This window comes from Muntiacus reevesi, chromosome 7 (genome assembly GCF_963930625.1).
Source record: "Muntiacus reevesi chromosome 7, mMunRee1.1, whole genome shotgun sequence".
Lineage (NCBI taxonomy): Eukaryota > Metazoa > Chordata > Mammalia > Artiodactyla > Cervidae > Muntiacus > Muntiacus reevesi.
The window spans coordinates 11,033,908-11,322,265 of NC_089255.1; the positions used below are offsets into that span (position 1 = coordinate 11,033,908).

At 43.6% G+C, this 288,358-nt stretch overlaps 1 protein-coding gene, 1 long non-coding RNA gene and 1 pseudogene across 5 annotated transcripts; 1 reads left to right on the top strand and 2 right to left on the bottom strand.

Moving 5' to 3' along the window:
* Positions 1-35,401: 35,401 nt before the first annotated feature.
* SERINC5 (serine incorporator 5) lies at positions 35,402-136,294 on the bottom strand. 2 transcript variants are annotated; one of them, XM_065940706.1, is made up of 12 exons: positions 136,110-136,294; positions 87,340-87,501; positions 65,753-65,931; positions 65,198-65,280; positions 63,611-63,704; positions 56,468-56,679; positions 54,835-54,930; positions 52,345-52,471; positions 46,030-46,096; positions 42,914-42,953; positions 42,118-42,262; positions 35,402-39,995 (listed from the first exon to the last, which is right to left on the bottom strand). In XM_065940706.1, the coding sequence occupies exons 1-12, from the start codon at positions 136,134-136,136 to the stop codon at positions 39,848-39,850; spliced, it is 1,380 nt and encodes a 459-aa protein (XP_065796778.1). In that variant the 5' UTR covers positions 136,137-136,294; the 3' UTR covers positions 35,402-39,847. The 2 variants fall into 2 exon arrangements, with proteins under 2 accessions (XP_065796778.1, XP_065796779.1); XM_065940707.1 differs by lacking the exon at positions 35,402-39,995 and having other exon boundaries at positions 42,142-42,262; positions 42,816-42,953.
* A 206-nt stretch (positions 136,295-136,500) lies between these two features.
* On the top strand, positions 136,501-172,803 carry LOC136171799 (uncharacterized). Of its 3 annotated transcripts, XR_010663914.1 has the most exons (5): positions 136,501-136,812; positions 143,023-143,105; positions 169,397-170,263; positions 171,114-171,162; positions 171,877-172,803. It is a non-coding gene; the product is annotated as an uncharacterized lncRNA (long non-coding RNA). The 3 variants fall into 3 exon arrangements; XR_010663915.1 differs by lacking the exons at positions 171,114-171,162; positions 171,877-172,803 and adding an exon at positions 152,346-152,428 and having other exon boundaries at positions 169,397-170,409; XR_010663913.1 differs by lacking the exons at positions 171,114-171,162; positions 171,877-172,803 and having other exon boundaries at positions 169,397-170,409.
* A 91,437-nt stretch (positions 172,804-264,240) lies between these two features.
* On the bottom strand, positions 264,241-264,833 carry LOC136172416 (NTF2-related export protein 2-like; annotated as a pseudogene).
* Positions 264,834-288,358: the final 23,525 nt, after the last annotated feature.

Here is a 288,358-nt window from a genome sequence, read left to right on the forward strand (position 1 = left end):
ATCTGCAGTGATTTTGGAGCCCCCCTAAAATATAGCAAACTTATCTCTTAAAGCAAAAAGAGAAAAAAGGAAAAACTTAATGCCCAGTAAAACAATGGGATAATTTTAAGTATAGTCATTATAAAATGGAACATATCAAACAATGGAAAGCATTATAATAAAATGCAGAGAAAAAACATGCAACAGAGAAAGAATATTAGGATTATTGTTAATTATGGAGTGATAGGGCTGGAATGCCCAGGGAGATTTTAATTAACTTTATAGTGTCTCACTCTAAAAGGTGAAAGACCAAACAATGAGAATAAAATCAGCTCAAGCAGGGTGAGAAAGAGGCCATAAAAGGATCAGAGGAACACTTTGGACAAAACAAAACAAAACTATAAATAATACCATCCTTGAAATATGAGAAGATATGTACTATGGTCCAAATATTTATATATATGTCCTCTCTAAATTCGTATGTTGAAATCTTAACCTCCAAAGATGATAGTATTGGGGACTGGGCCTTTGGAAGATGTTTATGAGAGTGGAGGCTTCATCAACAAGATCAGTGCCTCATTTAAAAAACAGCTCAAGAGAGCCGAGGCTCTTCTATCGTGTGAGGAGACAGCAGAAAGGTGCTGGTATGAACCAGGAAGAGGGCCGTCACCAGAAGGCAACCAGGCTGATCTTGGGCTTCCCAGCCTTCAGAAGTGTGGGCAGCAAATTTCTATGTGCTATAAGCCATCCAGTCATTGGTTTTTTGTTGGAGCTGCCTGAAGAGACTAAGACAATATACATCCATGAAACAAGGACAGACTGCTATCTTTAGGGAGGGAAAGGGATAATCAGAAAAAAGAAAAGAACTCTTGGGAGTTAGAATTATAATAGCTAAAGCAATAAATTCAACAGAAACTCTGGAAGATAAAAGAGAAGAACTAGCCACTAAAGGGAATGGGATAGAAAATGGGAGAGAAAAGCTGATTAATCTGGAAAGCTCTATATCTATTTAATAGGAGTCCAGAGAGAGAGACAGAGACAGTTTCCAGGACAGGGGCTTTAACCGGCCAAATCAAAGGCAAGGTCCCTACCCACAGCTGGGCAGGGAGGGGAGGATCTGGCCCCTTTGAGTTCTTTAGCAAAAGCACACTGCCTCCACCACAACTATATCCAGGAGTATGGTCTCCAAGAGAGAAAGTAATAGGTGCTATTAGGAAGTGAGGTTTAGATAATGGACAGCCAAAAATTACAAGTGTCACTACACAGGAACACACACTGACTCCTAGTAAACAAACATTCTTCCCTAACTCCTGATAGAACACTTCTGAGTTCTAGCAGATGTACGATCTCCCAGTCTAGACATTTCATGTATCACCACAGGCAGATTTCTTGTGTGTGTCTTACTTAACAGTCACTTCATATAGGTTATCTCATTAGAGACTTACAACAAAGCAAAAAAGAAAAAAAAGAAAAAATACTCTTAATATCCCTATTTTAGAAATGAGGAAAGAACTACCCAGAGAGGTTAAGAAGCAAGTTTACCCATCTGATAAGAAGGAAAGTCAGGATTTGGACTGAATTCATCTGATTGTGGAGTTTATCCCCTTACCCATATACCAAAGGACTTGATAAGCTTCTCCTGAAATCCTTCCCAGGGTTCCCAAAGAAGCAGAAACCCTGCCTTACTCAGGACTCCAAAAAGAATGTAAGGTGGCTCATTACATAGCCCAGAGCCTCAGCAGAGCCGTGTACCAGGAGCATATTTCTCAGCAAGCCCTTGGCATCCCTGGTCACCCACAGGAGTGCCATGAGCTTTTTCCACTTTTTTTTCTAACTGACATATAACATTATGTCAGTTCCAGCTGTACAACATAGTGATTCCATTGATACTGGTTCACATTGAAAAATGATCGCCATACAAAGCCTGGTTACCTCCATCACCACATACAGAGACAAACATTTTCTTCATGTGATGAGAAACTTTAAGATTTACTCTCTAAGCAACTGTCAGTATGCAATACACTACTATTAACTATAGTCAGGAAACACTTTCCAGGATATTTCACACACTAGGCTACAAAACAAGTCTCAGTAAATTTAAGAAAATAGAAATCACATCAAGATTCTTTTATAAGCACAATGCTATGAGACTAGAAATAAACGTAAGAAAAAAATTGCGCAAAGCAAAACATAAACACATGGAAGCTAACCAATATGCTGCTAAACACTTAACAGGTTACTGAAGAAATCTAAAAAGAAATAAATATCTGGGAACAAATGGAAATACAGCAATCCAAAACCTATGGAATGTAGCAAGACAGTTCTAAGAGGGAAGTTTATAGCAAAACAAGCCTATCTCACAAAGCAAGAAAAATCTCAAATGAACAATCTAACCTTACACCTAAATGAGCTAGAAAAAGAAGAGCAAACAAAATCCAAAGTTAGTAAAAGAAAATAAATCATAAAGATCAGAGCAGAAACAGATAAAACACATGAAACTAAGAGCTATTTCTTTAAAAGATTAAAAAAAAAGAAAAGATAATCTAGCTAGACTCATTAAGGAAAAAAGAGAGCTCAAATCAATAACATCAGATAAAAAAAGAAGTTACAACAAATACTATAGACATATAGAGGACTATAAGAGATTATCATGAACAATTAATTACATGCCAATAAAATGGACAACTTAGAATAAATGCCTAGAAATGTATAATGTTCTAAGACTGAACCAGGAAGAAATAGAAAACACAAACAAATTATCGGTAATGAAACTGAATCTGTAAAAGAAAGGAAAAAAAAAAATTCCCAGAAAGCAAAAGTCCAGGATTGTTGGGGTCCTTTAATGGACTGGAACCTAGTGATCCGGTGTCGACGATGAGAAAGTGAAAGAAGGAAAGAGCCTAATATTCCCTGGGTTACGTAGCCGGCTTTCACATTCCAGGGAATCAGCCAGAAATATATATACATATATGCGTGTGTGTGTGTGTGTATATATATATATATATATAGAGAGAGAGAGAGAGAGAGCACGCGCGCGTGAGAGAGAGAAAGAAAGAAAGAAAGACACGGGGACCCAAGCTCGGATGGAATAAGGGTGCTTTATTGAATTCAGGACTTCCCTGGTGGCTCAGACGGTAAAGCGTCTGCCTACAATGAGGGAGACCCGGGTTCAGTCCTTGGGTCGGGAAGATCTCCTGGAGAAGGAAATGGCAACCCACTCCAGTATTCTTGTCTGGAAAATCCCATGGATGGAGAAGCCTGGTAGGCTACAGTCCATGGGGTCACAAAGAGTCGGACACGACTGAGCGACTTCACTATTGAATTCTTTAAGAGTATATATACCGGTAGCTTCTTCAGATAAAGATCAAGAGACCAGACTTTACAAGTTATCAAGGAAGCAAGGAGCAATGAAGACCATAAGGTCAAAAGTGATCCATATCAAAAGTGGGTCGTAAATAACCCCTTTCACCAAATGGAAAAGCTAATGAAGGAAATCCTATGCAAGCATCCCATCTCTCTGATCTCTGTCCTGGGAGAGGCTTGCCTGCTCCTCTCGCCCCTGACAGGGACTGATAAGGAGCAGAGGGCTCAAGAGAGATAGGAAGCAGCACACAGGAATCTTAGTGTTAAACATTCCCTGACACAGGATCAGATGGCTTCATAGGTTCCAAATGTTCACCGAACATTTAGAAAAGAGTCAACACCTATACTTCTCAAACTATTCCAAAAAATTACAGAGGAAGGACTGCTCCCCAGTTCATTCTACAAAGCCAGCATTACCCTGATATCAAAACCAAACAAATATATCACAAATAAAGAAAATTACAGGACAACATCACTGAAAAACATAGATGCAAAAATCCTCAACAAAATCAACCACACATTAAAAGGATCAAACACCATGATCAAGTGAGATTTATCCCAGGGATACAAGAATGGTTCAAAATCTACAAATCAGTCAATGCAACATACTGCATTAACAAATTGAAGAAAAAAAAATCATATAATCATATGACAGATGCAAAAAAAAAATATTTTGACAAGATTCAACATCCATTTATGATTAAAACTTTCAATGAAGTAGGCACAAAAGGAACATACCTCAAAAAAAAAAAAAAAAAAAAGGAACATACCTCAACATAACAAAGGCCAAATATGATAAGCCCACAGCTAATGTCATACTCAACGGTGAAAATCTGAAAGTATTTCTTGTGAGATCAGGAACAAGACAAGAATGCCTAATCTCACCACTTTTATTCAACATTCCAATACCATTCCTTGTATTCAAAGTCCTAGCCACGGCAATCAGATAAGAATTAAAGGCATCCAAATTGGAAAGGAAGAAGTAAAACCATCACTGTTTACAGATGACACGATACTATATGTAGAAAATGCTGAAAATATCAGCAATAAACTACTAGAACTGATCAATGAAGTCAGTAACCCCACAGGATACAAAATTAATGTACATAAATCTGTTTCATTGCTATACACTAGCATCTGTTGGGGTCCTTTAATGGACCAGAACCTGGTGGTCCAGAGTCAACGATAAGAAAGTGAAAGAGAGAAAGTGGCTGATATTCCCTGGTTTACGCAGAAAACCAATAAAGCTCTCGACACAGAGCTTGCATCGCTCATGAAGGCACTAGGTGCCCTCTCGATGGGGTGTAGGCACAGAGTGTCTTCTCGAGAGGGTCTTAGAAGCCCAGGCAGGAGAGTGAGCACGACGGGTCTCCACGTTCCAGAGAATCAGCTGGGGGGGTTGGGGCTGGGGAGAGAGAAACAAAAATGACACAGGGACCTAAGCTCTGATGGAGCAAAGGTGCTTTAATGATTTTTCTGTGAGTATATGAAGGCTGTGGTACAAGAAGTTTCTTACGACAATGATAAAGATCTGAAAACCAAACGTACAGCAACTGTTACCAAGGGAACAAGGAATTAATAATGGCCACAAGATCAGGAGACAACCCATATCTCTAGAAAAGGGGGCGAGACTAAGCAGTTTTGTCATAAAAAGAGTGTTTACTAAGGGAGACCCAGGCCTGTCTCACACAATGACCTCAGTTCCTGGGAGTAGCATGCTGCTCTGCTTGAAAAGAAACTGAGGACTTGTGAGAAACAGCATGCAGGAATCCTCCTGTTAAACACTCCCCAACAAACATCTAACTATCAGAAAGAAGAAATGAGAAAACAATCCCACTTACAATTACATCAAAAAGAACAGGGACTTCCCTGGAGGTCCAATAGTTAAGAATCCACCTTGCAATGCAAGGGACTTGGATTTGAGCCCTGCTTGGGGAACTAAGATCCCACAAGCCTTGGAGCAACTAAGCCTGTACACTGCAACTACTGAGGCCTTGCACCACAGCTAAAGAGTCTGTGCGCTGTAACAAAAGACTCCACGTGATGCAACAAATGTCCCTCATGCCACAGCTAAGACTTGAGGCAGTCAAATAAATAGACATTAAAATGTAAATAATTCTAACTAAGGAGGTAAAAGACGCATACTCAGAAAACTCTAAGATACTGACAGAAGGAACCAAAGGCCATATAAACAGATGAAAAGATACACCGTGCTCATGGTTTGCAACAACTAACATTGTTAAAATGAGCATGCTACTCAAGGCAATCTACAGATTCAGTACAAGCCCTATCAAAATATCAGTGCCATTTTTCATGAAACTAGAGCAAATAATTCTAAAATTTGTATGGAAACACAAAAGATCCCCCAAATAGCCAAAATAATCTTGAGAAAGAAGAACAGAACTGAAGTTACCACACTCCCTGATTTCAAGCTACACTACAAAGCTTAAGTCATCCAAACAGTTGTTGTTTAGTTGCAAAGTCGGGTCTGACTCTTGCAACCCCATGGACTGTAGCCTGCCAGGCTCCTCTGTCCATCAAATTTCCCAGGCAAGAATACTACCGTGGGTTGCCATTTCCTTCTCCAGGGGATCTGCTCGACCCAAGGATTAAAACCATGTCTCCCGCATTTGCAGGATTCTTTATCACTGAGCCACCAGAGAAGCCCAAAGTCATCCAAACAGTAAGTACTGGCAAAAACATATAGATCAATGAATCAATAGAATGTAGAGTTCAGATATGAGCCAAATTAATTGACAATAAAGGAGATAAGAACATAAAATGGGGAGGGGACAGCTCTTCAGTAAATGATGTTGGGAAAATTGGACAGCTACATGCAAAAGAATCACACTGGACTACTCTCTCATACTATGCACAAAAATTAATTCAGAATGGGCTAAAGGACTGGAACATAAGATGTGAAACAATAAAACTTCTAGAAGAAAACATAGGCAGTATGTTTTCTGACAGCAGTCTTAGTGGTTTTTGGATTTTTTTTTTGGATGTCTCTCTTCAAGAAAGGGAAACAAAACAAAAATAAGTAAATGAGACTACATCAAACAAACAAACTTTTGCACAGTGAACAAAGCTACTAACAAAATGAAAAAGGCACCTACTGAATGGGAGAAGAAATTTTCAAGTAATAAATACAACAACTGGTTAATATCCAAAATATAAAAAGCACTCATACAACTCAATACAAAAAATAAATCCAATTTAAAAAATGGGCATGCAATCTAAGCAGACGTTTTCCAAGACATACAGACGGCCAACAGGCACATAAAAAGATGCTCATCATCACTATCATCAGGGAAATGCAAATCAAAACCACAATGTGATATCACCTCACATCTGTCAAAATGGCTATTATTAAAAAAGACAACAAATAACAAGTGTTGGCAAAAAAAAAAGTGGAGAAAAAGGAACCTCATACACTGTTGGTGAAAATGTAAATTGGTGCAGCCACTAGGGAAAACAGTATGGAGATTGCTCAGAAAGTTAAAAATAGGACTACCACATGATCCAGCAATTCCACTCCTGGGTATTTATCCAAAGAAAGCAAAAACACTAATTAGAAAAAAATACATGCACCCATATGTTCAATGCAGCCTAATTTATAATAACCCAAGTATGCAAGCAACATAAGTGCCTAATTGTAAGTGAATGAATAAAGAAGATGTGGTGTGTGTATTATATACATATATATAGGAATATTACTCAGCCATTAAAAATTGAATCTTGCCATTTGTGACAACATGGCTGGATCTAGAAGATATTATGCTAAGTGAAATAAGTCAAACAGAGAAAGACAAATATTGTATGATTTCACTTATATATGGAATCCAAAAACAAATGTAACAAAACAGAAACAGAGTCAAAGATACAGAGCCCACACAGGAGGTTGCTGGGGTGAGAGGGAGGAAGGAAATAGGTAAAGAAATGAACAGGAATGAACTTCCGGTTTCAGAGCGGATGAGACACAGGAAGGAAAGTGTATAGTGTATAGTATACAGTATATAGTGTATAGTGTGGTTAATACAGTCAATAATTATGTAATATCTTTGCATGATAACATAGAGTACTTAGACTTAAGGTGATCAGTTTGAAACATAGAGAAATATCAATTCACTATGTTGTACAACAGGAACTAACATAGTATTGTAGGTCAATTATACTTCAGACACACACACACACAGAAATGAACAAATAGGAAAAAGAGATCGGATTTGTGGTTAGAGGTGGGGTTGGAGAGGTGGAGAACGGAGGGGAGAATTGGATGAAGGTGGTCAAAAGGTACAAACTTTTAGTTATAAAGTAAGTAAGTACTAGGGATAAAATGTACTACATGATAAAATATAATTGACACTGCTGTATGTTACATAGGAGGGCTTCCAGGTGGCTCCCTGGTAAAGAATCTGCCTGCCAATGCAGGAGATGCAGGTTCAATCCCTGGGTCAGGAAGATCCCCTGGAGAAGGAAATGGCAACTCACTCCAGCATTCCTACCTGAGAAATCCTATGGAGAGGTCAGCCTAGCGGGCTATAGTCCATGGGATCACAAAATAGTCAGACACAACTTGGTGACTGAAAAACAACATGTTACATGTGAAGATTGTTAAGAGAGTAAATCTTAAGTTGTTGAGCACAAGAAAAAAAATTTTTCTATATCTTTATTTAATTCTGCATCTATATAAGATGATGGGTGTTCCACTAAACTTCCTGTGATAATCATTTCCTGATGTATGCAGGTCCAATCATGCTGTACACCTTAAATTTATACGGTGTGTGTGCGCTAAGTCGCTTCAGTTGTGTCTGACTCTTTGTGACCCTATGGATTGTAGCCTGTCACGCTCTTCTATTCAAGGAATTCTCCAGGCAAGAATAGTGGAGTGGGTTGCCATGCCCTCCTCCAGGGGATCTTCCCAACCCAGAGATTGAGCCCACATCTCTTAAGTCTCTTGTATTGGCAGGCAGGTTCTTTACCATTAGGACCTGGGAGGCCCAAACTTATATAGTGCTGTATGTCAATTATATCTCAATAAAACTAGAAGAAAAAAAGAAAACACTATAGTTACTATGCTGTACTTACACCCCTGTGACTTACTTAACTGGAAGTTGGCTCAGTGGTAGAGAATCCACCTGCCAATGCAGGAGATGCAGGTTCAATCTCCGGGTTGGGAAGATGCATTGGAAAAGGAAATGGCACCCCACTGCAGTATTCTTGCTTGCAGGGTTGCCTGCCAGGTTTGCTCAGACAGGGGACCAGGATCACCCACTGTTTCCCAGCTGAGAAGCCAGACAAGGCAGAAACTTGGGCAGTTTTGAGAACCCCCAGACAGCTGGCACTTCCTCCCACGCAGCGACAAGGCCCCAGCACTTCACCAGCATGAGCCCAGCCATTCAAGGAGCCCACTGACGTTCTTGTCTGGGCCCTGGAAGGTTCTGTGGGCACAGGCTGTGGGTGGGTTGCAGACCTGCCTCGGGAGCGGCCACCTCTTTCTGCCTCTCTCTTCCTGGCTCCTTTCCTTGAAAATGCTGACCCGGGCAGAGAAGCTCTGCCCTCAGGAAACATGTATTCTAACTCCATCAAACTCATCAGGCCACGGGTGTGCAGACCACACACACATTTTTCCTATCACTGAATTTAACTTGTGTTCACCCCCATCCCACCAATGTGGCAGAAATATAATCTCCACTCGGAATTTACCCACCTCTTGAACCTGGGATTTCGTCCAAGTTCCCCTGAGCTTTGAGGGCCGGGGTCCTCCGCGAGTCTGGTTGCCTGTGTGTGTGGACGTGATCGCATGGTGTCACTTACTCTGCGCCCTGCTCAAATACAGGCTCAACATCCAAACATTTCCTATTGCTCTTAGAACAAACTGCCACTAACTTTGTGACTTAAAACAACACAAATACATTAACTCACCGTTTGGGTGGGTCAGAAGTCCAACACGGGTTTCCTGGGCCTAAAATCAGGTGTTGGCCAAGCGGCACTATTATCAGAGATCTTAGGGAAGAATTGTCTTCCAAGTGCATCAAGTTTTTGGCCCAATTCAGTCAAGGGACTGAGTTCCCCACTGCCTTGCTGGCTGTCCACCAGGGTCACCTCCAACTCCTAAAGGTCTCTCTCTGAGCCTTGCATCCAGGCTCATTTGCACCAGCAAAGAGATAGCAAATCCCCCATCTCTGACTTGGCATCTGCTGCTTCCCTCTCATGGACTCTGCCTTCCACTTCTGCGTGACTCCATTGGGCCCACCTGGGTAATCCAGGCTGATGCCTTTACTTGCCCTGGCCGAGCCGCCTTCCAGCTGTATTGGATTGGTGCTTGGCTGACTAGCCAGGGGATGGGAGAAAGGCTTAGGAAGGGAAGGAGCTCTGCCATCCCACCGACCGCACCGACCCTGTGAAGGCACCCAGTGAGGAGGCAGTGCGGCCGCCCACTCGCCCCCTGAGACATCACTTGCCGCCTCAGCCCACAGCCTCTGGAACATGAGCCCTCCTTTCAAGGTCGTGCTCCTCCTGAGGTTGAAGCCCCACGGCCTCCGTCACGGCCATCCCAGCAAGGAGCATGCTCCTCTCTGAACCACGCTGCGACGGGACGCTGAGGGCCCAGGCGTCACGTGCCTGAACCACACCACACAGCTCACTTCCGCTTTGGGGCCTCCCAGGCCTCTTTCCAGTTCACAGGACACTCCCTCCTCACCGTAGGAGCCCCCATTTCTGTACCATCACTGCTTTCCTTCTTCCTCCCTCCCCCCACCCCAGAGATATCTTTTCTCACACCCAGGTGAACGGCTCTCACCAAACCCACCAGGCCCCAAACGCTTGGGCTGCATCCAGAGTCCTGTCCACTCAGGAGCGGCTTTAGGCTTTTAGAACCTGAGAGCCAGTCCTGCTTTCCTGTTACATTCCTCACCTGGGGCCAAGGGGCTGGAGGATGGCTGCTTAAAGCTCAGGTATGGGGGTGGGAGGGTGGCATGCAGGGAAGGAAGGAGACAGCTGTCAGGGGAAATACTTGAGTTAATATTTCAGATGTGTTTTCCTGCCGTTCTCCTGACCTGGCCTGTTCTTTAAAACGTCCTCGGCCCGTGGCGCCTCCCTGGAGCCCATCCTCAGTGACTGCAGCCCAACCAGCGCCTCCCCAGCCCTGGGCTGTGCCTTCAAGTGCAGGGCCAAGAGAGGCTGTGAGCGGCTTTGAGGCCTGCACCTCTTTGTTTCTCTGTTCACTCTTCAGAGCCTATTAATAACTCAGAGGTCCCTTCTCTTCACTGCCTCTGCTTCCCTTCAGGTCAGCGTGATCACTCCCCACCCTGGATCCCCAGAACACTTTGACTGGTCACCAGCCAGGGGGCCGGGCCTGGGTTAAGTCAAATCCAACCAGGATCCTCAGAGCAGACTCCCTCCACTGGGATCACAACTCTCAGCCTCTCCCTGCCTCCGGAACAGCCACTCCCACCCTTGCTCCTCTTGCTCTCTTGGGGCCCCTGAGTGTCTTTCTCCCAGGCTCCTAGCTCCTCAGCTCCCTCCAACACAGCGCACAGCTGCGAGGGCTGCCCCTCAGGACAGCTGGTACTCCAGACTTTGAGGATGTCATTGTCAAAGTTCAAACCACATACACTCCGAGAAGGGCCTGCAGGGAGGAGCACCCTGAAGGAGAGCTGGGTTTCCGTGACAGCTTACGCTCCGGGAACTAGATGAGGCTTCCAGGAGGGGGCAGCAAAGGCTCGAGAACCCAACCAGGCCTCCCCTTTCCCCAGCTCCACTTCACAACCACAGAGGCCTTCTCCAGAGACCAGGGCTTCCTGGATGTTCTTTCAAGCTCACAGGGACACACTCCACTCCCAAGAGGGCTTGTTCTCAGAATCAGACTGGAAGGGCAGAGAGACCAGGTCACAAGAACCCTCGGCCTGAACGGACCCAGTGCTGTGCCCAAGCCCACTCAGAAGGATCACACTGTTGTTCAGTTGCTCAGATGTGTCCGACTCTGCGACCCCATGGACTACAGCACGCCAGGCTTCCCTGTCCATCACCAACTCCTGGAGCTTGCTCAAACTCACGTCCATTGAGTCGGTGATGCCATCCAACCACCTCATCCCCTGTCATCCCCTTCTCCTCCCGCCTTCAGTCTTTCCCAGCATCAGAGTCTTTTCCAATCAGTCAGTTCTATGCATCAGGTGGCCGAAGTATTGGAGCTTCAGCATCACTCTTTCAATGGATATTCAGAACTGATTTTCTTTAGGATGGACTGGTTGTAGTACTGATCTTCTTGCAGTCCAGGGGACTCTCAAGAGTCTTCTCCAACACCACAGTTCAAAAGCATCATTTCTTCGGCGCTGAGCTTTATAGTCTAACTCTCACATCCATACATGACTACTGGAAAAACCATAGCTTTGACTAGATAGACCTTTGTTGGCAAAGTAATGTCTCTGTTTTTAATACGCTGTCTAGGCTGGTCATAGCTTTTCTTCCAAGGAGCGAGTGTCTTTTAATTTCATCATCTGCAGTGATTTTGGAGCCCCAGAAAATAAAGCCTGTCACTGTTTCCATTGTTTCCCCATATATTTGCCATGAAGTGATGGGACTGGATGCCATAATCTTAGTTTTTGGAATGTTGAGTTTTAAGCCAACTTTTTCACTCTCCTCGAGAGGCTCTTTAATGCCTCTTCACTTTCTGCCATAAGGGTGGTGTCATCTGTATATCTGAGGTAATTGATATTTCTCCCAGAAATCTTGATTCCAGTTTGTGCTTCATCCAGCCCAGCGTTTCTCATGATGTACTCTAAGTTAAATGAGCAGGGTGACAATATACAGACTTGATGTACTCCTTTTCCTATTTGAAACTAGTCTGTTGTTCCATGTCTGGTTCTAACTGTTGCTTTTTTACCTGTATACAGATTTCTCAGGAGGCAGGTACTGGTACTGTTGTATGTGGTCTGGTATTCCCATCTGTTGAAGAATTTTCCAGTTTGTTGTGATCCACACAGTCAAAGGCTTTAGTGTAGTCAATAAAGCAGAAGTAAATGTTTTTCTGGAACTCTCTTGTTTTTTCAATGATCCAACGGATGTTGGCAATTTGATCTCTGGTTCCTCTGCCTTTTCTAAATCCAGCTTGAACATCTGAAAGTTCTCATTTCCCGTACTGCTGAAGCCTTGCTTGGAGAATTTTGACCATTACTTTACTAGCATGTGAGATGAGTGCAATTGTGTGGTAGTTTGAGCATTCTTTGGCATTGCCGTTCTTTGGGATTGAAATGAAAACTGACCTTTTCCAGTCCTGTGGCCACTGCTGAGTTTTCCAAATTTGCTGGCATATTGAGTGCAGCACTTTAACAGCATCATCTTTTAGGATTTGAAATAGCTCAGTTGGAATTCCATCATTCACCACCATTAGGCTCAGCCTCTCAAGCTAACCATGCCAGAGAGTCTACAGCAGTAGTAAACAGGGAGGAAGGTGCTTCAGATCAACGGGGCTTTATTGGTGTTCTGGCCAGCACTGGGCAAGGGTCGGTGGAAATTTTTAAAGGAACATAAGCTTGGTCTTTGCCCTCAGGAGGCTCAGGGCCATTGAGGAGATCCAAGACTGTCACCTAATTCAGCAGGGCACCACCGCCAGGGGTGGCACAAGGCAGGTCTGTATGGGAAAGAGCGCTGAGCGAAGGAGAGAAGAGGTGGCGGGCAGGAGTCATCAGGGAGCAAATCGGTTTGCCAGGACCCCTGTAACAAAGAACTGTCAACTGGCCGCCTACACAACAGACAATCGATGTCTCCCAGTTCTGGGCAATCCATCTTGGAAATCAAGAATCCTTCTGAGCGCCAAGAGGGAAGGATCTGTCCCAGGCCTCTCTCCTCAGCCTGTTGATGGCCAGCTTCCCTCTCTGCACACCTGTACCTAAATTTCCCCTTTGTATAAGGACACCAGTTACTTCATTTTAACTTGATTACCTTTGTAAAGAGTCTTATCTCTAATAGGATCAACATTGTGATGTACTTGAGGTTAGGACTCCAATATGTCTTTAGGGGACACAGTTCAACCTATAATAGGTGGCTTCAGACAGGACTTAAAACACTTGGAACCTGTGCCTGTCTGAAGATCAGGTCTCCCGGCACAGATGGGCATTCTGTGATTACTGAATAATGCCCCAGGAAACCACTTTCAGCATGTGGAACATTTCAGGGCCAGAAGATAGTGTGTTGGGCGGGCTCTCGTTATGCATGTCCTGAGCATGGGGGCAACAGAATCCTGGCCACAGTCACGGACACTGGCTGAAGCCAAGCCCTCAGAATTTCCCACCAAAAGGGGAAAACTTCTGGGATCCACATGAGGACGATAGTCGAGACTGGTTTAGAGGCCAGAAAGCAGCCAGAGTAGGCTAAAGATGTGTGTGGGGTGGGGGGCGCAGAGTGGGGGAGAGGACTTCTCTCCGCTTCCACCCCCACATACAACACACACAGGAAATATCAGATACCTTAGGCTGCCTACTTGGTTGGCTTACGGATAGAGTACAAGACAGGGTGGGGGAAGGAGGGCCATGGGGCCTGGGTCTTACATTCACGAAAGGGCTTTATTTTAGCTTTTTGATGTTATTTCCAAACGTTTGTTACAAGCTGACTTGTGTTCTCCAAAAATTCCGAACCCCCAGGGCTTCAGAATATAAAGTATTTTGAGTTTTTAAAGAAGTAAAGTTAAAATGAGGCCACTAGGGTGGGCCCTAATCCAATATGACGGGTGTCCTTATAAGAAAAGAACAGCTGGGGACTTCCTTGGTGGTCCAGTGGCCAAGACTAGGCATTCTCACTGCAGGGGGCCTGCATTCAAACCCTGGCCAGGGAACTAGATCCCGCACGCTGCAACTAAGAGTTCACATGCTGAACACAACCAAGATCAAAGATCCCTGTGCCGCAACTAAGACCTGGTGCATTCAGGTAAAGAAATGGTTTGAAAAGAAAAGAACAAATGGACACAAACACAGAGGATCATGTGACAATAATACAGGGAGCAGATGGCCAGCTACAAACCAAACAGACAGGCCTCAAAGAAGGCAGCCCTTTAGACACCTTGATCCTAAACTTCCAGCCTCCAAATGGTGAGACAATTTCTGCTGTTTAAGCCACCAACTTTGTAGTACTTTGCTATGGCAGCCCTTGCAAACTAATACAGTGTTAAATCCATATTCACATTGTCTGTGCTTTTAAATATTAAGTTTTAAAATGTAAATACTTCTTAAAATACTATAGTATTTAAGCTTTTTTCCCCAGTACTTTTAATGTATTGGAAACTACCACCACCATCCCTTAAAAAAACGAAAGTGGCCCAGGAGTCTGTAACTCTCAGCAGCCCCTGAGAGATTCTAGCAGCCCAGTGGCAAGTGTCTGGAGATCTGGAAGGATGGTGTCTCTGGACACAGCCTTCCTATCTGGCCCAAGAGCCAGCTGGCCCCATTACGCCAAGAGCTCTAGCTTTCTCAGTAGCTGGCAGCATCCCAGCTTGCCTCCTCCCCATCTCCCCAAAACCATCTGGAAAATGAAGATAATGCCTCTGCTTCCTACCAGGCTCCAGAGACCCTGCGAGAGGCAGGGAGAGATTATCCAGTAAGCCCCGCACATTCCTAGAGAAGGTTGCCCTGGAACGGGCTCCTGCCCAGCCTCCTTTGCCCCAAATCACAGAAGCAGACACTTATCAGGGATCTCTCCAGTAGGCCAGGTCTGGCCTCCAAAGCTGCTTATGCTTTCAGCCCACCTGATGGAAGGCGAGGCTTCCCATGGGCTCCTCAGGACCCTCAGGACATCCTCTTCCTGCCCCATCCCCTCGCCCTGCAGGCCAGCTGAGGCTTACCCACCTGAGAGGTAACTCTGGCAGAGCTATGCAAAGGCAGCTGTGCTCGGCAAGCACCTGGGGACTTCTTAGAACGCGGAGTCTGATTTAGCAAATCCGCTCAAGACCCCGAGCTCCTGCCTTTCCCCTTGGTCTTGCAGATGTCACTGGTCGGAGTGGAACAGCACTAGACTACACAGCAGGAGGGAATCCTAGTCTCTAACACGTTCTGTCGGAAGCCTGAACTTCCAATCAGGCAGCTTGATCCTTGTTAGGAGGGAAGCGTGACGCTCTCTGGCAGCCCTGAGGCAGGTGCAGACCCAGCTGAGCTTCTGCCCAGCCATGTTTCCTTGCATTTCAAGGCGGGCACACAGGCCCCCCAGTCAAGGCAGCGTTTAACCGACTGGCAGTCCAGTACCAGCAGTTCATCTTTAAGTTAGGATGCCATCTAGGAATCTATAGGTGGTACAGCTCAGTTTTGGGGTGTCCCTGAGATACAACGCAGCCCCTCTCCAGATGGGCTTCTCTGCATCGTCCCTCCCTCCAGTGGGTGCTGGCCAGGCCCCAGGGTGGCTTTGTTCTGGGTAATTGCACTTTTTCTGGCAGGGCTTGCAGGCCTGTGAAATTCATCTTTTGCCAAAGGCAGAGGATCAGCTGGCAACAGAGAGCATGGGCTGCAGCTAATCAGCTGCAATCATTTTTTTAATGACATTTCTCTCTCTCTAATTATCAAAATCGTGCAACTTGCTTTAGAAAATCTAAAAAACGTTGAAAAAAAGGCAGAATAATCCTGCAATTCCATAATTCAAAAACAACCCATTTTAACATTTGAAAAATGTCCTTCCAATTTTTTATGTGCTTAAGTGTCATCAGTATAGAGTTACAGATTAGGCTCCCCAAATTCTTTGAAAGTATGATTCTTTTTTCAAAAGAGAACGTTTTATTATAGAAAAAATATCCCAAATATCTGATTTCATAATACTGATAGGTGAACAAGTGCAACTTTAAAAGTAAATACAAAGTTAAGAGGTAAAACCTACAAACATTTTGCCTTTAAGAAAAAAATGTAACATTCTCCTGCAGAGGTGATCCTATCCAGAGCAGGAAAGTGGCCCCATCTCCCATAAAAGCATCAGGTTTACTTTCTGAACTAAGAAAGATCATGGCATCTGGTCCCATCACTTCAGGGCAAATAGATGGGGAAACAGTGGAAACAGTGATAGGCTTTATTTTCTTGGGCTCCAAAATCACTGCAGATGGTGACTGCAGGCATGAAATTAAAAGACACTCCTTGGAAGAAATATTATGACCAACCTAGACAGCATATTAAAAAGCAGAGACATTACTCTGCTAACAAAGGTCCATCTAATCAAAGCTGTGGTTTTCCAGTTGTCATTATGGAATGTGAGAGTTGGACCATAAAGAAAGCTGAACGCTGAAGAATTGATGCTTTTGAACTGTGGTGTTGGAGAAGACTCTTGAAGAGTCCCTCGGACAGCAAGGAGATTGAACCAGTCCATCCTAAAGGAAATCAGTCCTGAATAGTCTTTGGAAGGACTGATGCTGAAGCTGAAATTCCAATCTTTTGGCCACCTGATGCAAAGAACTGACTCATTTGAAAAGATCCTGATGCTGGGAAAGATTGAAGGTAAGAGTAGAAGGGGACGACAGAGGATGAGATGGTTGGAGGCATCACCGACTCGATGGACATGAGTCTGAGCCAGCTCCAGGAGTTGGTGTTGGACAGGGAAACCTGGCCTGCTGCAGTCCATTAGGTTGCAAACAGTTGGACATGACTGAGTGACTGAACTGATGCCCAATTTATCAATTTCAAAATGATGGCAACCCCCAAGCATCTGGTTCATGGAGCAGCGTCTGCTTTCTCCTAGCCAGATGGGCTCCATGGCTTACTCCCCCTCTACCCCACCCACACCCATCCCCGCTGCCATCCACGATCACACCCCAAGGCCAGCGAAGTGTTGTGGCCGATGTTTCCACCAATCCTCAAGCAAGAGCATGCCAACCATCCCCTCTAGCAGCTTGCTTGTGGCCACTCATGACTCCTAGCAGCACTTCCTAGGCTCCACTTCCCTAACAGCTCCTGCGGAAGTACAGAGCAACCTGGGGAAACCATCTCCCAAGACCCAGGTCTCTCCACAGCAGACCTAGAACAGAGGTGAACTAGCTTCTTTTCCTAAGAGGCTGCTCTCCTACTCACGACCACAGTGTTGGAGTCCCCTGGATTTCCCAGGCCCCAACCGACATGATCACCTGTGACCTGGCTCAGGAAGCTGTGGGAAAGCGCAGCCTGGTGGCCAGCCTGGAAAACCAACAGCAGGCCCCCATCCTGAGTGCCTACCACCAGCGGCTAGGCTTCCTTCCAAGGTGCCTTCCAAGGGCTCATCGGAGCCCCACTCCCCACCACAAGGCTAAGCTGTAAGGCTGCTGCCAACAGAAGCAGTTTGGTTTTTAATATCGAAACAGCTTCCCAGGTGACTCTAGTGGTGAAGAACTCGCTTGCCATTCGAGACTCAGGTTCAACTCCTGGGTTGGGAAGATTTCCTGGAGAAGGGTGTGGCAACCCACTCCAGTATTCCTGCCTGGAGCATCCCCATAGACAGAGGAGCTTGGCACGCTACAGGCCATGGGGTCACAAAGAGCTGAACACAACGGAGTCGACTAACACATCACAACAGCCAAACACCAGTAAGGAAGTTGAGAGAATTCCACTCTTTAATATCCAAGCTGTATTGAAAGCCTTCCTCACACCCCATAACCTTGTGCCTTGTACCAAGTGGACAATAAACTCCAAGCAACCAGCAAAAAAAAAAAAAAAAAAAGAGGGCAAGAGGTGGCACTGAATAAATCGCTAAGACTGATTTTTAACTTTCTATTGACTATTACTTGATGAAGGCTGCCCATTCCACTTTGACAATTTCATGTCTTTGCTGTTTTTACTTAGAGAAGGACCCACTGGAGCACTGTCCATCCTTCCTGGGCTCATTCCACAGTATTTTCATAGACATTTCGTGTTATTGCACTGTTCTCTTGGAATTTAGTTCAAAATAATATTGGCTATAGCATATCATGTAGTAAATCCAGCTACTTTCTAGCTTCCTCACTTTTATTACTGTCATTCTTTTATTAACTTTTCTCCACTTTGGAGAAACCATTAAGTAATCTCACCAGAAAGTATGATTTTCAACAGCTGCACAATGGTTTCCCCAAACAGATGGAGCAAGCTGAAGTCAAACTCAATCTTTTCCATATTCCTAGAATTTGATAAACAGTAGGGGTGTGACACGAATTTTGTTGGAAAAAAAAATTTTGTTGAATAAATGCAACTTTCCTAAGTTTACTGTATAAAAGTCTATATATTTTTGTTGTCTTACATTTACTTCTTTCAAGGTATCAGTATGCTTAAACTTGGTAAATATAATTTCAATCCCACTTGAATCTCTGAAGACTAGGAAAGAGTATGACAAAAAAAATATAGAAGTCAAGTGCACTTAGCCTCTGCAAGTAGGGCCATCTAGAACTCGTCTATGGCTCTTTAACAAATCTTTAGTGGGGTTCCTACCTCTGCTGACAAAGAAAACCCTATAAATGAAGGAAATCTTTTTGATTGGGCTGCTTCACAGATTATTCACAAAGTTAATTCCACACTGGAAGGGATCAGTTCAGTTCAGTTCAGTCGCTCAGTCGTGTCCAACTCTTTGCGACCCCATGAACCACAGCACCCCAGGCTCCCTGTCCATCACCAATTCCTGGAGTTTACTCAGACTCATGTTCATCGAGTTGGTGATGCCATCCAGCCATCTCATCCTCTGTTGTCCCCTTCTCCTCCTGCCCCCAATCCCTCCCAGCATCAGGGTCTTTTCCAATGAGTCAGCTCTTTGCATGAGGTGGCCAAAGTATTGGAGTTTCAGCTTCAGCATCAGTCCTTCCAATGAACACCCAGGACTGATCTCCTTTAGGATGGACTGGTTGGATCTCCTTGCAGTCCAAGGGACTCTCAAGAGTCTTCTCCAACACCACAGTTCAAAAGCATCAATTTTTTGGGGCTCAGCTATCTTCACAGTCCAACTCTCACATCCATACATGACCACTGGAAAAACCGTAGCCTTGACTAGGCGGACCTTTGTTGGCAAAGTAATGTCTCTGCTTTTTAACGTGCTGTCTAGGTTGGTCATGACTTTCCTTCCAAGGAGTAAGCGTCTTTTAATTTCATGGCTGCAATCACCATCTGCAGTGATTTTGGAGCCCCAAAAAATAAAGTCTGACACTGCTTCCACTGTTTTCCTATCTATTTGCCATGAAGTGATAGGACCGGATGCCATGATCTTAGTTTTCTGAATGTTGAGCTTTAAGTCAACTTTTTCACTCTCCTCTTTTGCTTTCATCAAGAGGGTTTTTAGTTCTTCTTCACTTTCTGCCATAAGGATGGTGTCATCTGTATATCTGAGGTACCGGAAGGGATAGAAGATGTCAATGCCATACACATGTAAAAGAAACCAACAGGCCGGCCTCATGGAACCCCATGCTGCGGAAGGAGGTGGGGAGTGGGGGCAGAGCAAAAACCACACCTCTTGGCTGCAACAAAATGCAAAACCAGCTGTCTTACCTTTAGCCCCTCAGCTTGGCACTCTGTCTTGTCTCTCCCCTACTTAGAGAAAAGCAAACGAGATCCAATCACCTCCTCAAATTCTAAAACCAGGCTTTCTGTCAGAATCAGGGCCAAGGATTTTCCATTCTCTCTTGCACTGCGGATAGTTTACCTGGGTCTTAATCCATAACATTGACAGCTTCTAAAAAAGGAACAGAAATGAAAATCTAGCCTCGTGTCCCCTTTCTCTAGCTGAACAGAGAATGGGACAGGGTCAGTCAGTCCAGATCACCACCAGCCCAGAGGGAACTTCAGTCCAGATTCCCCATTCCCTTCACTGGGATCTACATGCCATACCTCCATGCCCTGGGGGTGAGGCAGGGGTGAGAGGCAGTGCTCAGCTGCTTTCTCTCACACCCTGAGTAACAGCCCAATATCACAATGAAGAAACCTGTGACTTACCTCCGAGAGGATGTCATATGCGTCTCCAACGGCTGTGACGCAGCCCGAGCTCAGCTGTCATCCTGTCCCATCATTAACAAACATCTGCGTAGTCACGCCTGCCGTGGCCTGGAGAGGCATGCCATAGCCTAGAGGACTCAGGCTCGCAGAGACCACGGTCAGCCCACCCTTCTGGCCCCGGCCTCCCAAAATGGTGGAGCCCGTAATCACAATGACTAAGCATGTGTAAGAATTTACTAAAAGGGAAGATGGTGCAGGAAACTGCTTAAGCCGAGACTCAGGAGCAAGACAGACCTGAGTTCCTGCCTCCCACGGGCACTTATTCCGTGTACAACCACAGGTGGGAAATCACCTTTCCGAGCCTCAGGCTTCTCATCTGAAAAACAGGCTAACACTAGTACCTACCTCATAGAACTGACAGGCGTTTTAATGGAGGTGATGCAGGAAAAGCACTTAGTCTGGTGCCCAGCACATATTAAGCAGTCAGCAGTACAGAAATGATGAAGGCGATGATGATGGAAGCCTGACACAGGGAGAGGTACTAACAGATAATTACATAGGGCCAACTGACCCCCAATTTCAGGGATCTCTTGCTCTGATTTTCAAACATTTTTTAATCTTTCGGCACACAACATAATTCATCCTTGAATTACATGTTCCCTGAGGATTTTGATGAAATTAAATAGAGTGTATTAGTTTCCTGTGACTGCTGTTAGAAACAAAAGCCAGCCACAAACCAGTGGCTTAGAACACAGATATTTGTTTTCTTGCAGTTTTGGAGTACAGAAACCTGAAATCAAGGTGTTGTAGGGCCCTCCACACTCTAGGGGACAAAACATTCCTTACATCTTCCAGCTTCTGGTGACTGTTAGCATTCCTTTGCGTATAGATGTATCACCCTCCGACCTCTGCCTAGTTGTCACATCTCTTCTGTATGTGTTTCTCCTCTGTGCATCCCTCATAAGGACACGTGTTACCCATCTGGATGGTCCAGGATGATCTCGTCATCTCAAGATCCGTACCTTCATTACTACAGAGGTCACATTCACAGGTTCTGGGGGATTAGGGTATGGACCTATTCCTTCAATCTACTGCTCAAAGTAACTAAGAACACGAGCTGTAGAATCAAACTGACCTGGATTCAAATACCAGCTTTACCACCACTAGTTAGTTGAGTCATCTTCACTAATTTACTTAACATCTTTGAGCCTCGGTTTTTGCCCGTTCCTCAGGGTTGTTTGTGAGAAGTAAATAAGCTAATATGTAAACTCCTTCTGTAAATAGTACTCCTCTCATTAATGGAAGGTTTACCCTACCATTACTAGGCTGCAAGCTCCCAACAGCAGGCAGCATCTTGCTTTTCTTCCTTCTCAGGTCCTTCTAACACAAGCCTACAAGCATTTCATCCTCAGCGAACACAGGGTGAGAAATCAGCTCAACAACCTTCGCAGGCAAGAAACACCACCAATGACACGAGATTTCACAGATGATAGGAAGTTGGGTTCAAGTTCTACGCATCTGAAGGAGGCTGTTAGAGGAATCCAACAGTGACCCCAACTTGAGCATTGCAGGGCTCAGATGGGTGGGCTTTGGGCAGAGAATAGGATAACTAGACAGGCATGCAATTGATCTCACTCAGTCATGTTGTTACCATTAAAAAAAAAAATCCCTCCCAGTGACCTCATTCCTTGGAGTGGCGCAGGGAAAGCTACTCTGGAGAAGCCCCAGAATTTCATAAACAGATCAGAACCCCAAATCCTAGCAAGGGACACTTTACCAGACCACAAGTGGGAATTCACCTCCTCATGTTCCCTATCCCAGAAGGGCTGGCTGCACTGGTATATTACAAACATTTCAACACATCTAAATAACCCAAGAAGCTCACTTTATGCAGAGTCATGCTTCCCCTCCCACTCCCAGACTGGCTGAATGAAACTTTAGTGGGTGGGATTAGAAACTAATGATTTCAAACAACCCACTTAGGTAACTCTGATTCACTTGGAGAAAACCAGTCATGATAATCAAATTATAATTCAACCAACCCATCCCTAAACAAGAGCTTAATCTCCAAACACTCTATAGAAGAACTAATATGTCAACTGGAAACAAAGTTTGGGAGTCAAAGAGGATACAGATCCTAGCTTAGGTCCTTCACATAACAGCTGTGGAACCGTGGGGAAATTATATATCTGGCTCTCACTTCCCAGTTCTGTTGAGCAGACCAATATACCTCTCAGAGCTGTGGTGTTAATTAAACGAGAATTATGTTAGGCGCCAGCACACAGTAGGTTGAAGCAGAGAGTACTACTATTCACCAATCCATTCCATCTTCTTCATTAATACACAGTTAGACTATATTTCAAGCATCCTGACAGTTTGGCACAGTCATGTGACTAGTTGACACCAAACGAATGATTGTAAGTAATGTGTGATTCCGCTAGACAAAGGCTTGAAGAGGAGATGCATGTCCTTCCTATTCTTTCATCTTGCACCAATTGGATGCAGGCAATGGCCCTAGGGAAGTGGGGAGCTACAACACGGATGCAACCTGGGGGTCTCAGAATCACTGGGTAGAGGAAGGCCACCCACCAATCAGAATATCTGCCTTGGATTTTTCTTATTTTTGCAAATGAGAACGAAGTCCCTATACCGTCAGGAATTTTTTTTTAAACAATGAATATATAGATGGTCAGAAAAATGTTCATCTTTTTTCTCTACCTTCACGTAATAATTACACATTACCTAGACCTGGTTTAAGAGTCTATCTCAGCTCAGAATTTCTTTGTAATATAAAACATGTAGTAAGCAAATCTTAAGATGGCCTCTCTGAGATTCCTGTCCCCTGGTTATTCATTCAATTAAACACTAATCTTCAGATTTCTGTGAAGGAATTCTTCAAATATAACTAAAGCTCCAAGTCAATTGGCCTTAACATAAGGAGATTATCTGGATGGACTTGATCCAGTCACATGGGTCCTTAAGAGCCCAGAAGGGGAAGTCGGAGAGACTGGAGTGTGAGAAGGCTCCACATGCTCTTGCTGTGCTGGAGATAGAGGGCCATTTGAGAAGGAACCCAGGGTGGCCCCTGGCTAGCAGCCAGGAAGGAAACCGGAACCTCAGACCTACAGCTGCGAAGAACTGAATTCTGCCAATAACTTGAAAGACTTTGGAAGCAGATTCTTCCCAGAGGTTGCAGAGGTGAGCTCCAGCTAGCCAGTGCTTGCTTTCTGGCCCTGTGATACCCTGAGAAAAAACCTCACCAAGCCCACCCAGGCTCCTGACCTCCAGAACTGTGAACAAATTCAATCGTGTTGCTTAAACCACTACGTTTGTGATAATTTGTTACAGCTGCCACAGAAAACCAATACATTTTCTAAATCTTTTTTTCTTTTTTTTTTTAAAGAATTCTACGAGGAGGTGGTAGAAAGCAGGTTAGGTGATACCCAAGCATTCTTTCAGTGGAGACATCCGTTCTGTGTCTCCACTGTATATTAGGGAGCCCTGTGGCACTTGGAATCTGATGGGAACATGGAACAGTCTGGGTATTAGTTGCAGCTATATGAGCAGACAATCCACTTCCCGTTTCACCAGCCCTTAAATCCAAGCCTTAGAAGTGGCACTGCTGTCAAAGAAAACAACGTTTGGCAAAGTGATTCCAAAGACGCTATGCTGACTTTAATCTCCCAGCAGATTTCCAAGCCTGATGAACGTGGAGGATCTGGCATTTCCCACTGTTCTCCAGGAAGATGGCTTCTTCTGATCACATCTCCTGGAACCCCCAGTCTGATGCATATACTTATTTCTGTGTCTCTTATGCTAAAACACCTTCCAAAAGCAGAACATGTTTCTGCACACATTATGCCCTTAACTAAGATGAATTCAAGAAGTTTCTATTTTTTTTAAAGTAAAGGAGGTGGATACATACAAGTATCATCATGAGATACTGAAATAAACGGACAATGGCCAGATTATATATATGAAAATAGAATGCTGGGGAATTTCCTGGCAGTCCAGTTAGGACTTGGCACTCTCACTGTCGGGGTCCTGGATTCAATCCCTCCTGGGTCAGGCAACTAAAATCCTACAAGCCGCACAGTACAGTTTAAAAAAAAAACAGACTGACAACCAAAAACACACAAAACAAAAGAACTCTGACCCACAACATGAAGCAACCAGCCCAGGAATCCAAACAACAACCTTTGTAGTGATTGACTCAAAATGGCCAGAATTTGATTAATAACTGATAGCTTCCCTAATTTTTGCCCCCACTTCCAATTTAGGACTAAGCAGAGAAAGCTAAATCTCTACCTATACAAACCACAAGGGATGCCTGCATCGAGTTAGCCTATTAGCCTGCAAATGGGTTTCTTCATGGCAGCAGCTTCCAATCAGAACACAACCCCCACTTTCAAGCTCTTCTCCTTTGCCTGCCTTTGAGTCTGCCAAGCACCCGTGACAGTGGCTGACACCCCTGCAAGATCTGGAGAGCTTTTGCTTGCTCTCCTTTAGCTGGTCTTCATTTCTGTACTAATATTTCAAGCAGATTTGGGGCTCTAATTCATAAAGTGACATCCTGTTTTTAGTAATGTTAAGTTATCCACACTAATTACAATAATAAAAGAAAAATTTCTTATTAGGCTACAGGAGTGTTTCATGGAAACTCAAGAGTCAAGACAGCATCTGCGCCACATGAAGTTCCTAAAACCAGAGTCTGGAATACTTAGCAGAGCTCTCTCACAATCTTGCCTCTTATCTCAGAGAGTTTTCTCTACCTTATCTTGTTCCCAACAGAAATGTCTAGTTTTCTGGTCCACAGGGCAGAAAATATGACCATGAACAGGGTCTATGTCAAACGGTGCTTGTCTAGACAAGGGGGAGTTATTTTCAGAGATAATTCTCCTTTCCCCTTCTTTTTTCTTCTCTTGATCTCTGTCTAGTCTCCAGGGGAAGGGACACAGGGTCTATCTTAAAATAATTCACCAACTATTACAATTCTATATTCTAGGACAAAATAATTCATCCTAGAATAGTCCCCAACCCCGAAGCCAGTTGGTGACGGCTGTGGGCAGCCTTGGTTATGACCACAGCAACCAGGAGTCCATCCCTGTAACCCTTTGTGGGGGAGGGAGGGCTGGGGCAGTTTGCAAAATAAGTGGACAGAGGCAGACAACCTGATGGGGTTCCCTCCATTCCTGATGGCACAGGGGGATGGTAGTTGTGCAGTGCTAGATTCTGTGCCTCCCAGTATCACTAACCAACGTGGTGGTCTAGTTACTTATTTGCCTTGGGAAGACATCCATCCATCCATCCATCCATCCATGTAACAAGCAGCAATTGCACATCCTAGCATTATCCTAGGTGCTAGGTATGCCGTGGTGAAAAAACCCATCATCTCTGCCCTCATGGAGAAGAGGATGCCACCACAAAACTGGAAAATTACAATACCGTGAAAAGTAGTATGCTCATTCTATAACCCAAATTTGATCAGGGGTGGGGTTGAGGAGGAGCTGTTTTAAGAAGTGTGTCCTTAAAGAACAGGTATCTGAAAGGAAGCTTGAAATTTAGGGAGGTTGGTAGAAACGAAGGACAGAGGAATGCTCCAGGCAGAATCAAATTCATGATCCAGAAAGGACATTTAGGGATACCAAAGGATTGAATAGTATTGTAAAGTTGACACAATAAGTGTTAGGGTGAGAGAACTGGGAGGTAGACTAGAGACGGGGCAGAGGCCAGGTCTCTGGGACTTGGAAGCCATAAATATATGATGAAGGCTAGGACTCCTTACACAGGAGTGATCCAGATCACCAGATTTACATTCTTGAAAGGTCACCGACGCTAGTAAAGAATTGGGCATATCTGAAAATCGAGAGAGCCAGTTGGGCAAGTTCTTTTTGCTCATCTTGGGGTTCTAAGGTGAACTAAAAAGACCTGGAGATAGAGAAGAGCAAATTGATTCAAGAGATGTCATCACATGGATCAAAACAAAGGTCATGCGGGGGTGGAGTGGTGGGAGGAAGATATATAGATACAAAGTTATTACTTGAAATAATGGAAGAAAGACTGAAAGAGATTGATTCTATCACCATTTATTGGCAAGATCACAGGCTGAATCAGGAGCCTTCTTGCAAGCCTCATCTAAAGCTTGCTCAGTTCAGAGATTATATCTGAGCAAGGAGGAGCTTATTAGTCAGTCACCTATCAATGTGATTTTGTGAGCTTTCTTGTCTCCAAGAGACAAAGAAGAAGAGAAGAACATTTTAGGATTATCATTCTGAAAATTCATTCAAATATACTGAAAAACCAAAGTGGTGGGGTAGAGGGGAGAACTGAAAATCTGATTTTGTCTCAACCACCATGTAGAATTGGGACAGAAACAACCAATTAGGCAGAAATCCAACTTGGATTACAAAAAGCTAGTTCATCAGTAAGACCAGTACTGACTGTAAAATCAGATGCAAAGGAGAGCCAATTAAGCACGAAAGTTTCACTGTGATAACATGCAATGAGATCCAAACTGTACTAAGTATTTAAGTTTCCTGCCAAGGAGAAATATCATCTTCCCTGGTGGCAAAAGTCAGAATTTCATGACATCAGCCAGATAACCACAAAAGAATGTATCTTGTAATACAAAATGCCTCTAAGTCATCATGAGACTATGCTTTCCCCAGCCAACTAACCAACATTCATCATGTATTGAGGTATTTATTTAACAAACACATTCCATTTCATAACCACACTCTAAGCTGACAGGTTGGATAGAGAGATACCTAAAACACAAGCTATACAACTTATTTTTTCCTTCTATGTTGTGAGATATTAAAAGTTTTGGACCTGTCACCCTTTCTATATTAAAAATAACATTAGTTATGTGGATAACTGCTTTTGTTCAAATAAAATTTATAAATTTTAATCTGGTTATGAAAGAAATTTTTATCTTAAGTTTTTCTTTTTTGTTTACATTCGAAAGTAATTTTTAATAAAAACTTTTAAATTGAAATTTTAATCTCAAAGGAAACATATATTCACTATAGAAGTTTTCAAAGGAGAAAATTAAAAATCACCCTAATTCCAATACCCAGGAACGATCACGTCTGTAAGTTAAGACACATTGACCTCATGTATAACAGGGGGAAAAAAGTAAATTGTAAGAATTTTTAAAAATCTTATTCCCCATTATAGTAGCTTGTATTATTGTTCAAAATATCAGCTTCCCCACTCTGGGGGAGGGTAACACTTGCCTGCCTCATTGCACCAGCCTTGATTATGTGACTTGAGACACCTCTCCTTGTGGGAAGATTATATTTCCCCACCCTGCTGACCTCAAGAGTGGCCATAGGATGTGCTTTGATCAATGAAGTGATAACAGAAGTGATGTATACCACCTTGAGGAAGAAGCTTTGGGAGTCACTTTGTGATTGTGCCACTGTTCTTTCTTGAGCCCAATGTATATGATAAAAAAATTCTCCCTCCATTCTTCTGAGACCTCTGTAATATAACAGATTAATAAAGAAAAACAGACATATTTATTAACATGCATACCTCATATATACATGAAAGATACTCAAGGGATAAATGGCTCCCCAAAGTGGCTTACAATTCACATACATACCATCTTAATAGGGAAAGGAGAAAGGGAATATAGGCATCTTGCTGCTGCTGCTGCTGCTAAGTCGCTTCAATCATGTCCGACTCTGTGAGACCCCATCCCTGGGATTCTCCAGGCAAGAACACTGGAGTGGGTTGCCATTTCCTTCTCCAATGAATGAAAGTGAAAAGTGAAAGGGAAGTCGCTCAATTGTATCCGACTCTCATCGACCCCATGGACTGCAGCCCACCAGGCTCCTCCGTCCATGGGATTTTCCAGGCAAGAGTACTGGAGTGGGGTGCCATTGCCTTCTCCAATAGGCATCTTAGGGAAGAGTAAATGATTTTTAAGAAAGAGAAGTAAATGGACCCTTAGAAGAACAGATGGGGGTTTATGTTGAAATCCGGGTGTGGGGGCAACTTCTAGTCCCCTCTGGCTGATGACATTCCCCGGGGAAGGGATTGTCAACTACATACGGGCACTTGCCAAGGGCCTTTTCCATCTGCCTCTTTGGAGACTGAACCCTGTGCTGCCGCAGCTGCTGAACTTCAACACCCCCTGAGGGAGTTCAGGGTGAAGAGTGAGGCACTCGGTGGTCCAGGAAAACTGGTGGAAGAGGACCTTAGATAGTTAGATATTTTCAGGAACTGTTTTTAAGATCCCAATCCTCAAATCTAGAAAAGCACTAAATCCCTTCATAGTGACATCAGCTCCTTGTGACTAGCAGAAAACTTCTGTAAGATAGGTTCATGATTGTGTGAATTCCCCATTCACCAAAATCACACATATTGACCTTGAAAGTTTTTCACAGATATGCTTCTTAACTATATAGGGGCTGGGATTTCCTTGTGGCTCAGCTAGTAATGTGGGAGACCTGAGTTCAGTCCCTGCACTGGGAAGATCCCCTGGAGAAGGGAAAGGCTACCCACTCCAGTATTCTGGCCTGGAGAATCCCACGGACTACCCATGGGGTTGCAAAGAGTTGGACACGACTGAGCGACTTTGACTTCACTTCACTTGCCCCACTACTTCTCTGGAGCAGTTCCTCAGAGCGGTCTGAGGTATTGTTTCCTAGGCAGAAATCCTCATTTTGCCCCAGATAACACTTAACTCAAAACTCTCACATTGTGCATCTTTTTAGTCAACAGGATCTATGACTATTGAGTCCCTTTGGGAGATCTGTCTATAAGCAGGAAACGGGCATTCAGAGAAAGCCTCTCCCTTCATTGCTCCTTGCCTGCTATAGCTCAAAATAGTCGATACACACAAGTGGCATATTTTGGGGTAGGATGTTTTGCTACCCTTTATTTTATACATCATCTATACATGGGAAATATACAGGAAAAATTAGTTTACTACTCTCAAAAGTAGTTTAGAACTCAGATTTAAATACCATCTTTAGCTAAAGGCAAAGAAAAGGTATGGGGCAAGCCAAGGATGAAGAAGTGACCAGGAAAAGCATGGCAAATTAGAGGAAGGTTTATCATGCAGATTTAAGTCAATGTCTTCTCCACGGATAAGGGTCCAAAGTCCTCTCCAGGGATTAATGCTTGTCCTTCCTGATAGAGGGGAGAGGAGGGGTGCTTTTCTAAATTTATGTTCTGCTTTCAGACAAATAGGGGAGGGCAAAGAACTTTTCTTATATATTCTCAATTGCCTTTTTCCAAAGTAGCATATTTTGGAGCTGCGATTTCAGCCACCTTCATCAGAAATGTCCCAAATAGGGGCTGCTGTATCAATCAGTCTGGCTCTCAGAATGAAGAAAACTTGGAGCACAGCTGCAGACAGCCCATAATTGAAATGCATTGTGAGTGAGAACTGAAGTTTAGTCATTGTAAACACTGAGATTTTCAGACTTGCTAGTTACCACAGCATATCTTAGCCTATACTGACTGACACACCCAAATAATCTAAATTTTTCTTACGTTTGAAAAATTTTTATGTTTGAAAAATTTCTTATGTTTGAAGACAGCTTTAATGTACTGAAATGTTTCAACTTCCATTTCATATATTAAATTTTATGTATATATATATTTTAAAATAATTTAAAGCCTTTTAAAGTCATGTCATTTTATTTGCAAATTGATTAATTTTATGTTTGTTTTTGATTAACATCTCTTTGGCCTATCAATGTGATAAATACATTTGGTTTATAAATGTGATAAATACTTTGGCTTAAAAATGTGATAAATGTGATAAAATGTTCATCATATTTTTTAAAAAAGTCTTAGAAATTTCAATTTAATTTTAATACATTTGATTTTCTCAAACCTTTCAAAAACCCAACGACTTACATTAGCATAAACAAAACTTGCTAAACATTTAAAACACATGAAACCCAAAACGTTTAACCTTAATAAACTTAGTAACTTAAGCATTTAAACATTGACTTTAAACTTAATTACCTGTATCTTCTTTTGAATTTTTATTAATATTGTAATTCTAACTCGAGTCTTTTTACTCACTTTCTCCCCTTAAAAGGCAGAAAAACACACATAAACATACAATAATGATTATAAGACTTATTTCTAGGTAATAGTTATTACTGGACATAATTTAGCTTGTCATCAGAGGGTCTTTAAAATTCTTCCTGTTTTCTGGCAATAGCAAGATATTTCAGACCTTTATGCTTCCTGTGCTGAAATGTGCAATGTGCTTTTCTCTTCAGGGAGCCCTGAGCTCTTCCTTGGTCTTCTGCTTGCAGTGTAAATAAGATAAATCTGCAAAGTAGCCCCTGGAGTTCACAAAAGAAGAGCCAGAAATTCACAGTAACCTTTGGCCTGACATCCTTGGGATGTTGAACCAAAATCCCATGTGTTTAAGACACTGAGGTTCACTCTGTTATAACTCAGAGGCAATTCCTTACTGATATAATACCTATGCAAACACAGAAACCAAGAGGAAGTTCTGTGTATTAAAAGCAAAAACTGACCTAAAAGGGAAAACCTTGAGGGATGGAAAATGGTAAAGAAAAGGAGATGGGGAAGATGGGTGGGAAGAGGTAAGATTTGGCCACCTCTGTTAAAAAAAATAACTGTACGGAGGATTTTAAGAAAAGTTTGCCTTTCCCCCCCAAATTTAAAATGAAAATTAGAACAGTAATTTCCACAGGGTCATTATGAGAATTTTACAAGGCAGTGCTCAATGAACAATTGCTATTGTTGCTATTTCAAACAGAGGCTCCAGAATGGGATTCGAGTGGGGAACATTAAGAACACCCTGAAAACCCGGAAGCCCATTGTCTCTGCCCCACCCCTTCCCTCTTTCATACCTGCCCCTCATACATCCATTTTAATCCCAGATCTTCACAAATTGGCTTTCTCCCTGGGTCTGTAATACCTAACCCAGACACTAACAACATCTTTTAAGCTTCCCAACTCCTCACTTCAAGTCCAATTTCCAGAGAGGCTGATCATCCAACTTAAATGAAAAGTCCAATCCTGAATCAACTAACTGTGGCTATGACAATTATATAGAAAGAAAATAATTGGTCCTGCTACAACCATGCGAATAGTTCCCAAAATATGAAGGAAATGGAGGGTGGGGACAAAACAATAAGTGTACACTTGGGGTGCGTTTTCTCCGAGTGTGCGAGCCCAACATGTGTGTTCTGACCAAGTCCGTCTCCTTGACCAAACCAGGCGCCTCTGAGCTCTCTTCCTGACCAGACCTCAACGTTAGCCTTCCACATCCATTCTGCCCTTGCGAGGGCAGCACATCTTTGGCTTAGCAAGACTCACCACCCTTGATATCTGAGGTTCTTCATTCCCCCCACCTTTGGTGTAAAGTCCTTTTGTTACCCAGGAACTGGGTTTGCCTCTTGCTGGGTTTCACAGCCAAAAGATACAAACAAGCCAAAGACTGAGAGAAGGAAGAATTTATTATTACTTGCAGCAAGTAAGGAAAACACCGGGGATCTTTCCCAAAGCAGTGTCTCCCTGAACAACAAACTTGGTAAGTTTTAAGCTAAGGGGACATGCATATTCACAAAGGTGTGTAAGCAAAGAATGCAGCACAGAATCGGCGCAACAACTGACAGAGTCCAGGCTGTAGTTGGTAGGAGTCATGAGGATCAGAAAAAATCATCATCATCCCTTGTGTGTATCCTGTTTTCAGTCGTGTCCAACTCTTTGAGACCCCATGGACTGCAGCCCACCAGGCTCCTCTGTCCACGGACTTTTCCAGGCAAAGAATATTGGAGTGGGTGGCCATTTCCTACTCCAGGGGATCTTCTCATCCCAGGGAGCAAACGTGCTTCTTCTGTGTCTCCTGCATTGGCAGGCAGATTCTTTACCACTGCGCCTCCTGGGAAGCCCATCATCTCTTAGGTTCCAGTTAATCTGATGGTTGAGGACTCCTGTGGAGTTGAATTCTGCAAAACAGCTCAAGAATGTGCTTTGGATTAATCTTGACTTTTGAAACAGAACTGGGAGTCTTTACAACTGACATGTTGTCTTTGATGAAGTTAGGTTATCTCCTTGTCCTGGCAGTTACTAGTTCTTACCTTCTTCTGTTCCTTTAATATCATTAGCTACTGAGACCTATGCCTCTGTGGCCAGGCTTAGACCACAAAATAGCTCAGGCCTAAAACAGCTTCTGTTACTATAGTTATGCCTGGTTCTTTCTCTGGGGGCCGCTACCCTGTCTGCCTACACTTGGCCTGTCTACCTTGAGAAAGAATCTCTCTACCCGAGGTTTCCTCTTTTAATTTTCCATCTACTGGATCCCCTCCCTCTGCTTTCTTGTTGTTCAGTCGCTCAGTCATGTCTAACTCTTTTGAAACCCCATGGATCGCAGCATGCCAGGATTCCCTGTCCTTGTCTCCCAGAGCTTGCTCAAACTCATGTCCAATCAGTCAGTCACACCATCCAACCATCTCACCCCTCTGCTTGTTGGCTGTCAATCCCCACTTATCCTTGTACTGAGTTGATTTCTCCGCCCTCACTGCCCCAAGTCCCCCCACCTCCCCACCCCATCCCGCACAGTGAACATGCTGAGTCCTAACCACTAGACCACCAGGAAATTCCTAAGTCTTACTGTTTTAACAAGCACCAGAATTAATTTTTTTTTTTAATTTTATTTTATTAGTTGGAGGCCAATTACTTCACAACATTTCAGTGGGTTTTGTCATACATTGACACGAATCAGCCATAGAGTTATACGTATTCCCCATCCCGATCCCCCCTCCCACCTCCCTCTCCACCCGACTCCTCTGTGTCCTCCCAGTGCACCAGGCCCGAGCACGCGTCTCATGCATCTCACCTAGGCTAGTGATCTGTTTCACCATAGATAATATACATGCTGTTCTTTTGAAAAGATGACTGGAATGATTTCAATTTTTCTGAATTTTCCAAGACCAGATTTATGGCCCAGGATGTGATCTATTCTGGAGAAGGTTCCGTGTGCACTTGAGAAAAAGGTGAAATTGATGATTGTTTTGGGGTGAAATGTCCTATAGATATCAATTATGTCTAGCCGGTCCATTGTATCATTTAAGGTTTGTGTTTCCTTGTTGATTTTCTGTTTAGTTGATCTATCTATAGCTGTGAGTGGGGTATTAAAGTCTCCCACTATTATTGTGTTACTATTAATTTCCCCTTTCATACTCATTAGCGTTTGCCGTACATATTGCGGTGCTCCTATGTTGGGTGCATATATATTTATAATTGTTATATCTTCTTCTTGGATTGATCCTTTGATCATTATGTAGTGTCCTTCTTTGTCTCTTTTCACATCCTTTATTTGAAAGTCTATTTTATCTGATATGAATATTGCGACTCCTGCTTTCTTTTGGTCTCCATTTGCGTGAAATATTTTTTTCCAGCCCTTCACTTTTAGACACTATGTGTCTCTGGTTTTGAGGTGGGTCTCTTGTAGACAGCATATATAGGGGTCTTGTTTTTGTATCCATTCAGCCAATCTTTGTCTTTTGGTTGGGGCATTCAACCCATTTACATTTAAGGTAATTATTGATAGGTGTGGTCCCGTTGCCATTTACTTTGTTGTTTTAGGGTTCACGTTTATACAACCTTTTTGCATTTCCTGTCTAGAGAAGATCCTTTAGCATTTGTTGAAGAGCTGGTTTGGTGGTGCTGAATTCTCTCAGCTTTTCCTTGTCTGTAAAGCTTTTGAATGCTCCTTCATATCTGAATGAGATCCTTGCTGGGTACAGTAATCTAGGTTGTAGGTTCTTCTCTTTCATTACTTTCATTATGTCCTGCCATTCCCTTCTGGCCTGGAGGGTTTCTATTGATAGATCAGCTGTTATCCTTATGGGAATCCCTTTGTGTGTTATTTGTTGTTTCTCCCTTGCTGCTTTTAGTATTTGTTCTTTGTGTTTGATCTTTGTTAATTTGATTAATATGTGTCTTGGAGTGTTTCGCCTTGGGTTTATCCTGTTTGGGACTCTCTGGGTTTCTTGGACTTGGGTGGCTATTTCCTTCCCCATTTTAGGGAAGTTCTCAGCTATTATCTCCTCGAGTATTTTCTCATGGCCTTTCTTTTTGTCTTCTTCTTCTGGGACTCCTATGATTCGAATGTTGGGGCGTTTCACATTGTCCCAGAGGTCCCTGAGGTTGTCCTCATTTCTTTTGATCCTTTTTTCTTTTTTCCTCTCTGCTTCATTTATTTCCACCATTCTATCTTCTACCTCACTTATCCTATCTTCTGTCTCCATTATTCTACTCTTGGTTCCCTCCAAAGTGTTTTTGATCTCATTCATTGCATTATTCATTTTTAATTGACTCTCTTTTATTTCTTCTAGGTCTTTATTAAACATTTCTTGCATCTTTTCAATCTTTGTCTCCAGGCTATTTATCTGTAACTCCATTTTGTTTTCAAGATTTTGGATCATTTTTATTATCATTATTCTAAATTCTTTTTCAGATAGATTCCGTATCTCCTCCTCTTTTGTTTGACTTGGTGGGCACTTGTCATGTTCCTTTACCTGTTGGGTATTTCTCTGCCTTTTCATCTTGTTTAGATTGCTGTGTCTGGAATGGGCTTTCTGTACAGAATTAATTTTTTTTTAAGAGTTCATACATGCAGGATTTGGATCACACTGAACAATCTTTTTCATTTAACAACACACTGAAACACACTCAACGAAATATCCTTCCAACCACACTGTTTTATTAACTACTTATCATTTCTAAGATGCCACAAGTAAAAATGTAGCCTCAAGGTCAAGATAAAGCCTCTTATTAAGATCTCAAAGATTTAAGGAAGTGCCAAATCCTCTGGCTAAACAGAAGATTTCTAAGACTCTTAAGTGTCTCCTAATCTCAGTTAGTTAGATAAGAGGGCTTCTGCCAAAATATGAGTATTGTCACATAGCACGCTCCAATGCAGGAGGCCTAGCTTTGATCCTTGGTCCAGCAACTAAGAGTTGCATGCCATGACTAAAGATTCTGAGCGCTGCAGTGAAGACCCTTCACAGCAAAGTAAGTTAAAAAAAAAAAAAAAAAAGAAAGCAGGCTGTAGAGACTTTCAGCAAGGAAGAAGGCAAAACCTTGGGTTTTCCTGTTTGTATCTTCTAGAAGCAGAACAGACCCTATGAAACTTGAGAGAGGTTGAATTAACATTTGAAGACATCTTTGGAAGATGGTACGTGGCAGACTTTATTTATAAATATATTCAACAGAAAGAAGAAGAAAAAAAACCCCATAGTTTTCAATTTTTAATTTTATTAAAGTACAGAGTTAACAAGTTTTGAGTTTTCTAACTAGGAAAAGACTGGTCAACTTCGGCTGCTTCATAGAAAAATTAGCACTCAAAAAAACCCCAATTATAAATCCATAGGTGCGTTTGTGACTTAAAACAAAAAAATAACTAGTTTTAAAAGTTACCAAAACTCAAACATATCTGAGCCCATTATAAATTTCAAACAGTAGATTACCACACATACTACATTTTAAAATTCTAACAGCAAAACATAACCACATAATTTGGCTACATCTAATTATTTCAGACGAGTTTTGTTTTAAAAAGTAACAAAGTTATGACTATAAAACTTCTGTAGTTTTTTTTTCAAAGTAAAATAACCTTAAATCTTTAATAAAGGAAAAAAAAACAATCCTTAAATTTCTTATAAATAGCTCTCAAGACATATATTACCCATCTGCTGCAAGCTTTCTTTACCTGAGAGAATTTCCCAGGATCCTTCACCACAAAGGATTACCTTAAAGAGTTCTTTCCAACATTTTACTCACATAAACATGATTAACACCTATGGAAGTGGATGTGGACAAATGCATTCTTAATCCACCATTCCCCAAGTTAAGTTTTTGCTGAAAGAATTTTGCTTTTAAAAAAAGAAAACCTCTTTGGTAAAAGCCAAATACTTCATCCTCTCAAAATGAACACTTCTGTAAATGATTTACCGAGGAAGGGAAAAAAGAGAGAGAGAGAGAAATCTTTAGAATGGTTAGCATTAATTCAAAAGACCTGTATCCTGCTAAGCGAGTATATTAGAGAGCACATCTCTGCCTAAAATACAAAACTGGATTAAAATGTCTGAGGCTTTACAAATATATTAAGGATGGCAGGAAACACAGTTAAGAACGAACCCAGAGGGATTTAGTAAATCAAGGAGAATACCCTACAGAGAACGTCATGAACCCAGGGATATCGGCACCGTCCTCAATGAAGGAGAGCCCAGGGTGCTCTCTGGACGTGTGGATCGTGGCCCAAGATCACATCCTTCTTAGTTATATCTAAAACCCCCTTTCATTTTCAAGAGGGGTAGTACGCCGAAATGAGACGCTCTTTAGAAAGGTAATCAAAGGAGAAAAAGACCTAGGCAGCTTAAATGCATACAGGCTCTGGAATTCCCATTGCAGGGTAACAGGAAGCACCAATGGTAGTAAACTTCTGGCCAAAATTATTATAAATAAGCAAATAATCTTAAAAAGGCAGATGGAGACAATGTGGGGGGAATTAGCACTGCACAGAGGTCAACCATAGTGAAGGCATCTCTGAGCAACTGGAAATAAACAAAGGGGTGTGGGAGCACCCTTGCTGGCCACCAGAATCCCAAAGCCCCAGTAACCCCAACCTCCATCAGCCCGCATGCACACAGCCCATCTACTCTACAAAGGAGCTCCAAAGACTTCTGGCAAACAATTCTTTCAAGCCATTTCCCAAGAAATTGTGAGGACAAAAACGAAACTAACTAACCAGTATTAAAAAAAAACAACAACCAAAAAAACCCAAAAATCAACCCAGTAAGGACCAAGTAGGGTTTCCGAAAGCCTTTGGTGAAAAAGTCTCTGGTCTTCAGTCAGGTGACACATCTAGACATAAACAGCAACATTCCCAGAAGAATCCCTTCCTCTATTTATGTGTATTTACTCGTGAAAATGAGAAGTGAAAAAATTTCCACATTAGATGAACAGCACTGAGGAAGCTTACACATAGTTTTAAAAAATCTTCAGCTCTCATTGCTAAAGGAATCTGACCAGCAGCTTCTGAGAATGCACTTTTAAAATCATGTATAAAAAGTTGTAGGAAGCAAAGTCTATTGTTCTGAAAACATTACCAGTGAATTTATCAAATGAACATCATCCTTAACAGCAACGCAAGGCAATTGGCACTGTGTTTCCAGTTTCTTAAAACATAACAGCACAGAAACATAGACTCTTTAAACCCATGGATGTTGACTTACCACCTGAGTATTGTTTTCTACAATTATAATCATTAAAGTCAACATCTTATTTATACACCCTTAGTCCTCAGAGAACGTCCACATCGCTCTTGATCATTCGGATAAAACTGCTTAAATGTTCAGTTGAGAATAAAAGGGTGACTGTAACTCTTCTTGTGTCAGACTGACCTTCAGAAAGGAACATTATCAGGCACCCACCAAGTCTGAAGCAGCTGGAAAGTGTGGGTTGGCTGCGGGGGCTAAGGAAGGAAGCCTGGCCACTGGCGATGTCCTTTCCTCTGTGTTTCCCCGAGCTTTTTTCTGCACGGGAAGGGCCAGCTCAAAGCCACAGAGTTGGATGCTAGACTCTAGCAGGAAGAAAACCCAACAAAACCAGCCACTGACAGCATGCCAGCTCTTGACCTGCCTGTCCTGATCTCTGTAAAGCCATCTCGCTTACCCAAGCCTGTCACTGCACCAGCCACCGTAGTGGCCCCTGCCAGGGTGCTGAGCCACGCAGCCCACCGCCACACCTGTCTGACCACGGAGCTCCCACCCCACGGGCGTCACTGTGGGCCACGCGTGGCAACCACGCCTTTTGTGCCTACGGAAGATCTCTGGACCGAGTATGAAGAGTTGGGGGTGGGGGGGAAGAACTTGATCAAGTGTACAAAACAAGGTGCTCTCACACACACACGAGTGCCTTTAAAAAGCGAATCTCCAACACTGTAACTAAGGCAAGTTTCTGGAGGAATTCATCCACTGGATGCCCCTTGCCTCCACCTAACTCCCCCATTTTCTTGAGAGGAGGGAGAAGGAGTGAGTGGAAATGAAGAGTGGGACTAATTTCCCAGGTCAGCATTTGGCACCCTGGAGCCCAGCTTATGGGGGACTCAACGCACACAGCAGGGCACGGAAGGTAAAGGCCGAATCTTCATTCTGACTCTCTGCCTAGGTGCTGAGAGGACTCTTTCCATCCTGCATGAAATACTAAGAGGCGGGCCCCCACTGTGTCTCCACCGGGGTCTCCGGTGGACTTTCCACTGTGTAAACTCCTCCCTGAACGAGAGCATCAACGCTGAAAACGGAGATCTTCTTACACAGCTGCCTAGAGTCAACCTCTCTTAATGGTCACCTTAGGAGTATGAACTTTGGAAATTTCTGTGGCTTTTGCTCATGGCTTAATTAAAGAACTCCCCACCCCACCCACCATTTCTTCTAAGTATATCTGGTCACTCCTACAACTTGTATAATTGGAGGCCTTACCTGCTCAGTCCTGTTTGAGGTGCTGCCTATGATTCTCACCTCAGCAAATCTACCCCCAAAATCATAAGGGACATTAATGGTGTGGTCACATTACAGATCCGGAAAACAAAAGCCCTTTTGCTTTCACAATTTCAAAGGCCTCGAGTGGAAGAGAAACTGGTTGACCTCAGTAATGAAAAGAGGGGTGCAGCAGGCTTCAGTCAAGAAGCAACTTCCCAGGTTAGGTCCTAAAGTGTCATGACTACCAATCCACAAACAAGAACTTCAGCAAAGAAAACAACACGGACATTGTTCTATCATCACGGGAACAACACCGTGAGTAAGGGTCAAATTACTCCATCACCACCTGACCTGAGTTACAAAACAAATTACTAAGGCCGTAACTCAGATCATGTGGTGACATTCTGGTGGGGGAATCACATGGGCGGTGATGTCAAACTGTGCTTTTTCACATTATAAGGAAGATGCTGAACCCGAAGGGATGAGGGCACCTCTGGGAAGGGCAAGGGCAGAGCGAAGCCTGTGATTCCCAGCATCACAACTTCAAAGGGAAACGTGTCGGGGCTGGGGGGAGACAGCACAGGGGTGGAGTGAAAAGCTGATGCTTCCTCTTGGAGCCAATAAATACCCGGGGACCGTGAGCAGGAGTTCTGCAGGCTGAGCTGTGGAGCCTTCTGAGGGGTCTGCCTTCTGTCGGAGGCGAAGGGCTCCAGATTTTGTCATGTCTATTTCAGGGATAGGTGATAGGCCACACAAAGTAAGCTTTTATCCCTGTGATAAGACGTCATTCCCCAAACTCTATTTTGGTAAAAAACACGTAGAAGGAAAATACTAGCCTGACCACTATCCCAATATTTAGGGGTAAAACACAGAAAATCTATAAACACTCAGCATCAATTTAGGTGAAATTTTCAATTCTTTGGGGGCAAACTGGTAGCTTCTTTTTGAATTTCAGAATTAAAAAAAGCAAATCAAGTGATTTTTTTTTCCCCCTGAAGGGTTTTTCAGACCCACTGAAGCCAGCCAGGGAAATGCCAGCTTGTCACAAAGTACCAGTCACTGCCTGACTCCTGGGATATTTGTTCAAGGGCATCACTTCCCGCTGCAGAACCAAGAAGATTGCTCAGATCCTCACACGGAGTACTGCGGAGAGGGTCGACAGAGTGGGGCGACCAGCGTACCCAGGTACAGGAGAACACATATCCAGCAGGAAGCCATCTTAACCCAAAAGATGGACCAGCTCCCGCTGAAGAAGGTCTCGATGTTGGCACTTTCGTAGCTGTAGAAACAAGAGACCCAGCTGTGGTCAGAGCAGGAAGAGGACAGGAGGTGAAGAGGTCTCTTCCCAGCAAGAGTGTCCCTCCCTGCTCCCGCCCCCCCCAGCCCCCACCAGCCTTTCTTTTTCCCTAGCAACTCAATTCAGATATTAATATAATTCACACCCACTTAAAGTACACGATTTTTATTGTATTCATAGACGTGTGTGACCACCACCACAGTCAATTCTAGAGCATTCTCATCACCCCAGAAAGAAAGCCTGCACCCTTTAGCTGCCCTCCCATTTCCTCCTCCACGTGGCCCCTGGCATGACTTAACTACTTTCTATCTGTATGGCTTTGCCAGTTCTGGACATGTCACCAGGCATGGAATCCAGTGGCCTCCTGTGACTGGCTTTTCTCAGCATATTTCTTTTGCGGTGTGTCCATGCTGTAGTATGTAACAGTACTTTATTCCCTTCTGTCGTGGAGGAATATTCCATTGTGTGGATACAGCACCTTTTGTTTATCCATTTGTCAGCTGATGGGCATTTGGTTGCTTCCACCTAGCTATTATGAACGATGCTGCCATGAACATTTGTGTATAAGCTTTTGCGCGGACGTGTTTTTTCCTCCTCTTGACTATATAATTAGGAGTACAATTGCAGGATCATATAACAACTGTGTGTTCAACACTTTGAGGAACTATTTTCCAAAGTGCCTGCACCATTTTTACCTACCAGGAGTGAGAGAGGGCTCCAGTTTTAACACATCCTTGATATCTGTTATTTTCTGCCTCCAACCTTTCTTAAGCTTCCCAAGCCAAAATGTTCCAGGAATTCCCAAGTATCTCTGGGAAGCACGAGAGGCTCCAGTGCCCTCTTCTCCCTCAGGATGTCTGGGACGATCTCCTCAGGGAAGCCTTTTTATTTTATTTTATTTTATTTTATTTTATTTTTTTTCAGGGAAGCCTTCGCCGCCCCTCTGTTCGCACCCTCTGCCCCCACCGTCCCCGCCCCACTCCTTGTTCTTGGTCCTCATTTTTCTCTCCAGTAGTCACCAATGTCTGACACACTGCATTTGGTGTGGACCACTCTCCTCCTCCCCCACTAGAATACAGGCCCTGCCACCCACAGCAGTGCGGCCTGGAGAAGCCACTCACATGCTTGTTGCACAATGAGTCTAAATAAATTCTCCAGGCCAGAATACTGGAGTGGGTAGCCTTTCCCTTTTTCAGGGGATCTTTCCAACCCAGGGATCAAACCCAGGTCTCCCACATTGCAGGTGGATTCTTTACCAGCTGAGCCACAAGGGAAGCCCAATAATACTGGAGTGGGTAGCCTATCCCTTCTCCAGCAGATCTTCCCAACCCAGGAATCGAACTGGGGCCTCCTGCATTGCAGGCAGATTCTTTACCAACTGAGCTACCAGGGAAGCCTAAATACCTATGCTAAGTTATTCTAATGTCTACGTTAGGTATATCCTAATGTACACCAAATTATGATCCAACAGAAACTCTGGATCAAAGAAAGATACAAAAGGAATTGAAAAGAATCTTCACGTAGTAACAGGAAAGTCAGACACATGTAAGTTAAAAAAAAAAAAAAAAAACCCAACCCTCAAGGGAGAAAATATGTGTAATCATATTTTTGTTTTAAACAATTATATAGGCTTATAAATGCACAGAAAAGAAATAAAAGGGAATACATCATATGATTAGCAGTGGTTATGGAGTTGGGGTGGAAGGCCCATGCTACTTTTCATACTTACATATTAGTTGTTTTTTGGTTTTTTTTTGAGATGTTTCAAACTTTTGTAATGAAAGTAAAAAAAAAAAAAAAAAAAGACAAAGTAGAAAAAAAGAGTAATTCTAAGTTCTTCCTCCATTACTGTTACTATGTTCTACAGACTGCCCATATGCTATTAACCTCCTATTTTCTTAAGGCTGCAGTAAGCATCACCAATTTCCAGGGTTAAAAGTATGCCAAAAGACTGTCAGGAACTTGGACTCTTTCTGGGAAGACGAGTGTAACAGGTCTTGGAGAAGAGGTTAACTGACTTCAAGAGATCTGATTTCCAGGCTGTCAAGAAGAGGATATTTTAAAAAAACAACTTCTAAAACGTCTAAGACGAGGGGCCACTCACTTGAACCAGTTGGTGACGGTCATCATCACATAGAGGGAAGCCAAGAAGAACATGAAGTGGAAATAGGCATAGCTGTAGACGGTGCTTTTCTTCTCATCATAAATGACCCGGGGGCCCTCTTTCATATTCCGTTTCTCTTCAGCGTCTGTGAACCACAAAGTGAGCACAAGCTCCATGAGTGAACACAAGGATGCTTACCACTTTTGCAAAGCCAAACTTGCTAATTTCCAACCCAGAGGCTGTTGAGAAGGAAAGCTATCAAACACCACTTGTACCCTCAGGCAATCTCATCTATGCCATAAGCCCCAAGCTCCCACCTCACCCCAGAACCTTCTGTAATAGGAAGAGTTACCTACTGGCACATTTATTTTAACTGAAGAGAGCTCTTAAACACAGAAGACTTATTATAAACTAAGAAGAAAGTGACAGCGGAGCAAGAGTTCTCAAGCCCCTGGAATGCTCCAATTCAAGAAGAGTAAGCTAAATGAAAGAAATTTTCCAAATTTGCATTCCTTTAAAAAATATAACTTCTTGCTCCTCAAAAATGTACTGTGTAATTTAACTTATAAATATGAGCCAAAAATAGCAACTTTTCCTCATCTGCCAGAATACCAACACAAATCCCAAAGGCCCTTTGGGAAGAACGTGTAAAGTATATAAACAATAAACCAGCTCTGGAATAAAGGAATTCCTCTTACCACTCACGTTATTTGTGCCTAAATCCCAAACGCCTACATGCGAATGGTACAGGCCTGCAGGGCATCACGGAGGCCCAGACAGAGTGCTGTCCACTTACCCTCTCCCCCAGAGCCGAAGCAAAAGCAGCACCGGGCTACCTGTGAGGGCAAAACCAACCGAGTCAGGAGGCTTGCTTTCTGCTTTTCCATCTCCACATCGGTGAAGAACTAAAGGCCACCTGTGTGCCAAATTTTCCCCATCTGAACTACACCCCAAATCCAGAACTGCACACTTCATCCCTTCGAAAGGTTCTACTCAGTGTCTGTTCTCCCCTGATGGTCTGGGGGCCGGTGAGATGGGAAACACGAGGACATGGAGGTGAGCCACCCCGAGCCCCTTCCAGGGGGACCCCCTAGTGCCTGCTCAACCCCTGCGAGCCTCTGGCCGGCAGCTCCAGGCTCTGCCCTAGCTGGGAGTCGCCCCACGCTCAAGCCAGCCCTTCCTGAGCAACCCATGCAGGATAAGAGCTCCTAGCAGAGGTGTCAAGGTGCAGCCACAACCCCTGGGGGACAGCTCTGATGGGTCGTATCTGCTCCGGGCCCCTGTGGGATGAGCAGAGGCTCTGCCCAGCCTGCAGTGCCCTTCAACTCCTCTTCCCTCCTCCGCACGTGCTGAAAAGTCAAAGTGTTAGTTGCTCCGTCATGTCTGACACCCCATGGACTGTAGCCTGCCAGGCTCCTCTGTCCAGGGGATTCTCCAGGCAAGAATACTGGAGTGGGTTGCCATTCCCTTCTCCAGGGGATCTTCCTGACCCATGGATTGAACCCGGGTCTCCTGCATTGTAGGCAGATTCTCTACAGTCTTCTGAGCCACCCGGGGAAGCCTCCCTAATAAATATCCTGCACATCAGGCTCTGCCCTGGCGGCCACTTCTGGAAAACTCAGCCTGGAACATGAAGTGAATGAGATAAGATCCCCTCCGTCTGGGAGCTCCCGCCTGGCGCTCTGCTCTACTTGCTGCTCCATGCAATCCTCTGGCACCAGGGAGTGAGGTCATTATCCTGCTTTCAGGTGAGGGAAACTGGGGTCAGCCAGGTTGAAGACCTGGCCTTAAGTCACTAAACAAGCTTAGTGACAGAGCTGGGCCAGGAACTTGGGCGGGTGGGAACTCCCAGGTCTGTGCTTCACAAGGGGAAACGGGCAGCATGTGACATCTCGATGGTGGAGCCGACAGACTCAGAGAGGGGGGAACTAAGGGATCTGGAACCAGGAGGTCCACCTACGTTCCTACTAGAATCAGGCTCTGAGCTGGCCGCCTGAGGGGAGCAGGGTGCCAGGGACGGCAACGCATGGGGTGACTCCTTCCAAACGTCGTACCAGGTTTCTGACCTACTCAAAACAACAAACTTATTTTTTTTAATTGGGTTTATGAAAAATTACTACACCGATTCCAGAAAGACTCTGGTAAGCAGAATAAGAAACACAACACATACCAGGACAGTCTAGGAAGTGCTGGGTCCTCAACGCCTCTTGGCTGGTAATAGTTTTATGATAAAGAACAGAGAGCTGGGGGCAAGGACGTGGGAATCCAAGCCCTTGTCCCATTTATACCCCTCAAAGCCAAGCCCTTTTCCTTTCCTGTATCAAGGAAACTTGTCATAGAGGCACTGGTCTTGACAGAATCTTGGATCAAGGGATACAGTCTAAGATTCATTAATTCATTCAGTGGGCCCAAGACAAATTATGCTGGGGTCCCAGTTCTTTTGAAGCTTAAGTTACCACAAGAAATGACTGACTCTCTCTTTCAAAGGTCTATCCTGTGAAACGTGATGCAAGGAGTTGGTGAACCAACTTCCATCCTGTGTGCGCTCCAGTTCAGAGGGAAACACTGGGGCTCTTTCCTCGGAATGAGAAGAAAAGCATTCTCTTAAATCTAATGCGGAGACTCGCTGTTCTTTGCACTTTAACTCCGTACACAATAGGGATATTGAAGCCAGAGCGGTCGAGCCTCAGCAGGGGGTCACCCAGTCAGTGGTGAGCAGGACCGCCTGACTTCTAGAGCCATTCTCTTCAGAAGAATAGGCAGCAACCCATTCAGACTCAGTACAGTCTGCTCCTTCTTCCAAGTGACAGAGAGAGCCGGGGAAGGCTGCTGGCAGACTGACAACCCCTCATAACGGTCCACGATCTCCAGGTCAGGTGGAGGGAGGCCCATCCCCAGAGCAAAGCGCCCGATCTGGACAGACCCCAGGGCTCTTCCTCTAGGCAGCGAAAGGCAGCCGGGGGTCAGACGCCAGGCAGGCTCAGCAGCAGGGCCGGCAGACAGCAGCCGGATCTTGGGCAATGGTGGTTGGGAACACAGCACCGACTCGAGCCAGAGTATATGGTTTACATGCTGGCGAATCCCAAGTTTAACGGACTTAACTTTTCTGTTTGTCCCCCACCCTGCTGGAAAATGGAGATAAAAGCCTCCTTGGGTTTCTTTGAAGATGAAATCACAGATGCAGTGGTTAGAACACAGCAAGTCCTAGCCATCCCTGGAAACGCCTCTTCTTTCCATTCTTGGAGTCAGGGCGGGGTCTCCTTCTGGCTGCTTCCATCTGATTAGACCTTTTTTGACCTCAGTGGATGTTCCACCAAGGGCCTCAGGAAAGGACTTTTGCATCAGAAAGAAAAAGATATTCTGCTGACCGGCAGGTCTCCGTTCACTGTTTGCTATTCTTCGCCCCATGAATTGCCCACCTGCTGGAGCTGCAGCAGGAAATAAGCTCATATACAGAGAGCGCCCAGGAGGGCACCCACAGGGTGTGCCTCCCCTTCTCCTTCCAACAGCCGCCGTCTGACCTCACAGTTGTGCCATGTATGGAGACAGACAGGTACACACTAGGGGAAGGGACCAGAAGTTAAAACAACCCACATGCATTCTCTTACGACAGAGGAGAAAAGCAGAGAGCAGACTGACAAGCTACCCAGGGCTTTGGTGGGAGCGAGGTGGCTGGATGCCACACCAGAGGCTGAATTTCTTGGAGAAAAATCAACAAATTTTATTTTAATCCTATAGTATATTGAGGACATTTCTTTTTCCGTACAGGAATCGTGTTCCTTCCTGAGTTAAAAAAAAAAAACGGGATCATGGGATGCAGACCACTAAAGATGCAAGTAAACACATAAAAAGCCTTCCTGGGAAATGGGTCTTCCGGAATGAAGCAGGGCCAAGAAAAGGAAATGAACTTACTTCCAGCTCGGGAGCTGTGTACCGGCCCTGCAGAGCATCGGAACTTGATCTTGTCGTCGATGTCAAACTAAGACAAACAGAAAGGTCAGCTGAGTTCACGTGTTACATGTTAACATGTCATATAACAAGTCAAAGGAGGGCAGAGCCGCCTAGCCAGAACTCTAAGGAGGCTCACTTTAACCTACAGTTCTGCTTAAATAAAAGTTGTCTATTTTAATATCCCACTTTATTCCAAAACTGGCTGACCAACTCAACAGCCGATGTCTTCTTCCATGGATGGCATTAGATCATTTTATGCAAGCAGAAGCTTAAAAAAAAAAAGTTGTCTTTTGGTCCTGTTACTTTGGTTTTCACTTTGGTTTTTTGCCTTTCCTCCTTCAAATGCCAACATACTTCTCAGATTTCACTGTTATCTTTTCCCTTCTTTTGACTAGTCTCACTTAGAAGAGAACTCAAAGGCATGAAAAGCGAAGGTCATCACAATTTTCTGTGATAATCAGCCTTGGACAGACAAGTTTTTCTATTTAGAAATTCAGTATATTGTAGCTATCAATGTCATTTAAAAAAATTCTTCCTACCACTTTCCTCCTGCCTAGAGAGGTAAAATGTTGTAAAATCTGGCTTACAGAGGTACAAAAAGGCATTTATTTTTTCCTGGGGTGGGGATCATTTTAAGCACATTTCTATGTGTAAATATACAGTGTACATGAATAACGTATACAGATTCATTTAGCAAATGTTTGCTGAAGGTGTGCCCTGTTCTAAGCACTGGGAACTCAGTGAGACATACAACAATCCCTTTCCTCCTGCCACTCCAGGGATAGGGGAGAGGGTGGGACCGTGGGAGCTGTTAGTGGAGAGGCAGGAATTCCAGACTCTTTTCAACCAAATAAACCACAAAGGGAACACTGTCTTCTCGACCCATTCTCATCCTCTTCCCCAAGGAGAGAAGAGATCAATGAGATGCAAATAAACAATAAAAAGCTTCCCTCATAAAAAGGTCCTCTGGGATCCAAGGTCATTGTTTCTTTTGTGGTCCACTCAGCCCAACAGCATCACTTTCAATTCTGCTTTGAGCAGATGGATGTTAATAGAGGCCCACTCCACTACCACGTCCTGGTTTGAGCCTGGTCTGAGGAGTGACAGAAACAATTCCATGGCTGTGTACCCAAGAAAGGCGTGTACACACGTCTGGCTCCTGCACTCAAAGTGCTGTATTTTGCACATATGAATTATGAGTTAATACAGTCTGTCGTTTCCACGGGGGCACATGTGACTTAACTTCAGGAAGAGATCAATATCTGGAATTTTCATCTGAAAGATGACGTTTATTCTTTACAAGAGTTTGACTAAATATTCCATTTCCTAACTTCTTGGGAATAAGATGGTTTCAGAAAAGCCAACTTTTGGTCCTGGCACCTCTGACACTTCACTTTCATCATCGGAGGACACTAAGAGGGGGAGCTTTCGTTCTTACTTCTAAAAATACCTATAATCTGTTCATCATATATATGGCTTCTATAAGTAAATGTAACTACAAAATAAGGTCTTTATTCAGTCATTGCCTTTATCCACAAAACATTCTTCTTAGAATTACTGAGAAAATACTGTTGTTTCTGCTTTTTTTTTTTTTTTTTTTTACAAACTCTTTAAAAGCCTGGGAAATTCTTACTGTCTGCACTCTGGCTATTACTAGAACCATCTGGTCTGCACAAGACAATTCCCGGATTATCCATAACCTCTTCCCTTCCAGGGCTCGGGCCTGAGTGACTTTAACCCTGTGCTTCCTGTGGGGGTGGGAGGAGCCTGGCAGCATTTGGTTGGGGCAGAGCTTCACTGGACACACAATGTCTAGTAACCTTATCTGATTAATACCCTGAGCCCTCACTCACTCACAGTCAGTAGCATCTTCCCGTTGCTGTGATGATGAAAAAAATAAACCTCCCACTACCCCCAAGCCCTCCCAACCTCTGTAGAGCCCTGAAGCTCTTGTACACTGGAAGAAAGATTTGTAATGCAGATGCCCCTCCACATCTGCTTCAGTTGCTTTTGGAACTGGCCAAACTCCACTAGGTCACAAAAAATCTCCAGCCAACACGTCCAGACTTTCCTGCTGGAGACCACAGATTCTGCCCCTGACCAACTTACAGGGCCCTTGAGAGATCACGTGACTGTTCTCAGCCTTGGTGTAAGTAATCAAGTTCAACCAGCTTCCCAGTGTAACACAGAGCTGGAGACTCAGCTCCCAAGAGAAACCAGAGTTTGTAGGAAGGGGGTCTACACACACCCCTGATGCAGAGACATGAAGATTTCTAGCTGGCAGGTTCCAGAGTAATGGAATTCCCAAAAATACACCCCCGATTCTTAAAAAAAAAAAAAAAGAAAGCAGCAGGTCCATCCCACACCAACAGTATAGGTAACTCTCCTTGATGTGCCAACTCTTCTCAGTTTAAACTAGTCCCTCCAATGCCATCTTACTAATCTTGCAATTATTTCCAAATTATTTCCAAGTTATTTCCAAATAATCTTCCAATTATTTCCATATTGCTGTGAATGTTCCATTTGAACTAGCAAGTTGTTTGACCCTTAGTAAAGATTCTGAGTTTTTCCAATTTTGTACTCAAATTCCTAGACAGCTGAAAAAATACTTATTTTCTTTTCTCTTAAGTATAGCTAAAACTAAAATAACCAGAAATATTTTATGGCACAAATGCCTCCTAATAATGCAACTATGTAAGTCGCCCAGCTGATTGGTCCACCTAAGTAAAACAACCTGATTCCAAGTCATCCCAGGGAAAGAAAAATGACTATGAACATGTCTCTCCCAATACTCCAGCAAAGGAGGTGGAAGGAAAGGTTTCCGTAACTGGGTGAGACATATAGGAGCAGGCTCCACATCTCACTTTCCTTGTAAGTACATGGAGGGAACTGAATTTTGTGGGGTGGGGGGTGGTGCACAGCTTGTGGGATCTTCGTTCCCCAACAAGGAATCAAACCCAGGCCCTTGGCAGTGAAAGCACAGAGTCCTAACCACTGGACCGCCAGGAAATTCCACTCCATGAGGGAACTCAACTTGATGGACTCCATAATCCTGTCTCATTTGACAGTTCGTGAATTTAAAGCCAACAGACTAACAATGTCAGTCAAAACCTAGAGACCAAGGAGGGACTTGAGGAGTAGCTAGAGGAGGACAGGGCCGGTGCCAGCCTACGAGGACACAGGGGCATGGCCATACAGAGAGAGCAGGGAGCTCCTGACGGGGTCCAGGCTGTGACATTTCTTTACAGCATGATGTCTGGGTACAGGGGAAGGGCGGCCTCAGCTGGAAAGCCAGGGTGTGGGTTTTGGCTGAACCCTCCTTCCAAGCTAAGACAGCCAAGAGTAAAACATCCTCATAGTGAGTGCCACAGAAGCAGGACCTGGGGCAGAAAGCCAAAAAGCAAAACTGGAGTTCATTGTGAGAGCCTCCTAAAGAAGCATTAAAGAGAGAGAGTGTCTGTGTGTCTGTGGTGGGGGTTGTGGGGTGGGGGATTCTCCACCTAGAAGAGAACATAGCACAGTGAGCCTCTAAGATCTTACCGAAGTCCCAAGCAGTCTTGGACTTCTGTTGAAATGGCCGATTTCAGACTTCCCGGGTCCAGGGTTGGGAATCTGCCTGCCAATGCAGGGGGCACAGATTCAATCCCTGGTCGGGGAAGATTCCACATGTGCTGGGGCAGTTAAGCCCGTAAGCCACAGCTACTGAAGCCTGTGCACCCTAGCGCCTGTGCTCTGAACAGGAGAAGCCACTGCAATAAGTCCCAGCTCCACAGCAAAGAGTAGCTCCCACTCACCACAGTTAGAGAAAGCACACTCATAGCAACGGGACCAAAAATAAATAACATTTTTTTTAAAAAAAGAAAGAAAATGGGTGAATTCTTCTCTCTGCAATGCACTAGTCTTCCTACAGATTCTATCGAGAAATCTAGACATCCTTGCAATCTTCAAATGACAGTTTTCGCCCAGGCAATGCAGCCTCCTGTTGTAACATCTTCCAACTTCTCAATCCTTTTTGAGTCGAGGAAGTCAAGCTTTGAAACCCTCCAAATTGTACCACCTCCCACACTTCCCCTTTTCAAGGCCCTCCTAGGGCTGAACTCAAAGCCCCCTTGAACTCCAGGCTGCTTGGTATAAAGTTCTCAAAGCCCACTCCTCCTGGAGCTGCGGTGGGTAATTAGAGCAAACACCAGTCACCCAGGGCCTCCTCGCTGTGCAGACTGCACTGAACCCCCAGGAATCAACTGCCATCACCAGGTGGGACATTCATGCCATGTGCTACATGCTACATGCGCTACATGCTATATGCGCTACATGCTACATGCGCTGCATCAGCGCCACGGAGCTGCCTGGTTACTCCTCAGCTCCACTTGGTGTGGCTGCTGTTTTCTGACTCCCCATCCTTTGCGCACTATGGTTTTGCAGATTGATTATCAGCATTCAATAACGTTTGCTATTGGCATTTAGACAGATTTTACATAGCAGCTGTCAGCTTCGAAAGTTCTTTTGGGAATCTCAGACTAGACCTTACCAATTTCTGCTAAGGTGCCGCTAAATTTCAAAAGCGACATATAGGGTGGAAATTACACATCACAAACCAAAACCACTGGTGGCAGTTCTATCACCATATTAAATAGCGTTTTTGCATCTTTTCCACTGATAGCAAACCTAAGCCCTATTTTATCTAACGGAGCAAACATTTTTAATCATGTGGGATTAGGCATTCAGCAACTCACAAAAACACCTGATTTTAGTCTATCAAATATCTTTACAGCTTTCTTTTTTTCTGATAATACAAACAAAAGAAGCAATAGCTCATATTAAAAGAAAACATTTTCTTTAAAGAAAAAAACAAAAAAATTCTATACATAATACTAGCACCATTACAAGCTTGGTTTTTCTCTTTCCAGAACTTTTTCTTCATATGTAAATACAACTACATTTTATTCTAAAACTGAAATATTCTACATTTATAGTTTAGTAACCTTTCTCCTTGCTGGACTCACCAATATTTTTTACCTGCCAATACAGAAAAAAAGTGAGTGACAGATGATAAAATTAGCCATGTTGCTGACATTTCTCCCCCAAAGCCCAAAAACAATAGACTCAGGAAAGAAAAACTTAAGGAAGGAAGGACTGAGAATCAGGATTAAAATGTGAGTGCCTTAATGGTTTTCCTGAAAACATGCATTGATGTGGGCCCGAATCAGTGAATACGCATGGAATTAATAATAATGCAAGGCCAGAAAGTGTTCGCCACACAGCCGCGTTGTGTGGCAAGGCTGCCGCTGCGTCACAGACAGGCTGAGAGTCGACACTGCATGCCTCTGCACGCTTGATGCACAACTGAACACATGCTTCATAACACTCAGTTCTCCTGCCTATGTCTGTCGTCCAGGTCCATGTCTGTTGGTCCCTCTCTATAGCATGAAGGGGTGTGAGAAGCTGTAAGAGAAAATGCCAGCGTGCACAGAGACACATTCTACTTATACAAGCTACCAAGGGTAGTTCAGTTTTGGCCAAAGGATCACTATAACGTGCCTGTGACTGGTTGAAATTTTTAGATACTGAAATATACTGAGATGTAAAACACAGGAGTAAAACCTACACATGAAAGGGTGACCGTCAAGGGGAAGCGTGATCATCAGTGAAACATGTAAATGGAATAAGAAACTTATGATTGCTATCCTTTACTCTTCTCCCTCTGATATTTTTTTATATAGATTTTAAAATAACAAACCCCACCCCAAGCACCTGAAACACAGCCTGCTTATGTATCACACCTACTTTTGGAGGAATGACTTTGCTCCTTAAAAGCAAAGTGAGTTTTAGCATAAAAGAAATGTTTCCTGTCTTTCCTGGACCAAGCACAAAATGTCTGTGTATGGAGTACTTTGTACTCTTTCCATCAACAAGAGAACAAACTTTTTTTCTGTTGGAGTAGAAAGTTGCAAAACATTCTGGCACATACTGTCTCTTCCTCACTTTGTGCTCCCTTACTCTCCAGAAGGGCTTTAGCAAGTAAAACTCGGCCATCTTTTAAAGGATCGCAACATACCATATATATTTATTTTATTTACCCCAAAGAAGCACAAGCTATGTAAAATGAAGTCCAGCTAAATTTCATGCTGTAATACCACCTTCTTACTTCAGGTTTCATTTCCCCTCCTCCTCAGATAGTATTTGTTTGACTGCCTCATACTGCTAAAACTTATGTAAATTCTCCTCTTGTACTTTTAACATCTGCAAAGATGGCCTCAGGTAACTTCTAAAACTTACCATGAATACAAGATGCACACACACAAGATGGCAGTACCCAGTCCAGCAACCAAGGTCTTGTCCCTGTATAGGTCCTGACCAAAGTTAGGCACACAGATGGTGACGTTCTTCCCGTGTTCATCTAGGACTTGTGAACAAAAGAAAAAAGGAATCATTGCCATATTAGAAAAGCCCTCTGTAACTCAGGGATGCATTCACTCTGGGAAAATTCATGCAGTATAGAACAGTGAACACTCAGCGCTAGAAAGGTTTCCTCTACCATCCAACTCAACTCAGACTAGATCGCTGCTCTGTAAAGCACTTTCTTCCACCTAGGCAGCCTCTCCGAATAAGACCCTTGGATGTCAGCTTAGTGCTAAAGGGGTCTTCGGTACCAGGGGTTTCTAACAGTCATGTTCTTTTTCAGTACTATTGGAGCAATAGTAAAAAGTATTGGCTCATGGGTCTTCCCTCATGGCTCAACGGTAAATAATCTTCCTGCCAATGCAGGAGACACAGGTTTGATCCCTGGGTTGGGAAGACCCCCTGGAGAAGGAAATGGCTACCCACTCCAGTATTCTTGCCTGGAGAATTCCATGGGCAGAGAGGCCTGGTGGGCTACAGTCCATGGGGTCACAAAAGGGTCAGATACAACTTAGGGACCAAATGATAACAATAAATTGGCTGACTGGGCAGGTACAGGTAACTGTACAGGTAACTGAGAGCATCCTCAAGGATGCTCTATCCAAGGAGGAGAGACATGGAGGCATGTTGAAACTAACCAACAACCAAACAGGAACTCGCAGGAACTGCTGTCTGGCCCACAGCCTCCACCCAGATAAGAAGTCATTCTATTGTCAGTGACAGGACGGTCATGACATCTTTCAGGCTGTAACCTGGGAAACTTCTCAAGCGGCTAGAATCTTATAAAATTGTAGAGGCTATATAACAAAGATTCCTATCATAGTACCATCATTAGTTCTTTACTTTTTATCTAACAGAGTCTTCAGTTCTGAACACCCAAGTCTTCAATTCTATTTGCTCTGCCCAAAAATGAGGAACATAAACATAACATAACAGACTACAAACCATTTTACAAACATGCACATTCTAAGGGCTTGAAGTTGCACTAAAATTATTACTTGTACTCCCACTTGAAACTGTAAACTTAACTGTGTGCTGTGGCTTAAGGAATCTTTATTCTTAGGCCAATGAAAATTTTCTTTACAAACCTGACCAAAATATGAACTTTGCTATTTAAATACTACCACCCAAAATTAAAAATAAAGTTTTTTTCTGTATTTAAGTGACACCGGCCATTGAGAAGAAAAACACTGTAACCAAAAAACCCCATTAAGTTAAAGCCAGAGATTAATATGTAAATAGTCAAAATACTCATAAAAGATTTAAATAGACTAGATTTAAATAAACTTGAAGTCAAATTTATAGAGCTTTTTTCCTAAAAAAATTACACCCAGGGTAGACTATACTTAACAAAAACCTACAATTATATTTATACTATAAATAGCTATAAAGGCAAGACCCCACATACTACACGTATATGCTAAAACTTTCAAAAACATCTTTGCATTTACTTTCTAAATTTAAAAAAGGAAAACATCAATTTTCTACTCTAGAAAAAAGAGTATATGTATTTAACTTGATTTATATAAAATATACCCAAACATACACACATTTATATATATTATGTATATGAGTATACATGTATATATACATCCATATATCACAAAAGTGAAAAAAATGATGAAATATAAGGAGTTTGGAGATCAAAATAAGAAAATATGGTCCTTTACTGGGAAAGTTCAAAGGCTCATCCAGTAACAACCTATAATGGTGTTTGATAGTTCTCAAATGTCCACTGCAATTACTCTACAAAAATAATAGGTAACCTTTACATAGCACCTCTGACATGCCAGAAACTGTACGTATACAGATATACATGTACGCAACTGAAGTCTTAAATACCACCCTATAAAAGAGGAATCTTAATTATCTTCTTAAAATAATAATTAAAATTCTTATTTTAAAGGTGAGATGTCTAGGAAGAGAAAAGTAAGTCACTTTATATAAATTACTGAAGTGGCAGAACCACTGCCCCACATTCTTTCTCTGTTAGAGTCAGAGAAATGATCACTGAAGTAAATTAATAACCATCTAAAAAACAATAACAATAATAAAAAGAACAAAAAGAAATATCATGAATATATCTGATAATTTCTGAGCAGGAAAATGCAGATTAGGCTTACAAGCAATCTCATTAGCCCCCGTGAGTTCATGTCTTTCCTGCAGAGCAGGAAGACTCAGGAGAAGGAAGGTCCAGGTTCATGTCCCATGCTGAGGACACTATTTAGTGAAGAAATCTAGATCATCTCTCTACTTTGATATATTGCATCTCTGACACTTAAACGATAGTTCGAGGAGACACAGTCCTCACCCCACAAATGACAATATTCACCCTGCAAGCTCAGTCTCCCTACAAGGCCAGCTTACCTACTTCTGCAGGTTTGCTGGAGAGGGCTGAGAACGTGAGATATGTGACATAGCAGCTGATGAGACCCGACTGCAGTATCCCAGAGTGCGGCTGTCCTGGAGAACGACAAGGGACCATGTTATAAATCAATGGTGAGAAAGCATATGCACCCCCACCAAAAAAAAGGTCTGCCCCAAACAATATCCCTCAAACTTGGATCCCCACGCTTGATGGTAAGAAGAGGTACATAACGTACTTCTCATATAACACTAAAATATTTGGGGGGTAGGGTGTCACACACTGAACCTAAATGCTGTTTCAGAGAAGCCAAGTTCTGCCGAGTTCTCGCCCGACACCTTATTTTGATAATAACTACAGCTGTACCGAAACACACTGCCTGGTCTCCCTGAGGTTCGTAACGTTAGTTCTTAAATCAGAAGGTCTCCAGAAAAAATTCACCACTGAAAATTTGTGAGATCACATAGCTTAGGGGGGTAAATGATGGATTTTATAGGGAGGCCTTGGATTCCAGACTCACACAGCCATCAGATACTCAGAATCCATGCCCGTAGGGAAGAGTTCCTATCTGTCAATGGACAGAAAACCTCTGGGAATACTAGAATTGGTCCAAGCCAGAGAATGAGGCTATGGGACTCAGCATTTATTGGGAAAAGGCCTTTTATGTTACAATATTTAAATTAAACTGTTCAGATGGCTAAGAGTAACCAAGATGCGATAAAAGGGATTCATCGTTCTTTTTGGTGAAATTTTCAACCATCCACAGACATAAAAAAATTTAGTTTCACCCAGTCTTCCCTCTGATAAAATTTAAGTCCAGAATTTTACTTATCAAACTATAAGGACCAATAAAGGTAAAAAATAGGCCCTTTTCAATGGTGCTCTTTGGCATGGGGATGAGACTCACTTTTAACAATTAATGGCACTAAACCAAATTATAACTATTTCAAAGGGTATAATTTTAACCCAAAGAATATTTTGATCTGAATATTAATAATGTTTTAGGAAATTCTTAACTGATAAAGGAACTGGGTAATAATAATCTCAATTTCAATAATGAACTTCAGTCATTTCTTTCTTTTGGCTTTGAAACAACCATGAGCAAGATCAGGCTCACAGGTTTCTATCAGCTTTGCTGAGGAAGGACTTGGATCTGACAAAGGCCAGCTCCTGGGGCCAGCGGATGGCTGAGCCAGGGTTGGATTTCCTGTTTCCTGATTCTGGGACCACACTGTACTTGATTTGTGGTCCACAGGGGTCTTAAGTCAAAGATAAGCCCCAAAACAGCTCCTTCGGGAGCCTTCTCATTCATTCAAATTTTACAAAAAGATTATAGGGAAGAGTTAAATATCCACTAAAGGCATTTTCCATTGAAACGCTCCTTGTAGTACATTATTTAACAATTGTAACATCTATCTTCTTATTTATTGACTTCATTATACTCAAATCTTTGACAAAGGCATGATTGACTATCACCTTCAGCCCAGTGCAGGGAACGAAGAGGACACTGGAATCCCACCTTTCCTATGCTGACCCACCTGTGGTAAAATAAGAACTGACCATAATTTCCAAAATGAGGGTCAAAGACATTTATAATATGAACAAGGAAGTATGGAAGGAAAAAAAACTGCTTACGATCTCGGACAGAAGGTGAGATGGATACCACTGACATAAGTAGACACAGGCCTCCATTTACTCCCAGGAGAATTTTATTTTCCAAGCAGCCATCTTTCTGGGTATAAAACACTGCCATCCAAATCAAACCTCCCGTGGTGATGGAGTACGCGATGAGGGTCACCAGGGACAGAGAGGCGTACCATAGCTTGTTGGTAGCTGTGCCTGCAGTCCTGTTTCTCCAGAAGTAGAGAAGAGGAAGGGGTGGGAGGAAGACAGGTCAGTTGCTTCTCCAACAATATCTAGCACCCTTCAAGCATTATTAGCTAATGCTTTCAGGTCCCAGACCATCGTAAGGAGATATTCAGAAGACCTATTATTTTATCAGTTTTTGTGGATCACAACAAACTGTAGGAAATTCTCAAGAGATGGGAATACCAGACCACTTGACCTGCCTCCTGAGAAACCTGTATGCAGGTCAGGAAGCAACAGTTAGAACTGGACATAGAACAACAGACTGGTTCCAAATTGGGAAAGGAGTATGAGAAGGCTGTATATTGTCACCCTGCTTATTTAACTTATATGCAGAGTACATCATGAGAAATGCTGGGCTGGAGGAAGCACAAGCTGGAATCAAGACTGCCAGAAGAATTATCAACAACCTCAAATATGCAGATGATACCACTCTAATGGCAGAAAACAAAGAGGAACTAAATAGACTCTTCATCAGGAGAGAGTGGAAAAGCTGGCCTGAAACTCAACATTCAAGAAACTAAGACCATGGTATCCTGTTCCATCTCTTCACGGCAAATGGAAGGGGAAAAAGTGGAAGCAGTGAGAGATTTTATCTTCTTGGGCTCCAAAATCACTGTGGATGGTGACTGCAGCTATGAAATTAAAAGATGCTTGCTCCTTGGAAGGAAGCAATGACAAACCCAGACAGCATATGCAAAAGCAGAGGCATTTCTTTGCCAACAAAGGTCCATCTAGTCAAAGCTATGGTTTTTCCAGTAGTCATGTATGGATGTGAGAGTTAGACCATAAAGAAGGCTGAGTGCTGAAGAATTGATGCTTGTGAATTATGGTGCTAGGGAAGACTCTTGAGAGTCCTTTGGACCACAAGGAAATCAAACCAGTGAATTCTGAAGGCAATCCACCCTGAACAGTCATTGGAAGGACTGAAGCTGAAGCTCCAACACTTTGGCCTGTGATTCAAAGGGCCTACTCATTGGAAAAGACCGTGATGCTGGGAAAGACTGAAGGCAGGAGAAAGGGGCAGCAGAGGATAAGATGGTAAGACAGAATCATCAGCTCAATGCACATGAATGTGAGCAAACTTCAGGAGATAGTGAAGGACACAGGAGCCTAGGGTGCTGCAGTCTACGGGGTCACAAAGAGTCGGACATGACTTAGTGTATGAACAACAGCAAACAATCGTTTTACCAACTAAAAACTAGAAGGTACAGCTGAATATGCAAAAAATTCTTGGCTCAAGCATAGAATTTTTTCTTAACCCTGAAAAACTCCAGTCTTTGACTCAAGTGTATTCAGTAACTAAAATGAATATTCACCGACTTTTGCTTCCCCATTCTGGATGTCAACTACCCCAGGACAAGTTCTGGCAGTATTATAAAGTGGGCTGTGTGCTGGAGTTCTCTCTGAGTTTTCCCAGAAATACAGAGCCTGGAGGTGCCAGTCTCTTTCTCCAAGTGCTGCCAGCAGCTTCTGCTGATGCCCATCTTCTCTTTAGGGAGAGAGAAGTACTTGAACTCCACCCAGAGAAAGACTGGCTGACCTCATCTCTTTTGTCCTTGCACTGAAAAGAAGACTCTGTACCAGTACTGCTTCTCCCAAGCAATGCCAGATATGATTAAGGAAGAGCTTGACATGAAAGAAAAGTGAAGGCAGGAATTCCCTGGTGGTCTAGGGGATAGGTCTCAGCGCTCTCACTGCCAGGGGCCTCGGTTTGATTCCTGGTTGAGGAACTAAGATCCCACATGCCTTGGAGCACAGCCACCCCCTCTAAAAAAAAGTGAAGAATAAAATTAGCAGCAAAAAAGAGGAAAAATTTTAATGGGATTTATAATAAAGAATCTAGAAGAGGAGACTAGTGTAAAGATTATATTATTTTATATAAACATTATTAAAGGGATGGGAGAAGTATGTGGTGGCTTAACAACCTATAGAGATTGTTCAGAACAAAGAAGAGTGCTTAGTGATGCTAAAAGAAGAGGACAGGACTACAGCAGGGGGTGGTCTGAATCACCTCATCTGCCTTAGGGGTCAACTGCCCTTTGAAACCACATCTCACAAAACTTGGAGAGCAGGCAGCTTGCTTCATGTCTTCACAGAGTTGGGAAGTGTTCAAGGAGCCCAGCTGAAATGTTTGAATGATGGAGAAGTTACTGTGGCCAGAGACAAAGGAAACAAAGAGGAAAGGCCAAAATGATAATGACCATCCTACTCCTGAAACCAAGCCAGGCAGTCTGATGACTGTGGAGTTATTGTAACAGAGAAGCACACAAATCACATGAAGATAAAGTGAGACTTAGAGAAAGGAAAGAGTCAAATGCTACCTGCTGACAGGGAGAGAAAATGGATTATGAAGAAAAAGGTGAACACTGCTGATCAGTGTGTAAGTGGGGGATCCAGCTGTGTCCTCACCAGTCTCTTGGGCTATTTTATTAGTGTAAGAAGGACTTTCTTAACAGTTAATTTTGCTTGGATACCCAAGGTTAAATCTTCAAACCTAACCTCTCCCCTCTACTCCAGGCTCTTATTATCCCTGTTAACGTCTCCACTTGAAGGTCTAACTGGCTTGTGGATCTTAGGAGGTCCAGGTTAACTTGCCAGTATTCAAACCTCCATCCCCAAACCTGCTCTCCTATGATCTTCCCAACCTCAGAATATGGCAATTCCATTGGGGGTGGAGGTAGATAAAGAACTGCTCTTTCACTCCCTGCTCCTCCCCTCTCCCCAACATCATGCCAACTCCAGCAGCAAACTCCCCTGGTTCCCACTTCAGACTCTATCAGCATCTGACTGCTGCTACCATCTAGCACCAAGCTACGTCATCTCTCCCCTGGATCACCTCCCACTAGTCTCCTTACTTCCGCCTATGACCTCCTCTCATCTTTTCTTAACTTACAATGTGCATTAGATTCTGTCCCTCTAGTGCCCGGCCATCTGCCATGACGACTCCAGAAACCTTTCATGATCTGGTACAGGGCCATCTCTGATGAATGACTATCTCTTGCGCCTTCCCCTCACGCCACTGGGGTCCAGCCACAGTGGATGTCTGCTCGCTCCTTAGACAAGCCAGCGCAGCCCTGCCTCAGGCTCTTCCCAACTTCCTTCGTCTCCCTCATACCTTATAATGAAACCCTTTCCCGGCCCTGCTCGTCCCAACTCTCACACCCACAGCACACTCTCCACCATTGAACCTATTACTTATTTGCTTGATTAGACTTATCAGCTACCCCGTCTCCTCTCCAGGAGAATATCCACTCCACAGAGCAGGGCACTGTTGCATTCACTGCCTACTGTCAAGTGCCTGGCAAACAATATGTGCTTAAAGAATATCGGTGCCAGGACTGCCAACTGTCAGGGGACAACTTGATGCAGCAATGATGACTGAGTGGCTGCTCCCTGTTGCTCCAGATTCTGCTGGTCCTCCTGAGACAACTTCTGTAAACACACCAAATAATGCCATGACTATACTCTTGGTGCCTGGCACAGAGTTAGCACTCCAAAAATTTTGAATCAATGGTCAATGCGAGCACTTAGATGAAGATTAGAAAAGGACCAAGTGGTAGGATGAGGTACATAGATACAGAAGCAAGAAGGTTATCAGGTTAGAAGAGGTGGCTGGGCTCAGGCGTGGGATGAGCACTAGGAGAAAACAAAAGCCAACAGCAACGTGAATTTTTAAATCTAGAAAATGGGTCTTCATTAGAAACACCTAACTGTACCATCTGTTTTTTGTGATTTCAGTTTTGATATAGAACTGACACTTCAAACCACAAAAATTGGCCTAGAAAGTGTTAAAAACAAGATGAAAGACTTAAAATGAAGTCATTAATGCTAAGCCCCATGTCGTCAAATTAACGCAATAGAGTGTCAGCTCTCCCAGAAACAGAATCTTAAACCAGCCAATCAGAAATCGCCTATTCAGCACTAATTAGACAGTCTAGTTAACTAGTTAGGTAGTCTGACTGGTAGGAACTGCCTTCCCCTATAGGAAAGTCACCTCACAATAACTAAACTGCTTTTCTGCTTAATGTAACTTCCTTGTCTCTGCTCTCTTTTGCCTATAAAAGTCCTTTTATTTTGTACAGCTCCTCAGAGTTCCTTTCTACTTGCTAGATTGGAGAGTGCTAAATTTGAATAAATTTTCACACAAACATTTTTAAATGCCCTAGCTTATCTTTTAACAAAAGAACAAAACATATCACTTTACAGGTATAAAAACTGAGGTCAGACTAGTCAATTCATATGCCTTAAGATTCAAAGATGGTAAAGAATCCACCTGCAATGCAGGAGACCCAGGTTCAATCCCTGGGTCAGGAAGCTCCCCTGGAAAAGGGAATGGCACCCCACTCCAGTATTCTTGCCTGGAGAATCCTATGGACAGAGGAGCCTGGTGGGCTGGAGTCCACGTGATCACAAACAGTCAGACACAACTGAGCAACTGAGCACGCACACGTGCCTCAAGTGAAACAGCCAGATAGTCAGGGACATTAAAATCTGCTGCCTGGTATCCAGGCCCATGGCCTTTTCTCTTCTACCGCCTTTGAGATTATCTCTTTCCCAAGATCTTTACAAAAGGAGAAAAAAGAAAAGGGAAGAAAAACTTTAGTTGTTCCATCCATAAAGAGAGATACAAGTATTATATTTTCTAGACTAACCTTGAAAGCAAGAATCTCCATTTAAAAAAAAAAACCCTAAATTAAATGAATTTACATAAAAATAACAATATTTGTACATTTCCTAGCTTAATCTTAATTTTAGGCAGATCAAGAAACCACGAGCATGTGGACAAAAGGGATTTTGTTGGGACACTGGCTCCACAGCCAGTATAACAGCAACATCAATTACTGCAAAGCTCTTGAGCCATTCCTATTAGGTGGCTTCTGGAAAGTTTTTAAAGTGAACAAACTCTTCCAAAATGCCTGTTAAAACTTGGCATCGATAATCAGTCCTAGAAAATGGCTTCAGAATCAATCAAAGCATTAAAAGTCAGAATAAAGCAGCACAAGCATTCTTGAGAGAACATACTATTTAATGGGCAAATCAGGCCCTCAGAATCAAAGATATTAATATTTTACTACCAAGTTCCTAACTCGAAATTTGTGAAAATCTTAGAAAAAATTGGGGGTGACATATTATATTTTGTCTCATAAAAAATTCAGAGTGAAAGTACATTAAGAATCAATGGAAAGTGTGACATTTCATCAATTAAAATGCATTTCTAACTTACTGTGCACATTTCTTCTGTACAGGTGAGAAAACAGGGTCACATGAAACTATAGTCACCCGTTAGACTTATCTTCAGGAAAACTTTGCAGCCTCAAAACAAGATCTAGTAGAAACCACAAACATACGAGGTTTCTGGGATGACTCAAAATGTGGGACAGCATGCAATAATAAACTTATATTTTGGACTTTCCTGGCGGTACAGTGGATAAGAATCTGCCAGTGCAGGGGACACGGGTTCAATCCCTGGTCTGGGAAGATTCCACCTGCCGCAGAGCAACTAAAGCCCGTGCACCACACTACTGAGCCGGTGCTCGCTAGAGCCTGAGCCCCACAAGAGAAGCCCGAGTACCGCAATGAAGAGGAGCCCCTGCTCCCCGCAACTAGAGGAAAGCCTGACAGCAGGGAAGACCCAGCACAGCCGAAAATGAATACACTGAAAAAACATTCATATATGAGCACAACTCAGACCTAGAAATCTGCATTTTCATAGTGATTCAGACTTGGAAAATACCAAAATACGACTGTAGTGCTACTTGGAAGATGATCTGATGTGCCATAAACACTTTTAACATTGGCGTTTGGGTGCATACTCTAGTATTTACCAAACAATAAAATGACTAACAGTATCTTTTCATTCATGCATCTCATGATTTGATCTTTAAAAAACAAAACAAAACCCAAACAGAACAACTACCAAGCTGCAGAATATAATCAGAATGAAAAGTGTTTTGAGAGAATGTGGACAGTATATTTTATGTTATCCAAAATTAAAAAAATAAATTCATATGCATATAGAACTTTCAGATTTCCCCTACCCCAAAACAGTATAAAATAACATGATGCCTACAAAATCTACAAAATAACAAGAGCCTTACTAGATATAGCAGGCAGTTATTTTCACTCATATTTTATAAAGTCAGACAGAACAGTTAAATCAGACAGAACTTTGCCCTGAGTAGCAAAGTCAACTTGGCCTTAGCACTGAAGAAGCCAGACCCTTGTCTAGCCATTTCCTCAATGTAGCTCAGCAAGGATTAAAACGAGCCACTAAGAGTTTGGCATTTGCCACACATCTTGGGACGTGAATCCTATTTTTAAGGCACTTAGAGTCTAATTTTTAAAAGTCAGGATGGCTTTCTCAGTGAGCACAACAAAAAATTCTATGAAGGGGCCCTTACCCTCTTAGGCAGTTGAGAAGCAACAAAATTATTTTTAAAGAGGAAAGAACTAGTTCATCAAATAGTCTCTGCTGAAAGTGAACTTTCCACTCCAAACGAATTCTTTCTTTTTAATCTGCCAAGGATGGGGGCCTAAGATAAAGGTCGCTCAACGTTTTTAGCCAGCGACATAGCACAGAGCTGGGCTCTGAGGCGTCAGCAGGGGGGTTGCCCGTGGCCAAGTCTCAGAGTCCAAACGAGAGGGTGTGGGGGAAAAGGGAGAAAAAAGTAAAAAGAACTGACATGGGAAAAAGAAAGGTAGGAATGAGGGAAAATCAGTATGGGAGAGGAGTAAAGCAAGAGGCTCAAAAAGCAGAGCGAAGGAAGAGAACCTGCAAAAATCAGTTTTGGTGTAAGCAGGCTGCTAAGCCCTGGCAATCCCACTCAGGGGAGGGCCTCTGTCGACACTGGGCACTTTCTCTGAGCCAGAGAGTGAGTTCACGTGGAAGCTTTCCGCAAAGGCACATACCAGTTCTTGTTCCATTTATGTGCAAACTCCACAAGCAAGAGGAGCTGGATGACTATGAAGAGGAAGCCTCCAACGGCTCCCACGTAGCGCCAGGCTGCAAAAGAAGACCGTTTGAAAGCAGATGAGGTGACTGACGGTTCCAAATGTCTAACTCAGAAAAGTAATGACTATGGTTAATTCTTACCTCAGGCTCCCTGTACTGCTAACACACTGAATTCCCATACAATTGCACAAGATGGGTACTACTATTATACCCACTTTACAGATGAGAAAAATAGAGTCTACATAAGTTGACCAGGTCCTGCAGCCCGTAAAGGATGTGGCTGGGATGTGAGCACAGGCAGTCTGGCACCACAGCATCCTAGCTTCACCTCCATGCTATAAATAAATGCCAGATACCCTAACAGGTGTAGTTAATTCATAAAAGCAACAACAACCCTCCCATTTAAAAGTAAAATCACATATTGCCAGAAAAAGCAAGGATTTGAATTTTACTGGGGAGAGACCCATCAAGGTTCAGTGAAGAAATGAGGTTCAAACTAGGGTTCTACTTCTAGCTCAGCCACAAAGCAGCTCAAACCTTGGAAGAGCACCTCACATCTCTGGTTATCTATAAAACAACTGAGCTGAGCTAGTGGACTAACTGCTAGGTCTCATCCATTCTAAGTATATTATTCTAATATACACAAGGATCTCTGTGGGGACTAGAAAACTAGTTACCAGTATTTTAGGTAAAAAGACAACTTGGATACAACTTCCTTAAGGAATACATAAAAGCAGTGTGACTCTAAGAAACTCGCTGGACCTGGCATGTGGTTATTTGAGGACCTATGGCTGTTCCTCATTCACAATGTGAATACTTATATCACTATCTTAATTAGAAAAGTGAATCCACTGGGTTTGAACAGTTCTTTGAACCTCTGAAATGCAGGCTTTATTTTTCCCCTCCCTAGCTCAAATAAAGAAGGGCCCCTTGTTTCACTTATGATTGAATGCTTCATAATAAGTATTTCTGGTAGATTCCGTCAGTAAGGACATTCAACTGAACTGAGTATAATTGACTGAATAGCGGTCAGTGTTACAGAGTCACACCAGTCAGGTTTAGACATAGCCTAGAGGACCCCACTGTCTTAGATGCAGCTAAATCTTAGACACAGCCTTTCTTAGCCCACTATCGCTGCAGCAGATTTAAAGCTGCTAACAAACCCTGGGTTTGTGGGCAGGGCAGAAAGAACAGGGTCTCCCTGGTTACACTGCTGACTTGCTAAACTAGTTTTCAAACAAGTTTTCCAAGTGCCTCATTTTCCCTTCAGGCCAATAACCTTAACTTCAATTCTTCAGCCAGCAGAATAACTGTAGGTTCTGTCACCCATCGGGGAGGTGGGGGTGGGGTGGGGGGTTGTTGAGGGGGAGATAGGAAGTAGAGAGGATGAATGAGGTGTCGGCAGGTGAGGCAGGGTTTTTTTTTTAAGCTACAAGAAAGTTAGTAACCTAAAATATCAAAGGCACCCTGGACTACGCTTTGGAACAATTTTACAAAGTGGGTAAAAACACAATAAGTAGCTACCCCCAACCCTCCATTCCTACCATTCAGAAAGGTCTCCTGATCTGGAATGAAGAAGGCTCCTGAGCACATGGCCCCCAACAGCAGAAGTTTAAAGAACCAAAAGCTGGAGGGGAAAAAAAAAAAAAAAAAAAAACAGAGGAAATGTATTCAAATGATATTCAAGGAAGGACAAAAGCCCTCTTAGAAGGAAAGTGTGTCTATCCGTGACTCTGTTCACTTCAAATGGAGGGGAAGAAATTAAGTGACTGGGGACTGTCTCCTCCCATAATTAGACAGACTCAATGTGTGGCCTCTGATTGTGCAAAACCATTTTGTTACAGGGTGGAAATGACCTGGGGGAAGGTCTTGGTACAGGAAATAAGCTCTTATCTCCACTGCGTTTCTCATTATGGCATCAGGTGTTACAAACAGGAATTCACTTCTTAGTCCACTGTGTGGGGAAAAGTGTAATTTTCTCAAATCACTGCCAACAATTTCAACTAGAGGAAAGCAGTCAGAGGGTGTGACGAGTAGAGATGCCCTGGCATGCTGCTCCGAGTTCAGGGAAAGGAGAGACGACCCCCATGAAGACTCACCCATTGTGAATGTAGGCTCTACAGCTTTTGCTGTTGTTGATGTTCAAGGTCAGGAGGCAGAAGAGGAAGAAGAAACAGGCCATTCCAAAACAGACTCTGTATACTGCAGAATACCCCACCAGCTTCTCACAGGTGTCACCAGCTTTAATGCCTTTACAGATATCTTCAAAATAAGGGATCTGAAGAAGAGAAAAAGTCTTTGTTAAAACTACGTAAAGAAGAGTTGGTGTGGTTCTTTCAGCCTGCAAGTCAAAATTCAATGTGAAATTAATTACCGAGAGAAATTAAGACTGAGAAGAACGTCTCTCTTCCAAAGACCTTTTCCTTAATTTTCTCCGAATCCTTTTTAGAGATATAGTGCTCATAATGTACCACTCAGCCTTCACTTACCCCTAATGAATTCTGAAATCCAGCATCAGAATTTTTAAAAATTATAATACCCGGGTATTTTTTCTTAAAATGTGTAAATATAGAGATTAAGTACACATATGCCATTATTTATATAGGATAAGCTCCTAACCTAGAAATGAAATCAATGGGTCAGGTAATAGCTACATTTTAAAATTTCAAGCAATAAAGTCAAATCACTCTTTCAAAGGCTGCGTTTATATCTCAGTGGCAATACTTGAGACTGCTCACATTCCCAGCCTGAGCACCACATTTAAGAGCTAAAAATCACTATCTTGTTTCAATGTCCATAGACCTCATTACTAGTAAGGTTCACATCTTTTTTTAAATTTAATATATTGTTCTATGAATTGGTGGTTAATGGGATTTTTACTTGATCCACTGGAGTTATTTATGGGCCTTAATCTGATAAATGTCAACAATGGTTTAGTCCAGTATAATTAGAAGGTTTTATATAAAACCCACTTACATTATCAGAATAATTAAAAACTTACATTATTTCTATTAATGTCAGAAAATAAAAATTTAGTGTTAAAAGAAAAAGAAAAACTTGCTTCTTACCAACATCAAAGCTGAATACTCTTCAGAACAGAAAATAATTTGAAAAATCACATTATAGCCTTTACTCACAAAACAAAAACTAAAACCAGGGGAAAATAGGACAAAACACTAAAGGTAAAACTGAAGCATGATAATTTCATTTCTTCTACAGAAAAGATCCTAAAGAAACAGTAACAATGAGGTTATTAAAATATCTATCCGAGACCTAAGATCCCAAAAGTCATCTAGTTCAGCCAAAAAAATAAAAATTCAATAAGTTTTAAAATAAAAGATTTCCATAAATAGAAGGAAGACTAAATGTAATTGAAGTTCATCTTCCTTCCTGAGGATTCTCTCCCTCAGAAAAGATCTGCAATCATTACTATTAAATATGATTTTTTTTTAAAATTAGTGTCTTGGGCAAAAATGCATTGCTACTGAGATCCTATTATAATAGTTCCACTTTCACGCATAGCTATAAAAGATTTCATAAAGAAATACCAAACAGTTTGTGGTCAGCAAGTTCCTGTAACTCCAATGTTTTTAGATCACAGCAAGATATAAATCCGCAAAGAGAGACATTATTATTATTTTTGACAAAGCCAGGTAAAGTATTAAGCCAGATAAAACACAGATTGTCTAGTTAAATTTAAATGTTGTATAAATAACAACTAGTTTTTAATATAACAATACTTGGGGATATACTTAGACTAAATATTGCGTGGGGTGCATACTTATACTAAAAAAGTATTCCTTGGCAAGAGATAAAGCTCAAAAGAAGGCATGATCTTGGTGGGAAGGGCCAGGTATTTGCCACGCCAAGAAGACTGGCTCCCATATTGTAAAGAAGGGGAAACAGCTATTTAAGCTGAAACGCCTTTGGCTGCAAAGTGAAGAACATGTGACAAAAGGGACAAGTTTGAGGCAGAAGGATTAGAAGGCCACTGAATTAACAGTCCAGGTAACAGTTGAAGAAGGTAAACTAGTAGCAGAAAAAATACGAAGTCTATGGGTAGAAGTCATAGTTGGCAGGACTGCAGGATGGGGGAGAGTTCTCTTCTGCCTTTTTAAAGTATTTAGGGTAGAGAGGGAATAGGGTTCAAGGAAAAAAGGAAAGTGAAGTCGCTCAGTCGTGTCTGACTCTCTGCGACCCCATGGACTGCAGCCTCCCAGGCTCCTCCATCCATGGGATTTTCCAGGCAAGAGTACTGGAGTGGGGTGCCATTGCCTTCTCCAGGGGATCTTCCCGACTCAGGGATTGAACCCAGGTCTCCTGCATTGCAGGCGGACGCTTTACCCTCTAAGCCACCAGGGAAGCCCTAGGAACTGAAAAGAGCTCTGGGAGTTTGTTTCTAACACACAGGGTTGGAAGCACCCTGGAGCATTCGAGTGAGAAGGGGGGTCTGTAAACGGCTTGGAAACAGTGATTAAGATGCAGGATGAGCCCCCACCAGGTCATGAGAGACCTTAGCAAGGGCTTTCTGAAGGAGTCTGAATTTTCAGCTGTTTCTCAGCGAGTGAGCAAGCTCACATGGTTAAAAATCTTCATCTGTTGAAGTCATGGGGGACCCCATACAAGTGAATGTTTCAGAGCCTGTAGCAGGAAGCAAAAGCTGCACTCTATGAGTGGTACTGGGAATATGGAGGTAATGTTGCTTTAAATCTGTACAAGGAGGCACCATGCCTCCATCTTGTTTGTTTTATTCATGTGGGATTTACTGCTCTATAATATCCATTCCACTCTTCTCCCACCTTCTCTGTTCCCTCTGTCAGCAAAGCTAATCCCTTTTGCACAGCGCCTCCACACTCCTGCCATAACACATGCATGTCAGCGTTCCTTTAATCTGCCCAGTCCATCTTTCCCAGGCAGGCTCTTCTCCAACTCCCTACCCACACCCAACTCTCTCTTCTCCTCAGATCAGTTCAAGAATGCTCCTGCCAGCAGACAGGAGAACCTACCCTGTCATCCCCCGCAAACTCCCCTCCCCCAAACCCTTACTTACTGCCAGAGGCCCTTAGGCTCATCAAAGGGTGAGTATGTGGCACTGCATATCTCATCCACAACAAAAGTTGGCAAACAACCCCCTGCTCTAAATACCAAGACCTGCCTTATGCTCTGTGGGTGACTCAAGTCGTCTAGCCTTCAGCATGTGGTGAATATTTTTAGGTAAAGAACCTCCGAGTAGAACAGGCTGGCAGGATTTAGTAACGGGAATTTGCTCTGATTAAATATTTGCTGTTCTGAGCTCCATCCCAGTTTTAGAAAAAGAAAACATAGATCACACACAGATTCCACACTGTGGGATGGAGGGGACGGGCCTGCTAAGGATGTTGCCTCTTATGTCTGACTCTGGGCATCCAGGGACACTGCATCTGTTCTGTACAGACCCAAGGGCAAGGAGTATCCTCCCAACCACTGAGCAACCAAGCTCAAAGTCACAATTATCAGTGAGACTTCCAGCCCTAACTCCACTAATAACCTGGGAAAATTACACACCCTAGCTGAGCCTCAGTTTCCCTATCTGTACAATGAAATAATACTGCCTTCCACCTCATGAAGCTGCTCTGAGAATGAAATCAGTGAATCCTTGTAAAAAGGGTTCATCACAGTTCTTGATCCATAGTAGCCATTAAGCAAACGTACTTAATTCTAAGTTATTATCTACTTTATAATAATGGGGAGGGAGTCAGGCACATTACCTGAACCCCTGACTGGCTGATGCATTCTGATTTAAATAAGAGGGGAGATAAACATCTTAGAACTTAGTAGACACGCTAGTCACTTTACCAAAGGATTCACAGTGAAAGATACAGTTGAACTTCCGTATAACTGCCAGTTCTGCACCTATGGATTTAACTAACCACAAAAAGAAATTAAAAAAAAATTTTTTTTCCCCCAGAAAGTTTCAAAACACAAAAGTTGAATTTGCCATGTATCTGGAACTATTTACATAGTATTAGACATTTTAAGTAATCTAGCAATGATTTAAAGTATTTAAGAGGATGTGCCTAAGTTATATGCAAGTCCATTTTATATAAGGGATGTGAGCATCGGTGGATTTTGATATCCAAGAGGGTCCTGGGACCAACCCCCAAAGGATACCAAGGAACAACCGCACTGGCAACTTTCAATAAGGTGACCCTTTCCCTGGCACATCTATATAGGCATACCTCAGAGATACTGCGGGTTCGGTTCCAGACCACTGCAACAAAGCAAACAGCACTAAAGCAAGCCACATGAAGTTTTTGGTTTTCCAGGGCACATATAAGTTAAGTTTACACTATACTGCAGTCTATCAAGTGTGCAACAGCATTATTTGTTTTGTTTTTTAAAAGCAGTGTTTAAAAAGTTAATAATATAAGATTTAAAAATATTCTATTGCTAAAGAATACCAATCATCTAAGCCTTTGGTGAGTCATGGCAATAACATCAAAGATCACTGAACATGTAACAACAGTAATGAAAAAGTTTGAAATATCGCAAGAATTACCCGAGTGTGACCCAGAGCGAGCAAATGCCACTCAGAAAGTGGCACGCTGATTCACTTGCTCGAGGCAGGGTTCCCACAAACCTTCAGCTTGTAAATAACACAGCGTCCGTGAAACGCAGTAAGGTAAAGCAACCAAACAAGGTATGCCTGTGCAAGAACTGAGCTCTAAAAAACAGGACTCACTACCTGCCTTTCAGAGACCTAGTCACCACTAAAAAAATACACATATCTGAACTTCCAAATCAGGGAAGACATTTCAAAACATCAAAACCAGTATTAAGGCTAGAGATGTTAGCTAGAAAATCCCCATGGCTTGTCTACTGAGGGGAGATGCTGGCTATGCCCTTAAAACAATTTCAGTCTCAGGCAAATAAATGTGAAGAAATGATGGCAGGGTTAGAAAGGCCTATAGGGCTAGTTGGCCAGGGACCCACATGATGCAAACTTAGAAATAAAGAATAGAATTTGGGAGTGGTTCTTACAGAAATGAAGAGGAAAAGGAGCATCATGTCCCCATAACATTATTTTAGAGAGATGAGTAAATGGCACATTAGCAAAGCTAATGAGTCTTACCTTCCATTATATCAAATTTTTAGGACATTGAATGAAACCAAGCTGCAAAGAAAGCTTTGGGAGAGCTGAGCAGGAGTGATATCACAAAACCTAGAAGAACTAGATCTACAGGTTCTGTTTAGTATCTTACTTGAAATAAACTTCAGAACCAAGACTCTCTCCCCTTTCTGACATTCCAATTATTTGTAAACTTTTTAAGACAGTTTAGTTTTCTCTGTGGAAAAATTCCAGTGTCCATGACTGTGGACCCACCCATATATGTTACCCACCCATGGACAGGAGTTGCAAAACAGGGAAGGCTAAAATCAGCTTCCATCCTCTCCTTGACAGCTTCTAGCAATCAAGGGTCATTTCTCTGTAAATTATTACCTTTGAGGCCCTTTCTGGATTGTGGGGGTTATTTTTAAAAACAGTAACCACCAGGGACTTCCCTGGTGGTCCAGTGGTTAAGACTCTGCACTTCTAAGGCAGGAGGCGCAGGTTCCAAACCTGGTCAGGGAACCAAGATCGCACATGCAATGCAGCGCAGCCAAACAAAAAAAAAAAGTAATCATCAGGACTCACCTCTCTTTTGTTCAGATTTCTAAATATTTTTAAGAGAAAAGTTTGCAACGTGTCATTATTAAAAGTCATATGGGGGTGCTCAGTTGCTCAGTCGTGTCTGATTCTTTGTACCTTCATGGACTGTAGCCTGCCAGGCTCCTCTGACCATGGATTTCCCAGGCAAGAATACCGGAGTGGGTTGCTATTTCCTACTCAAGGGGATCTTCTTGACCCAGGGATCAAACCTGTGTCTCTTGCATCTCTTGCATTGGCAGGCAGATTGTTTACCACTGAGCCACATGGGAAGTCCATTAAAAGGGGAACTAAAATTCCACTGAGCCTGGTTTTATTTGACCCAGTCACCTCTACAGTCAGGAACTTAATGTCCCCAATAGTAACTCCCCAGAATCTCAGAAGCATGCAAGACAGAGACGATGCTAGAGTTCACAGCTCCCCCTCCGCCACGAGCCTTTCAGGATCAGTTCAGTTCAGTTCCATTCAGTCACTCAGTCATGTCCGACTCTTTGAGACCCCATGAATCACAGAACGCCAGGCCTCCCTGTCCATCACCAACTCCCAGAGTCTACCCAAACCCATGTCCATCGAGTCGGTGACGCCATCCAACCATTTCATCCTCTGTCGTCCCCTTCTCCTCCTGCCCCCAGTCCTTCCCAGCATCAGGATCTTTTCCAATGAGTCAACTCTTCGCATGAGGTGGCCAAAGTATTGGAGTTTCAGAATCAAACCACCACAAATATGATTAGATAGTTAGAAAACAACTCCAATCACAAACTTTAAATAATAAGCTTTCAATCGAAACAAGATAGCTTGCGGAGAACTGACTAATAATGATGACACGAGGGGCTCTTCCTCAGAAGGGAAACAGGGAGCCGCTAACGTCAGTCTGCTCAGGGAATCAGGGTTTATGAAGGCAGAATGTACAAAGACCACTTGCTAATTTTGAAGGAGGGATAAGAGTTAATCTCAGTGAAAACTCACATAAGTCTTCAATGAGGCAACAGCAGTGGGGCTCGGGGCCACAGAATAGACAGGTCCTACGTGCTGACTGGCGCGGCCTATGAGGGAAGGCAGAGGGACCAAGGACCAGGATTCCCCATTTCTAGTTTGGCAGCGGTTTGGATGGTGGGCCAGCAGTGGATAGGACGCACAGGAGAGGGGCGGTTTCAGGGTGCAGGGGCAGTAATTCACTTAAGCACAGGCTGCCAGAATCAAGGGGAAATGTGGGCAGATGGCGAGAGAGCAGATGGCAGAGAAGGACTAGTAGGGACCAGCAGAGATGGCAAGGATTACAAGGAATCAATGGAGTACAAAAATTTACCAGGAGAGGAACCCAGGTGGAGGAGCAGGGGATGAAGGAGACAGAGCTGGGAACAGCCCAGAGAGCTGAGCAAGGCAAACATTCAGGGACTGGGAAGAAGGGGGAAAAAAAAAAACAAGAAAGGAACTGAAAAGATACAGAGCCAGAGAGAAGCTGAGCAGCTCTCAAGAAGCGGAGTGTGTCAAATACCACCAGCTGATGAGATGCCAGAAGTAACACTGGATTTGGCAACAAAGAGTCATTCCGAGCAGTAATCAGAATATTCCCCAGAGCAGAGACTGAAGGCTGAGGAGAGGAGACAGTCCAGCAGGCTGGACACTGGGCAGGAAGTGACCCCAACAGAATTTTCACCCCTGCTTTCAAGAAATCTAACTGCAAACCTAAAAGTACATCATTCTAAAATATATTTATTTATCATTATACAAGCAATCTGGAGAAGAGAATGCCAAACCACTCCAGTATTCCTGACTGGAGAATCCCCTCGACAGAGGAGCTTGGCGGGTCCATGGGGTCGCAAAGAGTCGGATATGACTGAGCAAGTGAGCATACATACAAGCAACACATATTTACATTATTGTTGTCAAAGAAAATGTAAATTACAACAGATACAGGTAACTGAATCCCCCTAACCATCACGACTCCAACCCTAACCTGACTGCTTCCAGAGGGAAGCCCTGTCACACTTCCTTGTAGGCCCTTTGCCCTGTTACTCCGCATTCATTATGTCCCACAGACTTTGCATGTTCAACACATAAATTTATTTGCAACCTTTCAAACTGCTCTATAAAGAAAGCTGAGCGCTGAAGAACTGATGCTTTTGAACTGTGGTGTTGGAGAAGACTCTTGAGAGTCCCTTGGACTGCAAGGAGATCCAACCAGTCCATCCTAAAGGAGATCGGTCCTGGGTGTTCATTGACAGGACTGATGCTGAAGCTGAAACTCCAATACTTTGGCCACCTGATATGAAGAGCTGACTCATTTGAAAAGACCCTGATGCTGGGAAAGATTGAAGGCAGGAGGAGAAGGGGACGACAGAGGATGAGATGGTTGGATGGCATCACTGACTCAATGGACATGGGTTTGGGTGGACTCCGGGAGTTGGTGATGGACAGGGAGACCTGGTGTGCTGCGGTTCAAAGGGTCGCAGAGAGTCGGACACGACTGAGCGACTGAACTGACTGAAACTACTATACAGAAGTCCACAGCCCAGACCCATAGTAATTTGGTCTCTGTGAGCCTAGTGGCAGACACTCACATTGTTTCTGAGTTTTCACCCTTAGGAACAAGGTATAACCGATGGTGCCCGTATTGTGGGTATCACATGCCTCTCTCTCTGCACAGGTAGAGGCATTAAGGAAGACAGACATCCAGAAGACGAATGCTGGATCATGAAGCTGGTTAAATTTTAACAGACACTGACAAACTCTCCCCAGGGAGGGTTGAAAACTCTAGGGTGATGGGTGACAGGGAGAGCAGACAAGACGAGGAGGGGCGCCAACAGAGCCCCCCACCCCGTCTCAGAGCCAGGAAAGGCTCTGCTGCTCCCACAGGGTCAGCTTCTCAGCAAGCACTGTCCCCCATAATCAAGGGGAAAAGGGTGGGCCAGGGCCGAGTCCAGAAAACAAATCCATAGCTAAACCCAGAGATAAAACTGCAGCTGTGGCGGCCTGGACTTTGTTTTGGGGGAAGACACAGTTACGACCCACACTCTGTCCCACAGGACGCAGGGTCTGATAGAGGAGTCTGTGCCCCCTGAGACGAACAAGGCCCGCTGACAGCTCTCTCTTGAACACTCAGATGCTGGGGTTTCTTTGAAAAGGACCAAGTGTCTAAACAGGCAGAGCTTTCTAGTCAGACAGCTTCTCAGTGGGAAGATGTGCTTATGGCCTACGTGAGCAGCACCAAATCAGCTAACTTCCTATTGAACGTGTGAACGGGAATAGCGTGGTGATTTGAATATGCAAAATCCAACCACGCTCACGGCTGTTTTCTGTAAACAGCTACTGAAAGTCCAATGAAATGGGAGTTTACAGGTGTACTCTTCATCCCACACTATATGTTATGTAAATATACCTAGATATCACAGCACAGGGCTTGATCCTTCCCTGACTCATTCATATCTACTATGTACAGGTACTCTTCTAGGTTATGGAGATTCAAGCAGCAAATAAAACGGATTAAAAATCCAAGCTAGGGCTTCCCTGGTGGTCTAAGGGTTAAGAATTCGCTGCCAGTGCAGGGTACACAGGTTTGGTCCGGGAGTACCCCACATGCTACGGAGCAACACGCACCACAACTACTGGGCCAGCACTCTAGAGCCCATGCTCCACAAGAGAAGCCACTGCAATGAGAAGCCCATGCATTGTAACTAGAGAGTAGCCCTTGCTCTCTGCAACTGGAGGAAGACAACGCACAGCAATGAAGGCCAAGCACAGCCAAAAATGAATGAATGAATAAAGAAATATTAAAAAAAAAAAAATCCAAGCTAACAAGGAGCTAACTTTCTAGACAAATGATAGCCACGTGTGCTCTACTTTACAGATATTTCAAGCATTTTCATGTTTTAATTTTGACTATCCATGTTAGTTAGTCAATCCTAAAGGAAATCGACCCTGAATATTCACTGGAAGGACTGAGGCTGAAGCTGAAGCTCCAATCCTTTGGCCACCTGATGTGAAGAGCCTACTCACTGGGGAAGACTCTGATGCTGGGAAAGATTGGAGGCAGGAGGAGAAGGGGCAACAGAGGATGAGATGGTTGGATGGTATCCCTGACTCAATGGACATGAGCTTGAGCAAACTCTGGGAGGAAGTGAAGAACAGGGAAGCCCGGAGTGCTGCAGTTCATGGGGTCACAAAGAATCAGACATGACTTAGCAACTGAACAACAACAATCCATGATTTTGCCTTAGGTAGGACACAGAAACCTACTGTTCTCCAAAAGATGGAACTCTACTGTGAAATGAAATATTTCCTGCTCTACACTCAAGTCTCTTTCAGATGCAAATATCTGAGCCTGAAACAGAGCCAGCTATTTGAAAGACATCACCTACTTCCTCCCCATTAAGCTGAGGAGCTGGTGGACTGTGAGAGGTGGCCTCATCGGACAGCCCTTACAGAAAACAGGAATTAGGAAGTGAACCATAAAGAAAGCAGGACTGGCCCCAGATAGTTAGATGCATATGAAAGAAACTATTTCAGCAAACCCGGAGACTTGCATCTTCCTATATGTAAAAGATGGCTAAATCTCTTCATGTGACAGATGAGGCTTTTCTTAAGTGTGTGCTTACTCCGTTCCTTCAGTCCTCTTTGCGACTGAAGACTCCTCTTCAGTCCTCAACCATGGACTATAGCCCCCAGGCTCCTCCATCCATGGGATTCTCCAGGCAAGAATACTGGAGTGGGTTGTCATTTCCTTCTCCAGGGGATCTTCCTGACCCAGGAATTGAACCCTCATCTCCCAAGTCTCTGTACTGCAGATGGATTATTTACCCACTGAGCCACCTAGAAGTGTGAAAGTCGCTCTGACTCTTTGCGACCCCATGGACTATACAGTCCATGGAATTCTCCAGGCCAGAATCCTGGAGTGGGTAGCATTTCCCTTCTCCAGGGAGTCTTCCCAACTCAGGGCTCGAACCGAGGTCTCCCACATTGCAGGCAGATTCTTTACCAGCTGAGCCACAGAGTAGTCTTTCAATATTCAGATTACCTGCCTCCTTGCTGCAAACTTGTACAAAGCCTGGCTCCTCCCCTGCCTCTTCAGAGTCAGCTCTTTCAGGATTGCCCTGAGATGCCATCTCCTGGGCTCCAGTCCTAACATTCCCACTGAATAAAACCTAACACTCAACTTAAAGGTTGTGCATGTTTTTCCAGTTAACACTACCAAACCTACACCTTCCAGATTCTGAGAGCCCCTGGTCACTTGGCCCCCATTGTTAGGGCTAAGAACCCAGTCACACACACAGTTCGATGTCTGGATCAGCATCCTTCTCATTTTACACTGGACCAGGAACTGGAGGCCCCCAGGAGAACTGGGGTACACACATTCTCATTTTCTCCCTCCCTACTTCTTCCCAATCACCAAAATGCTTGGTTTGGCTATACAGAAAGAAGGGCTGATGACTTTTTTTTTAACCTGTGAATGATTTACCATGTATCTCAAAAGGCCAGGATGAGTAAATTCATCACAAGTAAAAACATCATGCTGTTAAATGTATCTCACTAAATTTACTGCTGTGCAGCTCTTGCCTAGTCAACGCATAACGTGGCTCATACAGCCTGGTATCTGCAACTTAATCAGGAGCTCCAGGAGCCTCAGCACAAAGTTCAGCCCATTCGGGTCTCCCCTCTAGGGAAAGGGGAGAACAACTGCGTCTGACATAAACCGAGCCACTGAGGTCAACCATGGGCCAGCAAAGCAAAGGAAAGTCTTGTGGGTCAGAACCAGCTGGCTCCTGTTCATGTAAATAAAGTTTTATTGGAACACAGCCACGCTTATTTGTTGGTATTTTGTTTTGGCTGTAGAGTTGAGTAGTTGCTAAGGACCACAGGGCCTTCATAACTGAAATGTTTACTAGCTGGCTTTTTACAGGAAAGCTTTGCCCAGCCCAGGACCAGGAAGTAGAGGTGAGGAGCTGTGCTAACTGCTGAAGTGTAAATTAGCATCTCAAAGGCAAACGACAACTGGTGATGACTTACTCTACAGATCAACAGTCAAAGGAAGAGCAGACAGGCAACCAGCTCAGCTGGTTGTGATCAATTGGCTGTGGTCGTCCCCTAAGTGTCCTGCCTTCTCCAGAGCATGCCCTGCTGCCCCCCAAATGGAACTTGGTGCTTTAAGTGAATTAAATTGTTCATCTGCCATATGTTATTTTCAGGGCTATAGCTTAAGGGTTTAATTTGTCTGTCTACAAAAAAGAAAAAAAAAAAAGCTTTGTGGAGGGGGTGGTGGAGGACATGTCTTTGAGTTCAGTGCTTTTTTTCTGTGGGTCAGAAGCCCACATAGTAGAAAAAAAAGAACCCTCACATCTGTTATACAAACACGACTTGTGGAACCAAAAATAAAACCCACACTGATGAAAGCCGGCGTGTTGCGAGATATAATTTTAGACTTAATTTTAAGACTGTAGAAACAGCCTCACTGAAATTTAAAAACCACAGCCTCGCCTTCCGCCCCCCACCCCTGCAAATACCCAACCCCTCTTTGTGATTAAGCTCAACCCTGCTTTAGAGGGCAACAACACTCTAAGCCCTTTTACAAACCTCCCACCTCACCTGGACTCCTAGTTCCCCCACATAAGGATGGGGAGAAAGCACTCCTGAGTTCTGATGTGACCCCAGAGGTCACAAGAAAGGACCGCTAAGCTGACACCACCATCTCCAATAATCACTAGTGGAATTCAGATACTTTTAACTTTCAAAAACAACCACGTGCACATGTGGCCTGATGCTAGGGGCGCCTGCCTTACAGAAAGTGTGTAAGGAGGCCCAGTTCTCACGCCCGCATCCCATGCACCTGGCACAGTGCTTGGCACTCACATAGGCAGCAAAGAAGGGAGGGAGGAAGGGGAAGAGGAAGGAATGGAGGGAGGAAGGAATCAGTTACGTGACTTAAAAGATTTTTTTTTTAAAACAAGAACTCAGATTACAGTTTAACCAAGTAACACAATCAGTCTTTTAAACCCTGTTATCAAGACTCAACTATTCACAGTACTTATGTTCGCTGCTTGCAGTAATCTGAGGCCACTGTTGTGTGCTGTACCGTTTGTCTGTGCCTCTGGCCCTGTCACAACAGAGCTGTTCCCAGCCGTAAGCCGGTGTCTGTCCCACTGATCTGTAGAGAGCGTCAAGGCCTCTACAGATTGTTGCCTAACAGACGCTTTTGATGATGACAGAAAAAAAGGGTTTGGAAAACTTCAGTTCTCACATCTTATCATCCCTTGCCCACAGTGAGATGCATCCTGAAACGGAGATCCTACTAACATCCGATGCTCCCCAAAAGCTTCTGGATAATGGATCCTCCAGACAAAGGACAATAACTATTGTTTCTTGTTTTCTGGCTCCTGGGAAGCTCATTATTACTGGACAAGGGTCAAACCTCTTTGTCTTTGGTTCAGACTCAAAAAGGCTCTCAGCAGGGTTTCACATTAGTTCAGATCACTGCCTGCAGAATCAACCTGCTTCCCACCATCACTTCCCTGCATTCACTGAGTACAGAAAGCTGGGGCCTGAGCCATGAAAGAAGCGACGGATGGGGGGGGCGGCATAGGGATGGTCGTCTCCAGGTGGTGTTACGTCTAGATGCAATGTGGACCTGAGATAAAACTGTTTGGAAACACGTGTCCCCAGAGTCACCCAACTGAGAGCGGAGGGGACCCAGGAGGTTTAAGAGATGGACTCTCACTGCCGACACAGCCCTGGCTAACTGATCAGGCCACAGTGAGAATTCCCCCTCTGTATTCTACAGAGAACTTGAAGTTCAATGGCCCAGACCAACCTTTAACCTCAGAAACACGCTCTCTGATCCGCTGGACACATATAAGGAACAAGAGCAGTACAACGAACTCAGCAGCGGTTTAGAAGGAGAACTTTTGAAAAGCATTCTATCTCAGCTGAATTTAAAAAAATAAAAAAACTCCAGAGTCAGATAACTGGGTCAGCAATTCTTTTTTTGGGGGGGTGAGGTGGTGGGCCGGGGGGGCACTAATTCAACACTTGTTCTAACACAAGACAGAAAATGCCAGCTGAGACTAGAGAGTTCTGCTTCCTATAACTTGAATACGCGACAGCAACACCTGTTGCAAGGTCTCAGGTACAAGGTTCTCTTAACATTCAACCAGTAAAGACCAAAATCAAAACAAGAGCCAGACTTTCCAGTTTGAGCATGAATACCTGTCATCCTGTGCTGTGACAAATTACATGGTGTTTGTGACCAAAGCGGAGTATTTTTCATTGCTGCTGTTTACCTTGAAAAGGTCGTCACACCAAACACAACTTGAAGGCACGTTCTATTTCACACGCAAAGCCACCGCGTAAGTTAACACCAGATTTGTGGTTGCCCCTATTTTCTACTTCAGACTAGCTGTCGTCCCTGGAGCCCAGCTTCTGGCTCTCAGGAGGGAAGGAGGCTGGTGGGGAAGCTGCTGAGGCCCAGGTTTTCCAGAGGAAATGCTTCTCCCTCGCCGTGAGTCCAGAAGGAAAGGTCAGGAATCGTGAGGAAGGGTGTTTGCTAAGGCTTCTCCTGCTGCTTCTGTGAACGTCTCAGCAACAGCCGGACCCAGCTGAACAGGCCAGAAGGGCGCCCCTGGCGGGGGTCCAGCGGTCCCGGGTCCTCGTCCAGCGCTACCTGGCGTCATGCCTTGGACAAGCCCCCTCACTGCCCTGGGCCACCCCTCTCATCTGTCAAAAGAGGAGACTGGTTAAGATGATAATGGAAGATTCTGCCACTGTGAAACAACGTTTTACTCAAATTATACTGTAAAAAGTGGGCAATATTTTCTCTGCGTAACATGTAATACCACATAGTATCTGCTGTCTCTTCACTGGGGAGAAGACATAAATAAAAGCCGCAGCTTTTTTTTCTCTCCCTATTTATTATCTTTTTAACTAGATTCTTTAACTAGTAACTGTGTTTCATGTATTTTTTTTTTAATCCCCTGTGACTAGCAAGGGACTGGAAACAGGACGGTTTCCCCCAAAACAAAACTGTCCCTAATGCTTTCATATTCCTAATATTGCAGGTTAAACATAAAAAGTAGAACAGCTCATAACTGAATTTCAGCATCTCTAACATAGAGGATCAAAGCTCTGTCAACTCTAGGAACCACCAAAGCTGGCTAAGCGTCACTGAACTGACCACAGGTGTACTTGGGAGAGCATTCTGAAATCTAAGTTTTTCTCTGAGGCAAGTAGCTCCTGAGTTCCTCTACAGTCTGTGGGTTTAAGGCATAGTTCCGGCGAGGCAGAAAAGGAAAGACGACCTCAACAGAAGTAGGTTACCTTTATTCAGGCAAGGAGGGGCGAAAGTCAGCCTAACGACCAGGCTGAGTGCCGAAAAGGATCAGGGAGGCTTCATACTTATAGGGAGGTTTGTGGAAGCGATAAGGGAAACGTCAATCAAGTGGGATATTTTGAGTATTCTTTTGTTGAGATGACACTTGTAGTTGGGCAGGGGGTGATAAGTCTTCTGGGCGAGTGTAGGGGCTGGAAGGTTTCTGGACAGGGGGTGCTAAGTTCCAGATAGATGTAACTGGCCTGGAGCATCAGGATGGAACTAAAGTTATGCTTTGTTTTCTTCGAAGTTAGATGATTCAGCAAGAGGCCTTTGAGACTGTTGTTCTCTTTTCTAGGCCCAAAAGACTCCTTCAGTGGGGACTCCGGAATTTGAAAGTGGGGTACCATCTGGGAGAAATACAAGTTCCAACAATATCCTCAGGTCACCCATGGGGATAGTTATCTAGAGAAAGAAGTCTGAGGGAAGTGAACGTGTGAAGCCGGGGACAGGAGAACAATCCAAGTCTAAATAAGAGAATCGGAATGTGACTTCAGGAAGCTTGGGGGCACTGAAGCAGGACTGCCTGACAGCTAAGTGGAAACCCAGCACTTTACGACCTTTGTGGGGAAGTGTGTGGTCAGCACCAGACCTGGAAAACTGTGGGGAGGATCACCTGTCAGGATCCCAGGCCTGTCCTGAGAAAGGCGTGCCTCAACCAGCAGACACATTAGGATGTGAATAACCAAGGCCAGAAATGAAAGCACCGCCTCAGGGAAAGGATCAGGCCAGGACGTGACCTCTTCACTGCCAGGGGTGGGGGGAATCACCAGATACAGATGTGGCTGGGAACAGGCCTGGCTATAAATAGTACTTCTTGATTTCATTTTCATCCATCTACTTCCAAATAATCTTATGCTAATACAGCTAATATACAAGAATTTCCCATTAACACATCTTCTCCTTCTAATGAACAGTGAAAATGACTGGGAGATACAGGCCAAAGATAATTTATACATCACCTCTAGGGGATGTGTTGAGAGAGACTGGATTTTCTGAATAAATAGAGAAAAATCCTTTAAGCCCATCCTGCTACCTCCATTCCAAGGGCCTAAATCCATAGCTGGCAGCCTCAACACCCATCCCTGTCCCCCTTCCCTAGCAAATTTGGACTTCATAATAACTGTAGAAATCGTGATTAGAACATACACTTAACATTTTTTTAAGGTGGGGGAGGTGATGATTGTAACCTGGGAGTGTAACTGAAAAGGGGGCCAGATTCAGACCCCATCAGTGTCCCACTTCCACCTACATTGGTCCTGAGACTGAGCAGTCCACTGGGTCCACTGGACCAAAGTGACCAGGATGATTTCTAAACGGCTGCTTGGATAAAAACGCCCGATTCCAGCAAGCCAAGGGCAGACCAGCCACGGCAGGAAGGAAGCTTCTCGGGTCCAGCCTGGGCCTGTGCGCATGGAACCACACAGACCACTGAGCACACTCAGCAACCTCCCTCCTCATCAGGCTGGGCAACGAGCCGGGGGTCCACTCTGATACGTACAAGCCTTTTCAGAAACTCGTACACGTGGAGTTTAAGCTGTTTTAGGAGAAGCACATCCAAATGCCTTTCTTGGGAAGCAAGAAGTAAGGATAGAGTAAGCATCCAGGGACGGGGCCTACGGTGAACTAGCACGCTTGGCCCTTTAAGGCAGCCAATTGCACATTACAAAAAAAAAATCTGCGGACCAAACAAGAAGAGTTTGTAAACCAACGAACAATTCCTGGGCTAGGAGGTTTCCAGAGGCACCTGAAATCTCTGGGTGTGGTCCTGGCTAATGGGTGGGGCTGGGGCTGGCTTTTATCAAATCCAGGGAAAGAATGGAATTCAAAAGCTGCTTTTAAGACATTGAGGAACTGCAGCCCGAGGCAGCCCCTCGCCTCTGGGATCTCATCCAGCCTTCTTTTTCTGCCTGCATTATCATCCTGTGCTGAAAAGAACCAAAATGCTCTTTTCATCCAATCATAAGAAGGATGCAATTTTACATTCCTACTCACTCAGAAGAAAATGACCTAAACTCACCAGCAGAAAGTCGTGTATATAAAGCAAAACATGTCTCCAAAAGAGATCAAGTAAGACTATAAAACGTTAACACTTTTTACAACAAATGAAGGAACCAAAAAAACGACTGCTATCAAAATCAAAGATCACAATAGCTTCTCCTCTCAATACAAGGAACGATCCTTCAAATTTTAAATTTCAAGCGAACCCACACACACTACACCACCACCACAAACACCAGTCTTCCACAATATGGAAGATGTGTTTTGGCTCTGAAAAAAAGACACAAAGATTCAGCCATCCCAGGCACCACCTACCACCCCATCAATGAGTCAGACTGGGGACCAGGTGAACGCAGGATGGAGGAGACGAATCTGAGATGCTCCAGTGCAGCGGCCTGCAGGCTCTTCCTACCTAGACCTGGCACACAGATCACAGGGAGGCAGCCCCAATGGCCACATATGCCCTGTCCTCCCTTTTCCAGCACTGGCTTAGACTTCAGAGCTCCTATCCCACAGGAAACAAGAGGAGCCTTCCTTCGCACACCCAGGATGCCCAAACCTCAGGGTCAGCATCCCTCCACCCAGAAGTTACATCTTGATTCGCTGGTGCCGGGCAGAAGGCTCACATCTCTCACCCATTTTGTAGTTGTTCTCCTACGTTATATAGTGGATCTTTAATCCCCACAGGCATCAAATATCTCAAAACTATTTCTGAGTGAATTTACACAGTTACTGACGACAATAACTTGCAATAAAACGGATGGTATGTTTTGAGATGGGAAAAATGCTCACAGGAGAAGACAGAAATCACGGCCAGGTCAACCAGCACAGCAGAATCAGAGTGCTCATGAGAAAGAGGAGGTTTCTGACGGGGAGAAGGGAGGACATGTGCTCATCTTCTCCTGGGAGAACACCAAGATCGCAACTCGCTGCTGAACAACCATTGACAGGAGAATGTGGCAACCCACCAAAAAGACACCGCACGACCAAGGACAAAGGAGAAGCCCCAACAAGACGGTAGGAGGGGCACGATGACGTTCAAAATCAAACTTCAGATCCACCAGCGACTCTAGGAGGGCACACACCAAACCTGAGCGCCCAGGACCCAGGGGAAGGAGCAGTGACCCCACAAGAGCTGCGCCAGCCCTGCCTGGGTCTCAGGGCTTTCTGCAGAGGCTCGGGTCAGCAGTGGCCTGCCGCAGGGACGGGCCACGGGCAGCAGCGCTCCTGGGAGGCGCAGCGTATGGCATGCGTCCTCGTGGAGGAGGTCGCCATCAGCCCCACCCAGGAGCCCTTGGGTGGGTCTTCCACAAACTGGAGAACAATTACACCCGAGAAGTTCTCGCACTGTTGTAAAAGTTCCAGACCCCACAGCAGACTTCCCAACCTGGGGATCCAGCAAAGGGCCTGAGGACCCCCCGGGAATCTGACTTTGAGGGTCAGTGGGATTTGATTACAAAACTTCCACAGGTCTGCAGAAACAGTGAGAAGAGGCAGGACGAAGTCTGGCCCAGCAGCTCCTGGCAGCTCCCTCTTGCTCAGAGTTCAACAGCCGCCACGTTCTGCAGCCAAGGCGCAAACTGAAAACCACTGACAAGGCGGTGCCTCGTGCCCTTCACCCTCACACCAGAGGCCTGCGAGGCTCTGCACGGAGCCCTGGCCGCCGCGCACGAAGGCAAGGCTGCTGGGGAGGCAATTACACACTCCCACCCAGACTGGGGAAAGGATACGTGCTTTCCCCTCCTTCTCTCACATCCTCCGACATCTCCACGGGCCAGCAAAGAGCAGGCAAGGACTGCAGCGAAGCCCAGTGAGTGTCCCCACAAGGGGACCTTTCAGCGCCGGCCCTCCAGCAAGGCCTGAGGATGAAGTCAGCCTCTATTCCACAGGCCAAGAAACAAACTGACTTTGTGACCAGCTGGCCGGCCAACCCTGTAAGACCTCAGAGATGGAAAAAGGTTGGTTTCACCCACAGGAGCCTCATTCCCTATGCAGAAAGCCCAGGTAAACCATTTTCAAATAAGGACATTCAGGGGGCAGGCACAGAAACATTTACAAGAGCCTCTGTGAGGGTTGCCCCTTCCCTCCCTCCGCCCTCTGCTCTGCACACACATCACTGCTGCCCTCATCTCCCTAAGTATCCCAGCCTGTTTCTATGACAACAGCCTCCTACTCAAGAATCTATAATGGCTTCCCATTTGCCATAAGACCATAGCCAAATGCCTCACCTGAGCCCTGAAATTCCTTCAAGTCACTGTACCTGCCCACGTCTCCCCCCTCATGCCTGTCCTTGTTCTCCCCACAGAGCCGAGTCACTAAGAACTCAGTCAGCCTAGGTTCAAATCCCAACTCCCCCACCTGCAGCTAGAGACTTTGGGCAAGGTATGTAAATAACTCCGAGCCTCGGTTGCTTCATCTGTAGAGCAGGGACAGCGGCAGGGCCTATTGCTCAGGCTGAGTACAGTAGTGATGAACTGAAATGATTCAAGTAAAATGCTTAAAATAAAACCCGGCACATGGTATCACCCAGCAGATGTTAGCAACTGAAATACTCATTATCATCACACGAGTCACTCATGAAGCCTTCTCTAGCAACATTGGTCAGCACCTTCTGTTTCTCTCCACCCCTCCATTTTTTTTTTTCTTAAAAACAAACAAACAAATAAATCTTCTGTTTCCTAAATGCTCTGCAAACATCCAGAAACCATAAATACTGGCTGGAGTTGTTGGGGACTGTTCCATGAGGTAGGTTACTTGGATGACAATCAAATGTTACAAATTATTATTATTAAACTCACATCCTAAAATATGTCCTGTCGTTCCCAAATTAGCTTTACCTCCAGTAACATTTCTGATGGGTTTATCTCTAAAGAGACTGTGTATATGAGATCCAAAGCCTAATCTCCAGAGACTGAAAGTTTCTTAAGAGTTCCATGGACACGCTGGGTCCCTAAGACAATGTTGGTTCATTTAAAAAGAGAACATTAAGTTACCTGAAAAGCTGAAGTAATCAAAATAGGAGTTAAATCTACTCTTTCAAATATTCCTCCTCTCAAACTTCTTGTCACAAACATTCAAGATTAAACCACGGTAAGAGGAAGACAGGCGTGACAAACACAACTGAGATACAGTAGGACCTGGTGTAGTCAAACAAAGCAGCTTTGGCCCTTGCTCTCCCTGCCGCCAAACTTCACAGCGCTTCATGCATCCTCTCATAAGGCACAATTTCTACCTGGTTTTAAGCCTCAGGAGACTTTATACCAATCTTCTGAGTTACAAGCTCTTTTTCTCTCAACTTCGAAGGCCCCACAGCTCCCAACGCAGGGCCTTATTGAGCAGAGATCCGTTGTTTAAAGCAATCAGAGGAGAATCTAAATTTCACAAATTTTGACATTAGTTCCAATATATTCCAGACCATACAACCCCAGTGATAAAAGCCTTACCCTACAGAAAACTTCCAAGGGCCTACCTTAACTAATGGGTAAGACTGTAACAAGTACTTCTAAGAAAATAGTTTTTCTGAAGCCCTTGAATACATTTAAAATAGTCTGCACTTGCAGCCTAAAGTTGGGGGGAGCAAACACTCCCTTGGGAGCTGCTCCTGATGGCGCCATCTCCGTGGTTCCAGCAGGGCGCTGTCTGACCTTGCCCCTCTGGGCAAGGGAAGATGGGTCTGGGCCCCTGGAAGATGCAGCGCTAAGCGCTAAGTCTGTGGGGCAAATGGGGTCTGGCTGGTCAGCCTTCTTCTCCCCCGCCCCCTCCGAGGAGAGCTGCCCCCAGAGAACACGCCTGCAGCAAACGTACCCCTGCAAAGGAAGAGTTCCCTGGCTCAGGTGGGGTCCCCAGGTGGGTCAAGTCTGACTCATTTTGGGGAACAGTAGTAGGAAGCGCCCTTCCTTGCAAATATGAGTCACGCTACCTTATACCAGCTTTTGGAGTGATAAAAGTGATGTTTGTATCTACATGCTGACATTGTAGTACTTTTTTGTCAATTTATTCAGAACCTGAGAAGGGAAGGATGGCGTTATTTATTGGGCTCCCTCAGAATCCCCAGTCCATCCCCCCGTCATCAGGCCCATTATGAGGAAATTCCAGAAAAAGGTCCTATATGTGTCCCTCTCAGCATCATGTACCAGGGATAACTTTCAGACACTGCCCAGGCAATGACTGGAAGAAAATCCATCCTTCACCCTCTGGAAACACCCACACTACATGTGACATGTCCAGAAAAGTAAAACCCGCCCTTTAGCCCACTCCTCATTTTCTGTGGGATGGTCTAGGCTTTACCACACTGGCCACGTTAAGTGTTTGTATAATAGCTGTGCCTGGAGACACCGGCCATCATCCTTAGGACCAGGGAAAAGTACAAAAGTCTACAAGGAAAGACTACACATCTAATCAGGAACAGCCATCAGCAAAGCTAAGACATCGGAAGGCATCTGACCTACCACTAAAGATCAAGATGATGAAGGGTTTGCCCGCTTAGAAAGAAAGCATTGAAGAGGCGTCAGCAAGGTTCAGGAAGAGCAGGTATAACCCCAAACCACCCTGGGTGGCTGCGCCCCTTGCCCTACACTGAATACTTCCCACACCCCCTCATCAACCATCGCCGGTGATGGGCCGAGCGGACGGGGCTGACTTACGTGCTCCCTCATCTCGTTGGCCACGGTGTTGGACATCATGATGCAGCAGATGATGACGACCAGGATGAAGTAGAGCGCGTACATGAAGCGGGTACTCCGGGACTGTCGGACCTTGGGGCCGCAGCAGTAGGAGCAGCCAGCGTTCCCACAGCAGCAGGCCAGCTAGGAAAGGAACACAGAGCGTCTTCTCAGAGCCTCTTCCTTTACAGACCTGCTGAGCCCAGACCTCCGCAGATGAGCTACCACCCTTCCCAAGTGTCCTACCCATAGGACGCGTGTGAACATCCGAGTGTGCGAACAAAGCTGTCACCAGGATTGGTCTGACGTTGTCTTTAATAAACACGGTGAGGCTTGGGAGATGTCCAATAGCTAAACAGAAAAGGCACCCTTCACCCGAAGCACTGTGATCACTCAGACAGAAACAACCAGGGAAGAAGAGCACAAGGAGCCGAGACCTAGAAGAACTAAGTGCAGTGGGAAGGACGGGAAAACCAAGAAGCTGAGCCCAAGAAAGACCCTGTCAAAATCCACAGCCAAAGAATGAACTGCATGGCATGGTGGGGATTGGGGCGGGGGCGGAGCGGGCGGATTAGCACAAACAGGAAGCACAGAAGACAGAGGCACCTACCAGAGATTCGGCTCATGAGTGCGGCTGGACAGGGCTTTACTGGTCAATGCAACTGGACATGATTTGACTTGAGAATATTAAATAAAACAGGGACTAAGTTTTCAGGTTTGGGTCTGGTGTTAATTTTTTTTTTCCTTGAAGAGTTTTTTGGTTTGTTTTTTTTTTTAAGAGTAGTTTTAGGTTTTACAACAAAACTAAGGGGAAAGCATAGAGATGTTCCACATGCTCCCTATTCCCACACATGTATAGCCTCTCCCACTATCAATATCATTGACCAGAATGGTACATTCTTTAAAAAATTTTACTAAGGACGAACTTGCACTGGCACCTCATAATCACACCAAGTCCATGGTTTACGTAAGGGTCCATTCTCGGTGTCCTGAATGTAACGGGTTTAGATAAATGTCCAATGATATCTATCCATCATTATAGTATTAGAGTATTTTCACTGCCCTAAAAGGAAACTATTCTTTAGTAAGCACCGGGCAAGAAAACAGTGTTGTTAAAAGATCAAAGTATTCAGCCAGCCTGGATTTGGGACCTGGCTCTGTAACCTATTAGCTATGAGCCCCGAGCAAGTTTCCTTACTTTTCAAGACTCAGACTCCTCATGTATTAGAGCAAGGGTGGTAACAGTACTTAATGTACTGGTGGTCTCTTGGATAACCTAATCAGACATACCTAGTTTTAGGGAGGAATTGCTATTTAGTAAATAGGGAGAAATACAAAAGAGATTACCACAAACCACAAATAACCACCAAACCTATGTGTTTTAACACTATATATAAAAACCTAACAATGCAATCTTTTGATCATGATTTAGCAGGAAGTTCAGAGTTTTGCTTGGCTTCAAAACAAGCATCAATTAGAAGGCTATACTATAAACATCACTTATGGTAAGAAGAGATCATAGGTGTAAGATGACAATAGGCTGTAATCATTAGGATCTTGGAAACATACACATTTCCCAAATTATTTAATCTACTTAAGGAAATCGTTGTTGTTTAAGCCCTTTGTCATTCTGCACTATTTCATTACTTGAAATTTCTTAATGCACTCTTTCCATCTTACATGCAGTTCTCTAAGCCACTTTCCTCAACTCTTCTGGCCTCGTAAGGCCGGGCCACTGCTTTGCAAGATCAGCTACTCTATCGGGCTGAGCTAACAGATCGCACAGTGGAGCCCTAACACCGCTGCCTTTGTGGTGTTCTTACAGGTCACCCTCCTTCACAGCTCACTCAGCCACAGTCTTGGTCTGTGATTTCCCGATCCCTTTCCACTCATACGCCCCAATTTTTCTTTTCTCCCCCTTGCAGCTCCCTCTTTGCTCCTCCTTGCTCCTCCCACTGGCTTAGCTGGCTCCTCTCCCAGCCCTGCCTCCCTCCTCCTCTGCCTTCCAAATTCCTTCCCAACTGCCTCATTCACTGGTTGCTAACTCTTTAAGCTCCATGGTCTTAGATAACCAGTTTTACTGTATTTCAAATTCAAATGTGATCAAATATTTATCCTAAATGGAAAAAGAAATATTTAGAAGCAGGTGATACATACTATGATAAAACTTACCCACAGAATCAACCTTTACACTTACTATTTCCACAGAGGGAAAAATGAACAGATGCAGATATACTGTGAGCCTAATTAATCATTTAAAGACAAACAGTAACAGAGGAATATGATTATGAAAAATGAAGAGAAAATCATATTGATTTAATCCTATCATTTTTAAAGTCATGTATCATTGTATAGACCTAATTTTTTAGTTGGAAAATGGAACTATTTCCTGCCATATCAGTAAACAAATATGTGACAGTCATTAGCAATTGCAGTCTCCAACGTCAGCCAGGAGCTCTATGGAAACTCAGGATGTGAAAACACAAGATACGTGCCCCAAATAGCTGAGATATATATCAAAGGAATAATTTCAATGAGACCCAACTCTTGCATCTCCCCATACATAGCAAAGTGCCAAACTTCTTGGGCTAGTAATCTTCTGATATTCAGACTACCTGCCCTTTGTTGCAAAGCTCCTGTATATCCGAGCTTCCCCTCACCTTCTCAGAGCAGGTTCTCAGAGCTATCTGAAATGCTGTCTCCCAGGCTACAGTCCTCGTTTTGCCCCCAAAGAAAACTTAACTTGCAACTCTCACTTTGTGCGTTTTTTTAAAAAAGTCAACAAAATTCTCATTTTTCATTTTCACTCTATATATGGTATTTATGTGTATATACATATGAGTTTCCCTGGTGGCTCAGTCATGAAGAATCCACCTGCAATGCAGGAGATGCAGGTTTGATCCCTGGGTCCCCTAGAGGAGGAAATGGCAACCCACTCAGTATTCTTGCCTGGGAAATCCCATGGACAGAGCAGCCAGTGGGCTATAGTCCATCGGGTCACAAAAGAGTCAGATGTGACTTAGCAACTAAACCACCATCACATACACACACACGTATAGACAGACAGATATAGATGTGTGCTCATATATACATACACATGCCTAATATTAGAATCAAATAGCAGAGCTCTACTAGCCTAAAAGTTATTTATCAAAGAAAACTAGGCCAATCACAAATAGTAGAAGTGTACTATGTGTGTGCTAAGTCACTTCAGTCATGTCCGACTCTTCGCAGCCCCACGGACTGTGGTCTGCCGGGCTCCTCTGTCCATGGGATTCTCCAGACAAGAACACTGGAGTGTGTTGCCATGCCTTCCTCCAGGAGATCTTCTTGACCCAGAGAACAAAACCACATCTCTTGAGTCTCATTATCTTAAGCTATCATTGATATGGAAGTGGAAATTCAAAACAGCATCCATAAAAGTAATGTTATGTTAGCATCAAGGAAAATCTCACAGCCCTGCTGACCTACCCCTTCTTTCTGGAAGAGTATAATTTATAAAATGGATTTATCTTTTATTCCCTGACATTTACAGCTTTATTACTCTGGGCATTTGTTGTTCAGTTGCTCAGTCGTGTCTGACTCTTTGTGACCCCAAGGACTGCAGCATGCCAGGCTTCCTTGTCTTTCACCTTCCCCCAGAGCTTGCTCAAACTCAAGTCCATTGAGTCGGTGATGCCGCCCAACCATCTTGTCCTCTGTTGTCCCCTTCTCCTCCCACTTTCAATCTTTCCCAGCATCAGGGTCTTTTCCAATGAGTCCATTTTTCGCATCAGGTGGCCAAAGTATTGTAGCTTCAGCATCAGTCCTTCCAATGAATATTCAGAACTGATTTCCTTTAGAATGGACTAGTTTGATCTCCTTGCAGTCCAAGAGATTCTCAAGAGTCCAGCACCACAGTTCAAAAGTATCAATTCTTCGGTGCTCAGACTTCTTTATGGTCCAACTCTCATATCCAAACATGAGTACTGGGAAAACCATAGCTTTGACTAGACGGACCTTTGTTGGCAAAGTAATGTCTCTGCTTTTTAATACGCTGTCTAGGTTTGTCATAGCTTTTCTTCCAAAGAGCAAGTGTCTTAATTTCATGGCTGCAATCACCATCTGCAGTGATTTTGAAACCCAAGAAAATAAAGTCTGTCACTGTTTCCACTGTTTCCCCATCATATTGCCATGAAGTGATGGGACCAGATGCCATGATCTTCATTTTTTGAATGTTGAATTTTAAGCCTGCTTTTTCACTCTCTTTTTTCACCTTCAAGAGGCTCTTTAGTTCCTCCTCACTTTTTGCCTAAGGGTGGTGTCACCTGCAAATGTGTGGTTATAGATATTTCTCCCAGCAATCTTGATTCCAGCTTGTGCTTCACCCAGCCTGGCATTTCGCATGATGTACTCTGCATATAAGGTAAATAAGTAGGGTGGCAATATACAGCCTTGACGTACTCCTTTCCCAATTGGAACCAGTCTGTTGTTCCATGTCCAGTTCTAACTGTTACTTCTTGACCTGCATACATGGCACTCCCCAAACCTACAACTTCAAAACTGGAGAAACCAACTCCTAGCCAGTCTAACTTCTGGGGCTGTCACAAGTTTGGAGACGAATGTCTGTGTCTTGTTACTCCTCATTCCCAAAGACCTAAACTTTCTACTGAAAAAGTAGAAGAAACAAAGGTAGAATGTGCAACACCCAGAGTGAAACCTAACGTAAACGGTGGACTTTAGATGATAGATCACTGGTCGTAATGAACATACCACCATGGTTAGGGGTGTGAATAATGGAAGAGCTGTGTGTGTAATGAATATACCACTCTGGCAGAGGGAGTGAATAATGGGAGAGCTGTGTCTGTAATGAATGTACCACTCCAGTGGGGGGTGTGAATAGTGGGAGAGTGGTGTGTGTAATGAATGTACCACTCTAGCAGGAGGTGTGAATAGTGGGAGAGCTGTGTGTGTAATGAATGTATCACTCTGGCGGGGGGAGTGAATAATGGGAGACCTCTGTGTGTAATGAATGTACCACTCTGGTGGGGGGAGTGAATAATGGGAGACCTGTGTGTGTAATGAATATACCACTCTAGCAGGAGGTGTGAATAGTGGGAGAGCTCTGTCTGTAATGAATGTACCACTCTAGTGGGGGGTGTGAATAGTGGGAGAGCTGTGTGTGTAATGAATGTACCACTCTGGCGGGGGGAGTGAATAGTGGGAGAGCTGTGTGTGTAATGAATGTACCACTCTGGCGGGGGGTGTGAATAATGGGAGAGCTGTGTGTATAATGAATGTACCACTCTAGTGGCGGGGGGTGAATAACGGGAGAGCTGTGGTGGGGTGAAGAAGAATGGATTATGTTTGAAGTCTCTGTCTCTGCCTTTCCATTTTGCTGGAACCCCAAACATCTTAAAAATAAAATGTATCGAAAAACAAACAACATATGAACAAAACAGTGCCCATCAATGGCTCAATAAACGGATGCTAAATGAATAACATATGATAAATTCCTAACAGCAACACTCCTCAAACAAAATGGCTCACAGCCCCACTCCACAGGGCCAGGGGCATGTCACATGCCGAACTCGGAATCTCTCACGCCCACACTGTATCACAGGGAGCTCATTATTAAGGCCTTGAGTTTCTAGATACGGCACACAATCTTTCTCCTCAAGAAATCAGTATACATTCAAGAGCGACCCAAGACAATCCTTTGGGAGGACCATGCTTACAATTCTAGAAGTTCATCCTGCAGGTATGATTACACAAGTGCAGAGAGATTTAAGTATAAGTTTGCTCATTAAAAGCATAGAAACAGTCTTATTCTCCAGCTGCACAGGGACTGAATAGATTAATTATGGACTCTCCACACAACAGGACACAGTTTAAAAGAAGAAGGCAGCGTTACGGGCAGAATTGTGTCCTCACCCTCATTCCTCTTGTCACACGCTGAAGTCCTAATGCCCTGCGTCTCTGCACGTGGCTATCTGGACAGAGGGCCCTCAGAGAGGTGATTAAGATGAAACAAGGGCATCGGGTGGGCCCGAACCAGTATGACTGGGGTCCTTGTAAGAAGAGATTAGGACACGGGCACGCTCAGAAGGAAGACCATGTGAGGCCACAGGGGGCAGTCTGCCGTCTACGAGCCAGGAGAGAAGCCTCTCGTGATCTTGGACTTCTAGCCCCAGATCTGTGAACAATTAAACGTCGGTTGTTTGTTTACACCACCCGTCTGTGGTACTTGGTTATGACAGCAAGCTAACACAGTCAGCAGAGCCGGACACTTTATGGTTATGCGTGTCTATAAGTGGGGTGTGTGGCTACAAAGGCCGCTAACATCAGTCAGCTGGAGGGTGGGCCCAGGAGGCTGGGCCTCCATGTGGGGAGCAAAGTAAGACAGCTATGTCTCACAGTTCTGCTCTCCTGTTTGGGTTTTTAACCATGTGCATGTATCACCCTTGTGATTAAAAAAAGAAAACACACTATTTAAGAAAAGTAACTATGTTTTGAGATATTGATATAGAAGTATTTGCAATGCGGCATTGACGTGTGTGATTTCTTTCTTTCTGAAGAACTCCCCCTCCCTCAAACATACTGAAAAAGAAAAAATTTCAAAGAGCTGTTCACACCCTAATCTAACTTCCTCTGAAATAACCACAGCACGAAGAGTAAAGGCTTTTCTAAATAGAAGGTGCTTTGTCCAAGGGGGAGGGAGAGCAGAGTGCACATGAAAGGATAAGCCAGCCTCTTGCTGCTTCCTGGAGCTGGGCTTTCCCCTTAGTGTGAGTTTTCCTCTCTTATCTAAGGAGAACACACACACACACACACACACACTCCCCACAGTAATAAATACCAGTCTCCCTCCCTGTCCTCCCCACTGGCCTTGGGTTTATCAACCACAAATTGGCACTTGCCGTGGATGCTTGCTTGCCATCCACCTCTGCAAGGATTAAATCACGTGCTGCTGTTGCGGCTGACCTCAACACCCCTTGAAGGAGTTCAGGGTGGAGAGCAGAAGTGAGGCATTTTGAGCCGGGAAAACTGGCAGGACAGGTCTTCAGATAGTTACACATTCTCAGGAGCTGATTTTATGAGCCCAATTCTTAAATGTCCTCATGTCTAGAGAAGCACTAAAATCCTTCATGGTGATGACCGTTTCTTGTGACTGATGGAAGCTTCACAAGACTAGTAGAAACCTCCTAAAAATAAACGTGCTTGATTGTACGTACTCCCCCTTTCCAAAATCACATATATACTGCCCGTCTCCCCTACCTCTTTCAAACAGTTTCTCAGAGCTATCTGAGGTCCTCTTCCCGGGCTGCAGTCCTCATTTTGCCCTAACTAGTACTTGACTCACAACTCTCACACTGTGCTTTTTTTTTTTTTTTTAAGTCAACAGGTTGAGAGTTCCTCTAAGGACTGATGCCAGGCACATGAGGAAATGATCACAGAAGTGAAACGTGAGTTAGGACTGGTAGTAACTTCCAGGCTCTTCTTGTGTTAAATTAAAAAGCACAATTCCTAAAAAAAAAAAAAAAAAAAAAAAAAAAGCACAATTCCTATATTACCTAGAATTCCCTGCTGACACCACCACCAATTGGAAATAGCAAGAAATCAGGAAGAAAGTCAAAGAGATGTCACAGAATCATAAAATCCATGTAAATAAACACACATGTATCTTGTAAGAGTTGCCCTCTCCCTCCCTCAGGTCTGGTCTGCACAATTCCAACTGGCTTGCATAAGCCCACTGGTGGAAGAGGACAGGTCTGAGAGCCAGAGGGCCTGAACTCTGACTCTGTGCAGTTCTGGGACTTGGCTTTCCTCATCTGCACAATGAAGGAGCCTAGCAGAGGACAGGTAAAGAGGTTTCATCTCGTGCCCAGCTCACTGGCAATGGCAGTCTTGAGGTGGGTTCTGAGCTGAATGTCTCACTCCACAGGGGAAATGCAAGCGCCAATGAGCACCAGGTACCAGAGGCATGGAGGCATCCCTGCAGGAATCTGATCATCCCTGCAAGAGGTGACCTGACCTCTCCCATCCATAAACTCGGGACATTGAAATGACCTGCAAGAGGCAAGCGCCCTGGGTTAATGAGCCCAAGGCATGAAGGCAGAAAGAACAATCAGAAAGAGAAAAATTAAAAAGTGGAGCAGTCAAAGGCTCTTCACGTAGCCGTGGGTTCTATGAGCATCCCTGCAGCACTGCTTTCCATACTATGTCTGCAATGTTCAGCTCCCGAGGCCGTGCCAAAACTCACGATCATCATCATGGCTCAGGCATCCCATTATCTCGGGTTCCCTTCCTTCCTTCCTCTTAGGAAGGCAAACAAGCTGCGTAGGACACTTCTGTTACAAGAATCACCCCAAACTCAGGACACATTTTTAGTTCCAGTGCTTTAGTAATGGGGGAGTTGTAAGCCCCTCAGCAACATAGGAAACATTCACTTTTCTCTTTTGGCATACCTCACAGCTTGCCAGATATCTTAGTTCTCCAATCAGGGATCGAACCCATGCCCCCTGCAGTGGAAGCCCAGAGCCCTAACCACTGGACCACCAGGGATTCCCAGCATTTATTCAGACTTATTCCATGAGAGCTCTGGACAGCCTGGTTGGCTTTAGTGCATCCAAACTAAGTTCAAACTTCAAAAGGAAAGAACACTTCAAATCTGACATGGACCTTCAATCAGTCCTTTTCCTGACTTGGAAATGCAGGAGTGTGGCAGAACTGAGGAAAGACTTCACAGAGATTTTTGTTAACTACAATAATTATAATATTGTCCCTTAATAAATAGTGAGGGGATGGAGCAGCAGCAGAAATTCCTAAAAAACTGAAGGTGTTGAAGCTGCTGGAAGCAGAACCCAGGTGTTCCTGGGCAAGCTGGGGGCACGGAACACCAAGAAAATAAAAGAAGAATACCTGAGACATAAAGGTAGGTTCAGAATATTTTATAAAAGTAAATTTTGCTCTGTTTTAATTTTGATTTCCACATCTTTTGACAACACACAATATATTACTCATGCCATGTCACAGCCCACTTGCCTTCCTTCTCCTTTGAGGTTTCAGGACTTTCTGTGAATCACCAGCGGTCAGCACAGGTAAGGAAGAACTGATTCTACTTTGACGGCAGTGTTTGTTTAAATCTGGGTCTCCACAACCAACCTTCTGCAGCTCATTCTCCTCACTCTATGCTCAGAAACACCTTCCCATTGGGCTTACACAGACCTTTTCCTTCACTACAACCAGGAGGCAGAGGGAGTGGGAAATGGTAACTCTTGCCAACATGGTGCCATGTGCTACCTGTTCCCGGTAGCTTTGCATGGGAATGATGTGCCTTGAAAGCTAGAGTAAGAACACTCAACTACTCAGCTCAATAAAGAAGCATCTTACTGCATAAGAAATACAGGTGGCAGGTAGTCACTAATTCACAAAATGACTGTGTTTTGGAAAACTCAACACATCCTATGTATATGTTAAAAAGTTGGTTTTTTTAGGGCTTATTGGATTTCTCCCACTCAAAAGAATACAGGGCAGGGACTTGCCTGGTGGAACAGTGGTGAAGAATCCACCTGTCAATGCAGGGGACACAGGTTCAACTCCTGGTCTGGGAAATTCCCACCTGCTTCTGGGAAACTAAGCCCAGGCATCACAACCACTGAGCCCTTGTGCTGTAACTATTGAAACCTGTGCGCCTAGAGCCAAGAGAAGCCACCACAATGAGAAGCTTGCACACCACCACCAGAAAGCAGCCACCACTCGCTGCAACTCAAGATAGTGGCAGCACAGCGATAAAAAGGAATCGGTGCAGCCACAAATAAATAAATAAATGGGAACAGAATGCAGGGCAACCTAGTAAAGCTTATCTAATCCATAATAACTTTAGCTAACCAGAGCTAACACTGTGCCCCTTGTAACATACAACTTTTATCACTAGCTGTTATATCGCCCCCACTTACGCAACTGGCAAATGGCAGAGTCAGGATTTGAATCTGTGGGCTCTTTGCAAGCCTGCTCCCCTCACTGCTGGTATATAAAGAGGATGCACAACAGACAACACTGGCCTGAAACCTTGGTATCCTACAGAAGGGAAACTGGCTGTGTGGGGAGGAAGTGGCAGGTGAGGAAGCTGTTCCACTCTCCTGTCCTCAGGGGTACAGAAAGCATTCAACAAGTATCTGAAGAAGCCGTCTTCCTTTGTGTGCCCCTCCTCTCTCCAGGTAACCTCTGGCTTCAGTGGACCTGGAGGACTTCTATCAGAGACCTGCCCAAGCAGCTCAGCCCCTCCCGTCACCAAGCTCCCCACCTCACCACCAAGTCCTACCCCATTTTTAAAGTCCTACCCTTAATCCTGTGGAAATAACCAAGGGATTCATTCACTCAACTAATGGTTACTATATCAATACTACATAACTCCTGTGCAATGTTAATTCCTGGAAATGCAGCAATAGGCCCCATGGAACCTTCCTCTAAACCCTCTGCTTTAGCTCCTCTCTGAAGTTCTTAGATAACACTATCTAATGGACATTCCTGAGTTGTCTTACAGATGTGAAAACCCCCACCAAGTGGAAGACACTAACTACTTGATGACCATGAGCACCTAGCCCCTAGACCTACTACTGCCTAAGGCTTGATAATGTTAACCCCTATGACATCACCCTGTCACCTCACCATTGGCCATTCAGAGATCTGTGCACAAGCTGATCACCTTAAAAACACTTTGCTGGAACCCTTCAGGGAGTTTGGGCAGAAACCACCCGTCTCCTTGAATGGCCCTGCAATAAACCTTTCTCTGCTCCAAACTCTGATGCTTTGGTTTGTCTGGCCTCACTATGAGTTTGGCACATGAACTTACACTAACACAACATTTTGTTTAAAAGAAAGGAAACCTGGATGTTCCTTTCTGTACTGGAAGGAGTACTGATCACTGAAATTATGGTGCATTCATATTATTGAATCCAACGTACCCACTGATGATACAGAAAAAATTGCCATCATGGAGAGGTGTGTGTGTGCGCGTGCACGCGCGCGCACCAGTCTAGTCATGTCCGACTTTTTGTGACCCTGTGGACTGCAGCCCGCCAAGTTCTTTCCATCCCAGGCAAGAATACTGGAGTTGGTTGACATTTCCTATACCAGGAGATCTTCCCAACCCAGGAATCGAATCCATGTCTCTTGCATCTTCTGCACTGGCAGGCGGATTCTCGGTCACTGAGCCACCTGGGAAGCCCATGGAAAGATATCCACACTGCATTAACTGAAAATAGTTCATAACACAAAAACACAGAGTATGATAGCATTTGGAGTAAAATGATAACAAGACATAGATCCGCCATAACAACAACAAAAAGCGATCTAGAAGGGCACATCAGGGCATCAACAGTAGTTAACAGTTGCAGGATGATGAGTGACTATGCTTTTCCGTATTTTCTGAACTCTTTGCAACAAGCACATATCTTTTCTTAAAAAATACATTTTAAAGGCACATATCTTATAATTAGAAAAACACTTCAAGTTTCTATTTTGGAAGAAAACAAAATGACATTCCTGTTCTACCTTACAGGTAGTAAACACTCAAATATTTGCTAAATGAATCAGCCAATGAGTAAATGAGATCTACTTCAGCTATGTAATTGGTAGAAAACAGAGTTAACTATCACTGTAACTGAGTCATAAAAGTAGAAAATTCCTACTGTGCTTTATCTTTAAATATGGTTAAGATGGCAAATTTTTTTTACCTCAACTTAAAATTTCTTTAACCCTTGTGACATTTTTTAGTTCAATTGCTATAAATAAACCTCTGCTTGGTAGACTATGAAGCAAATAAAAATGAAATGGGAAAAATTAATGGCTACTAAGGATTCAGGGAGTTGAATTAGAAGATGTATATTTGCCTGAACCTGAAATTGGCTCTTGTGCTTCCCTTCATTTCAGATTCTTAAGTTTTTCTCTTTTGAGTTCAGAGAATTCCTTAAAGCTCCAAGGGTTTTACAATCTCTTCCATAACTGTCGGGACAGGACTCTGTAGGCATGTCAGAAAGGAATTTGGGACAAGGGTTTCTGACACGGGTTTCAACATTCTAGAATTTGCTGGTTTTAACAGCATCCCATGAAAACTGTCAAGGGTCAGTGTCCTTCCTTCAAAAGCAATGAGTCCCCACAGCCACTGGGACCCAATCTGAGACAGCCAGAGACAGGCCATCAACACCTGCCAAGCCAGCACTGGCTTTTGGGTTACAGTGAATCTGGACAAAACCGTTCCCCTTGTTGGGAGTCTCCTTCTCACAAGTTTAGTGTTATTTTCAGCACCAGAAGCATGCTGATCAAGTTCTCTGCTCTCAGACAGCAGTCAGATTCTTTGAATCGTTCCCTGACACCACTCTCCGTTTATATATCTTCTAAAAAAACACCACAATTGATAAATTTTAGTAGGTTGGTGGAGAGAATCTATAAAGTTTAAGTTAAAAGGTAAGCTCTGCTTTGTGGCTGTTCAATAAAAAACAAACTGTCCTGGGAGACAGATCATCTAGAGGAGAGTTGATCAAACTCAGCACCATTGGGGGCCACATAATTCTTCGTGGCGGGGCGGGGGTCCTGTGAGCTATGGGATGTTTAGCAGCAGCATCCTTGGCCTTTATGTACCGCATGCCAGGAGCAACCACTCCACCCCACAACACACACAAGTGGAGATAATCAGAAATGCCACAGACAACTGCCCTCCCCCTTCTCAACGGAGCCAGCCTGTCTGGGTTCACACCCAAGCTCCACGGCAGCCTGGCTGTGGGCTCTTGAGCCAATTCTTTACCTCGCCACGTTTCAATGACCTCATTGTTCAATGGGTAAAAAAGTACCTCCTTCACAGGGCTGCTTTGAGGATTAAATGAGTCAGTTCAGGGAAAGTTCTCAGCACAGACCCTGGCACAGGGTGCCACCCCCTTCCCAAGAAAGCCACCTAAACGTATCATCTGTGTCATCATAGTCACGTCCTTCCTCCTCAGGGACACCCCTTCTCTCAGTCCATCAGGGAGATGTGGAGAAAGGTAAAGATGAGAGGGGGATGCGAGCAAATCATGATGCCTCGTTTATAATATTTTCATTTTCTGCTCTAATGTGGATGGTAACTGCACCTGTTGAAGGTAAGTACTTTTATAAATAAAAATTCCTGAGATGTGAGCCCAGGAAAGCATCCCACCGACTCGGGAAAAAGTGGTCTCATGTGTGTGGAAGCACTTCCCTCAAGCCCTCTTTATTGCCACTAAGGAACAAAGGAGGCAATCAGAACATTCATCTGCACCCACTGAAACCACAAATACCCGCAGCAGAACAGCGCTGTGAAAGACGAGTTAAACAAGTTCTAGGAGGATAAACTGGAGAAGTCAATGGCACACCACTCCAGTACTCTTGCCTGGAAAATCCCATGTATGGAGGAGCCTGGTAGGCTGCAGTCCATGGGGTTGCTAAGAGTCGGACACGACTGAGCGACTTCACTTTCACTTTTCATTTTCATGCATTGGAGAAGGAAATGGCAACCCACTCCAGTGTTCTTGCCTGGAGAATCCCAGGGATGGGGGAGCCTGGTGGGCTGCCGTCTATGGGGTTGCAGAGTCGGCCACGACTGAAGCGACTTAGCAGCAGCAGCAGCAGCAGGGGGATAAATGGTATAAGAAAACAAAACCTTGAAATTCAAAATGGAAATGTGTAGGATGATGGAAAGGAAAGTGCTCATTAGGTTTAAACCATTTTTAAAAGTTAGTTTTAAGTCTTCTCATCAAAAGGAGAGGTGGGGGTGGGGGGAAATCCTGCTTGTTCTACTTCATAATAGCTTATCAACAAGCAGTTAATGAACTACAAAACCCAAAATTTGACTGATTGTGTTATGGAGATTATGCTGCAGTGAATAATCTGTCAAGTCCTTTCTAAGAAGTACTTTTCTCCAGCCCAACCCCAGATCCTGCCAAGTGCAATGATGGAAGCCACAGAGCCAAATATGCTCTGGGAAGGAGAACAGAAATGACCTCGTTTCAACAATTCCAGTGGCCATGACCTCAGAGCTGAGGTGGGCCAGCAGTTTCAAGGGCTTAGCAATGCACTTCTTTCTCACCAAATGAAATCCCATCCACAGCTCCAATGCACAAAACATGGATGTACAACACTACAAATGTTCTTACAGATTCATACAACACATACTTACCAAGTGCTTCTTAGTGACCAGGCACCATTCTAGGAGCTAGTAGTACAGGCACTGCCCTCGTGAAGCTCTAGGGGATTTATATCAAACTTAGCAATCCCAAAATTCTACTCAAACTGGGACATGTCACAGCAGCTAGGTTGAAAGCCTCTGATCCAGTCTAGTCCCCTTATTTTCCTGATAGGAAATCTGAGGACAAATCTAATGAAGGGCATCAGTGGACCAGCAAAAAACCCATCAGTTGAGACAACTCAGCACTCTGGAAGCAGGATGAGCTAACAACTCAGGCATAGGTCCCACAATTCTGAATCCACAGTGTAATCAATTCACAGACATGCAAAACATGGCACCTTGAGTAAACGACGGTCTGTTGACTCTTAATAGGAAGGCAGTAAATGCCTAAGTGTCTGATATAGTGTGAAAGGTTTCCATCACAGCATAGTTCAAGTGATGGCATTTTACGGCTTACAATGAGTCAAACCCTGGGGTGGCCACAAAACTGAAGCTCTTGAATTTGCAGGCTATGGCTGCCAAGTGCCCAGGCCCCCTGATGTGCCCACTCCCCACTTCTGAAATGCAAGTAAGTCCCTCCCTGCATCCCCCACACAACCCACATGCCTAGTCAACTGCTGGCCACTCTCCCTCCCCATTGAAGGAAGAGGCCACTTACTCAAGACACCTCCAACCCATGGCCATGCCAAGCTGGCTCTCTGAAGATGAGACTAGCTGCAATGGCTCTGTGCAAGGACAAACTCGCGCACACCTCCTGTCCTAGATTTTCCAGCAGGATTTCATTTAATTCTGTTCTTCAGGATGCCCCAATATCTGATAAAAGGTGACATTTCAAACCTGTTTTCACATAACTGAATAAAAAAACTGAAAACAGAAATGTCAGAAAATGGCCTCTGGTTTGGAAAACCCAGAGTTGCAACCAGATGGCCCTCAGAGGTGGTGGGGGGAGAGACAAAGGCCCGTGGCAACTCCTGGTTCTCACAGGGACCCTCCTACAGCGTCACCCTTAGTCATCTCTCTGTGGGAAATCCTGGGGCCACATGAAAGGGCCTGGTGGCACAGCCTTTCTCAGAGCTGAAGTAACAGCTTCACTGTTTTCCTACAGCTGAGAAAACACTTTCTCACAGTTAATTTCTCCATTCCTCAGTCCCTCAAAGCTTCAGAAAGCCTTCTTTTCAGCTCTCCTCGAAGTTTCTCTCGCCCTCCCAATTCTAGCTTGAAGGGGAAGGAATGCATATGTGTGTGCCCGTCCCCCAGGCAAATGTCCACGTCTGCTTCATCTGAAGAGCTGCCCAGACCCCCAGTGCGCTTGATCAGCAGCCCGCCTACCCTCTTCTGAATCAGGGCCTCAGGACAGGGTTTGTCAGGACGCTTTGGTTCGGGGACAGGACGTCTCGACAGCATTGGACTGCACAGAACTCTCCGACACGTGCAAACCCCAGCCTCAACCTGAGAAACTTCTTGTTACTGTTCTTAAAACACATCTGCAAAAGGAACCACGGCCACACACAAGGGAGCTCATGAATCATGTTTTCCTATCAAAATATCATAGAAATGAAAATGTTCTCATACAGGGCCCTCCTCCCCCACCCCAACCTTCACCTTCACATTTTTCATCCATCAGAGCGCTGACTGTGCCAGCAAGTAGGGCAGAGGGGAATCTGAGGGTGGTTCTCCCGGGGGCATTCTTTTTAATGAAAGAAGTCACTCCTGTTGGGGGTGGTATTCCCACTGCTGCTTAAAACCACAGAGATAGAGCCCTTCTATCAGGCCTACAATGTCAACAACAGTACTTCAGCATTAATCAAACAGAGGGACGACAGAGCTAGGCGGACACACACACTCAATGAACTATTATTGGGCTGCAAGGTAAACAGGCCCAAGGGGTGGGCAGTTCAGGAAATGGGCCTTAATTACTGTTATTTGTTCAGTCAAACCTAGCATTTCTCAAGCCAACTGGGTGGAGTGGACAGAGGGTGAATGGAGTAGAGAGCTCCAGGGAAGAGTCTGGATCTGCCTGGCCCCTCCTTCCCCCGCCCCCCACCAGGGAAATCCAAGGCCTGGTTCAAAAAGTCCAAGCTTGGGAGTTGGCAGGATGGGGCCATGGTAGGGCTGAGGGATGGAGTCTCTGAAGCGGGGAGCCCCCACCCTCTATGGAGAGAGAGGAATCAGCCAGCAGGAGGCCTGAACACCCATGCAGGAAGCGGGAGGATGGGGGCGGCAATGAAGTCAAAGCGCTTAGCATACCTCCCTGGACCTTGACTTGGTGGTGGAGGTGGGAGGGGGAGGCCTGGGAAGCTACGAGCTGCTGGAGTGAGGAGAAAGCAGGTCTGGTGGGGGTGTGGTGTGAGCACAAGACCACGGACAAGAGCCTGGACCAGGGGATAGTCAGAGGAAGCGCAGGAAGGCCCCCGAACAGACTGGCCCAGGGCAGAACATGACTGGTAAATCCCTAAGTACCCGGGTTCTGTGGTGCCTGGTGCGGGCTGCAGCGTGGGCATCACTGGGAGCCTGTCAGTTCTCAGAATTAGAACCTGCATTTAATAAGCTCCCCAGGTGATTTGTGGCTCCTTCAAAGTTGTGCCCAAGCTCAGGGAACCCAGGGAGGGCTTCTCTTCTGCAGTGGCAGGGCCTCCTGTTCCGTGTGTTTAAGGAAGGCAAAGGCAGGCGCGGCCGTGTGTTTAAGGAAGACATTCCATTCCCCTCACGGCAAGTTCCTCAGTCTCCACTCAGGAGGACTCCTCGGCAATGGCAGATGGGGAACACACATCTCCAGGGGGGTCGAGCACTCTTTCAGTATGACAAGGGGATTGCAACAGACAAGTGAACAGTCCCTGAAAAAGATGTCATTAAATAATTTAATACGAGAAGATGCTCATGGACACATCTCTAGGAAAAGACAGAGAAAACAGACTAACGTATTAACCAAAGCTGTGATTTTAAATCATGTTTGTCTTCTTTACCTTGTCCCTGTTTTTCCAGATTTTCAACATTAGGAAGGATTTAAAAAAGAAAAGTATGCAAAATCTTAATAGGTGAAGAATAAAAGAATAGAAATCTTCTGACCCAGGAAAAAAGTACAAAGCCCACTTAATTTGCTACCTTCCACATAGGCTATGCCTTGCTATTTTATTTCTAAAATTCATTCCCTTGGTGTATGTTATAGAACAAGACAACCTCAGCAAAATAAAAAATATCAGAAGGGAAGAAATACCATACAATGAGTTTCAAAGATCGTTTTATTTACAACGGCCCCAACCTCACCCTCTGGAGTAAGCCCCCTAAGACGCTGCTTTGACGTGGGGAGCATCCTGCTGTACCATCCTCCCTGCGGAAGAGTCACCCCACCCCGCAACCAGGGAGGGACCACTGTTCTGAGGTCGTTTCTCAGCGGCACGGCAAAGCTCTGCTGGCCCACTGTCTCCAGCCATTATTTCTCACCATCACAGGCAAGTTCAGTGTCTACAACTTGAGAATTCGTGATACGGTGGTCCGTGAACATACATTTACTCTGTAAGAACAAAACTGGGCCACATGGAGCTAGACCTGAAACTGTGGCCTCATCTACTCCATCCCCAGTCTTACACTGTGTTCCTTCTCCCACTCCTGGGTCACACGCTGGGCCAAAGGGTCTGTAGTTAAATCACTGTAGTTTTCTCCCTAACTTGCAGGAACAAAATATAATATAGTTTTTGGGTTTTGTTTTTCTTTTTAATTTCTATATTCTTGCTGCTCTGGTATCTGGGGCCTAACTGCTCCTTTCAGGGCTAGCTAATTCCCGAACGAAACTGCAAGTTGCTCAGGCGTGTCCAACTCTTTGCGACTCCGTGGAATACAGTCCATGGAATTCTCCAGGCCAGAATACTGGAGTGGGTAGCCTTTCCCTCCTCCGGGGGATCTTCCCAACCCAGGGATCGAACCCAGGTCCCCTGCATTGCAGGCGGATTCTTTACCAACGGAACTATCAGGGAAGCCCCCTAGCTAATCCCTAGATGTAGCAAATAAATCCTCTGTAAGTAAACCTTTCACATGTAAACTAGTCAGCCCAGGGTCATATTCTGAATCACCCCTACTACCTGGCTCTTAGGCTCCAGGAAGTAAGATTTCTCTGCCCTGACCATCCCAGCGTCACATACCAGACGTAGACACCACCTCCTCTATGCCCCACAGCCCACTGACATTACCCAAACCAGCCAACCCTAAACGTGCTCACCCTGCCCTGCCTTCCCAAAGAAGCCACAATAAAGACTCCTGCCCATGACTTTCCCTCACTCTTCCTGCCTCCTGACCCTGCTGCTTCCCCGTGAGGCCCTGTATGGCATGGGGACCCCTATAACAAACTATCTTTTCAATAGCAGTCATCTCTTGATCTGCTAGCTTCACCACACTCAAAAGATAATTAAACCTACATTTTAAAACATACCCCCCAAATGGCCTCATTTTCTCAATTTTCATTTCTTAATTCCATATATTTTTCCTTAAGCCTTCACCACATGCTGTCAATTACATATGGACAGATGGCAAACAGAAAGAACATATCATAAATATTAATAAAAAGCTAGGAATTAGAAGATGACATTTAGCTTGCTTTTTCAAGAATAAATGCTTGGGATTTTATAGGACATATATATAATAATTACATTCTGCTATATAATCATATCTAGTTCATATCACTAACTTTCTCATAGTGCTCAGTAAGGAACTCCACGCTTTACAGGGAGTATCTCACCCCAAGGACAAGTTTGAGATTCAGTGTTCTAATCAAATTAAAACTCATCTCACAGAGTAACTTGAAGCATTCCAAAGCAAGAAAAACAAAACAAAAAGAAGGAGTTACCAGGAACAAACAGAAATCCATTTAACCTTTGATGATAAACTGTGTCCCACTCACCAACTAGACAGCAAGAAGGGCCTGACTGTCAGGCATTTTAGCCAACATCCAGTTTTCCCAAAGAAGGCAAGGGAGAAACTGGGGAAAACTAGAAAAAATAGGGTAAGATAAGCAGCAAAAATAAAATTAACATAAGCAACAGCTACTGACAAGTGTGTACAAAAACAATTCACTGAGCATCTATTAAGTAAAACATAGACCTAAGCCTGGTGTGCTGCAGTCCATGGGATCGCAGAGTCGGATATGACTCAGCGACTAACAACAATACCTCACTAGATTCTTCATTTACACTACAGAATTTAATGTTCACCATAACCCTGTTGTTGTCATCAACCTCTACTACAGATGGAAAAGTTGATCAAATAATAGAGGTAAACCTAGCAGGTGGAAGAACTGGGATTTCTGCCTCAGTTGGGTGCCACCCATCTCCATCTCTATTTAATGTACCAAGGTTTAATTATCAGCGTAACATTTTAATCATACCTGCAGAAACTCCTCCCATTCTATCCTGATAACCATCCTCTGCGGCAAACATGGAGTGTAACTTTATTCCCACTACAGAGATGAACGTAAAGCCTTGAACTCATCCTTGTTCTTTCTAAGACAGCATCCTCAAGGACGAGAGCAGTGAGCAGCAAAACCCTGAAGGTGCAAGGACAGGAGACTTGCAACAGAGGAAAGATAAAGACAGCAGCTCTGCCACCTCAGCAGTGCCTTGGAAGCACAGGATGGGTTTGTGTGCATGTGTGACAAGCACCTACACATACACGTGTGTGTCTGCACATATGCAGGTGCACCTAAGAAGAGCAAATTAAACTCTAGGGACAGAACAAAGCCCCAGCCCTACTTCAAAGCATCAAACTTTGCAGCAAGTTCCACAAGTTAAGAATGCAAAGAATTATATGCTGTTCTGCCATTAAAACACTGGAAATTAAAGCTATGAGTGTCTTCAAAAAAAGAAAGAAAGAAACCTGGGAGTGTCTTAAACACAACCAGGGAGATCGTTCTACCCAGTTCAGTCTAGTCACTCACTCGTGTTCAATTCTGTGACCCCATAGACTGCAGCATGCCGGGCTTCCCTGTCCATCACCAACTCCCAGAGCTTGCTCAAACTCATGTCCATTGAGTTGGTGATGCCATCCAGCCATCTTGTCCTCTGTCGTCCACTTCTCCTTCTGCCTTCAATCTTTCCCAGCATCAGGGTCTTTTCTAAGGAGTCAGCTCTTCGCATCAGGTACTCATTATAAATAATAGCTACAAACAATTTCTTAAACATTTCCTCTGTATCAAGGTACTATACTAAGGTGTTTTCAAGACATTTTTTGATTTAACCTTTTGCGGGGAGGGGGTACCAAGGCCTATGGGATCTTAGTTCCCCAACCAGGAATTGAACCCACGCTCCCTGCAGTGGCAGTGCAGGGTCCTAACCACAGAACTACCAGGAATCCCCTGACTCAATCTTCAAGAGCACTATGAGATATCACGATTCCCATTTTATAGATGAGGAAACCTCAGCCTCTGATTGCAAAGCCCATCAGAATTCCAAAAACTGTTTTCACATCACCTCACCCCCAGGAGACTTGGAGTACACGGTTTTGAAGCCTCTTCCACCTGCCTCCATACAGAGACATAAAATCAAGAGAGCCTCTAAAGCACCGCCATGCACACGAGATCTGAGGCCCATCAGATCTGCATCTTCCTCACCGACCCTCAATCGGCACCGTACCAGAGGCCTGTTACATGAGAGTACAGTCACGGTCTCCAGCATCAAAGTATCATTCTGTGGCGGAGGGCACATCACCCCCAACATGAGTGACTTCTTTCATTAAAAAGAATGCCCCTGGGAGAACCACCCTCAGATTCCCCTCTGCCCTACTTGCTGGCACAGTCAGCGCTCTGATGGATGAAAAATGTGAAGGTGAAGGTTGGGGTGGGGAGGAGGGCCCTGTATGAGAACATTTTCATTTCTGTGATATTCTGATAGGAAAATATGATTCATGAGCTCCCTCGTGTGTGGCCGTGGTTCCTTTTGCAGATGTGTTTTAAGAACAGTAACAGGAAGTTCAGGTTGGGGCCGGGGGGGTTGCACGTGTCGGAGAGTTCTGTGCGGTCCGATGCCATCGAGACGTCCTGTTCCTGAACGAAAGCGTCCTGACAAAACTCTGCCACCCTGTCCTGAGGCCCTGGTTCAGAAGAGGGTAGGCGGGCTGCTGATCAAGCGCACTGGGGGTCTGGGCAGCTCTTCAGATGAAGCAGACAGTGGACATTTGCCTGGGGGACGGGCATACACCTCTTCATCCTAAAAAGCATTTGGCGTTGTTTACTTTTCTTGTAAGTTGTGGCAGCGGTAGTAATAATTTTTTTTATAGTAGAAAATTGTATTGTGTATTGTAGGTGCCAGGTGAGGTCCTAAACTCCTAACATAGATTCATTTCATCCTCAAATCCTGTGATGCCGATACAATTTACCAGTTTTCAATGGTAGTTTTGCCATCTTTTCACAAATGAGAATGTACTACTGAACCTTCTGGCGTGAAAATGTACTACATTAAGAATCAGAAAAAAATTTAGAAACTATCCTGACTTTGAATGAGTGACGGAAAGAGAAAAAGTTAAAAAAAAATGTTGATTCCAGTTTTTCTCTTTTTCACAAATTAAAAAACTGAGGTCAGCAGAAGTGAAGCAAATTTCCAAAGGTCCTGAGAACTGAACTCAACCAGCCAGGTCCTAACAGTGAAACCCAAACCTTTATGGTACCACCTGTAAGACGGAGTGGGCATCAAGAGGTCCTGAGATGTGAACTCAACCAAGGTCTTAACACTCAAACCCAAACTTTATGGCACCATCGGTAAGATGGAGCACACCTCAGGAGGTGCTGAGTTGGTTAGTTCAATCGCTCAGTCAAGTCCGACTCTTTGTGACCTCATAGACTACAGCACGCCAGGCCTCCCTGTCCATCACCAATTCCCGAAGTCCATTCAAACCCATGTCCATTGAGTCGGTGATGCCATCTAACCATCTCCTCCTCCGTCGCCCCCTTCTCCCACCTTCAACCTTTACTGGTATCAGGGTCTTTTCCAATGAGTCACCCCTTGGCATCAGGTGACCAAAGTATTGGAGTTTCAGCTTCAACATCAGTCCTTCCAATGAATATTCAGGACTTATTTCCTTTAGGGTGGATTGGTTGGCTCTCCTTGCAGTCCATGGGACTCTGAAGAGTCTCCTCCAACGCCACAAGTCAAAAAAATCAATTCTTTGGCACTCAGCTTTCTTTATAGTCCAACTCTCACATCCATACATGACTACTGAAAAAACCATATCCTTGACTAGATGGACCTTTGTTGGCAAAGTAATGTCTCTGTTTTTAATAGGCTGTCTAGGTTGGTCATAACTTTTCTTCCAAGGAGCAAGCGTCTTTTAATTTCATGGCTGCAGTTACCATCTGCAGTGATTTCGGAGCCCAAGAAAATAAAGTCTGTCACTGTTTCCACTGTTTCCCCATCTATTTGCCATGTAGTGATGGGACCAGATGCCATGATCTTAGTTTTTGAACTCTGAGTTTTAAGCCAACTTTTTCACTCTCCTCTTTCACTTTCATCGAGAGGCTCTTTAATTCTTCTTCACTTTCTGCCATAAGGGTGGTGTCATCTGCATATCTGAGGTTACTGATATTTTTCCCGGCAATCTTGATTCCAGCTTGTGCTTCATCCAGCTCAGCATTTCTCATGATGTACTCTGCATATAAGTTAGATAAGCAGGATGACAATATACAGCCTTGATGTACTCCTTTCCTGATTTGGAACCAGTCTGTTGTTCCATGTCCAGTTCTATCTGTTGCTTCCTGACCTGCATACAGGTTTCTTAGGAGACAGGTCAGGTGGTCTGGTATTCCCATCTCTTTAAGAATTTTCCACAGTTTGTTGTGATCCACACAGTCAAAGGCTATCGCGTAGTGAATAAAGCAGATGTTTTTCTGGAACTCTCCTGCTTTTTTGATGATCCAATGGATGTTGGCAATTTGATTTCTGATTCCTCTGCCTTTTCTAAATCCAGCTTGGACATCTGGAAGTTCATGGTTCACGTACTGTTGAAGCCTAGGTTGGAGAATTTTGAGCATTATTTACTAGTGCCTGAGATGAGTGCAATTGTGCGGTAGTTTGAGCATTCTTTGGCATTGCCTTTCTTTGGGATTAGAATGAAAAGTGGCCTTTTCCAGTCCCATGGCCACTGCTGAGTTTTCCAAATTTGCTGGCATCTTGAGTGCAGCACTTTCACAGCATCATCTTTTAGGATTTGAAATAGCTGAAGTGGAATTCCATCACCTCCACTAGCTTTGTTCACAGTGATACTTCCTAAGGCCCACTTGACTTCACGTTCCAGAATGTCTAGTTCTAGGTGAGTGATCATACCATCGTGATTATTTGGGTTGTGAAGATCTTTTTTGTATAGTTCTTCTGTGTATTCTTGCCACCTCTTCTTAATATCTTCTGCTTCTATTAGGTACATACCATTGCTGTCCTTTATTGAGCCCATCTTTGCATGAAAAGTTCCCTTGGTATCTCTAATTTTCTTGAAGAGACCTCTAGTCTTTCCCATTCTATTGTTTTCCTCTATTTCTTTGCATTGATCAATGAGAAGGGCTTTCTTATCTCTCCTAGGTATTCTTTGGAACTCTGCATTTAAATGGGTATATCTTTCCTTTTCTCCTTTGCCTTTTGCTTCTCTTCTTTTCACAGCTATTTGTAAGGCCTCCTCAGACAACCATTTTGCCTTCCTTTTCTTGGGGATGGTCTTGATCATTGCCTCCTGTACAATGTCACAAACCTCCGTCCATAGTTCTTCAGGTACCCTGTCTATCAGATCTAATTCCTAGAGTCTATTCGTCACTTCCACTGTATAATCATAAGGGATTTGATTTAAGTCATACCTAAATGGTCTAGTGGTTTTCCCTACTTTCTTCAATTTAAGTCTGAATTTGGCAATAAGGAGTTCATGATCTGAGCCACAGTCAGCTCCTGGTCTTGTTTTTGCCGACTGTATAGAGCTTCTCCATCTTTGGTTGCAAAGAATATAGTCAATCTGATTTCAGTACTGACTATGTGGTGGTATTCATGTGTAGAGTTTTCTCTTGGGTTGTTGGAAGAGGGTGTTTGCTATGACCAGTGTGTTCTCTTGGCAAAACTCTATTAACCTTTTCCCTGCTTCATTCCGTACTTCAAGGCCAAATTAGCCTGTTATTCCATGTATTTCTTGACTTCCTACTTTTGCATTCAAGTCCCCTATAATGAAAAGGACATCTTTTTGGGGTGTTAGTTCTAGAAGGTCTTGTAGGTCTTCATAAAACCATTCAACTTCAGCTTCTTCAGCATTATTGTTTGGGGAATAGACTTGGATTACTGTGATATTGAATTCTTTGCCTTGGAAACAAATAGAGATCATTCTGTCATTTTTGAGATTGCATCCGAGTACTGCATTTCAGACTCTCTTGTTGACTATGATGGCTACTCCATTTCTTCTAAGGGATTCTTGCCCACAGTAGGAGATATAAAGATCATCTGAATTAAATTCAATCATTCCAGTCCATTTTAGTTCGCTGATTCCTAAAATGTTGATGTTCACTCTTGCCATCTCCTGTTTGACCACCTTCAATTTGCCCTGACTCATGGAGCTAACATTCCAGGTTCCTATGCAATATTGCTCTTTACAGCATCAGACTTTACTTCCATCACCAGTCACATCCACAACTGGGTGTTTTTTTTGCTTTGGCTCCATCTCTTCATTCTTTCTGGAGTTATTTCTCCACTAATCTCCAGTATCATATTAGGCACCTACCAACCTGGGAGTTCATCTTTCAGTGTCCTATCTTTTTGCCTTTTCATACTGTTCATGGGGTTCTCAAGGCAAGAATACTGAAGTGGTTTGCCATTCCCTTCTCCAGCGGACCATGTTTTGTCAGAACTCTCCACCATGACCTGTCCACCTTGGGTGGCCCTACACGGCATGGCTCATAGTTTCATTGAGTTAGACAAGGTTTGTGGTTCATGTCCTCAAACTCTAGCCATCCTTTATCAGTAATGTTTGCTCCTCTTTTCTCATATCTTTCAAATTCTTTCTCAGTATATATATTGTGGTTTTTCCTGTTTCATAGGACCTGTCCAGATCAAAGGCGTCTGTAGTGAAAGGGTTTCATAAAGCACCACCTTTCTGGTTGACAGTCAGCCCACTGATTACCCTTGGCTACTTTACTCCAGTCCCTGCTGTGCCCTTTGCAATGCATGACAGCTACTTCTTTAGGACAATATATAGCAGTTAAAAGTCTCTCAGTCTCTATGAAATGCTTACTAGATTCTCCTGTTGCCGTTTTAAACTGTCATGGCCATGCAGTATCCCTAGAAAGATCAGGGGTGTCTTCTTTAAGCTCTGGGGATCAAATCTATCCCAGTTTTTCAGGATACAGTTCAAAGGAGTGAAGCTGGAATTGTTAGCTCCCATCTTGTCTGCCTGAAATCCACCAAGGTTGTCCAGATGACTGGAAAGTCTCAGTAACATTCCAAACAAAAACCAGATCAAGTTCAAGGGAAGTTGTGATGCTCATTGTCCTTGCGGGAGTCCACTTGGTATGAAGCAGCACTGTGGGAAGAGTCCATTAATAGCCACCATGTCTTGAGTCCTCTCGATGGCTTCCTGGCTGAAACTAGAGGTGCTGAGATGGGAACTCAACCAGCCAGGTCCTAACACTCAAACCCAAACCTTTGTGGTGCCATCTGTAAGACGGAGTGGCCATCAAGAGTGCTGAGACGCAGTCACGATACGATGATATTCTACAGAGAGGGATGATGTTTAAAAGTTTCTACCAATTATTTTGGACTCTAGTTTTAAAAACAGACACTAAGCATAAAATAGACTGAAACTGAATTTGGCACTTGCAGCAAGCCTAAAATCTGAACTACAATCCAAACCTTTTATCATTAGCCATCTTCTTTCAACAATTACATTAAGTAAAAAAAAAATTAAGTTGCCTGCATTCTCAATCAATGATTCTGCACAAAATGTCCATTTCTAAACTGTTCCATGATTCACATTTTTCCTGCTGCTGACATTAGAATACCTCCCACGCTTTCTAATAAAAAAAAAAAACTTCCAAATGAATTACACAACAAGATACAAAAGCAAAAGATAGAAAACAAAAATTATATTTAGATTTAAAGCAAATTTCATAAGTTCAGAAGACTCTCTCTCCCTCAAAATACAACCTCAATACTTCACATACATAGAAGAAAAAATTTGTTTCTAATTTAATTACTAGGGGTCATCTCTTCAGAGACTGCATAAAACAAAATAGTTTTCTGACTAACCTTTGAAGTTATCAAATAACTGAAAAGTGATCAATATAAACAAACAAGAATTTGAACTCACCACATTAAACTTTCATAGTTTAAGTCAACACTAGGCAAGGGTAAAGTAAACAAAGTTCAGAAACTTGCTCCCTAATGTAGGTAGGAATCTCTTGGCTGGTGGAATAATGCAAACAGACTTATTACTCCATATCAAAGCGATGATGATGACATCTGTAAGAACGACATGAGACCCAAGTCCTCAGCCCACATTCCTGGCATATAAAAGTGTTCAACATTAGCTTGTACTAAATGTTCATTCCATCTTATACAAGGTCACTTAACATCTCTGCACCTCCATCACTTCATCTACAAAATAGAAATAATAGTAGTTCCAACACCATAGGACAGAAACTGTAGTAAAACACTTAGAACAACATTATTGTAGGTACCAACATTCTTCTTCTCGCCCTCAAAAAGGAAGCTCGGAGGCTTATAGGACTGGGATCTGAACCTAGTTGTTGCAAAGTAGCTGGCATCTCATATCCTCCAACTCAAACCTGGAGCTGATGCTTAGGGAGATTTTCCTGGCTGCCAGCTCTCTTCCCACTGCACAAGGGACAAGAGGACAGGGAACGTAAGGGTCCTCTTCTTCTTGGCAACTCAACCTGCTCCAGTAACTTGCAGCTTCAGCATCCTCAGTCCCATCACCCAAACCTCACATATAACCAAAAAGTTGTTCCCCTTGCATTTCAGTTTCCCTCAAGGTGTTTGGTGACGGGTGGGAGGGCATGTTTCATAACTACCTAAACAACAAACAACAACAAAAGGAACCGTTCCCACTTCTGCAGCATTCACGTCCCAATGCTAGGATGGACTCTCTCTCACGTGGACTTCTCCCAGCCTGTGAGACACTTACTTTTGTTACTACCCCCACCATAGCAATGAGAAGCTTAGCTCAAGGAAATGAGCTGCCCATGTTCATAGCTTATTAAGGGTGAGGACAGGCCCTAAAAGCAGATGTGATTTAAAGTCAGCACTCTTAACTGCCTCACCAAACTAAATGTGGAAAAGAAAAAAAGAGGAATTGGCACTTTTAAAAACAATAATTGTTTTGGAAAATCCAATCAAAATTAACTTTCCAATTAAGCTATTGCTTAATAAATGACAATATTACATGAAGAACTGGCTAGTGCTTCATACAGCAAGGAAGTGTACTTCAGTCAGTCCAGACAACTCCATGACTCAGGAGCACAGTTTAACTGTGATATAGGGATGACTCCAGTTTCTACTGCCACAGTATTTATACTTTGTGATTTGTACAAACAAAACCATCTCTCATGCCTCCAACAACATCTACTACAACTCTGTGTAACTTATAATTAGACCTCTGTAAATACTTAATCTCATGATCACATGAAGAAATGAGTCAACTCTCTAAGAATGACTGGTCATCAGTCCCCAAACTGCAACCTCCAGTCCACTGATCAACAGTCCCACTGTGTCCAAACCCCAGATGAGTAATTGCTCCAACATAGGGTTAATTTCAAAAACAGAATTGAGAGCCTAAAAATAAACCAAATTTATGGTTAATTAATTTCTGCCAAGTGGGCTGAGTTAATTTACGAAGGAAAAAGACACTCTTTTTTCTCAGCTTTATTGTGATAAAATTGACAAAACTGTAAAGATACTTAAAATGCACATTATGATATACATTGAAAGGATTCTGCCCATCTAGTTAATTACCACATCCATTGCCTCAAATATTTATCTTTTTGTGTGTGAGAACATTTCAGTTCTCCTCTCTTAGCAAATTTCAATTATATAATAGTGTTATATAAGAGTGTTATCAACTATAGTCACCATGTTATATATTAATATTAGATCCTCAGGTCTTATTCATCTTGTAGCTGAAAGTCTGTACCCTATAACCAACATTTGCTTATTTCCCCAACCCCTAGCAACTACTTTTCTATTGTTTTTGTGAGTTTGACATTTTATTTAGATTCCAAGTGATACCACGCAATATTTGCTTTTCTGCTTCTGACTTACTTAACACAATGCCTCAAGGTCTATCTGTGTTGTTGTTCATCTTATCTCTTTATCTGTTGATGGACACTTAGGTTGGAAAAAAACAATATTTTCAATAAATGGTGCTAGAACTGGATATCCAAATGCAAAAGAATAAAGTTGGACCTCTTCATTATACCATACACAGAAAAAATGAACTCGAAAAGTGGACCAAAGACCTAAACCTGTGAGCTAAAACTATGAAACTTTTAGAAGAAAACACAGGACTATATCTTCATAACCTTGGGTTGGGCAAAGCTTTTTTAGAGGAAAGACAAGAGCATAAGCAAGAAAAGGAAAAAAGATACATTAGACTACATCAAAATCAAAAACTTTTAAGCTGCAAGTGATACCATTAAGAAAGTGAAAAGATAACTCACAGAATGAGAGGGAACACGTGCAAATCACACGTCTTATAGAGCTGGTATCCAGAATATAAAAAGAACTCTTAAATTAAAAAAAAACAATTTAGCAATGAGCAAAGAACCCAGTTCAATCACTGGGTTGGGAAGACCCCCTGGAAAGTGAATGGCATCCCACTGCACTAATCTTGTCTGGAAAATTTCATGGACAGAGGAGCCTGGTGGGCTACAGTTGGTGGGGTTACAAAGAGTCAGACATGAGTGAGCAACTGAGCACCATAAAGGATTTGAATTGACATTTCTCCAAAGAATAATATGAATGGACAATGAGCACCTGAAAAGATGCTCAACATCATCAGTTATTAGGGAAATCAAAACCAAATAAGATAACACTTCACACACTAGAATGGATAGAATCCAAATTTTTTAAAAAAGAGGAAAAAGTGTTGGTGAGGATATGGATAAATTAGAACCCACATACACTGCTGGTGGGAATATAAGATATAGCAGCCTCTTTGGAAAACTACTTATCTGAAGCAGTCATAAAGTGGAAACAATCTAAACAGCTACCAACTGGAAAAATAGGTGAGTAAAATGTGGTATACTGCATAGAAAGGAATGAAGTATTGACACATACTACTGCTCAGATGAATCTGGAAAACAAGTTAAGTGAAAGAAGCCTGTCATAAAAGTCACGTAAAAGTTTACAGTTCCATTCACATACAATATCCAGGAGAGGTAAATCGTTTGAGTCAGCAAGTGAATTAGTGGTTGTCAGGGCTCTGAAGAGGTCTGAGCAGAAACTGGAAACAACTGTTAATGATCACAGAGGTGATAAAAATGTCCTAATATTAGACTGTAGTGATGGCTATAAAACTGTGAATATACTAAAAAACACTGAATTTTTAACATTTTAAATGGATGAGCTATATATGTTAACTACATCTCAAAATTATTTTTTAAAATTTTTACAAGGAATTTCTTTAAATAAAAAATAATCTAATATAGTCATATCTAGACAAATAAGAAAGTATTTGAGCTTCCCTGGTGGCTCAGTGGTAAAGAATGCCAATGCAGGAGATGTGAGTTCAGTCTCTGGGTTGGGGAGATCTCCTGGAGGAGGAAATGGCAACCCACTCCAGTATTCTTGCCTGTGAAACCCCATGGACAGAGGAGCCCTGGTGGGCTACAGTCCATGGGGTTGCAAAGATTCGGACATGACTGAGAGACTAAAAAACAACAATAAAGGAAGTATCCCACCAAAAAAAGAAAAAAAGGAAACCTCAAATAATTTTAAAAGGTTGGATATTTCTGCTCACCAGAGAAGTAAATGATTGGGCACTGCTCCAATTCAACTTTAAGAATAAAAATAAAACCATGAGGTTTTTTGAACACCTGTTAATTTAAACAGGAATAAAGCATCCCCAAGGGCAAATTCCCAGCACTTTGGAGCTGAAATTGTTCCCTGTGATTCTTAAAAAATTGGTCAGCTGTCAAATGCTTTGTAAAGTTTACATTAAGGGTTTCATGGATCTTTCAACACTGAGTTTTCTTGAGACTGCACAGTTTGGAAATCGCTGATTCTTAGTACTGGAGCTCCCCTTCCTCTTAACAATTTTCTTCTACCAAAAAGAGCCCTTTCAATACTTCCCAGTAACCCACAGCCCGCTGCAGCACTCTGACAAAGACTGATTTGACAGCTTAACTATAATCTTGGCACCCACTTTTATGAGTGGCACACTTTTTTTTTCTGGTTCTATTCACCTCAGTACATTTTAGTCAAGAAAAGCCTCATTTACATATGTAAAGTGTGGGTGGGGGCAGATAAAAATAAATTACATCCTTTACCAACTGTTGTGGAACCAAACTGATAATCTCAGTTTCCTGTCTCCTTGGACTCAGGCTGCCAATCACCAGAACTGGCTCTTAACTACTCAACTGTACGGCCTCTGGACTATCCACACAAAAAAGCAACTAAATGCACACTGGAAAAATTTCTAAATGAACCCTCTCACCATAAAGCATGCTTTTCCTTCTCCTATCAAATACACTTTATCTAACTAGCTTAAACACTCAACCTTCATACGATACTTCCGAGCAACATTTAAAGTAAACTATGCTCAAAATACAACCTGCCATGTGTACGTCAAGTTTTGAACACATATTATGGGAGTCAAGGTGGTGTGATGGTCGAATTATCTATATTGCTGTGCACTTCTTCCATCTGTATATGCACTACAGGAAGGAGGAGCCAGTCCATGCTGCAGTTTTAAACTATACGAAAAAATGATCAAGGCCAAAGCACTGAATGGTTCTTATCTGGGCAGCACCATCCCACCCTTCTGTGGCTTCGTGGGTTGTTAATAAAGGTGACAGCAGTGTTTTTACAAAGACTGTTGAGTGTTATTGACATCTGACTGGCTCAGCTTAGACACTGCATGTTACCAGGCATACTATTAATAAATACCAGCTCAGGACTCCCTCAAGAGAAAGAACTGCTTCACCCAAAATACAAACAGCACTGCCCCTAGGACCCACTAGTTAAGATCATTCCTGCCAAATGCTGCAACTCAATTATTTACAGCTTTTTCTTCAACTCTTCCAATAATAGCCCTATAGAATTGATAACTGTTTTTGATGAGGAGCTCCCGATTTTGCTTATAGTAACTCAAGCATTTATACTACTCTCAGTCTTAGAAAGACTGGGAAGGGGGAATGGCAGGACAGTGCTGGGAGGAGGAGAAGCGGGGCATCTAAAACCTGGAAATATGGTTGGTCTCACAATGAAGGGCAGATAGGAGAAACAGCCCCTTCCAGCACTCTGCACCCTGCTTCCTTTCTGCCACGCCACAGCAGGAAAGTGAAATCAGAGCCTTAGCTCTGCTGGACCTCTGGCTTCCAAGAAAATACAATCTCATGACAACCCACATCCCTCTCCTCCCTGCCCCCTCCCACCGCATCATAAGGAAATAATTTACTGCTTCACGCTTTTCAAAGCCTGCAGCCAGAAGCCGCTGCTGGGTATAACAATTTGCATAGAAGGCCTTGTTGGTTAACCAGCTCAATCTAAATAGCCTAATACCCCTTACTCAGCAACCTGCAACTTTCACAAACTATATGGCTTAGTAAGAAATAAGAAAGTACATTCTTAAAACCGCTTTCTGTTAAAGCACATGATCCACAGAGCAGAACTTCATGGAAAAATAATTCAAACGACTGCTTGGGAGTTTAAGAGAAGAGAGGGGACAAAAGGTTTAAACTGATTTTACTGCAGCAAGATACAGTGGGAAAAAAAGTGCAATGTCAGCTAAAAGATTATATTTAAAATCTGTATCCATGGGCTTCCCTGGTGGCTCAGTGGTAAAGAATCCACCTGTCAACGCAGAGGCCATGGGTTCAATCCCTGGTCCAGGGAGATCCCACATGCCACAGAGCAACTAAGCCTGTGTGCCACGACTACTGAGCCCATCTGCTGCCACTACTGCCGTCCGTGCGCCCTAGAGCCTGTGCTCCACGACGGAGAAGCCGCCACAGTGAGAAGTCCGGTGCACCACAGCGAGAGAGCAGCCCCCGCCTGCCACAGCCAGAGAAAAGCCCATGCAGCACCAAAGACCCAGCACAGCCAAAAATAAATAATAAAATAAATTAATAAATTAAAAACAACCTATATCCAGGAACTCTTCATTGAAAAGTGAAAGTCGCTCGGTTGTGTTCAACTCTTTGTGACCCCATGGACCATACAGTCCATGGAATTCTCCAGGTCAGAATACTAGAGTGGGTAGCCTTTCCCTTCTCCAGAGGATCTTCCCAACCAAGGGGTCAAACCCAGGTCTCCCGCACTGCAGATGGATTCTTTACCAGTTGAGCCACAAGGGAAGCGCTCTTCATTGAACTGCTCTGCAAAGACAGCAAAAAAGCCCAATACCCACCCATTCTCTCTCTCATCACTTACCCAGTGTACAAGGCACTGGGGCTGAGCAAAGACCACGGCGGCAGCCCCTGCTGAATGCTGAATAGCTGTGTGCAGTTGGAAGAGGATCTGAGCCCTGGGGCCTGTCTCTCCTTTGATCCCTAAGGATCATCTGACTCCAGAAGGTGACTGTGTAAGTGACCAGATACTCATAGTCCAAAAGGTGCCTGAGAATGGTGACCCCCCAACGGAGGGATGGGCATTACTCCAATCAGAATCTCACAGTCAGCAGTGAGACTTCCTCTGGCTTGCTGGCAACCTAAAACTCCCCAGGATGGTTCTAATCTCAAATTGCCTGCCCATTACCCTTAAAAATGATTTGGGTATGCCAGAAGTTCCAATAATTTGGCTTCTGACTGAAACTTCTCATACCCAGAGGTACAATTCCCCTTTGTCAGCATGTCCCAATTGTCAGTTTAACGTTTGGGTGGACAGTGAGGATTTTCATAACCAGGAGCAGCTGCATATACCCAACTGTGGTCCTCCACACCCAGGAGCCAGAGCCCATCGCCACCTTCAGTGCTGACTCTTCTGTTCTACAAAACCACGGCAACTCTCTCCATGATCTGGGCCAGCAGGTCATTTCAGCCTGGGGAGGCTGGCAGGAAGAGGAATTTGACCAGAGCTCCCTAAAATGAAGCAGAGCTGTTTCCGAAGAGAGGAAGTTCCCGTCTCTAGAGTTGTGCTTACGATAGCATAAGAGATCTGAGCACAATTGGGTAGGAGGAGCAGCAGACCCTTCCAGCACCAGTTTTCTGGGAGTTGGTCCAAAGAGAGACAGGGGGGCCAGCTCCTCCCTCAGGCTGCTAACAGGCATGTGAATTGGTCGGCCTTCCTGAAGGAGGTCTGCCACATCCAGGGCTTCTGAGCTATGCATTTTATACTTGGTTCTGCTATACTTGCCCTGAAAATATAGATTTGTTCTACCAGGATTAATATGGAAGGAGTTCAGAGCATCTCCCCCCAGAAAGTAGTTTGGCATACTGATTATTCTAAGATTCACGAGAAACAGCAGGTGCAAGGAGGGCACTCTGACCTTCGTGTTTCTTCCTGAAAGGAGGAGATGTACTTCCCACACGAGAAGCACCCTCCCTGTACCAGGAGGAAGACATTTCATCAAGAACAAGAAGCTGAGATGGACAGAATTCTCTACAAAGAGACCTTGTTAGAATAATTTTTATCTTCCTTTTACCTCCCCACACAGCTGAGTCATTTTTCCACAACTGCCTCTCCTGGTTCAATCTAATATAAAAGAAGGTCTCACTATTTCTGAGATCTTAATTTCCTTATGAGGGCTCCCAAGTTGCTCAGTCATGACCGACTCTTTGTGACTCCATGGACTGTATAGAATTCTCTAGGCCTGAATACTGGAGTGGGTAGCCTTTCCCTGCTCCAGGGGATCTTCCCAATCCAGGGATCAAACCCAGGTCTCCTGCATTACAGGCACATTCTTTACCAGCTAAGCCACAAGGGAAGCCCAAGAATACCGGAGTGGGTAGCCTATCCCTTCTCTAGCGGACCTTCTCGAACCAGGAATTGAACTGGGGTCTCTGGCATTGCAGGCGGATTCTTTACCAACTGAGCTATCAGGGAAGCCCTATAAGGGCTCCCAAATCACATAAAATTTGTATATAAAATAAATGTGTACGCCTTTCATCTGATAATCTGTCCTTGTTAATTTAATTTTCAGATCCAGCCAAGAGACCACAAGAGGGTCAAGGAAAACTTTTTCTTTTCCTGCCTTGTTAAGGAACAATGTGAGCATAACAGGATGTGCAGTTTTGTTTGTGAGAAACATACACTAACCCAGAACACCATGCCCAGCTGAGCTGAGCTGCACAGAAACCATGAGATGCACACTCCTCCGCTCCACGTGTGTGATGAGTCACTCTGAAGCACATCTGGTGTTACAACTTCCTATCCAACTTCAGATAACCCTCCAGCCACCACTTCACAACAACTCACAAGCTGCAACTTTTCCAACACCTGCTTCCACAAGCAAATTTCAGGTCCTTTTCAAGATCAGGTGCCAAATTTTCATAGTATTTATATATCTCTTAAACATTTAACATTTGTAAAACTGTAATATCATTCTTAATGTGTCACTGACAAAACATTTGCTGCTGTGCCCCAACCCCAGCTTCCCCACAAGACCTGTGGTTTTTACTGTTCCATTTTGCAGAGTGTGGTTTTTAGGAATGCATATTCATGTTGTACTATGGAAGGATTATTTCCACGGCCCTATGCTAAAGTAAGAGGTATGGGGCTAAAACAAAAAAGAATTTTTTAAAATATACTGAACATTTACTAAAGGATAATTAGTGAAATAAATGTCAACATAATCAATTAAATGTGATGTAAAATGTTCTCATTATTACCATATGTGGAAATGTCCATAATGTTTGAAAATAGGATATAAAACAGTACACAAAGCATAGTCTAGTCTAATTTATCTTGTCCATTTTATTTATTTAGTTAGCTTTTAGCCATGCAGTTTGTGGTATCTTTAGTTCCCCAACCAGGGGTGGAACCCAAACCCTCAACAGTGAGAGTGCAGAGCCCTAACCACTGGACAGCCAGGGAACTCCCAGTCTAATTTACTTTTTTTTTTAAATACTAGAATGAAATAAAACAAAAAACTATCAGGGTTTGTTCTCTGTGGGAATATAAATGATACTTATTTTCCTCTTTGTACTCTTCTGTATTTCCCAAATTTTCTATGATAACTATATATTATTTTTACAAAGCAGAAAATACAGTTAATTCATCATTTACTAAAAAAATTGAATTAGAGGCTAGCAAATTGACCCACTCTCATCCTTTAAAATATTACATATTATAATCTTTGCAGAATCTTAAGGAAAAGGCAATAAAAGGGAATTCTCTGGTGGTCCAGTGGTTAGGACTCCATACTTTCACCATAGTGGGGCACGGGTTTGATCTCATGGCTAGGGATCTCACATGCCTGTAAGGTACAGCCTAAAAAACTTAAAAAAATAATAAAATAACATAAGGCCAAAAAGAAAATAGAATATTGAAAAAACTTTAATGTCCACCCTGAAGTGAAGTGAAGTCACTCAGTTGTGTCTGACTCTTTGCGACCCCATGGACCGTAGCCTACCAGGCTTCTCCATCCATGGGATTTTCCAGGCAAGAGTACTGGAGTGGGTTGCCATTTCCTTCTCCAGGGGATCTTCCCAACTCAGGGATTGAACCCAGGTCTCCTGCGTTGCGGGTAGGCGCTTTAACCTCTGAGCCACCAGGGAAGCCCTAATGTCCACCCTCCCTCCCCCTAAAAAGGTACCGAAGAACAAAGAAGCGGAAATGGAAATGACCACCAATATAGAGCCTGAAGTTCAAGCATGAATAATTACATAAATGTAAATGATCAAAACACCCAATTAAAAGGTACAGACTGTCAGAATGGATCAAAAAACAAGTCCCAACTACATTTGTTTATGAGAGACACATTTTAAAATATATAACACAAATGAGTTAAAAGGGTAGCTTGGGGCTTCCCTAGAGGCTCAGTGGTAAAGAATCTTCCTGCCAGTGCAGGAGACATAGGTTCCAGCCCTGGTCTGGGATGATCCCACATGCTGTGGGAGCAACTAAGCACAGGGGCCGCAACTACTGAGCCTCTGCTCTAGAGCCCAGGAGCTGCAACTACTGAGGTCCGCGTGTCAAGAGTCCATGCTCCACAACAAGAGATGCATGCAACTAGAGAGAAGCCCCTGCTCGGGACAAAGCCCAACTACTGAGCCTCTGCTCTAGAGTCCAGGAGCTGCGACTACTGAGGTCCGCGTGCCTAGAGTCCATGCTCCACAACAAGAGAAGCATGCAACTAGAGAGAAGCCCCTGCTCGGGACAAAGCCCATGCAGCAGCAAAGATCCAGCACAACCAAAAAACAAATAAATAAATAAATAAATAAATAAATGTGATTTAAAAAGGGAGCGGGGGTAGTATGGTCATGAAAGACTTGAAGATAAAGAGCATTACCAGAGATAAAAAGGATCATTTTACAAGAGGATCAATTCCTTAAGGAGACATATCAATCCCAAATGTGTACATATACCTAAAAGAGTTTCAAAATATATTAAACAAAAACTGACATAACTAATGTGAGAAAGAGACAAAAATACAATCATGTTTGAAAAATGTAACACCCTTCTCCCGGTAATTGACAGAATGAGCCCCTCTCTCAGTAAGATAAGATGATGAACACAGCACTATACCAACCAACCTGAACACTGTATCCAATAACTGTAGAAAATAAGTTCTTTTCAAAAGCACATAGAACATTCGCCAAGATGTATCACACTCTGTGATATTAAAAAGAAAAATATATACAGAGTATGTTCACTGATCACAAGAATAAGAAAGTGAAAGTCACTCAGGTCTGACTCTTTGCAACCCCAGGGACCATAAAGTCCATGGAATTCTCCAGGCCAGAATACTGGAGTGGGTAGTCTTTCCCTTCACCAGGGGATCTTCCTAACCCAGGGATCAAACCCAGGTCTCTGACACTGCAGGTGGATCCTTTACCAGCTGAGCCACAAGAGAAGCCCAAGAATACAGGAGTGGGTAGCCTATCCCTTCTCCAGGGGATCTTCCCAACCCAGGGATCGAACCGGGGTCTCCTACATTGCAGGCAGATTCTTTACGAACTGAGCTATCAGGGAAGCCCGCCACAGGACTAAACTAGAAATCAATAGCAAAAATACTTCTGGAAAATTCTCAAATATTTGTAAAATAACAACACATTTCCAAATAACTCAGAGATCAAAGTAGAAATCACAGGGGAAATTAGAAAATATTTTGAATTGAATAATGAAAATACAGCATATCCAAATGTGTGGGACATAAAATGACTTTAAATACTCATTTTAGAGGAAAAAAAAGATTTAAAATAAGGATCTAATTATCTTAAAATAGTCAATAAAATAACCTAAAATAAATAATAACAGATTAAGCTCAAAGTAAGTAAAAAGAGGGAAATAAAGAGCAGAAATCAATGAAACAGAAAACAAACAACAATTTAAAAAGTTTATTTTACAACACTGATCAAATTGATAAACTCTTGGAGACATTAAAAGAAAAAAGAACACAAATTACTAATATCAGGAATGTTATTTGGAATATGATACAAACCACTAACAGAGTCCTACCAAAGACTTGCATTTAGAAAATCCATTACATTAACCCTAATGGGGTTGAAAAATCAACAAGGGATGGCATGATTGGGACTATACTTTGGTAGAAGGATCAACAAGCTGACTATATGGGAAAATTAGCAGGCAACAAAGAGACTAGGGGAGGAAAACCAGTTTACATGACACATGTTTCACCTTCCTGCCTCTAAGTCAACCCCCTTAAGCCCCTGGCCCTACTTGAGCGGCTGTCATTTGGTCAAGCCATGATGCGGTTAGTGCAGCGCACACTGGGGTAGAGTTACTACACTAGTTCTTCTGAGCTTATGCTCCACATGGATAGTTATCTCATTCCATCTCCATTCCCACCTTCTCCTATGGGTCTTCCAGTATTGAAGAATCTGGAATATGAAACATTTCGCAGACTCCTTTGCTGCTCAGGACCTGACAATTAGCAACACTCACAATATTCGGAAGATGAAAATATGGTGGGGGCCACCCCCTGTTGCAAGGCCTGCCGCCAGGCAAGATTCTAGGACAGGACAGGCAGTTGCAATAGACAGACATGGGGCTCCGCTGTTAAGCCACCCTCTGTGCGGGTGTCGAGAGGCAGTCGTGGTGATGGCAGCAGCCTGGGCTTCCAGGCTTTTGGATTACTGCTGCAGATGTGTGCTCTTAAAGCCAAGAGTTCAAAGGGTGGCCCCCTGACTCTTGCTCCTCTCGTTCTTTTATTTATTTCTTAAACAGCTAATTACCTACATTAAATCCTCTTCTGCTTAAATTACTCAGAGTCGTCTCAGTTTTCTGCACCGAACCCTCACACACCTGCATCACCAGTTTACAGATGACAGAGTTTAATACTGACTTGTTCTCATCCCTTTCTACAATCATATAAGGGATACAGAACACACAAATTTCCTCCATTTGATGAACAAAGAAACCAAGGCTCAGAAAACTTAAAAACTGGGAAGAGTAGTGAGCCCCCCAACACTGGAGAGGTTCAAACACCCCAGATGTAACCTGGCAGAGGCATTTTTAAAAGATCTCTAAGCTTCAGATGGGGAATTAAAAGGGATGCCTTTCAAAGTCTCTTCCAAAAATTTCCAATTTCACAGTCTACCTCATCAATCATCATACAAACAGCCCAACCTGGATCTCTCCAGAACTAGACATGTCTCCCCAGAATTTTCCAAAGAAGAATAAAATCCCTGTAGATTAGATTCAATACACAAACAAGAAAAAAAAAAAAAACAAAAAAAAAAAAACAGAGGGGCCAGGGGAAAAGAGTAGAGAGAGAAGGAAGCAGAAAAAAATCAAAGGGATGGGAGTCACCTCTACATTAAATTTTGGCAGCTTAGTGGAAAATGTACAGTAAATAAGCTTCAGCATCCTGCAATTTGGAAAGAGGAAGTACCCAAGCCTCTTTAGGGCTGGTCTTTCCAATCTCAGGCTATATTGGGGTTTTCCCAGGTCAGAAGATGATTTTGAGAAGCTGAGAAATGCTAAGGATCCTCTTCTAGAAAAAGTGTTTAGAACACACACAGACATATGTGTGTGACCACAGAGCTATATGGAACCCCCAGAGCCCATTCTCAGGGACCCAGCTTTCCACATGCTCCCCTGGGTAGGCTCATCTCTAGCATCCCCCTGTTGCTGCCTTCCCTTTCCCAAGCATAAAAGAAAAGAGGTGAGGTACACAAACCTCTATCAGATGTGCAGAAGGAATCTTATACTCAAGTTCATCCAGCATCAATTCACCAGTTGCTCCTAAGCATGAATGGCAGTCCGCTGATTTACATTATGCTAGGTACCCAATGAACAATTATCAATTGCCATATAGCTTTAGGGGTTGTTAGCCTTTATTTAAAAGGGAAAAATAGCGACTGAAATAAGTCAACAATGTCCTAGGATTCGTAGGAATAATGCTATGAAAGCTGAAGAAAATTCATAACAACAGACTATCTTATTATAGAGAACAGTTTCATTACTATGGTTACAAAATACTGCCATTATTTCTGAGAACGCCACCAGAGGAGTTCAATGAGCAGGGAGACAGGAACAAAAGAATGAACTCTTCCCCAGTTTTGGTGAGCCACACACACTAAGGATCAGAACATTAGGCGACTCAGCCCTCAGTTAAATTACTGATATACAAAGCACTGGAAAATAAATCTCATAAAGACCTCACGGGCTTTGTTTCAAAGAGCAGTTGGCCAGTTTATAAAAAAAAAATGATACTTAAACAAACATTAGCCTGATTTTCCATCTTTTCTAGTTATCTTTGCAAAAATAAGATTTAAGGGGTTGTGTGTATGCGTTTTTCCTACTTTTGTTTTGACTAGACAGTTTTCATGAGGGGGAACATGCTGTCTAATCACTATATACTGTAACCTTACTTCAAACCCACAAATTGTTTCAAAGTTTATTCTGTGATAAAAACCTACCCTAAGTTTTTCCATAACAGCTGCTTTCTTTAAATATCAGCTCAACTTTAACCTCACAAGGCAAACTACACAAGAAAAGCCAAAAGTAAAGTCTTGTTTCTTTCAAAATTCAAACAGATGTTTTGTGTAATCAAAACAATCCACTGTTTGAATCTCCTGTATACACATTACACTGACTTCCAGGTTATGTTCTAAAATCTTTAAAACACTAACTAGAAAATAAGAGGATGTCCCCACTGGAAGTGTTTTAACATTCATTTTAATGAGGGTTGCAAAGGTCCACTTTGAACTACCTGAAAAACCTGATCGTTAAGGACAATCAAGGTGTTTTAGATGAGTACTTGATTCACATTGCTCTCAGCGCCCAATCTCAGCCATAAATCCAACTAACAGCAGCAATATGTAATGACAATTCACTTACAATGCTGCTTGACTTAGGACAAGGAAAGAAAACAAGATCTTTATCTATAATTACCATTATAATTAAAGACACAGAAAGCAGCTTAGTCAAAGGATAAAATGGAATTGTGTCCAATGGCTAGCTCTGCAGACATACCACATTATACAAGGACTTCCTTTTTAATGTCAAATTATCATAGATGAATAGGCCACATATCACTTGTCCTGCTCTCAAATACAAGTAGACGGTGCCTTCCTTATTGCTCTGTCCTTTCTAAGGTTTCTACTTGGTGATTTACATGAAAACACCTGGGAAACTGAAAAGCTTCTGAGTCTCACATTTAACACACTTGCAGATACTATATATCTTTGGGAAATCAACAGGTAATATTGACAGAGAAAACAGAGGTGGGAAGCAAGCACTGGGCAAGATGTTTTTCCCTTTTACCTCATTAGCAGAGAGATGATTTGGAGGCTGCCTTCTCCCAAAAGATCGGCCTGATCCCAGCAAAGTAAGCCCACTCAGACTTGCCTCAGCCCTAAGTCATTTGTCAGCTCGCCAGGTCAGCTCTAAAGCTGCCCAAGAAAACAAATCTGAATAAGCAACTTTCACGCTGACTTTCCACCTACAACAGTAATCTTCTCTCTCTTTACTGTTTAAGGTCAGTGACAGACTTCTTTCCAACAACTTGAACTTGGCTAACTACACAGAGACATCTCCAAACCACTCTTTCTGTATTAGCAACAGTTTAATTTCAGTCAAATCACCACCTTTCTTAGTAAGGTAGAGCAACTATATAGCCTTTTTACTGCATCTGGACTGCATTTTATGAAATGAATAGAAAAAACTGCCAAGACTAGTGATAAGCACAGGACTCAAACTTAATGCAACTAAAACAGAGTCCTTCACACAGCAAGAAAACAGGGATTCAAACAAGAAAAAGACCAAAGTTAAAGATGATGTTAAAAATGGCTGAACCAGGGGGCTTTCCTGGAGGTCCAGTGGTTAAGACTTCACCTTCCAATGCAGGGGGTGCAGGTTCGATCCCTAGTCAGGGAGCTAACATCCCACATGCCTCGCTGTGGCCAAAAAAACCAAAACATACACAACAGGAGCAATATGACAACAAATTCAACAAAGACTATTTTTAAAAAAAGGAAGAAAATGGTTGCACCATATTGTCAATGGTATTTAAAAAGGGTGAAATTGGGATTTTCTTCATTATTTTTAGTCTTTTGGAAATTGAAACACCCATACATACACACTTCTATTAATACATAAGCCTATTGGCTGACTTTCACATATTTACATTTACTTAATACTTCTGGAAAAATTTCCATAGTTGAAGGTAGAGCACTACTACACTATTTTCTGGGTATAAGCATAAAAAGCATGGCTACAAATGAGTGGCTGGTGCATTTAAAAAACTGCCTTGAAAAAAAAATTAAAAAAAATAAAAATAAATAAAAAATAAAAAACTGCCTTGGTCACCCCATAATTCAGCAAAGAGTTGAATCAAACATAGTACCTACAATATAATCCCAACTCTGCAAAGTAAAATTATATGTTAAATCTGAGTCAAAATATCAAATACAGTTCTCTCTATGTGAGGATATGTATTTCATAAATACCCCTCACTGTTCAAGAGCATCAGTCATGAAAAGCATGAACTTTTGCACTTGGATCCCTTCCAAGTGTGGAAGCAACACGTGATATAATGTGGCCCTAACATTTCCAATCACTGTAAACAAACAGCTGTAGAGAAAGAGAGTTGTGTGAGCAAAAACACACAACAGGGGGTTCAGCTAGTCTGCAGCACACGCTCGGTCTAGGAGGGGAGGGGAAGTGCACCCACGCAGTAACCAGGGAACGACCCCAAGGTGTCAGACGACCACGTTCTAGGTGGTATGGACAGGTTTTGGGTGCAAGTTCTGAGGGAACTCGAAAAGTAAGGGAAAGGTCGTTTCTGAGGAAAAGGTTTCTTGAGCTTGGCCTTAAATGCAGAGATTTGGGTTTTACAGAGAAAAAGCAAACACCTCAGGGAAATCAGTACCTTTATCTAGTACGTAATTTACTCTTCAAAGAAGTCTTCTTGGATTGATTGTGTGTGCGCTCATCTGTTTTAAGCTACAATCTAGATGTGAAAAGATGCCCTGATAAGGAAGATGGACCAATTCCTGTTAACACTTATCAGAGGCCACCCTCTAAAACCTCCTGCGGGGACTTCATTACCTCTGACTCCCACGACCCCAGGTTTTGTTAACCAGCGGGATGATGAGAAGTGGTGAAAACTGTAAGAACTCTCGATACACGCAACTCTGCCCCAAACCCCTGCATGAAGACCTTGAGCAAACTTTAACAGGGCTTCTAGCCGCCTAAGGCTGCACTGCCTGGGATGACCTAGCCGCCTTCTGAGTCCTTGTGCAGAAAGGTTCAGGGCTGGGAAAAGAAATTTACACAGTTAAGATAAGTCCTGACTTCCCTTTCTTAAGAGCATTATACAATTGTGAGTCCTTCCTCTGCTCCTGCGGATAGGAAGAGGCAGACACATTTCCTAACAAATGTGGAATGTCTTTCTCAAGGACTCAAACTCCTTTCCTTTAAAATGTAGTCCTCTGGAAAGATAGGGGCTATCTCCCAGTCCCGGTGGAATCTAACTTGCTAGCTAGGAGACCCTGCTGGCCTCATCCCCCCACCCATATGAACAAATACGTCTCACTTCCCTAATTCTGCTTGGGCCCCCACTCACTCCTCCCTTTAAAACGTCCAGGCACCTGTAAATCAGAATGCAGCTCAGCTCTTTGCATCAATGAGTGATTGCCAAATAAAATCTGTTTTCATTGCTTTAACTAAGGTCCAACTTTATTTCTCTTTGACAATGGGGAGTCCCTGCTTGACTTTTGACAATTAACATAACAGACGTTAGAAACAGACTTTGTTGGGGAAAATCTCAGGAATCAAGTAATATGATCTGGCTGGAAATACCTTGGGATTCCTGCCCTTATATGAACTGGTTACAAGGACAAAGTGAGTCTTCTGCCTGAGAGGGGCACCATGGGTTTGATTTATCCAAGAGGTCCTATGCTTCGGCAGTACTGGGCAAGTTCTTCCTTCTAGAAGGTTATCACATCTGCCACAGGTGAACATGCAAGCTGCATGTTGGTTCACCAAGAAGGACAAAGAGCCGCAACTTCGAGAAGCCACAGGTCAGGCTGTGTACCTGTTCTGTGCCTGCCTGCCGATAACTATCTGCACCAGTGGCAGAATGTGGTCTGAGACTTACTGTCCTTAAAACCTGGACCACTGTGAGGAAGAAGCTAAACCTCGCCAAACTCCTGACAACTGCCAATAGCTACCAAGATAGCCACATACCGATGTATTTAATACTGCCTTAGGGTCACTATGAAAGTGAAAGTCGCTCAGTCGCGTCCGACTCTTTGAGACCCCATGGACTATACAGTCCATGGAATTCTCCAGGCCAGAATACTGGAGTGGGTAGCCTTTCCCTTCTCCAGGGGATCTTCCCAACCCAGGGATCGAACCCAGGTCTCCCACACTGCAGGCGGATTAAATAAACCAGCTAAATCACAACGGAAGCCCAAGAATACTGGAGTGGGTAGCCTATCCCTTCTCCAGCAGATCTTCCTGACCCAGGAATCGAACTGGGCTCTCTCACATTGCAGGTGGATTTTTTTTAATCAATTGAGCTATCAGGGAAGCATTATAGCTCTTTACCAACTGAGCTATTAGGACCATTATGAGCAACAACAATCTGCAGCAGTTCCTCATGATTTATTCATATTGTATTTAGAATAATAAGGAATAGCAATCTCCCAGTTAAAAGGTCCGACTCAAGTCAGGTGGAGCAGTGTGGAAGGCCTGGCTCCATCACCACGTAAACATCAGTCAAGCTAATCCATGTCTTGCACTTCAGTTGCCTCACCTGCAAAAGGACGTTCCTCGACCCCACAGGGTTCCTGTGAAGTGTGAGTGATATAATGTAGGTAAAAACAGCACACTTGTGGACATGAAATAAGCTTCCGCTATTGTTACTATTATCGTTAATGCTTATACTTGCCTGGAGTAAAACCTGCCAAGCCTTACTCTCAAATTGCCCTGATAGCAGTTATCTAGATTTTCCAACTACATATTTCACCTCTGAAAGGGCGTCCTGTCATTTTTCAGTAGTGAGCCTACCTCACACTTCCAGCCCCAACTAACCCTTAAGTTCCAAGACAGCAAGGATGCACTTTGTTCACTGACCAGAGGCCTTAGCACAGGGCTGGGTACCCAGAAAAAAGGTGTAGAGTGACCACTCTCCTGTGATTTCTGCTTCCATTAGCATCCACTGGGGTTTCCCTGGTGGCTCAGATGGTAAAGAATCTGCCTACAATGTAGGAGACATGGGTTTGATCCCTGGGTCAAGAAGGTCCCCTGGAAAAGAGAATGGCTACCCACTCCAGTATTCTTGCCTGGAGAATTCCATGGAAGAGAAGCCTGGCAGGCTACCGTCCATGGTGTCACAGAGTCAGACACGACGGAGCAACTCACACACTAGAAGCCAACAGCCCAAGCAAAACCTAAATGTATCAGAGTCAAAGCAAAAATAAAATGACCTGGAAACAGTCCAGGTGCAACTGGATAGTGGCCACCAAGATCTCTGGGATCCCTTACTCTGTACCAAATCCTGTACTAGAGACATTATTGCATGTAATCCTCCCAATAACGCTGGGAGATATTATCATACCCATTCAACAGCTGAGGTAAACTGAGGGTAAATAATACGCACAGTCACATCAGCCCTCAGTGTCCAAATTCAAACCCAGACCTGAGTCAAAGGCCATTTTCTGGGTTACACATTGTTTCAGTTAAGGCCCCCCGAATTTCTATCTCCAACCTCAAACTTCTCCCAACTTAAAAATCCAACTGATGACTGGCCATCTCTATTTAACTTCTAACAGGAATTTCAAATGTAGCAAAGACAGAAGAAAACAATGGGTTTTCCTTGCCAAACATCCTTCTTCCTCAACTCAGTGAGGCACTATCATCTATTCAGTTGCCCAGGTCACAAACAGAATCTCTTATTTCCACATCCCACTTCTAACCCAAGGAAAAGTCCAGCTCTACCTCTGAAATATGCTCAGAAGCCAACACCATCCCACCGTCAGCACTACTACGCCCTAAATTAAGGGAGTGCACTCTCTCCTTGGCCTACAGTAACAGCAGACTGCCAGGATTCAAATTCCACCAGGAAGGATTCTGGCTCACTGCAGAAGCCTAGAACACTGCTCACAGCCAGGAGGAGGCAGTTTAAAAGCATCACTGACTACTCTCACCTCCACACTAGTCCCTGACACACTCAACTCTTCATGGTGCCCAAAATCATCTTCTAAGTGTAAATCAAGCCCCAGTTCTCACCTGCTCAAAATCCCCCAACAACCTTTCCCTGTAAGAGAAATAAAACCCAAACTCCATCGGTGACCGACCCCACCTGGCCCTACCTGTCTCTTTACCTCATCTACGACACTCCAGCCTCCTGGACTCTTCCAACACCTCACTGTTCCTCGAACACCCTGGAAGGCTCGCTACCCAGACCCTCACACGGGTGCCTGTCCATCAGTCTCAATTCCAAGGGCATCTTCTCAGCAGACTTCCCCAAGAACCCTACAGAAGCCGCTTTGCCCACCAGGACCTGTTACAGTATCAGTATTGTTTACTGATTACAGTATATTATTGTTTCATTGCTCCAACGTTTATATAACGCCACCCCGTCCCTGCCCCAGCAGGACCAGTCACTGAGGGCAGAGATGATGTCTGTCTGGCTCACTGCCTTATCTCCAGCTCTTGACACATAGTAGGTGCTGTGATATTGTGATATAATCAGGAATATTTATTTGGTCTTCTACTTGGGGATGGGAGGCCCAGAAGACTTGATATTGGCAGCTGAAGTGTGTGAGGAGCCAGACAGGGAGGAGGGTGGTGTTGTGGGATTAGGCCCCTAGCCTGGGGGATAGCTGCCATTCAGGTAATGTCAGAATTAAACTGTATTGTTGTACATCCAGTTAATATCCGGGGAGTTGGGGAACTGATTGGTATGGAGTGGGGGGGGGGGGGGAGTCCGTACATTGATGTCAGAAGTGATGTAAGTAAAAATAATGCACATGTACTCAAAAAAGTTTAAGGATTTCTAGACTTAGATAGTTTCTGACAGTGCTGTGTGTGTTTTTTTAAATGTAAACTTCACAGTTTCATTCATATGAAATAATATCATCATCACCCGCCTCCCAGCATTGAGACCCACCACAGTGAAGCCTCAAGTAGTCCCAAGAAAGCAGAAGTTAACTTCCCTGTGATGAACAGCCAGGATTTGGTTCTTTCCAAAGTCCTGAGAGGGGGATTTTAGAAACAAGTCATAAAACCCTGCCAAAATATCAACCATACCAATAATTCTTTTACAAGACCCACTTGAGTACTGGCAATAATTTTCCGAGCTCTAAATTACCCACTGGGAGCCACAGAAAGCCTCAAGGGGCTTTCAAGCGACTGGAGGACAGGTGCCTCATACCGGTAACCTAATCACTATATAATGAGGGGTCACGTCAAAATGGAACTCCCTCAAAACAACCACAATGAACGATTTGCAAAGCCTTCTCGAGATCTGGAATATTCTGAACGCCGCCTTCTGAGGTCCACTTTGGTCTCCAGAGCCCTGAGAGGCGTTAAGTACCCTCTCTTGTCGCTGTGCCTGACTGAGGGCAAGTCATTCCACCTCAAGTTAAAAACCTCAATTTCCTCATCTCCGAAAAGACCAGCTTGAATGCATGCCAAGGACAGTATTAGACCTCAAAAACCAAGCGATAACTTCACAGGGCCATGGAAAGAGGTCGGATTATCTACCGGTCTAATCGGCGGCTATACAGAAACCCACTGCTTAACCCCTGCATCGCTTACGGGCTGGCCTGATTGTCTCAAGGCTGAATGTACCAGCAAGCAGCAACAGCCGGGCTAGACTCACCGGAAAAAACGAACCATTAAAACTCTGTAAAGAAATGCTGATAATCAACAAGCCTGGGAAGGTGGGAGCGCAACGTCTGGCAGACTACCTACTTCTTCCTAACTGCAAGAAGGAATGAAAGCAGCGTTAAAGGTTGAAACCTACTACCAATTCTGCCCTTACGCACTGCCAACCGGTAGAAGAAGCCGATCCCAAGCGAGCACAGGTGTTTTAAGATCTCGGGAGTTTAATAGGCGAGAGTTACAAACAGGCTCGGGCAAGTTCACAGCTGAAAGGGGGATGAGAAGGCTCAAGGTTCCTCCTACCCAGGCGGCGCGTTCGTGTCCAGCCGGGGTTGGGTCGGGAAATTCAACAAGCAGGGCTGACGCTTCCCTGAGCCCAGACCTGAGCCCTGCGGTTTGGAAAGCAGGCTTCTCTGTTCTCGAATGAACAGAGCCATAGTTCTGGAGCCTTGGGAGATGTCAAGCGCAATCCGCCTGGGCCAAACGAGCCGAGTTTCGTTCAGGGCATGGGAGAGGAGTGGTTGCCCAAACACACGTCTTCTCCTGGGTTCACGGGGCTGGCAGAGCCCGGTGGCCTACGGAGCTCGGCCCCACACACTCGTACCCTAGGGAGTAGGCGACACGCTCCAGAAACAGTTGGCACCTTCCGCCCGAACCCTGCCTGCCCCGCCCTAAGCCAAGTTGCTACCTAACGCCCAACGAGAAGACCTCGGGGTCGCCTCTCGAGCTGCCCCCCGTGTGCCTCTGGTCCGCCCGCCGAGGCAAAGGGTTTCCCCGACAGCTGAGCGCCGCGCTCCGGCCCGGGGCACTCACCCAGGCGGCGCGGGGTCACCCGCCCCACTTTCGGCGGCGGAGCCGGGGCGCACAGCCGGGGAAGCCCGCGGTGCCTCGGGCTCCTGGCCAGGGTCTCCACCGATCCGTCTCCCTCTGCTCACCTGGCCCGCACAGCACCGTGCTGACATAGCGGCGGCCGACCACCACCACCCGCGCGCTCGCCCGCTCGCAGCTTTCCTCCGGCACTCCTGGCTAGCTCCGGCCTCAAGCGCCCGTCCGCGGACCGCTCACGCCTCCACGCCGCGCAGCCCCAGCTGAACTTGGGGGACCTAGGCCTGTGTGAAAACAGCCGCCGCGAAGCCCCGCCCCTCCGCTGCAGGCCCCGCCCAGTGGCCCCAGGCCCCGCCCCGTCAGGCCGCCACCGCCCTCAGCCCCTCCCTGTTCCCGCCCCTTCCCGCGGCACCGCTTCCGAACAGGCTCTGCCCGGGCTCGCACTTCCGCTGGCGTCAGGCAGCAGGCAGTGGTCATCACTTCCCGGTGCGGCGCTGGACTGTGAAGTCCGGCCGCCGACGGGCTGGCCCGGCCCTAGCGCGCTCCTGCGCCGGCCTGGCCACTCTCGGTCTCCGGCCCTGAAGGGAGCAGCGCCCCCAGTCCGCGGCTCCGGTGGAAGAGCTGGTTGCTGACTCCAATAAAGCTCGGAGCCTTTAGTGAGCGATTCCGAGTGTCCTGCACTGAACCGGCTCGGTAGGGATGGCCGGGTGCTAGTCTATGCTCGTCCTCGCGCCGAACTGGTGTATGCCCGGGATCCCTGTTGCAGAAGTCCCTTTATCTTCTTCATCTCCCAAGAAAATTTCTCAAACTTTGGTAAGATTCCCTCTGCCCAAGCTACAAATCCTTGGTCACTTAGCTGTCTTGGCACGTTACCATGGCACCTTAAGAGGTCCAGGGAGAACCCTTTATGTGCTTCCGTGTTTTCCATTCTCTCCACCACCCACAGGAGAGCGCACCTTCGCCCAGGGACTTAGTTTGCATCCCTCCTTCCTCTCTGGCTTCCCAGGTGGCTCAGAGGTAATGAATCCACCTGCCAATGTAGGAGACACGGGGGGCGCCGGTTCAGCCCCTGGGTGAAGGAAGACCCCCTGGAGGAGGAAATGGCAACCCACTCCAGTATTCTTGCCTGGAAAAATCCCATGAATAAAGCAGCCTGGCTGGCTACAGTCCATGGGGTCACAAAGAGTCGGATGCCAATGAGCACGGATATTTGTTACATGCAGAAAGAGTTCTCCCTACCTAAATCTGCTCTCCTCATGGCCACTTCCCCAAGAAGAGGAATTTCTGTTAGTGCAAACTTTGCGCCAGATTCCTTTTATTCCTTAAAATAAGGATTATTCTCTATATTTTAGAAATGGGGGACTGAAGCTCAGACACTTTAAATAACTTGCCCAAAGTTTAACAGTAAAGCTGAAAAAGCAATACAGGGACTGGAGTGCACGTGTCTGATCCCCTGGGGGGGCATGACACGCATTCGACCTTCGCCTTTGGCAAAGTAGTGTCTGTCGGCAGTTGAGAAGATGGAAACTAAGAGAAAAGTCCGTGGGAACCAATGCTTGGATTATGAGCAGCACAGACTCTTCTAGAATTGAGAGAGGCTTCCAGAGTGCTTGCACCTGGACAACCTTCTTGAGCAGTAGGATACAAAGAAATTAGAAGTGACTAAAAATAACTGCACACATGCACAGTTGAGATAACCTTGAACAGGAGGATACAAAAAAGCCACAGACTACAAGTTTTTGAGGTGCTAGGAGCTAAAGCAGGGTACTATGCATGATCCCTGTACACTGCCCACCAAAGGGGTGGACAGACATATAAGGTACCTGTGTGCGTGCTCAGTCGCTTCAGGCCTGCCCGACCCTGTGCACCCCTATGGACTGTAGCCCACTAAACTCCTCTGTCCATGGGATTCTCCAGGCGAGAACACTGGAGTGGGTCTCCATGCCCTTTGCCAGAGGATCTTCCCAACCCAGGGACTGAACCCACATCTCTGACATCCCCTGCATTGGCAGGCGGGTTCTTTACCACTAGCGCCACCTGAGAAGCCCGTAATAAGGTACACCTTTTGCCAAACCCACTCATCCGTCCCTACTGTTAAACCAGTCAAGGACCCATGCAGCTCCCCTCCAAGAGCTTGCAAGGGTACCCGTTTCTTGCTTTTACTCCCTGATGATGCAGCTGTTGTTGTTCAGTCACCCAGCCGCGTCTGATTCTTTGCGACCCCATGGACTGCAGCACGCCAGGACCCCTGTCCCTCACTATCTCCCAAAGTTTGCCCAAGCTCATGTCCATTGGATTGGTGATGCCATCCAGCTGTCTCATCCTCTCTCGCCCTTTTCTCCTTCTACCCTTAAACTTTCCCAGCATCGGGGACTTTTCCAGTGAGTCAGCTGTTCGCATCAGATGACCAAAATACTGGAGCTTCAGCTTCAGCATCAGTCCTTTCAATTAGTATTCAGGGTTGATTTCCCTTAAGATTTACTGGTTTGATCTCCAAGGGACTTTCAGGAGTCTTCTCCAGCACCACAGTTCAAAGGCATCAATTCTTTGGTGCTCTGCCTTCTTTATGGTCCAGCTCTCCCAACCATACATGGCCACTGGGAAGACCATAGCCTAGATTATACGGACCTTGGTGGACAGAGTAATGTCTCTGCTTTTCAACACACTATCTAGGTTTGTCTTAGCTTTTCTTCTAAGAAGCAAACATCTTCTGATTTCATGGCTGCAGTCACCATCCACAGTGATTTTAGAGCCCAAGAAGAGGAAATATGTCACTACTTCCACCTATTCCCCCTTTATTTGCCATGAAGTAATGGAGCCAGAAGCCATGTACTTAGTGTTTTTTTTAATATTTAGTTTTAAGCCAGCTCTTTCACTCTTCTCCTTCACCCTCATCAAGAGGCTCTTTAGTTCCTCTTTGCTTTCTGCCATTAGAGTGGTATCATCTGCATATCTGAGGTTGTTAATGTTTCTCAACCTTGATTGGGGCTGAAGCTGATTGGGGCTGGAGTTTCTTGCCTGAATTTCTCCTCTGGCTCCTTATCAATTTCTATTGGTTAAAAGGGTCCAAGGGTGGTGGTCAGTAACAGAATCTCCTAGAATCTCAGGTGCCAGCATTTAGAGGAAGAGAAATAATAGAGCAGGCCCTATTCAGAGCCATGAAAAGTAATGAGAAATGACTCCACCTAAAATTTTTAAAATAATTTAAAACAACAACAACAAAAAACAGCCTCAGCAGTATCAGACCGGTACAGCCACCTGCTTGGTGGCTGTCTATGACTCATTAGAAGCCAAGGATCTCACTGAGATTGTCTAGTTAGGTTCACTGTTGTTTGGGATGGTCATTCTGGCCCTACTTCTCACCCTGGGAGACTACTTGGGTACCAGGAGTTTCTGTTCCCCTGGGAAGAGCCAGGCAGCTTCTGGGGAGGGGAAGGTGTGAAGTCTACTTCAGTTTGAACCTGCTGGGGCTATGAAGTCTCCTCACCTTTTAGGGAAACTGGAGCATACCACTGGGTTACGGGCAGAGCTGGTAGTAGGATCCAGTCCTCTTGAATCCTGAGCTTTTTCTTTTTTTTCCAAATCTGTGTCAACTTGGAAGGATTCTATGATGATATTAACATCAGCTGGCAAAGAGACAACACAACTTAATGACCAGAGAATTTGTAGACTGTGCCCAAGGTACCTAAAAAACACTGGAAGCCTGACCTTCTGAAGTTATAAAGTTGTAAATTTTAGCTTCACCAAAAACTGGCTGGATGACCTCAGAGCCTCAGTTTTATCATCTGCAAAATGGGGACTAACCGTGCATTAAATTAAATTAAATTGATAAAGAATCCACCTGCCAATGCAGGAGATGCAAGAGACGAGGGTTCAATCCCTGGGTGGGGAAGATCCCCTGGAGTAGGAAATGGCAATCAACTCCAGTATTCTTCCGTGGGAAATCCCATAAACAGAGGAGCCTCTCCAGCTACAGTCCATGGAGTTGCAAATAGTTGGACATGACTCGTATTAATAAGCCAGTTTAAAAATGTTAAATAATCTGTGCAGGCGGATTCTTCCTCTCTGCTGGAAGATCTCAAAGGAATATGGCTACTGTCAACTGAAAGAAAAATACACAATGTAAAGTGAGTTCAGTTGTATTCAGGGACCTTACTGTGAATCATAGCCCAGGAGATGGCCTCTCAGATAACACCAAATTGAGAAATTGGCTTCAGAGAGATAAGGGGAAAGCCAGGATAAATGTAAATAATCAATAAATAATAAATTTTTAGGTGGAGGAAAAACACATGGTCAAACATAAAAAGATAACTAGTAGTCTCAAGGTAATTATTTTAATACTTATCTATGAATGGGAAGATGTAAGAATCTGGGATTCTTGAAATTTTTTTGTAGATATGCTTCTTAAATATATAGGGGCCAGGATGTTTTACCTTAGAGATACATCTTAACTGTCTCTGGGGTAAGATGCAGAATGCTTCTTGGCTTTCTCCATCCTGAAGTCCCTTCTGGGTGCAGTGTTGGTGGGGGACAGTGGCTAATGGCTTGATCTCTGTAGAAATGGACTGGCTGGCAAGTCTTTATTTCTTCATGCCAAGTCTGAAGGTTTCCTCCTTTCCTGGTTCTGAGGGTTTTGCAGTTACTATTTATGGTCTGGCTGGTAACATCCTTTGCATCTGTTGTCAGTCAAAAAGAATAGAGGTAATGTCAGCAGACATGACAGAAAACAGTGGCACCTTAATTTTATTTTAGGTACTCTGCAGGCCTTTTGAAGAAAGAGAGTTGTACAGTGTTCCTAACATGTAGGTAATTTTACAGTCTGTCCCGTTTGATGTGGATTTTCTCAGGAATAAGCAATAAAAGGCCTGTTTTAATAAGACTAGCTCTTGGCAGACCATGTGAAATATCCCCCTCCCCCCACAAAAATGTTCCTAAATTAACTAAATTAGCTCCTTTTATACAGTTTAATTGCACACACACATATATCTATGACATACTATAAATAACAAGCTTATAATTTGCTTTTTTCTCCTTGTGAATTTGAAGGCCTTTTTTTTTTTCCCCTTTTAGGAAGGAGAAGGCAATGTTGAGTGTAAAAACACTCACTGAACTGAAAACAATATTGATATACATGTTACTAAAGAAAAAAATAGTCATGCACTTGCTGTTTTTTAACTTTTGATTTTAGAAAACTTCATTATAAATTTTAACTTCCAGTTCAAGAATGGCTTAAAAGTCAACAAAATTAATTATTCTAATTCCCTAAAATTTTCTCAACTTTGTAAAGAAAACCTAGTAATGCATTCTGTTGGTATTTAAATATAAAAGAAGAAATGTCTCTAGTCTTCACTTATAAAGCTCTAAGGACCTCAATCTGATAATGAAAGTTTAGTTAATTTCAGTTACAGGTAAACAAGGAAGTATTCATTTAGAAAAACCTATAAATTTTGCAACTCAGGCAAAAAACAATCCCAAGTGCTATAGTGTCCCCACCTCAGTCCTTATGGTGATTGCATTCTCCTTCATTTCTATTAAATTAAAATATGTACAATGGTTTTTGTTTGTTTGTGTTTTTTTGCCACACCACTTGGCTTGTGGGGTTTTGGTTCCCCCATAAGGGGTCAAACCCAGGACTTCAGCAATGAGAGTGTGAAGCACTAACCACTTAACTGCTAGGGGATTTCTATACAATGTTTTTTAAATGTTGAAAATATTATAAAACATAAAGTAAAAAGAAGTAGCTTCTCTCTCACATCCTTCCTTTCAGTCCCCTCCCCAGAGGCAATCACTTTCAATTATTCAAGCGATTTTTCCTTATTACCTCCATATTTTTTAAATATTTATTTTATTTTTTTCCCACACTGCACAGCATGTGGAATCTCAGTTTCCCCACCAGGATTGAACCCATGCCCTTTGCAGCGGAAGCAGAGTCTTAACCATTGTGCTGCCAGGGAAGTCCCAACTCCATATTTTTAAATACTATTTTATGCTTTTATTTCCTGACCTGTTGACTATATTTGTTGTGTATTATCTTTTATGTTGCATGTGGGCTGAAAGCTTAGCCCATTGAGCACTTCTATCTGCTATCTTGACAATCTAATCACATCACATTTTTCATAAAATAATTAATGAAATTAATTTAATTTCACATAATTTTATAAATTAATAGGAAATTAATATGTAGTTATGACTAGTAAAAATTATTCATTGCATAGCCACAGAGTGTATAATGATAGCATTTCTTTCTTGTCTCTTTCTATTTTTCATTCTCATTCCCCTTCCCTGGAGAGGCCGTATATTCTAGTGGTTACAGTTAGAGACTCAGGAGCCAGACCTTGGGATTAGACCTTTGCTTTTGTCACTTATTAGATCTGTGGTTTTAAGCAACTGATTTCATCTCCCTGTCCTTCAGTTTCTTCCTCTTTAAATGAGGAGGATTAATAAAAGTATACATATTAAAGTACTTAAATAGCATCCAGCATGTATTAGGTGTCTGAAGGTATGTTTGACTTGCATGCTTTTCTTGGTACCTAATCTTGACTTTTTTCCATTTGCCCATCTGACCTGTCATAATTCTTTTCTCCCAGATAATCAATAATATCAGGTAATCTATCAATTCCGTTTTCCCCAAGAGCCCGTTCTTTCCCTAAGAGCTCTCCAAACTATTGCAACCTGGATCCCTCCAGGCTGCTACTGACGGTTGCCCTCCTGGCATTACCCTTGAGATGTGAAAACCAAGTTCTATTCATGGAGCCAAAGAATGAATTCTTCTAACTCGTAAACACACAGGCAAAGTTTATTTTAAAGGATAGAGATACAAACTTCTCAGCATAGACTCTGAGAGGGGGTGAAGAGACTCCAAAAGGAGGAGATAACAGCAGTTCTTATATCTTTACTAGTATTGATCTGTATATTTTTGGTTGGCTTGTGACTTTAATATATGTCATTTTTGACCAATCAGTTTGAATGTTTCAACTGAATGTTGTCATTTTTATGGCTTTCTTTTGGTTCGCGGTTTCTCAGTTTCCAAGACATTGAGACGCCATCCCTCAACCCTGTCTCAAGACCCCAGACCATTATTTGGGAACCAGATGCATGTTCAAAAGGTAATGATTCATCTGCAGTTCTTCTCCTTGATATACTAGACAGCAGTTAAAGATTGTCTTGTCCTGGGTCTGAAAGTTTTATGACCCTCCAGACCTGCGAGGCATTCCTCTGAATGCCTAGAAACTGGAGCTTTGGGCTAACGGAGCGAAACATCTATGTGAGGGAATAAGTTGAAGTTAGAAAAAGACCGAGGCTCTCAACCCTACACTGACTACCTAACAATTTAGTCACGTTACCTTGCCACTCTCTTCTTGGACATCTGGCCTCTGGAGTCCTCTTTCTTGATTTATTCCCTTGCCTTGGTGAGCACATTAGCAGCCTTAGGACTCCAACCTCCCCACCCACCAACTTTCCTTAACCCTGTATTGACCGTCCTTGACCTGCCCAACTTAAAATAAAAATTATTCACTTCTTTTTAAACTCTAATCACTCCGTTGTACCCTCATCCTACCTTTAGTTCTATTACTTCCTGTCTCCTCAATTTTCTCTCTTTCAAGCATTTTAAGTCTTTCCTTTCTATTGAATCATTCTCAAGCTACAAACATAGTCAAATTTTTCTTAAAGAACAAGCAACCTCATTTTAACCCAGTACCACCCATTCCTCTTTTCTTTGTCTTAAAACTTCTAGAAAACAAAGTTTGCTGCTTCACTCTCCTGAACCCTCTCTGGTGGGGCTTCTGTCCTTTCAGGCCACTGAAGCTGCAGCTTCTGAGGTCACTGGAGCCCCCAGTTTCTCCTCCTATTTGCCTTAACACCTTAAAATCATTGTCTTTTTTTATCTCTCCACTAATTCCCATTTAGAGGAATTTTTTTTTTAAAGTGCTTTTATTTTTCCAAATTCAGGTAATGACAACAAATAAGCTAACCATATGTTACCTGGTCAAGATTTTTAGGGTAGATGCTTTGGGAAACGGAGGAAATCTTTTGTAATCATCCTGTTATTTTATGCCTAGAGAAAACTAATGATTATTTTCAAGCCTCAAATGGGTGCTTTAAAAGTTTTGTCTCAGTATTTTAAAGATTTTTACCTTTAATCCATGTCACATTATTAATTTGCTTGATAAGCCCTTTGAGTATAAATAATACAAAGGAAAATACCCCTGTGTAACACCCCAGGGAAAACAAATTCCAAGTTAATGAAGAGGGTAGAGCATTGTTCAACAGATTTCTCAGCGTTGCTCAACCCTTCTGGGAACAAATAAATATTTTTAAAGTTCTTTTGGACTAAGGGCCTAGTCTTCATATCAGTGGAAAAACTGAGAAATGGAGTATTCCTGCCTTTTCAGTAAATAAAGATATCATAGTCATTAGCGATGAGTCCCTGAGCGCTATGGGCCCTCTGGGAGGAGAAACATACACGGTAACTAGCAGCCAATAGGACTCCCACTCCCTAAGGGGAGCTCTGGATGTGAAAAAACACAAGACACTGGCCCCAGGTAGATGAGATGCATGTGAAAGGGAAGGTTTCATTGTGCCCAGACTCTTGGCATCTTCCCATATACAGAAAAGCACTAAATGCCTTAACTTGAGATATCTGGTTTTCTTTAATTAACAACAGTCTTTTGATGTTCAGGCTACTGGCCCTTTGTTTCAAAAGTTGTGTATAACCTGGCCCCTCCCCTCACCTCCTCAGAAGAGTTCTCTCAGGATTCCTTGAGATGCTGGTGTTCCAGGCTTGAAGTCCTAAACATGCCCACCTAGTAAAACATAACTCTGAACTTTTAGGTTGTGATGATTTTTTAATTTGACAAATATGTATGTATATTCTTTATATATAATATGTATATGTTCCCCACCCTACCCCACCATCTCTGAGATGTGTAATATATACTCAGATTTGAGTTACATTAAGAAAATTCAGTGGAAGAGTATAGAGAAGCTTTGCCTTTCTAATTAAAATATGTAGCAGGGTTTGAGTAGATTTTTGCAAGTTTCCAGTTTCTTCTCTTAGAAATAAATATTCGCGTAAATCAGGCAAATAATCATTATAAAATCACTATTCAATCTTATTATTGTTGTGGAATCCGGAGCCGCAAAACACAACTCGGAGGACACTGAAGGCAGTGGAGTACAGTTTATTACGGCAGCAGGTCCAAGGGGAATCCGTTCCCAACAAGGAGCCTGATGTCTCTGAGAGGCCCAGTTTTATACTCCCCACCACGTGACTGGTTACACGTTAGCAACCTCTTTGTCGTGTATGACTGAGTTTTACAAGTAGGTGCTAGGAGAACAAGCAATTAAGGTTGAAGGGAGAGAACAATGATTATACATCAAAGGGGGATGTTTCATGGTTAAGCTAACAGGGGCAGCCTGACCTCAACTACAGTCTCCATTTGCCATCTGTAGGGAGGGAAGTCTCCAGGAGACCTGGTTTTCATTAGCAATGGTTTCCTCACTCTTGGGTGGGGTTCAGGCCCAGTTTACATCCTGCCTTTAAGACGGATGACAAGCTTCAAGATGGAGTCTCTCCTGCTTGCCTCACACTGGCCCCAACATTGCGCCCTCTTGATGCCCATCTTATCTTTAACGATGGGCTCCAGTCATGGGTCGGCACTGTGCATGGGGACTGTGTAACTGCGGCTGGGCTGTCAGTCTGAAGGCTACACATCAAGGTATACACTGGAGAATGCAAGGCCCCCAAATTAGAAATACAATGATTAACAAAATAATTACAAAAAGATTTTTCCACCAATCACCTTTGATCCAAGAAAATACCAGCGTCCGAAAAGGAGGATTATCGTTTGACATAGCTTTTACCTGGTTTTTCATCTTGTCTAGAGCAGCTGATACATTGCCAGATAAATCAGAGATATATACACAACATTTAACTTTAATTATAGGAGAGGTCCCTCCTTGGATGGCTATAAGTATGTCAAAGAAAGTGAAAGTTAGAAAGTTAAGTCGCTCAGTCGTGTCCCACTCTTTGCAACCCCATGGACTGTAACCCACCAGGCTCCTCCGTCCATGGGGTTCTCCAGGCAGGAATACTGGAGTGGGTTGCCTTTTCCTTCTCCAGGGGATCTTCCCGACCCAGGGATTGAACCAAGGTCCACTGCGTTGCAGGCAGACACTTTAACCTCTGAGCCACCAGTGAAGCCCAAGTATGTCAAAAGTCATCAAATTTTGAATCACTGTCTTTCTCATTTGTATTTGTTCTTCATTTAAAACTTGGATTGCCTTTGTGTTGTCCAGGAGGGCCTGCTTCATGAAGTTAGAACTTCTACTTTAATCATAATATCTGTTGTTTCTATAGATGGTACAAACAAGGCAGCTATGTAATCATACCATTGAAATACAGATCTTGCCCACTGCATGTAAATCAGGCAAATTTACTGGGGCTTGTTGTAAGGATGGCTTAATACTTCAACGAGCAAAGGCAAATTCTAAAGTGTAGTGGCCAACCCAACCGACTGGAAGCCAAGGCCATAAGTTCTATCCATACAGTCATTGGGTGCCATTCGGGGTCACCCACCAGATCTCAGGGTTGCACTTCCAGTCTGAGCCAGGCCAGCAAGCTGGTAAATCTGGGCGATAAGTGACCTCATATGTTTGTTCACATTGCTCAGAGGACAAGTATCCCACATATTTTAATTCTTTTGGATCCATGGGACAGTCACCAAATCCAATCTTTTGTTCCCTTTGCTCCCAACAGATAGGGGCAGGAACAATAGGTTGGCCTTTTTCTGGAGTTGTTCAAATATATTTATCCCATATCTGGTAAAATTGTTCAAAGTACCTGATGGATTGGCCCTTTTTACTGGTCATAGAGTTTTTATCTTTTTTTATTTTTTAAGTAAAAAATGTAGGCTTTTGCTACTTCTGGAAAGCTTGCATTTACTTCAAATGTCACCCCATGGCCTTGATCAATCTGATTAGAGTCCAGTTTACACCAAGAAAGAAGTGACAGGTTGTGAGTTACCAAAGAAAGAAATATTTCCCGTTATTGTCTCAAAAGAGGAACAGAGGGGGCTCAAGCCCCATCTGTGAAGGGGAGACACCCACCTAGGAAGTCCATCGATCACTGACAAAGACATGGCCCCACAAACACAACAGTTAGAGGTGTTATGGAAGTTTGCATACAAGTGGGCCCAGGACAGGAACACTTTATCCCCAGTTTGCAGTCCCAGTAGGGTTGTCATGCCGATTAGGAATAGCAGAGTCATCTGTAGCGGCTCCATCCTTGGTCTGTGGTTGTCGATGGAAGATGAGTCGGGTCTTCAGGGGTTCTCCTGGATTAGTGTGGGCGGTCCAGTATCCCTTTCCCTCCGCTGCTGTCTTGAGCCGAGTGTGGTGAGTCCAGGGAGTGATGCCTGCAACTGTAACTGCAGTGGGAGTGGTTAGTAAAATAGTGTACGGCCCTCTCCAGGTGGGGGATGCCGTCTGCTATTTCCAATGCTTTGCCGATACTAAATCTCCTGGTGAGTATGGGTGTATAGTAGTACCTAAGGAAAATGGAATCCTTTCTTGAACATAAGGGATGATATCATAGATTACCTCCCGCAACTGTTCCAGTTGCAGTGACGCCTCATCCCTCCTCTTGGTAATAAATTTCCGTTTACTTCCCGAATAAGTGGAGAAGGCCTCCTGTGCATTATCTCATAGGGGGAATACCCGTGGGACCAGGGGGTCATCCTGATCCTCATTAACACTAATGGCAGCACGTCCATCCAGGGGGCGCCAGTTTCTTGCAGCCATTTTGCCAAAGTCACCGTGATGGTCCGGTTCATTCTCTCAACTGTTCCTGACCTTTGTGGCCTATACGCTGCATGTAGTTTCCATTTAGTATTTACTGCTTTGTAGACCAGTTGGAGTAATTCAGCCACAAACGCAGGCCCATTATCTGACTCTACACTCAGAGGGAACCCAAACCTAGGAATAATGTGTCTCAGCAAGAATCGGGCCACTTCTTTGCTTTTTCAGCCTTGGTGGGGTAAGCTTCTACCCATCCCGTAAAAGTACATAACCATCACCAGCAGATATTTGTGTCCTCGGCATGGCTTTACCTCCGTGAAGCCCACTTCTAGATGTTTAAATGGAGCGTTCCCTTATTCTTGGCACAGGTTACACATGCGCGGCTTGCATCTGCACAAACGGCTATCAGACATGGTATGACAAAATACCAAGCTGAACTCTTGCTCAGTCCGTGCCCAGGTGGTTTCATCCTCGCCATGGACTGGGGCCGCCTGGGCGGTTAGTAGGCTCGACGCCACAGGCATCACCATAGGTTTGGTTGCTGCACTGACCTGGGCGGCTGCTTTTGCTGCTCCATCGGCCAGACAGTTCCTTTTCGCCTGGGGTGTGTCCGCCCTCTGGCGGCCTCTACAGTGCATTACTGCCACTGCAGCGCGTTCCCACACTGCTTCCAACAGCAGCGAAATTTCCTCTTTGTTGTTTATCTCTTTGTCAGTTGCAGTTAATAGTCCCCTTTCCTTATATATGGAGAATGGCTGGTAGTAAAGAGCAGTGGGGCCAGATGAATGTGCCCATCTGACCCCACCTTAAAACTCAACATTCGGAAAACTATGATCATGGTTCTGGTCCCATCACTTCATGGCAAATAGATGGGGGAACAGTGGAAACAGTGGCAGACTTTATTTTGGGGGGCTCCAAAGTCACTGCAGATGGTGACTGCAGCCATGAAATTAAAAGATGCTTGCTCCTTGGAAGGAAAGTTATGACCAACCTAGACAGCATATTAAAAAGCAGAGACATTACTCTGCCAACAAAGGTCTATCTAGTCAAGGCCATGATTTTTCCAGTATTCATGTATGGATGTGAGAGTTGGACTATAAAGAAAGCTGAGTGCTGAAGAGTTGATGCTTTTGAACTGTGGTGTTGGAGGAGACTCTTGAGAGTCCCTTGGACTGCAAGGAGATCCAACCAGTCCATCCTAAAGGAAATCAGTCCTGAATATTCACTGCGAGGACTGATGCTGAAGCTGAAACTCCAATACTTTAGCCACCTTATGTGAAGAACTGACTCATTTGAAAAGACCCTGATGCTGGGAAAGATAGAAGGTGGGAGGAAAAGGGGACGACAGAGGATTGCTGGCATCACCGACTCCATGGACATGAATTTGAGTAAAGTCTGGGAGTTGATGATGTACAGGGAAGCCTGCAGTCCGTGGGGTCTCAAAGAGTCAGACACGACTGAGCGGCTGAAATGAACTGAACTGACCCCACCTGCGGTGCTGCCTGGACTTCCCTAAGAGGCATCTGCAAAACCTCTCTCTCTTGAGACTTCTTTGTAGACCTCATCTGCCTCTGAACACTCGGCTCTCCCTTTTTGCCTTCCTCTGAACCAGGGAGGGGGGTGTAATGCTGGCACAGTTTCTCCCATCCTACTCTGTGGTGCAGCAGGAAGGAAAGGAGCTACCTGCACCGGGGGAGGTGGGGCAGGAAAATCTCTCTTTTCCTACTTCCTCCTCCTGCTCTGGGAGTTCACATGTGTTCCCAGTGTGGGGGAGGAAGTGGAAGCCCCTCTTCCTCTGGATCTTGATATATTCTTGTTTTCGACTTTTCTTACCTGGGTTCTGCCTGCGCCAGCAGAATCTTGCTTTCTCCTTTGTCAAGGTAACGTCCCCGGGCCCGAGGGGGTGGGTTTTGTGCAGTTAGTAGCCATGAGTCAATGTACGGAAACTGATGTGGGTGGCCTGGCTACCCGGTTACCATAGAGTACACAGCCCAAATTTTGCCCAATTTTAGGGTTCCCTCTGAGGGCCGTCCTTCCCCAAAGGATAGCCAGTCTATCTCACAAAAGCTTTTAAGCTTATTCTGGGTTAGCTTTCCACCATAGTCTCCTCCAAAGCCCTTTCTGAAGTTTTTAATCATGCATCCAAGAACGATCGGCTTGGATTTCCACTACCCATCCTGCTCATACTTTCCTTCTGTATTACCTCTCGTGCTCCTCTCTCGGTAGCCAGCCAGATCCAATCAATTAAGGCTTCCACATACTCTTCTCTGCACAAGTCTGATCCTTGCTAAATCCAAGACCGCCTTATCACTGGTCGGTGCAGGCAAACGTGCGTCCAAAGGCACAGTTCCCAATCCAACCCCAAACAATGCTTTGGGAGATCCCAGAGTCCCTAAGGAGAACGGGAGGTGTCTCGGGAAAGGGGACAGTCCCTTGGAAACCAAAAGATTTGTTGCCAAACAACCAGTACAGGCCTAGTTAACAGAGTACCACTTATTTCAGTAAACAATTCCCTACCAAGCCTACGAGGACACAGCCGCCAAACACTCATCCAGCCCCAAGGGGTTGCTCAGTCCCCTTCTTCCACTGTTACAGTGGGACCTGTCTGCACGCTTCCCTTCTGTTGACAACAGTTGTGAAGTCCGCCTGGAAGGACAAATCACTAAAACGAGCCGATTCGGAGAGGGAGGCGCCTTCCCCTCCCGGAGGCTCTCATCCCTGCGAGCTGCAGGCGGAGGCTCAACGGGCCTGTATCTCCGAGGGCTTCCCAGCCAACATACCAGAAATTTTGTGGAATCCGGAGTCGCAAAACACACCTCAGAGGACACTCAAGACAGTGGAGTACAGTTGTTTACGCCAGCGGGTCCAAGGGGAATCAGTTCCCAGCAAGGACCCTGATGTTTCTGAGAGGCCTGGTTTTTCACCCACCCCCCACCCCGGCTAGGTGACTGGTTGCATGATAGCAACCTCTTTGTTGCGTGTGATTGAGTTTTACAACAAGTAGGTGATAGGAGGACAAGCAATTAAGGTTAAAGGGGGAGAGCAATGATTATATATCAAAGGGGGAATGTCTCCATGGTTAATCTAACAGGAGCAACCTGGCCTCAGCTACAGTCTCCATTTGCCATCGGTAGGGAGGGAAGTCTCCAGGAGACCTGGTTTTCATTAGCAGTGGTTTCCTCACTCTTGGGCAGGGTTCAGGCCCAGTTTACATCCCGCCTTAAAGACGGATGACAGGCTTCAAGATGGAGTCTCTCCTGCTTGCCTCACGCTGGGCCCAACAATGAAAGTTGATAACTCTGAAACCCAAATGAAAAGTTAAAAAACAAAACAAACAAACGACAACAACAAAAACACAGGTGCTTTAAGGGGGAAAGAAAGGGTGCATTTATTGAACTGACATCATGAATCAACAATTTTTTATATTTTTCTGTTTTTTTTTTTTTTCTATGCTGATTCCAGCACTGAAGGCAGGACTAAACACTCCTGTTCCTTCGCTTTATTTAAAAGCAGGGGGCTCCCGGTCCATAATTGGACTACATCATTTGAAGAAATCAGTGGAACTTAGGCACAGTCGTTTCTGACCCACCCCTCAAAGTATAAAATCCGAGATGGGGCACATGGCTTGAGTCACAGTAACTGAGGAAGGGAACAAGCACCGGTGTTTTGTTGTGTTTAGTTTCTCTGCTGGCATGTAAGGGCACTTAGTAAAAAATGCAGAGTTAAGGCCACGCCGTAGACTTAAAGGTGTGGGGGTAGAGACAGGAGGAGGAGGAAAGCAGAGGACTGCCCAAGGAGCAGAGAAAAGTCTGGACTGAAATCGCCCGCAAGGGCACCTCCTGGTGGTCCGATGGTTAAGAATCCGCCTTGCAATGCAGGCGACCCCGATTCTTTCCCTGGTCTGGGACAATCCCATATGCCTCTGAGCAGACCTCTGTACCACAACCGCTGAGCCCAAGAGCTGAAACTGCTGAAGCTGACGTACCTAGAGCCTCTGCTCTGCAACAGAAGAAGCCACTGCAGCGAGAAGCCTGCGCACCTCCATGAACGGTAGCCCCTGGTTCTAGTGGTAGCCCCACAACTAGAGAACGCCCGCATGCAGTAACGAAGACCCACCACAGCCAAAAAATGATAAAGAAGTTAATTTTTTAAAAAATCTTCCCCAAGGAAAACCTTAGATGTCAATTTCTGAGGTGCCTGTGCTGTGCATAGTCAGTCTCCAGATTCACCTTCCAGCCCCTGACAAGTTAACAGTAATGACTTCATACTTTCATCCTGAGATAACTTGGGGAGATTTCCCTTTTAGAAGTACTAGATTTCCTGCTGCTATTTCTTTTTTTTTTCCAGTGGGTTTTGTCATACATTGATATGAATCAGCCATAGAGTTATGCTATTTCTTTTAAATTCCTCTGGAACACAGAGACTTTTGAAAAGGAGTAGACAGAGTAGAATGTTTTAGCTTCTACCCTAAGAGTAGGTGTGACGTTCAGGGCTTAGGAGAAAGAAATACCAGTAAATGTAAAGTCTTTTGGCTTTTATGTCTCTAGGAATGCCAAATTTATGCTGACCCCACTTGTATGTCCACTGCAACCAGATGCAGGAGGTGATCAGCCTGGACCCTGGTCAATAGGTAATGCCTGTTAGCATCTTTCCTCAAGCCCTGCTCCATGGAAATCTCCAAGAGGACACAGTATCTTACCTAGCTGACTGAAAAAAAAATGCACAGCTTGAAAGTTGAAAATTATGTTTTACTTGGCAGACAAAGTGGAGGACTTAAGCCTGGGACACAGCCTCTCGGATAGCTCTAAGGGACTACTCTGAAAAGGTAAGGGAGGAGCTAGGATATGTAGATGTTTTTGCAACAAAGACCAGGAAGTCAGAATAGCAAAAGATTACTCTTAATTATAGAAAACCAGGTATCTCGAGTTAAGACATTTAGCACTTCTCTATGTATGGGAAGATGCAAGAGTCTGGGCTCACTGAAATCACTCCTCAGCTGTCTGGGGCCAATATCCCGTACTTTCTCATCCTGAGTCTCTGCAAGGCACACCATCAGGGTGACTGCAGCTGACTGCTAGATGGCAGGCATTCTCCTTCTACCCTGAATTCCCTTGGGGCTCACTTTGGGGGCCCTATAATGTGATGTCTTGATGGCTGCAACATCATGTATTTACTGATATGGCAAGGAACCTTTTCTCATTGACAACCTAATCAGAGTTATCTATGAGTCAGTTATACAGGGAATTATACAGGGTTACTATACAGGAGATACACAGGAGTTTTACAGGGAGTCATACAGAGGGCAGACAGGCCTTTGAATAGCTGTTAGTTCAGATTAATAGAATCAAATTGTTAAGATATGAACTCTTGGGCTTCAGTTTTACCATAGTTAACGCTGGAGTCCCTGGGTTTCAGGGAAGCGAGTGAGCCAAGAACTGCGAGCTCTTAGGTGATGGGAGGCAGGGGCAAGGGAACCCCATCATGTCCCATTTTGAGCTCTTATGCCCAAGTCAGGACGAGGGGTTACCAGGGCACCTCAGGATGAGGATAGCTCATATGATGAGGCTTGTCTTACATTTCCATTCTGGTGAAAGAATTTTAAAACACAAGGGAAGAGGTTTGGGGTTAAAAATGGCAGATTTAATGATAGCATTTATCACCCATCTTTCTCAATATCTACATTTATTTTTTCTGTAAATTCACTTTTATTGGATCCCACTTATAAGTGAGATCATGCATAATTTGTCTTCTTCTGTCAGATTATTTCGCATAGTATAACACTCTCAAGTTCCATCCATGTTGTCAGAAATGGCAGGATTTCTCTTTTTATGCCTGAATAATATTCTATTATATGTTTCACAGCTCTGTTATCCATTCATTCATTGTACGCACTCAGATTTTTTCCATGCCTTGACTATTGTAAATAATGCTGCAATGAATATGAAGGTGCACTGGTGTCTCTTCCAGATAGTGATTTCACTTCCTTCAGATATATACTGAGAAGTAGGGTTGCTGAATCATATGGTAGATCTATTTTTAATTTTTTGAGAAACCTCCATAATGTTTTCCACAGTGACTGTACAATTTACATTCTCACTAACAGTGTTCTAGGGTTCTCTTTTCTCCACATCCTTGCAAGCATTTGTCTTGCTTATCTATTGTCGCTTTCATAACAAGTATGATGAGATATCTCATTGTAGTTTCAATTTGCAGTTCCCTGATGATCAGCACTATTGAGTTTTCTTGTACCTGTACCTATTCCAGTCTATTGCCCAATTTTTAATCAGATTGATTTCTTTACTGTTGAGTTTGAGTTGCTTGCATATTTCAGATACTAACCCCTTATTAGATGTGTGCTTTGCAAATATTTTCTTCCTGTCCATAAGTTGTGTTGACTTAAAATTATGCAGAGCTTTTTAGTTTAATATAGCCCCACTTTTTTTTGTTTGTTTGTTCATTTGTTTGCCTTTGTTGTTTGTGCTTTAAGTGTCATATCCAAGAAATCATTGTCAAGACCAAGGTCAAGGAGCTTTTTCCCTATGTTTTCTTCTAGGAGTTTTATGATTTCAGGTCTTATATTTATGTCTTTAATTTTGAGTTATTTTAGTGGTATAAGATAGGGATCTTACATTCATTCATTTAAAATGATAGTTCCCTGGTGGCTCAGATCTTTAAGAGTCTGCCTGCAATGCAGGAGACCCAGGCTTGATCCCTGGGTCAGGAAGATCCTCTGGAGAAGGGAATGGTTACCCACTCCAATATACTTGCCTGGAGAATTCCGTGGACAAAGGGACCTGGCTGGCTACAGCCCATGGGATCACAAAGAGTAGGACACAACTGAACTACTAACACTTTGATTTTCAAAGGGATAACAGGAACAAGTTCCTTACATTAAAGCAAATGAGGGTGGATGACAGATATGGATAGTTTCTGAAAAATAGAAAACTGGAAGAAGAAAATGGTGGTGCATGAGGCTGGGTGGGGAAGCTGCTACTTAAAATAGAAGCCACAAGTCAGGGAAATGCTCCCAGGGAGGGCACTAGTCCAACAAAAGAACCATGGAAAGTCCCCCTAGAGGCGAGAGAGGGCCAGGGTGAAGCTCCGCAAAAAAGCAAGAGTGTTAATAGAAATTCTTAAATAGTAAATAATACCCATCATCACCCCTACCCAACCTCCTGTGGATAGAATACTTGGGAACAGAGTTCCTCCTACCCCTACTCCCCCAGATAAAATCAGATTAGCATCAGACATCTCATTTGAAACACTGGATGTTAGTAACACAATGGAGCAACACCTTCAAAATTCTGAGGGGAAAATTACTTTGAGCCTAGAATTATATAGAAAATTAAGTAAGTTACTGATTTTTTCAGATTTTAGAATGAATCCATGAATGTAGTACAAATGGTTTAATTATGGGTACAAAACAGTATATAAATGACGGGAAGCTTGGGGATGTCAAAGTGTAGATGAGAGAAATTAGAAGATGGGAGTTTTGAGGGAGTTAAAGGGAAGGTAGGGCCCTTAATCCTACTGAGTCGGGAGTTACTGTCAGCGGAGTAATGGCCCTTCAGAGATGTCTAAGGCCAAATCAATCCCAGGATCCTGAGAATATATGAGATTAAATAGCAAAGGGGAATTAAGTTTGCAGATAGTGTTAAAGCTGCTAATCAGCTGACTTGGAGATGGGAGATTATCCTGGATTATTTAGGCAGGCCCAATGTAATCATTTATTTACTCACCAGTCAGTGAGCTTCAAGCCTGACTGGGTCAATGTAAACAAGCAGTATATAGGCAGTCCTCAAATTCATATAATTCCCAGGCCCATCAATTTCACTGACATTGACTTAGTTAAATAAACCAGTTCCCTAACAGCACAGTTCAAATTTCAGTTACTATGGTATATTAGTTGTAAGTCGTTAGGTCCACAAATCCGTCCCTATGTAACACATGTGCTGCAAGATCAGGGACTAGTATTCACCTTACTTCTCTCAAATCCTGCTAGGAATTGGTCACCGCCCATCTGTTAGTCAGTTCCCTCAGATGGCAGAGCACCTTGTTGTGCTGTCTCCTTGTTAACTATGTGATGCTTTACAAAGTGGATAACCAGATTTGGCCAGTAGAGACGAAAGTGCACAGGAGAAATGAAAACGATAAAGCTAGAAGTGAGATGAACACAGATGAAGTTGTAGAAGAAATCACTGGTTGTGGGAATATTGGCCCTGCTGCTATTCTAAAGCCTCTAGATATGCAGCTGGAGGAACTCAGCGCAGGCAAGCTTGTCATCGTAAAGGAGGAAAGTTGTAATGAGAACGATGAAAATGTCCCAGAGGAAGTGATGGTAAGTGGTTAGTTGACATTCTAATGGAAATAATCCTGCCCCAAGGAGTTGCAAGCTGCCTGCTTGCTTCAGAAGTCCCAAAGGTTTGACCAAACCTATTGATGTCATAAGTAGGAAAACATCAATTGGATGGATTATTAGGCAGCTGCTAGCCCACAACCTTTTAGGGCCAGCAGAGAGAAAATGCTAATTTGCCAACAAGGTCCATTATCCAGGTTCACACTCAGTATGTGTCCAAGCACTATCCAAGAATTTTCCAGACAGACTTAGGATGACTGGATCCCTCCTACAGAGAAAAACTGATGAAACATGGGTTTTTTTCTTTGTTTGTTTCTACCTGTAGTTATGCGATCCTTCCCTACTGTGACACCCGTGAGGGGAAATTGTTACTTAAAAATGAGCTCCAAGCAAGGATTTGCAAGTAGTGGGTTACTCTCAGCAAATAGAATGCTGGGAAACGTACATTCCTTCAAAGAATAAAAGGCAAAAAAATAGCGCTTTTCAGGCATCTATTTATCAGCAACTGTCTAAATTCTAAGATGTGAGAACTCCAGGTTTGCCCAGAGGCCCTAATTTCCAGGGTCAAGGCAGTATGTTTCCCTGCACTTTCCGATCCTTGTAATTGCATTCCTAGGTCATACTGGGACTGGCCAAGAGGAAACAGGCTGCGGGAGTGTGTCTGAGAGTGGGGTGCCATACTGTTGTTACCTGGATTAGTTGACATTCCACTGGAAACCGGCCAGAGGCTAGGAGTCGCAAGCCGCCTTCTGCTTCACAAATCTCAAAAGGTTGACCAAAGATATTGCTGTCACAAGTAAGAAAACAGCAATTGGATGGATTTTTAGGTAACTGCTAGGTGGCACCTTTTTAGGGCCAACAGAAAGAAAATGCTAATTTTGCCAAGAAGGTCCAGTATCCAGGTTCACACTCAGTGTGTGTCCCTGCAGTATCCAAGAATTTTCCAGACAGGCCTAGGATCACTGGATCCCTCCTACAGAGAAAACTTGATGGAACAGGCATTTGATGTTTGTTTGCTTTTCCCTGTGAGTGTGGGGGATTTGCCTACTGTAACACAGGTGAGGGGAAATTTTTTACTTAAAAATGACCTCCAAGCAAGGATTTCTGAGCAGTCTGTCTCAGCAAACAGAATGCTGTGAAATCTATGTTCCTTTGATGAATGAAAGGCAAAAAGGAGTATTTTTCAGGAATCTGTCAATCAGCAACAGTCTAGATTTTAAGATGTGAGAACTCCAGGTTTGCACAGAGCCCCAATTTCCAAAGTCACAGCCAGTATGTTTCCTCATATTTCCGAGCCTTGTGAACCCGTACCTAGGTCATACTGGGACTGCCCATGAGGAAACAGGCTGTGTGTCTGAGAGTGCTGAGTGCCGTCTAGTTTTGTTACCAAAGGAATTTACATTCCACTGGAAATGATCCAGTGGCAAGGAATTGCAGCCGTACTAAGAAATGCTGCTTCCACAATTAGGCTCCAAATCCCGTGTTAAGAAAAGCAAATGTCCCTGTAGTTAGAAAGCTGTGTAAGGGAGCCCAAGGACAGATTGCACCATTTGCTGATTAACGAGTTCAGTGGGGAGTGTTCTGTGGGTGCTGACTTGCACACCTGTTCTCAGCTGAATTCGGTGAAAGCGCCCTGGGTGATGACTTCCCGCTAAGAACTGGCAAACAGTGCTGCAACAATCCTGCTTTCGCAGGAAGAATATAGTGATTTCCCTTACTGTCTGGATTTCCAGCTTGAAGATAACACTTTTCCCTCCTCATTTAGAGCTGTGTAAAGACACTCATAGCATACACAGAGTGCACCGATTCTGAACAAAAATATCGGTGGAGAGTGTTCTGGGAATGTGGATGGCCATGCCTGTGTTTACTCTGATCAGGCAAAACATACTGTCAGATGACCTCCCAGCAAGAAGGGGCAAGCAGTCTGATTCTTGAGAAGTGAAGTTACTTGGCCGTGAGTGACTCCTTGAGATCCCATGACCTGTAGCCTGCCACGCTGCTCTGTCCATGGAATTTTCCAGGCAAGAGTATTGGAGTGGGTTGCCATTCCCTTCTCCAGGGGACCTTCCTGACCCAGGGATCGAACCTGGGTCTCTTTCTCTGCAGGCAGCTTCTTTGCAGTCTGAGCCACCAAGGAAGCCCATATATGTGTGTGTGTGTGTGTGTGTGTGTGTGTGTGTGTGTGTGTACATATATATATATATATATACACACACATATATATATACACACACATATATATATACACACACACATTATATATGCAATGAATATTATTGGCTATCAAAATGAATGAAATAATGCCACTGGCAGCAGTATGGATGGACCTATTTTCATGCCAAGTGAAGTAAGCCAGACAGAAAAAAATAAATATCATATGACAGCACTTATGTGTGGAATCTAATAAAATTATACAAATTAACATATACAAAACAGATATGGCTCCACAGACATGGAAAACAAACATTTTTACCAAAGGGGAAGGAGGGGGAAGAAGTTAGGAGTTTGGGATTAACATATATATATATATACTGCCATATATAAAATAGATAATCAACAAAGACCTATTATGTAGTATGGGGACCTATACTCAATATTTTGTAATAACCTCTAAGGGAAAAATCTGAAAAAAGATACAGATATACATGTATGCAAAACTGAATCACTTTGCTATACACCTGAAAACTAACACAGCTTTGGAAATCAACTATGCTTCAATTTTAAAGTAAGTTTAGAAACAAGTGTGCTCAGTATGAAAGTCTGAAGAAAGGAGAAAGGAGGGAAGGAGAGGAGAAAGGGAGAAAGAAGAAATAAAAAGCAAGATGGCGTTCAGCAAAGCCGATTAAATTTGTTTGGTCCTTGTAAGAGTTCCTGAATAGCTCCCACTCTGTTACATATTCTAACAGAAGTAAGACATCTGATCTGTTGATAATTATATTTTCTTGATTATAATCTTTTGTTGAGAGCAAAAGCGATGGTTTGGGGGGATTACATATGCCCACTTATCCTCAGAAATCAGAATAGTTATGCTAGGGCATAAGATCATTCCACCTAGTTCAGAATCAGTCAGAATGCCTGATGATTCAAATTTTTATTGGTGCATTTTAAAGGGACAAGTGAATATTCATCAACATTTGTTTCTTCACTATTCCTGAAACAATTCTTAAGTATTTTATTGAAGCAACTGCTAAATCATAGGAAAAAATCCGTTCTCACCCTTGCACATTGAGAATAGCCTCTCATGCTTTGTTGTTGCTGTTCAGTAGCTCAGTCACGTCCGACACTTTGTGATCCCATGAGGCTCACCAGGATTCCCTGTCCTTCACCATCTCCCAGAGCTTGCTCAAACTCATGTCCATCGAGTTGGGGATGCCATCCATCCATGTCATCCTCTGTCGTCCCCTTCTCCTCCCACCTTCAATCTTTCCCAGCATCAGGGTCTTTTCCAATGAGTCAGCTGTTCGCATCGGGTGGCCAAAGTATTGGAGTTTCAGCTTCAGCATCAATTCTTCCAATGAATTTTCAGAATTTATTTCCTTTAGAATTGACTGGTTTGATCTCCTTACAATCCAAGGGACTCTCAACAGTCTTCTCCAGTACCACAGTTCAAAAGCATCAATTCTTTGGCATTCTGCCTTCTTTATGGTCCAACTCTCACTCCATACATGACTACTGGAAAAACCATAGTTTGACTATATGGACCTCTGCTGGCAAAGTAATCTCTCTGCTTTTTAATACACTGTCTAGGTTTGTCATGGCTTTTCTTCCAAAGAGCAAACATCTTTTAATATCATGCTTATAAACAATAGAAATTTTACAACTGATAGAGGACAAGCCTGATTCTTCTCTAACTATGTAAGTCTTAATGCTTTGCTAAGTTTTAGATAAGTCCTATTTACCTGAAAGGCCAGCAGGGTCGTGATTGATTTTGAAAACAAAGGGCAACTGAAGTAGTTAGTATACCTTATTGCAAATTATTTAGTGAACACAGAGCAAGAGTCTAAGAGTGAGAGGGAAAAAGACAATGAGAGAGAGCAGGATGTATACTATATTGCTGAAGTTGTGCTTATCAAAATAGCAGGCACAAGATGGGTCCCCATACTCTCTAACATAGATTATAACCTGGTCATGAACTCCTTGTCTTGATTTGGCTGGAAAACACTCTAGCTCTAAAGACATTGATGGAGGCCTATTTAGAGAGTTGTGCAACCTCTGGATTTTGTGTCCTAGTTCCTGCCACTGATTTGACCTACTTGGCACCCAACCCCAACAAAGCTTGTCTGATCCTGTGCCCCTTTACAGAGTTTATTCCCGCAGTAAATTTCAACATTAACTCATTATTGACAGTTGAGTTTTATTTCCTCTTCTTCAATAAATATGCATGGTTCATATAGGAGTTCATGATCTGAGCCACAGTCATCTTCCAGTACTGTTTTTGCTGACTGTATAGAGCTTCTCATTCTTTGGCTGCAAAGAATATAATCAATTTTATTTCAATATTGACCATCTGGTGATGTCAATATGTGTGAATTGATGTGTGAATTCATCTCTTGTGTTGATGGAAGAGGGTGTTTGCTATGAGTAGGGCTTTCTCTTGGCAAAAGTTTGTTAGCCTTTGCCCTGATTCATTTTGTTCTCCAAAGCCAAACTTGCCTGTTACTCCAGGTATCTCTTGACTTCCTACTTTTGCATGTAAGTCCCCTATGATGAAAAGGACATCTTTCTTGGGTGTTAGTTCTAGAAGTTCTTGTAGGTTTTCATAGAACCATTCAACTTCAGCTTCTTCCACATTACTGCTTGGGGCATAGACTTGGATTACTGTGATATTGAATGGTTTGCCTTGGAAATGAACAGAGATCATTCTGTTGTTTTGGAGACTGCACCCAAGCACTGCACTTTGGACTCTTTTGTTGACTATGGGGGCTACTCCATTTCTTCTAAGGGATTCTTGCCCAGTAGTAGATATAGTGGTCATCTGAATTAAATTTAACCATTCCAGTCCATTTTAGTTCACTGATTCCCAAAATGTTGATGTTCACTCTTGCCATCTCCTGTTTGACCACTTTCAATTTGCCTTGATTTGTAGACCTAACATTCTCGGTTCCTATGCATTATTATTCTTTACAGCATCAGACTTTACTACCATCACCAGTCACACACACAACTGGCTGTTGTTTTCACTTGGGCTCCGTCTTTTCATTCTTTCTGGAGTTATTACTCCATGCCTCTCCAGTAGCATATTGGGCAAGTACCGACCTGGGGAGTTCATCTTTCAGTGTCATATCTTTTTGCCTTTTCATACTGTTCAAAATAGATTCGAAGGTTGATAGAGTGCCTGAAGAACTGTGGACAGAGGTTCATGACATTATACTGGAGGCAGTGATCAAGACTATCCCTAAGAAAAAGAAATGCAAAAAGGCAAAATGGTTGTCTGAGAAAGCCTTACAATGAGAAAAGAAGAGAAGCTAAAGGCAAAGGAGAAAAGGAAAGATATACCCATTTGAATGCAGAGTTTCAAAGAATACCTAGGAGAGATAAGAAAGCCTTCATCAGTGATTAATGCAAAGAAATAGAGGAAAACAATAGAATGTGAAAGACTAGAGATCTCTTCAAGAAAATTAGAGATACCAAGGGAATATTTCATGCAAAGATGGGCTTAATAAAGGACAGAAATGGTATGGACCTAAACAGAAGCAGAAGATATTAAGAAGAGGTGGCAAGAATACCCAGAAGAGCTATACAAAAAAGATTTTCATGACCCAGATAACCACGATGGTGTGATCACTCTCCTAGAGCCAGACATCCTGGAATGCAAAGTCAAGTGGGTCTTAGAAAGCATCACTATGAACAAAGCTAGTGGAGGTGATGGAATTCCAGTTGGGCTATTTCAAATCCTAAAAGATGATGATGTTAAAGTGCTGCATTCAATATGCCAGCAAATTTGGGAAACTCAGCCATGGCCATAGGACTGGAAAAGGTCAGTTTTTGTTCCAATCCCAAAGAAAGGCATTGTTAAAGAATGTTCAAACTACCACACAATTGCACTCATCTTACACGCTAGTAAAGTAATGCTCAAAATTCTCCAAGCCAGGCTTCAATAGTACATGAACCATGAACTTCCAGGTGTTCAAGCTGGATTAAGAAAAGACAGAGGAACCAGAAATCAAATTTGCTGGGGTCCAGCCTTGGCAGGATCCAGGGGGACCCTCAGGATGAATGGTGTCAGTGAGAGATAGAAGACATGTGAGACCAGTCTTGATAGGGCCAAGTCTGTCTTTTATTTTTTGACAACAGTTTATATACCCTCACTCAGAATGTATCCAAGATACAAGATGCTTACTCATGTTTATACAGGGTTAGTTTACATTACATCAGTTTGTCCTTAAGGAAGAACAAGATGCTTTCTGCATTTTGTTTCTATAATAAATCTTTACACATTATATTTTGGCCTTGGGGCTTATTAACATTTTATGTAAGTCAGGTGAATGTAAACCTATTTTCTGTTTCCGTGGTGATCTTAACAGAAGAGTTACAGTCTCATAGGACAACAGTACACCATGTCACAACATAGTAAAAATATGACCCTGTTAATACCAACATCAATTCTTCTGCAAAAGTTGTCAGTTAAATTTATCTAAAAGTTTTACCCCATACAGACTCTGCGGCTTTAATGAGGCAGCCGCTGCCTAGCACTCCTGGCTAATAATTAACAACTATTTCATTGTTACAACACTAGGGCTAAGCTCTTATTTTTCTAGATCTACTACTATATTAACAATGGTTACCATAGCACAGCTTTAGCACACTAAAAGCAAAAACACAGCAAGCAAACGTTAAGCCAATAACCACTTTTATAGTAATTTTTTCTTATATTTTCTAATAGGGCTCCTTCACCCCCCAAAGAGCTCTGTATCTATTAGGGCCTTTATATGATCAGGTTCTTTATGCTAATTAAAATAATATAAGCAATCATGCATATTAGCACCAAGGGCATAAACGCATTTGCCAAACAAACTAAAATACCAGCAAAGGAGTTTAAATTAAAACACTCCTTTCCATCCTGGATAATCTCATAAAATACCACCACCCAAAAAACTTATTGATTAAAGTCCTAAATTGATTCTTATTTGAAAAGAGATCGGGGAAGGCCTTCTGCCTCTATCACAAAAATTAGGGAATAGTCTATTGAAGCAAGCGTCAGAAAAACAGATATCATCTTTAAGGTGAGCGCAGGGGGCAGCATTTTGGAATCCCTGCAAACCTGATCCACCTTGCCCGTCAGGTTTTCTCCCTCATGACCTTGTCATGGGTGGGCTCTCGTGTGTTTGCTCCCGGCGCAAATTGCCAATATCCGTTGGGTCATTGAAAAGCAAGAGAGTTCCAGAAAAACATGTACTTCTACTTACTGACTACGCCAAAGCCTTTGCCTGTGTGGATCACAACAAACTGTGGAAAATTCTGAAAGAGATGGGAAAACCAGACCACCTGACCTGCCTCTTGAGAAATCTGTATGCAGGTCAGGAAGCAACAGTTAGAACTGGATATGGAACAAGAGATTGGTTCCAAATAGGAAAAGGAGTACGTTAAGGCTGTATATTGTCACCCTGTTTATTTAACTTATATGCAGAGTACATCATGAGAAATGCTGGGCTGGATGAAGCACAAACTGGAATCAAGATTGCCAGGAGAAATATCAGTAACCTCAGATATTCAAATGACACCACCCTTATGGTAGAAAGTGAACAAAAACTAAAGAGCCTCTTGATGAAAGTGAAAGAAGGGAGTGAAAAAGTTGGCTTAAAGCTCAACATTTAGAAAACTAAGATCATGGCCTCCGGTCCCATCAGCTCAGTTGAGTTCAGTTCAGTCGCTCAGTCATGTCTGACTCTTTGCAACCCCATGAACCGCAGCATGCCGGGCTTCCCTGTCCATCACCAACTCCCAGAGCCTACCCAAACTCATGTCCATTGAGTCGGTGATGCCGTCCAACCATCTCATCCTCTGTTGTCCCCTTCTCCTCCTGCCGTCAATCTTTCCCAGCATCAGGGTCTTTTCCAATGAGTCAGCTCTTCACATCAGGTGGCCAAAGTATTGGAGTTTCAGCTTCAGCATCAGTCCTTCCAGTGAACACCCAGGACTGATCTCCTTTAGGATGGACTGGTTGGATCTCCTTGCAGTCCTAGGGACTCTCAAGCCTTCATGGCAAGTAGATGGGGAAACAGTGGAAACAGTCACTGACTTTATTTTTGGGGGCTCCAAAATCACTGCAGGTGGTGATTGCAGCCATGAAATTAAAACGCTTACTCTTTGGAAGGAAAGTTATGACCAACCTAGACAGCATATTAAAAAGCAGAGACATTACTTGTCAGGAAAGGTCCGTCTAGTCAAGGCTATGGTTTTTCCAGTGGTCATGTATGGATATGAGAGTTGGACTATAAAGAAAGCTGAGCACAGAAGAATTGATGCTTTTGGACTGTGGTGTTGGAGAAGACTCTTGAGAGTCCTTTGGACTGCAAGCAGATCCAACCAGTCCATCCTAAATGAGATCAGTCCTGGGTGTTCATTGGAAGGACTGGTGTTGAAGCTGAAACTCCAGTACTTTGTCCACCTGATGCGAAGAGTTGACTCATTGGAAAAGATCCTGATGCTGGGAAAGATTGAGGGCAGGAGGAAAAGGGGACGACAGAGGATGAGATGGTTGAATGGCATCACCAACTCAATGGACATGAGTTTGGGTAGGCTCCGGGAGTTGTTGATGGACAGGGAGGCTTGGCGTGCTGCAGCTCATGGGGTCGCAAAGAGTTGGACACGACTGAGCGGCTGAACTGAACTGAACACAGTCAAAGGCTTTAGTGTAATCAGTGAAGCAGAAGTAGATGTTTTTCTGAAATTCCCTTTCTTTTTCTACGATCCTGTGGATGTTGGCAATTTGATCTCTGGTTCCTCTGCCTTTTCTAAATCTAGCTTGAACATCTGGAATTTCACAGTTCACATCCTGTTGAAGGATAACTTGAAGGATTTTGAGCATTACCTTGCAAAAATGTGAAATGAGTGCAATTGTATGGTAGTTTGAACATTCTTTGGTATTGACTTTCTTTATTATATATTGGAATAGTGCAGATTTCTACTATGCTGTTTTAGGTGTCCAGGAACCTGATTCGAATGTATCTAGATGTATATCTATTCTTGCATGAACAGTGTGTTCAGTAGGCTTCTCTGTGCAACTCACTATATTCTTTATGATTATCTATTGGATATATATATGCATGTGTATGTGATAATGCAAAAGTCTTACTTTACCCTTCTCCCTAATTTTTTTTTTTTGTAATTGTAAGTTGGTTTTCAAAGTTTGTAAGTCTTTTTCTGTTTTGTACAGTAGTTCATTGGTATAAATTGATAGATTCCTCCTGTAGGTGATATCTGATGATATTTCTCTCTCTCTGATTTACTTCACTGTACATGGTAATGTCTTGGTCCATCTTTGCTGCTGCCAATGGCATTATTTAATTCTATTTTATGAGTAAGGAGTATTCTAGTGTCTAGCTGTCTCACTCAGTCTTCCATTTTTGGTCTCTGGCCGTGTTTGTTGATTCTCCATCTCGGTTCTAATAAATAGTGCTTCTCTGAATATAGGGGTGCACGAGTCATTTCAAATTGTGATTTTCTCTGTATCTCAACCCAGGAGTGGGATCATATGGTTCCTATGTGTTGAGTTTTTTAAGGAACCTCTGTGCTGTTTTCCATAGTGGCTGCACCCATTTACACCCCCATCAAGAAAGAAGGAAGATTCCCTTTTGTCTCTGGCCTCTGCAGCATTTATTCTTTGTGGGTCTTTCTGATGATGGCCATTCTGACCATGGTGAGGTGATTCTTCAGTGTTGTTTTGATTTGCGTTGCTTTGATAATTAGTCATGTGGACTATGTTTCCATGTGCTTTTTGATCCCATACAGTGTGAGTACAGTTTGCCTGTTGAAATTGGTTTATTGAACGTCAACCCTGTTTTAAATTCATTTTTTTGTGATTTACCCCAAGGACTTCACTTGAGGGCAGGTGTCCTTTCCAGCCCTGCCTGCCTTGTGAATATTCAGAGCTGATTCAGTTCAGTGCAATTCAGTCACTCAGTCACGTCTGACTCACTGCAACCCCATGGACTGCAGCACACCAGGCTTCCCTGTCCATCACTATCTCCCAGAGCTTGCTCAAACTCATGTACATCGAGTTGGTGATGGCATCCAACCATCTCATCCTCTGTCGTCCCCTTCTCCTCCTGTCCTCAATCTTTCCCAGCATCAGGGTCTTTTCCAACGAGTCAGCCCTTTGCATCAGGTGGCCAAAGTATTGGAGTTTCAGCTTCAACATCAGTCCTTCCAATGAACACCCAGGACTGATCTCATTTAGGATGGACTGGTCGGATCTCCTTGCAGTCCAAAGGACTCTCAAGAGTCTTCTCCAACACCACAGTCCAAAAGCATCAATTCGGCACCAGCTTTCTTTATAGTCCAACTCTCACATTCATACATGACCACTGGAAAAACCATAGTCTTGACTAGATGGACCTTTCTTGACAAAGTAATGTCTCTGCTTTTTAATAAGCTGTCTAGGTTTGTCATAACTTTCCTTCCAAGTGTTATAAAATGCCGCGGGATGAAAGAGCCACCTCTAAGGACTGCTGATGAAGGCCTTTAATGGGCGGGCGCTCTCGGGCAGATCTTCCGGGGAGGGACGGGTGAACGAGGAGACAAAGGGAGTCTGCGAGGAAGGAGAGGTGGGGAGAGATTTTATAGCCTGGGCCGGGCGTCCAGGCAAGGTACTTCTATATAAGGAAGAAAGCGCGGGCTACAGCGGCGGTGGGTGTCCAAGTGCTCTGTGTCGGTTCCTGATCGGACCAGGCTGCAGTGGGGATCGGTCCCCAGAGGTTTAGCCAGCCTCCGGAACTTGTCTGCGGCACTTTTTTCGGGGCATGCCTCAACATACCCGACCTTTCACCAAGGAGTAGGTGTTTTAATTTCATGGCTACAATCACCACCTGCAGTGATTTTGGAGCCCCCAAAAATAAAGTCAGCCATTGTTTCCACTGTTTCCCCATCTATTTGCCTTGAAGTGATGGGACCAGATACCATGATCATAGTTTTCTGAATGTTGAGCTTTAAGCCAACTTTTTCCACTCTCCTCTTTCAATTTGATCAAGAGGTTCTTTAGTTCTTCTTCACTTTCTGCCATAAGTGTGGTATCATCTGCATATCTGAGGTTACTGATGTTTCTCCCAGCAATCTTGATTCCAGCTTGTGCTTCATCCAGCCCAGCATTTCTCATGATGTACTCTGTATATAAGTTAAATAAGCAGGGTGACAATATACAGTGGCAATTGCAACTCTCCGGTATGAACCGGTGAGACCTCAGGAACTCAGGAAGGAGAAGAATATCTGCTCTCTAGCAGGCATCAGACTGCAGACACTCCCTAAGGTGAGCCCTGAGGAAAGGAAGCTCAGGATGTGAAAACAGGATGCTGGCCCAGATAGGTGAGGTGCATATGAAAGGAATGATTTCAGGGAGCCCTGACTCTTGCATCTTCCCATACACAGGAAAGCACTAAATTCCTTGACTCAGGATGTCTGGTTTTCTTTAACAGTAATCTTTTGATATTCAGACTACCTGCCCTTTGTTACAAATCTCTGTGTGAGCTGGTTCCTCCCCTCCCCTCCCAGGAGCAATTCTCTCAGGGTTGCTTGAGATGGTGTCTTCTGAGCTTGAAGTCCTAAAAATTCCCACTGAATAAAACATAACTCTCAACTTTTAGGTTGTGAATATTTTTTAAGTCAACAGGAATATTGTAATTTCGTTCCCATTTTCATTGTTTAAGGAAGCTCCACGCTGTTTCCATGGGCTTCCAACGTGGTGGTAGTGGTAAAGAACCCACCTGCCAACACGGTAAACAGACATGGGTTCAATCCCTGGGTGGGGAAGTTCCCCTGGAGGCAACCCACTCCGATATTTCTTGCCTGGAGAATCCCATGGACAGAGGAGCCTGGCTGGTTACAGTCCATAGGATCAAAAAGAGTCAGACACGACTGGAATGCCTTAGCATGCATGCACACTATCTCCATTGTGGCTGTTCCCAGTTGGCATTCCAGCATCCATGGAGGAGGGTTCTCGTTTCTCCACACCCTCTGCAGCCTTGGTTCTTTGTAGAGTGTTTGACAGTGGCCATTCTGACTGGTGTGAGGTGATACCTCATTGTAGTTTTGATTTGGATTTCTCTAATATTTAGCAAGGTTAACATCATTTTCTGTGATTTTTTTTAAAAGGGTATGAGTGAAACATCTAGCAATTGGCTTTTGAACGTCTGCCCTGTGTTTTGACGAACACTCCTAGAACAGTCCTTGAAGGCAGGTGTTGTTTACTCACACCCCATGGGCCTTCTGAATATTAAGTACCCATCAGCACAGCTTTTCACGTTGTTGTCATGAAAAGTTCCAGCAGCATTTTTTCATGCCCCTTTCTTCTTTTTTTCTGTGCAATTTCATTTTGATCTTATATTGGAATAAAAAAGTTGATTTCCAACGTTGTGTTGAAAAAGAAATTCATAGGGCCAGGACTCCATCTCAGGCCTGTCTGTGCTGATCGTGCTCGGCTGCCTCTCCAGTGGACTCTGAACTCTGCTTAGTGCCTGTGGGAACGACAATGGAAGGATAAGACCCCCTCCAGACAGGGGAACCTTGCAGATCACATCCAGGTTACTCATTGCCTAAGAGGAAACATACCGTAATCACCCCTGTCTCCTGACAGGTCATAAATTTTTTCCATATCTATCGGGATGTAATCACAGGCTTATCGATTATTAACTGGTTGGAACGTGACCACAAGCTTATTGATTATTAACTGTTTGAAATGTAACTGCGGGCTTATTGATTATTGACTGTTTGAACCCATAACATGTGAATGATGGGGTTATTATAGTTGTGTTTACCCTACCCCTGTTTATGTAAGTCTCAAGGAAATTGGGGTGGTGGGTTTGGACACGTACACATGGAGTATAAAAGATTTTCACAAATGCTGGTTGGGGTCCTTGGCTAAGAGGAGACTCTGCCGTGGGCCCGCCGGTGTAATAAACTGCACTCCACTATCTGCATTGTCCCTCTGAGTGAGTTTATTTCCCGGAGAGCGTGGCTATAACAGTGTTTGTGTAAGGTGTACAGGAACTTAATTCAGTCATGCATAAACACGTATCTATTCTTTTTCAGGTTCTTTTCCCCATATACAGAAGATCCTAAAAAGTACTGAGAAGTAAGAGTCAGAGAAGAGAGAAAAAATGCAGCAAGAGGTGGTGGAGGTGTTGGAAATAAATGCAAAATCTAAGAAATGTAATCCTGTAGAAGCAGGGCTTTACATATTTAAAGCACGGAAACTGGATTCTGGAATTCTTTACAGTGGGGGCATTCTCCCTAAGAAACTGCCAGAGAAGCCAGCCACCCACCGTGCCTATTGGCTTTGATTTTGAAACGGAGAAAAGAATAAAACACTGAGAAGCAGAGTGTATTGGAGGATAAACACTTTATGTGAAGCCTTGCCCTTTTTGCATCTTGTTAGGTGTTGTGTTTCTGAGAAGAAAGAAATTCCACTCACTGTCCCCAGGACTCCTGCCTTTGTTCGGAAGAAGAGAACCCCAAAACCTACCCAAGAAGATGAGGATGAGGAGCAGTCAGTAGTGATAAGAGCTCAATAACTGTCCCTTGATGGAATACCTTTGAAGCCCAAAATCCCGGTGAGGAGCACTGTGGAAATACACCCTTTCTCTTTTGATTCAAAAAAGTCACTTGCAGAAAGAGAAGAAAATAAAACAACTGCAGAAAGGGGAGGTGCCCAAGTTCTAGGTGCTTCCTTTGCCTCATTTTACCCCCTTTAATCTGCAGGAAAAGATGAAGCACACAAATCAAGTGGAGCCTTCTGCTTGGAGCCTGGCAGAAGAGGTGCCTGAAGGCACAGACTTGGGTTCTGTCCGGGCCCCGGTGACGAAGAAGGCTCCTCCTGGTGTGATGGAAAGAGCAGCTCTGGTTCCCAGATGGTGTGTGCAGCCGAGTCTAGCGGTGGAGTCGACCAGAACTTGAGTGGTACTCACTTAGTCACTTATAGTAATTTGTGTTGCTTCCATCCTCCTCCTCTTTTTTAATATGTCAGAATATATAGTTGATTTAGTTTATAATTTATTCACTTAAAGTATGATTTTTACTGCTTTTATCCTTCACTTTTTATATTTTATATTTAAAAATAAAGATACTTGATTTAGTTTATAGCTTATGTTTGATTCTTTCCTCTTTGTGCAAAATGAATCTGGAGTTAAGGAGCCCTTTGCTATGAGGAGGGAGCCTCGTTAACCACCTAACGAGGAGGAGATGTGACTGATTTTGTGTCCCTCACCGAGGCTGTCTGCCGGCTTCAGGCAGGGCTGCTATTCAGGCACCTTCTGCCCTTGTTGGTGCTGACAATGGGGGAATGCTGAGCAGGACATGTTTTAAGTCCTCCTGTGACCTGGGCTGGAATCAGTGTTTGTCTTGGTGAAAGTGAAAGTCGCTCACTTGTGTCTGACTCTGCGACCCCATGGACTATACAGTCCATGGAATTCTCCAGGCCAGAATACTGGAGTGGGTAATCTTTCCCTTCTCCAAGGGATCTTACCAACCCAGGAATTGAACCCAGGTCTCCCGCATTTGCAGGTGGCTTCTTTACCAGCTGAGCCACAAGGGAAGCCCAAGAATACTGGTGTGCATAGCCTATCCCTTCTCCAGGGGATCTTCCCGACCCAGGAATTGAACCAGGGTCTCCTGCACGTGGATTCTTTACCAACTGAGCTATCAGGGAAGCTCAACTTGACTAAAAGTTAAAAGCAGTTCCATACTCCTCTCAACAGTGATTCTTAGCATGTATACCTCATCAGCACCATACCTGTTCTCTTTCCTCCAGGTCTTCTCCACCGTTTGCCTTTGTAGACCACGGATGGCCTTCCAAACAGGTGCAGTGTTCCCTCGCTGTGGTTTTGATTTGCGTGTCTCTTAACAATTCCTGGTGTGCAGCACATTTTCATGGGCTTTGATTGTGACTACTACTGTGTGTGGAATTGACTGTGGAAATTTTCTTCTTCACAGTCTGCCCAGTTTTTATTTATTTTCAGTTAGCTACCCATGGAAGTTTTTAAAGTGCCAGCAGCATTTTTTAAGGTGCTCATTTAGAGCCCAGCAGTCTTTGTGAATATGAAATGTTTATAAGTGTTGCAGTGAAATAAAAAATAGTTTTCTTTTTCTCTTTTGCCTTTTGAGTCCTTGTCTACTTTAACTGTTCCTGATCTAGTCTGCACTGATAATTAAGTTTCCTTCTTTTCAGAAGACCAACCTGTTAAGTAAGCTATATCCTACACATGTGTGTGTGTCTGCGTGTTAGTCACTCAGTTATGTCTGACTCTTTGTGATCCCATGAACTGTAGCTCACCTGGCTCCTCTGTCCATAAAATTTTCCTGGCAAGAACACTGGAGTGGGTAGCCATCCTTCTCCAGGGATATCCCACACATATCGCTCTCTAACTCTGCATGAGCCATACTTTGCTTCTATTATCTTAATTTTAGGCTAGTCACATCTTTTAATTTTAGACTAGTACACATATGAGTACTTTATGGTACTCTCTCTGCAAAACTCCCCTTATAGTTTGTTTCCCCCTCTTTTTGCATTACAGGAAGAAGGCCACAGTGCAATCCACAAAAGACAAGGGACCCAACTCCTGAGCCTGCCGGACCCAAGTTACTGGGCTTCCTGATGCCAGCCTATTGACTATTTTGAAACAAAAATGCAGAAAGAAAGAATCCAGGATCCTTATATATTTGCTCTTTATCTCCAGCCTCTGACTATGAGCTCCAACTGTGTGATCCCCTTGATTACCCATCAGGGGGAGACACAGTTCTTGAGGCACAAGCCTACTGTGTTCTCTTATCTGCCAGCTTGGGGATTAAAGCCACCTTTCTGTTTCCTTCAAAAAACGTTTATTTCCACAAAGGTATAAGGTTCCTGTATTCTTGTTCCTTTCAGCATTGTTTCAGAAAAGTCAATAGGTTAATCTGCTGAAAAGAAGAAAACTTAGTTATCAATGCAGACTATAGATCAGGAACAGCTAAAGTAGAGAAGGAATCAAAAGACCAAAGGGAAAAAACTTTTTCTTATCTCACTGCAGCATAAGCAATAGCTTTAAAGTTTCTGTTGTGAGAAATGACCACAAGGAGACAGGATTTCTTCATCCCCTACTCCTGTTACTATAGTAACCAGAGCCTCAGGGTTACTCCTAGTCCATGATTTCTTCTGGCACATGCGAGAAGCCTGTCTCATTAACCCTTGTTTTTGTTTTTTATTTTTTTTAAGTTAGCGTTTACGTTTTTTGGAGGATAGCTGACTTACAATATTGTGTTTGTCAGTGTAGAGATTCTTCATCAGTTATCTCCATAAACATATTGATTCATCTTTTTTCCCCCATACACATTATTATAGAGTGTGTAGTACACTACCCTTTCTAAAGTAGGTCCATGTTGATTCTATAGCCTATATGTATTTGTGAGAATAAATGAATCCCCACCTCCTCATTTAGCCCTTCCACCCACCACTCCCTTTGGTAACCATGTTTGTTTCCTAAGACTGTGTGTGTATTTTGCTTTTATAAAATAGCTCATTGGTGTCAGTTTCTCCTTCTGAAGTACTTCATTCATTATGATTGTTCTAGATTAATCTATGATTGTTCTAGATTATCCCCGTAAATGGCATTTTTTCCCATGGCAATCATATTCCATTCTATGCATAGATGACTTCTTTATTCATTCGTCTGTCCATGCACACTTTGGTTATTTCCGTGTCTCAGCTGTTGTAAATGCTGCTGCAGTGCATGCTTGGGTCATTGTTTTTGTTGTTTGGTCACTACTTCTGTCTTGCAAAACGAAAACAGTCTCCATGAGACACTCAGTCCGTATTCCCCTCCCTCCTCTCCTGGCACTCACCATCCTGCTTTCTGTGTCTATGGAGCTGACTGCTCCAGGGGCCTTGTATGAGTGAACTTGATCATTATTTGTTCTTCCATGTCTGGCTTATGTCACTGAGCATGATGCCCTCAGGGTTCATCCACGCTGTAGCCTGTGTCAGAACTGCCTTCCTTTCAGGCTAGACAACATTTATTGTGTGGATCATGGTCTGTTTGTCCGTTCTTCTGTCGTGGGACATGTGGAATATCTACATTTATCTCTCATGTCTTGTAATATTTGTGGAATAACTTCAGAAAGTCCCATGATCCAAAAGTCATTAACCATTAGCTACTTTATAAACTTTTTTATTTTGAAAACCATCAAACCTCAGAAGAAGGGAAGAATGCATGTGAGCTTCACTTGTGTTTAGGAACGGATGCTTTAGGGTATTCATTTTATTCCCCATGCATGTGTCATGCGTGTTATGCGTGTGTGCGCACTTGTTTGCGGACATGTGCTGCTTGTGTGAGCCGTGTGTGTAGGTGCGCAGTGCATATGTGTGCGAGGGGGTGGGTTGGGCGTGGTGGGGGTGGTAGTGGGTCATGGGCTCGGGGCTTGGGACCCGAGGTGGGCAGGCGGGTGCAGGTTGGAAGATCTCTGTGGGTTCTCTGCTCTGGTGGCGTCTATGCCCCACCTCTGCCAGCATTCTCTGCTTAGATGCAGCGCAGTGCCGCGTGGGCATCAGTCCCAGCACGACGTCACCTGAGCGGGAGCCTAGGAGGTGGCAGCCACCTTCCCCCGACCCTGCGGGGAAGCAGGACCTGAGCGTGCTCCACCCCTAACTGACCATCAGGATATCGACCTGCTGTCTCCGCGGGACCCTGCAGGACGGTCCCTCCCGGGCGTCTGGGGCAGCGCCCCCTGCTGGAGGCCTGGGACGCTGCAGCCAGGCCACTTCCGGTCTGTCCTCGCAGAACCCCGGGCTGCGCTCGAGGTTCCTGGCTCTCCCCGGCCCTGAGCACCACGTGGCCGCAGAACCTGCTCACAGCTTTGTTCTGCCCCTTGAGATGTTTAGTAACGAAGCTTTTGTTCCGTTTCCTGACGTGGGTGAAGTGTGGAGCCCACGGGTGATCTCTTCTTCAACAAGGGTACATCCTAGTTCCCACATGCGGGTGAGCCCCCCGCCCAGCAATGAGAGGCCCCGGGGGTGTGACCTGTGCCTCCTGGGAGCGCAGCCCTAAGGCGCTTTGAACCTGACCACGCTCTGTCTACATGGTCGACTCAGACCTCTCCAAGTCCTGTCTACACCGATTATGTTTAGATGAGACTGTGCTTCTACGATGAGAACATTTACACCTGACCGGGTTCTCTGTGCAGCAGGACGTGGAGACCTGGGTAGAGACCCGGCCTGGCCTCTGTCCTGGAAAACTCCGTGCCTGCGTCTGAATGTCAGCGCTCAGATGTCTGGGGTCTGGAGCTGAGGTGGGTTTCTCTGGGTAACCGTGCTTTTCTCTGACTGGGCTTCCACGGCCCTCCCCGGGGTCAGTGCTGAGGTAGGGCTCTTAGGCTTTCCCTCGACAAGTTCACCTCCCCTGGGGCTCATCGAGACACCCCAGTGAGGCTGCCTGGTTGCCGTTCAGTCTCTCAGTCGTGTCCAACTCTTTGTGACCCCATGTGCTGCAGCATGCCAGGCTTCCCTGTCCTCCTCTATCTCCTGTGTTTGCTCAAGCTCACATCTGTTGAGTCAGTGATGCCATCCAGCCATCTCATCCTCTGTTGTCCCCTTCTCCTCCTGCCTTCAATCTTTCCTAGCATCAGGGTTTTTTTCCCAGTGAGTCAGCTTTTCCCATCAAGTGGCTGAAGTATTGGAGCTTCAGCTTCAGCATCAGTCCTTCCAATAAATATTCACAGTTGGTTTCCTTTAGGAATGACTGGTTTGATCTTGCTGTCCAAGGTCTCTTAAGAATCTTCTCCAGCACCACAGTTCAAAAGCATCAGTTCTTCAGTGCTCAGCCTTCTTTATGGTCCAGCTCTCACATCCATACAGGACTTCTGGAAAAACCGTAGCTTTGACTACATGGATCCGGCTTGTTTATACTTTGGGGGCCCGCCGATCACAGCCATGGTGTCCTGACCAAGGAATGTGTAACCCCAGGTAGGGGGATCTTGGGTCTGTGTGAATCTCATTCCATCTGTGTGGGTCAGAATCATGTGCAGAGGGAGACCATACACTCAAAGCCAAGAAAAAGGGAAGAATACATGTGAGCTTCACTTGACCTGTGTTTAGGAATTAATGCTTTACAGTATCATTTCACACAGGTCTGTGCCTATTCCCTCTTTACCCCTGCAAGATTCCTCATCCATGGGGCTCCTGGAGGCTCCTCAGGTGAGCTACCTGGTAATTATTCCAATTCAGCAGCACGAGCTTGGCAAGAAGGGAGCAGGTTTATCTGGGCAATTGATTGCAGGGCACATGGATCAGGCAAAGACCAATGGGTAGCAGGTGAGGTTGCTGCTGTGATCTCCTTCCAGTAGAGCGTCCGTATTTAGCAGAGACCAGACGTGCCTCTCGTCTTCCAGCCTAGCGTCTGGTGTGTTTTCACAATACCTCAGCAGGACAAAAAAGACCGAGGCTGCCAGCACCAAGGTAGTGTTTTCAAGTAGCTGTCTTTATCATGACAGCTGTAAAACCAGTTAATATCACGTAGAACTGAAGGGAAAAGAGGAGGACTTCTATGGGACAAGTGTGGGGGAAGGAGACTGACCCGATAGTTCTATCTGCCAAGCCAGGAGATGACAGGAATTCACTCATTTCCACCGAAGGGGCCCAACCAGCAGAGACCTGGTGTCCTAACCAAGGGTCTTGGCACCAAAGGTGTAGGGTCTGGGAGGGGGTGGTCACCCTGGAGACTGTGGACATGTGACCCCAGGTGCAGGGTCTGGAGGAGGTCACCCTGGAGACTGTGGACGTGTGATGCCAGGTGCAGGGTCTGGGGGTGGTCACCCTGGAAACTGGACATGGGAGCCCAGTTTCAGGGTCTGGGGATTGTGTGGGTCTCACCTCATCCACATGGGTCGGATCCTGTACCTGGAGACCCCATATGTGCTCTTGACATACATGTGCCTTGTCCCCTCTGAGATTTCCAACATCTGAATTGAGGATGTTGCCCTGATTAACTTGCAGTCCTACCTGCAGTCCTTTATTCTTCTCTTCATATTGTCATTTTCACATGAGGTCAGGCACCTTTGAGTGGGTCGCTGCTCTGCATTCTGCTGAGTGAAAGAAAACCTTTGGTGGTGTCATGTATTAATATCATAGCATATCGTATATCTAACTCATAGGGTCACCACTGTCTGGCTTCCTCTAGACCGAGTTCATGGAATTTAATTTGTAATTTATTGTTATTTTATATTGGGGCAGAGTTTATTTCCAATGTTTTGTTTGTTTTAGGTGTCCATGTGTTACAGAAATCAGTACTCGAAAAACTAAGCACCATACTTAGAGAGTTGGAAAACTCAGGTTTATTATGCCAGCGGGCCCAGAGGAGTTAATACTCCAAACTCTGAGCCCTGAACAAATGGGTTACAGAGTTTTTATACACGGACAGGCATGATTAAGCGGGTTTGCAGGGGCTGGGCAATTGCAAAGAGCAGGACAAGGGTGAGTGAGATAAACTCCAGTTCCTAGTATTGTGAGTCCCCAGTTTCTGAGACTATGTGACCTACGTGATCCAGACTTTGCAAGGAGCAAGCTGAGTTACAGAGTCAGAAGGAACAGGAGGCTATGTAAAATTTTAACTTTTCCTCTTCATTCCCCCCTCTTGATGCTTCTATCACTGGTTGTAGAAAGCATCATCTCGTGTTTTGATAGGACATTCAGAGCCCCATCGTTTAGGGACTATATTGAGCTATTACCATTTGTAACCTTATGGATTTAATCCAAGAACTGGGTTATGAACTGGATAACAGCATTGAGGATACAAGGGCCAAACAAGAGGCCTGCAAAGAACATGAAGACAGGATCTACTAAGGGGAGAAGCCACGATGCCAGTTCCAGATATTGTTCTAATCACCCCAGAAACTTGCTACTTCCCCTCTCCTTTTCATGATGTGTTTCCTTAGCTGTTGGGCCCTGTCCCTGACTATTCCTGACTGGTTTACATAAAAGCCTCGTTCTTTGTTCAAGAAGAGGCAGAGTCCTCCCCTTTCAGCTGTCAGCAGGTCTAGCCCTCTCCTATTCTGCAAAACCACCTCAGTCAGGGAATCTAGTTGGTCCTGTAAGGCCACTTAAGATTTGGCTACTCTCTCAATGGCCAGACCAACTAGTAAAGGTATAAACTGGATGGCTGTTTTTGACCACGTGTGTCCTGCCAGAGGTATGGTGAGAGTCTGGTTGTTAGGGACAATATTCATCTGGGGAGTGAGGAAAGCTAAGGTGCAGATACCCATCCAATTGACTGGCAGACACAAGTAAGCATCTGTCCTGCAAACAAAGTAAAGGCCTTGATGGGGGTGGCACCATATTGTGTTTGTCAGAGGATGAGTGGACCACTCACCGTTTAAAGTTTGAATACATTTGTCCCTGGCTAAATTGCCTACTGGAGGTTCAGTTCCTCCATCATTTGTAAATCATTCTGGAGCCTTTTGAGTTAACGCAGTTGTCCTCAAGACTGGCCCTTGTGAGGAGAATCTATAGGAGTTCCCATGGCTATAACATTATTTAATGGTACTGGTGTAGCTAAGTACCGTGGAGCTCCTAAGGATAAGCAAAGCCAGCAATCCCTGGCCAGCTGGGGGTTGGTGTCATTAAGCAGGCGATGAGTTGTATTGAGAACCTGGTACAAACGAGGGTCTAAGGGGGCATTAACTCTAATCTGGGTCATACTGCCAACAGGCTGAGCCTGATTTTTTAGGGCAAAGTTGGTCTGTGGTTTTGCTTGTCTGTATTATGTCCCTGTCCAGTAGGTTTTTCCATTTATTTGGCAGACAGACACCTGTTCTGGGTTGTAACATTGGTGTGGCATTTGGGGGTAGACAGAGGCACAGGGGCATGATGGCAATGCCCGGGGTTTGGATCCTCTGATGGGGGAAAGGTAGCGGCAGTGGGGGGCATAACTGGAAAACATTTTTGGCACCCAGGCCCCGGATATACATCGCATGGTTATGAAGGCAGTAGGTGATCAGCCTATAGGGTTGGCGCTCTATACATTGTTCTAGCTGATGGTTCAGTAAGCGATTTTCCAAGGGTTGACCGTAATGTTGACAGGTGCATGATGGATAAAGAACAGCACCATCCTTTAGAGCAAGGGCACCCAGAGGCTGCGAAGCAGCCTGCACATAACAGGTGACTGAATGCCAGCAAAAAGTTTTCTCCCCGTCTTTGGGTTGTCTCAGCTACAGCAACTGAGCCTGTCATGAAGGGGGGTCAGCCAGACTGGGAGCGATTTAGTTAGCAGGGAGAATCAATCATGAGACATCTAATAAGAATGAGGCTTCTCACTACAGTGCGATAACAGACAGCTAACCACAGCTTCTGACCCAAATCCCAGTCCTGGGGTGTGACTGAAGCTAGTCCTGTGTGAAGAGCAGAGCAATAATACCAATCAGGGATAGAGGCCAGGGTTGACAAGGAAAATCCACTGATATTTTGACAGCCGGGTTCTCAGGCTTTCGCTGTGCATTAACCAGTCAGTCGCCAGAGTGTGGCCAGAGCAAGGCTGAGGAATCCTCAAGCTCTGCCGTGCATTGATTAGTCAGCTTCCAGAGCGACTAGAGCAGGGCTCGGGGTCTTTCATGGGTGAGGGCCATTGTTTTTGGAACCAGACCTTGAGGGGATCTTGGGGGTCCCGAACTGCTTTCCAGGTGTCCTCATCACAGGAAGCCGCTGCCTACTTGATTCTGGTGTGGTGGATCCAAGGGATGATGCCTGTAACTTTAACAGCAGTAGGGACTGCCAGGACGACCATGTGAGAGCCTGTCCAAACTGGCTGAAGTGGTTCCTTTTTTCAATCTTTAACCCTTACCTCATCTCCCAGCTGATAGGGATGAACCCACTTGTCCAAGGGAATGGGTGTCCTTTGTAAGGTTTCTTGGGCGATAGGGTGGAAGACTTTTCTCAGGGCCTGGAGGTGTTGGGACATCTCCAGGTCAGCTAGTTATTGGGGGTTTCCCTTGAGTTTTCCTATCACTGGGGGTGTTCTCCCATATAAGATCTCAAAGGGAGAATAGCCTGAGGACCTTGGGGTGCATCAGGTTCAGAGTGAGGCTAGGGGTAACAGGTCGACCCAAGATAACTGGGTCTCCTGGCAGAGTTTAGCTAATGTACTCTTGAGGGTCTGACTCATGCATTCAACTTTCCCTGAGCTCTGCGGCCTGTAAGTGGTGTGAAGCTTCCATTTGATTCCCAGTGTCCTGGATAAAGTTTGGATTATCTCAGACACAAAAGCTGGACCCTTGTCAGGCCCTTTGGAGAGAGACAGCCCATCTCTTGGGATTATGTCTCTTAATAGGGCTTGGCCACTTCTCCTGTCCATTCAGTGCATGTGGGGTAGGCTTCAACCCATCCCGAGGAGGTGCTGACTACCACAAGTAAACACTTATAGTGTTGATCTCAGTAAAGTCTGCTTCTAGATCTTCAAAGGGCAGTGTCCCTAATGTCTGCACCCCTGGGTTGGGTCTTGGTCCTTGGCTGGCATTGTTTTGCACACAAGTCACACATTTAGCACTGATCCGGGCTCACAGGGTTGGGAGCATAGGAACAGAATAGTAGCAGCTCAGGAAGCTCTCTAGTGCAGTTTTTCCTAAATGAGTTGTCTCGTGATGTTGTTTTACCAGCTGGACTACTATATTGCTGGGGACGAGTCTTTGGTCTGGGAGCTTCCACCAGCCCATCTTTTCTTTTATTCCTCCCTCATTTAGAGCCCATTGATCTTCTTCCTTGGTGTATCTCAGGGACGGAGGCAATTCTGGTGTCAAGAGGACCTTAAAGATTGACTCGGGGCCTACTGTGGGGCTCAGTAGGATTGCCGCCTCCTTGGTTGCCTGGTCAGCGAACCAATTTCCTTTGTTGATTGGATCAGTTTCTCGCTGATGGCCTTTACAATGGATGACTGCCACTTGAGAAGGCCCTCAGACTGCTTCTAGCAGCTGAAGGATTTCTTTTCTGCTTTTAATCTCCTTTCCCCCTGTTGTCAATAGTTCCCTTTCTTTATAAATGGCTCCATGAACGTGTAAAGTAACAAAGGCATACCTTGAATCAGCATAGATGTTGACTTGTGTCCCTTTGGTGTGCCTTAGCGCCTGGGTGAGTGCCCATAGCTCAGTCCGCTGCGCTGACCACTCTCGTGGCAAGGCCTCCGCCTTCACTACCTCATCAGTTGTTGCCATGGCAGAGCCTGCTTTGTGCTGCCCGGATGGATGAAACCCCTGCCGTCAGTGAACAGCTCCAGTTCTGGGTCCTGGAGGGGAATGTCCGTCAGGTCCAGCCTGCTTGAGTAAATTTCATCTATGACCTCCTCACAGTTATGATCGGGTACCACTTCCGCAGATAAAAAGGTATCGGGGTTCAGCATCCGCACAGTCTCCAGTTGGACCCATGGGTTTTCGCAAAGCAGTCCTTGATGGTGAATCCTCCCGGAGCTGGTCAGCCGCTTATGCCCCTGGCTGTTCATCAGGGCAGTAACACCATGGAGAACCTTTACGTTTATATTTTGTCAGAGAGTGAGCTTATCTACTTCTCTGACCAAAACCAAAGTGGCAGCTACTGCCTGGAGGCATGGCGGCCACCCCGCGGCCACTGAATCCCGTCATTTGGACAGGTATGTGACCGGGCGCTGCCGTGGCCCCACTGTTTGTGTGAGGACCCCCAGTGCGGTGTGATTTTTTTTCACATACAAAGAGGTTAAAGTCCCGTGTCACATCTGGCAGCCCTAATGTTGGAGTGCTGGTCAAGAGTGTCTTAATCTCCTTGAAGGCCTTTTCCTGTTCAGCTCCCCACTCCAGGGGGTCCTTACCAGACCCTGCTGTGGCTTTAAACAAAGGTTTGGCAATTTTGGAGAAACCCGGTATCCAGATCCAGCAGAATCCAGCAGCCCAGAGAAACTCATGGACTTCTTTGTTGGTGTTCAGCCGAGGTGTTGAACAGATGGATTGCTTCCTCTCATGTCCGAGTGCCCGATGCCCTTTTGAGATGACATACCCCGGGTACTTGACCTCCTGTCTGCAGGTCTGAGCCTTTTTCCACGACACCTTGTACCCTGTGGTGGACAGTAGAGCCGACAGGGCTCTGGTGTCTCTCCAGCTGTCCCCGTGGGCGGGACTGGCTAGCAACAGGTCATCCACGTTTTGGAGTAGGGTGCAGTTGAAGGTTTCTCCAGGAAAGGCGGCAAGTCCGTGGCCAGAGCTTCACCAAATAGGGTAGGTGAGTTTTTGAAGACTTGTGGCAGTCGGGTTCAAGTCAGCTGTGTCTTTCTCCCAGTGTGTGGGTCTTCCCATTCAAAGGCAAAGAAGGGATGGCTGGCTGGTGACAGCCAGAGGCAGAAGAATGCGTCCTTGAGATCGAGGCAGATGAACCAGCTTGCCTGAGTGGGTAAGAGACTCATTTGAGTGTAGGGATTTGGGAGCACTAGATGGATGTTGATCACTGCACTGTTGACGGCGGGGAGGTCCTGGACAGGGCAGTAGTCATTCCCTCCAGACTTTTTGACTGGCAAGAGCAGAGTGTTCCAGGGAGACTGACATTCAATTAGGATCTCGGCATTGCGTAGGCACTGGATGTGGTTCCGAATTCCTAGGCAAGCCTCCCATGGTACTGGGTATATTGTTTCTGGCTCCTGGCCTGAGGTTCACTACAATGGGGGCATGGGTTTTGGCCAAACCTGGGGGCCCCTTATCTGTCCAGACATCAGGGAATTTTTTTAGCAGTCTAGGGGGATTTATTTGTGTTGGTCCTTTAATGGGCCAGAACCTGGTGGTCCGGAGTCAATGATAAGAAAGTAACAGAGAGAAAGAGGCTGATATCCCCTGGTTTAGGCGGAAAGCCAATAAAGCTCTGTTGTTAGGGCTTGCGCTGCTGCACGTAGGCACCAGGTGCCCTCTTGAGGGGCTGAAGGCACAGTGCACCTTCTCGAGAGCGTCTTAGAAGCCTGGGCAGGAAAGGGAGCTCAGTGGGCCTCCGCACTCCAAGGAATTAGCCTGAAAGAGAGAGAGAAGGAAAGAAAGAAAGAAAGAAAGACACGGGGACCCAAGCTCTGATGGAGCAAAGGTGTTTTCATCAACATGGTGTGGGCATATATACTGTCTTACAAGGTAGTTATTCTCAGCAAAGATAAAGATTAAAATTCCAGATATACAAAACATAAGATGATCCCTATCAAAAGAGAGTTGCAAACAATCACTTTTTACCGTATGGTTCATAAAAAGGAAGAGGGTACATATCACCGTAATGAGAAATGCCTGGATTCCTCAGCCCCAGGAAAGGCATGCCTCTCCTCTTAATTCCTGAATATTCAGGAATTAATGAGGGCCAGAGAGTTCCTGACAGATCCAAACCAGCACACAGAAAGCCTCTTGTTAAATGCTTCCTGACATATTTGTTCCCTCCCTGAGGAATAGAGATGCCATTCATCTTCCCTGGGCACCGTCATGGCCATCGACAGAGCTGATTGGCTCCCCAGGGTGAGGCTCGCAGGCTTTCCAGGGGCAAAGGTGATTTGTGTCCCAGCATTGTCAGTAAGCCTCTACCCAGCAGGGGGGTGGGGCATTCCAGTAAGTAGGGAAATTCATGAGCCCCCAGATAGCCCCCTAGCTGGCACAAACAGGCCTTGCAAAATGAGCGGGCTGCCACGTCCCCTGTGGCCCCAACAATAGCTTCTGTTCAGCCTGTGAGGAGAGTCACAGGCGTGGTTACCATGGAGTGTTCGGCTCCAGTATCCACCACACAAGTCATTGACTGGCCCCCTACTTTCATCGTGACCGCGGGCTCCTGGGGACCCAGGATCAGGGAGCCCCGTCTTCCCTAGTCTGATTCTGCTCTGGCCCGGTGATAAGGTTTTGGACAGCCAGCTCAGGCTGGTACCTTTCTTTGCTGGGTGACTGAACTTCTTTGACCCTGCAGATGTCCCTCTGTGATGACGGCGCTCATTCCTCCAGTGCCGTCTCTCTGCAATAGGTGCACTGGTCGTGGTGTGGTGGTGGTCTCTGCTTACTTTCCCCTTTCCACAAGGGAATGGTCTGTCTCGCTGGATCTGAGCTCCTCGGTGCCGCTGCTGGCTGGGCTGCTTTCTGTTTCTTTTTTTTATCTGCTTCTCATTGGGCTTCACGGCCTTGGTTCGCGAAATCTTACTTGCTACCTCCAGGAGCTGTGTGGCATTTATCCCAGCAAAGCCTTCCAGCTTTTGGAGCTGTCGTTGGATGTCTGCAACAGGATTGAGCCACTAAGGCAGCGTTAATCATCTGTTGATTTTTGGGTTTCTCAGGGTCGAATGGGGTGTATATCCAGAACATTTCACATAGTCTTTCATAGAAACTAGTGGGAGTCTTATCTGGTTTTTGGATTGTTGTAATTTTGGACATATTGGTGGACTTTTTGACTCCCACTCGAAGTCCATGTAGAAGGGCATCATGGTAGTAACTCAGGGTTTCTTGTCCTTTTCTGGTATTGAAATCCCAGTTAGGTCTCATCTCTGGCATCGCTTACTCGTGCCACATCTAAGACCTCTGGGGGGGCTTGTCCTCGGAGCCGTTTTTGGGCTTCCATGGAGATGAGTTACCTTTCCTCAGTGATGAAGAGAGACATAAGGAGCTGGCGACAGTCATCCCATGTAGGCTGATCGGTGTAGAAAATGGACTCTAGGAAGTCAGTCACAGCCTGTGGTTTATTAGAGTACTCTGGGCCATGGTGTTTCCAGTTTAGGAGATCAGCAGTGCTGAAGGGCTGGTAATAGAGGATGGAGTGACCAGGCTGAGCCAGCCTTGTTCACTTGTTGAGGACCTTGAGTTTCTCACAGTGGCACCTGACGGGCCGTGGCCAGCTGGTTGGACTGTTTGGCTGAGCGGAGCCGCTTCCCTCCTGGCTCGGAGCTGGAGTCTTGCTCATGAGGTGGTGTGGGGGACACCGAGGGGGTGGGGGTGGTAGACTGTCTGGCAATGGGTCCAGTGCTGGCTGTGCTGGGGTTTGTGGAGTCAGGGGAATGTATGGCAGAGGCAGCAGTTGGTCTTCCACTGGATCTCCCTGGAATATAGGTTTTTTCCCCTCCTACTTTCTTTTTTCTGACTGTTTGGGCCCTGTCTGTTTGTGCAAAGTCTTGCCCATGGGGGCAGTCTGTGCTATTAGAAGCCAGGAGTCTATGTATGGAAACTGATTTGGAGGTCCTGGAGACCCAGTGAATACCTGGTGCACTGTTTGGACAGTGGGAATGTCAAGAGTGTCCTCTGGCAGCCATCCAACATCAGAGGATAGCCAACTGAGCTCACACAAGTTATGAGGCTTCCTGGGGGTCATCTTGACTCTGTAATCTCCTGCAAAGCCCTTCTTAAAGATCTTTATCATGCAATCTAAAACTGTTGGCTTAGAGGAACTTCCACCCATGTTGACAAATGTAATCCACCTGGCAGGGTTTTGAGGAAAACCTAATCTCTTAAGATGTCAGCTCAAGGAGTCAGTTGATAGAAGAATAACCAGTAACTGATCATTTTTCCCTCCCTGTGTATCCCACCCTGAGTCAAACAAGGGTTTGCAAAGACAAGGGTGGGTGCCCTCTCAAAAGAGAAGGCCATTTATGTGCCCTCTTGGCCACATCCCCTGGGCAAACTTGGGTGCTTCCTATCACTGGCAGATCAGTATAAACCCCTGATCTGGATCTGTCTCGCAGGGAGAGACTGGGTCCCCCAGAGGCAGACACCACCTTGAGCTGTATGAGGTCTCCACGGAACCGCAAGATAGGGCCCACTTGCACTCCGTAGCCACAAAGGCTGTGAAGCTACACAATCAAGCCTGAGACGCAAGCGGATCAGGCCGCACACTCGTTCACATTCATTTTTCATCTGCCTGGCCACTCTCCCGAGGGAGATTTAAGGTGCCTCTCAGCATTGGCAGGTCGGTATTACACCCCGCACCTGGATCAGCCTTGCGGGGAGGGATCAAATCCCCCACAGGCTGGCGCCACCTTTCAGCCATGGAACCTCAGGTTTTGGACCCTCTCAGGCTCCATAGTCCGAGGACCGTGGAGCTCACTTTCACTTCCTTCAGTTAGGAATCATGCATACACAATCACTCAGAGGTTATCATAATACCTCCTTCTTCCCGAGTCCCCAGTGCCCCTATATGATGCCCCCTTCCTGGGAGCTCCAAGGAGGTGATCAGTCTCCTCCTCTACCCACTGGGGTAGACCTGACTGGGGGCTGGCCCTGGGGCCTTACCTGATTCTGTGGCCATCTCTGGAGTCGGCCCATCCCTGCAATGTGTCTGGTTGGGGCTCGGCCATCTGGAGTCAGAACACCAGTCTGAAAGAGAACCTGGAATACTCTCCGGGGGCACACCTGCTTGTTTGACTCCAGGCTCCTCCACTCTGATCCGGCTGAGCCGCCAGTCCAGCGGCTCAAGGGGCCAGCGTGGTTGGAATCTCCCTCCAGAAATGTTGCAGAAGCTGGTACTTGAGAAACGAAGCGCCACACTCCGAGAGTTGGAGAATCAGGCTTATTACCCCGGCGAGCCCAGAGGGGTTAACACTCCAAGCTCTGAGCCCCAAACAAAGGGTTACAGGGTTTTTATACCGGACAGGCATGATTAAGCAGGTTTGCAGAGGCTAGGCGATTGCAAAGAGCAGGGCATGGGTGAGGGAGATAAGCGCCAGTTCCTTGTATTGTGAGTCCCCACTTTCTGAGACTACGTGACCTACTCGATCAAGACTTTGCAAGGAGCAAGCTGAGTTACACAGGCAGAAGGAGCAGGAGGTTATGTAAAATTTTAACTTTTCCTCTTCACATGAACTTGATTCAGATATTCATAGATATATATCTATTCTTTTTCTTTCCCCCCCCTCATATATGTTATTATAGTTTATTCAGTAGAGCCTCCAGTTCTATTCAGTAGGTCATTTTTCATTATCAACTTGATATATATTAGTGTGTATATTTTCATCCCAAACTCTTGATTTATCTGTCCCTTCTAATTTTCCTTTGATAATCATAAGTTGATTTTTCTCAGTCTGTGAGTCTATTTTGTAAATTAGTTCACTGATATGAACTTTTAGATTCCACCTGTACATGATATCTTAGGATATTTGTCCTTTTCTCTCTGAAAAGTATTTATAGTATAATAATTTCTTGATATATCCAAGCTACTGCCAGTATCATTATTTCATTCTGTTTTATGGCTGAGTAGCATTCCAGTGTATAGATGTACCACAAAGTCTTCATTTTTCTGCCAATGGACATTTTGGTGGATTCTGTGTCTTGGCTATTGCAAATAGTGCTGCCCTGAAAATCAAGGTGCACGTGTCATTTTGAATGGTGATTTTCTCTGCACCTAAGCTGAGGACTGGGATTGCAGGATCATATGATACCTCTATCTTTAGTGTTTCGAGGAACCTCCGTGCTGTTTTCCATGGTGACTTCACCATTTACATTCCCACTAAGACTGTGGAAGGATTTTATTTGCTGTACATTCTCTGCAGTAATTATTCTTTGTAGATCTTTTCAATGATGGCCATTGTGGCAAGTGTGAGGTAATACCTTGTAGTTTTGTTTGGCATTGATTTAATAATTACTGATGTGGACTATCTTTCCATGTGCTTTTATTATTATTTTACATCTTGTGAAAACAACTTACTCCTTCAATCTGGTTTCCTAAAAGTTGGCCCTGTTTGGAATTTTTTCCGATGATTTACCCCAGGACATTTCTTGAGGGAAGGTGTCATTTATAGCCCTCTTGGACTTGTGACTATTATGAGCCCTTTAGCATCTGTTTTAAGGTGTATATACTGATCTGAACCAAGTAATTACTCCCTGTCCCTCAGCCTTTCTTTTTTGGTAAACTTGAGTTTCTTTTCTAAGTCTAGGAGGCTGTTTCTCTTTTGTGAAGAAGTTTATTTGTATCCACGTTTAGATTCCACAGGCAGTAATATCCTATACTCGGCATTCTCTATCTCACTTCACTTAGTATGATTCTCTCTCGTTTCTTCCCGGTAACTGGAAACGGCATTAACTCGTCCTCCTCCTTCTCTGCGTGGTGTTGCGCTGTGTGCATGCACCCCATCTTCTGTCTTCACTCATCGGTCCTTGCACACTTAAGTTGCTTCTGTGGCTTGGTTATCGTACCTAGTGCTGCCATGATCGTTGGGTGTAGGTGTCTTTTTAAATTTTGGTTTCCTCTGGATCTACGCCTAGGTATGGGGATTACTGGGTCACTGGGTACCCAGTGACTTCCATGTTTAGTTTTTTAAGAACTTTCATAATGTTCTCCCTAGTGGTGTGCTGACTGACATTCCCACCTACAGTGTAGGAGAGTTCCCTTTTCTCCACACAGTCTGCAGATTTTACTTTTGTAGAGTTTTCCAATGTGGCCATTCTGATCAATCTGAGGGGATACCTCATTGTACATTCGATTTGCCTTTCTCTAAGAACTAGTGATGCTGAGCATCATTTCATGTGCTTTCTTGTCATCTCTATGACTTCTTTGGAGAAATGTGCATTTATTCTTTGGCTGATTTTTTATTGGGTTGTTTGTTTTTTGATATTGAGCTGTGCTAGTGGTTTGTATGTATTGAAGAGAAACTCCCTATAGGTAGCTTTGTTTGCAAGAAATTTTTTTCCTTTCTGAGGGTTATCTTTTTCTTTCACTGATGGTTTCCTTTGCTGTGCAGATGCTTTTAATGTTTATTAGGTCCCATTTGTTTATTTTTGTTTTATTTTCATGATTCTACAAGGTAGATCAAAAAAGAACTTGCTACATTTTATGTTAAGGCACGTGCCCTTTTCCTCGAGAGTTTCATCTTTAATCTATTTGGAATTTATTTTTGTGTATGGTGTTAGGAAGCATCCGAATTTCATTCTCATTTTCATTGCTAAGGAACCTGCCCAGGGTCCTCCACAGTGGTTGCTCCCAATTTTCATTCCCAGCATCAGTGTAGGAGGGTTCCCTTTGCTCTACACCCTCTGCAGCATTTATTGCCTGTAGAGTTTTCATCTATGGCCATTCTGGCTGGTGTGAGGTTACACCTCCTTGAAGTTTTGATTTGCATTTCTCTCATATTTAGTGATGTTGACATCTTTACATGTGATTTTTTAAAGCAGTGTGAGTTAAACTTATTCATTCAAATTGTCTTCTTGAACACCTGCTCTGTTTTTAATATTTTTCTGTTGCCATTCCCTAGGCCATTTCTTTTGTTTGTTTTTTTTCCATGTATTTTTATTAGTTGGAGGCTAATTACTTTACAACATTGTAGTGGTTTTTGCCATACACTGACATGAATCAGCCATGGATTTACACATGTTCCCCATCCTAATCTCCTCCTCCCGCCTCCCTCCCCATCCGATCCCTCTGGGTCTTCCCAGTGCACCAGCCCTGAGCACTTGTCTCATGCATCCAACCTGGGCTGGTGATCTGTTTCACCCAAGTATACTTGTTTCAATGCTGTTCTCTCTGAACATCTCACCCTTGCCTTCTCCCACAGAGTTCAAAAGTCTGTTCTGTACATCTGTGTCTCTTGTTCTGTTTTGCATATAGGATTATTGTTACCATCTTTTTAAATTCCATATATATGCGTTAGTATACTGTATTGGTCTTTATCTTTCTGGCTTACTTCACTCTATATAATGGGCTTCTGTTTCATCCATCTCATTAGAACTGATTCAAATGAATTCTTTTTAACGGCTGAGTAATATTCCATGGTGTATATGTACCACAGCTTCCTTATCCATTCATCTGCTGATGGGCATCTAGGTTGCTTCCATGTCCTGGCTATTATAAACAGTGCTGCGATGAACATTGGGGTGCACGTGTCTCTTTCAGATCTGGTTTCCTTGGTGTGTATGCCCAGGAGTGGGATTGCTGGGTCATATGGCAATTCTATTTCCCGTTTTTTAAGGAATCTCCACACTGTTCTCCATAGTGGCTGTATTAGTTTGCAATCCCACCAACAGTGTAAGAGGGTTCCCTTTTCTCCACACCCTCTCCAGCATTTATTGCTTGTAGACTTTTTGGATAGCAGCCATTCTGACTGGCGTGTAATGGTACCTCATTGAGATTTTGATTTGCATTTCTCTGATAATGAGTGATGTTGAGCATCTTTTCATGTGTTTGTTAGCCATCTGTATGTCTTCTTTGGAGAAATGTCTGTTTAGATCTTTGGCCCATTTTTTGCTTGGATCATTTATTTTTCTGGAATTGAGCTTCAGGAGTTGCTTGTATATTTTTGAGATTAATCCTTTGTCTGTTTCTTCATTTGCTGTTATTTTTTCCCATTCTGAAGACTGTCTTTTCACCTTGCTTATAGTTTCCTTTGTTGTGCAAAAGCTTTTAAGTTTAATTAGGTCCCATTTGTTTATTTTTGCTTTTATTTCCAATATTCTGGGAGGTGGGTCATAGAGGATCTTGCTGTGATTTATGCCGGAGAGTGTTTTGTCTGTGTTCTCCTCTAGGAGTTTTATAGTTTCTGGTCTTACATTTAGATCTTTAATCCATTTTGAGTTTATTTTTGTGTATGGTGTTAGAAAGTGTTCTAGTTTCATTCTTTCACAAGTGGTTGACCAGTTTTCCCAGCACCACTTGTTAAACAGGTTGTCTTTTTTCCATTGTATATCCTTGCCTCCTTTGTCAAAGATAAGGTGTCCATAGGTTCGTGGATTTATCTCTGGGCTTTCTATTCTGTTCCATTGATCTATATTTCTGTCTTTGTGCCGGTACCATACTGTCTTGATGACTGTGGCTTTGTAGTAGAGTCTGAAGTCAGGCAGGTTGATTCCTCCAGTTCCATTCTTCTTTCTCAAGATTACTTTGGCTATTTGAGGTTTTTTGTATTTCCATACAAATTGTGAAATTATTTGTTCTAGTTCTGTGACCGTTGGTAGCTTGATAGGGATTGCATTGAATCTATAGATTGCTTTGGATAGTATAGTCATTTTGACAATATTGATCCTTCCAATCCATGAACACGGTATATTTCTCCATCTATTTATGTCCTCTTTGATTTCTTTCATCAGTGTTTTAAGGTTTTCTATGTATAGGTCTTTTGTTTCTTTAGGTAGATATACTCCTAAGTATTTTATTCTTTTTGTTGCAATGGTGAAAAGTATTGTTTCCTTAATTTCTCTTTCTGTTTTCTCATTGTTAGTGTATAGGAATGCAAGGGATTTCTGTGTGTTAATTTTATATCCTGCAACTTTAGTATATTCATTGATTCACTCTAGTAATTTTCTGGTAGAGTCTTTAGGGTTTTATATGTAGAGGATCATGTCATCTGCAAACAGGGAGAGTTTCACGACTTCCTTTCCTATCTGGATTCCTTTTATTTCTTTTTCTGCTCTGATTGCTGTGGCCAAAGCTTCCAAAACTATGTTGAATAGTAGTGGTAAGAGTGGGCACCCTTGTCTTGTTCCTGATTTTAGGGGAAATGCTTTCAATTTTTCACCATTGAGGATAATGTTTGCTGTGGGTTTGTCATATATAGCTTTTATTATGTTGAGGTATGTTCCTTCTAGTCCTGCTTTCTGGAGAGTTTTTTTTTTTTTTAATCATAAAAGAATGTTGAATTTTGTCCAAGGCTTTTTCTGCATCTATTGAGATAATCATATGGTTTCTATCTTTCAATTTGTTAATGTGGTGTATTACATTGATTGATTTGCGGATATTAAAGAATCCTTGCATTCCTGAGATAAAGCCCACTTGGTCATGATGTATGATCTTTTTAACATATTGTTGGATTCTGTTTGTTAGAATTTTGTTAAGGATTTTTGCATCTATGTTCATCAGTGATATTGGCCTGTAGTTTTCTTTTATTGTGGCATCTTTGTCTGGTTTTGGAATTAGGGTGATTGTGGCCTCATAGAATGAGTTTGGAAGTTTACCTTCTGCAATTTTCTGGAAGAGTTTGAGTAAGATGGGTGTTAACTCTTCTCTAAATTTTTGGTAGAATTCAGCTGTGAAGCCATCAGGTCCTGGGCTTTTGTTTGCTGGAAGATTTCTGATTACAGTTTTGATTTCTGTGCTTGTGATGGGTCTGTTAAGATCTTCTATTTCTTCCTGGTTCAGTTTTGGAAAATTATACTTTTCTAAGAATTTGTCCATTTCATCCAAGTTGTCCATTTTATTGACATAGAGCTGCTGGTAGTAATCTCTTATGATCCTTTGTATTTCAGTGTTGTTTGTTGTGATCTCTCCATTTTCATTTCTAATTTTGTTGATTTGGTTCTTCTCCCTTTGTTTCTTAATGAGTCTTGCTAATGGTTTGTCAATTATGTTTATGTTTTAAAAAAACCAGCTTTTAGCTTTGTTGATTTTTGCTATGGTCTCTTTAGTTTCTTTTGCATTTATTTCTGCCCTGATTTTGAAGATTTCTTTCCTTCTACTAACCCTGGGGTTCTTCATTTCTTCCTTCTCTAGTTCCCTTAGGTGTAGAGTTAGGTTATTTATTTGGCTTTTTTCTTGTTTCTTGAGGTAAGCCTGTAATGCTATGAACCTTCCCCTTGACACTACTTTTACAGTGTCCCATACGTTTTGGGTTGTTGTGTTTTCATGTTCATTCGTTTCTATGCATATTTTGATTTCTTTTTTTATTTCTTCTATGATTTGTTGGTTATTCAGAAGTGGGTTATTTAGCCTCCATATGTTTGAATTTTTAATAGTTTTTTCCTGTAACTGAGGTCTAATCTTACTGCATTGTGGTCAGAAAAGATGACTGGAATGATTTCAATTTTTTGAATTTACCAAGGCTAGATTTATGGTCCAGGATGTGATCTATTCTGGAGAAGGTTCCGTGTGCACTTGAGAAAAAGGTGAAATTGATTGTTTTGGGGTGAAATGTCCTATAGATATCAATCAGGTCTAGCTGGTCCATTGTGTCATTTAAAGTTTGTGTTTCCTTGTTAATTTTCTGTTTAGTCGTTCTATCCATAGGTGTGAGTGGGGTATTAAAGTCTCCCACTATTATTGTGTTATTGTTAATTTCCCCTTTCATACTCGTTAGCATTTGCCTTACATATTGCGGTGCTCCTATGTTGGGTGCATATATATTTAAAATTGTTATATCTTCTTCTTGAATTGATCCTTTGATCATTATGTAGTGTCCTTCTTTGTCTCTTTTCACAGCCTTTATTTTAAAGTCTATTTTATCTGACATGAGAATTGCGACTCCTGCTTTCTTTTGGTCTCCATTTGCGTGAAATATTTTTTTCCAGCCCTTCACTTTCAGTCTGTATGTGTCCCTTGTTTTGAGGTGGGTCTCTTGTAGACATCATATACAGGGGTCTTGTTTTTGTATCCATTCAGCCAGTCTTTGTCTTTTGGTTGGGGCATCCAACCCATTTACATTTAAGGTAATTATTGATAGGTATGGTCCCGTTGCCATTTACTTTGTTGTTTTGGGTTTGCATTTATACAACCTTTCTGTGTTTCCTGTCAAGAGAAGATCCTTTAGCATTTGTTGAAGAGCTGGTTTGGTGGTGCTGAATTCTCTCAGCTTTTGCTTGTCTGTAAAGCTTTTGAATTCTCCTTCATATCTGAATGAGATCTTTGCTGGGTACAGTAATCTGGGTTGTAGCTTATTCTCTTTCATTACCTGAAGTATATCCTGCCATTCCCTTCTGCCCTGAAGGGTTTCTATTGATAGATCAGCTCTTATCCTTATGGGAATCCCTTTGTGTGTTATTTGTTGTTCCTCCCTTGCTACTTTTAATATTTGTTCTTTGTGTTTGATCTTTGTTAATTTGTGTCTTGGGGTGTTTCACCTTGGGTTTATCCTGTTTGGGACTCTCTGGGTTTCTTGCACTTGAGTAATTATTTCCCTCCCCATTTTAGGGAATTTTTCAGCTGTTATCTCCTCAAGTATTTTCTCATGGCCTTTCTTTTTGTCTTCTTCTTCTGGGACTCCTATGATTCAAATGCTGGGGCATTTCACATTGTCCCAGAGGTCCCTGAGGTTGTCCTCATTTCTTTTGATTCTTTTTTCTTTTTTCCTCTCTGCTTCATTTATTTCCACCATTTTATCTTCTACCTCACTTATCCTATCTTCTGCCTCCATTATTCTACTCTTGGTTCCCTCCAGAGTGTTTTTGATCTCATTTATTGCATTATTCATTTGTAATTGACTCTTTTTTATTTCTTCTAGGTCCTTATTAAACATTTCTTGCATCTTCTCAATCCTTGTCTCCAGGCTATTTATCTGTAACTCCATTTTGTTTTCAAGATTTTGGATCATTTTTATTATCATTATTCTAAATTCTTTTTCAGGTAGATTCCCTATCTCCTCCTCTTTTGTTTGGCTTGGTGGGCATTTTCATGTTCCTTTACCTGTTGGGTATTTCTCTGCCTTTTCATCTTGTTTAGATTGCTGTGTCTGGAGTGGGCTTTCTGTATTTTGGAGGTCTGTGGTTCCTTTTTATTGTGGAGGTTTTACCCAGTGGGTGGGGTTGGACGATTGGCTTGTCAAGGTTTCCTGGTTAGGGAAGCTTGCGTCAGTGTTCTGGTGCGTGGAACTAGATTTCTTCTCTTTGGAGAGCAATGGAGTGTCCAGTACTGAGTTTTGAGATGGGTCTATGTGTTTGGTGTGACTTTGGGCAGTCTGTATGTTGATGTTCAGGGCTATGTTCTTGCGTTGCTGGAGAATTTGCGTGGTATGTCTTGCTCTGGAACTTACTGGCTCTTGGGTGGTGGTTGGTTTCAGGATAGGTATGGAGGCTTTTGGAAGATCTCTTATTACTTAATGTTCTCTGTAGTCAGGAGTTCTCTGGTGTTCTCAGGTTTTGGGCTTAAGTCTCCTGCCTCTGGCTTTCAGTCTTATTCTTCCAGTAGCCTCAAGGCTTCTCCAACTATACAGCACTGATAATAAAACTTCTAGGTTAATGGTGAAAAGTTTCTCCACAGTGAGGGACACCCAGAGAGGTTCACAGAGTTACATAAAGAAGAGGAGAGGGAGGAGGGAGATAAAGATGAGCAGGAGGAGAAAAAGGGGGACTCAAGAGGAGAGAGACAGATCTATGCAGTACTCTGTTCCCTAAGTGTTCTCCGTAGCCCAGAACACCTACAGAGATTCACAGAATTGGATTGAGAAGGGAAGGGGGAGGGAGGAAATAGAGGTGGTCTGGGGGAGAAAAAGGCAAGTCAAAAGGGGGAAAGAGTAATCATCACACTCCTGAGTAAAAATGGGTACTGAATATTGGATTCTTAAATGTCCAAAATTGATATCAAATACTGAAAAACAAAGATTATAAATCTAGAGTAGAGGTTAGACTCTTAAAAATACAATTTTAAAAACAAAAACAAACAAAAAAGAAATATATATGAAGTTTGCTTTAAAAGTAGGGTCTTCAGCAATACCACTTCTGGGCATACACACTGAGGAATCCAGATCTGAAAGAGACACGTGCACCCCAATGTTCATCGCAGCACTGTTTATAATAGCCAGGACATGGAAGCAACCTAGATGCCCATCAGCAGTTGAATGGATAAGGAAGCTGTGGTACATATACACCATGGAATATTACTCAGCCGTTAAAAAGAATTCATTTGAATCAGTTCTAATGAGATGGATGAAACTGGAGCCCATTATACAGAGTGAGGTGAGCCAGAAAGATAAAGAACATTACAGTATACTAACACATATATACGGAATTTAGAAAGATGGTAACGATGGCCCTATATGCAAAACAGAAAAAGAGACACAGAAGTACAGAACAGACTTTTGAACTCTGTGGGAGAAGGTGAGGGTGGGATGTTTTGAAAGAACAGCATGTATATTATCTGTGGTGAAACAGACCACCAGCCCAGGTGGGAGGCATGAGTCAAGTGCTCAGGCCTGGTGGGCTGGGAAGACCCAGAGGAATCGGGTGGAGAGGGAGGTGGGATGGGAGCCCGGGATGGGGAATTCGTGTAACTCTATGGCTGATTCATATCAATGTATGACAAAACCCACTGAAAAATAAAACAACAACAACAACAAAAAAAACAAAAAACAAACAAAAAAATAGGGTCTTTTTTTTTTGCAAGGTTATAGTGAAATGAAAATGAAGGAGTAATAGACGAGTAATAGAGGACTTTAAAAGAAAATAAAAGAAAAAAATTTTAATTAAAAATATAGTAAAAAATATATGAAAATGAAAATGAAGGAGTAATAGAGGAGCAATAGAGGACTTTAAAAGAAAATAAAAGAAAAAAGGAAAAAAATTTTAATTAAAAATAGTAAAAATATATGAAAATGAAAATTAAGGAGTAATAGAGGAGTAATAGGGAATTTTAAAAGAAAATAAAGGAGAAAAACTTAAAAAAAGAAAAAAAATTTTTAATAAAAAAATGGTAAAAATATATCTAGGAATTTCTCTGGAGCTGTTGCGGGCAGTGTGGGTTTGGTTCAGTTTCAGATAGCTCCTCGTTCCAGCTTACACTTCTCACTATCTATAGGCCCCTTCCAGTGTAGTCGGTGTTACCTACAGGGATTTTAATCTGTTGCACCGGTCCCTTCTGAAGCGGTTCCCTTTGTTTATTTGGCTTCTGTTTGCCGGTCTCCTCAGTGTCTAATTTCCGCCCTTACACAGGCGGGCAGAGGTGGTCTCTTGTTTAGGTTTGCTGGTTCAGTCGTGCTGCGGGGAGGGAGGGGCGCTGCAGACAAATGTCCGTGGCCTGTGTGGGGAGCACTCGCAGTGTTCCGGCCACACTGGGTTTGCCCCCGCTCACGGGTGTCTGTGCTTCCCCCGTCTACACTGCTCAGGCTCCCGGCTGCTCTCCAGGGAGCGGGCCCTGAGTGATGTGCGGTTCCAGTTTTCGCTTACTCCACGAAAGCGCGGACTCGGCTGCGCCTGCGTTTTGTGCTTTCCCGCCCGAGCAGCTCAGGCAGCCAGGAGCTTGACGCGCGCACTCTCCCCGGGTGCGGCGCGCCTTCTCCCCTCCCAGGGCCCAGCCTCAGTTTCCATGCGCGCAGGTCGGGTGCACCTTGTGTCTGTTCTGGGGGGCTGGTCTCTAGCCGCGACCCTCCTGGTGAATGTCAGCCATCCAGAATCTCAGGAAGCCTTTGGTTAGAAACTGGGAGCCTGTTTGCAGTTTGGTAGGGGTGCCATCTCTGGGGCCGAGTTTGCCCCTTTCCCCTCCCCCCTGCCTCCTGCCTCCGTCTGGGATGGGCTGGTCCGCCGCTGGTTAGCTCTTCTCTAAAATTGCTCGGTCCCTTTGTTCTGCGAATGGCCGGCAGTGTGTTCGGGCAGGTTAATTTTCTCTCCCTCTTTTGCTATCCCACAGTTTAAGTTTCTATCTCACGTTAGCTCCCTCCGATTGCCCTCAGGGCATTCAGGCCCGCTCCTTACTCTAAGCACTGCCACCCGCTCCTCTCCGTTCCGCCAACACTTGCTGGTGGCGGATGCGGGCGTCTGGGGTACTTTTCTGCTGGGAGTTGCTTTTAGGCATGGAATCCGTTTTATCTATTTTTCCTCCCAGTTAGGTTGCCCTCTGAGATTCTAAAACTTACCCCAGACCCGCCCGTGAGAGGGTTTCCTGGTGTTTGGAAACTTCCTCTATTACGACTCCCTTCCAGGGACGGGTCTCCATCCCTAGCTCTTTTGTGTCTCTTTTTATCTTTTATATTTTGTCCTAACTCCTTTCGAAGACGATGGGCTGCTTTTCTGGGCGCCTGATGTCCTCTGCTAGCGATCAAAAGTTGTTTTGTGCAGTTTGCTCAGCATTCAAATGTTCTTTGCATTCAAATGTTCTTTTGATGAATTTGTAGGGGAGAAAGTGGTCTCCCCATCCTATTCCTCCGCCATCTTAGCTCCTCTCCCCTAGGACATTTCTTGAGGGCAGGTGTTTTTTACTTCCAACCCGCAGGCCTTGTGAATATTAAATGCCCGTGAGCAAAGGCTTCAAAGTTGTTGTTATGGGAAATGGCCACAAGGCGGCAGCGTGTCTTTATGCCCCTACCCTGGTCACTGGGGGAACCAGAGCCTTAGGGAAAGTCCTGTTCCTGATCGTCAATTAGAGTGGAATGCGCTAGAAGAAACCCAAGGCTTGCGTCCCATTCCTCCTTCCTTCCTTATCCCTGTCCCCTGGACACATCCCGATTCCTGCAACACCACTCTGTGGAGGGTGCCTTCATCATAGGCGGGGTGACCCTAAGGAAGGAAGCTGGAGGCGGGAACCCCATCACCTGGAGACGTGGAGCCCAGGGGGCTTTCCAAAGCTCTTCCAGCCCAGAGGCTCCACATTCTTTGGATGCAGTAGGTGTGGTTTCACTGCAGGAGGACCTGCCAGGATCTGGAGGCTGTGGGCTGGTGCAGAGGGGAACAGGCTCACCAGGTCCACGGGGCAGGGCTCATTGGCTGGCACATCCTTCCCACCTCCCTCAGCCCCAAGACAGTCCATCCAAGGGACCCAAGGCTTCAGGGATGTGGCAGCAGCCCAGGTCACTAAGGCCCGAAGGGAAGAGAGTCAGCATTCTCTTTCTGTAATTTGCGTTTTGTGTTGGTGTAGAGCTGACTTACAGTGCTGTAGAGAGTGTTTCAGGTGTAGAGAAACATGACTCACTCGTGCATGGCCATGCACATGTTCTTTTTTGGGTTTTCTTCCCATATAGTTTATTATGCAGTGTTGATTAGGGGTCCTCATCCTATAGTGGGTTCTTGCTGATTATTTTACAGAGTCGTGTGTGTATGTTCATCTCCGCCTTCTCATTTCCTTTGGCCACCACCTTTCATTTTTGGTAGCCCTAGGGTACTTCACTATGTTGTGAAGCTGTTTCTGTTTGGTAAAGAAGTTCATCTGTATCCATCTTTAGACTCCACCTCCAAGAGATATCATATGATACTTGTCTTTCCTGGTCTTACTTACCTCCTTAGTGTGATGTCTCTGCTTCCTTCCTGTTGCTGGATGTCACCCTTTTTTATGGCGTGATGCCACGCTTTTTATGGTTGAGCGCTATTGCTCTGTGAGTGTGTTTACCCCATCTTGTTTACCCATCCATCTTTCTTTCCCACCTAGGCTTCATCCATGTCTTGGTTATTGTACACAGTGCTGCCATGAACATTGGGTGCACCTGTCTTTTAAAATTATGGTTTTCTCTGGATCTGCACCCAGGAATGGGATTGCTGGGTCCGATGGTACTTTTCTGTTTAGTCTTTAATGAACCTTTGTCCTGTTCTTCGTGGATTTAATGACTTTCATTCCCACCAATGGGGGGAGGGTCCTTTTACCTCTATTCCTCTCCAGCATTTATTGTTGTAGATTTTGTGTGCTGACCTTTCTGGCGTGTGTGAGGTGATGCCACGTTGTCCTTCTGATTTGCAGTTTTCTCTAATACTTACAGATGTTGGGCATCTTTTCTTGTGCTTTTCTGTGGAGGAAGGTCCATGTAAATCTTGTGCCCCTATTTGGCTGGGTTGTTTCTTTGATATCGAGGTGCATAAGCTGTTCATATGTTTTGGAGAGAAATTCCTCATGGCGTCTTTGTTTGCACATATTAGTTGCATTATGAGGTTTGTCTTTCTGTTGTGTTTATGGCTTCCTTTGCTGCGCCAGTGCTTTTAAGGGGAGTTAGGTCCCATTTATTTATTTTTGCTTTATTTTTCATGATTCTAACAGGTGGGTCAAAGAAAAATTTGCTGCATTTTATGTCAAAGTGTGTTCTGCTTTTTCCCTCAAGAGTTTCATATTATCTGTCCTTTTATTTAGATCTTTAATCTATTTGAAGTTTATTTCTGTGTATGCTGTTAGGGAGTATTCTGATTTCATTCTCGTGACCATTTCTTTAAAAACCTGCACACTGTTCTTCATAGTGGCTGCTACTAATTCACCTTTTCACTAACCGTGTAGGAGGGTTCCCTTTTTTCCACACTTTCTCCAGAATTTATTGTTTGTCAACTTTTGAACAACGGTCATTGTGAACTATGTGAGAAAATACCTCACTGTAGTTTTGATTTTCATGTCTCTAATATTTAGTGATGTTGACATCTTTTCATATGGTTCTTTTAAATGCTACGAGTTAAACTTACCTCTTGAAATTGGCCACTTGAACTCCTGCCTTGTTTTGAATTTTTTTTTTTTTTTCACTGACACCTCGGACATTTCTTGAAGGCAGGTATTTTTTACTTACAGCCCCTTGATCCTTGTGCATATTAAATACCCAGCAGCACCGCCTTTCATGGTGGTGTTAAATTAAAAGGCTTCTTCATGTCCCACTCTTCTTTCTTTTTTCCCCCTGTAATTTCCTTGCTATTTCTTTCTGGAATATTGTTGATTTCTGATATGTCTGTTTCAGTTGTACAGATCCATGACTCAGTTATGTGTAGATGTGTGTGTATTCTCTTTGGGTTCATTTTCATGTATAGGCGATTACCGTGTGTTCAACTTTCCTATGCTATTCGGCAGTTACTTTTTGATCATCTATTTGATATATACTACTGTGTATGTGTCAATTCCACACTCTTAATTTCTGGTTGGGGGCTCTGCAAAGGGCAACAGGCACTCCAGGTTCATTGTGGAGGCACCCTGCCTGCCACACGCTCCCAGCGCCCTCGGCCCCAGGACACTCCAGCCTGCCAACAAAAGCCAGCCAGGCTCCAGGGATGTGACACCACCCAGGTCACTGTGGCCTGAGGGGAACAGAACCAGCATTTCTTTTTCTATATTTTTCTTTTTTTACCCTATAATTTGAACAGGAGTGAATTACAGTCCTGTAGGTTGTTGCTTTTTTTTTCTTTTTCAGTCTACTGCATCTTGATTTTCTTGGGGACCAGAAGTTTCTTTTCTAAATCTGTGAGGCTGTGTCTCTTTGGGAAAGAACTTCATTTGTAGTCATTTCTAGATTACACCTAGAGGTGATATCACATGATACTTGTCTCTCCCTGTCTCCCTTACTTCACTTGGAATGATCATCTCTACTTTATTTCCTGTGGCTGGACTTGGCATTATTTCCTACTTCTTTATCATTGAGAAATATTGCATTGTGTACGTGTGCCCTATCCTCTGCTTCCATTCATCTGTAACTCCTACATTTACCTTGCTTCCTAGACTTGACTATTGTACCTTGTTGGGCTGAGATTGCAGGGTTCCCATGCCTTTTAAATATTTATTTTCTCTGGGTTTATGCCCAGGTGTGGGACTGCTGGGTCCTAAGGTACTTGCGTTGCAGTGAAAAGGGGAAAAAGAGGAATTTGTTGCAGTAAAAAGAAAAGAGAAGACTGAAATGAGTTTTTCTCTTTCCCCTTCCTGAGAGCAAAGAAGATAAAGAGAACAGTGAGCAGACCTGAATAATCCTAGTTTGTTTTTTTTTTTTCCCCAGCCATTCCTAGCTTTGCATGTCTGTAACTAAGTTTGCTTCCCTGCCCCCTAACACTACAGGAGCTACCACTATTGAAAGTCTCCTCTATACTGGGCACAATTAAGTCATACTAAGGGCATTCTAGTTTTCTAACAGTAGAAAACTAGTCTGGGTGCCTTTCAGACAATGCCAGTATATAGTTTCCCTAAAAAATAAGGATTGGTATGGATCAAACTAAGTCAGATGACTTAGGTATATACTGGGCTACACATAATGGAAGTTCTTGACTTTAGTTCTTACTGATGACCTTATTATTATTGCTAACTATATTGTTTTCTATATTGCCTGTTTCAAAAGTGTTGTCCCAAGCCTCCTAAACAAAATGAAGTAAGTCAGAAGGAGAAACACCAGTGCAGTATATTAATGCATATATATGGAATTTAGAAAGCTGGTAACGACAACCATATATGCAAAGTAGCAGAAAAGACACAGATAGAAAAACAGACTTTTGGGCTCTGGTAGAAGGCGAGGGTGGGATGATTTGAGGGAACAGAATTGAAACATGTATATTACCATATGTAAAATAGATGATTGATGCAAGTTCAATGCATAATGCAGAGCACTCAAAGCTGGTGCTCTGGGACAACCCAGAGAGATGGGGTGGGGGCAGAGGTGGGAAGGGGCTTCAGGATGGGGGGGCACACGTGTACCCGTGGCTGATTCATGTCAATGTATGACAAAAACCATCACAATATTGTAAAGTAATTACTCCAATTAAAATAAATTAATTAAAAAAAATTTTTTTAAGTGTTGTCCCTTACATTACCAAGTGTGTGACAAAATGGTTATGTAATCCCCCCAAACTATGGTCAGGCTCATTACCCTGAAGGGGCTCTGCCGTCTACCTCTACAAAGATTAAATCATGGCCACTGAAGCCGCTGACCTTCACCACCACCCTAAAGGAGTTCAGGATGGAAATTAGGAATGAGGCACTCTGCTCTGTAAAAAAAATAAACGGCAGAAGAGACATTCAGATAGACACTTTGGGGAGGAGATTTTATGACCCTCGATTCTTGTAGCTTCTCTAACCAGAAACACTAACATCACTGACAGTGACAGCCGCTTTGGCTATTAAGAAAAAATTTACAATTAAAGTCAAAATAGAGTAGTTATGGGATAACTAGTTGACACTATGGTGTGATCTCAGGTCCTTGTGTTGTTGAGAACCTGAGTTTTCTGAGCTGTGTCAGACTTAGGATGCCCTCAGCCATTCTGAAAACTAAGTCTGCTAGTAGCAAGTGACTACAGTCTGACTTTTTAAAGGTCTCTTCTTGTAACTGTTATACATTTAGATGAGGAAATTGCTCTGGATCATATGTTGACAAGAAAAAAACAAAAACAAAAACAAATGTGTAATGACCAATAGCCACATTAAAGATTAAGACCCACATAGATAAACCTAGAAAACTGGCTACCTGGCTACAAGTCCCCTCAAAGTGTTAAGTATAAACTAGGATTCAGGCTCAATTTCAGGCTTAATTTTTCCTAATTTGTCTATTAATGTTCAGGTTGTCATTTCTCCAAGTATTTCTGAGTCCTAATGGTTCCATCCCTTTGAATAGGATGGACCAGGCACTGACCCTATCTGGACCACAATCAAAATCGCCATCGAATGTAATGTGGTTCTTACTCCTTCTTTGATTCCTAGTTACAATAACTCTTTTACTGATCTATGGTCTCTGGTTTCTTAAACTACCTGTTAAGACTTGTCTCTTCCAGATGACAACAGATTTACATCAAGATAATAATGATGCAGAGAGGAAACCCATGCCCCCAAAGAGATTACGGCCACTCCTCTAAACAGATCCTGTGGGAATACATGTAAAACTGCCCCTGACCACGAAAAATATCACTCACACTTAGATGGACGCTGCTACAAGGACTCTGAGACCTGAGACTAGCAAGAGGGGGAGGCCCAATGCCCTTCGCTGTCCCAGTTCAGCAGGAAGTGGTCAGAGAGACCTCGACGCCCCTGTTCCCAAAGAATTGGGCCTCCCATCTCTTGAGGGGGGAATGTTAGGTAGGTAGAATAGGGAAAAGGAGTCCAGAATGGCGGTGGCTAAAAGACCTGGAAGGGAAAAGCCCGTGAAAATAGAACAAAGGAAGGTCCGGAGTGAGGACCTCAGGTAAAACAAACAGCACTCCTGGCTGGCCCAACTTACATAGGTCAGACCCAGGGAGAGGAAAACATATAAAAAGAGGAGCCACAGCTCGCTCGCTCTCTCCCCCCCGCAATGGGGCGCTCTTCTCTTCGCGTCTTTGGATCGACGTGCCCTTGTGCCTCAAAGATGGATTTTCCTGCTATCTTCTAACTAAAATAGAGCTGTAACACTGATTCATCTAAGAGCTATAACACGGTCCGTTCGAGACCTGAGAGCTATAACACAGTCTGTCCAAGACCCAGGAGCTGTGACCCGCCGAGGGGGCTTTAATGTCCATCACTCCAAATCTTTGTTGTGACGAGGCAAAAAGCGAGGAGCATTCACTCGCCTGACATAACCACAAAAGTCACTCTGGGGCCTCTTAATAAAACAGGGTCAGAGCTCTGTGACCTTGATTAGAGAGGGTCTATGAGTCCCACGTCAGCATTAAAGTTACAAAAGATTGACTTTCTACCCCTCATCAATCCAAAAAGATTTCTTAGGGTTCACATCTCTCAAGGAAAATTTGAAGTAGGAGATTGATGGGCCCCTGGGCTGAAGAGCTGGTGGTTATCAAACAGAGCAAAACTGAGGTTTCGTCTTCAACCAGACAACAAGAATGACACCTATTTCCCTTTCTCCATTGATAACGGAGGAAATAAAATGACAGGGAATTTGTTGCAGTGAGAAGGAAAAAAAAAAGTGAGTTTTTTTCTTTTCTTTCCTGAGAACAAAGATGATAAAGAGAGCAGTGAGCAGGCCTGAGCATTCCTAGTTGTTGCTTTTTTTCTTTTTTGCATTAGCTGCTCCTAACTCTGCATGTCTGTAACTTAGTTTGCTTTTCTGCCCCCTAACTCTGCAGGAGCTACACTTCAAACCTATTGTCTTTTGTTTACCCTTCCCCTTGCAATATCAGAAAGAAGGCTGCAGAGCCACCGACCTGCCAGACTCAATTTCTGGGTTACTAATGCCAGCCTATGGCTGCTTTTGAGAAGATTCTAACACATTCATTCCTCATCACTGTGAGCCCTTGCTTTATATAAGCCCCTGACTCCTCATGGAGGAGGGGGCACAGTTCTTGGGGCGCGAGCCCACAGTGTCCCCTTCTCCACTGGCTGAGGATTAAAGCCAGCTTTCTATTTCCTCCAAGTTCTGTCTCCATATTTTTTTATTCCACTTCGGTGGACAGAGAAAGCCAAGATTTCTCCTAAGTACATTGCGAAAAGCAGCGCGGGAGGGTTCCTTTCTCTCCACACCCTCTCCCCTCTCTAGCATTTATTCTTTGAGATGTTTAGAGGTGGCCAATCTGATGAATACGAGTGCTTACCTCATTGGACTTTTGATTTGCTTTTCTCTAGTCGTTAGTGATGACTAATGACTAGAGCATCTTTTCATATGTCTGTCTGCTACCTGTAGGCAATCCTCAGAGAAATATCCATTTTGATCTTTGGCACATTTTATTTTTTCTGGGTTTTAATGGGTTTTTGAAATTGAGCTGCATAAGCTGTTTGTTTCCAAAATGAATTCTTTGTGGGTGTCCTCCTTTGCAAATATTTCTTCCTATTCTAACGGTTGTCCCTGTCTTTCCTTGAGGGTTTCCTTTTGGTATGCAAAAGCTTTTAAGGTTAATTCGGTCCTATTTTCTGATTTGTGGCTTATTTTTAATTTTTCTAAGTGGTAGATCCACAAAGAACTTTCTGCACTCATGTCAAATTGTCTCCTGTTTATATTTTCCTCAAGAATGTAATAGTATCCATCCTTACAACTGTTAGGGGAAGCACACGGACTGAAACCGCCCACCCTGGCCAGGCGCCATAGTAACCGTTTGCATGAGTTGTTTAGGGACAGGAGGTCCTGGTAAGGAACACGGAACTAATAAGCCTCCACCAACCAGAAGAGTTCGGGAAAGGTCAAAAGGAGACACCACATGTCCGACCACCTCCCAGAATCCTCTCTGGCATCCATCTTGGCTGAACAAGGCTGCACCACCAGGAAGGACCCTGAGTCAGAACGATTGGCTAAAGACAACCCGGAAACTAATCCCATCACCATAAAACCCCGAGACTGCGAGCCATGTGACAGAGCTGTTCTCCTGGGTTCCCTGACCCTCCTGCTCTCCACCCAGGCGCCCTTTCCCAGTAAAATCTCTTGCTTTGTCAGCAGATGTGTCTCCTCAGACAATTCATTTCCGAATGTTAGATAAGAGCCCAGTTTTGGGTCCTGGAAGGGGTCCCCTTTCCTGCAACACAACTACATTTTAAAATATATTTGGAGTTTATTTTTGTGTGTGGTGTTAAGGAGTATCCTAACCTCATTCTCAATTTCACGGCTGAAGGAAGCTTCACAATGTCCTCTGTGGTGGCTGTTACCAATTTATATCCCAAGCTTTGGTGGAGGAGGGTTCCCTGGCTTCCACACCCTCTCCAGCAGTTATTACTTTTAGAGTGTCTGGCCATGGCCATTCTGACTGGTGTGATGTAATGCCTCACTGTAGTTCAGATTTGCATTTCTCTAGTAAATAGTGATGCTGACATCTTTTCTTGTGATTATTTTAAAGAGTGTGAGTTAAACCTACTTCTTGAAATTGGCTTTGTTAATGTCTGCCTTGTTTTAAATTCTTTTCCAATGACCACCCCTAAGGAATTTCTCCATGCCTTAGGAGGGCAGGTGTTCTCGACTTTGTGAAATGGAAGTACCTCCTGCCATATTAATAAACAAGAAATGTCACAGTCATCAGCGATTTCTGGCCTCCAAATGTGAATGAGGGTTCCCCAAACTGCGATCCAGAGGATGCTGCCAGCCTCCACCATGACTGCTGAGGAGTGGGAAGAATGCAAGAAGCAAGATGAACTAGGAAATAGGGTTGGCCCCAGATAGTTGAAGTTCATAAGAAAGGAATGAATGCAGTGAGCCTAGAGGCTTGCATCTCCCATACATAGTATGCTAAATTCCTTAGCTGGATATCTGATATTTGCTGTTCAGATATTTGCTGTTTCAGATATTTGCTGCTCCTCCCTTTGTCGCAAATCTGTATATAGCCCGACTCCCCCTCCTGCCTCCTTGGAGCAGTTTTCTCAGAGGTACTGAGATGCTGTCTCCCAGGCTTGGAGTTGTAAACATTCCCACCAAGTAAAATAACTTTCTACTTTCAGGTTGTGACTATATTTTTTAGTTGACAACTTACAGACTTTGAGTCCTTGTGAATGTTAAATGCCCAGCTGTACCGCTCTTCATGGTGTTGTTACAGAAAATGGCCACAAGGCGGCAGCAGTTCTTCCTGCTGCACTCTTTTTTTTTTTTTTTTAACTATAATTTTCTTGTTCTTTTCTATTGGAATATAATTGATTTCTAGTAGTGTTTGTTTCAGATGTACAGGAACTCGATTCAATTATATTAATAAATAGACATTTTTCTATTCTCTTTTGGTTTCTTTTTCACATATAGATGATCACAGTGTGTTCAATAAACTTCCCTATGCTATTCAGTAAGTACTTTTTGATCATCTGTTTGATGTATATTTATATATATATATATAAATGTATTATATATATAGAAGGGATTTAATAAATTCCAATCCCTTAAATTACATGGCCTGTATCTGGAAGGCAACAGGCACTCCAGGTTCATTGTGGAGGCACCCTGCTTGCCACATGCTCCCAGCTCCCTCAGCCCCAGGACACTCCAACCCGGGGACGCAAGCTAATCGGGCCCCAGGGAAGTGACAGCAGCCCAGACCACTATGTTCTGAGGGAGATAGACCCAGCACTTTTTTTTTTGCTGTTGCTGTTTTTATCTCATCATTTGAACTGGAGTATATAGGTGAATTACAGGCCTGTGGGTGCTTTTTTCCCATATAGGTTATCACACAGTGTGGAGTAAGTGTCCTTGTGCTATACAGTGGGTCCTGGTCATTTATTTTATAAACAGTAGTGTGCATATCTTAGTCTGAATCAACCCTGAAGGAAATGATTTCTCCATGCCCCACATCTTTTTATCTTGGTGATTAGAAGTTTCTTTTCTAAGTCTGTGAGGCTCTGTCTCTGGGCAAGAAGTTCAATTGTATCCATCTTTAGATTACACCTAGATGTGATATCATAGGAAACTGATACTTGTCTCTTCCTGTGTCCCTTACTTCATTCCGAATGATCATCTCTACTTTCCTGTTGCTGGCCTTGGCATTAGTTCCTACTTCTTTATGGTTGAGAAATATTGCATTGTGTCTATATACCCCATCATCTGTTTTAATTCAACTGTGCTTCTACAATTAGCTTGATTCCCAGTCTTGGCTATTGTACCTTACAGGGTTACCCCTCTTTTTTTTTTTTTTTTTTTTTTAATATTTTGACCGTATTCTTGACTCCACCCCAGTCCAAACATGAGACACAAGCTTGCTCAGGCTCCAGGCATGCAATAGCAGCCCAAATCTGGGAGGTGGCCGGGAATAAATTAGGCAATGATTTTTTTAATTTTTGTTTTCTATAATCTCAAGTTGAAGCTGTGTCAGAGTACAGTCGATTTGCAGTTTTGTGCTTGCTGTTAGTGTACAAACGCCTGATTCAGTTATGACATATATATACAGCATATCTGTTCATTTTGGATTCTTTTGCCATAGAGATTATTACAGAAGCTCAAGCAAAATTCCACTTGCCGAACATCAGGTCCTTCTTGAGCATCTTTGACAGCTACAGATTTCTGTGTATATATGGAAGGAAGGAAAGATAATCCTTTTGGATTATCTGTTACACCTACAGATTTCTGTGTATATGTAAGTCCCTACCTCTGAATTCATTCCTGCCCTTTTTTTTACTGGAACCCTCTGTGATTGAATTCTCAGAGTCTCTTTTTGGGTTGTAAGCTAGTTCCTTTGTATCTCTTTTTTAACTTTTCCTACAAAGCGGCGTAAAATGCTGTTGTCTTCCTCGCTCTGGCTGATTTCACTTAGTGTATGATCCTTCAAGGTCCATCCTCCAAGCGACCAGTGGCATAATTTCATAATTTCTGTGGTGATTTTTCATGGCTGTTGTCTATATGGAACACATCTTTTTTAACCTTTAATCTGTCAGTGGACATTTTGCAAACTCTGTTTGGGCTGTTGCAAGTAGAACTGCAGTGAATGTTGAGGTGTGTGTATTTTTATTGAACGATGACTTTCTCAGGATATTGGCCCAGGTGTGAGGATGTCTGATCCTAGGATGGGCTCTCTTGAGAGATTTTTTTTTTTTTTTTTTTTTTTTCCTGACACGTGGTGGCTGTTCTTTCTAGTAGCTGTTGTCAATGTCCATTTCCACTGAACATGGGGTGGTGGGGTTACCTCACCTGGCGGCTCTTTCCTGCATTTATTGTTTGTAGACTTGTGAGGGTGGCCAGTCTGATGGGTGGACTTTTATTTCCCATGGTTGTTTTGATTGGTATTCCGGCAGCAATTAGGGACGCTGCGCATCTACTCCTGTGGTGGAGGGTTTTTTTTTGTTTTGTTTTTTTTCTTGTTTCCTTTACATTAAAGGGTGTGAGGAAAATTTACTGTGGCAACTGGCTTCTTGAAGTTCTGCTGTGTTTGTAATTTATTTCTGCAAACCCCACTCTGGGAGATTTCCTGAGAGCAGCTGTCATTAACAGAAACCCCAGGCCTTGTGAATTAGAGGTGTTGGTCAGCCTCTTTGGTCAAGCTGTAGTTACAGGAAATGTTTACAGGTGACTGCACTTTTTAAAGCACATCTCTGGTTCCTGGGAAAGTCAGCATCCTGGGCTGTGAATTAGAGTGAATTGTACCTGAGTAAACCCCTAAGGGCTTGTGTTTCACTATTTTTCCCCCGTGAAGCATCACACACACACACACACACACACGACTGATTATTTCTGGGTCCACAGCACCCTGCTGAGTGTGCTTAGCCTAGGAGGTTGCACTCCAGAAAGGAGGCTTGAACTGGAATGCCCAGCACCAGCGCGTGTGCACAGTTCATATTTGCTCCCAAGTCCCTGAAGGCCTGGATCCTGCTAAGGAGTCTGGTCCAAGCCAGAACATAGCAGGCAGTAGATGTTTAAAATGGGTTCAGTGAAGGGCACCCTGCCAGGTTGTATCAAACTCACCCCAGTCCAGCAGTGGGACCTAAGCCTACTTAGGCTCCAGGGATGGGGTAGCAGCCCCAGTCAGGGAGGTCGAGGGAATAAAGTAGGCACTGCTTCTCTTTACTTCTCTTTAATATCATGGTGATATTATGTTGCAGTATAGTCAATTTGCAATATTCTGATTCATATATAGCTGCCTGATTCAGGTATAACATATCTATGAGATATGTCTACTCTTTTCTGCTGTAGAAAGTCAAACAGATTTATGAGCATCAGGTCCTGGTGGATTATGTATCAGATACATAATCACAGATACATATACACAGATACAGTTTTCTGTATATACAAAGAAAGGAGGTAGGAGATAATTTCTGGGGATTCTCTCCTAGAGATACAGATTTCTGTGTATAGGTTAGAGGTACAGATTCCCATGTATATGGGAAAGGAAGGAAGGAAGGGAGAGAGGATAATCTTTGGGGATTATTGATTACACATACAGGTTTCTATGTCTATGTTAGCTCAGATCTTCGAATTCGTTTTCAGGCCCTTCATGTTCTGTTCTTTTTTTTCTTTTTCTTTGAACACTGTGTTTGAAATCTCAGAGTCTCTTTGGGCTCATAAATTTGATACTTTGTGAGCTGTTGATGCTGTGGACCCTGATGCTGGGAAAGATTGAAGGCAGGAGGAGAAGGGGACAACAGAGGATGAGATAGTTGGATGGCATCACTGACTCAATGGACATGGGTTTGGGTGGACTCCGGGAGTTGGTGATGGACAGGGAGGCCTGGTGTGCTGTGGTTCACGGGGTCGCAAAGAGTCGGAAAGGACTGAGCGACTGAACTGGACGGAAGCTGTTGATATTTTGCCTAAAAGGTACATTATACACTATTGTCTTCCCATGCCTGATTGACTTCTCTTAGAAATGATCCTTTAAGGTCCATCCGTGTGGATACCTGTGGACATGTGACCCCAGGTACCGGGTCTGGGGGTGGGGTCACCTTTGAGAGTGTCCACTGTGAGCTCAGGTGCAGGGTCTGGGGTTGTGTGGGTCTCACCCCTCTCCACGACTCAGGACCGTGTGTACCCGGGGACCCCTCTTTCCCCTTTTCCGGTAGCCTGTCTTGTTCCCCTGAGATTTCCAACATCTGAGTTGAGGGCGTTGCCCTGATTTAGCCGTGGTCATTTGCCTCCCCTCGTTGCATTCATGCGAGGTCAGGCGCCTTGGGGCAGCTGTGCTCCGCGTTCTGCCGACTGACCCTTGGTGTGCGGTTTCTGAACCCCGCTGGAGATCTGGCCCCGGCTCGGTGGAGCCCGCCCACTGACCCCAGCTGTGGGGAAGGAAAGGAAGCCCGCGCTGCAGGGGCTGGGCAAGGAGGCCAGGGCAGGCCGTGCTCAATTAAAAGGCTCGCACTCCCCGAAGGCTTTCACGGGGAGGACAGGTTAAGGAGTGGTTATGGAGTGGGTGATCTGCTCAGAGACCTTCTCCTGATTGGCTGGCGGTGACGTCATCGGGAGTCGCATCATCACCGTCTGATTCTCACGGGTCTGGAGTCTGAGTGCTTGCGGATAGCAGCCCGCAGTCAATTTCTCCACCTGATGGGTGTTTCAGCAAGACAGCTCGCAGGATACGGCTCAGAACATTTTCTACAGCCCTTGAGGAGGAACATAGATCCTTGACATTGTTTAATGGCTAAGTTATTGTTTTCTCTTCTTTGACAGTTTTCCTTCCTTTCTGCATATTCTCACTTCTCTGGTTAAATGTACTCTCTGAGATGCAGAGAAGCCTGGGAGTCTAAAGGTTTCCTACAGACAGGAGGCAAATTTCCTTTAAAATTTGATTATTTTTTTGATTAATGGATTAATCAATGCTTCATAGGATCTTCTCCTCTTGTTTTCTTTCCACCTCTTCCCAGGAAGGTCAATGTCAGTGATTAAAGGACAGGGTAGGGACTTCCCTGGTGGTCCAATGGCTAATAGTCTGTGCTTACAATGCAGAGAACCCACGTTCATTCCCTGGTCAGAGAACTAGATCCCACATGCCACAGCTAAAAGATCCCTTGTGCCAGACCGGCCCCAGCCAAATATTATGATAAGTAAATTACAAATATAAAAAACAAAAATTTTTAATTTAAAATGCTTGGTAAAACCCATATGTAGCCATTCTTGCAAGTCCTTATTCAGATAATACACGTCCATACTACGTGTCTGCAGACAGGATCCTGTGACAGTTAGAGAGATGTCACCAGACAGGCCAAGCCTCTAATACCAGAACTACGAGAGGCAGTGTTCTTGAAAAAACAGGCGGGATTTGTGATTGCTGAGTTCATTCACTTGTTTTATCTTTCCTTGAATGTATGTCTGTGCTTGAAACAGAGCAGGACCCTGTCATCCTTGCCCCCTACCCCAACCACCACGTCCTCCACCTGCCTTTTGCCTGTGGAGAGTTTCAGTCAAAAAGCAAGTTTAATCAGAGAAATGAGAAATGCTCAAAGAAAGGAAAACAGAGGAGGCTAAACAATAACAGTGCTGTCAGTAAGCATCGTCAAGGGCCTTTAGTTCTTTCTCAGGGTCTGTGAGCTGTGAGCTGTCTTATAGACACTGAAACCCCAGTGGAGAAGTTGGCGACGTGATGACCGGACTGTGCCCAGGACGTGAGCTGCCACTTCAGAAAACAGGCCGCAAAGAAACGGGAACAAACCAACCCTGGAACTGAAGATCAACATCCTTCAAACAAGATGATGCTGGTCAGATGACCAGTTTCAAGACGACCCTCAGAGCTGACTGTGCTGTTTCTACGTGTAGCCTCTCTCCCGGTCCCCACTCCCTCTCCCCTCCTCCCCCACTCCCAGCCCTCTATAAAATCTCTTACCCCCTGCTTGGCGGTGGTGGGAATGGCCTTTGGACAGACGGCCACCAACCAACTCTCCGCAATTGCCGGCATCTCAAATAAAGCACCCTTTCCTTTCCGCCAACCTGGCCTTCTTATTGCTTTTGAGCAGAAAGCAGCCAGACCCCAAGTACTCTTTCAGTAACATGCTGACTCACCATTGTTTTAATGATAATAACTGGTATCAGTTTAGGTTTACTTTACTGTTAACTATCAGTGGGTTTATGCATTCTGATATAAGCTTTATGCTAGGAGAAACATTTCTTGTTACTAGTACGAGCAGTATTGCTTCTATTCATTAATAAATTCAGTTTAGTTCAGTTGCTCAGTCAAGTCTGACTCTTTGCAAACCCATGCACTGCTGCATGCCAGGCCTCCCTGTCCATCACCAACTCCCGAAGCTTGCTCAAACTCATGTTCATCAAGTCAGTGATGCCATCTAACCATCTCATCCTCTGCCATCCCCTTCTCCTCGTGGCTTCAATTTTTCCCAGCATCAGGGTCTTTTCAAATGAATCAGTTCTTTGCATCAGGTGGCCAAAGTATTGGAGCTTAAACTTTAGTATCAGTCCTTCCAATGAATATTTCAGGAGTGAATTCCTTTAGGATGGACTGGTTGGACCTCCTTGCAGTCCATGGGACTCTCAAGAGTCTTCTCCAACACCACACTTCAAAAGCATCAATTTTTCGGCACTCAGCTCTCTTTATGGTCCAACTCTCACATCCATACATGACTACTGGAAACACCATAGCTTTGACTAGAAGGACCTTTGTTGGCAAAGTAATGTCTCTGCTTTTTAATATGCTGTCTGGGTTGGTCATAGCCTTTCTTCCAAGGAGCAAGTGTCTTTTAATTTCATGGCGGCAGTCACCATCTGCAGTGATTTTTGAGCCCAAAAAATAAAGTCTGTCACTGTTTCCATTGTTTCCCCATCTATTTGCCATAAAGTGATGGGACCAGATGCCATGATCTTCGTTTTTAGAATGTTGAGTTTTCAGCCAGCTATTTCACTCTCCTCCTCTTTCACTTTCATCAAGAGGCTCTTTAGTTCCTCTTCGCTTTCTGCCATAACAGTGGTGTCATCTCCATATCTGAGGTCATCGATATTTCTTCCATCAATCTTGATTCCAGCTTGTGCTTCATCCAGCCCAGCATTTCTCATGATGTATTCTGCATAGAAGTTAAATAAGCAGGGTGACAATATACAGCCTTGACATACTCCTTTCCCAATTTGGAACCAATCTGTTGTTCCATGTCCAAGACTTGTTCTAAGACTGTTGTTTCTTGACCTGCATACAGATTTCTCAGGAGGCAGGTCAGGTGGTCTGGTATTCCCATCTCTTTAAGAATTTTCCACAGTTTGTTGTGATCCACACAGTCAAAGGCTTTGGCACAGTCAATAAAGCAGAAGTAGATGGTTTTTCTGGAACTCTCTTGCTTTTATGATGATCCAATGGATGTTGGCAGTTTGATTTTCTGTCCCTCTGCCTTTTCTAAATCCATCTTGACTAACTAGAAGTTCTCAGTTCACATACATTTGAAGCCTCACTTGATGAATTTTGAGCATTACTTTGCTAGCATGTGAGATGAGTGCAATTGTGTGGTAGTTTGAACATTCTTTGGCATTGCCTTTCTTTGGTATTGGAATGAAAACTGACTTTTTCCAGTCCTGTGGCCACTGCTGAGTTTTCCAAATTTCCTGGCATACTGAGTGCAGCACTTTCAAAGCATCATCTTTTAGGATTTGAAATAACTCAACTGGAATTCCATCACCTCCACTAGCTTTGTTCGTAGTGATGCTTTCTAAGGCCCACCTGACTTCACATTCCAGGATGTCTGGCTCTAGGTGAGTGATCACACCATCATGATTATCTGGGTCATGAAGATCTTTTTTGTACAGTTCTTCTGTGTATTGTATATTAATAAATTTGTCTGGTATTAATAGTTGATGTATTAATTATTGGTATCTAGGTGATTGTGTGGTTGACTTTGAATGCTTTCTTAACTGATGACTGCTTTTAAACTAACTCTGGTATTGTATATGCTTATGGAGAAGGCAATGGCACCCCACTCCAGTACTCTTGCCTGGAAAATCCCATGGACGGAGGAGCCTGGGAGGCTGCAGTCCATGGGGTTGCAAAGAGTTGGACACGACTGAGTGACTTCACTTTCACTTCACTATTCTCTGGAGACATTTGTTGTTGTTTAGCTGTCTAGTCATGTCCCACTCTTTGTGACCCCATGGACTCATGGCCCACCAGGCTTTGGCCTGCCCTATTCCACCAGGCTCCTTTGACCGTGGAGACTCTCCAGGCAAGAACACTGGAGTGGGTGGCCATGCCCTCCTCCAGGGGATCTTCCCGGCCCCGGGATCTTCCCGCCCAGGGATCTTCCCGGTCCCGGGATCTTCGAGTCCCCTGCATTGGCAGGCGATTCTTTACCACTGAGCCACCAGGGAAGCCCAGAGACATCTGTTCCCTGTAACTAAAATTCTGTATCTAAAAACGCATCTTTTAAAATAACACTGAAAGTTATGTTAAAAGTTATGTTTTTCAGTAGTATTTAAAGTTGAACTAAAGTTCTTTTCTGGACAGCCAGCTATCACCAGGCTTATAAGGCTTATTGGCTCTACTCATAAATCATAGGATGACTTTGTTCTTGTAAACTGTCCATAAGCAGCTCCTCTGGCTCCAGAATATTTAACTTCTTTCATCATCCTTTACGGTACTTTGTAGCACCAGCTTTAAATTTCCATCTTCTACACATAGATGCTAAGTGAGTCTTTTATTTATTTATGAGAGTTGAATCTGGTGGGAAGTTTGGTCTGGTTTTCCACAATCTCCTCTAGGCTCCACTTCGATCCATCCAAGCACACTTTCCAGGATGCTCATCTTGTCAGGACTTATCTCCTCTTGTATGTTAGGAGCTTATTAATGGGTTATGAAGTCACTGATATTGGAGGGGCTGACTGTGTGTGCTTCATGGCTCAATCAAGCTCTCTATTTACCACTAAATTCTCCTTTGGTTTTTTATTTCCTAAAAACTTTTGTATAAGTTATATTCCTGAGGTACAAAATGTAGACTATGTCTTCCCCTCCTGTGGGCTATGCCTTGACCGAACATCTGACAATTGTGGTAATTAAGCTTTCTACTGTTCCTCACCAGGGTTCTCCGAGGATGGGGTTTACCAGAGCCTGTCGATTATCAAACAGGCTTCTCTAGAGGAATGTGAATCACCGCCAAGTTCTCTGACATTTAGGCTGATGCTCATCCTATTCTGGTGAATAATTTTGTTGTTATAATTATGTGAATGTAGGGCTTAGCATAGAGGGATATCTAATCCCAGTGTGGATCTTTGTTGTGGTATCATCAGAAGTGTTAAAGTCAGCTTCACAGCTTATTTATTTATATTTTTTTATTATTTTATTTTTAATTTAAAAACTTGTTTTCCACTTTTACTGATGTGTAATTGACATATAGAGACTGTATAATTTTAAAATATACACTGTAATAAGTTGACTTACATGATGAAATGATTTTTTTATTAGTTGGAGGCTTGATGAAATGATTATCACAAAAAATTATTGAACATCCAATCTTATATAAATACAACATTAAATAAATATAAAAAGTATTTTTTCTTTGTGTTGAGAACTCTTAAGATTCTCTTAACTTTCATAGGTAACATACACAGTGTTAATTTTATTTCGTAGTTTATTTTCTTTTAGCTATGGATTTTTACGGCTTCACTAGGACTTAACTTTATTTTGAGGTCATCCTTAACATGCTTTACACTTGATTTCTACTGCTATGAGTTAATCTTAGGACCACAGTAGCTGACATACAACGTACCAACCCTAATTAGTTACTAGAACTCACTCAGACTTCCTCTCGTGTGTGTCTGGGCGCTCAGTTGGGTCCGACTCCTTGCGACCAAATGGACCGTAGCCCACCAGGCTCCTCTGTCCATGGGACTCTCCAGGCAAGAACACTGGAGTGGGTTGCCATGTCCTCCTCCCGGGGATCTTCCCCACCCAGGGATGGACCCCGCGTCTCCTGTTTCCTGCATTGCACGGGGGGTCTCTACCTGCTGAGCCTCCTCTTACGGGACTGACCTTCCATCCCTGCCGTTTCCCACGGGGCAGGGTTACACAGGCATAGTTTTTGTGCACCTGGTGTCCGATCTTTTTAATCTTCTATGTTGAGAGACCTTTCTCGCCAGATGCAGATAATTACATGTGTAACTGTATCAATATTAGACATTAGTAGACTGGAACTTGTGTGTTTATGGGGTTATTAAATCCACCCAGATATTTATAGGGCTTCACTTTAATTATTAAGCTACATCACCAGGTTGAGTAGGATTTTGTATGTATAAGTTCTATGTATTTAAGTGATATATTGATATTCAGTGTACTAGTTTGGGTTGGGTTAATTGGAGAAGGAAATGGCAACCCACTCCAGTATTCTTTTTTTTTTTTTTTTTTAAATATTATTTTATTAGTTGGAGGCCAATCACTTTACAACATTTCAGTGGGTTTTGTCATACATTGACATGAATCAGCCATAGAGTTACACGTATTCCCCATCCCGATCCCCCCTCCCACCTCCCTCTCCACCCGACTCCTCAGGGTCCTCCCAGTGCACCAGGCCCGAGCACCTGACTCTTGTATCCCACCTGGGCTGGTGGTCCGTTTCACCATAGATAATATACATGCTGTTCTTTCAAAACATCCCACCCTCACGTTCTCCCCCAGAGTTCAAAAGTCTGTTCTGTATTTCTGTGTCTCTTTTTCTGTTTTGCATATAGGGTTATCGCCACCATCTATCTAAATTCCGTATATATGTGTTAGTATACTGTAATGTTCTTTATCTTTCTGGCTTACTTCACTCTGTATAATGGGCTCCAGTTTCATCCATCTCATTAGAACTGATTCAAATGAATTCTTTTTAACGGCTGCGTAATACTCCACAGTGTATATGTACCACAGCTTCCTTATCCATTCATCTGCTGATGGGCATCTAGGTTGCTTCCATGTCCTGGCTATTATAAACAGTGCTGCGATGAACATTGGGGTGCACGTGTCTCTTTCAGATCTGGATTCCTCAGTGTGTATGCCCAGAAGTGGGATTGCTGGGTCATATGGCAGTTCTATTTCCAGTTTTTTAAGAAATCTCCACACTGTTTTCCATAGTGGCTGTACTAGTTTGCATTCCCACCAACAGTGTAAGAGGGTTCCCTTTTCTCCACACCCTCTCCAGCATTTATTGCTTGTAGACTTTTGGATAGCAGCCATCCTGACTGGCGTGTAATGGTACCTCATTGTGGTTTTGATTTGCATTTCTCTGATGATGCCACTCCAGTATTCTTGCCTGGAGAATCCCCATGGACAGGAGCCTGGTGGGCTACAGTCCATGGGGTCGCAAGAGTCGGACATGACTTAGCAACTACACCACCACCACCACCAAAATTAGAATTGAAATATTTAACATTGTTTTCTTTTGAAGATTATTAAAATGTACTTTATTGCTTATTTTGTTTGAGGTACATGGCAGGTCCAGAGGGATGTCTTTTTTTTTTTTTACATACATTATCTTTTTTATTGGGGTGTAGCTGCTTTACAATGTTGCGTTGGTTTCTGCTGTACAGTGAAGAGAATCAGCTAAGGTGTACAGATATCCTCTCGCACTGAGCCTCCATCCTCCCCATCCCACCCCCCCAAGTCATCTCAGAGCCCAGAGCTGGGCTCCCTGCGCAGGGCAGCCGCTGTCCGCTGGCTGTCTGTTTTACACGAGGTGGTGTGTATGCATCAACGCTGCTCGCAACTTGTCCCACCTTCTCCTCCCCCAGCTGGGTCCCCAAGTCTGCTCTCTAAGTCTGCGTCTCCAGGGCTGCCCTGCAAGTACGCTCATCAGTACCCTGAGCAACAATTTTACTTCAGGAGAAAAGGACATGGGGGCGCGTACAGAGTTTGATTAGCTGGAGCACAATTAGCTCCTCGTGCTGTCTGCTCCTTGCCCAGTGGCTGGAGCCAGATTGGTCTGGAGGGGAAGTGGTGTGTAATCAGCAGAATTAACTGGAAAATGGGACAGCAGGGAAGGCAAAATTGTGATAATTTAAAGCAGCTCTGCATGGTGGCTTTGGTTAACAAAAAAAAAAAAAAAAAAAACAGTTCCAGGAGCCTCTCCGGGAACCAAGCCTGCAGCTGACACAGAGCATCTGTATTAAACCCAGCCACACCGCTCTCGGCACATCACCACACGGTCATTTACATGGAGTTTGTCAATTTATTGGGCTTCCCTGGTGGCTCAGCTGGTAAAGAATCTGCCTGCAATGCAGGAGACCTGGGTTTGATCCCTAGGTTGGGAAGATCTCCTGGAGAAGGGAACGGCTACCCACACCAGTATTCTGGCCTGGAAAATTCCATGGGCTGTATAGTCCATGGGGTTGCAAAGAATCGGACACGACTGAGTGACTTTTACTTTCAGTTTGTCAATTTCTGACAACTGCTGCACTCGACAACACTGATAAACCATGGGTGTCTCTGCCATTTGCTGTTGTAAAATCACGCAGAGTCTATGGAGATACAGCTCAGTTCAAGTGTGGCTTTCCATTCAGTTCAGGCTCTCAGTTGTGTCCGACTCTTTGTGTTTCCATTAAACAGCTTCAGTTGACTCATCTATACAATAAACTTTTAACCACGGTCAGAGTGGGCCTACCCGGGTCACAGGACAGTTTTAAGAATCAAATGAAGTCGTTCATTTTTAAGCAATGAATTTGCTTATTTACGTTTGGCTGTGCTGGGTCTTCGTTGCTGCTCATGCTCTCCTCTGGCTGGGGCAAGTGGAGACGGCTCTCTAGCTCCGGCCTGTGGACTTATTGCAGCGGCTTCTCTCACTGCAGAACACGGCCTCTAGGGCACAAGCTAATGACTCCACGGCATGTGGGATCTTCCTGGACCAGGGGTCAAACCCATGTCCCCTGCGCTGGCAGGCAGGCTCTCCACCACCGGACCACCAAGGAAACCCATGACATACACAAGCGAATTTTATGGGAGCCATACACACAAACAAGTCCAGTAGTTGGAATTTTTCAGAAGCAAGTAATGAGTGTATCATTTCAGTTTTATATTTAAAGCTTTGCTTGCATTATAGTTTAAAATCATTTCTTAAAAAACACAGCAATGCACATGCCTCAAAGCAGGAAGTTGACGTAGTGGATTGCTGTGGAGAGAGAACAAGGAACTGTGTGTATATTTACACACACACTAATCAGAAATATCATTAGTGGCAGTTTTCTCTGGGTAGTGGAATCACAGAAAATGATTAAAACTTTCTGTTTGCTATGCAGTAAGTAATGAATTTTCTCCCATATGTGTATAACTTTGATAACTTTTAAAAGAGATTACTTGGGGGGGTGTGGAAATCAATGTTTCCCTGTAAAACTCCATTTAGATAGCTCTCCCCAGACTTTTCATTCGACAGAATTCCATTATTCGAGGCTTGCAGGAGAATAATAAGTGCAAGGCCATTCCTGAGCGCTATCAGAAAAGTCTGTTTAGCAAAATTACTGCCTTTCCGAGTAATCACACCAGCAAACGAAAAGGATTTCTTTTCCATTTCCCGTCATTGTAAGTTTAAATTAAATCCTGTCTTCTCTTGGTTTCCTTGTTCTCTTGTCTGTGTTGTTTCTCTGTGTCTTAGAAGAGGATCGTTTTGTGAGACTGTCTCTATGGAAACTCTAAGAAAATGCAGAAAGAATTGGCCAAGTTGGAATGAACATAAACAGTGAAGTCCACTTCATAGCCCTTTTATGGACTGGGATTGCCCAGCGCATCTCTGTCTTCTCTGGTCCTGATGCTGAAATGCTCAATCTCTCATTTTGTACAGTCTCGGTCGCCTCTGAGACACGGTGTCCCTCTGACCCGAGGAGGAAGGCTTTGCTCCCTACATCACAGCACCGCAGGACAGTTGTTCCCATTCCTGCTGATGTGTCTGGGGATCTGAGCTAAAGGAAAGGATGCTTTATGTGCCTTGTTTTACTCCTTTTCTTTCTCCTTGATGGAAGCTAAGGCTCTGTAAATGTTATTGTATTCCATTTATTCTATAATGGTTACTTAACAAAAGGGTTTAGCCCTTCTTCTATACTGAACCTCAAATGAGAGCCTTTAAAAATGTAACTTCTCTCTTCAGGTAATACAACAGTAACACATACTCAGGATATGACGAACTCTTGGACAGACTTTTTTGCATCCTGCTGGTTGTGAAAGCATTTTCCCTGCAGAAAATCATCAAGATGCTTGAACAAGTGATAGTTGGTTGGCAAGAGTGTGTGTGTGTGATATAGCATACACTTTGCCCAGATGGACTTATAATATCAAAAATCTCAATGAAATTATTTAATATGTACATTTTCAAAAATATGAGTTGTTGAAGACCAGCTCAGTGGATGGACTGAGGAGAAGCTCCAAAGCAGTTTCCAAAGCCACCCTTGCAATAAAAAACTGTCATGGTAAATGTTTGGTGGTCTGCTGCCCAAACTGATCCACTACAGCTTTCTGAACTGTTATGTCTGAGGAGTATGCTCCGCAAATCAATGAGATGCAACAAAAACTCCAAGGCTTGCAGCCAGCACTGGTCCACAGAAAGGGTCCAGTCTTCTCCATGACTGCACATCGCACAACTAACACTTCAAAAGTTGAACAAATTGGACTATGATGTTTTGCCTCATCTACCATATTCACCTGGCTTCTCGCCAACCAACTACCACTTGTTCAAGCATCTTGATGAGTTTTTGCAGGGAAAGCGCTTCCACAACCAGCAGGATGCAAGAAAAGCTGCCCAACAGCTCGACATATCCCAAAGCATGAATTTTTCTTTGCTACAGGAATAAACAAACTTATTTCTCATTGGCAAAAATGTGTTGATTCTAACGGTTCCTATTTTGATTAATAAAGATATGTTTGAGCCTTTATTATAATTTAAAACTCACAGTTCAAAACCACATTTATGCTTGCCCCAAATTAATAGATGGACAATAGGCACATAGTAAGATGCTCAGCATCTCTAATTACTAGAAATGCAAATCAAAATCACAATGAAATACCACCTCACACCAGTCAGAGTGGCCATCATCCAACCATTCTTGTAGATAGGACACAAGTCAGGGATCTTTATGTATCTTTGTACCTATTTGTGTCTTTCATTCATAAAAGTGATTGATATCAGAGAGGCAAAAAGCAGCATGATGTTTTGAAAGGTTCTTAATTCTCACCAAATGAGAATTTCTAGCAACATATTTATTTTAGATAAAATGGAAAGATGGTATTAAATGTAAAATTATGAAAAACAAGGAACTGAAGAAGCTCTGATGCAAATGTTGTTGAACTCTTTTGTCAATCTCAGGGAGAGAGTATTAAATGTTTAATGGCACTTCAATGATGATAATCTCTGAATTAGATTTCTCCAACAGTGTTAATGCTGAGGGAGGCTATTTAATATATTTTTAAAATGTCATGTAGGTGGGATTTACATATATAGCAGCAGTTATACAGACATGCAGATAACTAACGTTAGTTTGCTAATATGTATCACTGTAAATCTAAGACAGGGCACAGAACAGTAAATTAAAACATCTGTCCAACCAATGAAACAGGCAAATTAGCTAGTTGTCATGGGATTTTTAATTGGAAAATTGCTGACTAGATCCAGGTATGGTATGGTATTTTAAATTAGTGTCTTCCTTTAGCAGATAATTTCAATAATTTGAGGATGTGAGAAAGCAGCACATCTTTTTTCTCCCATAGTTCGTGATTGCATGAAAAGGACGTTGGTTGTTCTATGTCTGAAAGAGTGGAAGACTCACTCCTCAGGGCAACGAGCAGTATTCTGTAACTCTGTTCCTTTGGGCACATGGAGCTTTAGAACTTCCTGTAAACCCAAGTTCAACGCTGTTACTTCACTTAAATCTCACGTCTCTGAGTAAGTTAGTTATCATGCTACCATCACGGAGCATGGGGAAGCACGTTTCATCTAGAGAACTAGACTGCATGCCCACAGAATTTCATGTAGGAAGAAAACAAACCCTCAGATCCATCAGACTGGCTTTTACATGGAAGCTCCTGAGTATGAACGTGAGTGATTTAATCTGCTTCTCAAACCCAGGACACCTGAACACTTGCTCGAGATCCTGAAGGAAAAGAGAGATCATGAAAGACAAAGCAAGCTTCATCACTAGCTCCTTTACGATGGTCTCTGGTGGTAGATGTGACAACATGGAGAACACGCCTACATCAGACGGTCCCCAGAGCCGAGGGGCCCACAGGAGGACCACAACCACAACCACGGGCCACCCAGCTTGGAGTATCAGACCTTCAGTCCCTACCACGTCTCCCAGCATGCAACAGATAATTTAAATTGTTGAATGGATGAGAGAGTATCACCCTCGTGACAATGAGAGGTGGTCTGGAGCAAAGAGCTTGGACGGAGGAAACCCTGCTTGTCTGATCAGCCACTATGGCTCATCCCTGTAAAATGTGAGAGTCAGTGGCCTTATTCTGCACAACAGTCACAGACACATACACAACACACACACAACCTATGCACAGAAAACACACACACACAGAGAACACACACACAGACCCTTTTTCACGGAAGCAGAGTGAGTGGAGGGCCTTGGTCCCTTTGGGCTGCTATAACAAAAGACCACAGCCATGGAGGCTTGTAAATAATAGACCATTCTGGAGGCTGAAGGCCAAGAGTGGTTGGGGTCAAGGTCAGGGTCGGGTCCAGGTGAACCTCACGGGGAGAAAGGGGGGGGCCTCCGTGGTCCTCTGTAACAGCGCTGACCCCATTCCTGAGGCCTCGACTCTCAGGATGAAGTATCTCCCCTGGGCCACCTCCTAACACCATCACATGGGCATCAAGATCTAACGCATGAATCTGGGGGAGACACAGACATAGCAGGAGCCGAACTGAACATCACTGGGCCATACTTTTGAGTTATTGTTTTTTCTAACTTTTTACTTAACAAGATAAATTTAAAAGCCAGATGTGATCAACCAGGATTATTATTCTTTTTAAAATTAGAATGAATAGAAATGTTGCACTAACTTTGCATACTTGGAGTAAACCTCCCTTGATTGTGGTGTATAACTATTCTTAAACATTGTTGGGTTCTATTTGCTAATATTTTTATGTAGCAATATTTCATGTTTGTGTCCATGAGAGAGATTGGTCTGTAGTTTCCTTTCATTTTCTAGAATTTACTCTTGGCTGTGCTGGGCCTTCACTGCTGTGTGAGCTTTTCTCTAGTTGTGGCAAACGGGGGTTACCCTACATTTGTGGTGCATGGGCTTCCCTTTGAGGTGGCTTCTCTTGTGGAGGACGGGCTCTCGAGCACAGGTTCAGCAGTTGTGGGGTGTGGGCTTGGCTGTTCTGTGGCATGCGGAATCTCCCCAGACCAGAGATCAAACCTGTGTCCCCTGCAATGACACATGGATTCTTATCCACTGTACCAACAAGGAAGTTCATTATATGATTTCTGTTGATTCAAATTTGTTAAAGTGTGTCTGTGGCCCAGAATGTGGTATGGTATATCTTTGTGAATCTTCCTTGTGAGCATGAGGATGATGTGTGTTCTGCTGTTGCCATAATTCATAGATGTGAACTGTATCTAGTTCATAAATGTTACTTTTTTAATATTTATTTATTTGGCTGTATCGTGTCTTAGTTGCAGCATGCGGGAGCTTCATTGCATCACGTGGAATCTTTTGCTGCAGCTGACAGACTCTCCAGTTGTGATGTGCAGGCTCAGCAGTTGGGGGGTGCGGGCTCTAAAGCACGTGGCTTCAGCAGGTGTGGCAATGGGCTTAGTTGATCCATGGCATGTGGGATCTTAGTTCCTGAACCAGGGTTTGAAGTCGTGTCCTTTGCATTGCAAGCTGGATTCTTAACCACTGGACCACCAGGGAAGTTCCTAGACGTTACAGTTGAGTGTCCTTCCGGATTTTCTGCCTGATGACCTGTCCGTCCCTAATAGACAGGTGTTGAAATCTCCAGCTCAGATAGTGGATTTACCTACATCTTTTGCAATTCTATTAGTTTCTCCTTCACACAGTTTGTCCACTGTTAGGTTCATTCACATGAAGGATTGTTATGTCTTCTTGGTAACTGATCCCTTTTTCATTATTTAATACCCTCTTTATCCCTGATACCTTTTCTTGCTTTGGAGCTTGTTCTTTGTGAAACTAATAGGTTACTCCTGTTTTCTCTTGACTACTGTATATATGTGGATTTTCCTTCATCTGTTTGTCTTTACACTCAGTGTGAGTTTCCTATAGACAGTGTGTGATTGGGTCTGCTGTTTGGATCCAGCTTATGATCAATTGTTGGTCATTCAGATCACTGACTTTCAAAGCGATTACTGATGTAGTTGCATTCATATCTACCATATTTGTTACTGTAGTTTATTTGTTGTCCTTTACCATCTAATTTTTTTCGACACTTTTTCTGCTTTTTGTGACTTTACCTGAGCATTTTATATGATGTCATTTTCTCCCTTTTATTAGTATATCACTTAAATACTCTTTTTTACTTGTTTGAATGGTTGCCCTAGAGTGGTTGCATTATACATTTACAGCTAATCATAAGCCACTTTCAAGAAATGTCATAATTCAAAGGTAGTATAAATACCTTAAAGTAACAAAGTAATCCTAGTCCCTTCCTTCCATACCTTGAATCTTTGCTGTCATTTTTAAAATGTATATACAAGCATGTCGTTGCTTAGAGACTAAGTCATGTCCGACTATTCGTGACCCCATGGACTGTAGCCCACCAGGCTCCTCTGTCCATGGCAATTCCCAGGCAGGAATACTGGAGCAGGTTGCCATTTCCTTCACCAGGGGACCTTCCTAACCCAGGGATCAAACCTGCATCTCCTGCATTGGCAGGCAGATTCTTTACTGCTGAGTGACCTGGGAAGCCCATATACAAGCATACACAAGCATATATAAGTATATAATATATGATTACATAATTGACTATATCATTGGTTGTATTATTTAACAAAATAGATGCATGATAGATGATAGATGCATGAGAACTAAGAAAAATAAAAGTTTGACTTCACTTATTCTTTCCTCAATGCTCTTTCTTCCCTTATATAGGCCTGAGTTTCTGACCTTCTCTCTAAACAACTATTTTTTCCTTCTGTCTAAACAATTTATTATTTTCCTTTTCTAAATAATTTTTTTTACTATTTCTTCCAAAGCAACAAATTCACTCAGTCTTTATGTGTCTGAGAATGTCTATATTTCTCCTTTATCTTTGATAGATAATTTTGCAGGATATAGAATTTTAAGTTGGTCATTTTTTCTCAACACTAAATACTGTCCTCTCTTCTTGCTGTCATGGATTCTGAGAAATCAAATGTAATCCTCAGCTTTGTTCCTCTATGATGTTAGAGAATGATTAAAGAAAATTCAGGAAATACAAACAAACTTTGACACTTCATAAAGCAACAGTCTCCATTTGGAAAATTGCAAAATGGGGGAGAAGACAAGAAGCTTTGCTAAGAAAGAATGAAGAAAAAGATGGAGACAAATAGAAAATTTCTGATTAGCTGGGCAACACAGTGGATCTTGTTTAGGACAAGAAGGAGCAGGTAATAAGTATACAGCCCAGAACTGGCTTGGCCTCTGGGGACTGACTGACTGGATATGCAGTGTTTCTGGTCAAGAGAAACATGTCCAGAGACACAAGGGTCATGTAAGCTCCCATTTGCTGCCATGGCACCCTCAGCAGGAGCAGCTCCATCCTGGACCTAAAAGGTATTTCAGCACCAGACAAGGTGCTTTGTTTTTGCTTTCCCCCACTCTGGTGTCTCTCAAGATTTCTTGTTTTATCTTTGGTTTTATGTAGATTGAGCATAAAATTCCAGCCAGTACTGTTTCATAACCCTAAAAACAACGATGCCATTAAAGTGCTGCAGTCAGTGTGCCGGCAAACTTGGAAAACTCAGCAGTGGCCTGGAAAAGCTCAGTTTCATTCTTATCCCAAAGAAGGGCAATGCCAAAGAATGTTCAAACTACTGCACCAACTGTTCTTATTTCACATGCTAGCAAGGTAATCCTCAAAATCCATCAAGATGGGCTTCAGCAGTACGTGAACCAAGAGCTTCCAGATGTACAAGCTGGATTTAGAAAAGGCAGAGGAACCAGAGGTCAAATTGTCAACATCCATTGGCTCATAGAAAAAGAGAATTCCAGAAAAACATCTACTTCTGTTTCATTAATTATTCTAAAGCCTTTGATTGTGTGGATAACAACAAACTGTGGAAAATTCTTAAAGAGATAGGAACACCAGACATCTTACCTACCTCCTGAGAGACTTGAATGCAGGTAGAACCAGGCGTGGAACAATGAACTGGCTCAAAACTGGGAAAGAAGTATGTCAAGGCTGTATATTGTCACCTTGTTTCTTTAATTTCTATGCAGAGAACATCATGTGAAATGCTGGGCTGGATGAGTCACAAGCTGGAATTAAGATTACCGGGAGAAATATCAACAACCTCAGATATGCAGATAAATGATACCACTCTAATGGCAGAAAGCACAGAAAGCAAAGAGAAACTAAAGGGCCTCTTGAAGAGAGTGAAAGAGAAGAGTGAAAAAGCTGACTTAAAACTCAGCATTCAAAAAAAGAAGATCATGGCATCCGGTCCCATCTCTTCATGGCAATAATTGGGGAAATAATGGAAATAGTGACAGATTTTACCTTCTTGGGCTTCAAAATCACTGCAGATGATGATTGTACCATGAAATAAAAAGACACTTGCTCCTTGGAAGAAAAACTATGACCAGTCTCGACAGCATATTAAAAAGTAGAGACATCACTTTGCCAACAGGGATGCATCTAGTCAAAGCTATGGTTTTTCCAGTAGTTGTGTATAGATGTGAGAGTTGGACCATAAAGAAGGCTGGGTACTGAATAATTGATGCTTTCAAACTGTGGTGCTGGAGAAGACTCTTGAGAGTCCTTTGGACAGCAAGCAGATCAAACCAGTCAATCCTAAAGGAAATCAACCCTGAGTATTCATTGGAAGGACTGATGCTGAAGCTCCAATATTTTGGCCACCTGATGCGAAGAACTGACTCATTGGAAAGGACCCTGATGCTGGGAAAGATTGAAGGCAGGAGGAGAAGGGATGACAGAGGATGAGAGAGTTGAATGGCATCACTGACTCAGTGAACATGAGTCTGACCATACTCCAGGAGACAGTGAAAGACAGGGAAGCCTGGAGTGCTGTAGTCCATGGGATTCCAAAGAGTCGGACGAGACTCCGTGACTGAGTAACAGCAAACTGGTTCATACATTTGTTTCTCTCTTTCTGCTCCTTCAGTTAGGCCCCGATGATCCCCAGGTGGGTTAGGCTCTCATTCCTAGGTTTCCCCAAGTGCAGCCTTATTAAGAAGAACAGAGTGCTCTCTCTCAGAGCGTAAAGGGTTTTCCCACTGGTATTTAATGTGAGGACCTGGTTGAACTCCTCAGGGAAAACTCCACACTCTTGTGGGTGTCCCTCCCCCACCCCCTGCCCCATCAATAGGTTCTTCTGGAAAGTTTTTAACACAGGTTGTCTCCATTGAGCCTCTGGCAACTCATAATTTGCAGTTAAGGCTTTCCTAGCCCAGGACTGGCTCCTGTGGTAATTTCCATTTGTGTGTCTCCACTCCAGATGTTTTGTTCTCCCACGTGGGATGCAGGAGAGGAACAGAGGTGGGTAGTTCCTGGCCACAGGCAGCCAGGCAGTGAGGAAACCTGAGTACGTTAGTCTCTGTAGAGTGGTTTCTCTTGAGGTCAGGCCTGGTGAAGGCCTGGGGCATTAGAAAAAAATTACACTCAAACATAAAAGTGTCATGAAGAAGTCCTTGGACCTTATAAGCAAAAGAAATGTCCCTTTGTGCCAATAAAAAGTGCACATTAGGTTTTGACTTGATTTACTGATCATCAGTCCTTGAGTTGAGAAGATCCCTTGGAAAATGCAATGGTTACCCCCTCCAGTATTCCTGCTTGGAAGATTCCATGAACAGAGGAACCTGGTGGGCTACAGTCCATGTGGTCACAAACAGTCACACACAACTGAAGCGGCTGACTTTTGCTTCTTATCCGTAATGGAGCAAGAAGTCACCAGTGACATATATTTCCAATGACATTTATGTGATAATAACTTTTAAAGCTTTGAAAATGCAGTTTTATTAGCCTGATTTCATCCTCTCTATGCTCAGAGACCACACACTGTAAGTACAAGCTGGGAGGATGTCTGTGCAAGTAATTCAGGGAAGCTTGAGAATGTGGCTGTGTCAGCAGGATGTGATGAACTCCGTGGCAGACAAGTGTGTGTGAGTGACTGGTTGTCTTGGAGACGAGATATTCAGGGCCACATAGGAAGACAGTTCAGACATCGTCTTGACCAAGGTCTTCCCAACAGGGCAATTCCTAAATGACAGACTCTGAAGAATAAGTAGCCTGTTTCTGGGAACCACACGAGTCTCCTCATCAGATGTTTGTTTACATAGCGACTCATTGCCTGAGATACTGAACTGCCCTGAATCCTTGGCACGCTGTTTTTGTGCAATAGAGAAACTCACAAGTGTTGTCTCAGGTGACTGTACCAGCCAGCTAAAGTAATTTAGCAGGTTCAAGGACACTTCTGCTTTCACCTGACTCTTCTTTTTAGAGAGAGAGATCTGTTTTTAAGGTAGGGTTTAAATGGTGCATGAGACCAGAATTTCCTTTTTCCTTTTTTTAAAAAATTTATTGGAGTATAATTACCTTACAGTGCTCTGTTTGTTTCCACTGTACAGCAAAGTGAATCTGTTGCATGTATAACTATATCCCCTCTGTTTTTGGATTTCCTTCTCATTTAGGTCACCCGGGGGGATAGAGGAGTGAGATGATTTGGAAGGCTGGGATTGACATATATACACTACTGATACTATGAATAAAATAGTTAATGAGAACCTACTGGACAGCACAGAATCTTTTAAAAATGTTTTATTTATTTGCTTACGGCTGTGCTGCGTCTTCATTGCTATGTGGGCTTTTTCTAACTGTGGTGCATGGGGGCTTCTCTTGTCGCTCCCGGGCTCTGGAGCACAGGCTCAATAGCTGTGGCACAGGCTTAGTTCCTCTGCAGCATGTGATCTTCCTGGACCAGGGATGGAACCCGTGTCTCCTGCATTGGCAGGTGGATTCTTTATGACTGAGCCACCAGAGAAGCCCCCAGAACCTTTTCAGAACACTCTTCTCTCAGTTCAGTTCAGTCACCCAGTCGTGTCCAACTCTTTGCGACCCCATGGACTGCAGCACGCCAGGCCTCCCTGTCTATCACCAACTCCCGGAGTTTACTCAAACTCACATCCATCGAGTCGGTGATGCCATCCAACCAGCTCATCCTCTGTCGGCCCCTTCTCCTCCTGCCTTCAATTTTCCCCAGCATCAGGGTCTTTTTCAATGAGTCAGTCAGGTGGCCAAAGTATTGGAGTTTCAGCTTCAGGATCAGTCCTTCCAATGAATATTCAGGACTGATTTCCTTTAGGATGGACTGGTTGGATCTCCTTGCAGTCGTATGGACCCTCAAGAGTCTTCTCCAACACCACAGTTCAAAAGCATCAATCAATTCTCAAATCCATACATGACTACTGGAAAAACCATAGCTTTGACTAGAAGGACCTTTGTTGGCAAAGTAATGTCTCTGGTTTTTAATATGCTGTCTAGTTTGGTCATAACTTTTCTTCCAAGGATCAAGTAGCTTTTAATTTCATGGCTGCAGTCACCATCTGCAGTGATGTTGGAGCACAAGAAAATAAAGTCTGCCACTGTTTCCACTGTTTCCCCATATATTTGCCATGAAGTGATGGGACCAGATGCCATGATCTTAGTTTTCTGAATGTTGAGTTTCAAGCCAACTTTTTCACTCTCCTCTTTCACTTTCATCAAGAGGCTCTTTAGTTCTTTGCTTTCTGCCATAAGGGTGGTGTCATCTGCATATCTGATGTTATTGATATTTCTCCTGGCAATCTTGATTCCAGCTTGTGACTCATCCAGTTCAGCATTTCTCATGATTCACTTGGCATAATAAGTTAAATAAGCAGGGTGACAATATACAACCTTGACGCACTCCTTTCCCAGTTTGGAACCAGTCTGTTGTTCCATGTCCGGTTCTAACTGTTGCATCTTGACCTGCATACAGATTTCTCAGGAGGCAGGTAAGGTGGTCTGGTATTCCCATCTCTTGAAGGATTTTCCACAGTTTGTTGTGATCCACACGGTCAAAGACTTTGGCATAGTCAATAAAGCAGAAGTAGATGTTTTTCTGGAACTGCTTCATCTTAGGTATGCAGAGTCATTTGTGATTATTTCTGTTCATCACCTCTGCAACCCACTGTTCTTTCCCGACTGCCTGGAAAACTCCCAGTATCATCTCAGAGGTAACCAGAGTGTTCAGTTCAGTTCAATTCAGTCACTCAGTCGTGTCCGACTCTTTGCGAACCCATGGACTGCAGCAGGCCAGGCCTCCCTGTCCGTCACCAACTCCAGGAGTTTGCTCAAACTCACGTCCATCGAGTCGGTGATGCCATCCAGCCATCTCATCCTCTGTCCTCTCCTTCTCCTCCTCTTTCCCAGCATCAGGGTCGTTTCAAATGAGTCAACTTTTCGCATCAGGTGGCCAAAGTACTGGAGTTTCAGCTTCAGCATCAGTCTTTTCAAAGAATATTCAGGACTGATTTCCTTTAGGATGGACTGGTTAACCAGAGAGTGTTAACTTCTCCAAATTGAATCCTATTCAGGGAGTGCACTTGAGCGCCTCTCCTGAAAGCTTTCTCCTGGACCCTGGACCTGCTTTCCCTGCCCTGAAGCCTGGCCCCGCCTGGCGACCCACTACGCTGAAGCCCCACAGTGAGCTCTATGTGCCGTGAATAATTTGTGTCATAACGTCGGACACCGCTGAGCGACTGAACAAAGGCTCAAGGCATAACTTTTACGGTCGCTATTGCAGGGAGTGGCCACAAGGTGGCAGGCTTTTCTCAAGCCCAATTGTCATTACCTGGGAAACGGGAGCTTTCCAGAACTTTAATTCAGGGCTGTAATTTAATGTGGAATGTACCTGAAAGAAAACCTAAAAGCTTTTGTGTTTTTCCTGAGTATTCTTTTTTAAATTAACCTTTATTCCATATTATAGTAACATTGATACACAATGTGTTGTAGGTGGCAGGTGAGCTGAATATGTTTTCTATTTTGCTGTTACCTTACTTCTGCTTTCTCACCATTGTACCCTGATTAAATTCTAGAGAACGTAACTTCTGTTTCTTTTTAATTTACCATCTAAGCCACTGGGGAAGTCCTTCATCTGAATTAGCAAAAAAAAAATAATAATAATAATACCACCAAAGTTAGAAATCTGATCATGAAATAACATGTTCCAAGTTATTTGGAAGTAGTTAGGTCTTTCTTTTTGAAAGGAATATTTTGAAATAACCTAAACTTTGGTTGATCTTGCATTTCTGTGTTAAAATTCTAAACATTCTTTCCATTTATTTTAAACTCTTCTCTGAGAAATTAAACCACACGGTGCTTTTGCCCCTTAGGTTCAGGCATTTTGATAAAAGAGAACAAAAAAAAATAAGACAGCTCAGATGTCCTAAGACAGTCTGGTAAATGATTTGTCTCACAAGAAACTGCGGGGCTTGAGTTCACTGCTGCTGACACGTAATAGACCTCATAAGCATGGAAGGGTCTGATGTACACTCATGTCATTGAGCATAATCTTCTATCAACCAGAGACCAAGGGCTTCAGGAGTTGGGACAGGAAGCGCTCACCTCCCACTGACCCTAAATCTCTGTGACTTCTTGCACTCCTTGAAAGTTGCTCAGCTGTGTCCGACTCTTTGCAACCTCCATACAGTCCATGGCATTCTCTGGGTCAGAATACTGGAGTGGGTAGCCATTCCCTTCTCCAGGGGACCTTCCCAACCCAGGGATCAAACCCAGGTCTCCCGCATTGCAGGTGGATTCTTTACCAGCTGAGCCACCAGGGAAGCCCAAGAATACTGGAGTGGGTAGTCTATCCCTTCTCTAGGGGATCTTCCTGACCCAGGAATCGAACTGGGGTCCCCTGCATTGCAGGCAGATTCTGAGCGCCTTACTTGAATGAAGTCTGTCCCCGCGCCCTCCTCCCTGTTGACTGATGGTGACAGCAGCCCACAGAGCAGAAGGTCTGGTCCAGTAACTGACTCACAGGCTCTTCTCTTCCCTTCCCAGGCCTGCCTTTTCACCTTTCTCTTTTCTCTGCTCATGGCTCACCTTGGCCATTATCATTGGGAGGTGGTGGACAGGCATTATTCTTTATCCAAAAAAGAATAAGTGAAAATGCATTGCTATCCCAGTAGGAACATTTTAATTTAGACATAAGAGCAGCTCACAATGAATATGGACTCCTACAGTTTTCTGTAGACTTGTTGTTGTTCAGTCACTTGGTTGTGTCTGTCTCTTTGCGACCCCATGGACCCCAGCACACCATGCTTCCCTGTCCTTCATCATCTCCCAGAGGTTGCTGAAGTTCATGTCCATTGAGTCAGTGATGCCATCCAACCATCTCATCCTCTGTCGTCCCCTTCTCCTCCTGCCTTCAATCTTTCCCAGCATCAGGGTCTTTTCCAATGAGTCAGCTCTTCTCATCAGGTAGCCAGAGTATTGGAACTTCAGCTTTAGCATCCATCCTTCCAGTGAATATTGAGGACTAATTTTCTTTAGGATTGACTGGTTTCATCTCCTCATAGTTCAAGGGTCTCTCAAGAGTCTTCTCCAACACCACAGCTCAAAAGCATCAATTCTTCAGTTCTCAGCCTTCTTTATGATCCAACTCTCACATCCATACATGACTACTGGAAAAACCATAGCCTTGACTAGAAAGACCTTTGTTGGCAAAGTAATGTCTCTGCTTTTTACTATGCTGTCTAGGTTGGTCATAGCTTTTTAACCAAGGAGCAAGTGTCTTTTAATTTCATGGCTGCAGTCACCATCTACACTGATTTTGGAGCCCAAGAAAATAAAGGTCTCTAACTGTTTCCATTATTTCCCCATCTATTTGCTATGAAGTGGTAGGACCAGATGTCATAATCTTCGTTTTCTGAATGTTGAGTTTTAAGCCAGCTTTTTCACTCTCCTATTTCACCCTTATCAAGAGGCTCTTTAGTTCCTCTTCACTTTCTGCCATAGTGTGGTGTCATCTGCATATCTGCAGTTATTGATATTTCTCGTGCTGTCTTGATTCCAGCTTGGGCTTCATCCAGCCTAGCATTTTGCTGATGTACTCTGCATAGAAGTTAAATAAGCAGGGTGACAATATACAGCCTTGATGTACTCTTTTCCTAATACAGGACCGGCCTTCCTCTGCCTCCCCTTGGGACCCTTGTTGGGGGGAAGTGGCTGCCTCGTGAGGAGGGACACAGCAGCTCTGGAAAGACACAGGTGACCCGTAAGTGGGGCCTCCCTCCCACCCTCACCTGTGAGGCTGGACCACACAGAGGCGGACGCCCAGCTCTGGCCAAGCCTTCTGATGCCTGCAGCACCCATGACGCTCGGCCTGCATCCTGCAGATATCGAGCTCCCAGGTAACCTGCCCCAAGCATCTCTTTAAGAGACAGAGTGAGAAAACTCTTTCCTAAGCTTCTAAATTCTGTCAGGAAGCAGACGGTGGTGATGGCAGCATCCTCCCAACTGAGCTTCTATCCTCAGCTGCTCATCTCTGCGATTGGTCTGGCCACCTCCACCCCTGTCTCTGGCCACAGTGGCCTTCCCTTAACCCCATGTGTCTCCCGTAGCTCCCACTCTCTCGGGACTTTTAAAATCCCCTCATGTGTTGCAAGGAAATTGGCTCTTTCAGAAATGTATTAACTCACCCAGATTTCAAATGTATTATTCTTCCAAATGACTGAAATTTTCACCTTTTTAAAGAATTTATTAGTTATTATATGTTTTTTGGCTGCATGAGGTCTTAGTTGGGGCACAGGGGATCTTCGCTGCGTTATGTGGGATCTTTTGAGTCACTGTGCAAACTCTCGTTGTGGCTCTGGGGCTCAGGAGCTGCGGCATGTGTAGGGTAAAGAAGTTAGGGAAGGCGAGTTTTGGAAAAAGGAGGAGACCGGCCCTTTCCAGGAACAGATCACCTTTAATGAGGTGAGAAGGGGCAGCAGTCAGATTAGTGAGCTGTTGTGCTAACCCAAAGAGTAAGTATATATAGGCATACATGTGGAAAGCTACTGTCTTAAGGGGGCCTGGTCTTCTCCAAGGTTGTTTCGGAGTAGCTGTCTCTTAAACGGCTGGGGCAAGGAATTCTGGAGATCCGCCAGACGCTGGGACCGGCTGGGAGCTGGGCGTAATCAACTTTAATGTCCATTTTTTCCTTCGGGTGAGAGTTCTTTGTTTTGTATAGACTGGTGGGGAGAACCTAGAGGGGAGTTTTAACTCCAGACTATTTTGAGCCGTGTAACTTTCCTTCAGCAGGGAAGCTCAGCTGCCCCGTGGTGTGTGGGATTTTAGTTCTCTGATCCATGATCAGCGACTGAACCTGAGTCCCCCCTGCATTGCCATGTGGATTCTTAGCCACTGGACCACAGGGGAGGTCCCTGAAAATTTCACTTTTAAAGCCTGAGATAACCAGTTTGATCTGTGGCGTTACCTAAGTGTACAGTTGAGTGCATGTGTCGAGTCACACAGGTATTTCATCAGGTTTTAGTCTTGCTTCATACATCTGCAGAAAGCGTGCACTCTGACCCAAACTCCGGCTTACAAGTTCCAAAGTGATGACTGTAACACTGTCATCCACAGATTCCCAGCTACACTTGGACAGCATCTCCGGTTTGCCTTGGGGCTCTTGCTGACACTGAGCACAGATAGGTTCTCGTTCTGCAGCAGACAGTTCTTCCATGCGCTGAGCCCTGTCTCCACAGCGCCGGGCAGAGACAGCGGCACAAGAGCACGCAGCGCTTCTTACTTCTCTGGGAGGCATTGTTACGGCTTTTAACTGTGTCCTGATTTAAGATAATCCAAACTAATAATCCTCAAAATAAAGCCATAATACAATTACCTGAAGATGACGAACTTTTTTTCAAAAACATAATTACAAAACTCTATTTAGTCACCTTATTTATGGATCAGTTGGTGGAAATTCTTGTTAGATACATAAAACAGTAACTATGAGCTAAAACTGATTTATTCATAGTTCAAATTCAAAACTGTGTACATTAGCTCTATTTTTGATTTGGATTGAATCAGCTTGAAGAAATCAGATCATTCTTCATCAGATTGAAGAAATTAGTAGACCAAAAGAGAGAGGATATTTTTACCTACTCTCTAAGACTCTAAACTTTACTTCTGGTATTGTAAGGAAGTACTTTCTGTATTAGCCAGAACAATTCTTCCTATTCCAGACTCTGGTTTTTTGAGGGCATAAGTATAACCCATTTAAGTGAGAAAGAAGCAACAGGAAACAGATGTTCAGGAAAACTTTAGATAGCATGAATGACTGTGGCATTTTGCTCTGCTCCGTTTTCCATAACTGTTTTCTGGGCTTTTGATAATGTGGATTTTGAAAATAAGCAGACTTGCCTTTTCTAATTGATTAAACGGAGTGAAAAGGGAGAAAGAAGAACTGACTCGCTGAAGCGAAAACCCTTGGCAGCTCCCAAAGGTGTTGGTCTTTTTATTTGTTAACAGTAACACTTGACTATGTTTGTTAACGTTGCAACAATTAGGTTTCTATTTTAATGGAGTTGCACAGTGCCCTTTGTACTTAATCCACACAGAACATACCAAAATGGCCTGTTCAGTGGCTCCAGTGGAAAAATGCTGGACAGGGGATGTTCCGGGAGGCATGACGGGGGAAGGGTGAGCTGCCCACTTGGCCTGCGAGCTGAAAAGGGGCAGGGAGCTGGCCGTGGTTTCCATCTCAGCTTCCAGAGAATAAACAGAGAGCAGGCCAGTAACCTTGGCTCAAAGGAGTTGGGGTCTTCCCAGGGAGCTCATTGGTAAAGAATCTGCCTGCCAAGGTCGGAGACGTGGGTTTAATCCCTGGGTCTGAAAGATCCCCACTCCAGTATTCTTGCCTGGAGAACCCCGTGGACAGAGGACCCTGGTGGGCTACCGTCCATGGGGCCACAAAAAGTCAGACACGACTGAACGACCGAACAACAGCCATAGAGAGCTCTCGGCTCAGAGGCTCTCACACCATACCTGACAGCTGACGTGTGAGTTCAGTCAACGCCACGAACACTAGCTTATCATTTTTATGTATTTCAAGTGTTCACTTAGTTAATTTATCAAGGACATTTCACTTTTAATTTAGTTTTTGTTAAATTATAAAAATTTATCTTTAGAAATTGAGATACAAATGTAACTTTTAGAAAACTTTCCCTGAAAGATTATGTATTTGTTATTAAAAAAAAAGAATACACCTTCTTTTAGTCCTACCTTTTTTCAGCCTTGTTCTGTGTAGCTGTTGGCAACTCTTATTGGTAGTAAGATGGTCTAACTTTTGAGGCCATAAATGAATCAGAGTGAAAACAATCTGAAAATTACCCTGAGAGGGAGAAAATTGAAGAGTACCGTTCATTTTCCTTTGAAATCTGCTTTGTTATATGTATGTAAGACACTCGCACGTGGAATGCTCTGGGGTGGACCCCAAAGCAGAAACGACTCATGACGTTAACGGCCATGTGCTCACACAGCCAGATTATGGACTGTAGCCCGCCAGGCTCCTCTGTCTACGTAATTCTCCAGGCAAGATTACTGGAGTGGGTTACCATGCCCTCCTCCAGGGGATCTTCCAGCCCTGGGATCAAACCCAGGTCTCCTGCATTGCAGCAGATTCTTTACTGTCTGAGCCACCAGGGAAGCCACAAGATTATCTCAGACTGACGTCAGTTTGTAGAGGGTCCCCATCTGTGTCTCCTGAGAATTTATGATCAAGGGGAAAGGCTCTGCTATTTTATCATTCTCTTTAATTTCAGTATGCTCTTATGTCTCTGCATGACTGTATAATTATAAAAAATGTAATTGCCACTAGTTAGTAAAGGGTACCTGGTGCATTTTCAAAAACCTTCCCATGCAATTAGTACACTTTTAAGAGCTTTTTTTTTAATCATAAATGAAGTTTTTATTCATCAGCAGTGAAAATGACAGTGATAATAACTTGAGAACTTGGGATTTTATTTTAAGCATACTATTTTACAATATAAATTGAAAATATGGAAATAGAGATGGAAATAAAGATTTTTGTTTTATTTTAAGCACGTCGTTACTCAGATTGTTTCCGTAGTACTCTTGTGACTCGTGTAGTACTTCTGTAATGAAAAATATCTGCTGTGAAATGGTCAAGTGTTCAGTACTTATATTTGTGTTAAGACATAAGATCTTTTCAAAGGTCAGTTGTTTGAGGTTAGCATCTGACGACTACCTGGTTTTTATCCTTCTTTATTTTTGTATTTCTCTACGACTGTGTCATTGTACTAATGCAAGGACATCCTCTGATGCCCATTATCATTATAAAGGCCCTTTACATCCATCTTAACGATGAGTTGCTTAGCAACTGAGTAGGTGATGAAACCTACTGGATCTCCTTGCTGCCTTTTTGGAATATGTTGGGAACTAAATGGAGGATGTTTGATTTTTCACATTTTAGCATTCTACCATCTCTGAAGGTTTATAACCACTTTTGTTTATTTGTTTTTGAATAGGTTTCATTTTTGTTCTTTAAACCCAGACTTCCATGAACAGTGGGTTTCCCTTGTGGCTCAGCTGGTAAAGAATCTGCCTGCAATGCAGGAGACCTGGGTTTGATCCTTGGGTTGGGAAGATCCCCTGGAGAAGGGAAAGGCTACCCACTCCAGGATTCTGGCCTGGAGAATTCCATGGACTGGATAGTCCATGGGGTCACAAAAAGTTGGACACAAATGAGCAAATTTCACTCTGTGAATAGGCTTTATTTTTGTTCTTCAATCCCAGACTTCCTTGTGACTTCTATTACTTGGAAGTTAATTACAACTTTTACCGTATCTTTAAGAGATATTATTCCTAATAATTGAAGATTTGTTTCATATATTAGATTTTAGAGAGCTCAGTCTTGATCAGTTTTGTAACTGGTCAATTATATCATGCTATGTCCAAAATATAATATTAGATTATTGTTAAATTGGTATGATTTCTACCTTCAGCAAAGGGGTTTAAAATTCATCTGGAGCCACACAGCTTTATACTTACACTTGGTGTAGAAAGAAAGAAAGTGAAGTCACTCAGTCGTGTCTGACTCTTTGCGACCCCATGGACTGTAGCCTACCAGAATCCTCGGTCCATGGGATTTTTCAGGCAAGAATACTGAAGTAGGTTGGTAAAGAATCTGCCTGCAGTGTGGGAGACCCAGCTTTGATCCCTGGGTTGGGAAGATCCCCTGGAGAAGGAAATGGCAACCCACTCCAGTATTCTTGCCTGGAGAAGCCCATGGACGGAGGAGCCTGGCGGGCTACAGTCCATGCGGCTGCAAAGAGTTGGGCACGACTGAATGACTAATACTTTTAATTTTCTGACAAAGAACAGCAGTGTTTGATAAGTGACCAACAAGTACAGAGAGCAAAGAAGTTCAGGAAGGAAGCAAAAATCATATCTTTGATGTGATTCAGGACAGGATAACCATGATAGGTTTCTTGGATACCATAGAGGAGTAAGAGAAAGCAGACCTTTCTGGCAGCGGTACCTGAATTCCTATAGCAAACATGTCTTGACGGAAGACATAGTGCACTGAGAGGTGACCTCTGACCAGGAGCTCCTGTCCCGACCAAGACTATGAAGGGTTTTGAATACATCTTGGCCAAGCTGCAAGGTGAGGCCCCTCCCAAAACCCTTGTTGAAACAGCCAAGGAAGCCAAGGAGAAAGCCAAGGAGACGGCACTGGCAGCTACGGAGAAGGCCAAGCAAGGACCTTGCCGGCAAGGCAGCCAGGAAGCAGCAGCAGCAGCAGTTCGTGTAGCCAGCCCAGGCCCCGAGGCAGCAGCCCAGCAGACTGCTGGCGCCAGTCCGTGCCCCCGCCTCCTGTACTTTAGCCAGCTTCTAGCCCTCTCGACTGTCTGTGTGGTGGGCTGAGGGTAGGGGCCCCGTTTGGCATCTCCAGCACAGCCGGCTGGTTCCCCGTGTCTGAGCTGGGCCTCCTTACTCCTGCATTGGGCGGCCGAGGACAGAGGCAGTGGCAGTCACTGCATCCAGGTGAAGTGGTCGTAAATGCTAGACTGTGAGCTCCATGACGGCAGGGACCGTTGTTTTATCCTCTGATGTGTCCCAAGTATCTGAAACAAAATCTTGCATGTAACAGGCACTCAATAAATACTTGTTGAATTTAAAAAAAAAAAAAATAATAATAAAATAAAAAATAAATAAAAGATGCTTACTCCTTGGAAGAAATGTTATGACCAGCCTACACAACATATTAAAAAGCAGAGACATTACTTTGCCAACAAAGGTCTGTCTAGTCAAGGCTATGGTTTTTCCACTGGTCATGTATGGATGTGAGAGTTGGACTATAAAGAAAGCTGAGTGCCAAAGAATTGATGCTTTTGAAGTGTGGTGTTGGAGAAGACTCTTGAGAGTCCCTTGGACTGCAAGCAGATCCAACCAGTCCATCCTAAAGGAGATTAGTCCTGGGTGTTCATTGGAAGGACTGACGCTGAAGCTGAAACTCCAATATTTTGGCCACCTCATGCGAAGAGTTGACTCATTGGAAAAGACCCTGATGCTGGGAGGAATTGGGGGCAGGAGGAGAAGGGGACGACAGAGGATGAGATGGCTGGACGGCATCATCAACTCAATGGACATGAGTTTGAGTAAACTCCGGGAGTTGGTGATGGACAGGGAGGCCTGGTGTGCTGCAGTCCACAGGATTGCAAAACACTGGACACGACTGAGCGACTGAACTGAAAGATGTCTATAGCAAAAAGACTAACAATGTTATAGTTGGAGTTATACAAGAAAGAATGTGATACTCCAATTCTTATTTTGAGTTAAACCACTGTTCCTTTCAGTTAGCAAATAGTAAGTACCTCAAAGAGTCAGACATGACTGAGTACCCATGCACACATAAACAGAAATGGAGAAGCAATGTAATACAACAATGTTTATGGCATATTTAATGCTCCCAGGCAGTTAGTCACATGATTCCATGTTTCACTTTTACACCTGGAATACACTGGACATTGATTTTTTTTTTTTTTTATGCTGGGTTTTAAGGCATTTTGTTCCCCTACAGTGAGCCAATCAACCCAGAACCACCACTAAAAAGTCACCCTTTCCATTACACTGTCCCTGTTATCATGAATCAGGCAATTCTCTGTGTGTATTTCCTTCTAAATTCTCAATTCTGTTCTCTCAGTTGAGTTTTCTCTCCATGGATCAATATCCTACCGTGTTAATTACTTTATAATAAAAATTCTCCATAGATGATGATGTAAATTCTCCAGGTTTCTTCTTCTTGCTTGGACACGCTAAACCCTTTGACTTGCTACATGATTTTACAGCCATCTTGATAATTTCCACAACAAGTTGTATTGGGATTTTTAAAAAAATTATTGGAGTATTCTAGTGGGATTTTAATTAAGATTAAACCTATGGATCAATCTGGAGAGAACTGATAGCTTTACAATATTGAAATTTTTAATCCACAAATCTGATGTATCCTTTATTTAGGTTTTTAAATGTTTCCCCTTTAATTTTCTTCAATAATATTTTGTAGTTTGCAGTCTAACTTGTACTAGATTTATTCCTAGGTATTTGGTCTTTTATGCATTTTTTGGTAAATCATATTTAAAATTCTTTTGTTTTCAGTTTCTTTTTATTTTTATAAAGGAATACAATGGATCACTGACCTATGTCCAGTGATCATCTTAAATTCAAATTTATTTTTAAAATTGTTTGGATTTTTGATACAATCATATTATATACAATATATAATGGTTTTGTATTTCTTATTTCCAATTCCTATGACTTTCATCTCTTATCTGTAGCCTAATTACACTGGTTCAAGTGTAATTCTCTTTTTTATATACTTTTTAAAATTTATTTTTTTATTGAAGGATAATTGCTTTACAGAATTTTGCTGTTTTCTGTCAAAGCTCAACATGAATCAGCCATAGGCATACATATCCCTTCCCTTCTGACCCTCCCTCCCATCTCCCGCCCCACCCCACCCCTCTAGGTTGATGCAGAGCCCCTGTTTGAGTTTGCTGAGCCAGACAGCAAATTCCTGTTGGCTGTCTGTTTTACATACAGTAATGTAAGTTTCCCTGTTACTCTTTCCATACATCTCACCCTCTTCTCCCCTCGTGCCATGTCCATAAGTATATTCTCTAGGTCTGTTTCTCCACTGCTGCCTTGTAAATAAATTCTTCAGAACCATTTTTTCTAGATTCTGTATATGTGCTTTAGAATATAATATTTCTCTTTCTCTTTCTGATTCACTTCACTCTGTATAATAGGTTCTAGGCTCATTTACCTCATCAGAACTGACTCAAAGGCATTCCTTTTTATGGCTGAGTAATATTCCATTGTGTATATATGTACCACAACTTCTTTATCCATTCATCTATCAATGGGCATATAGGTTGCTTCCATGTTCCAGCTATTGTAAATAGTGCTGCAATGAACAATAGGATATATATGTCTTTTTCAACCCTGGTTTCCTCAGGGCATATGCCTAGGAGTGGGATTGCTGGGTCATATGGTGGTTTTATTCCTAGTTTTTTTTTTAAGGAATCTCCATACCATCTTCTATAGAGGCTGTATCAATTTGCATTCCCACCAACAGTGCAAGAGTGTTCCCTTTTCTCTCTCCAGCATTTATTGTTTGTAGACTTCTTGATGATGGCCATTCTGACTGGTGTGTCGTGATATCTCACTGTGATTTTGATTTGCATTTCTCTAATAATGAGTGATGCTGATCATCCTTTCATGTGTTTGTTAGCCATCTGTATGTCTTCTTTGGAAAATGTCTGTTTAGGTCTTTTTCCCACTTTTTGGTTGAGTTATTTGTTCTCCTGGTATTGAGTTGTATGAGTTGCTTATATATTTTGGAAATTAATCCTTTGTCAGTTGTCTCATTTGCTATTATTTTCTCCCATTCCAAGGGTTGTCTTTTCACCTTGCTTATAGTTTCCTTTGCTGTGCAAAAGCTTTTAAGTTTAATCAGGTCCCACTTGTTTACTTTTGTTTTTATTTCCATTACTCTAGGAGGTGGATCATAGAGGATCTTGCTTTGATTTATGTCATTGAGTGTTCTGCCTATGTTTTCCTCTAAGAGCTTTATAGTTTCTGGTCTTATATTTAGGCCTTTAATTCCATGTTCCTGGGTAGGAAGAATCAATATCATGAAAATGACTATACTACCAAATGCAATCTACAGATTCAATGCAATCCCTATCAGATTACCAATGGCATTTTTCACAGAACTAGAACAAAAAATTTCACAATTCATGTGGAAACATAGAAGACCCTGAATAGCCAAAGCAGTCTTGAGAAAGAAGAATGGAGCTGGAAGAATCAACCTTCCTGACTTCAGGTTATACTACAAAGCTGCAGTAGTATGGTACTGGCACAAGAGAGTATGGTACTGGCACAAAAGCAGAACTATAGACAAATGAAACAAGATAGAAAGCCCAGAAATAAACCCATGCACCTTTGGGTACCTTGTTTTTGACAAAGGAGGCAAGAATATACAATGGGGAAAAGAGAGCCTCTTCAATAAATGGTGCTGGGAAAACTGGACAGCTACATGTAAAAAAATGAAATTAGAATACTTCCTAACACCATACACAAAGATAAACTCAAAATGGATTAAAGACCTACATGTAAGACCAGAAACTATAAAACTCTTAGGGGAAAACATAGGCAGAACACTCGATGTCAAGTGTAATTCCTAACAGAAATTACAGTGGTTTCCCCCTCTGATCTTTAATATGATAGGTTGCATTCCTAAAGATAAGCCACTCTTACTTGCAGAAAGTGAAGAGGAACTTAAGAGCCTCTTGATGAAAGCAAAAGAGGAGAGTGAAAAAGCTGGCTTAAAACTCAACCCTCAAAAAATCAAGATCATGGCAAATAGAAGGGGGAAAAGTGGAAGCAGTGACAATTTATTTTCTTGGGCTCCCAAATCACTGCAGATGGTGACTACAACCATGAAATTAAAAGATGCTTGCTCCTTGGAAGAAAAGCTCTAACAAACCTAGACAGCATATTGAAAAGCAGAGACATCACTTTGTGGTGAGCAGAGCAAGCTGGGACTCAATAAAATCTCTTTGGGTTGTAAATTAGCTCTTTTTCTCACTCTCTCTTAATTTTTCCTAGAAGAGACATCTTGAGTTATTGCCTTGCTCTGTCTGGCTGAGTTTCCTTAGTGTATGAGTATTCTAGATTTATCCCTGTGGCTACTGTAAGGTGAGTGCAGAGAAAAGAGAGCAGGCTGGGCAGTCAGGTAAAGAAAAGGAAAGTTTATTAGAAGGAAAAGAGAGGGTGACTGGCCCCTAAGCAGAACCAGGGGCCTCCCTTTCTGATGGGGTCTTCCATATAGCCCACCAATGAAAAATTCTCTGATGGTTAATATTTAGTCTGTAGTTGAGTCCTGTGGTCACGTAGTCAGAAGTCTGGAATCCACTGATCTCATAGCCTTGAGAAGGTAGGTGCCAGTGGGAAAACAGAATGTTGTTTGGCCAATTTAGTCAGTCTCAAGGGTCACTGTGATTTTATTCTTTGTTTGCAAGGTCAACATCATGAGCCATTTCTACCATGAACCCCCAAGTAGACCGTAACATTCAGCCTTTTTGATTTGGGATAAGAGCCGAAGGCCAATCTCCCCTAACTGCTTCCTGCAGGACAGGGGCATGTGGGGATGAGAAGAGAAAAGCCTGGAATGTGGGCCAAGGGGATTTGTGTGGGGTCGAAGTTTTTGAGTGAGCTAGAAGTAGCTCATGGATAGTTCAGTTGGTAAATGCTCATTAGCGGTCCTGAAGAAATTTTGAAAAAAGATGCATTAAACATGGGCCAAAAGTTAAAATAAGGGGAAGGAGAAGAAGGCCTAGCAAGGGTAGGACCCAGGGCAACCAATTCCAAATGCTTAACCAGTTTTCCCATGAATTACTGAGGTGTTTACATATTCTAGAGGCCCTGTTTGTCAGATTTCTTGCTGTTTCCTTTACAACATTGTGGCTCAACTGGTAAAGAATCCGCCTGCAAGGTGGAAGACCTGGGTTCGATCCCTGGGTTGGGAAGATCCCCTGGAGAAGGGAAAGGCTACCTGCTCCAGTATTCTGGCCTGGAGAGTTCCATGGACTGTATAGTCCATGGGGTTGCAAAGAGTCAGACACAACTGAGCAACTTTCACTTTCTTTCCTTACAATGCCTGATTTGTTGGTGTAGAAGCAGCACGCTTCCTCCAAAAACAGACATAGGCCCGTTTTCTGCTGTAAGAAGGTCTAATGCTCTTCTGTTTTGGAGGACCACGACTGCCAGGGGAATCTAGCTGGCTTGGGATAGTGATAAGGCTAGTAGCTATTTCTTCTAGGCTCTCAGTGAGGTCTTTGGAAAGGGTTTGGTAGTAATTTAAAGAGGTTGTAAGTCCTGTTGTCCTTGTTCCAACCCCGGTTGCTATTCCTATATTTATCAATAGAGGAATGAATTGAATTGCCCATTTGGGTTGGTTATGAATTAGTGGGATAGGAAGGGTCTGTGAGGAATATGTAGTTGCCAGGTTATGCCAAAGGATTGGGCTACTTGTTGAGTGATTTGGGAAATGAAAGCTGGCCCATTATCGGATTGGAGAGAGAGTGGGAGGCCAAAGCAAGGGATGACTTCTCGTATGAGAAACTCGATGTTACTCAGTTTCTGAGGCAGTTTCTGATCTCATAGGAAAAGCCTCAATCCACCCTGAAAAAGTGTCTCTGACAGTGAACATGAGTTTTAATTTTTGTGTTGGAGGCATGTGCATGAAGTCAATTGGCCAGTCCTCTCCTGGGATTTGCCCTCGAGCCTGATGTGTTGAGAGTGAGGGGATAGGCTTTAGGGCTCCCTGTGGTAAGACTGACGAGCAGATAATGCAAGAGTGAGTGACTTGTTGTAGGAGTGAAAGAATGTTAGGATAGGTGACAAGAGGTCTTCAGTTCAGTTCAATTGCTCAGTCGTGTCCGACTCTTCGAGACCCCATGGACTGCAGCACGCCAGGCTTCTCTGTCCTCACCAACTCTAGGAGCTTGCTCAAACTCATGTTCATCGATTCAGTGATGCCATAAGAGGTCTTAAGATGTAATAAAGAGGTTCAGTGCCTACTTGAGGGGCCTGATGAATGTCTGTAAGAATCGCTGTGGCCTGAGATCGGGGACAGACATAGCAGCCCTGTTTTTGTAACCAGTCTCCTTGTAGTTGCGCTCCCTCTTGTAATAATCGTGTGTTTTCTTCGTGGAGGTGAAGGGGTTTTATGTTGGAGATTACTATAAATTATTGAGCTGGTGATGGAGTGAGGCTTGTTTTGCTTCTCTGTCTGCGGTGTTGTTGCCCATGAAATGAGGTCTGAGGCCCCCTGGTGAATTTGGCAACATATGATGCCTACTTCAGCTGGCATATTAGCTGCTTTTAAAAGTTGGAGTATAAGCAGGGTGCTAGTTATGGGAGAACCTTTAGCAGATAGGAGCCCTCGCTCCTTCCAGATCAGATGGCAGCATATAAGTGTATGATGTGGAAAGCACATTTAGAATCAGTGTAGGTGTTTGCTCTCTCGTTAACTGCGAGGGTAAGTGCTCTAGTTAGTGCAGTAAGTACTGCCTTTTGGGAAGAGGTTCCTGAGGGGAGAGGATGGGATTCAGTAATTTCAGTGTCAGAGACAACTGCACATCCAGCTACCTTTTTCCCTTCTGATGTCATAAAGGAGTTGCCATCAATATACCAAGTGAAGTCAGGGTTATTTAAAGGTGTTGAGGAAATGTGGGAGAAATGAGGCATCAGGTCCTCAAATGCCTCTTTGCAAGTATGGATGGGGGGCTCAGAAGAATTTGGGATAAGGATGGCAGGGTTGAGAGTAAGGCAGCGGGAGATTCAAGAAGGGTGTCATGAATTAGTTGAATGCGTGAAGGAAATAGAAGGGTCATGGATTTGTGAGGAAGTCCTTAAAGTCATGTGGTGAACGAATGACAGTGGGTGCTCCAAAAGTCAGGTTTTTACTTTCCTGAGTGAGGAGCGCAGCTGCTGCCAGAGCATGTAGGCAGGCTGGCTGTCCTCAAATTGTGGTATCTAGTTGCTTTGACAGATAAGTGACAAGGGTGAAGGAGGGGCCTTAATTTTGTCTCAAAACTCTTAGGGAAATTTTGTGTCTCTCAGTAGTGTATAACGGGGTGAGAAAGGTCAGGAAGTGTGAGAGCTGGGGCTTGCTTAAGGGTGTTAAAGCCTGAATGGACATTTGACTTTAGCTCTAGGGGTTCTGAAAGACCTCCTCGGATGGCTTGATATAGGGGTTGTGCCAAGAGGGTGAAATTAGGAATCCAGAGGCATAGATATCCAGCTAACCCCAAGAAGGACAGGATCTCTGCTTCTGATGTAGGGAGTGGTAGGGTAGATATCAGGGACTTTCTATCATTAGTAATATATCTTTTGGTTGGTAATAAAAGGATTCTAAGATAAGTGACTCTAGGAAGAGAGAGCTGAACCTTGGTGGGAGATACTCGATAGCCTCGATTGGCTAGAAAATTGAGGAGTTGTATAGTGTGTTGTTGAGAGTGTGTAAGCGAAGGACTAAGAAGGAGAAGATCGTCCACATATTGGAGGACAGTACTCAGAGTAAGATCAACAGAGGTTAGGTCTGATGCTAGAGCTTGGCCGAAGAAATGAGGGCGATTACGAAAGACTTGTGGACTGGCCCTGTCAGCCATTGGGAGTGATGATTGTCTGGATCGGTCCAGATAAAGGCAAGAGGTCTTGAGAGTTTGGGTATAAAGGGATGGTAAAGAAGGCATCCTTGAGGTGTAGAACAGTGAAGTGGGTAGTGGAAGAGGGAATGTGAGAGAGAAGAGTACAGGGATTTGGAACTACTGGGTATATGGGGATGATAGCCACACTGATAACTCTCAGGTCTTGGACCAGGCAAGAGGAGCCATTTGGCTTTATGATGGGTAGGACGAGGTGTTATAGGGAGAGTGGCTTGGGTGCAAGAGACCCTAATGTAAGAGTTTAGTGATGATAGGCTTTAACCCTTGTTGATGTTTTTGGGAGATTGGATATGGTGATTGATTGGGGAACTTAGAGGGGTTTTTGAGGTGGATATGAATTGAGCATGGTGAGAGGTGACAGATGGGCTGTCTGTATCCCAAACTATGGGGTTTATGGACGAGGAGGGCAAGAGGGTGGGGGAAGAGAAGGTGGGGTTGAGGAGCAGTAACCAGGCTAGATCAGAAGGTGGGCTTGGGACAGTAATAGAGGCTTTGAATTTTGAGAGAACGTCTCTCCAAGGATAGAAGTGGGGCATTTTGGGAGTATGAGAAAAGAATGGGAAAATGGGGTATCTTGAAGTGTGCAAAGTAGAGGCTCGGTTATTTGTAGTGTAGATATTAAACCATTAATCCCCGTAACAGAGACCTGAGACCTTGGTTTCTCCAGAGTAGGCAGGCAGAGCAGAGTAAGTGGCCGCCCATGTCGATGAGAAAAGAGATTGGCTTACCTGCCACTGTCAGAGTTACCCCGGGCTCCATAGAGGTGCTGAGCCTCGGGGCCTGGGGCCCTGGGCACCTTCAGTCCTCAGCGGCGAGCCCGAGGAGGCTGGGCAGAGCTGGGTCGGAGGACTCCTGCTCGGGACCAGCAGGGGATGTCCGGATCCCTGGAGGGGGATTTGGGCAGTGGACCTTCCCATGTCCCTTTATGTCTCAGCTGGGACACGGGCCTGGAGGGGGCCTCGGTTTAGGCCTGAGAGGGTCCAGTGACTGTCTTTGCCGCAGTTGAAGCGGGGCCCGGGGAGCTTCCTGTCTTTGTTGATTGATGGAAACGTGGAGCCATGTAGGGTGGTGGCTAAAAGGTGGTATTTAACCTGATCCCCCTGGGCCTTCTCTAGATTTGTCTTCTCTTCCTGGTTATTGAAAATCTTAAAGGCTAAATTAAAAGGTCTCGTTGAGGGGTTTGAGGGCCTTCCTCTGCCTTTTTAGTTTCTTTCGGATATCTGGGGATGACTGGGAGACAAAATGGGTGTTAAGGACAACGGTGCCCTCTGCTGAAGTGGGGTCTAATCTTGTATGTTTTCGTAGGGCTTTCGTTAACCTGGCTAGAAATTGTGCCCGGTTTTCGTCTAGTCCTTGAGTTATTAGCCGGAGTTTATCAAGGTTGATGGCTTTATGCCCTGCCCTTTGAAGGCCCATGATGAGGCAAGCAACCCTGTGATTACGGGCTGTTCACCCAGGTCTCCCTGCCTGATAATCCCAGCTGGCATCATCTCGGGGGACAGCCGTGGCCCCTGCGGGCTTTAGGACTGTCTGTCCTGTGTGTGCCTGGGAGGCCTGCCATACTTGCTCCTGCTCTTCTGGGAGAAGAGTGGAGGGAAGTATGATGTAAGTATCATGCCAGGTTAAGTCGTAAGACTGGGTAAGATACTTGGACTCTTAGATAATTATCAGGGTCTGAAGAGAGGGAGCCAAGCTGCTTTTCGATCTGAGACAGCTCGGTGAGGGAGAGTGGGACGTGCACCCCAGCAAGGCCTCCGGCTCCAGCTGCTTCCCATACAGGGAGGAGAGGAGCCGGGTGAGGAGGGGGTCCTGGGGTGAAGTTTCCTGCTTTAGTTGTTCAGGGCCGGGCATGGGGAGGGGGTCTCGGGAGGGAGGTCGGGGTGAAGCCGTGGGACTCTCTGGTAGAGGGCGGGGCTGAGGTCTCAGAGCTTATCTCAGGCACAGGCTGGGGAGCGGGGCTGGGGGCGGCAGAGGAGGCCCGCGCTTGAGAAGGAGGGAGGGAGGAGGGGACGTAAGGTGGATGTTGTGAAAAATTGGGAGCAATAGGGGGGTGAACTCTGGTGGGAAGGATTGAAGGAAGAAGAAGAAAAGTCTGAACAGGGATTAGGAGACACTGTATGAGGAGGATGTGGCCCAGAGTGGGCTAAGAGCACTTGAGAAGTAGAACAGGATTCACAGAGCGGGTCGTGAGCGGAGAGCGAAGAAGGCCTGGACACAAGGGATCTCTGACCAGTTGCTGTTGTGGCGGCAGACGTTACTGAGGTCCCGCAGAGGATTATGACCAAGAGTTCTGTTTTCTGGCCATTGGGAACTATTATCAAGTCTGTACTGTGGCCTGACAGTGTTAGAATAGTAAATAGTCTTTTTGGTCTAATCGAACCTTGGAAGTCCAAGGCTTTTAGGTTTCGGAGAAGGCATCCTAGAGGAGCAGATTTTGAGGGCTGGGATTGAGAATTTCTCATTGCTGCTAAATAGGAAGGGTAGACAAGGGTGAGGGAAAGCAAGGAGAAAGGTCCAAGAGAAAAGGCATCCCTCTTCTCAGGACCTTCTCAGAGAGTAATAATAGTCTGCTTTGAAATGGGTGTCCCCTATTTCAAAGTCAGACAGGGCACAAGGCCGAAGGCCCAAAGGCCTTGGGGATATCCAAGAGAGACAGGATTGGAGGGAATGGGATTTCACTAGCCCTTGTAACCGATGGATGAAATGTGGGCCGATGGGTGGATGTCAGTCCAGCAAGGCAAGTGGAGAGTCCCATCCCGAGCTTGTCGCAGTTTCTCGGCCAGGTCCCAGGGAGGGGACCACGGGAGGTGGGCTCAGGGGAGGAGCCCACCCAGTTGCGGTGGATCTTCCCTCCTGGGTTTTGGCCCCAGAATGTAAGGCAAGTGCAGAGAAAAAGAGGGCGAGCGGGCAGGCAGGCAAGAAAAGGGAATTTATTAGAGGGAAACGAGAGGGTGACTGTCCCTTAAGGAGAACCAGTGTCCTCCCTTTCCGACGGGGTCTTTCTTATACCCTGCCAGTGAAAAACTCTCTGAAGGGATGGTTAATTTTTAGCCTGTAGTTGAGTCCTGTGGTCACGCAGCCAGAGGTCTGGAACCTGGCGGTCTCGTAGCTTCGGGAAGGTAGGTGCCAGCGGGAAAACAGAATGCCATTTGGGCAATTTGGTCAGTCTCAAGGGTCACTGTGATTTTGTTCTTTGTTTGTGAGGTCAACATCATGAGCCATTTCTACCGTGAGCCCCAGGCAGGCCCGATGAGCTCCCAGGGGCACAGTTTCCTCGTTTGGTGTTGCTTGGACAAGCCCGAGCGGCAGTCCATCATACACACGGAGCGCACCTTGTTGGAGCCTTAATCTGTGGGTGAGGTCTTGCTGTTTATTGGTGTCGCTCTTGTAGGTGGTGTTGCAGCGCTCGTTGGGGTGCCCGTGTATTTGGAAAGATGGATTTCTCGGGATCTAGGACCAGATGGGAGAATGTTAGATCCTAGGCTTAGCCTCTCTCAAGTTTACTTTCAGGCATTCGGAGACTGTCAACTATCCTTCGTTTTGCCAGACTACCTTCCTGCCGACTGTGTAGGGGGCTCTTCTTACTCAATGGCATTCCTGCAGTAATTAGGGATGCAGAGCATCTTGGCCTGTGGTGGAGATTTGGGGTTTGTATTGTTTTATTTCTTAAAGGTTGTGCAGAAAATTTCCCTTTGCTGTTGACTTCCTGAAAGTCCATGGTGTTTGGAATTTCTTTCTGCAATGCCCACCCCAGGAAATGACCTTAGGGCAGCTGTCATTGACAACCCCCCAGGACATTTGAATGTTGGTTTAAAACTCAACATTCAAAAAACAAAGATCATGGCATCCGGTCCCATTACTTCCTGGCAAATAGATGGGGGAATAATGGAAACAGTGACAGACTTTATTTTGGGGTGCTCCAAAAGCACTGTAGATGGTGACTACGGCCATGAAATTAAAAGACACTTGCTCCTTGGAAGAGAAGTTATGACCAACCTAGACAGCATGGTAAAAAGCAGAGACGTTATTTTGCCAACAAAGGTCTATCTAGTTAAGGCTACGGTTTTTCCAGTGGTCATGTATGGGTGTGAGAGTTGGACTATAAAGAAAGCTGAGCGCTGAAGAATTGATGCTTTTGAACTGTGGTGTTGAAGAGTCCCTTGGACTGCAAGAAAACGAAATCAGTCCATCCTAAAGGAGATCAGTCCTGAGTATTCATTGGAAGGACTGATGCTGAAGCTGAAACTCCAATACTTTGGCCACCTGATGGGAAGAACTGACTCATTGAAGAGACCCTGATGCTAGGAAAGATTGAGGACAGGAGAAGGGGGCGGCAAAGGATGAGATGGCTGGATGGCATCACCGACTCAACGGACATGTGTTTGAGCAAAGTCTGGGAGATGGTGAAGGACAGGGAAGCCTGGCGTGCTGCAGTCCGTGGGGTCTCAAAGAGTCTGACACAAGTGAGTGACTGAACTGAACTGAACTGAACAGGTGGTGCAGTTGTCATTACAGGAAATCTCCACAAGGCGGCAGCACTTTCCCCTGCCGGCCTCTGGTTCCTCAGACAACCTCAGGGAAAGTGGGCCTCCTGGGCTGTGAATTGGAGTGGAATGTGCCAGGAGCAAAATACCTGCAGCCTTCTGACTCACTGCTTCTTCCCCCTAAAGCTTCACACACCCGACCCCCAGACTAATCCCAGCGACGGCCACAGCACCCAGCTGAGGGTACTTAGGTGCTAGGAGGCTGCGCTCTCAGCAGAGGCTTGAGCTGGAAACCTCAGCAGCAGACGTGCAGGCTAGGTGACTGTTGCCTCCATGATCCTCCAGGCTTTGATCCCACTCGGGACTCTGGCCCCAGCTGAGACGAGCAGATGGTCCTGATTTTCAAACTGGTTCAGAAATAACAATAACTAAAAAGGGGCTCAATGAAGGGCAGCCTGCCAGGCTGCCTGGACCCCACCCCAGTCCAGCGTTGGGACTCAACCCTACTCAGGCTCCTGGGATGCCATAGAAGCCCAAATGAGGGAGGCTGGAAACAATAAAGCTGGCACTGATCTTCTCTCCTTTCCTTTGACTTCGTGCCGATGAAGGAGGAGCAGAGTCAATCTGCCACCCTGCGCTTGTCACTTTACAGTTGGCCGATTCAGGTATGGCGTATCCGTGGGATATATCTAGTCTTTTTGGTTTGTTTTTTTTTTGGCCATAGAGTTTATTGCAGAAGGTCGAGCAATGTGCTGAGCATCTGGTCCTTGTGGGCTCTCTCTCTCACATACAGTGTTCTGTGTATATGAGGAAGGAAGGAAGAAAAGAGTCTATGTGGAGTATCTCTTAAAGATGCACGTTTCTGTGTATAGGTGAGAGATAGAGATTTTTGTGTGTATGTGGAAGGGAGGAAGGAAGGAGGGAAGCTGATAATCCTTGTGGATTACTATTACAGATACAGATTTCTGTGTCTATATTAGTCCCAACCTCCTAATTCATCCCAGGCCCTTCACTTTTTTCTTGAACTCTTGGTTTGAATTTGAATTCTTAGAGTCTGTCTTCGGGTTGTAAATTCTTTTGTTTCAACTTTTTTATTTTTCCTAGAAGGGACATCTTGTGTTATTGGCTTCCTTTGTCTGGCTGAGGTCCTTTAGGGTATGCTCCTTCTAGATCTATCCCTGTGGCTACCAGTGACATAATTTCCTTACTTCAGTTTTGGTTTTTATGGGTAATAGTCTATCATATATATGTAGCACATCTTGTTTAAGCTTAATCTATTGGTGAAAATTTTGCTGTCTCTCTGTTGGTTATTGTAAATAATGTTGCAGTGCTAGTTGGGGTCCATGTGACTTTTTGAATGATGGATTTATCAGTGTGGGAATGTCAGATCCTAGACCTAGCCTCTCTTGATAGTGTATTTTCAGGCATTCAGAAATGCTTTATTCAGGCATAAGACACTCTTCCTCAGTGATCAATGCAAGGAAATAGAGGAAAACAACAGAATGGGAAAGACTAGAGATCTCTTCAAGAAAATTAGAGATACCAAAGGAACATTTTATGCAAAGATGGGCACAATAAAGGACAGAAATGGTATGGACCTAACAGAAGCAGAAGATATTAAGAAGAGGTGGCAAGAATACACAGGAGAACTATACAAAAAAGATCTTCATGACCTAGATAGCCACAAAGGTATGATCACTCACCTAGAGCCAGACATCCTGGAACTCAAAGTCAAATGGGCTTTAGGAAGCATCAGTACAAGCAAAGCTAGTGGAGGTGATGGATTTCCAGTTGAGCTATTTCAAATCCTAAAAGATGATGCTGTGAAAGTGCTACACTCAATATGTCAGCAAATTTGGAAAACTCAGCAGTGGCCACAGGACTGGAAAAGGTCAGTTTTCATTCTGATCCCAAAGAAGGGCAATGCCAAAGAATGCTCAAACTACTGCGCAATTGTACTCATCTCACACAGCTAGCAAAATAATGCTCAAAATTCTCCAAGCCAGGCTTCAACAGTACACGAACTGTGAACTTCCAGATGTTCAAGCTGAATTTAGAAAAGGCAGAGGAACCAGAGATCAAATTGCCAACATCCACTGGATCATCAAAAAAGCAAGAGAGTCCCAGAAAAACATTTATTTCTGCTTTATTGACTACCCCAAAGTCTTTGACTGTGTGGATCACAATAAGCTGTGGAAAATTCTGAAAGAGATGGGAATACCAGATCACCTTACCTGCCTCCTGAGAAATCTGTATGCAGGTCAGGAAGCAACAGTTAGAACCGGACATGGAACAGCAGACTGATTCCAAATTGGGAAAGAAGGAGGTCAAGGCTGTATATTGTCACCCTGCTTATTTAACTTAAATGCAGAGTACATCATGAGAACAGCTGGGCTGGATGAAGCACAAGCTAGAATCAAGGTTGCTGGGTGGAATATCAATAACGTCAGACACACAGATGACACTGTTTGGTAGTTAGAAGGGGAAAAAAAAGAGTCCACAAAAATAGAACAAAGGAAATTCTAGGACCGGAGTGAAGACCCCAGGTAAAACAAACAGCCCTCCCGGCTAGCTCAATTTACACAGGGCAGGCTGAGTGGGGAGGAGACAAATGTATAAAAGGAGGAAGCCTAGAAGAATTGAGGCCTCTCTTATCTTCTCTTTTGGGTCAGCCCGCCCTCACTCCTCAAGGGTGTACTAGCCTTTGTTTTTCCTAAGAAAACTGAGCTGTAACACCGATTCATCCATTGCTTCATATTTTTGCTGCAGCAAGACAGAACCGAGGAAATTACACACTCCCCCAACAACACCATCCTTATGGCAGAAAGTGAAGAGGAACTAAAGAGCCTCTTGATGAAAGTGAAAGAGGAGAGTGAAAAAGCTGGCTTAAAACTCAACATTCAAACAATTAAGATCATGGCATCCGGTGCCAACACTCCATGGCAAATAGATGGAGAAGCAATGGAAACATTTTGTTGGGCTCCAAAATCACTGCAGATGGTGACTGCAGCCATGAAATTAAAAGATGCTTGCTCCTTGGAGGAAAAGTTATGACCAACCTAGATAGCATATTAAAAAGCAGAGACATTACTTTGCCAACAAAGGTCCATCTAGTCAAGGCTATGGTTTTTCCAATGGTCATGTATGGATATGAGAGTTGGACTGTAAAGAAAGCTGAGTGCTGAAGAATTGATGCTTTTGAAATGTGGTGTTGGAGAAGACTCTTGAGAGTCCCTTGGACCACAAGGAGATCAAACCAGTCAGTGCTAAAGGAAAGTAGTCCTGAATACTCATTGGAAGGACATGCTGAGGCTGAAGCTCCAAGACTTTGGCCACCTGATGCAAAGAATGGGCTCATTTGAAAAGACCCTGATGCTGGGAAAGATTGAAGGCAGGAGGAGAGGGGGACGACAGAGGATGAGCTGGTTGGATGGCATCACCAACTGGATGGACATGTTTGAGAAAATTCGGGAGTTGGTGATGGACAGAGAAGCCTGACATGCTGCAGTCCATGGGGTCGCAAAGAGTCGGACTCGACTGAGTGACTGAACTGAGACCTAGCCTCTCTTGATAGTGTATTTTCAGGCATTCAGAGGTTGCATTATACTGGGTGTTGTCAGTGCGCCTTCCCACCTACCGTGTAGGGGTGTTCCCTTTCCTCAGGCTCTGCTGCATTTAGTGTTCGCAGCCTCCTGAGGATGCTCTGATGGGACTGATGGGACTTGCTTTCTTGTTTGCATGTTAATGGCATTCCTGCAGTATTTAGGGATGCTGAGCATCTTGTCCTGGGGTAGAGGTTTGGGTCTTTGTTTTTTCCATGAACGGTGTGAGGAAAATCTACCTGTGGCAGTTGGCTTCCTGAAAGCCGGTTGTGTTTGGAATTTATTTCTGCACTTCCTGCCGCAGGACATGTCCTAAGCACAGCTGTCATTAACAGACCGCAACGCTAGAGAAACAGAGGTGCCCGTAAGCGCGGAGGTGCAGTTGTAGTACAGAAAGTGTCCACAAGGTGGCGGCACTTTCTCCTGGCCCCCTCTGGTTCCTTGGGCAACTTGGCTTCCTGGGCTGTGAATTGGAGTGGAATGTGCCTGAGCAACAGCTTAAGGGGTTGTGCCTCACTTCTTCCCCCTAAAGCTTCATCCCTCCCCTCCAGACTCATTCCAACCGGGGCCACAGCACCCTGCTGAGGGGCCCAGGAGGCTGCACTCTCAAGAAGGAAGCTTGAGTTGGGGACCCCAGCACCAGCGGTCCTGGGGGCTAGGTAACATTTCCAAGGTCCTGGAAGATAAGAGGGCTGGGTCCACATCCTTTGGGAGCACTAGGACTCTGGTCTCAGTCAGGAAAATCAGACAGAAGAGGTTTAAGAGGGGTCTCAATCAAGGGCTCCTTTCTCGACTGTCTCGACTCCACCCCAGTCCAGTAATGGGACCCAAGCCTGCTCAGGCTCCAGGGATGGAAGAGCAGTGCAAGTCAGGAAGGTTGGAGGGAATAAACAAGGCAATGCTTTTATTTTCTTTAATTTCATGCCTATGCTATGTTGGAGTATATTAATTTTGCAGTTTTCTGTTTGTTGTCAGTGTATAGCTGCCTGATTCACTTATGACATATACGTACATATACATACATACAAATTCTATTTATTCTTTTGCCATAGAGGTTTTTGCAGAAGGTCAGCATAGTTTCCTGTGCTGATCACCAACTCTTATGAAGTATCTAGTATAGACACAAATATCTGTGTATGTGTTATTCCCAACCTCCTAATTAATTCCTTGGCCTTTTTTTTTTTAATTTTTAAAAAATTCTTGTGTTTGCATTCTCAGAATCAATTTTTGTGTGGTAATTTAGTTCCTTTGATCTCTTTCTAAATTTTGCCTAGAAGGGACATCACATGTTCTTGTCTTCCTCTGTCCGGCTGATTTCGCTTTGTATCTGATCCTCCAGCGTCCCTCTCTATGGCTACAAGTGGAATAATTAATAATTTCAGTGGCAGTTTTTCATTGCTAAATAATAGTCCATTGTCTCTAAGTACCAGGTCTTGGCTAAGTTTTAATCTATCAGTGGACATTTTGCTGGGTCTGTGTCTTGGCTCCTGTAAGTAGTGCTGAAGTGAATGTTGGGGTGCATGTGACTTTTTGAATAATGGTTTCTCAGGATATAGGCTGAGATGTGGGAATGTCAGATCCTAGGGTTAGCGCTCTTGAATTTTTGTTTTCTGCCGTGCAGAAGCTGTCATTTCAGTGGCTGTTGCCAGTGTTCCTTTGGCTGGGCATGTGGGGGGTTCCCCATTCCTCTCTTCTCTTTCCCACATATATTGTTTGTAGACTTGTGAGAATGGTCATTCTTGACTGGCGGGATTTGATTTCTTGTTTTTTTGATTAGCATTCCTCCTGCAATAATTAGGGATACTGAGAATCTTGTCTTGTGGTGGTTAGGGTATTTTTTCTTGCATTTTTTTTCCTTTTAGGCATGTGTGGAAATTTTATGTTTTGATTGGCATCTTGCAAGTAGGGTGTGTTTTTAATTTCAGTTCAGTTCAGTCACTCAGTTAGTGTCCAACTCTTTGCAACCCCGTGGACTACAGCTCGCCAGTCTTCCCTGTCCATCACCAACTCCGGAGCTTGCTCTAACTCATGTCCATGGAGTCAGTAATGCCATCCAACCATCTCATCCTCTGTCATCCCCTTATTCTCCTGCCTTCAATCTTTCCCAGCATCAGGGTCTTTTCCAATGAGTCCATTCTTCATATCAGGTGGCCAAAGTATTGGAGCTTCAGCTTCAGTCCTTCCAATGATTATTCAGGACTGATTTCCTTTAGGATGGGCTGGTTTGATCTCCTTGCAGTCCAAAGGACTCTCAAGAGTCTTCTCCAACACCACAGTTCATAAGCATCAGTTCTTTGGTGCTCAGCTTTCTTTATAGTCCAACTCTCACATCCATACATGACTACTGGAAAAACGATAGCTTTGACTAGATGGACCTTTGTCGACAAAGTAACGTTTCTGCTGTTTAATATGCTGTCTAGGTTGGTCATAGCTTTTCTTCCAAGGAGCAAGTGTCTTTTAATTTCATGGCTGCAGTCACCATCTACAGTGCTTTTGGAGCCCCCAAATATAAAGTCTCACTGTTTCCATTGTTTCCGCATCTATTTGCAATTTATTTCTCTAATATTTACCTCAAGACCTTTCTTGAGGCAAGCTGTCACTGTCATTCACCTTGTGAATTGGAGGCGCCATTAAATGCCTTTGGTCAAGGTGCAGTTACAGAAACGGTCCACAGGTGGCAGCACTTTTTGATGCCCACTCTGGTTTCTGGGCCGAACAGAGCATTAGGGAAAGATGGCTTCCAGGGTACCCGAGCGAACACTTAAGGGCTTGTGTCTCACTGCTTATTCCCCGTAAAACATCACACACACACACACAGTCTCTCTCTCTCTCTCTCTCTCTCTCTCTCACTCTCTCTCTCTCTCTCTCAGGAAGGAGGCCTGGGCTGAGAACTCCAGCGGGAGGAGATGTGGAGGGTAGGAGACTATTGACCCCGAGGTCTTCAAGGACTTGATCCCACTTGGGTCTCTGGTCCCAACCAGAGCACAGCGGACTGTATATACTTAAAAAGGGCTCAACGAACACCCTGCCAGACTGTCTCAAAAACATAGCAGTCTAGCCTGGACACCAAGCCCGCACAGGCTCCAGGATGGGTCACACCCCAAGTCAGGGAGATGGGAGGGAATAAGTAGGCATTGCTTTTCTTTCTTTTTCTTTAACATCACGCCAGTGCTACGCTGGAGGGTCGTCGATTTGCAGTGTTGGTCTTGTCTTCAGTGTAGCTGCCGGATTCAGGTATGACATATCCACGGCGTATCTCTATTGCATTTTTTAACATTTTAACATAGAAGGTCAAGAAGAGTGCCAAGCATCAGGTCCTTGTGAATTATATATCTCAGATACACATTTCTGTGTACATAAAGAAGTTAGGAGATAATTTTTGTGTATTATCTCTTAGATACAGATTTCTATCTTTAGAGATACAGATTGCTGCCTATATAGGGGAGGCAGAAAGGAAGTGAAGAGGAAAAGTTAAGATTTTATATAACCTCCTGCTCGTTTTGCCTCTCTAACTCAGCTTGCTCCTTGCAAAGTCTGGATCACGTAGGTCATGTAGTCTCAGAAAGTGGGGACTTAAAATACTGGGAACTGGAGCTTATTTCACTTACCCTTGTCCTGATCTTTGCAATTGCCCAGCCCCTGAAAACCTGCTTAATCATGCCTGTCCATGTGAAGGTCAGGGATCCCCCTCCCCATCTTGACTACTGTTCCCAGGTGCACAAAACCCCTTAGTTTAAAACAGCCTATTAGCAGCTAGTGTTGCCACTGTCTGTCTATAAAAACTCTGTGATCCCTTTGTTTGGGGCTCAGGGCTTGGAGTGTTAACCCCTCTGGGCCCGCCGGGGTAATAAGCCTGATTCTCCAGCTCTCTGATGCGGTGCTTGGTTTCTCGAGTACTGGTTTCTGCAACATTTCTGGAGGCCCCAGCGAGATTCCAACCACGCCGGCCCCTTGAGCCGCCGGACTGGTGGCTCGGCTAGGCTGGAGCAAGGGAACTCCAAGACAAAGAAGGAGGCTTGCCACCTGTCAGTATTCTGGGGTCTCTTTCAGACTGGTGTTCGGCCGAGCCCCAGCTGGACTCATTGCAGGGATGGACCACTCACCAGGAATGGCCACAGGATCAGGTAAGGCCCCGGGGCCAGTCCCCCGTCACGTCCTACCCCAACGGGTAGAGGAGGGGACTGATCACCTCCTTGGAGCTCCCAGGAAGGGGGCAACAGTTAAGGAAACCTGGGGACTCGGGAGAAGGGAGGCGCTGTGATAGCCTCTGAGACATTGTGAGTGCGTGATTGCTGATTGAATGGAGTGAGAGAAATTTTTCCTTTTGAAAACTGCAAAACCAATTCTTTTTGCATATGCAATTAAAAACAATTACCTTGTTAAAAGGCCTGCCTAGGAAAAAGCGTGAACTTAACCCTTTCCAGGTCCTTGAAATACATAGCCCACTTTGCCTAAGACCTCAGCCTTGGGCAAACTAGAACTTCAAGCAAAGAAAAAAAAGGTGTCAAAGACATATTTTAAATCTCAAACAGAAAACTATAAGATCTCTGTCTGACTGTCTGGATTTATGTATGTTTCAGTGTATGTCTTTTGTTTTTTCTGATAATAATGTTGAAGTCATAAATGAGTTCTAATTTAATGGGCCTACAGAAAACTAAGTGCTTATAAATCAAACAATTTCAAATATAAGAAAAATTAACCTAAATAAATTTCAGATTCACAGGAACTGGAAAATATTCAACATTGAATATCTAGTATTAATGTTTGTTTGCTAATCTAATAAGGAAAGTAGGATGTATGTTTTTAGTAAAGAAGATATAAAAAATAAAGTTATATTTTATAAGGGGAAAAGAAAGTAGGTCTGACTTACAGGTGGCTGTTACACAAAAATGATTAAAAGCTTGATGGAAAGTGGACCCTGAAAAAAAGTTTGGGGCTTGGTTAGGACTAAGTTTAAAATAAATTTAATTAAGTTTACGTAAATGAGTTTAAAGTAAGCTGGTGCAAAAACTTGAGTTTGGTCTTTCTCTCTGTTAGGAGGACATACTTTCTTCAGATGCTGAACTGCTTTTAATAATAGACTTAAGTTTCTTTACCTCTTAATTGATCTGTTCTATATTTACCTTTGAAATCTTTTGTTAACTTTGGCTAAGTAAATAACTATTATTTCACAGTAACTTATATGATTCTACCTGACCAAGTGTTATAAACCCTTTTGACATTTATTGACAAAACTTCCTAAATAACTTGACTTCTAGCTAACTTTGGGATGCCTCAGAGGGCTCCTGAGACATCCCAAACAACTATTAAGCTACCTAGGTTCACTGCACATGTTAAATTACATAAGAAGTACTGTTGAAGGGGTGATAAATCTTTTCAGGTTATACTGTATGGTTGATGTTACTAATATAGGTATCCTAGAATTATGTGAAATTTGTTTAGATCTGATATGCCCTTATAAAATATGGTCAATTATAATTCTAGTTATCATATTAAAGTGTTATGACCAGGTTTCTTTGTCAATTGCAATAGAATCAAATTTTAAACATGCCTTCTATGGTTTTACTCTCATGCCTTTAGAAAAATACTGCTAATTCTTCAAGATTTTTGAAAAAGACTTTCTAAGATTAAGCAGATAAACAAATTTTGTCATTAACAGTAAGCTGGTACCAGACTGGAATTTGGTCTTCTCTCTGTTTAGAGAAGAAAATTTTCTTAAAATGCAGCTTTTGATAACAGATTATTAATTTCTTTGTCTTTAAGTGATTTATATTTGCTTTTAAAATCTTTTTGTTACTTTGGTAAAGTAAATAAACATTAGTTAAGATTGTGGGACATGTAGACAAAGCTCAATTTGCTTCTACAAAAAGTAACTCATCATGGTTAGACTTTTGCTATCCAGGTGTCCTTAAAACATGGCAATAGTCTTCAAAGAAATAGAGGAAAACAATAGAATAGGAAAGAATAGAGGTCTCATCAAGAAAATCAGAGATACCAAGGGAACATTTTATGCAAAGATGGACTCAATAAAGGACAGAAATGGCAGAGACCTAACAGAAGCAGAAGATATTAAGTAGAGGTGGCAAGAATACACAGAAGAACTATACAAAAAAGATCTTCACGACCCAGATAATCACGACGGTGTGATCACTTACCTAGAGCCAGACATCCTGGAATGTGAAGTTAAGTGGGCCTTACGAAGCACCTCTACGAAAAAAGCTAGTGGAGGTGATGGAATTCCAGTTGAGCTATTTCAAATCCTAAAAGATGGTGCTGTAAAGTGCTACACACAATATGCCAGCAAGTTTGGAAAACTCAGCAGTGGCCACAGGACTGGAAAAGGTCAATTTTCATTCCAATCCCAAAGAAAGGCAATGGCAAAGAATGCTCAAACTACCACACAACTGCACTCATCTCACATGCTAATAAAGTAATGCTCAAAATTCTCCAAGCCAGGCTTCAGCAATACATGAACCATGAACTTCCAGATGTTCAAGCTGGATTTAGAAAAGGCAGAGGAACCAGAGATCAAATTACCAACATCCGCTGGATCATGGAAAAAGCAAGAGAGTTCCAGAAAAACATCTATTTCTGCTTTATTGACTATGTCAAAGCCTTTGACTGTGTGGATCACAATAAACTGTGGAAAATTCTGAAAGAGATGGGAATACCAGACCACCTGACCTGCCTCTTGAGAAATCTGTATGCAGGTCAGGAAGCAACAGTTAGAACTGGACATGGAACAACAGACTGGTTCCATATAGGAAAAGGAGTACATCAAGGCTGTACTCCTTATTTAACTTATTTAACTTATATGCAGAGTATATCATGAGAAATGTTGGGCTGGAGGAAGCACAAGTTGGAATCAAGATTGCTGGGAGAAATACCAATAACGTCAGATATGCAGATGACACCACGCTTATGGCAAAAAGTGAAGAAGAACTGAAGAGCCTCTTGATGAAAGTGAAAGAGGAGAGTGAAAAAGTTGGTTTAAAGCTCAACATTCAGAAAACTAAGACTATGGCATCCGGCCCCATCACTTCATGGCAAATAGATGGGGAAACAGTGGAAACAGTGACTGACTTTATTTTTATGGACTCCAAAATCACTGCAGATGGTGATTGCAGCCATGAAATTAAAAGACGCTTACTCCTTGGAAGGAAAGTTATGACCAACCTAGACAGCATATTAAAAAGCAGAGACATTTCTTTGCCAACTAAGGTCCATCTAGTCAAGGCTATGGTTTTTCCAGTGGTCATCTATGGATGTGAGAGTTGGACTTTATTTATTTATTTATTTTTTGGTAAAGGCAAATTTTATTTACTTTTTTAAGTTACAAAAATATACGCATGTCAAAAATACAGTCTAGTCCATATAAGAGTAGTTCCAGCCATTTAAAAGTTATACAGAGTTTGGAAACAGCAATTCATACACAAGTCTCAAAACATTCAATTAACGAACAGTATACATACAACCAGTCAATTCAATTATTGCTAGTTATATGCCACTCTTACTTGAGACTGTTCTTCTTTAGGGAAAAGGCAATATTTGGGCAATCTGGCTGTTGCTACTAAAGCTGTGGTTTTAAAAAGTCAATCCAAAATTAGAATAAACTCAGTTTGAGTAGAATATGTATAAGCTTTAGTCAGTACTACAAGGTGTGGTCTAAATTTCTGTTCCATCCCTTTCTCCTACTTAGTTCTATTTTATGAATATATCAGAAATGTGATGTGTAGTTTGCGAAAAGAGTAAATGAATTGTTGATCTTCAAATTAAGTGTAACAAGAAATACTGAGTTGGAATGTGGAAACAAAGCTGGCACATCTAGTGTAAAAACATGAGAACGATGAATTCAAGAATGGAAAAATGTTTAAAGTTTAACCAAAAAACAAAGATTTCTTTCTCTTTAGATGCTGAGACATAGAATGAATCAACTGGTTTTTCTGAAGTTTATAGGCTTATGAAGATCTTCTGTTCTCTATCTTTTCCAAAAAGAAAATGTGAGCTACACAACAGGAACATGTTTTATAACAGATCTATTTGCTCAATGCCGTATGGAAGAACACCATCATGAGATTAAATAATTTAGCTTTAAGTAGTAAAGAGATCATGCAGTTGACAGTGTAAACACAGGGAACAAATCACTCACTTTGGGGGTGGGTAGTATGTAGCAGACTTTTGGTCTGAAGTTCACATGGAAGACTTAGAAGTTAAGGGTCCCAAAGAGAGAGCCATGGCTTTGTTTCCAACTTTTCTGTCAGACCCTGCTGCAGGGTCAGGCTTATTGCTGACATTTTCCCCCAACAAGTTCTTAAATAAATTGAAACATATACTGGTGATAAGCATGAGGTGAACTAGAAAAACACTTAAAAATAATTCTTAGAACAAAAGTGACAGTCATGACCTTTTGGTAAAGATACTTATTACCTTAATGACTTAAATCCTAAAATTAGGCTACATTTTTAGGAGGTAGAAAACAAAGGTACCACTTGGCCATCCTTTCTTACTTGGCCATCCAAGTAAGAAAGGTACCACTTGGCCATCCTTTCTTACTTGTGGCCAACCTCGGATCTATACATTTCTCACTCCTCATTCTCCCGCTAAAGCTATTAGTCCTACTACCATTTACTATCTAAAGTTGCAGACCTGGAGCTGCCAAGAAAAAGCTTTTAAAGAAGTCTTGCTTTTAAGCCACTGAGTGTATCCAACACTCGGGTATCAATTGAGAACATTTAACATCTCTCAAGTAGATTAATTCACTTCCTAAGAAAACATGCCAACATGAAAAAAATTACTTAACATAAAAAGACTAATGAACATCTCTACATGTGATTCTAGTATGTCAGAGTAGTTATGTAAACCTAAACTAGTAATGTGTTCATTGAATTTCTTTGAAAAAGCCTTATATATAAACTGCATTACCAGTGTTAAACAAAAAAGATACACTTTATACTACAAAATTAATCTAATAACAACAACAATAAACACTCCACTTCCTCCCAGAAAGTTACATTGTGCTGATATCCCACAGATAGTACTATAAAAATATTTCCTTTTTGCGATATGCTGGGCTCACAGTGAGTATGCTAATACAGAGATCATGGATATGTTACTGTAAGAATGTCATTAGTGAAACATGTATAAGGCATGTAGGAAACTAGCATTAAAGCTCTTAAGGGCAATGATTCAAATTGGCAGCTGCTAGAAAAGGTGCTGCTGGGAATAAAAAAATATTAAATTTAGTTTCAGCATATTCTAGTTTTTAGTGCTTCCACAATGAAATGAATTATAACTCACATAAATTTCTGTTGCTGGAACTAATGGACCAACAAAGAATGGACTTTTGCCCCCTTTAAATAGTAGCCCAATCCTGAAAACGGAAGCAGTCACTTGCAGTCTTCCACACGGTATTGTTAGCAGTGGTCTGCGCAGTCAGCAGGAAGTTCTGGTTGAAGTAGTGTTGCTTGTTGCCATCAAACTTCACAGTTCCACTGGTCACAACAAGAACTGTGGTCTGGGCCTGAGTAGCTTGCTCATGAACTGGCTGGCAATCTAACATATTGACCTGGAATTCACTGGAAGGCAACATGTCAAAAAAATTGGCTAGGGCTTCCAGCCCTGTAACACATTTCCATTCCATATTAAAGTGGCCTTGTCCAGATACAGCCTGGTTAGTGCCCGTCTTCTTTTGTCCATTGTCTCATAGTAAATATTGACAAATTCCTCAGCAGCTCTGCACGCCTGATCTACATAAGTTTTAAATTCCACAGCCATGGCCATCGGGGAGTCCGAATTGCCCTTTTCCTGCAGTGGCGGCGTCACTATGTCCTCTCGTCGCTGGTTCCCTCGCCATGAATAGCTGGTGTGTGGCTCCTCAGAAAAATAATTTCTTCTTTGGTGTCGTTCTCTGTCTCCCTGAGACCACTCACTTCTGAATTTTCTCATACTTCAATCTGCCTTTTTCCTGTCTCTCCTCCCTTCGGTCTGTCTCTAACTTGAGAGTTGGACTTTAAAGAAAGCTAAGCACCGAAGAATTGATGCTTTTGAACTGTGGTTTTGGAGAAGACTCTTGAGAGTCCCTTGGACTGCAAGGAGATCCAATCAGTTCATCCTAAAGGAGATCAGTCCTGGGTGTTCATTGGAAGGACTGAAGCTGAAGCTTAAACTCCAATACATTGGCCACCTGATGTGAAGAGCTGATTCATTGGAAAATACCCTGAAGCTGGGAAACATTGGGGGCAGAAGGAGAAGGGGAAGACAGAGGATGAGATGGATGGATGGCATCACCAACTCAATGGACATGGGTTTGGGTGGACTCTGGGAGTTGGTGATGGACAGGGAGGCCTGGCGTTAATGGGGTTGCAAAGAGTCGGACACAACTGAGCGACTGAACTGAACTCAGTCTGCTGCTAAATCAGGAAATTAAAAATGGATAAACAACAGCTGAAACTCAAAAAACCAGGGCTATAGGAAATCCCAGACGGCCACTTGGCTTTTCCTGGCTCCCTGACAGGCCTCATTTTTATTTGATGGGTTAAAGACTTCCATGGATACAGTGTTAATGCTCTCACAATGAGTTCTCACAAAAAAGAAAAAATTATGTTTCACTGAATATTAACTTCTAGTTTTGTTAATTAAGGTCTGTGCTTACCAACACTCACTTCTGAAATAGTTTTTTGTTATGTTATATTGCTAAAAGATTTAATTAATTTATTAAAAAGGACACTCTAAGATTGTTTCTAAAGCTTGTCTCAGTAACCAATCTTTGGACAAAGGTCAGATGCTCCATGATGTCCACCAGGAGATGAACACTTGGCTATAATCATTTAACTGAGTCAGATGACCTGGGGTGTACTGGGATATACCCAGTGAAAGTTCTTGACTTAAATTCTTGCTTGTGACCTTACTAATAACTGCTAGCTATATTATTTTCTATGTAGCTTGTTTTGGAAGATTATTTTTTACATTACCAAATGTGTGACTGAGCCTGTGATAAAATGCTGATATGCAGTTCCATATGAGATCAATAATGGTAATCATGTAACTCTAGATATGGGAAGAAGCAACAAGAGGAAATATATTCCTGGACCAAGAGGCTAGTAAGACAAGTATGGTCCAGAGCCTTTTGCTACTTGCAAGGCCTGGTCTAGTGACGACACACTGGGTGACCGTCATTGGATCTTTGTTAGACCTGGGAATGAGCCTTCCCAGCACCGCGGGACACAGTGACCATGAAATGCCCCCAAAGCATGGTCAAGTATGTGGCTATGAAGGGGCCCTGCTGACTGAAAGTTGGCCCTTGCCAGCTGCCTCTACAAAGAGTGAATCATGACCACTACAAGATGCTGACCTTCAACACCCCTTTGAAAGGAGTTCAGGATAGAGACAAAAAAAATAAGGCACTCTGTGCTCTGGGAAAAAAAGAAAAAAAAAAAAACAGGCCTTCAGATGGTCAGATGTTTTCAGGTAAAGATTTTTATGAGTCCAGATTCTTGCATTTTCTCATACCTAGAGAAACACTCATGTCACGAATCAATGTCTGGACCTGGTTCTTGCTAGCCCCGCAGCAGCTGTCCTACTTCTGTTAATCTTTGAGCCATATATCTTTAACTTTCTTGTTGAGTTTGTTTCTCCAGGTAGTAGTACTACAAGAATATCCCCCAGCCAACACCCAGACAATACTGGAACAACCTGCCTTATCATTCTGTGGACTCTTATCTCCCTCCGTAAATGCACCCCGAGGTCCTCAGGCTATTCTCCCTTTGAGATCTTATACAGGAAGCCACCCCCAGTGATAAAAAAGCTCAAGGGAGACAACTACCTGACCCGGAGATGTCCCGAAACCTCCAGGCCCTGGGAAAGTCTTCTGCCATATCACCGGAGAAACCTTAGAAAGGACACCCATTTCTTTGGGCAATTGGGTTCATTCCTATCAGCCAGGAGATGAGGTATGGGTTAAAGCTTGGGGAAAAAAACACTTCAACCAGTTTGGCCAGGCTCTCACAGGGTCGTCCTGGCAACCCCTCCTGCTGTTAAAGTTACAGGTGTCATCCCTTGGATCCACCACACCAGAGTCAAGCAGGCAGCGGCTTCCTGTGATGAGGACACCTGGAAAGCAGTTTGGGACCCCGGAAACCTCCTTAAGGTCTGGTTCCAAAGACAATGGCCCTCACCCACGAAGGATGCTGAGCCCTGCTCTAGTCACTTCAGAAGCTGACTAGTCAATGCTCAGCAGAAGCTTGAGGATTCCTCAGCCTTGCTCCAGACACATTCTGGCAACTGGCTGGTCAACACATGGCAGAAGCCTGAGGATCTGGCTATCAAGATATCGAAGGATTTTCATTGTCAACCCTGGCCTCTGTCTCTAATCGGTATTATTGCTGTGCTGTTCATTACAGGACCAACGACACTCCCTGGCGAAGATGGTTTTACAGAATAGGAGAGGGCTAGACCTGCTGACAGCTGAAAAGAGAGGACTCCGCCTCTTCTTGAATGAAGAATGCTGCTTTTATGTAAACTAATTAGAAACAGTCAGGGATATGACATCAGCTAAGAGAACAAATCATAAAAAGGAGAGAGAAACTGGCTAATTCCTGGGGTAATTGGAACAATATCTGGAGCTGGCATCGTGGCTTCTCCCCTTAGCAGTTCTTCTCTTCATGCTCTTGCGGCGCTCTTGTTTGGCCCTTGTATTCTCAGTGCAATTACCCAGTTCATAACCTAGTTATTGGATTAAATCCATAAGGTTACAAATGGTAATAGCTTAATATAGCTCCCTAAATGATGGGGAGCTCTGAAAGTCCTACCAAAACCTGAGATGATGCTTTCTACAATGAGTGATAGAAGCATCAAGAGGGGGGAACAAAGAGGAAAAGTTAAAATTTTATATAACCTCCTGCTCCTCCTGCCTCTGTAACTCAGCTTGCTCCTTGCAGAGTCTGGATCATGTAGGTCATGTAGTCTTAGAAAGTGGGGACTTAGAATACTAGGAACTGGAGCTTATCTCACTCACCCATGTCCTGCTCTTTGCAATTGTTCAGCCCCTGCAAACCTGCTTAGTCATGCCTGTCTGTGTAAAGGTCAGGCATCCCCCTCCCCATCTTGACTGCTGTTCCCACACACACACGAAACCCCTTAGTTTAAACCAGCTTATTAGCAGGGAGTGTTGCCCACTATAGTCTGTCTATAGAAACTCTGCAACCCCTTTGTTCGGGGCTCAACGCTTAGTGTTAACTCCTCGGGGCCCACCGGCGTAATAAACCTGAGTTCTCCAACTCTCCGAGTGTGGTTCTTGGTTTCCTGATTACTGGTTTGTGCAACAGAAGGCAGGGGATAATCACTGTGGATTATCTATTACAATACAGGTTTCTCAGGTATGTAGGCACGGACAGCCTAATTCATCCCCGGGCTGTCATTTATGTTTCTCTGGAACCATTCGTTTGACTTTGGATTCTCAGAGTCTCTTTTTGGGTTGTAAGTTTGTTGCCTTGTATGTCTACTTTTATTTTTCTTGGAAGGTACCTCATATACCATGGTCTTCCTCTGCCTGACAGACTTCCCTTAGTGTATGATCCTTCAAGGACCATCCCTGTGGCTAGTACTGTCATAGTTACCTAATTTCAGTGATGGTTTTTTATGAGTGAGAAATAGCCTACTGTATGTAAGTACCACACCTTGTTTCAGCTTTAGTCCCTCACTGAAGATTTTGCTGGTACTGCGTCTCGGCTGTAGGAAGCAGGGCTGAAGCTTTGTTGGGGTGTCCGTGCCTTTTGATCAGTGGTTTTCTCAGGACATAGGCCAAGGTGTGGGAACGTCAGATCCTAGTTTTAATCTCTCTGAGATGTTTTTTTTTCAGGCATTCAAAAACTGTCCATTCTACTGACTATTGCCAATGTATATTCCCAGAGATAGCTTAGGGGGATTCTTTTTCCTCCAGGCCCTCTCCCACATTTACCGGTTGTAGATTGGTGATGATGCCCACTCTGCGTGGTGGGATTTGATTTCCCATTGTCATTTTGAATGGCACTCCTTCAGCAATTAGGGATTCTTAGTATCTTGTCCTGTTGTGGAGGTTTGATTTTGTTTGGGCCTTTTAAATTTTTCCCAAAAGGTTGTCAGGAGCATTTGCCTTTGACAGTTTGGCTACTGAAAGTCAGCTGTGTTTGGAATTTATTTCTCCATTACCTGCCCCAGGAAATGTCCTGGGAAATGTTAACTTCCGTCATTGACAGAAATCCAGCCCTGTGATTTGAGTTGCCAGTGAACACCGGAGAAAATGTTGTAGTCAGAGAAAATGTCCATAAGGCAGCAGCATTATTCAGGCCTACCTTTGGTTCCTGGGGTAGCAAAAACCTCAGGGCAAGTTTGCTTCTTGGGCAGTGAAATTGGGAGGAATGTGCCTGAGCTGACCCGAAAGGGCCTGAGTCTCAGTAATCTTTCCCCCTAAAGCATCACACAAACCGCCCACCCTTTCCAGGACCACAGTACACTGCTGAGGGTGCTTAGGTGGTAGTGCCAGGAGGCTGCACCCTCAGGAACGAGGCTTGAGCTGGGACCCCCAGCACCAGGAGAGGTCGGGACTAGCTGAACCTTGCCTTCAGACCCCTTGAGGCCTTGATGTCACACGGGACTCTGGTCCCAGCCAGAATGTAGGAGACAGTAGCCTTTCAAAAGGGTCAGCCAAGGGCACCCTGCTAGGCTGTGTCAACCATCCCCAGTTGGCAGTGGGACTCAAGCCTGTCCAGGCTCCAGGGGCGTGATAGCATCCCAAGTCAGGGAGGTCAGAGATAAGAGAGCAGGCACTGCTTTTCTCCTTTTCTTACCATCTTGTCGATGCTGCAGTGCAGTACACTCGATTTGCAGTCTTGTGATTGTTGTCAGCGTACAGCCTCCTGACTCAGGCATACATATTTATGGGGTGGGGTATCTCTAATTTTTTCTTTTTTTTTCTTTTCCATAGAAGGATGAGAAGAGTGCAGAACATCAGGTCCTTCTGAATTATCTATCTCGGTTATACTTTTCTGTGTACACATAGAAAAATACTTAGATAATTATTGTGGATTATCTTTTAGAGTTACAGATCTCTCTGGATCTGTTCAAGGAAGGAAGGGTGGAAGGAGAGAAAAGAATATTTCTTGTGGATTATCTGTTACAGATTCACATGAGGGTAAGGACTTCCTAATTCATTCAAGGCCATTCACATTTTTTCCCCCTGGAATCCTTTGTCTTTGAATTCTCTGAGTCTCTTTTTGGATTGTAAATTTTTTGCCTTATATATCTATTTTTATTCTGCTGGGAAGGTAAATCCCATACCATAGTCTTCGTCTGCCTGCCTGGCTTCCCTTTGCCTGGATCCTTCAAGGTCCATCCCTGTGGCTAACAGTGTCTTAATTCCCTAATTTCAGTAGCTGTTTTTAATGAGTGAGAAACAGTCTACTGTATATATGTACCCATCTTGTTCCAGCTTTAACCTCTTCTTGGGAATTTTTCTGGTTGTGTGTCTCTGCTATTGGAAGTGTAACCCTGAAGTGTTAAATTTACACCGGATTTGCTTCTGTGACTTTAACCCTATTTGTTACTGTTGAAGAAGGAATTCAAAGGGCCTGGACTCCATCGCAGGCCTGTTCATGCTGATCACGCTCAGCCACCTCTCCAGTGAACTCTGAACTCTGTGTTTAGTGTCTATGGAAATGACAACAGAAGGATAAGACCCCCTCCGCACAGGGGAACCTTGAGGATCGTATTCAGGTTACTCCTCGCCTAAGAGAACACATACACTAATCACCCCTCCCTCCAGACTGGCTATAAGTTTTCTGTACCTATCGGAGTGTAACCTCGTGCTTATTGATTATTGGCTAATTGTTTAACTGTCTGAGCACACTGCACATGAGTGATGGGGTTACTGGGATTGTATTTACCCTTCCTTAGTTTATGTAAGTCTCAAGGAATTTGGGGTGATGGGTTTGGACATGTACACATGGGATATAAAAGATTTTCACAAATGCTGGTCGGGGTCCTTGGCTAAGAGGAGATTCTGCCTTGGGCCCGCCGGTGTAATAAACTGCACTCCACTGTCTGCATTGTCCTTCTGAGTGAGTCTGTTTCCCGGAACACGCGGCTACAACACCGTAGGCAGAAAAAATGGCTTGCAACCTGAGCCGCCCACCCGTGAAGGACAGTAGGAGGTGAAAGTACCACATTCCCCTGCCTGAGGCTTGCCATTCCAGGGGACATTTGCAAGGATTGAAAAGCCTTTTCTCTTTATTGCCTCACCTCACCCCCCTCACCCCACACCATCTCTGATTTTGGGGTGCTAGCCTGCCTTCTCAGTCAGCTGGCTCCCTGATTAAAGTCTCTTCCTTGCCTCAACACCTCATCTCTCAATGAATTCACTGGCCCGTCATGCGGTGATAAGAGCGAGCCTGGACAAAGTAAAAGTTTGTCTTAATTATTTAAAGATGTGGGAAACTTCTGCTTACCTGTAATAGGAAAGTCACAGAATTCAATTTCTTAAAATTCAGTATTTAGTATATAAAAGTTATCAGACCTTTGAAACTTTATTATGAACCTACAGTGGAAGTGAGAAATAGAATTAAGGGACTAGATCTGATAGAGTGCCTGATGAACTATGGATGGAGGTTCCTGACATTGTACAGGAGACAAGAATCAAGATCATCTCCGAGAAAAAGAAATGCAAAAAAAGCAAATGGCTGTCTGAGGAGGCCTTACAAATAGCTGTGAAAAGAAGGAAAGCGAAAAGCAAAGGAGAAAAGGAAAGATATACCCATTTGAATGCAGAGTTCCAAAGAATAGCAAGGAGATATAAGAAAGCCTTGCTCATCTAGGTTGCTTCCATGTCCTGGCTATTATAAACAGTGCTGCGATGAACATTGGGGGGCACGTGTCTCTTTCATTTCTGGTTTCCTTGGTGTGTATGCCCAGGAGTGGGATTGCTGGGTCATATGGCAGTTCTATTTACAGTTTTTTAAGGAATCTCCACACTGTTTTCCATAGTGGCTGTACTAGTTTGCATTCCCACCAACAGTGTAAGAGGGTTCCCTTTTCTCCACACCCTCTCCAGCATTTATTGCTTGTAGACTTTTGGATAGCAGCCATTCTGACTGGCGTAAATGGTACCTCATTGTGGTTTTGATTTGCATTTCTCTGATAATGAGTGATGTTACCCATCAGCAGACAAATGGATAAGGAAGCTGTGGTACATATACACAATGGAATATTACTCAGCCATTAAAAAGAATACATTTGAATCAGTTCTAATGAGGTGGATGAAACTGGAGCCTATTATACAGAGTGAAGTAAGCCAGAAAGAAAAGCACCAATACTGTATACTAACGCATATATATGGAATTTAGAAAGATGGTAACAATAACCCTATATGTAAGACAGAAAAAGAGACACAGATGTATAGAACAGACTTTTGGACTCTGTGGGAGAAGGCAAGGGTGGGATGATCTGAGAGAATAGCATTGAAACATGTATATTATCAATTGTGAAACAGATCGCCAGTCCAGGTTTCATGCATGAGACAAGTGCTCGGGGCTGGTGCACTGGGATGACCCAGAGGGATGGGATGGGGAGGGAGGTGGGAGGGGGGTTCAGGATGGGGAACACATGTAAATCCATGGCTGATTCATATCAATGTATGGCAAAAACCACTACAATATTGTAAAGTACTTAGCCTCCAACTAATATAAATAAATGAAAAACATATATACATATATGTGTTTCATATATATATATGAAACACACACGCACACACACACACACACACACATATATATATATATATACATATATATATATATAAAAGAAAGCCTTGCTCAGGGATCAATGCAAAGAAATAGAGGAAAACAATAAAATGGGAAAGACTAGAGATCTCGTCAAGAAAATCAGAGATACCAAGGGATCTTTCATGCAAAGATGGGCACAATAAAGGATAGAAATGGTATGGACCTAACAGAAGCAAAAGATATTAAGAAGAGGTGGCAAGAATACACAGAAGAACTGTACAAAAAAGATCTTCACGACCCAGATAATCACAATGGTGTGATCACTCACCTAGAGCCAGACATCCTGGAATGTGAAGTCAAGTGGGCCTTAGGAAGCATCACTACGAACAAAGCTAGTGGAGGTGATAGAATTCCGGTTGAGCTATTTCAAATCCTGAAAGATGGTGCTGTGAAAGTGCTGCACTCAATATGCCAGCAAATTTGGAAAACTCATCAGTGGCCACAGGACTGGAAAAGATCAGTTTTCATTCTAATCCCAAAGAAAGGCAATGCCAAAGAATGTTCAAACTACCACACAATTGCACTCATCTCATGCTAGTAAAGTAATACTTAAAATTCTCCAAGCCAGGTTTCAGCAACACGTAAACCGTGAACTTCCAGATGTTCAAGTTGGTTTTAGAAAAGGCAGAGGAACCAGAGATCAAATTGCCAACATCTGCTGGATCATGGAAAAAGCAAGAGTTCCAGAAAAACATCTATTTCTGCTTTATTGACTATGCCAAAGCCTTTGACTGTGTGGATTATAATAAACTGTGAAAAACTCTGAAAGAGATGGGAATACCAGACCACCTGACCTGCCTCTTGAGATACCTGTATACAGGCCAGGAAGCAACAGTTAGAACTGGACATGGAACAACAGACTGGTTCTAAACAGTTCCAAACAGGAAAAGGAGTACGTCAAGGCTGTATATCGTCACCCTGCTTATTTAACTTACATGCGGAGTATATAATGAGAAACACTGGGTTGGAAGAAGCACAAGCTGGAATCAAGATTACCGGGAGAAATATAAATAACCTCAGATATGCAGATGACACCACCCTTATGGCAGAAAGTGAAGAACTAAAGAGCCTCTTGATGAAAGTGAAAGAGGAGAGTGAAAAAGTTGGCTTAAAGCTCAACATTCAGAAAACTAAGATCGTGGCATCTGGTCCCATCACTTCATGGCAAATAGATGGTGAAACAGTGGGAACAGTGGCTGACTTTATTTTTCTGGGCTCCAAAATCACTGCAGGTCGTGATTGCAGCCATGAAATTAAAGGACGCTTACTCCTTGGAAGGAAAGTTATGACCAACCTAGACAGCATATTAAAAAGCAGAGACATTACTTTGCCAACAAAGATCTGTGTAGTGAAAGCTATGGTTTTTCCAGTAGTCATCTATGGATGTGAGAGTTGGATTATAAATAAAGCTGAGCACCGAAAAATTGATGCTTTTGAACTGTGATGTTGGAGAAGACTCTTGAGAGTCCCTTGGACTGCAAGAAGATCCAACCAGTCCATCCTAAAGGAGATCAATCCTTTAGGTGTTCATTGGAAGGACTGATGCTGAAGCTGAAACTCCAGTACTTGGTCACCTGATACGAAGAGCTGACTCATTGGAAAAGACCCTGATGCTGGGAAAGATTGAGGGCAGGAGGAGAAGGGGATGACAGAGGATGAGATGGTTGGATGGCATCACCGACTTGATGGACATTGGTTTGGGTGGACTCCGGAAGTTGGTTTTGGACAGGGAGGCCTGGCATGCTGCAGTTCATGGGGTTGCAGAGTCGGACAAGACTGAGCGACTGAACTGAACTGAATTGTGTCATGGCTCCACTGTGGTTTTCCTAATAGAAAATCCGAGCATAATTTTAAAAGAGACTCTAATCACCATATCTAATCATGAAGAGAGCTTAAGTACTGACATTTCAGTTAACTTAAATACAACTTTTAAAAATAATGACTGTCAGCTACACCAGGAAGCTGCCACTAGAACAGCTAGAGTTGAAAGAAGCTTATTTCATTAAAGACGCCCTTTTTAAAATTTCAGCATAATAATCCATGTTAACTTTCGAAAATACCTTTGTAGACACAATAAAATATTAGGAAAAATTTCAGTGGCCTCCTTTTTCTGTTATTATTAACATGAATAGCTATTCCACAACAGAAACAAAATCCTGTGTCTCTATAGGAGATATCAAGCCCTCATTAAAATCTGCAGCTACTTAATAAGTCAATGGGCTTGTGGAGCAATCTTCTTATATTACTTTTGCACATGTGAAGAGAGTAATGCCTTGCCCTACCAGTGTCCTGCATGTATTATTAGTAAGTATTTAGCCATCCAAGAAATCATTTGTTACGTGCTCAACTTTACACAAATGTTGGTAGAACTGAAATGAGTTAAGTAAGTTGATCTGCCAAGGCCAGGCAACCACATGCAGCTCCTCAGGGAGCCTTTGGGGGTGCCTCAATGGGCAGCATTGGGGAAAGATGCCCATGGGGGAGGGGGCTGTGCTCTTTCTAAGGGCCTAGAAGTCACAGTGGTCAGGTTCCACGGACTCGGAAAGTGGCACCTGTCAGATGCAAAGGCAGCATCTGACACGGGAATAATACTCTCTTGCTCAAACCTCTCTGTCCCTATGTTTTCTGATGCCATTTTCCATGGTTCTCCTTTCTCTGGCTCCTCTCTCTGCCTAGCCCCTGTCAAGGTTAGGCCAGGCCTCCTTGGAAAGACTCTCGTCCTCTCATTCCACACATTCTCCCAGGGTGCAGTGGTCCATGCCATCACGTCAGCATCCTCGAGAGGAGGGCTGAGGACTCCTGGGTCCCCCTCTCAGCTCAGACGTCTCTAGTGGCGCTTGGATCCCATCTCTCAAGTATCTCTTAAATGTCTTAAATGCACTGAGGCAAAGGCAGAGCTCCTCACAACCGTCCCCTACTCTTCTACCAGCTGTTAGCATCCCCCTCCCCACCCACCCACCCACCAGGGCACCAGATCTATCCAGTGACTCTTCCCGCCCTCTCACAGCCGGGCATCACAAATACCTAGTCAGCCACATTAGGGTCCTTCAAGTCTACCCACGAAACAGTTCTTGAACCTGCCTAATCCTTTCCATCCCATGCCTTAGTTCAGGACCTCACATTCCCCATCTGGATTATCCCATCACCTGACACTATTCTTCCTAATTCCAGTTAGAGCTCCTTACAATCAAGCCTCCACACCAAAGGATCTTTCCAATAAACAACTGCTGTCAGTGGTTTCCTATCACTATCAAGATCAAGTCCTAAAAAAAAAAAAAAAAAAAAAAAAAACAGAGCGGAAGATAGTGTGTGTGTTTAAGTGTAATATTAATATAAGTACTAGATCTCCAGAGAAAGAGGCCCGCCTACTTTTCAAGGCAGAATAGTATAGTTGAAGTGAATAGAGTCTGAAGTTTGAATGCCTGAGTTCAAATTTCAAATTCATAATTTATAACGTATGTGACCCTGGAAATGTTAATGTGTGATGCTTCAGTGTATGTATTAGTTAGTTAGTGCTGCGTAACAAATGACCTCAAGACTTAGTAGCTTACCAGGTGCAGCAACTACTGAAGCCCAAGTACCCTAGAGTCTGTGCTCCGCAACAAGAGAAGTCACTGTGATAAGGCAACGAAGACCCAGTACAGCCATAAAGAAAGAAAAAAACTCAGTAGCTTAAAAGAACAAATACTTATTATCCCAGAGACGGTGGGGGATCAGGAATTTGGAAGCAGCCGCACTACATAGGTTGTGGTTGAGGCTGGGTCTGCAGTCTTTTGAAGGCCAGACGGAGGCTAAATTTTCTTCCAAAACAGTTCCCTCACAGGGCAGATGGCAGGAGGCTCCTGGCAGGCGGGCTCCATTTCTTGCCACGTGAGCCCCTCCCTAAGGCTGCTTAGGTGTCCTCATCAGATGGCTGCTGGCTTCCTCCAGAATGAATGAGACAGCAACAAGGAGAAGGAGACTTTAACACCTTTTATGACCTAGTCTCAGAAGTCACAAACTGTCACTTCTGTTATATTTTATTAGTTGGAAGCTAGTCATTGGCCAGCCCAGACTCAAGGGGAGAGGAATTAGGGTCTGCTTATAGGGAAGCACATTAAAGAGTCTGTGGACATATTTTAATGCCACCGCAATGTTCTTGTCTGCAAAATGGAGATAATAACAGTAACTTCATCGCGTTATATGAGGAGTAAAGGATCTAACGGATGCTCAGGGTTTAGAATGGTGCCCTGCACATGGTAAGAACTAAGGACTAGCTACTGGTAAAATCCCACACCCTCCCTCATCAACTCCCCTCACAAACCCTGTCTCCTGGCCTTTCCGAGCTAACTGTCATTCCTTAAATAAATCATACAATCAGCCCTGTGCCCTGGCCTCCTGGAAGCTTCCCCCATTCCATGTTTTTCCTCCAACCCTTGGTGGTCCTTCTCCAAGCACCTTCCCAGAACCTCTCAGGCAGGGCGAGGTGCCCTGAGGCCAATATCCCAGGGCTCAGGGCTCCTCAGCCAAGCGAGCACCGAGCACCGCATACACCTGCTTCCTCCTGCTCCAGCTCACGATGGCGGGCATGTGCTCCTTAGGGAGGGTGTGTTCCCTCCTCAGAAAGGCCTCCCCTGACTCCACCAGCAGAACCAGGAGCTCCTTCCCAGGAACCTCTTGGCATCTCAAGCATATTTCATTTGTGTGTTGTCTTTGTCTTTGTCACCCACTCACACTGAGAGGGACTCCTTATCTTCCTAACTGCAGGCACAAGCACAGTGTCCAGAACACAGGGGGTGAATAAGAGATAATTTGTTGAACAAATGGATAAGTGTCTAAAACTTCAGAGAATATTTTTAATGAACAGGAGGCAGAAGAATCACAGATAAATCAACAAAATCGGTCAAGCACATCATAAATCTCACTAGGTAAGCTCTAGTCAAAGGAGGTCACACTCTATTCATCTGGGATGCTCACAATTCTGTTTTTTTCAGAATCTACTTTTTTCTTCCTCACCAATTAATATAAACAGTTTAAAAGTATAAATGTATGTTACAAGCTTATATAACCCTATGTTTATAAATTATAACACTAAAACTTTGACAGAAAATAAAGTTGTTCATTGCTTACAATTTACAATAAAAAGGCATAAAAATTTCCCCTGTATTTAATACATTTTCATAATTTCATTTAAACATTACTTCATTATTAATGCCTTTAAATGCAGTTAAACAAAACACCCAGAGATAAGTTTAAGAAGTTTGCCTATAAACATACTGATGGCCAAAAATGGACTATGACTCAGACCAAATAAATACTTCTAAAAACAGGCACAAAGGAAATCTTAATCTGAAATCTGTTTTTCAACAGCAACTCCCACACACAGGTAAACTGAGAACTCTCAGAGTAAACTTTGTGACTGAGCATTAAAGAATGGTACACTTGATAACCCAGGAACAAGTAGGGAGAAATGTGAAGATGTTGATGTGCTATTTGCAGGGTGAGAAGCAGATGACCTTCGCCTCCTGTCAGAGGAAATATACACTGAAATATCTTTCTTAATGTCTCACTGAAAGTTTTAGTTTGAACTTGACCCACTGTACTCTATGAATGTTCCTGTTCTTCTAAGATTAGACTTTTTTTTCCAGTTTTTGAAAGATGTGTTTTTAAGCACTTGTGGTAACTTTCAAGAGCCAAAGTTAAGCTTAATAATGTTGGCCTAAGAGGCAGTAGAATAAGCATTTCTGAAAGAAGCATCCTGCCTGGTATCCCCTCAAATCATACCATCTTTGTGTTCTATCCACTTTAAGGTAGGTCCCGGATGGGGAGGATTAGGGAATGGCTACACTTAGAGTTTCTGCTAACATATCCCTAGGTAAAACAAAGGAACATTCAGGCATATGGTGCTGTACCCTTCCAGATGTGTTCATGGCTGTGGCTGATACAAGACATTATTTTAGGGGTTTAGTAGCAGCTTTTGTGCTCCAACACTTAAATACTTTCTTCTCTGAATAACTAAGAAATAAAAGCAAACAGTGGCCTCTAAACTATGGGAAAAACCTTGAAAGACAAGGAAAGGGTGAAATTATTATGAAGGTTTTACAGGTGGAAGAGGATACAAGGGGACAAGACACAATCTTTAAAAGAATGGCAGTAGGGACTTCCCTGGCAGTCCAGTGGTTAAGACTCCATGCTTCCATTGCAGGGGGCAAGAGTTCAGTCCCTGGTCAGGGAGCTAGGATCCTATACGCCGTGCATGCAGCCAAAAAAATACATACGTTTTTTAAAAAACAGGATGAAATAGCCCTTGAGGATATGACATAAACTGGCTAGAACCAACTAGGTGGAAGATAGAGGAAAATTTGACTTTCAGTGGACCCTGAGCCTTATTATACACGAATGGTAATACATCAACTAAAGGACACACCACAGGGACCATGAGAGCGCCAAAGCTTACCACAAAAGGCAGGAAAGAGGGCAAGTAGCCCAAGAAAATCCCTGCCTTCCTCTCCAAAACAGTTGGAAAAATCGTCCTATTATGAAAGTCGTAGGTCAAAAAAACTTAACCACCCCGTATTTTGGGGCCTCTTGCCTTCTGAGATGGCCCACATTCTGTCTATGGACTATGTTTCTCTGTCAGTAAATCTACTTCTTAACTATCACTTTGCCTCTTAGGCCAACTATATTTGAATTTCTTCTGCTTTGAGACATAAAGAACCTGAAAACTTCAGCAAGTCCTGATGCCAGATATGTGATCAATAAAAAGACAGTGGATTCAAGTCCCATGATATGTGCTTTCAAAGGAACACTGTGGCCGAAAAAGCATTTCAGAATCAGAAGGAACCTTAAATGTATGGGAGCCTTGTTGACCCAGACTTTTCCTTGCAAGCACAATTTCAAATATGCTGCTCCTCTGTCAGATCGAGTCATAGCTCCTCTGGGCCACCACCTTAACTTTATAGGCAAAGAAACCAAGGATAAATAATTTTCCAAAGATCACACAAGTAATCAGTGCCAGATGGAAATGCTCAACCAGTTCACTCCTCACTGTCCTTCTAACCAAGCCTCAGGACAAAAATCAAGGTCTCCTGCAATTTGCTTCTAGTCTTTTCTCACTATATAACACTAAATACGCTTTTTAAGAGTTGTGTCATTATAAGACAATCTGAATTAAGAAAGGAAGGTTCCGATGAGCTAACATTTCTCCAATGACAAGAATGAAGGGCTTTAAGTTGTGGATTGGGAACTAACAAGAGGCTGTTTCAATTAAACTGAGAACCTTTCAGTCAACCAGTTCAAGTATGAACTAAGGAACAGCTAGCAAAAGATCTTTATATTTGTTAGAAAACTTGACAAGCATTATAAGGCACAAAAATACATCCAAAAAACTGAGTCAATAAAAACCACAGACTACAATGAAGAAAAGAGAAAGAAAATGTTGAAGAAGAAAAGTGGACAACATACATTCTCGGAAATTTGTTTAGAGGTAGTGATTATTCACTACTGTCCAAAATGAACGTCAGACTTCGGAGTTTACAAATGTTTTCACTCTTAATCAAAGAGTTAAAAGGGAAAGCAAGTGGGACATACCTAATAATTCTGGGAGGTGATGTAGTAGGGTTTTCTCCCTCTGACAATCAGTTCAAGGGAACAAACGAGGAAGGCAGAAAAGCTGCTGGCCTCAGACGACTTGCAGAGTGAAAGGTTTCGAAGTCATTTAAAATGCTGTTTCTTTTTAAAAATAACATTTTTTTCTGTCTATAAATGTACTTATTGTACTTCTGTAGAAAGTGTACTTTGCAGAAAACTTGAAAGACAGAGAGAAAAAGAAGAAAAGCACTCATTCTTCTTGGGACACACCCAGATGACCTTTATTAATGCTTGCTTATGTTTTTCATTATTTTTCTCCAAATGAAGTAATATTTTATATGAGATAATACCATGTTTATAGATTTTTAACCCCATCTTTAACTCAGTAAAGTATTATGAACATCTCTTTTTGTCATTAAAAGTATTTTGCAAGTAATTTGTAATGGCTGCCGTATATCAAAAAGTGTGAGTGTCAGTCGCTCAGTGGTGTCCCACTCTTTGTGACCCCACGGAGTGTGGCCCGCCAGGCTCCTCTGTCCATGGGATTCGCCAGGCAAGAATACTGGAGTGGGTTACCATGCCCTCCTCCAGAGGATCTTCCCAGCCCAGGGACTGAGCCCTAGTCTCCTGCACTGCAGACATATTCTTTACTGTCTGAGCCCCCAGGGAAGCCACTTTATATAATGCTTTTCTTATTTATAAATGTTTATAAATAATACTATTATCAATATCTTTGTATATAAAATCATTGTCCAGGGACTTCCCCAGTGATCCGGTGGTTGAGAATCTGCCTTCCAATGCAGGGGACAAGGGTTCAGTCCCTGGTGGGGGAACTTAGATCGCTTTGGCCATGGAGCGACGAAACCCACTACACAAGTAGAGAGAAGGCCATACACCATGACGAGAGAAGCCTGTGCCTTGCAATTAAGAGCCCATGCACCGCAATGAAGACGCAGCTCAGCCGGAAAATAATAATAATAAATAGGGCTTCTCTGCAGGTTCAGTGGCTAAGAGTCCACCGGCCAATGTAGGGGGCACAGGTTCAATCCCTGGTTATGGAAGATTCCAAATGCCGAGGGGCAACTAAGCCTGTGAGCCACAACTACTAAACCCATGCTCTAGAGTCGGCATGCCAAACTACTGAGGCCTGGTGCCCTAGAGCCTGTAATCCACAGCAAGAGAAGCCACTTCAAGGAGAAGCCCAGGAAGAGTAGCCCCCACTCACCACAGCCAGAAAAAGGCTGTGCCCAGCAACGGAGACTCAGAGCGGCCAAAGATAAATAAATAATCAATTGTATTTCTAGGTACTGGCAATACAAAGTCTTCTTTAAAAATATAAATAAATAAATAAAGAAATCACTGTCCACATTCCTGATTATGCCTACAGAGAGGAGCCTAGGCTTTGAACTACTAGATCATTTTGAATAACTTTAAAAAGTTATTGTTGACATCTGTCATATTAATTTTCAAAACAGTTGCACTGATTTACACTCTCTTTGCCAGTGGATAAGGAGCCTGTCTTACCAATACCTTTGTATCTCTAAGGTTGAACATTATGGACTTTTTGCCCATCTAGGAGGAAAAAGAGGCACTACACTGCTCCTCAGTTTTGATTTGATTATTAATGAGTTTTAGTTTTTTTTACATAATTACTAGCAATTTATATTTCCTCTTTGTATCCTCCAACCATTGAGAGTTCTTTGGTAGAGTATTTAGATGTACATATAGATATACTTATGTATATGATATCTCATTATCTTTCCTTACAATCTATTGTCACTTAAATTGGGCATATTATTTTCTTTGAGAACGTCTTAAAGAAAATTTTATCAATCAATAAAGTGAAATAAATTCTTAAACCTGTCACAAACAGTACATGTAGAACTGTATGAAATAATGATGGGATGACTCATTTTTCCTCAAATAAACCATACATTAAACATTTTGCAAAAAAAAAAGTCCAAGATCTGCCTCAAATCAAGTTTTCTTTATCTTAAGACAAAATTTCAATGAGTCTCAGTGTGTTCATCTGTAAAATAAAACACAACACTTCAAAACTAGGCAGTCTTGTGCCTAACATAAAATACACAGCACCACCCAGAGGTAAAAAGAAATACTTTTACACATTTTCCCTAAGTTAACAAAGACTCTTCAGTCTTCAGCAAAATATCAAGTCAATAAATTTTATGTTAGCAGAAGTTGCCTGAGTAAATGTTTTGGAATTTTCAGTCTCTACAATAGAGGATCAAATTCTTAAAATGAATCTGTCATAACACCTGCAAGACTTCTTAGCTCCTATGCAAGTTTAACTCATTTTTTTCTTACTGTCACTTTTTTAGGGGATAAACCTTGAGAAAATTGGCATTGCTTGAAAGAAATCATGACACTATCTTACCTCTGACTCTAAGGCCCACAGATGTCATGATTACTAGATAATATGATGTATCATAGTGTACAATAGATATTTGGTATACTGGAGGTATTCTATACCCTTTAGGGCATTGTGGACTTGATGAAAATCATGTTCAGAAAACAATCTCTCCATGATTAAAACATAGTGTCACTCCCTGGCTTCAACTCGGAGAAAATAATGCCTGGGTTGAAAATGCAGGCAGCATCAAAGATTTCCAGTGATGGTGCACTGAATCTACTTGAACTTGAAGAAAATTTTGGTTTATGGAAAGGTATAAAGTCTGTGGATGTCCAATTGCTGTTAACATCTAGAACATTACAACACTCTGTTTCCATGCTGATGTTAAGAACCGCTTCCTCTTTGTAGCCCCCTCTGGAACGGCAGTTTTCATCTGTACCTTCTAAATTGTTCTGAGTGTGTTCAGCTTCATCATGCTTAACCTTCCAATTACACTGTAAGCTCGCCAAGTGAAATTGCATGATGGCCTTGGGTCCAGCATCCCATCTTCTAGGCCTCCCACATTGGGAACATTTGAATGGACTAAGTGACAAGTACCTTGCTGGTGGGTATGAAGACACAATTTCTCTGGCAAATGTGAATGTACTAGGTAAAATGAAGCTTGGACAAATAAAGGTTAAGTAACTATTGTGACAAAGTTCAGAAAGTGTTGCCTAAGATCTGAGTTTACCCTTGACTGGTGTAACTTAGATTTAAAAGAAAAACTACAAAAATCCTTTCTGAAACTGGCTTAAATTTGTATGGTCTCCAATTTCTAATTCATATTTTTGGGAATAGATTCCCTTTGGGGAATTGCACAATCGTACATTGTTTTTTAACAGGGAAGATAAAACGGACTAAAAGCTTTTCCCAACTTTTTATTTTGAAACTTAGACGATGGAGCGACTGAACTGAACTGAACTGGAACATCCAAAAAAGATGCAAGAAGAGTATGATAAGCAGCCATACACCTATCACCTACCTTTAACCATTATTAACATTCCTTATGTAACTACACTTATTTCTGAAGCACTGAAACTGAGTTACAGATATCATAACACTTTACCCCTAAACACTTCAAGCAAAATTTAAGAACGATGATATTCTCCATAACCCAGTGTCACTGTCACACTCAAGAAAATTAACAAGAATGCTCTGATATCTACTTGAAGTCCAAATGCCCGTAATTGTTCCAAGGAGATCTTTTATAGTTGTTAAAAGAACAAACAAACAAGATCTAATCAAGGATTGCAGGTTGCATATAGTTTATGTTGCATTCCTTTATTGGGCGCTCACTAGGTTACACAGGCCTTCCTATTTAATTTTCACAAGAAAATTTGCTATAGTTTTTGCTACTATGTCAAATGGTGATAAAATCTTCACCTGTGAACACTCGATATATTTTACTTATTCACCATTTTATTCACAGAATTTAGCACAGAGCCTTGAATATACTAGGTACTAATATGAAATAAATGAAACATGGTTACTTGTCCATTCTGATGGAAAAACTACAATTAAAAACACGATGGAAAAGGACCTAATGTGTTGTGATGACACACCGAGGCAGAGACAGCCCCTCTCCACATCCCCCTGCTTTTCCAGGCACTTGGGTGGGAACATTGGAGCAGACCACCTTAGCTGCCTCCAGTGACCCATTACAGGATAGCAATTACAGTTTATTTATGCCAATTTTACCTCTATTCAATAGATCCATTTTTTGGTTTTAATATTAAAATTTATTTTTAATTTAGCATCAAGGAGGAAAAGAGTTTCCCATTTGTTTTGTCAGACTGCAGGGTATATGAGACACACATACTGGACACAAACTAAATGGCAGCCAAAATAAAACATAAGTTTAGCATCTAAGCACTTTCTTTTCTCTTTTTTGAGTCATAGGAGTTTGAGAACTCAGATTCATCTAACAATATAGATATAAATGGCAAATAATTTTTTAATTTTTGTGATTTAGGGCAGGCTAATCCCTGAAAATATATACACGGAACATCACAAAAGAGGTGACAGATTGCAACAATTTCAACCTAATTTTGGTGATATTTTGCTAAGTATCATCTGGTAAGAAGGTAAGTCAATTATGTCATTTATTGGGCTAAAATATTCTCTGATACTTTGTCAGTCTCTCTTAGAATCCTGAGACCTATCTATCAAACAACTGTTTTTAGTACAGAAATGTATAATTCATCCTTCCAGTTGCTAGCTGAATCTGTTGAATAAAGCCAACTTTGTAAAGTGGAACAATGGAGCCATTCATCTTACTTGTATTTTACCAGTTTGCTGTGATACCTTGTTGATTGTCTAAGAAGGGAAACAGTTTAAACCTGTTCAAAGAAATTCCTACCAGTACCTTCCCCTGAGCCAGCATACATCTATCCAAAGAAGCAACTTTTCAGTTATTTCTTTGTGTGAATACTTTGCATCAGGCTGCTATTAGTAAAACTGCATGCAAAATTTACTCTTGTTTTTAAACCATCCCACTTCACAGGCTGAGAAAGCCAAAACAGACATTTTCTGGGGTAAGGCATCTTCAGGAAGGGTGCAAGAAAGCAGAGTGTGCCAAGGCTTTTTGGTGGCAGATTATCTACTTCTGCAGGGTTTCTTTTTTTGCTATCATAAATTTGGCTTCAGTTATGCAGGTATCTGTAAATTTTTGCCCAGGGAAGACTGTGCTCTTTAAAACACTTAGAAAGTGTTTCAAAACATTTTAGAAAGTGTACTCTCTAAAACGCAATTTAGAAAGTATAGATGAAATCAGTGCAGTTCCAGAGGGGGTTACAAAGGGGAAGCTGTTCTTAACATCAGCGTGGAAACAGAGTGTTGTAATATTCTAGATGTTAACAGCGATCGGACATCCACAGACTTCATACCTTTCCATAGACCAAAATTTTCTTCAAGTTCAAGTAGATTCAGTGTGCCGTCACTGGAAATCTTTGATGCTGCCTGCAGTTTCAACCCAGGCATTATTTTCTCCGAGTTGAAGCCAGGGAGTGACACTATGTTTTAATCATGGAGAGATTGTTTTCTGACCATGATTTTCATCAAGTCCACAAAGCCCTAAAGGGTAAAGAATACTTCCAGCATACCAAGTATCTGTTGCACACTATGATACACACTATGTACACACTATATACACACTATGATATTCTTGAAGATTTCATCACCAGCAATCGAGCACTTTTCAAATCAACATGTCTTCATGTCCCCAGAAATACATAAAATATAGAGAACAAAGGCCAATGGGCTCAAATTTCATTAATAACCATGTAGAAGCCCTTTAGCATTTTTTAGTAAAGCGCTGAACTCAACAAAAAAATGACTGCTTCCCTCTTAACTAGAATATACATTTCATGAGAACAGAGTCTATCTCTGTTTGGATTGTTACCACTATACCCACTCTCCTAGCATATGGCAGGCATTCAGTAAATATTTGCTCAAGGGATATGATGAATGTTTTAAACTCTTGAGGCAGCTATTAAGCTCTGAAAAAACAGTGGACCAGGGCAGACTATTGAGTCTAAGCAGTGCCATGATGTGGGTACTTTCTCCTCCACTTAGCTCTAACCTGAGCCATCGCCAGAAATCTCATCGAAACAATACATCTGAACTGAGCCCCAAAGACCTGAAGGTACAAGCAAAGGAGCAATGCAGCTGGCTCCCACTCCAGGCCCACAGACGGTGACACGTTCCTGTTCTGCTCTCAGCCCTCACCTACAGGACTGCGGGCGGCTCCCTGGGACCTGAGGTGCGGCTAGGAACCCCCAGACCTAGTAAATGGATTTGTCTTACCATACTTTAAGAAATATTTCCTGTCTTTTGAAATGGGATTTAAATAACAGATCAAGGTTTGCTATTATCATAAATGTATAAAGTGCTTTGTGAATAATAAAACAGATCATGGATTCAGGATAATTTTTAAAAATGTTTTAAAATTATTAACACATGAAAAAAAAATTACTTTCAAGCCTTAAGAACTAATACTATTTTCTGGTATAAGAAAAGGTTAATAGACCACCTGAGCAAAACAGACAGCTTAGAAACAGGCTTATATTATATTTATATGGATATTTGATATATGACAGAGATAACATTACAACTCAATATGAACAATTAATAAAGGGTATTGGGACAACAGGAAACCCATTGTGGAATAAGTTTAGATCTGTACCTCACAGCTCAACACAAATTAATCCTAGGTACACTGAGGACTTGACTGTGAAAGAAATAATTTTAAAACTCTTAGACGAATAATGCTACAACATAGATGAAAGACGTCTGAAATAAGCCAATCCCAAAGGAAAAGTACTGTATTATTCCACTCATATGAAGTACCTAGTCAAAATTCACAGAGACAGAAGTAGAGTGATAATCGTCAGGGGCTGGGGAAGAGGACAGGACAGTTAATCTTAATGGGTACAGAGCTGCATTCAGTTTTGCCAGATGATAAACATCCTGGAGTAGATGGTGGTGATGGTTGCACAACAATGTGAATGTACTTAAAGCCACTGAACACATGTAAAAATGGTAAAATTTATGTTAGGTATATTTTGCCACAATTTAAAAACTCAGAAGAAAATACAGATGATGCCTTCCATTTCAATATTGCATACTTGTTTGTACAGTCAGTTCCTCCCACAGGTAACTTAAAACGCTTAATAAGCATCTAAAATATTCTTTAAAACATCACGTGACGATTCCTGACACCACAAGCTACAGTTTTAAAATGGGACTGGGTTGGTAGAATGCGAATCACCTGGTAGAAGTAGGTACAAGACTCTTTGAGGGAATTCACCCTAATCAGAGGCTTCAGAGAACTGCCAGAAATCATTTTCAGGAAAATGAGCAGCCTACCGTGGGGAAAAAAAAAAAAAAACAAGCACACAAGAAACAAGGACTCATGAGTAAGAACCAACAGAAATAACAAACAGCCAGAAAAGAGCTCATGAAGACTGATATTAACTAAAGGAGTGGTCTATATGTTCTGAGATGCAAAAAGAAGTGGAAAATTTATTGGTAAATACTATACAGATGTAATATAACAATAATGCCTTATGGAATAAAATTTGAAAAGAGAGAATTAAAATATGCAACCACAATAACATAAATAAGGAGGAAGATAAATGAAGTTAAAATATTCTAAAGTTCTTATGTTATACCAAAGATAAAAGTATTGCTTTTTAGGACTTTGGTACGTTAATAAACATGTTAAAATTTCTAGTCACCACTAAAGACGATAAACAATATACTATACCTTTCAAATAAAGGGGAAAACATGGAGTGATTATACCAAAAACCTCAATCAAGCCCAAAGAATTCAATAAAGAAAAGAAAAATGTTGTACAAGAAATCACAAAGTAAAATGACAGATTTAAACCTAAATATATGAGAAATGATATTTAATGATAATGCACTAAATGCTCCAACGAAAAGGGTAGATCATCAAACTAAGTAAAATAAAAACCCATGGGATTCCCCTGGTGGTTCCAGTGGTTAAGAACCCACCTGCCAATGCAGAGGAAATGGGTTCCATACTTGGTCTGGGAAGATCCACATGCGTCAGAACAACTAAACCCGCAACTACTAAGTCTGAGAGCTGCAACTACTGAAGACCATGCTCCACAACAGGAGAAGCCCATGCACCAAAACTAGCGAGTAGCCCCCACTCG

What these genes read in the sequence shown, in the direction of transcription:
- SERINC5 (XM_065940706.1), bottom strand. Translation starts at nt 136,136, where the DNA reads ATGTCAGCACGGTGCTGTGCGGGCCAG. An exon ending in CCAACGAGATGAGGGAGCAC is followed by an intron (nt 65,932 to 87,339) that starts GTAAGTCAGCCC and finishes TCTCTTCTTCAG; the next exon opens with ATCCCTTATTTTGAAGATAT. An exon ending in CATAAATGGAACAAGAACTG is followed by an intron (nt 56,680 to 63,610) that starts GTATGTGCCTTT and finishes CTGGAGAAACAG; the next exon opens with GACTGCAGGCACAGCTACCA.